General features: G+C 35.6%; 2 protein-coding genes and 1 non-coding gene across 6 annotated transcripts; 1 reads left to right on the plus strand and 2 right to left on the minus strand.

The window, feature by feature from the left end:
* Positions 1–28104: 28104 nt before the first annotated feature.
* On the minus strand, positions 28105–127463 carry LOC145687997 (TBC1 domain family member 2B-like). 4 transcript variants are annotated; one of them, XM_081761655.1, is made up of 18 exons: positions 127267–127463; positions 118902–119292; positions 117451–117601; positions 95800–96001; positions 93068–93309; positions 85808–85935; positions 82982–83162; positions 74468–74718; positions 69288–69449; positions 66844–66931; positions 49287–49409; positions 45663–45791; positions 43898–44029; positions 43143–43280; positions 41276–41452; positions 36941–37075; positions 33047–33124; positions 28105–28408 (listed from the first exon to the last, which is right to left on the minus strand). In XM_081761655.1, the coding sequence occupies exons 2-18, from the start codon at positions 119195–119197 to the stop codon at positions 28319–28321; spliced, it is 2703 nt and encodes a 900-aa protein (XP_081617781.1). In that variant the 5' UTR covers positions 119198–119292; positions 127267–127463; the 3' UTR covers positions 28105–28318. The 4 variants fall into 4 exon arrangements, with proteins under 4 accessions (XP_081617781.1, XP_081617782.1, XP_081617778.1 ...); XM_081761656.1 differs by having other exon boundaries at positions 127202–127343; XM_081761652.1 differs by having other exon boundaries at positions 127189–127339.
* On the minus strand, positions 91025–91099 carry TRNAR-UCG (transfer RNA arginine (anticodon UCG)). Its single transcript has one exon. It is a non-coding gene; the product is annotated as a tRNA-Arg (tRNA).
* Positions 127464–127644: 181 nt separating the features above from the next.
* Positions 127645–155175, plus strand: LOC145687998 (26S proteasome non-ATPase regulatory subunit 6-like). The gene is made up of 7 exons (XM_081761657.1): positions 127645–127935; positions 138189–138394; positions 141468–141613; positions 143835–144054; positions 147439–147547; positions 148959–149127; positions 153798–155175. The coding sequence occupies exons 1-7, from the start codon at positions 127791–127793 to the stop codon at positions 153970–153972; spliced, it is 1170 nt and encodes a 389-aa protein (XP_081617783.1). The 5' UTR covers positions 127645–127790; the 3' UTR covers positions 153973–155175.
* The last annotated feature ends 104705 nt before the right edge of the window (positions 155176–259880 follow it).

The raw sequence follows: 259880 nt of genomic DNA on the forward strand, positions 1-259880 counted from the left end.
TCATTATAAATAAATAAATAAAATAAAACGAAACGACTCAGGATAGGAACGAAAATGCTGACGATTGACAAATGGACTAGTAGACATTGACGAAGTGATAATTAAGCAGTGGGCAGCGATTTCGAGCCACTGATATTAGGAACTAAAGTTAAAATTTCCTTCAGAAATGATAAAAAAATCCATGTGTACCTCCCACTTTTCTTAATATTCGCCCCCTTCCTGGACCAATGGACAACGAACACCAATCGCTTGAACTTTGATAATGTGCATTTAATTTACGCTTATCTTTTTTAACCTTTAACTGTGGCCACTGAACCCAAGTACTATGTCGGAGACACTGTTTATGACAAGGTGGAGCACCCTTGAAGACATTTCTTTCTACTGTGATAATGCCACCCAATCCATAAACAACCTGTGCAGTTGACTTCTTTCTGTTTGTTGATCCATTTATATTCAAAGACATATTTGGCAATGATATTCTCTAGCAAGGTCGCGAAAGGGTTGTTGAGAGAGGAATGAAGAGTCTGTTATACGATATTTGTATTTTGTGCATATAGTAGGATTGTGGAAAGAATGCCGCTGTCTTTAGTCGTACTACCGTAGTGCTTAATATAACATCTATTGAAAATTTCCCTACATTTTATCTCATATTTGTAAAATCTCCCCCTTTCCCTCTTTAAAAAATATCCCTGCGCCGCGGAAAATTTCCCTCAAACCAGCATCACTTGTGAGTGTGGTATTGGCGTCAATTGATGTACGAGTCCATTTTAATTGTAAAGGGATGTCTTACAGTCAACCATGCAAAGATTCGATTTTATTGTTCTTTTGATGTATTTTGTCTGTACAATATTTATTTGAAGCTATTTGGAAAATTTTTCATCATAACATTTTCTATACTAAATATTCACATTTAAAACACGAAATTCATTTTCCAGTTTGGCGCTCTCTTCACGTGGCGCCTTCTGCGAACGCGTAGTTCGCAGGATTCAACATCCGGCCCTGGTTGACGATGTGGTCCAACAAGGAAACAGAGAAATCGAAGATGTCCAAGAGGTATCGATGAGGAAATCAATGAAGTCCAAAGTTAGAGCAGGATAAGTCGACGGTGTCCCAAGAGCTCCCTGAAGAATGACAGTGTCGGATAAAGACCAGAGTGATAGGTGGAGATCTCGAAGTGTTCCGAAATGAACCAGGTTGCTTTACTCATAACCAGAAGATAATAAACTTTCTCCATACGCTTGTCTACCAGTATTTTCTGCAGCTAGGTCTTCAGGGCACAGTCTTTACTTTTTTGTTTGTTTTGGAACTGTGACATTTTTGTTAGGATATTCAAAGCTGAGTAAGAGATAGAAAAGGGGCAGTATTTCATCAGTCGGAAAAACAACAACTCTACAAAAGATGTATTAAGAAACACTAATGTCGGTTAGCATAAAACTACTTGAAACTCCAAGAAATGTTATATATAAAAGCCTAGTAGCCTAGTGGCTTAGTTCGACTTCTTATTTTTACAAAGAAATATATACGTATTTAAAATAAATATTTCACTATTCTGTTCTTTACACCTTCACATTTGATCACACCATACACCAAATTTTATCACAGCGATAATGCCACTACTACTCACAAAACTTCCATTGGATTGGTTGGTTGAATTAGAGTTTAACGCTTCCCTCAGCACCGAGACTATTCAAGACCTGGTCCTTCAGCTTTACGTAGGACTCGAACCACTTGAGTTCCCACCGGGAATCGAACCCGGATCTCCTGCAGTGAAGACGCTAACTATATAGCCACAACACTTCCATTGGAATTGGACATAAACATTAATATTATAAACACTGTATTGTCATTAACAGTCATTCATAACGTCAATACACCACGAACTTAACACACCCAACAAACCGGACATACTTTCTCCCTTCACCCCCTTTCTTCCAATAGCCTGAGAGAGAGAGAGAGAGAGAGAGAGAGAGAGAGAGAGAGAGAGGTTAGTCTCGAAGATTTGGAAGTGAGTAGTATAATTTGGTTACTTCTAGCCCACTTTCCCTCCTCCCAGTACTTTGACAAATATTATTTAACACAGAAGGTTAGTGCAAATACAATTCTAAAGTGAGATTGGGCAGAATGCTTTGCGCACAGGCTTTTATGACACTTAAAATCATAAAAAAACTTACATCTAAAAACTTATAACTAAAACTACAACTGTTCTATCTTCTAATGACCCCATGGTAGGGTAGTTACTCCATCTTCTAAAACACATCTCTTATCATCTACACAACTTAAAGCTAACTTATTTACTTCTATACTGTACAAATAGTGCTTGTAACTTCTTATCAAATTCATCTTCTTATGGTAGTCTCTTTGATTGAATAAACAGTCCTTATAATCGCTAAAGGAAAGTTCTGTACTTATAACATTTTTCTTAACTCATTTTGCTTTTTTACATCTATTTTTTCTAACTTAATTGAAAACATTTTTGATCTTAAACCAACAAATTCTTCTATGATTGTTCCTTTAAGTTCATCTTTCATCTTACCAAGTATTTTCTTATTGACTTGTGGTATCTTATACATGTTATCTTTAATCACTCGTGTCGAAGTAATCAATATAATTTTTCATGTTCTCATACACATCTTCTGTTTGAATATGGTATATATAGCTATCGGCATCTGTATAACATACTTCTAACTTGTCTTGGTATTTTGGCTTCATCACATTATAATGGAAGTTGTACATTAAATATTTTCATAGATCTAAGATACTCATTCCAACATATATTGGTTTATTGAAAGTTAATTTTGTTTTATTCTTTATGATTGCACATAGTTTCTCAGAATAAATAATTCTATCTTTAAAATTTGGTTTAGCAATTAGTTTTTCTACTCTTGCTGGATCACATTCTATGTTTATAGGTTTACACCACTTTCTAATATTTTCCATAGTCTTTCCAAAAACTGAATTGTTCATTAGCTTATAAAAGTCTTTCTCAAAGTCATTTATTGCTCTAGTTCTTATCTGTGTGTTTAAATCTATGTAATTCTTTAACCAATCTGATTGTTAAAACTCTATTACTCGATGAATTTTCTTAAGTTTTAATCCAAGTGATAAACATTGTTTTAAGTTTCGATAGTGAATTACATATTTTTCCTTATCGTATAAAGTTGTTAACAGTTTTGATTGTTTTGAACCAGGTGGGCACATGTTTTGAGGTGCTAATGGGTAGTCTTTGTGATAGTCACTTAATTCTTTCGGATATTAAGATCTACTTCTAATATATAAACTTCCTCACAAATATCAGGAACATTTGCAAAATCTGTTTCTCTTATTTCGTCTCCATTTAACCATCTAAATCCCTTATACGGTAGATATTGATTCATTGCCCACCCCTACAAGTTGTTAGCATCCAAGTACATTAAGTAAGAATCTTCTTTATTTCCATCGTAACCTTCCATATATTTGTTGTTTGCTTTTACATATCTTTTACTACATTGTGAAATCCCACCTCTTATGCCTTTCTCTACCATCAAGACCATATTGTAATCTGTTAGTAACTCTAGTTTTATATTTGTTGTCTTTAACATTGCATCCAAGCTAAACCTGGTGCTGTCATATACCAAGCTGGATCAAGACCATAAGCTTTAAGACATGTTTCTCTAAAGTTTTCAAACACATCTGCTAATAACAACACATCAGTTTTTAGATATAGGCCATGGTACTGCTCGAGATTATTAATCTTAAATGTTTTCCACATTTTCTTTGCATGCTTATAATCCTCATCACTTATATGTGTGTTGGTAAGCTTGTTGAAGAATGCTTCATTTGGTGGTAATTGTCTCTGTCTAAACTTATTCCAGTCACTAACATAATCATATGGGTAAACACCTTTTCTTGTTACAAGGTCAAATTTCCTTTCGATAGAAGTGTGGTGTGTGAGTCATTTGTTCTCTCGTTAGGTTTGATGATAATTTGTCTAAACTACATGCCATAAATCTAAATGAATCTACGAATTTTAATTTGATAGTTCCAACTTTTTACTGAATGATATATAACGTTGTTCGTTATTAGGTATAATTCTATTTGCTCTTTATTACATCCTAGTTCTTTTATAAGCAATTGGGAGTCATATCCTGATAAGTTATTATAATCACTGGTACAAACTTAGGTACTGTAACTTTTAAATTACAGTTGTTACATAATGCAGCTACAAACTCTCCTGTTATATGATCATGATGTTTAACTTTGTTTTTTTGGAGTATATTTTACTTTACAGTAAAAGCAAGATTTAGATTTGTTGAACTCTTTTAACTGTTTAGGTGTTAAAGGTAATTCGTTATTTCCTCTATATATGTTCGATATTTGTTTGGCTTCTTTCTTTAACATTTTTATGAACTTCTTAGCTGCATCTTTACCTCTATACACAACAGGATCTATTTTACTTCCATGACTTTTTACAATATAGTAACAGAATCCAGATGGCTTATGCTGATGATATTTTTTGGTATATGAGTCATCTTCTGGATAACATTCTTCGCAACTCATAACCATATGCAATAGACATTCGAAATCAGCATAAATCACAAATTGCATCTTCATTGTATATTGATAGCTCTGAAATTCAACGTATGTATCTTCTGGTGGCATTTCTATCTTAACAGCTTCGTGAGTAGAACAATCTTTTTCGTGTTTATCTAATGCACTTTGCGAGTAAAAGTATAATAAACATCGATCACACAAATATTTTCGAGCTCTCTTTTTTGTTATTTGAGTGCTAACTGATCTACTTAGGACTTCAATCCAACAATAGTGTGTTTATTTTCTTTTTTACATATAATAAATTCACATGGGTGTCTTTTTTGGTTTCAGTATGATATAAATCGTACACCATATATTTTTCATCATCATATGTAGAAACGTTCAACGATATATCAAGTCGTCTTTCAGTTTTTGGGATGTCACTTAGTTTTACAGGATAATCGATACCTTTTTTGCTTCCAAGTCTTTAAGAACAGACTTGTACTTTGATGGTCGTTGTGGATGTCTTTCAACAGGTTGTAATGCAGAAGCAATTGAATACAAGAAACATTTTTCATCTTCGTTCTTTACGTTAATAACAGCCTTTTTCGTTTTAATTTCATTTGGTAGTTCTATGTATGATGATCCTCTATACGGTGCACATTTATTAAGAGCTAACTCTAAGTAGTTTATATTTGTAAGAGCCCAGCCAGAACCTCTAGCTTGGAGCTCATCCATTCTTGCTTCTAATATTTATTTGGCATCACTTATGAACTCTTTTAGATTGGTTGATTAGAATTCCTCTTTGTTGCTAGTGTTGAAGTAAAAGTTTTGAATTTCTTTACCTTTCTTATATTGACAGTTTGTCAAGAGATTAATCTTTAACGAACCGTGTTTTTGTAAGCTGATGTTTAGTCTATTTATTAAAGCCTTTGATGTTGAAGTAACATATTGTTCAAGAGGATCATGTTCTTTGTAATCTGTTTTGAATCTCCATGTTTCTAATCTTGTTTTAATTGCTGTTTCTTTGAGCTTTACATCGATTGGTACTGATTCTGGTTTCACTTTTGGTTCTTCAAATACTTCTTCTTTAAATGGAAACAGTTTTAAAGCTCTGTTCCTACCTAATCTCTTAGGTTTTGGTTTTCCAAAGATGTCTTCTTGAAACGGAAATGTTTGCCTAAAGTTTAACGTGTTTTGTTCATCTTCATGTTTTAATATGTCTATCAGTTCTGCTTTTCTTAATCGGGAAAAACCTTTTATCCCCTTTCCTTTACATAAGTTTTTTTCAATTCAACTATAGTATGCTTAATTAAATTCATAACTACTTTCTAGTTTTTATTATACAAAAAATAATTTTAATCATTTTCGTTATCTAATACAACAGCTAATATTCATGTGACGTAGGATATCTCGATGTCTATTAGCATATTGTATTAGTATACGGCTTTCATGGGATTACCCCATCAAAGACACTAATAATAAAATAGCAACTAATTAATTTTTGCTATTCTTTTTACAAATCTACCTCATCATGTTCATCACTATCATTTGTAGGCTCAAGTTCTTTGTCACTATCCCAATTTGATTCTGGTGTATATCTTTCTAGTACTCCATTCTCTTTTTCTTTTAATAACATTTCTTGTTCTTTTAATAATATTTGTTTTTTCTAGGTGTGCTGTTATGAGTTTAAGGTCTTGATGAATAAGGCTAAGTTTATTCTGTATCAAATCACGCTGCTTACCCATATTTATTATATACAAAATTTAACAAAATTGAATAATTATTTTCTTATTATTATAAAAAACGTTATGGAAAGGAAAACTATTCCCCAACTTAAACAATACTGTAGAGAGAAGAGAATACATGGTTATTCGAAACTTAGGAAGGCAGAAATAATAGCCTTAATCAACGAGTACAGAAATAAGTCTTTAGCAACAACTGCTGCAAATTCACAACAACCAAGTAAACAAGATAAAAAATGATGAATAAAGATGAGCTTATAAAAGACATGATTCAAAAATTAAATCCTGAGCATATTGTAAACTACTTTCAAAATCCGCTTTGTAGAAATATAGTTATAGATGCACTTAGTAGTCGAAAATTCAAAGAATGGAAACAAATTTCACAAATGAAGAACTTATCCGTTGACTTTCTACTTACCTTCGAAAACAAGATACATTGGTATTTAGTTACATCAAATCATAAACTATCACTTTCTTTTATTGAACGTTATGAAGACCACATCGATTGGGTCAGATTATCAAACAGGAAACGCTTGCTTAAACACGAAGACATTATTAATAAGTATGGTGATAAACTTTTCTGGGACAAATTGTGTAAACGAAGGTATGGTTCATGGTGTTATCAAGCACGTAGCCAGGATTTCGTAATAGGGGGGGTCCGTGACGAAATACTGTGGTTATCAGAGCAGGGGTCTATCGTTCTAAACTATTTTACTGGCAACATATATTGGTTCGTTTAGCCAGGATTTCGTAATGGGGAGGGGGAGTGACAAAATACTGAGAATACACACCACACCAGGGGCTCGATCAATCTAAACTATTTTACTGGCAACATTTTTCTCCAGTTAAAGAATATTTAAAAAGTATTGAAAAAGATATAGTGTTCAGAAGTCATTCAAACTTGGTTCTTCTAATCATCTTTCTTCTTCTTTTTCATATCTTCGTTTAATGCCGTTAAGGATAGCAACGAGATCTCTTTCGTCAATAAAGGCATCCTATAAAATGGATTAGTGTTGCCACGAAATTTAAAATTTCTTTAACAAGTGTAACTAAAATCTATATTGCCAGGTTCATATTATTGGTAATTGTGGGCATTTCTTAAGTTCTACCTGACACTGACCGAACCGGTTTATCGATCGTAATTTGTAGTCCATAGGATTAGCATAAAGCTAGATGGAATTCGGAATGCTCCGTTACAATAATATCAATTTTTAACTTGACATGCCCCCCTCGTTTCCTCCACATAAAACACCTAATAAGAAAGAAGAACCAAACGCTTGCTATAGCTTTTCATTTTTAACGCTGATTCTTCTTTTTCTCGTTTTCTTTTGTATCATCCTTCCTTAATTTTTTTCATTTATGGTTTCGAAGGGGGGGTCCGGACCCCCCGGACCCACCCCTTGGCTACGTGCCTGGTGTTATCATCATTTAAAATAAGAATTCGTACTAAACCATAAAGAACATACAAGACAACATATTCATTGGGAAGACTACACGTATGAATACGCTCAACAAATGAGTGAAGATTTTCTTAATGGGTTTAAAGAAGAAGTTGATAGACTCGTGTTCAGTGAAGAAAATAACTGGGGAAAGTATTCACAAAAACAAGCTATTGAGGTTTGTGCACAATTCCAAGAATATTTACATTGGGGCATACTCTCTTGCAAAACAGATTTGCTCAAACTTACATCCCTAAAAACCTTTAAAGACAAACTCTCTTGGGATATAGTTTCTTAAAGTTGTCGCATCTCAGGAAAAGAACTAACAGCCTTCTTGAGAGAATTTGATTCTCTTATCGATTGGTACGATATTACACCACTGCTAGATGAAACACATGTGAGAAAATATCAAAATAAAGTTTATTGGTCAAATGTTAGTTTAGACGATAAAAGCGAAAAATACATTCTCGAGTTCGAAAACAGGTTTAGAATTACACAAGATAATATATGCTTTTTGGGATAGGAAGTTCTCTGAAAACTTTCTAATGAAAATCAGAGGTAAGATCGATATGTTTAAATTCATAAGAGTAAATAAGCGTGTTCACGATATCCTCAGAAACAAACTAAATGCTACTCTTAACAGTTTTACATTTAATAGAGAACTCTGAAGAATGTCCAATATCTAAAGAAACAAGAACTGAATTGTGTAAAACAACGTGTAAGCATGTGTTCTGTGTTGAGTGTATGCATACCTGGTTAAGAAATAATAACACTTGTCCTTTGTGTAGAACAGTTATTATACTTAACAACAACAACAACAATGAATATTCTGAAGATCCTGATTTTGATAATCCGTTTTTTTTCTGAGGAAGAATGGAACTAACAACAAAGAAGATTGATGTTAAGCTTTTATGAAACAATAATCATAAAAGTTATATTAAAAGTTTTTACATGGAATTAGATATTAACCGATCATATAAACAATCAATTTATTTAACCAAATCTTCTTCTGACAGGGATGTACAAAACTCATTACCCTTACTTTTATGAATATCTAGTTCTTGCTGCACTAGGTTGAATAACTTAATACTGTTAGGATCTCTAAACTTTTCGTATATTATCTCATGATTTGGATATTTTTATTCTGCTTCATTAAGAGGCTTATATAGACTTGTCTTTTGGCATCTGATTGCGCAATAAGGGAAAGGATCATTAGGTTTGTTCTTCTTGTATACGATTAGGCAATTATCTTTTGAGACATCATCTGTATATGGTGCTGCTATTTCCTTTAAGCTCTCGTTTTGAATTCTTAAGCTCTCCATTGTTTGTTCTATTTCTTCTGCTCTTCTTTGCATCTCTTCTTGGTCTTCTTGAATGTGTTCAAACCTTGAAACAAAATAGTCTTCGATGATATCATAGCATTTGTTATAGAAGTTTTGTGATATCCATAAGGCGATAGCGAGAAATATCTTTTTGTAAACATATGTTCCGGAGATAATAACATTTGTTTCTGTATCTCCTCCACCCTTTACTGGATACTTAGAGTGACTTCTTGAATTCCGGGAGTCGGATTTCTCATCACAGTACGTTATTAGTTCTTTTGATTGTTTATTTTCTAGGCAGTGATAAAACCTCTTACCACCACTTGTACATAATTTAGTAGCATTGAAGTAACCTGTGATTTTATCTATAATTAGTTTAAAATCACCAAAGATACCATACCAATAGTTATCTTTAATCTGTTCGTAGCAAATATCGTTTAAACTATCCATAACACTCGTATTTATTCTTTACAAATTATTTTTTAACTTTATTTCGTTACCAGCTAGTTTTACTGTGTAAGATGAGTTTCTGAAGTGACTGAAATCCTGAGAACTTCGAAGTTTGTTGTAGTAATCTAATAACTCTTTTGAATGTTTATTTTCTAACCAGCGACCAATCCTTTTAGAGCGGCTCCTATGATTAGAGGAAGAGCTCATTTCTAGATCGTAGTAACTTTCCATACCAATAGTTATCTTTGTCCTGCTCGTAACATATCTCATTCAAACTTTGATCCGTACTAACCTTTTATGGTTATTATTCCATAAAAGACAATATTTAAATCTACATTACAACATTACTTTTATCTATCCAGCTATTATGTGAATCATCAAATCCTAACCATTTAACGTATACTTTGTTACCTTTCTTTCTCAACACCTTTTCCACCAAGTATTCATCTTTATGTTTCGTCTTTAATAATTCTGGCTCGTAAAATCTACCTTGCACATCTTCTAAATCGTTAATTCTATACGTAAGTGGATTAGATGGAATAACTTCGCTAATAACAAATACTTCTGTTGACCAATTAGGTGTATATCCTTTCTCAAATAACCCTTTCGATTGACTTATACGAACATAATCACCAATCTTATACTTCAGCTTAACATGCTTATATTCTTATACACTTTATCCAATATTGTTTACTCATTCTTTTTATTAACTTCTATAGGTTTTAAACCAATTGTTCGATGCATACGATTATTATACTCGCTAACTAGTGTTGATAATATCTCTATCCATTTATAATTTGCTTGTGATGTAAATTTCTTCCACATGTTTTGTTTAAGAGTTCTATTTAATCTCTCAACAACAGAAGCTTTCTTATCACTATGAGTTGAGTAATGATTAATCTTATTTTCCTCCATCAACTTCTTAAATTCTTTATTGTAAAACTCTTTGCCTTGATCAGTTTGTAAGTTACTAGGTTTTCTCGTTCTTAATATGGATTCAAAAGCTTCTGTAACATTCTTACCGCTCTTATCTTTAACAGGAACAGCAAACGCATATTTTGAAAACACATCTATAATCGTTAGCAAATACTTATAGCCTTTGTTTAACTTGGAGATACCTTCTAACATGTCACTATCCATTTCCACAAGATCTGCTTGCCATAAATCATCTATACCTTTAACAATAACACTTATCCTAGGATAATTCTTTCTGGAAGGTTTGTGAATTTCTTCTGTAATGTCTTCTCTAATATCATTACCTTCTTCTAGTCAATCTTTCTTTTTAACGAATTGAGATTTAGTAACACCACATACAGAACAAATACCATTTTTAATATATCTTCCATTCTTTGTTTGTTCTATTCTAATGGTATTTTTCTTTGTATCTGTTGATTTCTTACATTTAACACAATACATCATATTTACTGTATAGAAAATCATTTAAGTTTTCTTTCTATGTACATAATAACAGTCAGTAATTGTCCTTCTTCGAAAGCTGAATTTTTATCTGCTTGAAACGTAATTACATCATAATTTTAACGTCTAAAGGAAAATTTTCAACTAGAGTATCTTTCAAAAATATATATAGATAGTATTTATCCAAACTTAATTCCATATGCATTATTTTTCCATTATATAGAAATTTATAACCATTCGATAGATTAAATATTCTAAAGATTTGGTCTTTAACATTCTTAGTTCTCAACCGACACAATAGATTTATAGTTTTTTTCTTCATAATGAACATATTTGCTTCTTTGTTTGATTTTTGGAAATTTTTTGTAACAAATTTATCTATATCATTCTTTCCAACAATATTTTCTAACTGCGATATTTCCGTTTTGTATTTATTGAATTCTGATATAGGAACATTTACACTAAACAAAAGAACTACATTATTATTAGTCTTTTTGATTTCTACCATATATTCTTTCCTCAAAGCATTAACATCATCTGTCTTTATGCGCGTGTCTTGTAACGTTTTTAACATATCTTCAAATCGTTTTCTATCGTTCTCTAATTGACTATTAATACCGACTTCTAATGATTTAAGTTGTTTTACGTTAATAACATCATTTAAATACTCTAATAGTTTTAATTTATCTTCACTAATATTAATACCACTTACCTCACTTTTAACATTACCAAAGATATCCATTATTTATTATATACAAAATTTATAGTTATTTAACAGCGAGAAGAACAGTTATACGAGCTCCACCAAAATCAATCAAATCACCATTCTCATCTCGAATTGAAACTTTGAAATTATTAAATTTGTTGTGATGTATTCGGAAAAATATCTTTTCTCTAGGCTCATATAAAATTGGTTCTCTAAATTCTGCATTTGTTCTAAACGTTGCAATTAAATCTGTTTCGTTATGTGCTGTATCATTATGTTTTAAAATCATACCTTCTGCTAAATCCCAGTGAATATTTATAGCATCAAATGGATGAATCTTTGGTACCTTATCTCCAACATGTTCTATGTTTCCAGCCAAGTTGTTCTCACTAAAACCTAATACAGTATTAATGGTTTCCAAGATTATATCACATTTCCTATAAAATATTTTAACTCTATTGTTCTTTCTGTCCTCGGTAAATTTAATATGTTTAAAAGGATCGGTGGAGTATGGAAGATTTGATTTAATATATTCTTCTAATTCTTTTAAATTATATTGCTCAGGTTGAATTATGAGTTGTTCTGAAATTGAAGATAGTTAGGAACGTTACTACAAAATGTTAATTTATTATTTCTTTCTGTAATGTTTGGAGTTAAGTATGTTGTATAAAATCCTGCAAGAGCTATTTGTAAGATGTTTTCAAATGGATAGTGCAAAGACATGTTTAATACAGATGACTAACCATTTAAATTAAATACTTTCACTTATTATATAATAAAAATTGAAATGAATAAATGGGATATCCAAGTAAGGTTATCAGACCAAACTGTAAAAAAGAAGAATGGTAAGTAGTTACCTGATGATATAATATGTTTAATTGTAGGACCTAGTGATTGTGGTAAAGCAACACTAATGATTGATAACTTTTTACTAGCACCAGTTTGGCTCAAATATACAAATGTTTATATCTATTCTAAAAGTCTAAATCAGCCTAAATATCAACAGTTAATACACCTTTCCCAAGACATAGAACGAGATATTAATATCACAATTGCAATAGAATATTAATAACGCAATGGAAACAACGAAGACATTATTCCGTTAGATGGCTGTGTGAACGATTCTGTTGTAGTGTTTGATGATTTCATTTTAGAACCATGTTAGAGAATATTTTACTCGAGGTAGACATAAAGGTTTAAACTGTTTCTATCTCGGACAAACATATTCTAAAGTACCAAAACAGCTAATTAGAGATAACAAACTTACTTTGTATCTTTAGACAGAACAATGTAAATCTAAAGCACATACATGATGAATTTGTTGAATCTGATATGTCGTTTGAAAAATTACAATCACTCTGCAATAAGTGTTGGGAAGAAGAGAACGGTTTCTTAATGGTAGATATGACTAGGAAAACGAATAATGGGAAATACAGAAATAAAATTAAAAACTTTTTAAAAGTATAGTGAATCAAAGGGAATGAAATGCCTCCCTTGTCAAACATACGTCCTCACACAGTTTTTATTAACGAACCTGGAACATACTATCTCATGATAAGACTAAATCAAACCGGAGTAAATCTTAAACGTGAGCAAACTCAAACGAACGTACTCGAAACGTGATTGAACGTACCTAAACGTTGATGAACGTAGATGAACGTGTATGTTGTGTTACGTTAGGTTACGTTACGATGTGTTATGTTACGTTTTTATTTTTTCTTTATATAATAAATGAGTCAGTTAGATGCTGCTGAAGCTAAGAAATATATAAAGTTAAAAGAAGAACTTGTGAAAAGATTTAAGGAAATTAAACAGGCTAATCGAGGTAAATATGAGAAATATAGAGAACAAGATCAGCCTGTTCTAGATGCAATTGAAGGCTTAGGACAAAATAAAGCAAAAGTAACAGAACAAAATAAAAGTCTAAATCAAGAGATAGTTCCAGTTGTAAATAAAAGTGCAAGACTAGATTCTGATTTATTTGAAACACCTCCAAGAACAAGTTATGATAGTTCAATAGGTGATGATGATTCGTCTGTGACCAAAGAAATTAAACACATGAGAAAACAAATTAAAGATAAAGTAGAAGGTATAGAACCAATTGAAAAAGGAGCACAATTTGGTAAAGTTGCTACAAGATATTATACAACAAGAGACGATAAGGTTTTTGGAATACAAGCATATAATAAGGATGGGAAAATAATAAATATGATGGGAGACACAGAAGTTAAATGGTGATGATTTAATAATACACAATCGACTTTATACAGGAACAGGAGGCTTATAGGAACTGTTAACAAGAAGCAATCCAACAAATTATGATGATGATGATTTACAAAAATATACACAGATAGTTATTGATTCTAATGTCGCATTGCAAGATAGCAATACAAGTAGAAGAAAACAAAGGTCTAACAGAGGTAAAAATATCTTGAAATCATTAAACCCATTTGGGAAGAATATACAAAACCAACACTAGAACTAACAGCGCCAAGAAAGAAAACACCAAAGCCTGGAGAAGAAATAAAAATATGCAAAGAATTACCTAAAGAATATATATGGATGGATATATGTGAGAAAATTAATAGATACGTTAATAATTATGAATGGAGAAGAAAAAGCTGGAAACGATAACTTTTATAATGAGAAAGTAGGCTTAATGGATATGATTAATTCTAAACTCTCGCACTTTATCCCTAATGATCCAAAGGGTATAGGTTATTTAATAAAGATATTGAATACGTTACCCCCAAAATTTTGGAATAGTGAGAAGTATGGAAAAGGATTAATGAATAGGATTTTAAACATGAAGGGAATACCAGAGTTACATATTCCAGCCTACAAGAAAGGTTAGAAAGAGGTGATAAAGGTATTAACCCACTAGATGAAGCTTGTAGAAAACATGATATTTACTACAGGGATAATAAGGATAGGGCTTCTAGACATATTGCAGACAAAGAATTAGAAAATAAAGCATGGGAAAGAGCTTTTGCTAAAGATGCAAACTTGATGACAGAACGGTTACCAGCTTTGAGAACTGCTTTGGCTATGAATGCAAAAGTAAGGTTTGGTTTAGGTTTATAAGTATCGTGTTTAATTTTTATGGATTTGCCATAAAAGTTTTATAATAAATATAAGTATAAAGTTAAGTAGTTTTACATTTACAATTCCTAACGAGGAACTTAAACAATTAAATATTGATCACATTTCAACCAAGAAACCGTTAAATGATAAAGCCAAAAAGATGAAAGAAGGTAGAAAAATGCATTTAACTCTTTCTATACCTCAAGTTAAGAAAATAAACAAAGAAATAAAGGTTAATGATAATAAAGTTCATTATGGAGGTTTTATATTTACAATTCCAACCATTCTAGCTTTAATAGGTGCTCTTGGTTCTGCTGCTGGAGCTGCAGCTGCTATTGCAAAAGCTGTAAATGATGCAAAAAAGAATAGAGAGGAACTATAGAACAAAAGAAACATAACTTAGCAATGGAAGAGAAACAAGGTAGTAAGCTTCCAAAAAACTTAAAGCCCAAAACGTAAAGGCGAGGATATTAAACCTTTAAGTAATTTAAACCTAATACATGTTGTTAATTCAATTTAAGATAAGAAACTTTAGACGTGTGTTTATGAGTGATGAATTGCCTAAACAACCAAAGAAGAATGAGTGTGGTATTGTTAACTTTGATGCATCTAAAAATATAGGAACACATTGGATTTGTTATTGAAAAGAAGGAAATTAAAAGTATGTGTTTGATTCATTCGGTGGAAATCCGCCAAAAACACTTGCAAAATATCTTGGTTATATTTAATAATATAGAGTATAGTAGCAATCGTATGCAACATTTTAAGGAGGTAATCTGGGCATTTATGTATTGTAGTATTAAAAATATTTACAGATGGATATAGTTTTTCAGAAATCATTAGTCAGGTGAATAGGAATAAGGATATTTGGAGAAGTTATATTTAAGTTTGTTTTATAGGTTTAATCCATAAAACGATAAAAAATATTTTTTCTTTATAATAAATATGGATAAAATAGTCATATGAATTACAATCCTTTAAACCTAATCAAAAGACAATCGAAAATTTTAATAAACCAAACAGATCTATTGAGTTTGATATAGATGTTGGGGTTGGGTTTGTTCATCCTTATTATGCTGATATTTATGTAACTTTTGAAATTAGAGGTAGAGATGCAGATGGTGAATATACTACTGGTCAAAATATTAGACTTACTAACTTTTTCTCACATCTGTTTTCTCAAATATAAGTTAGTAAGCATGGACAGATATTAAATATTATAGGTTATCCTAGTTTAATTTCGACAGTTGTAAACACATGTACGATTTCAAAACCAGAAGCAAATCATTATGATGAATGTGCATGGGAAGGAATTACATGGCGAAGAACAGATGAAGAAATAGTATTTTTACTAAGACTTTTACCAGGATTTTGTTCTGATTATAAAGATATTATGTGCAAAGGAGGATTGAAATATACATTTAAAAGAAGTGGTTTTGATGATAATGTATTTGCTATTTGGAAAACAAAACAGGAGGATGGAACATATGAGAATGATCAACCACATCCAGGTAAAGTTAAGATTATAAATATGGAGTTGAGAATCCCTATTGTTAATTATGAACCTAACTACGCTGCCTTGCTAAGAACTAACATGTTAAAAGAGGGTAAAATTCCTATTTCCTTCAACACATATCAATGTTTACAGAAATCAGTTACAGGCAAATATTTGGAATTCGATCTAACCACACAATTTAACTCAAGTGAATTTGATATGCCTAATTTCGTGATTGCAATTTTCTAAACTGATAGGAGTGATAATCAAGAAAGAGATTCAAGCTATTTTGATCATTGCAAAGTTCAGAATATGCATTTCGTAATTGTAGAAATGAGTCTTTTCCTTTAGAATCTTTGAACTTAGATTTTGAAAAGCATAAATATCTCAAAGCTTACGAAATGTATACGATATACAAGAAAGTTACAATTGGAAACACTGAGATGTTTTATTATCCTAAAGAGTTTTTAGAAAATAGACCAATGTTTGTAATTAACACAAGCAAGCATAAATCAGTTATTGTAAATGACAGAACTAATTTGAAATTGACTGTTAATTTTGAAAGCGATGTACCAGATAAAACGATTTGTTATGTTGTAATGATTGGTAAGAAAAACTTTGAATACGATGTGCAAAAAGAAAAGATGCTTGAGAAGATACAAATCAATTATATGTTTAGTTTGTGTTTTTATCGTAATATCATAAAAACTTATTTAATAAAATGAATATTCCAGATAACATTCCATGAGAGAATCTAATTGCGTTAATTGAGGATACAATATTAACACTTGAGAACTAACTAGCGAAAAATAAGAGGAAATTTAAGAGATTAAAATGTATTTTCGTTACTCTTATTGAATTTTCGATACTACTTTCTGCTTCAACAGGATTTATAAATATATTTATTCCTGTTACAGTTTATTCGATTATTACAACAGCATTTGCATCTACTTCTGCCGTTATCACTGGTCTATCGACACGATTTAATATAGCTTCGAAGAGTATTATAAAAATAGGGTTACTCAAATTGCTGTTTAAAGATGAGCTTAACGTTATTAAAGTAATGAATGGAGAATTAACAGACGAACATATAAAAGACATTTTTAATAGAATTAACTATATATATAACGAGATAAGATCATTACAAAAATGAACAATTTTTAAAAAGTTTTTGTACAATAAATAGGAAATGGCATCACAATTAAACAAGAAAAATAGTATAACCATTTGAAAACTTGTTAAATTGCAAGATGTGGAGGAAGGAAAATCATACGAAATAACCTTATGGAAATTGATACCAACACAATTACTGGTGAAAGAGTATTAGTACATTTAAATGAAAAATACAAAACCATATTACCCCAGAGATATAATGAAGATACTGATCAAGTTTTAAAAGAGATGAAAACTAAGAAACTGTTTATGAGATATGATGGAATGAAAGATCTTTCTAATGGTTATAAAATGCACCAACTCTTCTTCAAAAATGAATCTAAGAAGTAACAAAAATGCTTTTTTTAAAAAGTAATGAATTGAGTAGTTAGTATGGAACCTCAAAAGAAATTCATTCTTACTAATAATGTCAATGTAATTGTGAAAAATGTGCAAAACGAAACGCAGATAGTTTTCGAAATCAATGGTTGTTTATTCAGCTTGAACTATGACCAATGCACTGAGTTTAAGAAATCATTGTTTCCCATAGAGAACGAAGTTAGCAGAAGATTCCATTACCGGTATCCAAACTTGTAAATTTAAATATATTTTAAGTGTTTTTATGGTTCTAAACTCATAAAAACTTAGATTTAGACATTTGCAATGCATAAGGAAAAGCAGTACTTTTGAATGTCATTTGAATTTTAAAGATCCATATATAAATAAGAGAGTTATTTGAGATTTTGTAATAATATCCTTAGAATGATGCAACCTACAAGATCTTCAAAAGATAGCAAATTTATTTCTCTATCGATCTTTGTTTAATTTTTTAAAATCGATGAATATTTGGCGAAGTTTTAACAAATTCAAAATTTCGGGAATTTTTATGGGTTTATGTTTGAGTTTTCGGGAAAATGTTATTTTTTAAAGAAGTCTTAGAATTTTATGTAGATTATTCTAGTATTTTTATTTTTCAAATATCTCAATTTTATGATTTTGCAGTGTTGCACTTAGGATCGAATTTGTTACTAGACTTAGTGATTTTTAATTATATGGGTTGGCAACACTTATGGGCCAGCCAAAGACTAATTGCCAAAAATTAAATATCAGCCCTCTATCTCTTATAACGTTAGGAACCAAGATATCCACAATTTTCATATTTTTGTTTTGAATTTGCCGGCTAGGTGAACACATTCAAGCAGTTGCTCACAATAGATGGCGTTACGTATAATCTTATTTTATCACTTTGCTAATAGATAGAGTTACTTGTAGAAGTATTTGTTCATATATAAGAACTAATTTTCACTTGATTTCTTTGGGTACGTGTTAGCCGAGCGTGCTCACTCATTGTCTGGCCAGCTGTGAGTAGTTATCGGTGTAGTCGACGTCGCAGGTTCGAATCGCCTCCAAGCGAAAAGAAGGATTTTCACTCTCTCCTCTGCAAACTAACAAATCAAAGGGAGTTTATGTGAATAGAAACTAGCCGCTAGTCGGGAAAGGAAAACGGAGACACAACAGAAGCAGCAGAAAAAGCAACAAAATCAGACTCAAATAGAAAAAGGGGCCTGAGAGGCAGCCAAAAGCAAAACCAAACAAACAAATAAGAGAAAGGCGTAAGTCCTCTCAGGTCCACCTGTGCACAGGTTTTACTGATTTTTACTTTGAAAATGTAGTTTTAGATGTGTTTTTTATGATTTTAAATGTCATAAAAGCCTGTTCGCATAGCACCCTGCCCAATCTTTTAGAATTCTATTTGCACTAACCTTCTGTGTTAAATAATATTTGCCAAAGTACTGGGAGGGGGAAAGTGGGCTAGAAGTTACCAACTTATACTACTGAATTGCGTCCTTACTTTTTCTTACATTGTGTTTTCCGTTTTTAACTTGATTTCGATTCATTATGTGGTTACATGGTTGATCGAAATTAAGCCGGATTAAATATCAAATTGTCTAAAAAGTATTTTGCGTTTGAAAGTGAAAATTGACCTATCATTTTTCTACCCTAATCCATCGCTATAAAATTTCTGTGGTTTTTGGCCGAAAAATTGTGATACGTGGTTTTCACAGGCCTCTTTGAAATTAACACCATTCAGGAAGTCCTACAGAAACAAATAATAGTTTGACGGTGCCAAATAGGGGTATACGGTAAATGCATTAACACCACTCAGTCAAATTCTCACAATTTCTGACAGGTCCTTAAAACGGCATTGCCAGCGTGGTATATGAAACCCTTCCTCTTGACTAATTCCAGTGTTTCTTTTGAATTGCTAGGTGCACTCGCGTTAATTGTAGACAGTACAAGTCCGAGCCTATCCTTCTGCTCGTCAGTACAACTTGTGATGCACAATGCCCTTCCTATCCCAATAAGCGCATAGCATAACTTTTCTGGGCATCATGTGGACTCTGTCAAAGGCTGTGGAGCATCTCCTCGCTTCAAACCCAATTTTTTTTTTATTTTGTTGTCGGTTATCCACTTACCATTACTCGTGATCAACCGTATTAGAAATGGCTCTTGTTCATCACGCTTCAGTAGAGATTCGCAAATGGAAATCCGATCTAGTAAATGTTTTTGAGTCAGATCATGTGGCATTTAAAGAGCTTCTTTTTGTAGCCAGCTTTTTTCTCTTTTTTTGGTGATGCATGTTTAGGTCATTAGCAATGTCATGACTACTTACATGGAGTCTTACTCGATCCTTGCCAGAATCTCATCCACTCTTGCTGTGATTGGTCCCTCCACCGCAAGGATCATCTTGGACATCAAAATTTCCAGAAAGAAAGCGACTGAACCATCTTCAGCTGTTGCTTTTGATAACACATCTTGCCCATAATAAGCACAGATTTTTTCACAAACCTGCGCACTATTTGCTCATTCAACGAAATAAAATTGCAAAATTTAGCGCAGTTTTGCAGAAAGTTCACTCACCTTCACGGCACAATACCTTACATCCGACTACAAGAATTTAACCGCCACTTGCACATTTTCTAGTTTTAACCGTCAGCTGTCAAATGACGTTAGACTTAACCCATTGTGACCAGTGTTTCTTTCACAAAAAAATTTCGGGGAGCACACTTAGTATTCGGAGGGGCACATACAATTTTCACACGGTACTGTTCTATATATTATTATATTATAGACGTCTTATTTTGGTATTTTCCGGGAGGCATTCTCAGAGCTCCGGGGGAGGGGGGCAGTGCCCCCAAAAAACACGTCTGGAAGAAACACTATTTGTGACTCAGATAACGCCATCTTATGCGCAAGACCCTCAATATTTGTTAGATGGCCAGATAAAAGCTTACTAAATTAAAGATCTTCCTATATCCTCTTCGGATTCGACTAAATGTATTATATCGAGTCAAATAAGCAACCTTAAAGTTGGACTTTAAGCTGTAAGAAAAGAGAATTATCATAGGGTGTCCAATTGCCGAATAGATGAAAAAATGCATTGTAGTCCTAAAACCTACGTGTCCAGAGGAACTATAACTGGGTGCATTTCCATGATGGAATAATAAAATAGGTCCCAGAAGACCTTGTACTACTCAGGTCATTTACGCTCAGTGTCTTGTCTCAGCAGTATCTAAACTTCATAATGAAAAATTTCATCGGTTGTCTTTAATATTGAAGATAACAATGAGCATTATCTTTGTTGCAGTCTTCTTTTCGTGGCCTCTTTGGTCTGGAGGATGAATGGTTTCTACCCTTAATTCTCTGTAACTAAATATCTGGACTATATTTGTTGTTATTTCTTTCAGTAACATGCAAAATTGTATCTCTGTTGAAGATTTAGTTTAACGTCCCACGTTTATAACCTTTAGGCCAGTGTTGGGTAAGTTACTTGTAAAAATGTAACGCGTTACAAGTTACTTTACTTTCTCTTAAAATGTAACGCGTTACTTGCCTCAAAAAAGTAACTGTTACTTTACTTCGAAAGTAACGCGTTACTAACGCGTTACTTTTAGATCCGAAACTTTGAATATATGAAAAAATCTTATTAATTCATTTTTCCGTACGACTATTTCTACCACTATTATTATTATTATTATTACTAGCAGCGTTCACCCCGCTTCGCTGCGGTCACCCCGGAACGCAATAAACTTTGTTACTTAGATAATTTTTACTTTTTCGCTTTCAAGTGATATGATAAAAACCATAGAAGATTGCAGTAAATCTTAACATTATATCGCCTGTCATTTATGTTAACCCGCCCCGCTTCGCTGCGGTCATCCCGGTGCTGGCATATTGTAAAAGTGTCTCTAAAAATAAGCAAATCAATTAAAAAATTTTAAACAGAAGATTCAAGCTATTTTCCGCTGTATATCGCCTGTCATTTATGTTAACCCACCGAGTGACACGGTCATGCGGGTTGCATATAAATACGTTTATTTTTACCTATGATGAACTAACAAAGGATTTGTGGACACCTGAATGGTCAATTATCTCAAGACACTGGTAATTAAAAATTAAAGTGATATGATAAAAACCATCTAGGGTCCAAATCCTAATAACCCCCCAAAAATGAAAGAAATTGGTTCAGCCGTATTAGCGTGATGAGCGGACAAAGAATTGTACGTTCTCTTTTATATATATAGATTATTATTATTATTATTATTATTATTATTGTAGCAACACTGTGTATAAACATGAATGATAGGCGGTTTATATCTGAATACTAAAAAAAGTAGTTGATTGCCAACCTCGGTAGCCGTGAAGTCTAGGAGTCAAGGACATTGTTCACGAGCTTCTGAATTTGGGTTGAGAGTCTAGGTTGAGAATTCGGGTTCGAACCAAACATTATTAGGAGTTTATAGGGCACTGGCCAAATATCTTCAAAACTGCTCGGCCCGGGTTTAGAATCGTCAAGGACTCGAGCAGCTCGGCTCAAAGCTCATTCACTATCGACCCAAACCGAGAAGTGAGCCAAGCCAACAACTCACCCAACCGAGTCGGCTAGAGCCCTTCGCTCAGTTGAGTCGAACCGAGCAGATGGCTCATCCCAACCAAGCCAGCTCGAGCCGATGGTTCACCCCAAGCGAGCCGGCTCGAGTCATCGGCTCAGTTAAGCCGAGCCGAGCTAAGCTTGTTTTAAAAAATCTCTTGTAGTCTCGCTGTCCCCTCTCCCGAGCAGTGTCCCCTCTCGTGAGCAACACTAAAAGTATTCTATATAGTACTGCTTAGCTTACATTTCTCATGGCTTTCGCTTTCCAGTGTAATCAGGCCATGATTTCTAAACGAGTTAAAACGAGCGAGCCATTTATAAAACTCGACTCGACTCGAAACTCAACGCCAAAAACAGTGAATCGGCTCGGAACTCGACTCGAGAATATTACTTTTGACTCGACTCCAAGCTCGACTTGGATTCGAGTCGAGTTTTAGCTTGACTCGTGCCCGTCCCTATGCGTTAGAAAAAAATGCTTATTATTATTCTGCTAAACTAATTATATAATAATAGCAATGTTGTTATGTAAAATTAAAAATACAGAATATAGAGAAACATTACACTACAAACGACAAAATGAGAACACATGAACTGGGAGTGAATCAAAACTTGCCAATAACTCTAAAATCGATACATGCTTTTTAAAGCTAGTTGTTCCAAACTCTATAATCAATGGGACTTTAGAATACGGAAACTGATCTAAAAGAACTCTAATAATACATACCATCAACATTACATCAATAAAGTAGATCTGCTCATCAGAACACAGTTTATTCATATTAACCCCTTACTGTATGTCGTTAATTATGGTACCCTAGTTGTTGATAAATATTTCCCGCCGGGGCACCACTTTACTTTCAAATTCTGTTCACCGTCATCTTCAGCTTTTAAGAAAAAGTATTCTTTCAAATGTTCGAACGATAAAATATTTTCGTTCTCCATCTTTATAAAAACAACGTCAATGAAAGTAAAATAGACTACCATTGCACTCGTAGTTCACTCACTGAATGTACTGATTTGGAGCTGTCAAAATCTTCCAGGTGCTTGCAATCAGTACATGTGATTTTCCTGAGGCTGTCCTCATCTTCCAAAAACAGCAAGTGACACTATATTTTGTTATATAAATAAACAAATCAAATTGTATCTATGAATGTATTTGCAAACCTACAACATAAAGTTCGTAAGGCGGAACGGGAAAATGCACATCGAGTTTTACCGTTCCGTCTTACATTAAGATGAAAAGTGATAACAGGTTTTATATGCAAATTTCATTGCTCGAGGTCATAAGGCGAAACGGGAAAAGGCGAACATTGTTCCTTCTGAGAAATTCACTTCACAGGAAAGAAACATTTGTTTCCGAAAAAAAAAATATATATATATATATTGTAGTTACTCATCCGAAATGTAACGCTAAAAAAGTAACGCAAACTAGGTACGTTACTTAAAAATTTGTAACGCGTTACCGTTACAGTTACTTTGGAAAAAATGTAACGCGTTACTAGGAAACGTTACTTAAAAAGTAAGACGTTACTTGCGTTACGTTACTTCCCAAGACTGCTTTAGGCTAAAGAAGACGGATGATTAATGAAAATGAATGATTGTTAAGCTGTTATTTTATGTGCTCTCCTACGGCCATGTGCACCAAAGACACACGCGCTAGCTACTACACCAGGGGAGTTCTCCCTTTGCTTATTGAAATGAAATTAAATCTTTTGAGTTTTAAGTCCCACGAGCAGTATAATGAACGAAACGACTAATCCACTAACTACATGAGAATTGCTTACAACATACCTAGTATTTCGTTCTTTGTTACCAAATTGGATACATGCTTTCCTCCAGATAGTTAAGGACTGACTAACCATTACTAGTTCTATGGTCCGTTATATACAAAAACGGCCAGAAAAGTTCCAAGATCATTCTTCATGCAGTTTTTTCCATTGAAACGACAATGGCCACTCAGTAATTTTTCACCGAGATTACTGGCAAATGACTAGAGTTACTTGTTGGATGCTGGAGGCTGTTGAAAACTCGTTGTTAATTCTCTACCCCGCCCCTTAAAAAAAAAAAAAAAAATCAAACCTGTTCAGGCGCCAGGCTTAGGAACCAAGTTGCTAACGTTGCTTTCCAAAACCCAGAAGATCTGCTCATGGATGCCAAAGTTCTTGTTTACGACTATCAATACTTCCTAGTCGCTGCCACGAATGACGGCTGAACAATCGAAGAGGACATTGTCTGAGTGTTGATATATGATTGCGAGGGTCAGTAAGATACAAATTCATTGAGCAAGCGCCTGATCACATTACAATTAAAAGTTTAAAGCAGCACGTGTAGATATGATGAAGTATAGCGGAAGTTGAAGGTAGGGACAAAAGCTTAAGTAACCTGCTACCGCAGCTTATTATAAAAAAAGCTCTACAAACACAAGGATTTCCTTCTAAGTAGAACAAAGAATAGGAAACTAACTCGTTTCCTACATGTTATAAAGTTGCTGTTGAGGCGAGTGGTTGTTGATGTTGACCATCTAGGCTATTGAACTCGAAGATGCATGAAACTGCTTGTCTCTCGGTCCTAGAAAACTGCTTCCCAAAGATGAGTAAAGATGAGCGGGTCCCTTAATCACATCCCGTTACATAAGGAACATAGGGACGAACTTTAATATGTTCCCTGGTCCGCCCAATTCTTTGATGCGAATATTAAGAACAGCGAGCCTGGCGCAATATCCTGTTTCATCCTTCGCTCATTCAACTCATTGTTGCATAACATGAAAAATCGTCTTTTATTCCGCTAGAAACAATTCACGAGTTATATGCCTTAATACTGCAACGAATGCATAAAGTACTAAATACTGATGCTGGTCGAACGCCGTATTAATCAGGTTAAGTTGCATTTTGTTAAGGTGGACCCATTTTTAAAAAAAAATAACTAATATACTGGATGAATGTATCAAAAGTCTAGGGTCATAAGCCAACTACGTTATGAGTGAAGATACGAAAAAATGGAAAGATGTTGAAAATAGGTGGTTTTCAAACTAAAATGTTGGAATTTTCCCAATCAAACCAGCCGTTTGGGCTCCATACTAGTAATGTGAAATGAAAAAGCAACGTTTCTAGTTCTGCAGGCACTTTGAAAGGAATCTAAGGGTATTCAAAAATGGCACGGGAGCGTGCACATTGTCATATGATGCAATCTAGAACACCTCGAACCCGTTTCCCCACAATGCTGCCTAGTGCTATGGTGAGGACCCAAGGAACAATCAGCTGAACATGCAACGTTGCTTTTAAATTTAACATAGAGCGTCTTGCCAGTGTGAAGCCCAAACGGCTGACGCAGAAGAATTGATTAGATTTTAGATTCAAAAACACACATTGAGAATTGGGGCCTCTCTTTCCATTTCTTCATATCTTTACTCATAACGGAGTTGCCCCATGGTCCCACTTTTGATACACCTTGTATATATATTTATTTGTTTATTCATCTATTATATTGGTAGGTTGCTTTGAAGTTTAGCGTCCCATTCAGCACCGAAGCTATATGAAACGTGGACCTTCAGTTTAACGTGGGATCCGAACCACATAAGCTCCTCCAAGAAATCGAAAAAAATGAAATCTTTGAGTTTTACGTCCCATGGTTTTGTCAGTTAGCCTAAAGGAGACGGTAATGATGAGTAATGAATGAAATGTTGGAATGAAGAAAGTGGGAGGAAACGGGAGAATCCCGAGGAAACCCACGCACACGGTGTTTGTCCACTACAAAGTTCACTTGGCAGGGGCTGGGATCGAACCCGGGACCCCAAGCACCAGAGGTGAACGCTATACCACTGAGCCACCGCGGCTACTCCATCGAATCCCCTCCAAAAAATCGAATCTATCTATCTATCTATCTATCTATCTATCTATCTATATATATATATATATATATATATATATATATATATATATATATATATATATATATATATATATATATATATATAGACTCATATATAGACTCAATATAAAATCCGTGCCAAGTGCCAAAACGAAAATATTGAGTAAACAGCCCAGATGTTACTTCAGAACTGATGGAACATATAGGCACGCATATTCTTCTGGGGATTATTTGAACTGCTTCCACAGAGAATGCTAGATAGACAGTTTTTCACTGAGTAGTGTTAGGCACATAGGCCACATTTTTACATTAAACCAAACTTTTCCATTTTCGGCACTTAGCACGGATTTTATTTTCAGTCTACATATCTATCTATCTATATACAGGAGGGGATCCAAGGGGAGGGCTATAGCCCCCCACCCCCTTGACGCTCATGTATACACTAGATAAAATGGGCTTCAACCCCACTTTCTTTACACTGGATAAAGCGGCAAATTATGATTTAGCTCCTCCCTTGATCAGCGGCTAAATATATATATATATATATATATATATATATATATATATATATATATATATACAGCGGTTGGACAAAAAAATCTAAAACGTTTGCAGAAGTGTGAAAATCATACCTAGTATGGTGTGGGGCCTCCTTTTGTGTCCAAAACAGCTTGGATCCGACGTGGAATGGACGTATACAGCTCCTGAATCCTGCTCATACTGTAACAGAACCACCCCATGCTTTTCAGTTGGGAGCAGACAGTCTGTATCATAGGCCTGCGACGGTGTTCTCCATACGTAAACACGACCGGTTGTTGGAAACAAGGTGAAGGTCGATTCATTGGACCACATTGCGTGTTTCCACTGCTCATGAGTCCACGCCTTCTGGTCCTTGCACCACTAGATACGCCTCTTCGCATTTACTGCTGTGACCAGGGGTTCGGGAATTAGCGGCTCTGCCATGAATTTTCATTTTATGAAGTTCCCTTCGCACTGTTTTCGATGAAACCGGGTTCTGTAGGCCGAAATTGAGTTCGGATGTAATTTTCAATGTAGTGATCTTCTTTTTTAGCTGCTAGAATCCGTTTTAATGCCCTCCGGTCCCTATCTGACAGGATTGTCTTTCGACCACTGTTGTGCTTTGCAGACGTCGTTTGCCCATGAATTTTGTATGCCCTCGTGACATTGGACACAGTGCCTTTCGATTCCCCCACAATGTTCGCCACTGAAGCTCCAACTAGACGGGCACCAACTATCATGCCTCTGGAAGTCTGTCAGGTCGCCCATTTTACCGCACCACCTTCACACCACGACACTCACAGATGAACTGGTTACTGCTGATGGAAGAGGAAGGTCCACATGACACATTGAAACAAAAAACGATCGGCAACCGCAGCACGTATTGTACAGTGGAGGGCCAAATTTACGTGTCCTGTATGAAGCGTTTTTAGATTTTGTTGTTATACGGTATAACTTATACCACTGTATATATATATATATATATATAGATAATAGATATAGATAGATAGATAGATAGATAGATAGATAGATAGATAGATAGATAGATAGATAGATAGATAGATAGGTAGATAGATAGATAGATAGAGAGGGAGAGAGAGAGAGAGAAAGGTAAACGTAGCCCCTTTTAGGAGAGATCAATGTGGTCCAAAGACCGTTTGAAAGTAAGGCCCATATTTCCATCATCTGTGTACGCAGTAATTGATGTGGTGAGACCACGCCCCACCCACCTTTACCACCCTGACTTTCCCCATCTGATAGAGGCGGGTAAACCCTTAAGATACATTTCAACGAGGGTAGAACAAGATAATAGATCTCACCAGGGATCAAACCCGGGCTATGCAACTGGAAGGTTGAAGCCTCACAACTGCGCCACCGCACCATTCTCTTTCTCTCTCTTAATTATGTATGAGTCTTATGAAGTTTTGTCCTATACCAACGACTTTGTTTCACTAAGAAAACAATAAATTATTAAAAATATACTTTATTTGAGCAATACAATGTAAAGTTTCAATATATAAATAAAAAAAATACAAACTTACTTCCAAATTTTGTGTTGATATGGAAGAAAACCTTTTCAACTATCTTTTAAAGCTTTACGGAACAATGGCCAAATGTTTGGTATCAATAAATAATATAATTTAGTATGACTTTAGAAAAAACTACAAAAAGGTGAATAAAATCAGTCTTCGTCTTCACTGGGGTATGGTCCCTTGTTACGCTTTCCCTTCGTAAGAAGATAATACGACCTCATGGCATCTTCCCGTTCAACCTATGTAGAAACAACAGACATTGTTAAATAATAATAACCTGAATCGTTGAGACATACTAACTTAATTATTTAATTAACACATTAAATTTGAGTAATTTAATTTAGTACCTTACATTTCTGTTGCTTAAATTAAACTCTCCAGTGGAAGTGGAAATCACAAGCATATCACAATTTAGCTACTCGGAAGACCAAAGTATTATACGCTACCCAAAGAAACTACAAATTATAGGAATTGCGCAATCGAGGACCATAAAATTCGTTTTGGGAAAAATAAGAAGAAACACATTTAGACTTCTGTCTCAATTTCACTACACTTGGTGTTTGATGTCAATTACCAACTAAGTTCTAAATCAGTGTATTACAATTGGTGATTAACATATAACTCCCTGGCTTTACTCCCCACGAACAGGTATGAAGTGCTAGAGGTTTCTAGATGGATCATGTGAGGTGACCAGTGGCGGCTCGTGACTAAATATAGAATGACTCGAACAGCTCAAAATAAAGTGACCAGTTTCTTGGAGGCTTCCACTCATGAGATTTTCAGATGGTTTGCATAATTAATAGGACACTGTTATGTTAGGTATTGGCTTGTTGAAAAACTGATATAAGACTTCGGGTACTTCCACTTTGACACAAGGTTGTGGCCATAAAACACACTGTGTGTATACTAGAGCTTATCTCAGCTGTGCCCTCGGAAAATAAGCGAACATACTTCGGCCCCACCCCCACCGCCCTCTGATGGAGGAAACCCACCCTTTGCTTAAGGAAATGAAGTGAATGATCTCAGTTGTGTTGCAATTTGTCATTCAGTCGTTTGGTCTTGACGAGTGAAAATCATAGGCTACTTAGAATGACTAATAAGACAGAGCACAGCGAAGTCCGTGAAATAATTCATCGTGGCAACTCATCCGCACACAGCAATTGAAAGATCTCGGCCGTGGCAACTTCTCCCTCCTATTTCGAGGAAGTACGGGGAAACATACATCGAAACCAGCGCCAGAAGTGGCACAGTTGAAATAAAAAGGCTCTACTATGTTACATTTGAAAGCTTATGTTCTGCAGTTCCTGGATATATATATAGCCCAGAGAAAATATTTGTATTTTTATTTATTTTCAGGCTGAGAGAATAGCATGCAAAAACATTATTTTCTCGAAAAGAGCGCCTGAACAGCTCGAAAAATTAATGTATTGTTAACAGTATGAGCGAATATGCAATGCAAAGTTAGATCCGAAAATTCTATTCTGGTGACGTATATTTGGAAGATAAGAAGGTAATGGATGTTGTTTTGCCGCTGGCATTGGCAAATTGAAAGTAAGTGATCACCGAAGCAAACCCACAGAAACGATACGAGAGATTGCATAGGAACTCAGCATTGTTTATTCGACCGTTGCATTACATTAAAAGAAATGATGGATGAACGAAGATGAATAAATGGACTCATGCGAATTGGCCAAGAATCAAAATTATCGGAATTTTAAAATCTATTTTACGCTGCTGCTGCTCTTGCGCTACGAAAACGATCCATTTCTCGACCACATTTCAAACATGCAATAAAAAATTAATCTTATACGGACGGCAACCAACACGCCCTACCAATGGTTAAATCGCGCTTCTACTTCTAAAACCTTTCCAAAGTCAACGTTGCACTCAGAGAAGTTTATGATGACCATGAGATGCTTCTTAGACGCACTGATCCACCGCAGCTTACTTAATGCAGAAAATTACTTCACGTTCGAGAATTCAGAATATTGAAAAAAATGCACTTAAAACTGAAACGTCTGTTTCGACCATTAGTCAACAGGAATGGTCTAATCATGTTACACGACAACGATGTGAATAAATTATACTACAAAGGTCGTATGCCTTGTAATACGAAAAGTTCCCCTATCCATCATGCTCCCTCACTTCCTTCCACCTTTTTGAGTATCTGGGTATGTTCTTGAACAGACACGTCTTCAACAACCAACACAGTGGCCAGGATGCCTTCGAAGAATTTATTCGCTCTAGGATCGCAAATTTTTATATGGCTGGGATTCTTGTAGCCTGATAGGCATCGATAATGGATGCTTTCATCTCGATTAATTGTGTCTAGTTTCAGGGATGTTACGGCAATTTCAGCTTGCGATTGAAACAAAATCCTGCATTAATTTCATAACTTAATATTTATCACGATTTCTCAACCTTTTCTGGTCTGTATTCACCTCGAACTTCAGAATATAGGAACAAGACAGTCAAATATGTTTATACTCAGAGAATAAATGACTCATGGGCTTTAAATATAGACTTTATATAGAGAGATAGTCTTAATGCTACAAATGAGCCAAATGTCACTTTGAATTGGATATAGGACTTCTTGTTTCACCCAGTCATATAGGAAGAGTAACATGAGCTACCCAAAGTTTCATCTGAAATTTTAGAAAATTTATTCTTTACACACGCAGAAATTGTTAATCTTAATTTAACAGTTTAGTGAAATAATACAAATATTTCGTGACCCACCAAAAATTCCCTCAGGACTCAACAGTGGATCGCCATCTATAGGTTGAGATTCATTGCAATATTAGTTATATATATATATATGCAAATACCAGTGTTACAATACTAGACCCAACGCAAGATATATGTGTCGGTCAAGGATTCCGTAAATGAATTTCAAAATTACCCACACTTGCCTTTCTCTCATATAATGTAATTTCACTGATGACATGTACGTCACTAATTAAACCAAATTTCTGAACATTTTTTTAAGGAGTGTTGACCAATATATGTGTGCGAAAAGTATTAATTCAACTCAATATATACTTAAAGTAATCCGATGTATATTTGTATTCATTCACAAAACACAAAATAGGCTAGAATGGCTAATTATATGCTTAATGATTTAATGACAATTTCCCTGACAACTGTTTTCTGGTAATGGCTAGAATCAAGCTGGCAACACTGTTATCTCAGCTGAAATGCACAAGCTTTTATGACGCTATCCGAACTGCAGAATCTGAAAAGCTACACACTTCAGCAGCGATTCCACGTGGCATGATTACCATGGTAGTGGCGCTAGCATTTTCCACTACCTCACTCCGTGCAACGTCTGAAAAAAAGTCCGCGATCTAAGTCATATTGGCAATCACAATGAAGGGGAAATAGTGGTTAAGATTTTAACATGAGAATGGTTGATTTTATGTATTTGATAAGAAAAGAATAGCTAAATGGAAAACAACTTTATTTATTTATTTCAAAATTCTAGGGACTCGGTGAGTCAATCAAGTCTAGGTAAGACCGCCACTGGTCGTGAACAGCCTCTATCGACGTAATTTCTGGCTTTCTACATTAGAGTTCGCTAACTTTTGGTTGAAGTAGCTCCCGAAGTGCCTTACAATAGTGTTTTAACATAGATAATAATGTTTTAACCACGAGCACGCGCGTTAACCATTCAGCTACACGACAGCATTAATGATCTAGGACACTAGACTGTTTATCATTTGTTCAGTTTTTTTGTTTCATAACTGTAGTAATATCCAGTAGGTTGTGCAAAGCTAAAACATATGAGGCGTTCCGACTAGTAAGGGCGAATTCAACAAAGACTTCCTGAAAATGCACTTTGAACGATCAAAACAGCAGTTAGGTATTATTACTTAAACACTTCAAATGTCATTTCCGAGCGTTTATATTCCATGTAACTTTTGTTGAGTTCGCTCTTACTAGCCGAAACATCTCATATTAATGTAACAATTATCAGGTGAAGTGTCCGTTCTTTGCTCTAAAGTAAGGTATATGGAAAACATTTGAAAAACGTACGAACATCTGGCTTGGGAAATTCGTTAATAAGGGATTGAACTGAACAGAGTTCAGGATTTCCTCCCTCCCTGATGAAACTTCCAAATTTCGTGCAAGTGAATGAGATTTTCGTATTCTCTGTATTAAAAAATCAATTTTCAAATCTCCTGCTTCTGTTTAACGGTTCACAAGAAAGATATAACAATAGCTAAATCTTCCACCCTTTTCGGGTAAAAGTTTCAAAATTTGTTCAAGTAAATGTGATGTTTAGCTCCCGTGCATTGCTCCGTTCAAAAAAGTTTTACCTTCTTTTGAGTGTGAATTATATAAAATAAGATGCCAACACATGCCAAATTTCGGGTATTTTCTCACAAACAGTTCAAAAGAAATAGTAATAATAATAAATACCATGTAATAATTCCTAAATTCCAGTGAATTCTAACTCGCGCCAAGGAGCTCCAGGGCGAAGAACGGGCACTTTAGTTAGTTCGTGTTATTTCGTATAAAAGAATTTCAGTTGCATACAATTATTCAATCATTCAATTCTTACGATTTACCATTTACTTTTCTCGCTAACAAAGGCAACGAGAAAACATTATTTAATGCCTACAGAAATGATTTATCATACAGCTTTCAGTAAATACCTATGAGCCCATGAATGAGAATACAGTTACTTCAAATAGTCAAGCCAAGGTATAATTTACTTAACTGAATTTAACTCTATGCAACCTATCAACATCATTCACGAACAATTCTTTTTAATTAAATTCTGACTTCCAAGACTATACACAATACATTGCTAATCAGTCAACAACAAACAATCACAAGTCTCATTATTGCTGAGACAAAAAAAGACTTCATACCTTTAGAGCTTTTCGGTGGTTTTCTCTTTTGGCCTTGATATTTCTCATTGGGAAAGGATTTAGCTCTTCAAAGGCAACCTAGAAGTATAAAATTCTTGATAGTATATAATCTTGTTTATATACACACACAGATATTTATCAAATTAATACAAAATCTGAGTTGGAAACATGTCAGATGTCTGGGTTGTCAACGGCCAGCTGGTGGCCGTAGCGCCGGTCTGTTAGTGATAGTGTGTTAGGGCAAATTCCGTACTACAAAAAATGAAATGAAATGAAATCTTTTAAGTTTTACGTCCCACGAATATGCCGGTCAGGCTAAAGGAGACGGTGATGATGAGAAATGAATGAAATGGTGGAATGAAGAAAGTGGGAGGAAACGGAAGAACCCCGAGAAAACCCACGAGCACGGTGTTTGTTCACCACAAAGTCCACACGGCGCAAGCTGGGATTGAACTAGGGACCCCAAGAACCGGAGGTGAACGCTCTACTACTGAGCCACCGCGCCCCCTCAAATTCCGTACTATGTGAGAAGAAGTAGAACGTTAGTGTGTTGTGAACTGAGCAGACGGTGATAGTGTAAAATGGGAGACCTCTCTGATTATCAAAGAGAGCAAATCGTTGGCGCTCGAATATGTGGTGCAAGTGTGACTTAAGTGGCAAATGTGTTGGGTGTGTCACGAGAGGCAATGTGCAAAGTGATGACACCCTACAAAACTTACGGCAAAGCCACACCGGCGAAAAAGAACAGTGGTCGCAAGAACATATTCAGTGGTAGGTCCCGCCAAGCATTAAAGTGGATTGTCACTTAAAAGCGTCGAGTAACTGCAGTCCAAGTGACGGACAAAGTCAAGCAGCACTTCTCACAGCCTATGTCGACAATCACAGTTCGCCGCGAATTACATGACTTGAAGATCCGGATGGCGTTGTACGGGGTAAATCGCTAATACGGGACTATGACGTTTTAGCACGATGTCAATGGCGCAGCAATGAGAACATGCAACAGGGATCGCTGATGACTGGAAATGTATGAAATGGTCGGATGAGTCACAGTTTACCCTATTTCGAACCATATTTCGAAAAATTAATACATAGCATATGTTATACATTAGTTGAATAGCATTGTATCCAAAATGCAGCGTGAAATACAACAAAAGCTAAGCACTGAATTTGGAGCGTAAAACCATTTCAATCATAATCAGAATTCTCATGACTTGCTGAATTCTCAGAGAATAAAAAGTTTGTAATTTTGTCTGCATTACACCCTTGTGTTTACACCGAGATTGAGAAGGAATGGAGTTTGTATTACAGTAAAGTAAGAACAAGCCCTCAAAATTTTATCTTAGGCATTCGACTAGACTCTTATCAGGATTCCTGAGCCTCTGAAAGCACGTGTTATTCTCGTAAGTTACACGTATTCTTTATTTTTGTTTACTTTTTGAATATCTACGACCTTAAAACCGTCACGTATGAGGGATGATGTACCTCGGCGAGCACACTATACGGAGAAGGGGGTAAGGAGAAAGGAACGGTTAAGGAAGGAAGCAGCCTGGGACTTGTATGTTAGGTACTATACCAGTATTTGCCTGATGTGAATGAGAAAAAACCACGAATAACCTCACTCAGGATGACTGACCTGAAAAAGCTGTTACACATTCTCGGCCGAGTGTCCCCACCGGAAATCGAACCCGGAACCGGTCGCATCAAAGGCGAGAGTTACCGACTACATTACGTGGAGCCACTACAGGTTTTCTGACAACATACGAAAAAAATAAATAAATAAAATAATCATTCAAAATCAATTGAAAATTCATTCTGCAGGTAATTAAGTGAAAATGGATACACATACACATGGGTGAGTCAAAAGTCTTTAGATACGCGTTTAATTTTAAACTTGACAGGAAAATGTGAAATCTGTTAATGGAAGATGGTAACTAAGGGGGCGAAACGTATAGGGTACATGGTGGCTATGGCCGTCATTTAGAATCCAAGTTCGAAACTTCATTTGGGAATGGGGAGCATGTAGCTTATCAAATGATATCTCTGTGAGCTCACGAATAAAAAGGTGTGATTCATACTTTGTATAGTTTGTACGTTATCAACACCGAAAATTTGAAAAATACCAATCAACGGTACGATACAGCACATGTTCTAAGTGGTCGCCAGCCCATCTAATGCACAATCTTATTCGTCGTATCCACTCTAACTGCATCGCAGGAGAATGTCCAATGAAATGTGGCCACACACGTGCTTAATGCTTTCCTGTAGATGCCTTATACCGCGGAGTTTCTCAGCATACACTATCTGCTTCAGATGACCAACAGATAAAAATCAAGCGGTGTGAGGTCAGGTGATCTGGGCGGCTATTGCATGGAACCACAGAGATCAATTCACTTCCCAGGAAGTTGTGCACCAAGTCGTTGACGTACACACACGCCACGGTGGAGTGAAGCTTCATCATGTTGAAAAGAAGAAGGAAAGGAAACACATATTGCTGTTTGGGTTCAGAAGGGAAGGAAACACTGCAGGAGCGCCAGATACTGTTGCACTGTTAAGATAGTGTCGATGAAAGTCTTGTATAAAAGAACAAAGAGAACCGCTAGGAAATAGGTCGGTGATAGACAGGCATTAAAGCTACTATTTAAAAGACCCTTTTGGACAACAACAACCACATGGAGAGATCTCTGGTTCATCCAACTTTACATAAAGGTTTAGGCTGCAACTATTACAATTTGGAGTTAAGCTTGGCTATCGCCTTTGTAATGAATTCTACACTATGCTTTGCTTAACGTTATATACACTACTACTTACATCATATTGACAATAACCACTGTATTACCACCTACTTAAATACAATAGAGTGCCTGCTTTTGGTGCATGGTGTTCCTGGTTCGTTTCTTGGAGGGAGAGCATTACAGTGGTTCAGAGTTCATCTTAGAATGTAATTCCACGTCTTATGTAGCTTCAATGCCGAAATGGGACGTTAAACATCAACTACCACGTATACTACTAAAAAAAAAAATCTATACTACTTATAAAATCTACACTACTACTATTATTACGATACAAAATATATACTAGTAATTTATTGTAAAAAATCACTGAGTAAAGTGATCTATTTGTTTGGATAACAAAATGATATCAATGATGAAATTAGAAATAGAAATTAGCTATTAATATTTATTTGTAAATTTAGATTACACTTAATAAATATTTTTTTCTGTACGTGACACACGGGAGAAGAAAGCTTGCACCTAATTACGTACTGTTAGTTGTACATCTCATAATTATATTCTACACAATAACCGCTTTCTTCTGTAGACAACATTACCACCGGCTATTGTACTAAGGATCACGCACACCAAAAGGGATCACTTACACTTACAACATATAACGAATCAACTACTTTTGTGAATTTTATATTAATTAGGCGTATACCAATCAACTCAGTTTGTATATTACATAAGATCATAAATAATAATAATAAAAAAAAAAATAATAACCGACTTTACATCTCACCAATTTCTCTGTAAGTGCAAATTCGGTAGTTTAACGTTCCTTTTAGCACTGAGGCTATATAAAACGTGGAGCTACAATTAAAAATAGGATTCAAACCTGATACGCTCCTACCAGGAATTAAGCCCGGGTCCTCCACGCCAAAGGCACGAACGATGACCATATAACAATAAAAAAGTTCAGTCAACAGTTATTCAGATATAGAAGCAATGAATATAAACCTTTATCTCCAGCTAAGTAAAACATCGATGGGCTAAAATAATTTAAAAATTATGTTCTACAATATACTCGCAAAACAGAACAAAGTAAGCAACATGTGCTATGGATGTTATGAGTAACATTAATAAAAGGTTGTTTAAAAATAATCTGTTGTCAATTTACCTGTGTTATTTCATCGAAATTCGTCAACTCTTCTACAGATCTCCGTAACGTCTTGAATATTGTTGCATAGTCCGTTTCAGGCAAAACATTAACCTCACACTCCTTCAGAATAGCCAGTGCATAACGAAACAGAACCTAAAGGTGGGAAGAATGAAATTATTATTTTTCTAAACACAGAGAAGTTATTTTGTTAAAATGCATACACAATGGTGCAAGAAATCTATACATACAACCTCAGAAACATATAACATTGAAAATGTCTATCTATCTATTAAAATGCTACAATAGCAACAAAGGCGCCTGAGCTCCAACCTATAACTTTTGATTTCAAACCTTTGATTTACGGTTATTTGTAATTTTACGTTTAACAAAATCAAATATTTTAAAGTATGTGCACTTTAAATAACCTATTTAAATAGACCTTTTTCTTAAAGTTTATGTTTTTAAATTATTGTTTAAAGCCTTTGTATTTTAATAAGCCTTTTCCAAAATCAATTCAAATGAATTGTGCTGCCATCTTTGAAGTTCTTTTAAACTATACGTTTGTGGCCAATCCTTTCGACAATGAGATCTCTGAAACTCCAGGCTCTAGAAATATGACGTTTTCACTGATCGATTGCAAATTTTGTGTAGATTGTCCAGTTCTAATTGAATATTTAAAAAACATGGACATTATTTCTTTATTACATTTTTAGGGGTACACTGAAAGTGTTGAAATGATTCGTTGTGTAGAGAGAGCGCAGGTTCAGCTAGTCTATATATTAAAATGCTAGGTTTATATATTTGTCTCCAATCCTTTTGACAATGAAATCTCGAAAACCACACGTGCTAGAAACGTGCCATTTTCACTGGTCGATTCCAAATTTTGTGCAGATTGTCCAGTTCTCATTCAAATTTTCAAAAACCGTGTCGTTATTGTTCTATCCAACATTTTAGGAGCCGTTTTGAGCCCGTAAGATTAACATTGTTGCACGCCGAAACTACGATCTTAGGTAAACAGTAGAGAAGTTACGTATGGCGGGTTGACGGACATTGCAGTAGCTTTCCTTAAATCTGAATTGCAGAACTTATTCCATGTTGGCAACTTTAAAGGCCTCAAGAGAGGCAATGAGGCGTACTCGGACGGATATGGATTTATTAGAAAAAAATATTTCCTCTTGATATCGTGTTACTACAACAAATTTGCTACAAACTCACTCCAACATTTATACATAGGAATTCACTTCCTTTGTGAGTCTCCTATCCTTTACTTGTGTGAGTAAGGAGACACACACAATGGTAAGGAGATTCATGATCATAATAGAACGATGCGCTGAGTAGACAGCGCTGGTTCAGCTAGTGTATATATAAAAGTGAAAGTGATTATGTTTGTGACTTCATACCTCTTGAACCAGGAGACCAATCTCGACCAAATTTTCAACATAGATTAGGTTGAGGCCTGGGATGATTTTTATTATTCCACTTTGACGGTGCAACTTACGAGGAAATTTTTTCTGGTATCACACGAAATGTGGAACGAGACTATGGTCAATCGATTTGTGTTAGAGAACACGAAAATCCATAGGCGGGAAAAACCCTCGATCGCAGCCGCTCCGTACTTATGGGGGGAAGAATAGGGGGCACTGGCAACACAACACGTTGTGGATAATGAGACGAAATATGGCGCGAGTTAGATGAAAATATGCATAGAAGCATAGTTAAACATATACTACAATGTGACATTACATTCGACAATACTCTGACAAGTGAGGGCAGTGGCGTAGCACATAACGACAGAAGAGGGAGCGGATAAGCGCAAGTAAAAATGGTCATATAATTGAGGAAAACGAAGAAGCAAGACGTCAGGGGAATTGTACAGTAATAATACGTGATCAAGTAATCAATCGCAAACTACAGACAGCCTGTAGACGTCAACATAAGGCAGAAATGGAAGAAAGATAGCTATGGAGAGGATTGACCGTCGAGTCCGGACCCCATCTCCTCGTAACGTCCGATGTGTATAGACTGTTGTACTAGTAAGGGCACCACTTGGTCTCACTTTTGGCCAATAGATCCCTTCCTAAGGACCCATGGTCCCTGGCCCAGGGTCAATGATCTAGGGGTACTTAGGACCAACCCCTGTACATTTTGGCTGGGGTACTTTGTCCCCCCCCCCGTAAATTTTGGGAGGGTTACATAGGACCACCCCTTAAAATTTGGAAATTGGGTATGGTAGCCTAGGACCAGGGTATGTACCTCTGTAAGTTTTGGGGTCTATCTCATTCCCTTTCATGGTTAAAAAATGCCAAAAAATTAAATTTCGGAGGTTTTTGACCTAATTTATCCCCTTTGATGAGGTCTTATTACGATATATGGTTGCATGGGCATGTACAGGGGTCCATTCCCTTTCATAAGACATAGGTACATTGGCGCACCCCTTGAAAATTTAAAGGGTGTGGCAAGGTAACCCTGCCAAAATCTACAGGAGGTGGTCCTAGTATCCCTAGGTCATTGACCCTAGGCCAGGGACCATGGGTTCTGAGGCAGGGACCCAAGGGTCAAAAGTGAGACCAACTGCTGCCCTTACTACTACAACAGTCTATACACATCGGACGTTACGAGGAGATGGGGTTCGGACTCTATGGTCAATCATCTTCATAGCTCTCTTTCTTCCATTTCTGCCTTATGTTGTCGTCTACATAGTTTATGATTGATTACTTGACCCGTCTATAGTTTGCGATTGATTACTTGATCATGTATTATTACTGTACAATTCCCCTGACGTCTTGCTTCTTCGTTTTCCTCAATTATATGACCATTTTTACTTGCGCTTATCCGCTCCCTCTTCTGTCGTTATGTGCTACGCCACTGCCCTCACTTGTCAGAGTATTGTCGAATGTAATGTCACATTGTAGTATATGTTTAACTATGCTTCTATGCATATTTTCATCTAACTCGCGCCATATTTCGTCTCATTATCCACAACGTGTTGTGTTGCCAGTGCCCCCTACTCTTCCCACCATAAGTACGGAGCGGCTGCGATCGAGGGTTTTTCCCGCCTATGGATTTTCGTGTTCTCTAACACAAATCGATTGACCATAGTCTCGTTCCACATTTCGTGTGATACCAGAAAAAGTTTCCTCGTTAGAGGAAGGAGAGGAGGAGATAAATAAAACTTAAGAACACTTTGAATTACCAGACCAATCTCGATCGAATTTATCACATATATGAGGTTCGGGCCTGGGATGGTTTTTTTGTCATTTCACTTTGACGGTGTAACTTAGAGGAGGGGGAGGAGGAGATATATAACAATAAATAAAAATGACAGTGACTACGCCAACAATCTCAAGGAATATCTTAAAGATATATATATATATATCTATATATATTTAACTCCACATTACCTCACAGAGGTCGAAATCCACAAAATCCTGCTCTATTAGCAGTCTAGGGTCTAAGAACATTTGTACAAAATTTCAAGCTGCTGGCCCAGTAATTTTCTGAAATCTGATAACGCATGACAATGTCCCAACCATCTTTCCTCTAACGCAAAACCTCATTTTGCCTACACCCTGAGCTTAAGGAAAATAATTCCTATGTCCAACAGCTTCAAGGATCTGATAATGAGAATACAGTGAGCGAATCACTGAGTTTACCTCTATACATCACTACTCTAGAATCTTCCCAACTCGGACATAAGTTCAACAAGTACAGTAGAACGTCGTCTGTCCGTACGTCAATTATTCGCACATTAAAAAGAAACACATACGTATGTATGCGTACATTTGATTCAGTTTTGAACAAATTCAAGCAATTTCTTTAATTATAAATTGGATCTAGGTGCGTATTAGTACATACAGTATTATATATATATATTTATTAAATGGACCGGCAACGTTGCATAAGGAAAAGTTGAGTAACGGACTCCGGTAATATTAACCTGAACACCTGCCAAGCAACTTTAAATTCATGAACTTATTAGTACTGTTATCAGAAACTAGCAGTGTTGTGTTGAGAACATTTTTATATGTATTTTTAAGAGTGTATCTTTGTGTGAATAACAGGACTTTTTATTCTTTATATAAAGTACGGTATATTGGAATGACAATAAATAAATAAATAAATAAATAAATAAATAAAAATAAAGAAATAAAAAAAAAACTGTGCTTTACGTGCTTCTTTGTTAACCAAACGCTTGTTTGATAATCTGAAAAAATCGTTATCCGCACAACCCAATCGTTATCTCTATTAATGCGGATAAACGACGTTCTACTGTATATTTGAAACTCCTACGAACCGAGAAGTTTTAGTACAGCCGACTGTAGGAATTGCTGTAAATATAATTTGTGATCTTACCTTCGTTCCTTCAAGAAAGAACGCATCCCAAATCCTAAGAAAGAGTTCCACTGGCACACTGCCAACAAAAATACACAGGAACCAATTCAGCGTTAGAAGAGTAATGTCAATGCAGTGACCGTCTAGGTGTGCCCAGAGTCTTGGTAACTTTTCCGCAACTAAATCCTTCAGTACACGCTGGAAAATAAGACAAATCTAGTAAATACAATTAGTTTTGTTTAGTTCTCTATATATGAAAATTATAGGGTTTCAAATCATTCATTTATGCTACATTACACGAATTGCTGAAATTGGAGCCGGCGTATACAAAATGAAACAAATGTTTGAGAGTTTTTTTGAAATCTAACTTCCAAGGCAGGAGAATAGAGGCACAACTTTTACTATTATCACATGTTATTTCGAATCGTTTTGCACAAAGCTACGAATTTTTTGTTAATGTGACGTTTTGCTTTACAAAATACGAATATGCCATTCATTTGTATATTAGAGTGCAATATTGTGGACGCAAAGGGAGGATAGAATGCAAAATATTGATCGTAGTAACTAGCAGGCATTTTCTAGTATCAAACATTATACACTGTCGTGCAAATATTTTGTCTATGAGGAAGGATCGACAAGTAATATTTTTTTTTCGTTTATATCTAATACATATGTCACAAATATGAACTTGCTATATAATATTGTGCACTCATGTTTTACGATTGTTCGATTTGAAAAATGGATAAGCGCTGAAACAAAAAGCACTGATTAAGCTCTTGACGAAACAGAATAATACTAGGATAAGTGGAACATGTAACTAGTTCTTTGGTGCAAGGGAATTTTTGTTTTCTTTTTGTTGTCAGCGATAATTTAACAATTACAAAACATAACAATTAAATTATAAACTGCAATAATTTAACAGCGAGATTGGTCATGTTACTGTATCACCGTATCATACAGAAAATTATTATTCATAAACTTTTAAACACAGAGGAGGGTAGCTGATTATCATCATTTTAAAAATCAATAATTGTATTGAAACGCACACACCAAGCCAAAGATAATTTGATTTTAAGATCTTGGAAACTCTCAATTGTTCACTTCAACTGGGTAAATCACGTCATTCACAAGCTTGATTGCTTTACTATTCTGTATATTAGAGAATGTTGTCTATACAGAGTGTTTCGAAACGGATTTACAACTTTGTAAATTCATATAAATTTATTCGAACTACTTACAGAGCTAGTTTTGCTGTCATTTTGCAGCAAAATAGATCATGTTTTGTCTCACATAGCACCACCGCAAGTACTAGCGACAGTTGTAACAAATATGGCTGCCTTCATTGGTCCTGAGCGCGCTCGCTTTGTGTTTTGGTGAGTCGAATTTTGCGACAATTGTGTAACTGAAATTTCGTAACGAGTATGGAAAAGATTCTTCCAGTGGGTCTATCATTTATGAGTGGTATAAGTGATTCACTGAAACTGGATGTTTTGTAAGACATAAGATATCTTCACAGCGTGCTGGTGTGTCTGATGATGTCGGACAGCAAGTGAGGCAAAGCTTTGTTAACAGCCCTACAAAACAAAAACACTCTTTTGTTACAAAATGACACCAAAACCAACTCTGTAAGTAGTCTGAATAAATGTATGTTAATTTACAAAGTCTTTTTCGAAGCCCTCTATATTATAAATCTTACTCTTGTCATTTTCCACTTAATGATTGTCTTGCGTCGTCAAATAAATATTAGGCTTGCGTGTCTATAATTTAGGATTTTTTTTTTTCATTCATTTAATTTATAAGAGACTTTCATGTGTTGTCATTACCAATACTCTTTCGTATAAATTTACCTGTTCTTTACCATATATTAACAATTTCAGAGAATACGAACCTGATCAACTTGAGATCCTAATAACCGACGTGAGTAGTAATCACTGGGCATCAGCTTCTCAACGATATAAGCAAGCCCCCAAAATGCATCCTCTTCTTCCAGAAACAATAGCAAAATAGCCACGATCCTGTTTAATCCCTGAAAAATATATAAACCGCACATATTTTAAATATTTATTGATAACGCATTATTTTGGGATTCATAAGTGTGTACGTTAACATTTTGACAAAGGAATAATCGCGGGAATTTTATAATTTAAATTTGAATAATAGAAAAAGGAAGAAACAATTGAAAATGACGTAATCTGAGACTGTTATGTTACTAACAGAAAGCATGATACTACTAGATAACTAACAGGAAGCACTCTAAAACATACAACCAGAGTTAACAAGAAGCGATGTCCAAACACTTTCCATTCTACTGATTATCGTAAAGTTTACAACTTGGTAATCAAAACTTTCATTTGAAAATTTTCTAGGTGGGCTGTGGTGGCTCAGTGGCAGAGCGTTCACCTCTGGTGCATGGGGTCCTTGATTCGATCCCAGCTCGCGCCAAGTGAGCTTTGCGGTGGACACACACCGTGTGTGGGGTTTTCTCTGGGTTCTCCCGTTTCCTTCCACTTTCTTCATTCCACCATTTAATTAATTTTTCATCACTACCTTCTTCTTTAGCCTAGCCGGCATAACCGTGGGAGGTAAACCTTTTAGAGTTTTGGAAATTTTCTAATATACTATTATTATTACTTTCTAACTTACCTGGCAATAACCTACAACTGGGTTATGGACACTATACGCCATAAGGACTCGGCGCAACTTTGGGATTCCATCTGCATAGATACCTTCGAAATGGCAATTATTAGGAAGCGTCCTGAGGAGGTCTATTTCGATCTGTAAGTGTATAAAAATAAGTAATTTGTGAGAATGTTTTCTAGTAGCGATTGTAATATGTTTACTCTTAGAATTATAACCAAGTTTATGACCAATGGAAACAAATTATTACCAAACATTAAATATGTTATCACAAAGTATCAGATACATTACAAACATTGCTAAATATTGAATACATACATGGTTATCGCACAATTACTACGAGTCTTAATTACCCCAACCTTGCTATTAAATAAGTCTTTACCAATATAGATCTAGTAGATGTATACCGAAGAAATATCTTTAAATTCCGTAATTCTAGGAAGGATACATAAACATAAGACTTAAATTTAAATGAGAATTAAAACTATTTAGAATGTGACTAACAAGAGAATACGGAGGAGTGTTCACTATCTATGGAACTTTTTTGAATGTGATACTCGCGTCATTGTTAAAGTGGTGACAGTAAATCGAACCTCAGTTTGTAAGATATATACGGATGTAGCTCGTATGCTCTAGTGTCATCGTGCTCCACGAAGTTAAATTGCCGCTAACAGAGTTCTTAGTAGTATATTACACTGGCCTTTCTAATGCAAAATGTTCATATGAAAGAAAGTCATTTCGTATGTGCTTAACAAGATAGGCAAGGCCGCGATGTGCCTAATTACTGGAGGCAAGAGACAGACTAATCAACAATCTCTTACTAGTCGTGTCCTAGATAAAATTCAGCAAGTTAAGGTCCTTGTTTCCGGTTCAAATCCAGTAACACAAAGAACCACTGCACTGACACTGAGGATCTCAGTGATTACCGTAAAAACTATTATTAACCGAGATTTGAACCTAATATAGTGGCATAAAAACCTAGAAACCTAGTCTATAAGTTATTGCCCCATCATTACCGAACATGTCACAAACAGCAAGAAATTACATGAGGTCTCCTTGCTGATAAAAGTGGAGACTTGCTGTTCTATTAAATGAAGCATGAGTGTATTTAAATGCCTGCAACAAACTCCAGCTAATATTTTATTGACCAAGGAGAAAAAAATATTTTCAAAGGTGATAAACTGAAGCCTAGGGGAGTTTCTCAAAGGGTTTTATGACGATTAATAAATCGAGCTGTCAAAAATGTAAGTGAAATGTCTTATTATCAAACAAACGTCCTATGCCCCATTTATCAAACAGAAATCTCTGTTCTCTATGGTACTGTTTCAAATTAGGTCTGGGTATATCAGAATAAGGCTTCAAGCTATACAGCAGGTTAAATTTTGGTCAAGACGGAGAGAAAAGTGAAAATTCACGCTATACCGTCCAGGACCATTTATGTAAAATCACCTGAGGCATCAACAATGCATCTGTGTACCTGGTCTACTAAAAAGGGTCTTTAGAAGCAGACGACCTCTAGTAGTGCAGGGTCTCTGGAAAGCTTAAAACTAGAAGTGGTATGAAATGGGCATGACTGTACTTCATTCCAACACTTTAGAGTGAAACTTGATTCGCAGGACGATAGGCCATTACTATAGCCACGGAACAGGACAACACTTGTAATGGTGAAGTGGATTTTCGTAAACATACTGCTTGAAATTATTTCCATAGAACACCAATTACACTCAGTATTTTTGTTTTGTGTACAAAATGAAAAGCTAAAACACAATACCTGTTTAGCAGAAGGTGAGTGACGAGCTTTCTTTTCTACGTTTGCCAACATCGTTTTATAATGCCCTTTCATTATGTGTCCTCTCTGGTCCTGCAGCCACAAATTTATCATCTGACGCCATATTCTTCCCTAGAAAGACATTAACAGGACAAACATTTTTTTTTTCAAAGTTTAACAAACAGTTTGCTCTCAAGTATCAAGACATTGACATCGACTGCACATATATCATAGTCTTTACAAGTTTAAGAGATTGAAAGATAATGTTAATGCGTTTAAATTATGCTCAAAATCAATAAAATTTGATACTGTCGCCGACACGTGCCACAACTTAGAGATTCAGAACGTGAAGTAACTTAGCTTTCACTCTGACATTTCATGAAACATTAAATAAATAATGAAAACAATTGCAGACTGTTCATTAAGAAAGGTACTGTACACATCAAACGAAATCAATCAAATAAACCTATCCATCATTCATAAACTTGCTATGAAACAGACTTGAAGGCGGCAACAAATAAATAATAAATTGCGTTTATTTGATACTCTTCTACCCATGAATGAGGATACAGAATTTATAATAACACACCTTGTTTATTAATGAGTTCAAGTGATGACAGAAAGTTCTTAAGAGGAGTATACTGATTCTAATATTATACGATTCAGGATTTAGATTTCTGGGCTTCAGACACCTACGGCCATTTAACCCGTCATGTTTGGGAGGGACAACCAAAAATCTATCGGGGATAAATCAAGTGAGTATGGTGGGTGCAGCAGAAGTTCAATACTATGGTTAGCTAAGAATGAGGTCACAACATTAGCACAGTGTAGCGGTACATTGTCTATGTGGAGGATGAAATTGCAATTTGTGCTTGTTTCTCAGTACAGAGCACGGCCAAGTTTAGCCCCAATTTCATCTTCCCATGCATTGGCACGAACTTGATTGCAATCAATAGCTTCCGATGCGTAGAACATGCCTGTGAAGGAACCAGAGTGGTCAGATGCACCATTTCTCAGATATCGCGTTCCAAAGGTGTGGAATGGCACGAGATGGCGCCAGCATCGAGGTTAAGATCAATGTGGCACTTTAGTTTACGAAATTCAATCAGACACTTCCTCATCATCGGAAGCATTTTCAATGCGAAGAGAAACGTTGGACAATAGATGACCGGCACAACACTCGTGGTTGTGACAGTAAGAGAAGTACCAAATGATGGTGACCAAGTGTGAACAACTCTCTACAGAAGTAAAGATAGAAACAACAAGCTTGATCAACGAGTTTAATACGATACGGAGTTATGTCTGTGACCACTATACCGTGATAGCTTTACACTTTAACAAATACCCTTGGGGCGTGAAGAGGCGATCTCGCAGCTGCGTCTCGATACTGGCGTCATCTCCTGGCATCCCACACCTTTGGAACGCGATATCGCTGGAACGGTTCATCTGACCACTCTGGTTCCTTCACAGGCGTGTGCTACGCATCGGAAACTATCGATTGCACTCAAGTTCAGGCAAATTCATGGGGAAATGAAATTGGTGCTCCAGGCTAAAGCTTTGTTGGCTGCACTCTTTTAGTAACAATTCTGTATCCAAAAAGTGTACGAAAATACTCGCCCGCAATTATATGACCTTTCGAAACAGGGTAGGAGAATCACTCCCTGAGATATTGGCCAAGAATGTTCTGATTTCGGGAAATTTAAGGAGCTATATCTCAGGAACCGTAACTCAAAGATGATATTAGTGTTGATCAATACCCAAGAGGATGGTGAACATTTTGGTATCAAATAGCAACCGGTGGCCACTGACCAACTAGTGACCGTTTCCCAGATATTCCCAACGTCTTTGGTTGCACCAAGATGAACTTTTCTCAACTTCACTTTGGCCCTTGTGCCGTGCGCAGACCAATCAACTTTCTTTTCAGGATGGTAACAACTATTTCGTTTCTTCTCAGGAAACCTTTTGTTTACCACGCATGCCCAACCTTTAACGTTAAGAGTCTGGTGTAACTTCTATGTTCGTTAGGTTTTCCACCGGTTACCTAGATTTATTTCGAGGTCAAATCCTTCTGAGCCCTTTACAAACGGCTGTTTTGGGCTCTATCGGCATCTTGCGCCCAAGGGATGTCGTGCACATGGCGGGAGCACGCAATCGCCTAGTCATGACTGATCCAATTGGACATTCTCCCTGCTCTTGGATCCCTCAAAGTTGTGATATCTAGACAGAGTCCGCAATATTTTAGGACCCAAAGCTTTGAGCTTGACTCCTGGCAAATCCTTGCCGTCACTCTGCCTGACTTCCTAGCGAAGTCATCCTATCTTATCCTCCTGGATAATCTGACACTCTGTTTAATACCAGTTATTCATTCAACACTTATTGTCTCATTAGTTATTGATTCAATAATTATTGTGTCATTAGTTATTGATTCAAATTATTGTGTCATTAGTTACTGATTCAATAATTATTGTCTCATTAGTTATTGATTCAATAATTATTGTCTCATTAGTTGATTCAATAATTATTGAGTCAATAACTAATGACACAATAATTATTGAATCAATAACTGGTATTGGTATTGAAAAAATTAAATCTTTTTAAGTTCGGTCTGGCAATACTGTTCGAGCATTCTCAACTGTTTTTTTCTTCGTTTTTTTCTTTTTCTGGATTAAATAATGGAATTTGTCTTTTTGATTGTCATTAAACATTCGCGGAACCCAGCGACAAGATATTTTCCTTGGGCCTAGTTCATTTGTAATTATTCGTGATACTGTTTCAATTGTTAGCCTCAGTGTATCACAAATCTCTTGTATGGTGACACGCCTATCTCCCATGGTAAACTTTTCGATACGGGCAATGTTAGAGTCAGTTGATGCTGTTTTTGGACGCCCGGACGTTTGCTGAACTTTCGCACTCGATCACTCTCCTTTCAACTCATGTACTCACTTCCTAAGAGTATTTTCTGCAAGAACTCTATCACCACACAAATCCTCCAATTGCCGATGAATATCCATTGCATAATGTGCAGCTGTCTTGAGGAATTTCACAATTACACTTTGCTTTTCAACCTAAAACTCCATGTCTCCGGGCAGTATGAGAAACATGCCTTATTCCTTCAGGCACTGTGACTCAACTACTGCCACCCAATAAACAAAACCTGCACTCTTTGGAGACGAAGGATGGAGATCTTTGATGCTGCGGTTTCTTTCCTAAAATGACAAAAATGTGGACTTCAGGGGAAAAAAAAAACGGCACGTATTTTTGGTGTACACCTCGTATATATATATATATATATATATATATATATATATATACATAGGTAGAGAGAGAAAGAAAAGGGTGAAAAGCGAGTCAAGCTCGCGCCGCGCCGCCATTTTCAATCTATCAACCCAGCAGAAGTTTGCCAATAATGCATAAAGTGTGCAATGAACAGCCACATATCTGAGAGTATAAATGTAGTATTCATTAAACCTTATCCTCCTCGTGCAAGAAACAGGAACTTCTGCTAATTAATAATAAAAGCATACTTTTCATACACACAAAAAAGTAAAGAAAACCATATTGCAATTTTTATCAAATAAATCTGAAATTCCAAACATTTTTACGATAAACAAACATTCTCTGACTTACCCTTTGTTGACTAGGTATTCCATTTCTTATGAGCGCTTTCTTCTCACTACTCAAACTGCTTTCGCGAGAGTTTAGCGATGCCGCCAAGTCATCCCATATAGCATTATCTGATTTTCCATTGTCCTAAAGAAAAACGAAAACTAATCATTTTGACACGAAATCGTTGCTAAGAGAACAATACCCCTTCAACATACTGCATTAGGTCCAATGTGTGAGTTCAACCTGGTAAGTTAAAATGTTGTTCGCAAGAATATAACGAAATATAATTTTTCCCACTACATTAATTGCTAAACTCCAAGAAAACGGAAAGATATAAGAATTTTTAAATTATTATCTGCGCACATTTTTGAACTATGAAAGATTAAATTATATGAAATACTTTTCTGTCAAAGATTTTATAATTTTGTCAATATTTTTAACAAATGGACTACGAATGATGACAAATTGCAATCTCCGTATTTTTACTTAAGTATTCTAAGATTTTTATACAGCTATGAGAAATATCTTCTTAAAAAAGAGAAAAATAAAAAGAGAATCTATTAAACAAAAAATAATATCTAGCGCTTACGATTTTTAAAACAAACAAATGTATTCCTAGTTCCATATTTATTAATATATCTTTACGTACGTCAACATATTGTACAGGTTATGCATTAAGTCTAGAACCAAAAGGAAAATTTGCTTTTCGTGCTAGCTAACATTGATGCAATGGTACAGTTTATTGGACGCCGTCTCATTCAGCCATTCTTAAAACATCCATCAAAGCATTAATTATTTCACAATGTCAGGTAATGAAATAATACTGATCCTTAACGAAAGTGTTGAGACTGGTTCGTGAATAAGGACGATCAATCGCAATATAACATTCACGAGTGCTCTTGCCTGAAACCGCTTTATCTTAGATGCACACAACATGAAAAAATAGAACACACTCAACGGACTTGAATTCAGCTTGTTGGAATTTGCGCTTCACGAAATTCTAAATGCGATAATGTATCAGGGGTAAAAATCAGAAATTTGCGACACTATTAAAAGCGTATCACCGCAACTCACATGTCCTTGAATCTACAAATGTTACGTAGACTTTAAAACATGATCGTGCATATCCTGATACATATAGTTTAAGATGTGAGACATGCTGCACATGATTTGTTTTGGTATTGTGTTCATGCACCCCACTAAAAGAAACTATACGTACTTTTAACTTTCTCAATGATTCGGACTCCCTACACAGCTTCATTTTTTAAAAAGTGTCCAGGTACAGTTAAACCTGGACCCTTTATTAAACGGAAACTTGTCTTGGATGGAAATATTTCACGGTCCCTTGAATACAGTATCGAAAGAAGTGTTACATTTCCTTCATTAAGCGAAAACTGTGTTACGCGGACAAAAGAAAACAAAATATGCATTTAACACGTTCGCTGCTGAGCACGCCCTTCGGCGTCCAGTACTGAATTTGGCATATGCGCAGGACGCCGCTCGGCGCTTGTCCCTGCAGCTGATTCACTTTCCCGCCAATACCTGTGTGTGCACAGTACCGGTGGCGGGAAAGTAAATCAGCTGCAGGGACGAGCGGTGTCCGGCGCATATGCCAAATTCAGTACTGGACGCCGATGGGCGTCCTCAGCAGCGAACGTGTTAAACGGAAAAATTCAAGTTCCGAATTGCAGAGTACGTTGTCAGTGAAACAGATAGTGATGTTCTACCCGAAACAGACGAAACGGATGTACGTAGACGTCTCAATTGAGAGTCATACGGGAAATCTCAAAGGAGAAGAGAAGATAGAGGAAGAAGGGAAATATAGTATTCAGCTGGAAGAAGAGTGTTAAGATAAAGAATTATCAAGATGCTGGTAAAAGTTTAAAGGAATTGCAACATTTAACTTACGTCAAAATGACAATGATATATTTAATGTGGTTCTCAGGTTAAACTGTTTGCAGAAAGTCAGCAGTAATGTGTACAGAAAACACTCCATGACTATGGAAAAAATAAAGTTAATGTGCGTACAGTATTTTTTTCTGTTCATTTTAAGTTTTGCGTGTATTGACTCGTAGTAGAAATAAATACTTCAGATTGACTACGATACATACAACATACTATTTTATCTTGGTATGCCCATTATATGCACACATTTTTTCAATAGGTCTACCTTTATTAACTGGAAACCTCTCTTTAACGGAAATTTTTGCGAGTCTCGTTCGATTCCGATAAAGCCTGGTTTTACTGTATAATTACAGGGTGTCTCAGTAGGAAATCGAGTTCGTTTGGGAGGTCATTCTGTGCAGTATCGTCTCGTCATATTTTGCAGCTTGATGTTAGAAAAGTAAGGTTAAGAATTTGGAGATTTAGAACTGACATGCCCACCCAAGCATCTTGTAAACTAAAAACTTTAGAGCAGAAGTAATGGCATCGTGATCTGGGTTGCTTAACAAAATGAACCTGGACACTTTTCAATAGAAACACAACAATGTTAGGGGGATGAAAAGACGCTAAAAGAGAAAGGATTGACTTAAGATAGGAAAAGTCTACACAGCACTTGCCTGGAACAATTCGCGATCCCCCATTGATGGTTCTCTCAGCGTAATGACGCCTATCCTTTAGAATATGGAGTCTGGGCTCTGGACGACCAGATAGCTTCGTGTAAAACTCGGCGTTGAGGCAACGGAATCAAGATTAACTTATATCGCGAAACAACCTGGAATACATATGCTTCCAAATAATAAAATCATTCTTGCCGCTGATAAAAGAATACGCAACTTATATGTGTTACCCATATTAACATAAGTGCAAAAATCAAGTCTCGCGGAGAGTTTCTATCTACATTGTCGCAGGCTGGTCAACTCTAATGACGTTTTTCTCTGTGTAGTTTTGTTCCAAGGCATGGGTCACTGAATTTCTAATTCAATGAATCGAAGGCAAGATGAAGAAATGAAATACGCGTAGGTTGACGACAGATAAGGTGATCTATAAGTATGTGGGCAAAGGAACAATCTATACATTTATTCATTAAGAAATACATACAAGGGAAGAGTCAACACTATATATAAGTTCCTTTATGTCTGAGTGTGTAAATGAACTGTAAGTTGTGCTGAAAGAAATGAAAATTTAAAATATTATTTTAACATCGATCTGATAAAGAAAATTCTCTCTCCATGATTTCAAATAAATAATGTTTGCCGTTTTCATTGACTTTCAGTCCAATATATCACATGTCCAAAACTTATTATTATTATTTAAATCAAATCATTCATTGTGATGGACACGACATCTTCACAATTCTAAGCAAAAAAGTTTGTATGACCATATGACCTATTCTCAACGGTTTGAAAGGTAAAGGTTATTAACCATTTTTAACTTTACGTTCAATGAAAATATTTATTGCTCATCTTGTAATTATTTTACAAAGGTGAGACAGAGCGCATTTGAATAGTGATGGAATGATCTTTCCCATTGTATGCAGCATGATCGAGGTAAATTATTGATGCAATTATTGAGGTAAATCCTCGGTGAAAGTGTTGCCATCCGATTACATTAAATAATCTTGAAAAATGCAATTTGTAAGAGACGTCATTCAATTTCCCTCAATAATTTCTCATCCAAGGACACCACTGCCACAAGCTACATAATATTGGAGAGGCCACTTGAATGCATTGCATCTCATTTCTGTAGAATAACTACAGGATGTGCAATAAATATTTTCATTCAATAAGGTCAAAAAGGGTTAGCAATCTGAATCTCGCACACTGCTTAGAATAGGAAATGATCATAGGAATTTTTTTGCTTGGAATGACCTCCCAAAAAGACCTGATTTCCTCTCGGGACACCCTGTATATTAAATAACAAAAAATCTCCGTCCGATTTGCAGATGGTGACACTAGAAGCATTCCCTTCACCTTTCAGTTCATGAAGAAAGAAAAAAAGGAAGACAGGAAAATGATGTGTTAGTAACTGTTTCATCTTGCAGCATGCTGGCTGTGGTCATTACATTTAAATGAGGACGTCAGAGAGAGAAAGTCAAACATGGTAGTCCGTAAACAGTGTTACACGAGCGTATATGCTTTACGAGTTTAAACTCGAAACAAACGATACTGAAACGGGAAGAACAATATGCCAAGGCTTCGGTAAGGATAAAGTATGAGCGAAGAGAACAACGATCAAGAATTTCTCCACGTTCTACAAGCTATAAACAACAACGCACTTAAAGCGGTTATATGAGCCCGAAAGTGAACAAATATGTGCGACACTGAGAGAAGCATTCAACTGCAAAGCAGAACTATTCGCCAACATCTGCATCAGGTTAGCAAACGGTATAAAGTGAACACGCCCAAAAAGTTACTGTGAGTAGTCGAAAGTGTTGTGTGTTAACTGACAGGAAGGACTACTGTTCTGTAGCCGTACAGTTTGGAAAACTACGACCCCTTCTGAAGAGCTATAACTGTGTCCTTTCCAACAGTGGTTATTGTTACTGACAAACAAGTAACCATTGTATAACAAAAGGTTTCCGTGTCAAAACCTCCGATGTGGAGGAAAGAGTGCGCTTGTTGGTGCCTCAAGACTACCCACCGTCTCAAAGAACAGCAGCTACAGTACCACGTTCCGCCGCAGCCGTAAATCGCATAATTGAACAAGATTTACATTCTGGTAAAAAAGCATCAAGCTTGAGTTCACATGACAGCTTTTCGTGGCTATATGGTTAGCGTATCCGTCTTTGGCGTGGGGAACTCGAGTTCGATTTCCGGAGGGAGCTTATGCAGTTCAGATCCCACGTTAAAGCTGTAGGCTAATATCTCATATGGCCTCGCTGCTGAAAGATACGTTAAACTCAAATCCAACCAAGCTAGAGAATATATGCGGGAAGAACGCTTCCAAACACTCGACGAGGTGACCCACCAATACAATGGACTACTTGCTTATTTCATGCTCCACTGAGTTTTACTACCATGGGATTCGTTGTCTGTCTGACAGTGAGAGCTGGAGACAGGTTACTACTCCTGAGGGCTATTTCTGAATTTCCAGATACACATAACTTCATGTTATCGATTTTCTCTTTGTCGAGTCTAAATTCGAGAGAAGAAAACAGGTTATACAATACATTTTTAAAGAGTTTGGTTTACTCTGTCTGTTCTTGTGTCCGCTCCGGAGACAAAATTTCAAGAACTTGTTGGACCACCACCAACTTTAGCCAAGATGTAAGAGGGTAAAAATGTAGAAATCGAGGTAGTGGATGGAGGTGATCCATCCACCGGGAGTAGTAGAATTCAACAGTTTCCAATTTTAACGTTGATCACTACAGAGCAAAAAGTAATAGATAGCAAGAAGTGGTTTTGTGTAATAGATTAAACGTCCCAAGAATACATTTAATCTCAACCAATTAACCCTTCTACTAAAACCAAAAGCGATAGAAATCTTACAACTTTCGGTTCATTATTAATATACATATAGCAAAAATGATAAGAAATAGCGAGAAGCGTGTTTTTTTTTTTTTTTTTTTTTTTTTTTTTTTTTTTTTTTTTAAGGAATCGATTTAGCGTTCTAAGAATAAGTACCATCTTTTCTCATAAAGTCATAACCCTATATTTAAACCGGATGTAGTAGAAATCAACCACTTCCAGTTGAAAGGTTGATTACTATAGAGTTAAAATGGTAATAGCGAGAAGCGGTTTTCTGCAAACAATTAAGCATCCCAAGAATATGTTCCATCTCCACTCTAATCCGTCAATTAAAACCGAAATGGTGGCAGAACCATTTCTGGTTTCAATATCAATTGAGAAAATACCTCCCATTAGTAAATATTAAATACAGGGTGTTTCAAAATGAATATCGGGAGGCTCATTCGGAGGAGCTTTAAGGCTTTGTAGTATTTATTACAATTACTTTATAATTATAAATAAAATCATCAAATGGAAGAATAACTCAAACAGTTTTGTAGGCACGCATGCACATGCATTGTTTCCTCTGTCTGCCATTAGAAAGCGCTTAGTAGCAAAGATAGCGATCAGTGAGCAGAAAGCTTTTTTTGTGTTTTACATTTGGTAAAAATGGAATTTGTAGTTACAGTGCAACCGTCTCTGTAGAGAATTCTAACTATGTCCTTATCGTTTGCGGTTACTACAAGCTCTAAAGCCTACAGACTAGCGTTTACGTGCCAACTTTGAAAATGAAATGTTGCTCTATGACGAACATTTTCTGAATCATGTCGTCTTCAGTGACGAATCGACATTTTACCTAAGTCTCGATGTGAACACTCATAATGTTCGCATCTGGAGGTTAGCAAATCCCGAAGAGTTACAGTTGGAATGAAACTCCCCTAAACTGGATGTTTTGTGCCATATTCCGGCGGGAAGTTAATGGGCCTTTCTCGCCTGTCGACTCGATGTGTGCCATGTGACAATAATGCTCACATTGAATACTTGTAGCAAAAGCTATTTGAATTGTTCTTTCATTTGATATATTATTTATAATTGTACGTTAAATGGAATCAATACTACAAAGCCTTAACACCTCGATATTCGTTTTGAAACACCCTGTATGAGAAAAAATCGCTTGTTATGGCAAAACTAAAGTTTTTGAGTAGGGAATGGAGGGTGAGGAAAATGAATTTTTTTGCCGTTAAAAATTTTAAATTTTCGTTTTTCAACTTGTGTACACTGTGCCAAAGTAAACTTCTTGGCGTGTTGTGTATCCTGCGACATCGCAATGTCCTGAGATTTCAATGACGCACACTGCGTCATATCACCCTTCCTTTTGTGGACAATGACTTTATGCATAACCTTAGACCAGCGTTTCTCAAACTGTTCTCGAGGTCTGCCGCCCCTCGAGGTTTGTGACCATCTTAAATTGAACATTAGTCCAAGGAAAGAGAGAAAATAAAATTCAAGTGAGCTGCGTATCGCTCACTATATTTGAAGGGTAAGGGGAAAAAAGGAGGAATGTCATAAAACTGCATTTTCGAGAAAACTGCGTTTTTATATTTTAAACCGCGTAAAAAAGAATAGGATAGTCATATCTTTTGCCCCTTATTACATGGACATTTCGACATCTACGCATGTATGACATATACTGTCAAATAGTACCAAGAGTCACCAACAGATAAGACAAAGCACCCGATAAAGCACACACATGGACATTCCTTGTGTTTTCCCCTTACCCTTCATTTGAGAATCTCAAACGGATATAGATTATACAAATACAATTCTAATAAGATATAGATCATATAATTCTGATAAGGTAAACACCGTAAAGATTATACAGTTCTAATATTTTGTACAGGGTGTTCTAAAACCGAAAACGTTTGGAAGGTGATTTCTGACCCCAAGATAAGACAAAAAATATAGATCAACCTGGATGCACAAATGTTTCCTTTCGGAGTTATAGACTGCCGAAAATGTTATTATTAAAAAAAATAAATAAATAAATAAATAAAGGTTCTTAGCTCCAATACTATGGAATCTACCGTAGTCGGGTCAAGACTTCACTTAGAAACTAGTATGTGCCCTATCCAAACATCCATGTTTCAGAATCCTACGGTACTTCCGCAACAATTTGTATAAAGGAGGTTTGAATATGGGCATATAACTTGAAGTACTCACCAACCACATCCATAAAAATTGGTGTGCAAGTACCGCAAGATTCTGAAACATGGATATTTTGATATGCACATACTAATTCCTAAGTGAAGTCTTGACCCGACTACGGTAGGTCCCATAGTTTTGGAGCTATGGACCTTTAAAATTCATTTTTTCATTTTTCGGCAGCCTGTAACTCCGAAAGGAAGCATTCTTCCACCAAGGTTGGTCTATACTTTATGTCTTATCCTGGTGTCAGAAATCACCTCCTAAACATTGTCTGTGTTGTTTTGAAACACCCTGTATATACATAAATGCATTATAAAATATTTTTGGTACTTCTAAATTATTAAAACAATATTATGTATTTCTTTCTATTAATACCAATATCAAATTATGCAATTTTAATTAATAATAATTTTTAAAATATAGTGTTCCATGCTCATTTTTTTTTTTCAAATGTAATTTTGTTTTCAAAAGGGAAAAACGTGGAGTGGTCCGTAGAACGTTCTCGCCAACAAAAGTGATCCGTATTTGAAAATAGTTTGAGAAACGCTGCCTTAGACTAGATATAACTAACGAAGTCGAAATGAGCAACTTCATAAACTGCAGCTCAAATTCTTAACAGTAATTAGGAAAGAAGCATGTCTCTTAGACTTATTCATACACAATGGCAAAACTAATATGAGCTAAGCAGAAACTTAAATTACGATATGTAAAAATTTTGAAATAAAGGTAAGCGTTGAGGAGTAAGCGATAAGCAAAGTGGAAAGCTGTTAAGGCTAATATAAGCACGGATAAGCAAAGAAAGTCAAAGGCACATAATATGTTTTACTAAAAAGCACAAGAATCTAGCAAATTAAATTACCATCTACCACTAAAAATACCACCACCTTCAAGATAGAATACTTTAAGGGAAAAATATCAACGCATCAAAACTTTTTACAGTGATAGTATTAAGTCAGAAATATAAAAGTTATGATCATACTTTGATTTGAGATAAAATTGTATATGTGTGACGAATAAGTGGTATGTAATAAAAAGTTCAAAAACTTTTTGAAGGTGGATAACGAAAAACACTCAAAATTAACTTCATGAACAAACTTCACGAGGTGAAAAAAAAAAAAAAGACACTTAAAAGAACACAGATACGGAAAATAACAACACTAGAGTGATAATACACATGAAAGGTATTCCTCGCTATTATTCTTGAATTTATGATTGATGTTACATTGTGCGAAACGATTATACGAGAAACTAACAGCAGTGGAAAAGAACAATATTATTTCATTTATGTATTAGTGTGTACTTTTTCAACATCTGAGAATAGACCATCAGTCAGATTACACACATTGGCTTCCAGAGGCTTCCCAGAGGTCCATTCAAGACTCGTAAAACTGGATGAACAATGTAAGATAGTGAATACCTCTGAAGATTTAATAATTATATACAGGATGAACAATTTATCTTGATACGCTCTTATAATTTTGAACTAATAGATACGAAACGCTGAAATTTTATACAAAATAGAAATATTGATAGGGGGACATTGAATAATATATTTTGCTATACTATCATATTAACAGTTTTCCCAGGCGAACAAAGTAATATATTTTTTTAATGGCACTACGCAGGTTATTATACATTTCAAATCTTCATATTAAACGAAAATATACAATATTACATTTATTATTCAGTGTTGGAAACTAAGAATACTACAATATTACAAATATCCAAATTTTGGAGACTTCAACAAGAGTAACAACACATCGAGACGGACGGTGTAAAAATGAAATGAAATCTTTAAGTTTAACGTCCCACGGTTATGCCGGTTAGGCTAAAGGAGACGGTAATGAGAAATGAAGAGTGGAAGGAAACGGGAGAACCCCGAGAAAACCCACGAGCACGGTGTTTGTCCACCACAAAGTCTACACGGCGCGAGCTGGGATCGAACCAGGGATCCCAAGCACCGGAGGTGAACGCTCTACCACTGAGCCACCGCGCCCCCACGGACGGTGTAATGCACATCCAAAGCACCTTAGTGTCAAATACTGTGATCATGATGTGACGTATTTCGAATGAATATGAACAAAGTTACAACGGATAAAAATTTAACTGTTTTCAAAAGGCTTTATATATATACAGGGTGAACCTAAAATATGTACACAAACTCCGGGAGGTGATTCCTGACATCAAAAGAAGACAAAAAGTCTTTTTGCATATTGACGAATTTCGCGTTGTACGAGTGACAGGGATGCCAACTTGGAATCGAAACTCCAATCATGACAATACGTCGTTTCGATTGCAAGTTGGCATCCCTGTCACTCGTACACGATGCGGAATTCGTCAATATGCAAAAGAAGATTTTGTCTTCTTTTGATGTCACGAATCACCTCCCGGAGTTTGTGCACATCTTTCAGGTTCACCCTGTATATATATACTGCTTAGATATAGAAATTTCAAATGTCAATCCGTTGTGCAGATAACGTAAAACACTGGCGAAGTTTGCAACATTGCTTAAATTACGTAAAACGATAACTTGTAAATATATCTATCGAAAACTATTTTGTACTGTTTTAGAACTATAGGAAAGAAACAATTGTTTTAAAAAGTTACACAAATATGCCATTTTAAGCAGTATAGCAATCTTTATCAATGTTTTTCATATTTGCGGAATTATTTAAGATACCAAACTATTGTTAACGGCGTTATGGTCTTATGTCTATTAAAAACCATCTACGTAATTGGAGGTAATATTTATCTTAGTCTTTTGAAAAAAGTAAAATTTACAATTTATTGTAGCTGTTTTTTTTCTACTTGATCGGAATACGTCATATGACGATCGTAGTATTCGACACCAAGGTACTTCGATGTTCATCTTCCATTCATCTCACTTAAGTTATTACTCTTGTAAAAGCCTCGAAAGTTTGGATGTTTTTCGAAATCTATAATACTATAATGCCTGTCATATGTGACGCTGAATAGTAAGTATGACAAAGTTTTCATTTAACATGTATACTTGAAATTTGTGATAACATGACGTAGTGCCATTTAAAAAAAAATGGGTTGGCAACACTGTTAATACTGTAATATTGTTGAGTATGTCAAATGCACTCTGTCAATGTTTCCACGATACGAAATTTCAGCGTTCTGTATTTAAAAGTTACGAGGGTGTACCAAATCAATGGTCTACCCTGTATATATCAAATAATAGCAAAATCATAGCCACGACACTAAAAATGTACACTCGAGAAGGAGAGAGAAAAGAAAAAAATGAAAAGCACATCTAGGTGTTCGTCATGTAAAAATGTAGAGTCTCATGATAGTCTTACAAAGCTATAAATAGATGGAGTTAAATGAAGGAAGATAAAACTAATGAGTCAAATAGGTTCGTAGGAGTGACAAGAGCAATCGTACGAATGAAGATAAAGTACGGACCACCGCACTAAACTTTCTCAATCCAATTTTTTAAAAATTAAATCATGTTGTGCTGCACTTATTAATGAACCTTAAAAAAGAAGGAGAAGAAGAAGGAAATTACAAAGCTTTTTTGGAAAATTTCACTCAAAGAAAACTCGCTCCCAAATGTAAACTACCCTATGCTTTGGTCATTTGGAGAACCTATATATTTCACATCGTTCTGAAACAACTATCTCAATAGCCTCTTGTCAACACTCTTCGACCGAGATAATACCCCCTCAACTTAGAACAAACATTTGTCGTACAAAACGATCTACGAAACAAAAAATCACTGTACAATCCTCTACTTCCATTTCCTTATCCAACATCATATAAGTTTCTATTCTCTACAAAAACTAATGAATCTTGCTTACCCTATACTCACCGCACCTAAAACAAAAAAGTTTTCTCGCCCCGCCTTAAAATCCTTTACAGAAAGCTTTCTGACCTCCATATCTTCATTAAGATAACAAGTCTCTTGAAAGATCCGACATTTTCACCGAAGAAATGTAACAAACCCATGTGTAAAACCTGTCTGATATTTGATACCAGTTTGACATTTCAACACCCTATCACAATTCTCTACCATATGCCGATAATTGAGATCCATTCAACCTAATTCACACATTTAAATGTGCCCACTGAATCGTTCAACATTGGTAAACCTCTTTCGATTCACATCAACAAACACCAATACTCCTACAGCACTCAAATGCCCCATCTACCTGTCCCAGAACACATAACCCATCGCAACAGCAGATCTGACTACATTTTACGGGAAAGTATATTAAAAATTATTCTTCTTCACTCCTGCATGTCCCTCAAAAAGAAATGAGTGGGTTTTCCTATCAGTACGATTATCATTCTGCCTATATATCTTACATTTTTTATTTATTATATTTTCATTTTTAAATTTATTTTAATTGCTCATATTACTTTCTAATAATTTATTGATTAATTTTCATTCCTTAATCATTTTACTCTTATTATACACATTTGTTTCTATTCATTTTATTATACAATCGCTCTCAAGCACCACTATTGACCTATTCGTCCCATTAGTTTTATCTTCCTTCACTCAACTCAATCTACTTGCAGCTTGGAAACACCACTACGTGACTCTGTATTCCAACATGATGCCCATCCAGATGCTTATCAGCGTTTTTCTGTTATCTTTTCTCTTCTTCCTATTTCAACCCCTCTCTATCTAATGAAATATTTTCTCAAAAGGGTTTATAGTATATAATTTTAGTATTGTGATTATATTTTTATTATCTGGTATATATAGGTGGTCATCAAAATAATGGAAACACCTTGAAGAAAATACAACTTATTTAATTAAACACGGGACCACCGTTAGCCTCCAGGACACCTACGATTCGTCATGATATGGAGGCATGTAAGTCATGAATGGTTTCCAGCTAAATACCCTTACCATTCTTCTGCATGAAATGTAGCACTCAGTTCCTTCAGCTACGATAAGGAAAGATAAGAGGAAGATCTGCTCCGGAGTTTAAGCCCTAGAATCGACCACAGCTGATCAATGATGTTAAGGTATATGGTTTGGGCAGGCAAGGGGGAAGTTGTAGTTCATCGTGATGTTCATGGAACGGTGAGTGTGAATTACCGCACTGTCATCCTGGAAATTTCTGTCATTAGCCAAAAACAACATTTGGATTATAAGATGCAAGTGGTTACTTAAAATACTTACAGCACTGCATCATGTGAGCGTAATCACAGCACTCACGAAATACAAGGAAATTGCGGCCCACAGCATCATAGGGCTGCCACCATAAGTTTTTCAACAGAGAGAAGACAGTTCAGAGTATAAGCTCCTTCGGATGTCTACAATACATAAACACGGCCTGTTGTTGAAAATAACGTGAAAGAGGACTCACCGGACAATACGTTTCCCATTATTAGTCGTTGAGCCAGGAGGTTTCATGATTTCATCTCTGTGGACTTGGTGTACCATACATTTTCTGATTTAACACAATACCAGAATGACTTTTATCCATGATACTGTCAGTTACAGGGTAGCTAATGACCACCATATTGGAAAATGACCGCTAATATTACACTTATTTTACTTTTTCCTTGTTGATAGTTACTCAAATTAGCGGAATAAAATTAACAAAAGTTATTGATCTTAAAATGTTCTGAAAATAATATTGAAAAAACATAAATAAAGACAAACAGGGAACGAAAGGTACTACGAAGTTCAGCAAAAGACCTGCAGCAGTTGAAAGATACCATTTAAACTCTGATATGAGAACAGCATTTCTTCACATGGTTCGTGAAAGAACAAGCTGCAATTCTTCTTCAGGACAATCTGTGCTACATCCAGATCTTTCTTTGCCTAGGATCCAAAAAGATGAATGTGATGTTTCAGAGTTACAAAACCTGATGACCAATGAATGGATAAATCCGTTCGAATAAATAGATATGATCAGTTTATCTACTGTACCTGTGCCATCTCCAGAAATTGTCAAAGACATGGTCACAGCACATGAGGTAGGCCAAAAAGCTTATGAAAAATTCAAGAAAGGTCATCTGTCTGAAGACTCAAAACCAGAAGAATTTTTCAAGCCTCTCAAGAAGCAGAAGCTAAAGACGTTCTCTGATTTGAAGAAGAAAGAGAGTGTGAAGATGAATAACACAGAGTTCGTTTTCAAGGCGGAAAGAAATCTGTTTGCTCAGATGGCAATCATTGCTAGTCGAAGAGAGTTGGACATGAGAAGTGTGTTCTCGTACCCTCTGGGACCTCTTCCATGGTCTTTGGCTACTCCTGATGGTTCGATTCGAAAAACTGCTAAGTCCAAACTGGTGGAAATCCTGACCAAAGACTTTGCAACTGATGGGCAAATTCCTAGTGACGCTGTTAACATCTTTGATGGAATGTGCCTTGTTCAAAAGCTGCCACAGGGACTACAAACATTTGGCGAAGTAGCTGACAAGCTCTTTTCGAGAATATTACAAGAATCCGTATCTTCTCAGACAATTCACGTTGTCTTTGATACGTACAGACAAGTGTCTATAAAAAGTTGCGAACGAAAACATCGAGCTGTCGGTGATTCTATAAAAGTGAAACATATAACTGCTGCCCATTCAGTCCGAAAATGGAAGCAGTTTTTATCTGATAACGAGAACAAAAAAGAACTTATACGTTTCATTTGTAAAGAGTGGCAGGGCGAGCAATATCTCAATCAGCTGAATACACGAGATATGTATGTTACTTGTGAAGAAAAGTGCCATAAAATTACAAGCAAACTGGCACAAGAAGCTCCTGAGTTGACATGTTTCCAAGAAGAGGCGGATACCCGACTTCTTCTTCACGTAAACATGCTCTTCTTTCGGGATTTAGAAAGATAATTATTAACTCCGTCGACACAGATGTTGCTGTTATTACACTATTTACTATAGAACAACAGTTGAAAAAGTACAAGGGATCAATATTTCTAAAATGTGGATCTAGTGACAGAGTAAAGTACTACAACATGAGTGAGATGAATGCTTTTCTAGGTCACGAAGTATGTAAAGCATTGCCCGGACTTCATCCATTTGCTGGGTGTGATGCAGTAAGTGCATTTGCAGGCAAGGGGAAATCTGCAGCCTACAAGATAATGACTCAAAATTCTAGACTCAGAACCGCTTTAAGTATTCTTGGAACTTAAGCTGAAATACCAGAGGAAACAAAGAAGCAACTTGAGTTCTTTGTTTGCCAGCTCTACTCTAGACAGCAAAAGTTCACTAACATCAATGAATTGCGTTACAGCATATTTTCTGCTAAAAAGGGGTCTGTTGAACCTCATAGCCTTCCTCCATGTCGGAACACGCTCTATCAACATATAAGAAGAGCAAACTACCAAGCCCTCGTTTGGAAGAAATGTCTACAAGCTGATCCAGAGCTTCCATCCCCAGTGGACCATGGCTGGATTTCTACAACGGACAGTGAGGGAAGATCTTGTCTGGGAGTACAATGGATGGACTGTTCTCGTGCCCCTGAAGCTTTTTGAAACTGATGTCATGTTCTTGCCCAAGAAAATGTGCCATTCCTTCATATGTGTGCCTTTCCAACAGTCTCAGATGTTCAGACATGTGAAAATACAGACCTGTTCCAACTACGAAAAAGTCACTGATTTCGACGCTGGACCGTCATCTGATGACGACAGCAGTGAAGATGAAGACTAACATGAATAACTTTTGAAGGAACTTATTAGTACAAATATTAAATACTTCAGAAATATGTATCTTGGTAAAATATTTCAAGGGAAAATAACAAATGTTACAATTTAAAACAAGGTCGTTTCTCCTTTAATCGCAAATATCTCCTAATCGATTGGTTCTAATAAAAATTTTAAAGAACATAATATGTGCAAAATTTTATCCTCTTCAATTTCATTCCTCTTCATTTTCTCGATAAGAGGAACCGTTTATGAGATAAATGCGCAAAACCTTGTAAATGTAGAGACATGGCAGCCATTTTTCAATATGGCGGCTTTAAGCTACCACATATTTCCGGGTATCATCATTTGATGAACACCTTGGACCACTGTGAGTACAAAAAGGTACATATCATCAAGTCGTTAGAGATGAAACCAAAAACCTATTTTTTGGATTCTGGCTCAACGACTATATTCCTAGTCTACTTTGCACGTTGCAAGCCGACAGCAGATGTTCAGATTATGCAACTCGCGTAGGATGTGATTGTAACAACAGACTGTCCCAGGTACTGATTGAGTTCCGTAATCACTTTTACCGTATTCACTCTACGATTCTTGGTGATAATTCATTTCAATGCTCGGCGATCTCTATCACTGAGCCTTCTCTTCCATTAACTATTATCCTTCGCCGATGTTTTGCATTCAGTTCTGTAGGCTACCATCATAGTGAACACTCCTCGCGACGCCTAATACACTGGTTACCTTAGATACACTTGCGTCAATTAACCGCGCACCCACAACTGGGCTTTTAAGACACAGAGATCTCTCATTTTGCATAACCAGCGTCTGCCCACTTCAACACACACTTCCGTTCTACCCTGCCTAACATACTATCTACAGATAACCACCTAACACATCAGACACTCCCTATGCACTCTCAAGCGTAATTATCTGCTGCTGCAACATCTTACGTGCCGCAAATTACACGTGTTTCCATTTCTTTGATGAGCAGCAGTGTGTAAATATATATGATTTTAGAAGTAAATGAAAATTGGTAGCCACATACATTTTTTAAACAATTTCACTGGGGACATAAACAAATTACAGGCAAGAATGTTTATGTACGTACTACATAACCACAACATAACATAACATAACATTTTTCGTTCTTTTTTCTGTGTTGTGGTCACATATATTCATTCACTTGCTGTGGTAGAGCATGAATTCTTGTGTTGTCCTACTACTCAAAAGGACTCGAAGAATGCTACCAGGTAAGTGCTAAATCTGTCTCGAGAGAAGAGAAAAGCCAAACACTACTCGTTGCTTGTGCATAAATGCTGATACTGTGGCAAAATAATGCTAGAAATATACAATAAGGACGAACTCATGTCTATGTGAGGGAGCCAATATCGGAAGGATGTTCCCACTGATAATCTGGTAGAACAAATGAACGAATTGGTTAACCCAGAGGTTGTTTAATAATCCTAAACGTACGAATTTGGGATCTAAAGACTTGTGTCCTATTACGAGATGTGCTTAAATGCTAGTGTTAACTACGTGGACAAGTATGTGCGTAAGTTCTGTATATATCATTATTATTTTACAACTCATAGGAACTTAAAGAAAAAAAAAATGGTATACATACAAAACAGAAAGTAAACTATTTAAATGAAGTAATCGATTATTAGAAGTAATTGGATGAGCAACGAATATGGGATCTAATGTGAACTATTTGAATGAATTAACCGATAATTAGAATTTTTCAGATGAACGAGGAATATAAAGAACTAAATAAGTATGATAAAGTACAACAGTATACATAAAATTATTGTTACCTGAAAGAACGCAGCAGAAGTAGCAGTCAGAACTATTAGAAAACAGATTAAGAAATATTAAATAGCCTTAACTTTTTAATGCTGAAAAAATGAGTAGTACAAATTACATACCAAGAAGCAAAGATTAGTCACATAGAACAAAAAGCTGAATATAATGTGAAAACACGTTTTACCCAACTCAAAGCAAGTGCGAATTAAAGAAAGTGTGTAGCATACATTGAAGAAATGTACGCACGAAAGCAGAGTATATAGAATAAAATGTTAGTAGTTGCTGCTAAAATCTGAGTTGTCTGTGCAAGTAAACCCAGCACAGTAGTCATCATATAAATTACTAAAGAAAAGTAGGCTTCAATTAGCTAAATGAAGACAGAGGACAAACAATTAGCATAGAATTAGTATTGCTGCTGAAGAAGACTGTATTTACATAATGAGAAGAGTTTCGGCAGATAGAGAAGAATAAGCATGCACTACATATAAACTGTTGAATTTATCGGTTACGAGTATCTCCATATGAACTGCTATATTTATCAGTTACCTTTGAATCATGTACAGTCACGCTCTTAGGTAAGTTTCCATAATTTTCTTTCCGGAATCCATATTCATCGTAAGTTTCAGTTGGAATTCTGTAACACAATACGCAGGTACGCTAAGAAATAAGACACTAATATACTTAACTAACATTGACGATGTTTTCAGAAAACGTGGTAAGTCAAAACAACAAAAGTGATACTGAAAGGCTACAAGCGTAGTTACACGTAAATAAAGATAACTGCTAACTTAAACATGAAATGATGAAACACGACGGAATTAGTCATACAGCTGGATTCCAATGGTGATACAATATCTTAAGCTTCATCTTATATTGAAACTAACAAATTTTGATTGGAATTCTTCTCTTTTCTTTCTTCCTTATGTCCACAGTGATTTCATTAAGTTCAAACTTTGTTACTGCGGTAAGGAAATATCCTTGTCAGCTTCAATACTAATATTTATAGAAAGGTGATAAAGACTTACATTGCTTTGATGTAATTGCTGAACGAATAATCAGCATTAACCTACGATGTGTTGCAGCTTTATTTATCAAAATGTGTGGATAATAAAGAGAATCAACCTAGTACAAAAGAATATGAAGGTACACATTTACACTCTATAAATACTTTATGAAGAATGCGTAAAGTTTTGCTTTACTTAATTTTCTTCGAATTTGTGCTTTATACATATATACACTTCCATTAACAATGAAAAGAAAAACTATACATCAAAATTTTACATGTTTCAGCTCATACAACAAGCCATCTTTCAGAGACATTAAGAGCCTGACACAGTAAAAATAATACAAAATTTACCATTTTTTTCTTTTGCTTGTTTATTCATAAGTGAAAGGAGATAATGAAATGCAACTTACCACAATCATAGATAATGTTATTCTACAACAGAAAATATGAACCTGAAGATTTTTGAGTGTTGCCATCCATAGAAATTACAGTGTTGTCAGAATAACATTTCCCCCAAAATCTAATTTAAGGCAGCGACTAGAGGAACAAACTCAACTGCATTTGATTACGTATTATGTTGTCTTAGAATCCTGTGAATTACTTTTTAAATAATAGTTGTATTTAGTTTGTAATAAACGAAGTAGTTATAACATACATTTAAAAAGTAGTTCACAGGATACCAGAACAACATGATGTGTAATCAAATGCAGTTGGATTCGTTCCTCTAGTCGCTGCCTTAACTTAGATTTTTGTAGAACTGTTATTATGCCAACACCGTAATTTCTATGGATGGCAACACTGAAAAGTCTTCAGGTTTATACTTTCTGTTTTAGAATAACATTATCTATGATTGTGATAAGTTGCATTTCATTATTTCCTTTCACTTATGAAAAACAAGCCAAAAAAAAAAAGTAAATTTTGCATTATTTTTAATAAGTCAGGCTCTTAAATTAATGAATAAGGAGTTTAATATAAAGCGTATAAAGAAGAATTGATAGAAATAAACAAAAGTTAAGCTACTGTTTGCCTTTCTTGTTTGTCAATTTTACCTGATACGTTTTCCATTACCTTCTTTTCTACAGTACTTGAAAGACAATTCACGTTATAAGTTTATTTCGCATGAAACTCTGGAAACATTTATTTCTTTCTTATTTCTTTGATTTGACAATCAATATATCCTACTTTAATTAAGGTTGGTGTAAACGGACATGTTTTGTGGATAGATGTCATTACAGTCTTCGTATGTCTCTCATGTATTTTTCACCTTTCACGAAAATTTACGATTTCTCTTACAAATTTCAACCTACAGACTTCAAATTTTTAAAGAAGGAACTTCATAACCTATCGAAGGCAACAATCCATGCCGATTTTTTATTTAGAATTTTCTTCATTGTTGAGACAGTTCCATTGATAAAGGTTTGAATAACCATTTTAACAATCAAGCCATTTCAACAATGAAAAATGCTCTAAAAAAAGTACGGATTCTTGCATTTGGTATGTTATGAAGTTCCTCCTCTAAAAATTTGAAGTCTGTAGGTTGCAATTTGTAAAAAAAAAATCGTGAATTTTCGTGAAAGATAAAAAAAATACATGAGAGACATACGGAGACTGTAGTGACATCTATCGGCAAAACTTGTCTTTTTAACACAACCTTAACCTTAAATGTTGACGGTAGGAAAAAATCAAGAAAGAAAAACTCAAGTTTACATTAGATATTCATGTTATTGTCAAATTAACACTTGCTCACTTTCACTGCTTTAAAATAAAACTGTTTAAACAAGAAACCACAGGTTAAAAAAAAAAAAAAAAAAAAAGTTTGCGTAAATTATACTTCCAAAAATGTAACTTGTATTTTTTTAAACTGTTGTAATTGTAAATGAAGTCTATGCTATTTTTTTCTTCCTTTCTAACAAAGCAAATACAACAAAAATACAAGGATAGCATGCAACCCTACTACAATTTCAGTCAGAGTGAAAAATCTTACCGTAGCTGAGGTTTTCCATCCGACACTGAATCTCCCATTAGCTGAGCGAGCAACTCGCGAAGTCTCATACTTGAATGATTCTCAGGATTCTGTAATTCATTTAATAATAATAAATACTTGCTTTCAAGCTGGTAGTATTTGGCCTGCCAATCTGTAGCTTCTCTGAAATAAAATTGAAACCTGTAATCAAAGTTCATGGATACACGCAAGCACTCTATGTTTTCTTTGAATTATAAATGGCAATAAAGAGAGACATTTGTGTTCTTCTGCTATTCGAATATCCACCGGTTGATTATCAAGCACTCCTCTGACAGAAATTGGGGGGAGTAAAATATATATATGTAATTTCCTTAAATCTAAGTAAGGGGTAAACATGACATAATTTCTTTCCATTTTAAAAACAATTTTCTTTTCTTTCTTAAAAATACTTAGCAGCTAGATACTAATTACAGCAATTAACAGATTTAACACAAGTCACTTTTCACTTTACATACAGCGCAACTTCGTGACTAAAGCTGCTTTCTGTGCGTGTAGTCCCAGTTTCTCCAGTGAGGATGCTTGCCATGAATAGTAACCCGCGATGTACTACGGTTCCTACTTTCAACAACAATCCCATCTCATACAGATTCAATGCAGAACAATGAATTTCAATCAAGCATTGTGTAAAAGTTTTCCTTATCTTTTACCACAGTACTCGCAAAACCAAAATCCATATCAGTCATCTTTCTGACTTACAAGAGGAGCACACACCTTTAAAGTTGAACTAGTGACACTAGGAAACCATAATATATAATTTTCATCGCACATACATACAGGTAACACTTCTGACAAGTGAGTTTTATATCGTAGTATTATAGTAAAAATAATATTTCTAGTGATTAATTACATATTTGTGGCTTAAGTACATGGATCAGTAGTAAATCAAAGTGGTTTCAGTTACACTTCGTTTTGTTCATGGCCATTTATAAGTACAGAATAGCTTCGATGTATACAGTAGAACATTAACATAATATGCACAAGATCTTTGTTCGAACGCTTTATTTCAAGAAATGAATTAACAACAGACGTTTAAAGTCTAATAAATAGTTATTATTTACCTAATCAATTAGATGATAAAATATTTTCATAAATCAAAAGGATTACATTTAAGCTTAAGTGCCAATATTTCTTCAATTTATAATTACAAATGAGCATATTTAAAAACGAGGAACTGAGATAATTGTAACGGAAGATTTCAACTAATTCAGGAATGAAATATTTCAAATAGCTTTTAGAGTAGCGTAATTCAAACAAAAAGCAATCAACTGGTTTCACATTTTACAGCATAAATATTTTGCACTCTATTACACCCTACTTTAGCTTATTATTATAATTTCAAACTTAAACGGGAATTAACTCGCCCTTTTCCATATAACGATAACGTTGCACATATCAGTATGTATTTCAGATCAAGTAAGTACAAATATGAACTGAAGCACTTATCCAAACGCTGCTGAACGAATTACAGTACGCACTAACGCACATATGTTATAAGAGCAGAAGTACTTTTCCACTGCTGATGACGTTTTTCATGATACGTGGATAAATAATTCATAATTTCCTAATTTTCTGGATATTTATAATGGTATATTGAACAAATGTGCATAGAAAGCCGAAGCCCACTTGCATGATTCAGCGATCTAAAGTGCTACGCTGGCAACGTGTTACCCAACTAGGAGTTTAAAATATCGGATACAACCCGTACTAGTCACTCGGACCTCCTTCAATAGTAGGCACATCGTAACTTCCTTGCTACATACGAACTTAAAATATATCAATAAAAAAAATTGTATAGAGTAGAATCGTAAAATCATAAATTTTATTTCAGTTCAAAAAATAATGGATATTATGTGTTGCTCTTCTATTATTCCTTTTACAGCTCATCTCCCATTCTCTCATTTAGAATAAAAGGTATTAAACTGGGTTACTTAAATAAAAATAAATAAATAAATAAATAAAAGTGGATTCAATTAGGTCACTAAGCAATTATTATAAAAGCTATTTCCAAAACTGAGTAAAATGCCACTTTGATCTTGCGTGCCATTTTACGAGTACTGAAAATTAAAGTCACTTTATATCATAAATAAAAGGTAAAGACCACTGTACTAAACATTCTAGTTCCTTCTCTGTCTCCACCTTTTCCCATGTTTAAATGGGGTTGGTTTTCCACATCTTTAATTCTTTCCTTCCACTCCCCTATTTTCTGCATTCCCTCTCCATCAAATCATCTTATATTTTGTACTGGCATTTCATACTGGATTCTCCCACTTTCCTTTTAACTGCTACCTCCAGCTTTTCAATTCTCTTTCCCGCAGTCTTCGTTCCTTCGTTCTACATGTTCCAGCCATCTCAGCCTTCATTATTGAACCTTTTTAAAAGGGTTTCACTTTAACAGTGCCTCTTATATAATCATTCCAAATTCTATCCATCTTTGTCACACCACACATACATCGCTATTAGCACTCTCATCTCCACCACTTCTATATTTTCCTGAATCCTTGTGATTGCCCAAGTTTCAAGACTGTACATCATTGCCGGTCTAATTACCGTTTTACATGCACAACCTTTTAACCTTCAAGTTCCTTTCTTGTTAACACAGCATTCTGCTCATTCTTCTCCAGTTTAGGCAACCGCAGTGTATTCTATGTTAGGTTCTTGAATGTAGTATGCAATTCTCCATTTACGATACAAGATACTTAAATTTTAAGGTAGGTTGCAGCCTCTCTCCTTGTAGACGTAAGAAACTTCTGTCTTGTTTGCTGAGTATCATATATTCTGTCCTTGTTCTACTTATCCTCATGCCTCTCTATTTTAACGCTCTTCTCCATTCATACAATTCCTTTATATCCTAGGATATTTTGCATATAACGACGTCATCGGCGAACAGCATATTTCATAGTGCGCTATTTTGTCCCTCCCTCGCCAACATAACCATTACCAAACTGAACAAATATGGCCTGAGAACTGATCCCTGATGCACACAACTTCCACAGTGAAACCTTCTGTCATACCCACACTACTTCCCAGCTGGGTCTCTGCCTCCTCGTACATGTCCCTTATTTGCTATCCATATTTTTCAGAAACTTCCTTTTCTCTCATGCATCGCAATAGTTCTTGTCTGGAAACTCTGTCGTATTACTCTCTCAAGTCTATGAAAACGAGGTGCAACTCCACTTGCATTGCCCTATATCGTTCTATCAACTCCTTCAACGTAAAAAGCGCGTCAGCTGTTCTTCCTGGCATGAGACCAAACTGCTCCTCTACAACAATTGTCTCTTGTTGTTCCTTTTAACTATTCTTGACCAGATTTTCCAAGTATGAGACATTCATTTAATTCCCCTGTAATTTCCACAGTCTTTCCCATCACCTTTACCTTTATAAATTGGTACTACTTTTCCTCCGTTCATCCGGTACCTTCTCCTGCTTCCTGAAGTTTTTCATGAGATCCCATAACACATCTATTAATTTTTTCCCTAGGCTTCTCCAAACCTCTACCAGGATTTGATCAGCACCCATTGCTTCCCCCGCTGTACATGCTTTTAATTGCGTTTTCCACTTCTATCCTGCATATTCCTCCTCACTTTCTATTGGCACTGCATCTTCATATCTATTTCTCTCCGGTTCTCCTCATTTCGTAGCTTCTATTGCCATTATTCGTCTGTATCCGTCTTTCTTTTCTAGTTCTGCACAAGCGTCGTCTATAGTCTTTGCTTTTGGTATTGCCACAGTTATTTTAGCCTTCCTATTTGGTACCTTGTATGGCGGCTTGTCTTCCATCCTACATATTTCATTCCACCTTTCTTCCCCTCTTTCTTACACTTCATTGCCACTTTCACTTCTTCATTCCACTATCAAGTTTCCTTCCCTTGTGGTGTTCTTTACCTCATGTTCTCACCTGCGCTTCTTCTCCGTCTTTCCTCATGGTATGACTATTCAACTTTCATCATTGTTGTACATCTTCTAACAATTTTATTTGTTGCAGACCTTTTCCCTGAACGAGTTTCTTCTGCTTTTTCCTTTCAGTCTCCACCTTTTATCCTTTGCTCTCTCTGTCTTGTGTGCTTCATGATATGTTACCTAACACAAAAATGAATGGGTAATAATGAATAAAAACTAATGTTGAACTAATAACTGCATACAATAGAGCATATTGAATAATATTAAGATCGATTTTCAATAGCTGGGTGGATTTAAACCTGAGTTTGCACATAAAATTAACACGCGGGATACAGAGTACTAACGTCAGTTCTAAAATCTTGATAAGCATGTCTACTACAGCTATTCCAGTGAATCGTATACAGTGTCCGACAGGAAATGAAATGAAATCTTTCAGTTTTACGTCCCACGATTATGCCGGCTAGGTTAAAGGAGATGGTGATGATGAGAAATGAATTAAATGGTAGAATGAAGAATGTGGGAGGAAACGGGAGAACCCCGAGAAAACCCACGCACATGGTGTTTCTCCACCACAAAGTTCACTTGGCGTGAAAGGGAATCAAATCAGGGACTTCACGCACCAGAGGTGAATGCTCTACTACTGAACCACTGGGCCTCTAGTGTCCGATGGGATCAAGCTACCAAAGCAAAACTTTTTCCAACATAAAAAACGAAGTATTGTCAATCACTTGAAGTGTTCCAGTTTGTATTTCTAGAAGTCCTTCTTCCATCCTATTCCTCAACTAACTTGTTTCCTTGCTTGGAAAAGAATGAACCATAACCTGACATTTTATAAGAGTGCTAGAATCTTGAAAGGAAGAATAAAACAGTGAATCTTAAAAGAACATCACAAGTTCATCTTATTGGCTCGAACGATTTCCTATGTTCCGTATCACCTGAATAAAAATAAATAAATAATTTTCAAAGTTTAAATCTTCGTCATTCTAGTCAGGAGCAAAATCGGGGTTCCAGTCAATATCGGTTGATTGACTAGAGTTTCAGTATCAAGGCTATATCAGACAGGACATACTGCTTAAAGTGGCATCTGGACAAGTACTTGGGTCTGAATCTGAAGAAAGTACCACTCCTGCACACTGAACTCACGACGACGCGCACAAAAGAGGTAGGTCTTATGCTCAGTTGAAGCAGGATACATATTAAGCCTGGAAGTATAAAACCAAGTTTAGTGATTATTCATTACATACCTTAGCAACTTGTGTTCTCTCTCTCCTGCTTGTTGCTGGAGATAGTTTAATTCTAATATTTCCTGGTTTAAGAATTTATTTTGAGTTTCCAAAGCAGTTAAAGCATCGTTAATGCATTCATCATCATGAGACTTCGTTAATTCAGTTTGGACTTCTCGTGAACATTTTTTAATATTTACACCACATGAAGATGTCCCTGACTGCAATTCATGAACCTGATTTGTTAACTGAATTATGGCTTTATCCTTTGCCTGAAAGAAACAAAGAAATTTAGCTTTTATATGAGTCGATGCTATCTAATGTACGAAGCCAGTATATGCTGTAACAACATATAACTAAGTACGTACAAAAAACAAACAAACAAACAAAAACAAAAACAAAAACAAAACACACACACACACACACACACACATATATATATATATATATATATATATATATATATATATATATATATATATATATATATATATATATATATATATATATATATACTAGCTGAATATACCCATTCTTTGCATGGGGGCTGCATTTGCAAGTCAATGCCTGTGGGAGTATCATCATTCATTTCAGCGACTGCGAAAACTATGGATTTGACACTATCGGTCATTTTGGGCTATTTTTACATATCTCGGTATCCCTTCCCCCCTGACCGCATACAATGGCAGCTGAATTTGCAAGTTATCGCTAATGGAAGTGTCACCATTGATCTCAGCGACCGCGCAAACTATGGATTTCACACTAATATCGTTCATTTTGGATTACTTTTATATGTCTCGGTATTCCGCCTCTCCCCCCCCCCTTCCCGGTGACCCCCGGCCCGGAGCCGAATAGCTTGAATTTGAAAGTTAATGTGATCGGAGTTTCACCATTGATTTCTGCGACCGCGAAAACTATGGATTTTATACTAATACCGGTTATTTTGGGCTTTTTTTATACATCTCTTGGTATCCCCCCGCCGACCCCCGTCCCGCATACAATTGTAGCTAAATTTGCAAGTCATCGCTAATGTAAGTGTCACCATTGATCTCAGCGACCGCGAAAACTATGAATTCGACACTAATATCGGTCATTTTCTACTACTTTTACATGTCCCGGTAAACGCCCCCCAGTTCGAATTCTGACAAAGGCGTTTAACTCTGGTCTGGAGTCTGGACCAAGGTATTCGTGACTAAAATTTGGTAACTCTCAGGTCAATTTGTCTAGTTCCCAAGCCGGTTCCGGTAAACGCCCTCCCTGAGATCCCCCTGGTTCGAAATTTGAAAAAAAGGGCTTCGTCCTGATCTTGGGCCTGGGCCAAGGTACCCCTGACCAAAATTTGGTAACTCTCGGTCCACTCATCTGGTCCCCAGGCCGCACACAGACAGACAGACAAACACACAAACAAACTCCTTATTTTATTTATATTAGAAGATAGATTGATATAATCTAAAGTTGCTGTAATATAATTTTGTTCTATTGTTGAAAAAATAAATACTTCAATTTTAATTATTAATAGGAAGCAAAGTACCTCGCAAAGAGCTTGTATTAAACACACAAAAATGAAACAAAAATTTACGGTTTCGATAAATTCAAAAATAAAGTAGAGATTCTGTAAATAGCAAATAAATGTACAATTTTATGGTGTTCTTTGATGTCTTTGTCATTGCCCCCCAGTCTTCATATCTGCCACCCCTAATAAATCAGGCTGGCTACAAGTCTGGCTTACATGACGGTTTTGCTCGACTTCTGCTGGGATTGTCCCTCACTGCGCGCTGCATCTTGGACATCGAGATTGCCAGAATGAAAGCGACTGAACAAAAGAAACGTTGTTGTTTTTGATAACGTTTCTTGTCCAAAAACAGTACAAATTTCTTGACTGACTTGTGCAGCATTTGCGCTTTAATCGAAATAAAATTGTAAAATGTAGCGCAGTTTTGCGGAAAATTCACTCACCTTCACGCCGCAATACTTTACGCCTGACTATAAGAATCCCAATACTTTTTATACATCTACTAGCTTCGACTATCAGCTCTCGAATGACGTTGGCTTAATCCGCTGCGGCTCAGATACTATGAAATTTGGGACACTAATGGGATTTCGTGCACAGAAGGCTCACTACTTTCTAGACTACCTGATATAGAAGTCATCAGAAAAATGGATGAACCGTTTGAAATGAATTTTTGGATATAGTTATCAACAAACTTGACCTGGGTTCTCATCATCTATATATTAAAATGCTTGGTTTATATGTTTCTCTCCAAAGAAAAGTTTATGTGTTTGTCTTCAATCCTTTCGACAATAAGTTGAGTTGAGTTGATTTTGAGTTTAACGTCCCGTTCAGCAGCGAGGCTATATGAGACGTGGACCTACTGATTAACGTGGAATCCGAACCACATGAGCTCCCGCCCTTTCGACAATGAGATCTCGAAAGCCACAAAAGATAAAAATGTGCCTTTTCACTGGTCGATTCAAAATTTTGTGTAAAGTATCTAATTCTAATTGAATATTTAAAAAACATAGCCGTTATTTCTTTATTACATTTTTAGGGGTCACTGAAAGTGTTGAAATTTTAAATAAGCAAAGCATTATATCCTATGGGTTATATATATTCCAACACCACATAGTTGTATATATGGATTGCATGTCTCAGGCGTTTGATTCATGGACAAATGATAATGGAAACCAAAGATAAACTTTTCAACAGGCTAAGATGAATCTTTATTGCTTGGAGTGTTTTGCCCAATGAACACTATATACCACTGACATTATAATTAACTGTGTATGTAATGTATTTGCTTATTACATACTGCATGCAAGAAGAAAGAAAAGATTGATGATACATGAATTAGAAACTGCAACAGGAAGTAGGCTCAAATCTTGCAAACGGTGCGATATATTGAAAAACTCTCCCCTTTATGGTACCCCTTGCCAATTTTTATTAAGACGTCTTTCACTGGTGTCTGTAAAGGGACATGTACAGATGTTGTGAGGATTGTCAAGGAGATTGACGCTCATATGTGAATGATGCGCTGTGTAGAGAGCGCAGGTTCAGATAGTCTATCCATATATTAAACTGCTAGGTTTATATGTTTGTGACCAATCCTTTCGACAATGAGATCTCAAGAACCATAAGTGCCGTTTTCGCTGGTCGATTTCAAATTTTCTGTAGATTTGGCAGTCGTCGTTCAATTTTATTTTAAGAAAAATAAAAAAAAGAAACTTGTTTTTAATTTTCTATTCCACATTTTAAGAGTCGTTTTGATCATATTAGCTTAATATTGCCACTCGGACGTTAAAGTTGATACTCTTGTGAAAGGCAACCAGTAGAGGAGTTACGTATAGTGGGTTGATGTACATTTCAGGCGCTTTGATTTAATCTGAATGACAAAACCTATTGCAAACTGGCAACTTCGAAGGCTTGAGGACCCACAATGAAGCGCACTTGGATATAGGATTATAAGAAAAAAACATATTTGCATTTTGTATCATCTATCACTTGTCCAAGTTCACCACAAACTCACCCCAACATTCTATATATTAAAATACTACATTTATATGTTTCTGTATAGCAATTCACTCCCTTTGAGAGTCTTTCTGTCCTTTACTTGTGTCCGTAAAGGGACTTGGACAGATATAGTGAGAAGTGGGAAGAAGACTCACGCTCATATAAGAACTGTGCGCTGTGTAAAAAGCGCACGTTCAGCTAGTGTTACTTTAATTAAATTGCATATCCTAAAGGGAAAGCGGGAGCTAAAATTTATGCGAAAAATTGGGTGTCTCACGAACCTGTCAAGTTAGGGAGATAATACTCGGTATATAAACTCCTCATTAAAAAGAAAGGGAAACATATCCCAATGCTTTTCAACATTTCCATTTCAAGAGAAAATAAGGGGGAGGATCAATTTGAATATAAATAAAAATGAAAAGTAAGAATGTTCGATGGCCAACTTCCGCTAGATCACAATCATATGGGAAAACGGCTGAACAGTTTGAAATGAATTTTGTAACATAGTTCGTACCTACATGGGTTCCTGTCACCACGGCATGGCGCGTCCTCAGGTTGCGGATCGAGGAGAAGGCCTCTAGATATAGAGGTTAGCTGCGAATATACTGAATAAGCAGTCGCGGACAGACGACTAGGAGTGGTCCTCCAGCTTGGGGGTTTGGGTAAGGCTAACACCCTCACCCTGTAAAAAAAGGTACTTGTTCAGAAACATTCACAAAAGCCTCGGACAAGGACTGATAACTTGGCACGACATCAGCAAAAGAAAATGGACATGAGATTTGGAACATGGAATATTAGAAGTCTTTATAGGGCAGGCGCGTTAAAATCTGTAACTAGTGAGTTAGAGAAATACAGGATGGACTTAGTAGGAGTTCAGGAAGTTAGGTGGGAAGGAAATGGATCTGAGAATTCCGGAAATTTTACGTTCTTTTACGGGGAAGGAAATAAAAATCACCAGTTAGGAACAGGGTTTTTCGTTCACAAACGAATATTACCAGCAATTAAACGGGTTGAATTTGTTACTGACAGACTTTCTTTTATTACTCTTAAGGGACGGTGGTGTGATATTATTGTTTTAAATGTACATGCTCCAACTGAAGATAAGGGTGACGATATAAAAGATAGTTTTTACGAAGAAGTGGAACGGATATTTGACCAACTCCCGCGATACCATATGAAGATTCTATTAGGGGATTTCAATGCGAAGGTAGGACGAGAGGATATTTTCAAACCGATTATAGGGAACGAAAGTTTGCATAAGGAAAGTAATGACAACGGTGTTAGACTCGTGAACTTTGCAACATCCAAAAACCTAATCGTGAAGAGTACAAAATTCCCACATCGCGACGTTCATAAATACACTTGGACATCACCAGACGGAAAAACACATAATCAAATTGATCACGTTTTAGTAGATAGAAGAAGACAATCTAGCATAATTGACGTCCGGTCGTTTAGAGGGGCTGATTGTGACACTGATCACTACCTGGTAGCAGCGATAATACGGGAGAGATTATCGTTGAATAAATGTAATCCTCAATGTCCGAAAACGGAGAGATTTAATTTAAAGAAATTAGAAGAGAGCCAGGTAAGAGAGGAATACCAGATTGAAGTTTCGAATAGATTCTCGGTTTTAGAAGACTCGGAGTGCACTAGTGTTGAGGATACTTGGATTGAAATTAGAGATAGCATTAAAAGTTCAGCAATAGAAAAATTGGGACACGCGGAAATACGTAGGAATAAACCATGGTTCGACCAAGAATGCATTAAACTAGTAGAGAAGAGAAAACAGGCAAAATTACGGTGGCTACAAAATCCGAATGAAACAACTACACAAAATTTCGCAGATATCAGGCGGGAAACTTCCAAAACTTTTAGAACAAAGAAACGGGATTTTTTGAAAGCTAAAATTAAGGAACTTGAAGATAATAGTAAAAATAAAAATATTCGGGACATGTATAAGGGGATCAGCGAATTTAAGAGAGGCTATCAACCTCGTGCTTATATATTAAAGAAATCTGACGGAACAGTTCTCACTGATACGGATAGCCTCTTAAATAGATGGAAAGATTTCTTTGACGATTTGCTGAACACGCAGCCAAAAACTAATGTGCGTGGAGAAAAGGAGATACACACCGCAGAACCGTATATTCCAGAACCCAATCGAATAGAAGTGGAAGCCGCTATAAAGAAATTAAAGAAACACAAATCTCCGGGTGTAGATGAAATTCCGGCTGAGTTAATTTTAGCTGGAGGCGAAAAATTGTGGAACAAGATACACAAACTCATTCTCCTTGTCTGGAACAAGGAAGAATTGCCACAAGAGTGGAAAGAGTCAATCATTGTTCCAATTCACAAGAAAGGCGACAAAACTGACTGTAATAATTATCGAGGCATTTCTCTTCTGTCAACATCCTATAAAATCCTTTCAAATATTCTGTTAGCAAGATTGACCCCATACGCAGATGAAATTATTGGAGATTATCAGTGCGGATTTAAACGAAATCGATCAACTATCGACCAAATATTTACCATTCGCCAAATACTCGAAAAGAAGTGGGAATACAATACCCCGGTACATCAACTATTTATTGATTTTAGAAAGGCTTACGACTCGGTTAGGAGAGAAACATTAAACAACGTTCTTACAGAGCTTGGAATACCGAGAAAGCTAATTAGATTAATTAAGATATGTTTAAGTGAATCCCAAAGTAAAGTCCGGGTAGGAAAATTTTTGTCCACGAGCTTCCACGTCGAAAATGGCCTGAAACAAGGAGATGCGTTGTCGCCATTATTATTTAACTTTGTGCTGGAATACGCCATAAGGAAAATCAAAGATAGCAACCAGGGCCTAGAGTTGAACGGCATTCACCAGGTTATGGCATATGCTGATGATGTAAATTTAATAGGGGATGATAGGAGAACAGTAGAAATAAATGCAGAGATATTATTAAACGCTTGCAGGGACATGGGTTTACAAGTAAATGCAGAGAAAACTAAATACATGGAAGTGCGTCGGGACCGTAATACGGCAAATTGTGGAGGCGTTAAAATATTAAATAATACTTTTGATAAAGTGGATACTTTCAAGTATTTAGGATCAATATTAACAGACGGAAATCATATTCGCGAAGAAATTAAATGTCGACTAAAAGCAGGGAATTCGTGTTACTATTCGGTTCAAAATCTCTTGTCGTCGCGAATTCTGTCGAGGAATTTGAAGCTTAAAATATATAAAACGATAATCATGCCAGTTGTTCTGTATGGTTGCGAAACATGGTCGCTTACTCTGAGGGAAGAACATAGACTGAAAGTATTTGAGGACAGGATCCTGAGAAGAATATTCGGACCCAAGAGGAACGAGAATGGGGAATGGCGGAAGCTTCATAACGAGGAACTACATAGTTTATACGGTTTACCCAACATTGTTAGGGTCGTCAAGTCTAGGAGGCTTAGGTGGGCAGGTCATGTAGCTAGAATGGAAGAAAGTAGAAACGCTTTCAAAGTCTTGACTGGTAGACCCATAGGAAAACGACCATTAGGAAGACCTAGGCGCAGATGGGAGGATAATATTAAGATGGATCTCGCAGAGATAGGAATACAAAGTAGAAACTGGATCCAATTAGCTAAGGATAGAAGTCAGTGGAGAGCTTTTGTGAACGCGGCACTGAACCTCCGGGTTCCATAGGCCATAGAGTTAGTTAGTTAGTTAGTTTTAGTTAGTTCGTACCTACATCGATTTAGAGTTTTATCATAACTATGATTCCAGGGCGTAGAGAGGCTTCAAAATTCATGACCAAAATAGAGTATCTCACAAGCCCATCAAGCTAGGAACATAAAACTCGGTATACAGACTGAAATAAGGAGACACATTTCCCAGCGTTTCTGAACATTTCCGTTTTAAATGGGGAAAGGGAGACATTTCTTCCTTCACATTGAAATCGACGTTGCTTGTTGTTTCTGATCGCATAGAGCTCCTTTGTGGATAAGCTGTTAGCGTACGCGCCTTTGGCGTGGGAGACCCGGGTTCGATTCCCGGTGGGAGCTCATGTGGTTCCGATTCCACGTTAATCAGTAGGTCCCGTCTCATATAGGCTCTCTGCTGAAAGGGACGTTAAACTCAAAATCAACTCAACTCAACTGAACGCATAGCGAGGAACGGTTCAACAGTTTAAAATGAATTTTGGTTAGTACCTACCTCAAGCTGAGTTTAAGTTGTCACTTTGATTAAAGGGCGTATCCCAAGGAGGTTGGAGGTTTAAAATTTATGCCAAAAATAGAATATCTTATGAGGTTTTATTACTAAACTTTCATTGAAATGCATATCCCAGGAAGGGGGGAGGGAAGATTCAAATTTTTTTCATAAACTTATTTTCCGAAGAACGAGAATTTCAGCTAGGAAGCAATAATAAAAATTCAGTAATACCTACTGCCGATTTTCAAATATGTGTAAATAACAAAAACTGAGTTATGGAAGGTATCCTTGTGTGTAACGATGCATGGATCTATAACTTTATTAAGAAATTAACTCACTTCATGGCTTAAGAAATCCGAAGGTCGGTCGCTGCAGAAATAGAAGTATCCACTCTACCCTATTCTGCTACAAATTATGTCAACAATGACGTTATATCCCATCACTATATTCTTCCTCCATCGTCTTGGCCTGCGAAGAGCTCTATTACCTTAGATACCTCGAATTAATTATTCACATATTTGTTAAATGTACGTTTTGTGAAGTTCGAAGTTACGTAAACTTTCCCGTTTTGTAACTTCAAAAGAAGAAAGATGCAAAAACATTCTGGCACTTTCGGTGGGAAAGCAGAAACATTTAATTTTACACTCATTCACTTTCATTAATCAACCGTGCCTCCTTTAACCTAAACGGTATAAACGTGGGACGATAAACTAAAAACTTACCACTTGTAGAACCGAAGTTCACTATATAGCGATCAAAGTAAAGTTTTTATGCAACTTACACATTATCTACAGTGGAGAAAAAAAAAAAAAGAAAAAAAAAAAACACTTACATTAAGCAACTCCTTATACACTGAAATCTGATCCTGCAGACTATCAATTTTTTTCCCTAATTGCTCTTCTTGAATTCCGTGTATCTTACTTTCCTGTTCTAATTGTACCAATGCAGCATCCTTTTCCTGAAGAAGTTTAAGGATTTCAGCGTCCATTTGGCCAGAACTTTCTAAGGAAGATCTGAAAATAAATTGTAAACAGTTATTAAGGGTATATTTGAAAATAATACTCAAACTAAATTTGCTGAATGGGAAGCAAAATGCGACATTTATCTTTGTAATGATGTTACTTAGTCTAACGACACATCAGCGTACAACACTTTTCCCCTCTACGTTTTAGGAAAAACGTGATTTTAGTTTAGCTTTAGAATAGTCTCCGTAGATGTTATTTCAATATACTTCAGTATTCCATCATTAATAATCGCATCCTTAATGGGCTTGAAGAATTCCTAAATACACGTTCGAACCTCAAAAGAGCAGCACTTGATTTCTAACACAAGTACCCAAGTTCGTCATAACCATTTGAAAACAACTACTATCTTGAAATAAAGACCAATATAATTAGCACTTTCGTGTTCTCGTTATACAAGAACTTATTCATAGGACGACTGGAACAACGAATTCTCCATTATTTGCCACTCAACGTAACATTCATCTGGATCCGAATTACTGATGGTATTTATTTTTAGCATAAACCCACAGACAACCAGCAATGAAGCTATTCTTACAAGCTCTGAACTACAAACTCTCCATTACATTTGTCTTGGCCTTCTCCACCGGATTTGAGAACATACGTCTCAGAACTACGTGCACACAAAATCTACCAATAATTATAGAACAGTTCCACTTTAGGATTAGGATTAGGAATTAGATTTCTAAACTTTCAGCATCTAAGGCTATGCTAGTCCGTCACGCTTGAGGGATGACGTCCCTTGGCGATCACACTATCCGAGGAAAGGGAAGAAAGAAAGGAAAGGGAAAGTAGGAAGCGGTCTGGGACATATGTTAGGTACCGTCCCAGCATTTGCCTGGCGTGAATGAGGAAAACTCAGGACACCCTCACACAGGATGGCTGGTCTGAAAAAAGATTTTTACACTTTTTCAACCGAGTGCCCCCACCGGGAATCGAACCAGGGACCACTCGTATCAAAGCCGAGAGCGTTAGCGACTACGCCACGTGGGATCACAGCTCCACTTTAAGAACATACCCCTCACCACCTTCAACTCACACTCTAAGCCCTGACTATTCAAAGTACAAGTACTTGATCTACCACAGCGTCCTGCAACAACTACCTTAGGGGCCTGTCGTTTGCTCTCTCTAATCAGGAATAACTGCACACATCTTCCACATCTTATCACCGAAGAAATGCTAGAAACCTAGATGTAAAACCTGCTCCATTAAAGGCCATTCCAATATTCTACCAAACCATAATTTTCGTAGTTAACGATTTTTGTAACTTCATTTAGTTTCTTCAGTTCATCAGCGAATAGCTTGAAATCTGAAGGTATTTTGATACGTAATGTAAACATCTCATTCACCTGAACGAATTTTCGAAATTCTATCCTGAAGAACTTAATTATTGTTACATATTTACAGAGTTGAACATAAAGTTAAGAACCAGGTACTGGGTATTTTTTGATACCACACTAGCAGCGTTCACCCCGCTTCGCTGCAGTCACCCCGGAACGCAATAAACTTTGTTACTTAGATAATTTTTACTTTTTCGCTTTCAAGTGATATGATAAAAACCATAGAAGATTGCAGTAAATCTTAACATTATATCGCCTGTCATTTATGTTAACCCGCCCCGCTTCGCTGCGGTCATCCCGGTGCTGGCATATTGTAAAAGTGTCTGTAAAAATAAGCAAATCTTTTAAAAAATTTTAAACAGAAGATTCAAGCTATTTTCCGCTGTATATCGCCTGTCATTTATGTTAACCCGCCGAGTTCATGGTCATGCGGGTTGCATATAAATACGTTTATTTTTACCTATGATGAATAACTAACAAAGGATTTGTACGTTATGGACACTTGAATGGTCAATTATCTCAAGACACTGGTAATTAAAAATTAAAGTGATATGATAAAAACCATCTAGGGTCCAAATCCTAATAACCCCCCAAAAATAAAAGAAATTGGTTCAGCCGTATTAGCGTGATGAGGTAACAAAGGATTTTGTACGTTCTCTTTTATATAATAGATGAGTATCTAATTCTTTTGGATGGAAAATTCTACCCGATGGATTTCGGGAACAGACCTAGGAGAAAGTCTTTTAGAATTACAAGATATATAATGCGAAATTTGGTGTACAGGAACTTTATAATACATAGAAACCAAAAATATTGCTCATTTGCACACATTCAATATGGCAGAAATAGGAACAGAAAAATCTGAACTATTTGATTTACAGACACATAATTTAACTAAGATATGCGCGTATATGGGTTTTCTAGTATCCTTATACGAATACATCATTCACTAGTACAGAGTTTAGGAATAATTACATGCTTTACTTGAACTGTTGGCTATAAAGACAAGTACATTGAGGTATTCTGCTTCACTGAATACGTATCTGTCTATTACTTGCATTATACCATAGATGCAGTGGGAGGGAGCACAAAATACAGTCCTCGTTAACTCTGTAGTTATTTAAACAATGTAGGAATCAAGCTTATCAGATCTCTAATATACCAGTATTACTTTTGCAAAAATCATGAATATTATAGCATAAGAAAGGCAGATGATCGAAGTTTCTCCCCTTTCAATAGGGTCTTTCTATTCCTATTATCTTGACAAATATCTTCTCATAAGGAGAAAATACTCACAATGTATCTTCAACTCTGGCGAAGGTATGAATATGAGACTGTAACATTCCTATAACTTGTCTCGCTGCTGCACACTCATCTTCTGTAGCTTGAAGATCTTCATGTAACGATTCCAATTGGTGCTGGAGCTGTAAAAATGACAATAATAAGTAAAGAATGCAATTTAAGACAAATACGATGAACATAATTCATAAATCAACAGATTTGATACCTAAGAACACTTAAAACAGAACTATAGACTGTTAGTTTAGAATATAAGATGGTTACGACAGTAACATGGCGTTCTGCAACATTTTTCCATCTCTGAAACTTCCATCACTTTCCATTTGAACTGGTGCCAAATGTACTTGCACAGTGTGTGTGTGTGTGTGTAAAAATGACTGTAAAAATACTTTTATAAAATATACTACTTATAACTTGAATAAATATAAAATATCACCAAAGCAAACACTTACATTTTAAAACTTGCGTTACAGTTTAGGCAATATATCAAGACTATTCATGGCTTTGGATTACATGTTTTAACAAAAGAGACACTGACCAAAGCTTAATACTTTACTTTATTTTAAATTATAATTTGTTACTGTTTCGGATATCTAGCACATCCTTCTTCAGACACGATCGAAATTAATGAAAATACAGACATATATATAAATGTTGTTATAACAGAGTTTAAATTCTTTAACCGTCGTATACATATTCATTGTTATAATTTTTTTTTTAATTCTTTTAACAGTCATATATAGAGTCATTGTTGTACTTTTTTATTTTTATCTATTTATTTATTTATTTTTCTTATTTACCGAGGCCTTCAGCTCATCCTATAAGTCTTCGTGTTCACTTTCCAATTAATCACTTCCTTTATTTTTGGTTCTTATAAGGGCTTTTTATTTTTTATGTTTTTATTTTTTTTTTTTTTAATTTTCTCTATGTTATTCAAACTTCCTTGCCATGATTCATTAATTGGTAAGCCCCCTGTCCAGTTCATCAGTTTATCTCTTCCTACCTTCTTTATCCAATCCGCTTCTTTCCACTTCCTTATTATCATTCTTTTCTCCATCTCCAACACTTCCGTCTTATCCCAATTAATTGCGTGATTCTGAAACTGAATTTATTTATTTCTTCTGAAACTGAAGAATTTATTGAAGAAAGGAGGGGTCAGAACTTATAGAAAGAGTGGAGAAACTTTATTAAGATCAATAAAGAAGAAGAATAGAAAAGGAACTAAAAAGATTAATGAAGAGGAAGAAGGGGTCATTTACAGGGTATGGTGTGAGGACTGCGATATGTCATATATAGGAGAGACAGGAAAGAGAATGAAAGAAAGGATAAAACAACATGAAGATGATGTTAGGAAGAAAAAAGATACCAATGCCATATACAAACATGTTAAGGAGACGAATCACGCAATTAATTGGGATAAGACGGAAGTGTTGGAGATGGAGAAAAGAATGATAATAAGGAAGTGGAAAGAAGCGGATTGGATAAAGAAGGTAGGAAGAGATAAACTGATGAACTGGACAGGGGGCTTACCAATTAATGAATCATGGCAAGGAAGTTTGAATAACATAGAGAAAATTAAAAAAAAAAAAATAATAAAAAAAATAAAAACATAAAAAATAAAAAGCCCTTATAAGAACCAAAAATAAAGGAAGTGATTAATTGGAAAGTGAACACGAAGACTTATAGGATGGGCTGAAGGCCTCGGTAAATAAGAAAAATAAATAAATAAATAGATAAAAATAAAAAAGTACAACAATGACTCTATATATGACTGTTAAAAGAATTAAAAAAAAAAAAAATTATAACAATGAATATGTATACGACGGTTAAAGAATTTAAACTCTGTTATAACAACATTTATATATATGTCTGTATTTTCATTAATTTCGATCGTGTCTGAAGAAGGATATGCTAGATATCCGAAACAGTAACAAATTATAATTTAAAATAAAGTAAAGTATTAAGCTTTGGTCAGTGTCTCTTTTGTTAAAGCAATATATCAATGGAATCATCAGACACATTATCTGATTCTTTCTTGGTTGGTTGATTTGGAATTTAGCGTCCTTTTCAGCACCGAGGTTATATGGGGCATTGTCATACAGCTTAACATGGGATTCGAATCACATGAGTTCCCACAGCCAATTCAACCCGTGTCGCCCACATTATCTGATTGTAACATGGCCTATTAAAATATAGATGTTTGCTTTAATTAGATATTACTTATAAGTTTATACGTACTTCCCAAGTTAGAATGTAAACACTACCTAAGTACTAAGCAGTATCTAGGTAGTATTTACATCTTCCTTATACGGAGATTAATGCTGTGTTTCTTTCTAAAGTGATGAAAATTTTAACCTTTTATTCCTAACTATATTAATAAAGTAAACGAAGTGTTGGTCTATTTTCAATAGTATTTTAAACAAGAACGAAAATGTTAATAATTATGTATTCACGAAGTAATGTAATTGTTTATACGATGTATGATCAGTCGTGGAATATATAAAAAATATCTTTAACTTTTGGAGTATAGATACTTGTAGACTGAAAATAAAATCCGTGCTAAGTGCCAAAAATGGGAAAGTTTGGTTTAATGTCAAAATGTGGCCTATGTGCCTAACACTGCTAAGTGAACAACGGGCTCTCTAATATTCACTGTGGAAGTAGAATAATCGCCAGAAGAATGCGCGTGGCTATATGTCCCATCAGTTCTGTAGTAACATCTGGGTTTTTATTCAACATTTTCATTTTGACACTTAGCACGAATTTTATAGTCAGTCTACAACTTTTGCAGCACTTGCATGTGATCAATATACTAGACCTGTTGCAAATACACCGTCTAAGATTAGGTAATGTAAGCACATCTCATGAACGCTTGTTCAATTCATGATTGAGTTCTACTATTACTTAAACACTATTAAGATTTACACATTGTTTTGTCAATAAGTACGCAGCAGTTTTTATCGAAATATCAGTATTAGTACATACGAACTGAACAAAAGGAGTCTCGGGTAGTGCAATTGATGATTGACATCCTGTTCGTTAGTTCAAAACCCCATACTTCTGCTCTGTAAGCAACAAAGACGGGAATTCTCATAACTCAGGTACACGTAACATTAAATTATTGCCTATTTATGTACCTATTGCTTTGTTTCTTTATTTGGCTCGAACATTCTTTTTCTGCAAGAAGCTACATCTTAGACGTAAGACAAGAGACCAACAGCTTTGTGAAAGATCCAAACGTCAGAAATTCAATCCAGGTCCCTCGAACTGCAGATTGCAAGTAAGAACGCTCACTAAGGTTGCGAGCTTTTTCAACACCACAATAAGGAGCATCAATGGTACTCAAGATTTCATTGCAATGTATCAGTATTTTGTTACTGCCCTCAGCAGTAAACTTCCGTTAACGAAGAGGTTTAATGAGATTTATTGAACTTCATTCTGCAGACAGAAGTTTTTCCTGTGGAAGTTAATCTACATCAGGGATCAGCTCTCAGTCCATATTTGTTCAAATTGGTATGCACAGTTGCGTAATATCAATAATTTTTGCGTAACATCTTCCACACAGTTCTTTGCGAGATGTCTAATTTTCTGCTGGCTGCGGAGGTGGATTGCTGTGAACTTCGAACGAAACCCCCTCTCATACTCTCCACAGTGGCCTCGCTTACTTGTGGACGTAAGAATGACTTTCGCTTACATATGCATTCATTAGCTTTAAATTCGGAATACAGGTACGGATACTGTGTTCACTGGTATAACTACAACAAACTTCTTTCTAAAAGTACATTGCACAATGATAACAGATTGGCAAACATATAAATTTCACATACAAAACGCCTTCCTATCTTCATTGGTAGCCATTTACTCTCCTATCGCCTAGCAGCGAAAACAGTAAATACGCGACATCTACACCAGCTACTGAAAATTTTTGAGTTCTCGTTTCCATTGGTACTACTTTCATGAGTCGTGAGTTCTTTTTAAAAGTGAGATTTGTTTAGGTTTCTAATCAGAAAGAGCATTAGTAAAAACACTGTGTATTAAAAGAAAAAATCTTATTATAACAGCAATGATTTGTCTGTGGGTAACGCTAATCCTAATAGTTAACAATCGCCGCTCCACATGTTCGCTACGACAATGCAATATTTAACAAGCTTTACCGCCAATCCCCACATAAAGCGTACTACCATTAACTATTAAACGGAAACAAGGTTCACAAGCAGAATATAATTTAGTAATTAAGTAACATAAACTACAGACAGTTGTTTATTTACCTCAGCCCGTTTTCAAGCTATTAATAAATTATATTCTACAATCAAAATACTTATTTCAATTCACGAAACATCATACATTTACGTACAACTAGATGTATCTATGGTGTACAGTAAGAATAGGTGTAACAATAGAAAATAGTCATATACATACATACATATATATATATATTCCACCTTTTGGACAAGATAGACTCTTGATAGCTTCAAAAATGATACTTTATAGGCGACGTTTCTCAGGGCCGGTTTATTTCATGGGAATCAATCATTATGACTATAAATACAGCGTTTTTTTTTTTTTTTTTTTTTTTTTTTTTGGTTTCTAATGGTCGATGAGCTGCATAGATCTAACTAAATTCATTTTCGTTGTATTTCTTTTTTCTTTTCTTTTCTTTTGTTCTCAGATAATAGCAACGTCATACATGGATGGATGTGCGTATATTTAAGTATAACTCTGGAGCGCCTGGATCAATTTCAGAAAGACTTTGTACATATATGAGTTACAATTTGGAAAATGTACTGTGGAGTAACACATCTCTAGCACCGAAAACGACCTGAAATTAGTGTAGAATCCATACTTTTCGGGTCGCTAAGGTGATTGGTGACAGTTTCGAAGATATTTAAACTCAAGTTTTTATCCCTAGCAGCTTCAGAGTTGAGGGTGGGAAGAGTTGACATGTACAAACAATCGATAGGATTTAGGATTTAGATTTCTGGGCTTTCGGCATCTAAGGCCATTTAGCCCTTCACGATTTGAGGGATGACGTCCCTCGGCGAGCACACAATCCGGGGAAAGGGAAGGAAGAAAGGATTGGGGAGGGAAGGAGGCGGCCTGGGACTTATAAGTTAGGTACCACCCCGGCATTTGCCTGGTGTGAATGAGGAAAACCCAGGAAAACCTCATTCAGGGTGGCTGGCCTGAAAAAGGTTTTACACTTTTTCGACCGAGTGACCCCGCCGGGAATCGAACCCGGGACCGCTCGCACCGAAGGCGAGAGCGTTAGCGACTACGCTACGCGAGGCCACATACAAACAATCGAAAACGTCAGAGAATTAATGTCGAATACAAAGTTTCGACATCGCTGAGATGAATAGTGGCACTCCTTTTAAGTCCGTTTAAGTCTAAGTTCAGCCCCTATCGGCATGAGGGGTGAAAATAGGATGTCCAAAATGACCAAGGTTTTCGGTATCAGGAAATCGGCTGATCCGTTTCCAATGCCTTTTGGAGCATAGTTATTACCAATCTGAAGCTGGGTGTTTATCGTGCTATTTTAATTAAAGGGAGATTCTAGAAAGATACAGTAATTCAAAATTTATGACAAAAGTAGAATATTTTATGGATTTTTAACACTGTACTTTCAAATGCGTATCTTAAAGAGGAAGGGGATTCACATATTTTCCATTCTTGTAGACACTAGAGTTAAACATCTTAAATGGAGTATGGTACTTCTTTGTAGGACTCAAAAATTTCTTTCTTTCTTTTGCCGGTCCACAAGATCGAAAGGTTGAGAACTACTAGTAAAGACGGAAAAATTTCTTTTGGATTATTTTAAAATTACTTATTCATTATCCTGCAACTATTGTCTGAAAATTTTGTATTGACGATGTATTTTAGTGTAAAGTAACTTTTGTTTATAACCACTTCGTAAGGGGAGGAAGGCGGGGGAAGTCGCTTTATCTTCCGTCAAGGTCTATAACATCCTGACGTTCGCAAACGAAAGAGCTATCAACAAACGGTCAGCATCTCCATTGGCATGACACATCAGTCAATTGTACTGCTAGGAATCTATTTTGAGGGAACTTCAATTACCGAATGTTTTCGGCTAAGTAAAATAATAATAATAATACTAAAATAAGTGAATAATTAAAAACCTTTCCAACCTTAAAAAACCAACAGCGCCTTCTCTGACTAAGTCAAGACCGGAGATATTGTACACTCATGTCCAAAATTATTGTCGCATGTCTATAAATATGTTCTTATAGAAATACAATTTGGTAACAAATTCGCCCTATTTCTTATAATGTTAGTATGTGCATAATCGGCAAAGACATGTATGTGGCAAATTTCATGTCAAAAGAGCAGTAAATAAGAACAATAAAAACGAAAATAAAATTTTCTTGTCCATTTAGCAACATTTTATTTTACTCATTATAATTTTCGTATTTATAATTCTTTTCTTATAAAATTTACCAAAAATATACATTTCCAAATTATACACATAGTATCAGTATTAAAAGTACCCTGCAAAATCATTATCGAATTATATTCTTGCAAGAAGACAGTTATAGATATGCGACAATAATTTTGGACATGAGTGTACATATGTCTTCTTTTGTCCCTGTTCAGCTAAATCTTCAAAGAGCTCAGAACAAAGTTGTAAGTTTTAGCTGTGGGAAATATCAAGATATGGGGAATATATAATCCAGAAGAAAATGCTCAAGATTCTTTGCTGTAATTGCTTTTGTTTTCCACAACTGTTGAAACATAGAAAGTTTTTTTTTTCTTTCGTTTTGCCAACGCTTTCTATCGTGTTCTCTTCTCAAATTCCAACGTTGATTTCCCAATTAGCCATCTATTATTCTTATCTCAAACATCAATTTCTAATAACTTTCGGTAATCTTGACTTAAAATAACACTTCTTGATTTTAACGATTCTTTTCGTAGGATATGTGACAAGTTTTTCTGATTCTCTCAGAAGAAATTCGACAGTTTCGAAACATTGATTTTGGAGTCTTGAAATATCGTCGAAAATATTTAACACAACGAAGCAGAAAATACAAGAGAAAAATAAGTGCGATTGGAACTCGATGATTTTTTTTTTAATAATTAAATTCTCTTTGGTAAACATTCACCCTGAATTTTTCATACTGGTAGAAACCTTCCATAAAAAAATTAACGAGAGAAAGTATACAGCATAATTCTTTGTTACAAAATATTCTGATTATGGAAAAAAAAAATCTTGCTACATTATCTGAACGTTTTTAGCCTTACCTTCTGGCACTTTGAACATATTTTAACATCTTTGGCATCTTCATTATTAGAATCACAGTTGGAAGATTGTTGCACCTCTTTTGCGGAGGTTTCATCTTTCTGCCTCGGTGATTTTTTCTCCCTGAATGAATGTCGAATTCGTTGGCCAATACTCGACACTGCTTGCAATGGACGGTTAAAGTTGGGTTTATCAGACGTTGGTGAGGATACAGGACTTCCTTGAGATGACGTGGACGAGAGTCCTGGAAGGAAAATATACGTAACGCAATGTAACCAAATCTAAAACATTAATGTTATTGTCTGAGTGTACTCTAACTTATGACACAAATGTTGGGAAGATAAAATACAACAGAAAGAAATATAGACATCTTCAGAAACACGGCTTTCATCAGAAAGCTATAACTGTCACAACACGAATTCTAAGTTGAAACTATCCAGCAAGAAACACAGCAACTTCGAATCACAGAAATTCAAAAGCATATTATGTTACTGTTATAGAGATTTTCAGTGAGCGATTATCTCGGAAAAAAACGGAAGTAATTAAAATTATTTTGCTCTAAGTCAACATTACCGCACTTGTTTGTGCGTTGAAGTTTGGCGTTCCTTTTCAGCACTGAGGCTATATGAGGCGTGGAACTTCAATTTAATGTGGAATTCGAACCACGTGAAGTGTTCGATTTTTTTAATGGTCCCCTACGGGGAATCGAACCCAGGATCAATACACTGACGGCACACGCGCTAGTCACTACACCAGCAGGCAGGGCTATTTTTGCACTTGTTAAGCAGCACAGGAGAAGGACCCGAAAATTTTATTCACGATAAGTTATCTGAACAAGTTGTATTGAATTCCTAACTGCCTTCTCATAGTATCCAAGTAACAACACGTAACACAACATATACGGGTGTCTCATGAGGAAGGGGCAATATTTTGGGAAATGGTAGTATGGGTGATTTTAAATAAAAAGGTTCATATGAACATTGGTAGTAATCTCAACGGTTTGAGAGGTACAGGTTGTGAACCATTTTTTACTTCATGTTGCTTATTACTCTCCCTGTATTTAGTCATAGCGGATTTGAAAGGTGATGGAATTGCCCTTCCAACGGTATGCAACATGTGACAGTGGTTTCTTTGGAAGGGAAGTTATTGAGGGAAACTTGGGAATCAGTGTTGCCATCCAATTCCCTTACATGATCTTAACTTTCTCTCAATAACACCCCTTTTCAAAGAAACCACTGTCATATGTTGCATACCGTTGGAAAGGCAATTCCATCACCTTTTAAATCCGCTATGCCTTACCTCTGTAAAATAGTTACAGGGTGAACAATATGCAAGAAAGTCAAAAATGGTTCACAACCTGTACCTCTCAAACCGTTGAGATTAGGACCCATGTTCATATCAACATTTTTGCTTATAATCTCCCGTACTATCATTTTCCGAAGTATTGCCCCTTCCTCCTGGGACACCCTGTACACACTTGGTCTATGATTTACGTGGTTTTTATTCTATGTACTAAAATACCTAATATTCTCCTCAGACTAGTAATATTTCGATTGATTTGACGCAGCTTTCCACTCTTCTCTACCTTGAGCTAGACCTTTCATTTACATGTATGCTTTATTCCCTCCATCTTGTATTATTTGTCCGTATATTTCAATCGCGGCTTTTCTGACGGTATTTTCCCTCTGTCACTCTCTCCATAGCCAATACGGTAATTTCTCCCATGTCTCATAACGTGTCCAATCATCTTATCTCTTCTTTTCGAAATATTCTTCAATATACGCCGCTTTTCTCCTACTCTTTCATTTGAAACCTTATTCATACATCTAATTTTCAACGTTCTATATTACCACAATTTAAAGTTTCCATTCTCTGTTTTTTCTTTTCCTTTAGACTGTATACCGCACATCCATACAACGTCACACTCCATACATACAATTTCATCAGCTTTTTCTTGAGTTTTGTGTCAACGTTTGCTGTTAAAAGCTTTTGTTTTCTATGAATGTCTTCTTCGGCTAAGCTATTCAAGATTTCACAACTTGTTTGCACCTATTATTATTTTGCTCAACAGACTTCTTGCACCATTTTGATCTTCAGTTTTTAATTCCAGACTGCGCGGGAGAAACAGTATGTCTAAAAAACAGGTTTTCAGGAGGCGATTTTTTTTTTTTTATTTTACCAAGCATAAGTATGAATCACTTATACTAACAGTACCAGGACGCGATTATTCAACTCGTGTTTAGAATTGCCTTATACCAAGTTAACCGGAGTTGGAGCATGACACACAGATTTCCAATTTTGACTTATCTCCTTATGGCCAATTTCTGACATACTGTTTCTCCCGTGCAGTCTAGAATTCTTTTCTTGCAATAAATAAATAATAAAAACTTACATTTATTATAAATTCGGATTCAATGTTGTTTTTCTTTTCTTTCTTTTGCTAGAGGAACATGGTGGCTCAGTGGTAGAGCGCTAATCTTTGGTGCATGGGGTCTCTGGTTCGATCCCAGGCCAAGTAAATTTGTGGTGGACAACATCGTGTCCGTGGGTTTTCTCGGGGTACTCCCGTTTCCTCACACATTTTCCTTTCACCAATTCTTCTATCATCATTCACTTGCTTTAATCATCGTCTCCGTTAGACTAAAGAACAAATTCGTGGGACGTTAAACTGAAAGATTTCATTTTCTTTCTTTCTTTTGCTAAATGAGAAAGTAAATCTCATTAAAATACTTACTTTTGTTTGCCTCAGATTTTCCAGCGGAACTAAACGGACTCCATAGCGCTGGTATACGGCTGCGCCGGTACGTTTCGGCTGGAGGATCGTGTAGATCAGACGGTCGATCCACAGGGGATAAAATATCTCCTCCGACAGCACAGTCTTCTTTCTCAACATCAAGTGCTGGCACGTCTTCACAATGGAAAGTACTAAAAGCAGTCTGAAAGTAAAGGAACAAATGTTCACAGTACATTGTTAACGTATATGAAAGAACAATATATCAATAAAAGGTACGGACCATCGAACTAAGTTTCTCCATCCCATTTCTAGACTAAAATCAAGTCAATCTGCAGTTATTACTGAAACATTTGTTTGTGAAAAATGAACAAATTATAATAGGAGTTTCCGGAAAACTCCCCGGACTAAACTACTACTTCAGAATTTTTCACGAGAAATGACAATGAAATATTTATTTATAAAATATGAATAAAATCGCCTTAGTAGATCTCTCTCTCTCTCTCTCTCTCTCTCTCTCTCTATATATATATATATATATATATATATATGTAATTGTCTAAACTCTCACGCCTATAGATATTTTCAGGGAAAGTGGCTTACGCCATTTCGTAGAGCTGCTAATGAAAGAAATGTGAACAAAATAGTCTCAACAGTTTTCAAAATATCCACCTTTAAAAAAAAAAAAAAAAAAAAAAAAAAAAAAAAAGTAAACTAACCCTATGCATTTGTTTTTCAAAGGAGAAATAAATAACTTACGCCATATTATAGGGTTCTTAATGAAAAATTAACAAAATTGGATTAACAATTTTTGAGAAAATCTACTTAAAAAAGAAAAAGAAAAGAACCTGGCCCTTAAGACTAACTACCCACTGTGGATCTTTTAATGAGTAACCATTTACGCCATATTCTATTTTTATTAATAAAACTAGTTGTTTCCTCCAAGCCTTCAACTTGCTGTACACTATGTAGCGTTCAGTTTTTCCCCTACAATATTTTGAGTATTCTGTTCATAATGTTTTTGTCTGTTTCCATTTGTTTATGTAATTATTATTGTTCACTCTTCTGGTTTAGTGTGTTTTAGATTGTTTAAACTAGTGTTTTTGTAATTGTTAAAATTAGTCTTTATAATTTGTATGCTGTGCTTTACAAACGAATTTCCGTAAAGAAAGAGAGTAAGTTGAACTGTTCACCGTCCAGAATTGTGCGGCAAGTAAGACAGAGAGACTGGAGCGTGTTACTTATCTAATAATTAGTCTTAAAACTCATAATGCATTAACAGGATAAGTATATCTTTTAAGGAAATAGAACATTTAAAATACAACATTCATTGTGAATTTTAATCTTCAAAGTTATGAATAAAAACTAACGGAAAATTAAAGTGGAAATAGCAGACTGGTATTGACATCATTATAGTGCTGCTAGAATGTGGTTTTTGCACTTAAAAATAATATAATTTTAAAAAAATCGGAAAATACTAAAGACTCATCTGCATTCTTTAGGTATTACAGCACAGCTGCAAAGTATTACAGGTGTAAACTTACTACGGTAAGATTTTCGTCGTACAGTATAACAGTAAATGTTAAATAAACTGATATTTTATTGTCCTTCAGGAATGACCGCTAGTATTTTTTTCAATGACTATGATTCAGATTAATATAAGGTGTCATGTAGCAACAAAATAATAATAGCACAAGTCTTGAAGCAACGAACCTGAATACGTGAAGTAAAATTAGTTCCTTGATAAGTTTTTTTCCCTTTTTTATAAGAAGTGGCGACCCATGCTAAAAATATAAGTAGTATTTTATGTCTGGGCTAGTACGTTTATAAATAATAAAAAAAAGACAACGCAAAACCAGAATATTGCCAAGCGTTTCCGAAATACAATTTCCGTAGCATTACATAATAAATGGCGACCCAGCTTTAGGATATTTGCTTCTAGACGTTGACTGCTAGGTTTTGTTTCAAAGAAGCCAAGATAGAAAGTATTTTTAATAGTACGGTTATGAACAATTTGTGTTTACTGAACTTTTAAGTGAGCTTCTGAAGGAAATTTAATAGTAAATATCAAAATGTCGAGCGATAGCAGTAGTGGAGAAAATTCGTACGACGAAAGTGTTGGACATAGTTGTTGCAATCGCAAATATAGGTACAGTGTAGCTTGTAGTACCTGTAAACGCTGGTATCATTTAAGGTGTCAGGGGATACCAAATACGGAATATGAAATACTAAAAATGAAAAGTGTAAAATGGAGCTGCTCAGAGTGTACGTTGAAAAACGGTACAGATAGAGAAAAGAATATAGATCGCCGTAATGCCGAAATCACAGATAATGATAACGTTGTAGGGAACAGTGTGGAGGAAATTCAAGTTACCGGTAAGGATATGGAGATAAATGGTGCTTTAAACGTTACCACACAAAAAGTAAGCAATGACTTAGTAAATGAAACGGAAGATCTTGTTAACGCTAGTAATCAAACCAGTTCAAACGTCGAGTTTGTAATGCTGTTAGAGAAATTAAACGAAATGTCGATAAAGCAGGATAATCAGTCAAAAGTGTTAACTGAAAGATTAGACTATCAGGCAAGGGAATTTAGTGAAAGGTTAGAAAACCAGGTTAAAGCAATAAGCGATAATTTTGAAAGAAAGATAATTGAGTTACAGGGTGAATTAAAGGCTTTTCAGTTAGAGACTTGCATTGAAATTCGTAGGGACTTAGAACTTGTACAGGACGATGTTGAAACTTTGAAGAACAAGTGTGAAGAAGTAGATTCACAAGTAGAAGAACTGAATGACCGTTTCGTGACTTTAGAAAATGATAAGAAGAGACACAAATCTAGTATTTGTCAGTTAAATGCACGTGTAAGTTCATTAGAAGAAGGAAATAGGGTTATCAATAACGAAATAGAGAAAAGCATTGAAAGAAATGTCCATTTGTGTAGCCAAAAGAGTCAACACCTAGACCAACGTTTGAAAGAATTAGAAAAGCAGGTGGAAATCTTTAGTTCAGGTGAAAATAAAGCTACATCAGAAAGTAATTGCATTGATAATCGAAAACAACTGCAATATACTGTAGGTTCTAGAAATTCTGAAGTTGAGGTGCGAGGAATTCCAATCGCAAGTAGTTACCGGGATTGTACTACTACAAGTATTGTTACTACAATAGCTAGTACTACTCCGTGCAATCAACGAATTAATGTTACATCGCCTTTTAGTTTGCCTCTTGAACCACTTACGGCAAATACAGTATATGGTACTGAAGCGACAAACGCTCATAATAATGCTAATAGTTTTTATCCTGTTAACACTACTAAAAGCCAGGTAGGTTGTTCAACTGCTGTTGCATGGTCTGGTTTAAGTTCTTTTCAACCAAATACAAATACTTTTAGTGCTAATAGTGTTAACAATCCTTTCTACTTTCGACCAATGAATCAAAGTGATACTGGGTTGAGTCGAAACGTAAGTATGTTCCCATATTCAACTCAAGAGTCCAGTAAACGAGAAAATGGTAACAATACAAGCTTTTCCTTAAGAGATTTAAATGCGTTTCCAAAATATGATGGTAATCCTACGCAAGGTGCCGCTCGAAACTTTTTAAGAGAGTTAGTTCAGTGCATGGAATTGTATAATATGTCAGAAAGGGAGAAATTGTTAGTAGTTCAGAGATTGTTGACACATTCGGCGTCAGCGTGGCTAAAGTCAGTTTCAGGAGAAATAAATTCATTCAATGATTTTGTATATCAGTTTAGAAAGCAGTATTTCTCAGCGCGCTTGGAACGTGCACAGAAAAGACAGTTGCAAGCTCTTCGTTACGATAAAGTGAAGTTCCCGCGAATGGTAGATTTTGTATGGTACATTGTAAATCAGTATTACAGTATTTGCGATACGGTAAATGAAACAGAACTAGTAGATCTGATACTCGAGTGTTTACCAGAAGGGGAGTCAAAATTGTTAAGACTAGTAGGTTGTCAGGATACGGAATCCCTAATTGCTCATTTGATGGAATTAGAAGCACAGACGGACGTTGCAGAGTGTCAATTCTCTAGTGTGAAGCAAACAAAAAGAGCTTTTGTTAGAAATGTTAATGTTCAAGAGAGTAAAAAGACGAAAATTGATTCTTCGGTGCAAACAGAGCAGTTTTTTGGTAATAGAAACAGTGAAACTTCTGACCGTGAAGGTTATCAGTATTCTTACAAGCCATACCGCTACCAACGGAATAATAAGTTCAGAAGAAATGGTCGTGGTAGGAAAAGGATGTATAATAATGATAATAATAGGGATTATAATTCAAATTGGAGACGTGACGACCCCGAGTTTAATTCGTATCCTAATGAGTCGCCAAGAGTACAATATTCATCAGAGAATGATGAAGGCGAAAGGAATGTAAATTATCGTATGGGAGCTGATTCCATTCAGAGAAATCCTAACAGAAATACGGTAGTGACAGATGCTGTTGTTCATCACTCGCGCGAGGAAAACTTCCCGTGCAGTCGACATTAGAAGGGGGCGATTTCGACTGCAGTTTGAGTCCCCGGCAGTACTTAAATTTCGAAAATACTTTTGGTAGTAGATGTTTCGACTTAACGAACACTTTGCATGGTGATAAATCTATTGTTTGTGTTAATATCCAAGAAGAGGGTGAAGAAGTTCGAGTTAATAAAATTTCAGTCGATAGCGGTTGTGCATCAAGTAAAATTTCAGAATCGTCCTCAGAATTGGTTTTCAAACCTTCGCAGGATAATTATCCACTTGTACCGCGACGCCGAAACGTGCCATTGCAAATACGTTTTGTTATCGATGAAGAGAGTGAGTTAAGTAATTCTAGGGTAGAAATAACAAAGTGTCATCCTCCTACTGTGGATTGCGAAGTAGCTGGACTTCCTATAAAGTGCATAATTGATAGTGGCTCAGAGTTAAATTTACTCAGTTTATCTGTTTGGAATAAAATAAAGAATAAATATCCTTCCGCCAAATTACGCCCAGATCCTAATATTGTTTTGTGTGGCTTTGCTGGAAACGAGAAATACTTAGTGAAAGGTTACCAACTTTTGAATCTAGATATCCAGGGCAAGATATTCGAGACGCCAGTGTATGTGGTGAAAAACCTGAAGACTGATATGATACTAGGTGTCCCATTCATTAAAAGATATAATGCTGTGTTAGATTGGAAAAACAAAATCCTGTCCTTCGAGGATTCTAATGAAACAAAAGTTACTGTAAACTTAGATGAATATAATATCTTTTTGGCAAAGTTAGAAGTGCATGATCCGATCCAAGAAGAAGAAGAGGGTGTAATATCCAAAGAAGAAATCGAGAATTACGTTCGTGAAAGAAATGACTTGGATAACGAGACGAAGTCAAAATTATTATCATTGTTGCTGAAATATCGTACGTTGTTTTGTGAGTATCCGAGAAAAATTAAAACAGAGCCGTATAAAATTCAGTTAAAGGATAACGAGCCCGTAGTAGGTAAATCTTACCCAATTCCTCAACACATGCAGGGCGAGTTCGAGAAAACCTTGAGTAAATGGATACGTATTGGTGTAGTGAAAGAATGTGTTAGTCCTTATAAAAATCCAATACATTGCGTTCGCAAGTCATCAGGAAGCGTGAGGCCTGTATTAGATTTGAGACAATTGAATACTAAAGTTATATCACCAAGGGTACAGGTGGAACCAATAACAGAGATTTTAAATCGTATGTCAGGGTCTACTATTTTTTCTTCATTGGATTCTACGGATTCATACTATGGTATTGCACTTCACCCAGAGTCATCTCTTTGTACTAGTTTCCTTTATTTAGGAAGACAGTTCATCTTTTTACGAATGCCAATGGGATTAAAATCTTCAGGATCAGTTTTTCAAAGTGTCATGAATCATTATTTTGATATTAGTACTAAGGATTTTGTCATATGTTATTTAGATGATGTGATGTGCTTTTCACCTTCGTACGAGGATCATTTTTCTCACTTGGAAAGAGTATTAGAAATTTTTCGAACAGGAAACTTTTCATTGAACTTTAAGAAATGTCAATTTTTGAAATCCGAAATTTTGTTCTTAGGACATGTAATAAGTGGAAATTCCATACAGGTGAATCCTAAACATAACGAGGCCATTCGAGATTTTCCAATTCCCAAAAACAAGAAGCACTTGAAGGCATTTTTAGGGCTTGTTGGATGGAGAAGACGTTTCGTCAGTAATTTTTCTGAGTTAACATCACCTTTGTACGACCTATTAAAGAAAGTGAATAAATTTGAATGGACACCTGAAGCTTTAGAATCTTTCGATAAATTGAGAGTCATATTGAGTTCACCTCCTGCGTTATCTCAGCCACATTTTAATCTAACATTCCATATCTATACTGATGCAACTGCACAAAATCTCGCTGGTTATATAGCACAACATCCTGAAGAACAAGAAGAAATGAATGTAATTGGTTACGCTAGCAGACGTGTTAAAGCCCATGAGATGTCATTATCAATATTTCAGTTAGAACTACTGGCAGTGTTATTTTTGTGCGAGCAGTTTTCATACTATCTATTAGGAAGAAAAGCTATCATACATTGTGATAATGCCGGAGTAAAACATGCGTTGACTCTAAAGAACTTGGATCCACGCACGACCCGCATGATTCTAAAACTGCAGAGGTTTGAATTGGAGTTTGTACATTTGCCAGGAGTAGAAAACAGATTTGCGGACATTTTGAGCAGGTATCCACCTGATGTAAAAGAAAAGGAACCTCAAATATACCGAGTGAACTTCATGTCTCAAGAAGATGATTCACTTCTAAGTTTTGACGAAATAAAAGAAGGTCAAGCTTCAGATGATTATTGTGTAAAGCTAAGATCTTTGGCACCAGATTTACAGTTTCAAGATAAAGTTAAAATTTTGGACGGCGTAATTTATCAAAGAAATCCTAAAACTCAAAATTGGTTGTTAGTGATCCCCAGTAAGATGATTTCCGAGTTGGCACAAAGGATACATGTTAACGGACATTTGGGATTAAGAAAATGCTTAGCGTTCGCTAAATCAGTGTTTTATTGTAAAGGTATGAAGTCTGCCTTCGCGAAATGCATAAAGGACTGCCTTGATTGTGCGACATCTAAGTTCGCTAATAGAAAAATAGCTAGAGAAACCTATCATATTACTGGTGAGAAACTACACGAGAAGATTTGTGTTGATATTGTTGGTAAACTTCCAGGCAGTTCCGGATACTATTTTATACTTTCCGTTTTGGATGTTTTTTCAAGGTTCATTTGTTTTTACCCACTAAAATTAACGAAAACGAAAGAAATTGTTGCAATATTAGAAAAGAGATATTTCCATCATTATCCTATTCCAGCATGTTGTATTACTGATCAAGGAGCTCAGTTCAATTCGAAAGTGTGGAAGGAATTTTGTACAAAATATAAAATGCGGCATATCATGACATCCCCTTATAATCCAAAGTGTAATGGTTTAGTGGAAAGGAAACATAGAGACTTAAATACTATCATCAGAGTGTATTGTCATGATAATCACACACACTGGAGTAAAGTATTGAAAAGAGCACAGGATCTAATAAATAATTCGTTTTGTAGCAGCACAGGGTATACTCCATCTGAACTATTTCTTTCGTATTCAGCATCAGAACGTTTTAAATCTAACTATCCCTGGCCTAAGGAAATGGAGAATGTGGATATCAAGGATCGTTTCCTAGAAGTTGTGTCAGAAATAAATTCTAAAAGGGACAAAAACACGGTGAAGTCATCAGGAAGGGAAGTGATAATCAAAGAAAGGGATTTGGTTTTGGTGAAAACACATGCGCTTTCCTCATCCTGTAAGAAGAGAATATACAAATACATGAGTACTTACACAGGACTGTATGTAGTGGCTAAACTTATGAAGAATAGTGCTATGTTGCAGGATCTTAAAGGAAATGCTGCTGGCATTCAGAATTTTTCAAATTTAAAAATATTTGATTGTTCCCGAGAGAAACGAGAAGAACTGTTAAAGGACTATGTTGTAGTTACATGAAGTTAGTTTGTTTTGTGCACTTTTTATATATATCAATATTTAGTCAATTTATAGTTTGTTTTCGTTTTCGTTGTATAGATATTCTTTGATAGCATTTGTGTATCTGCTGGACACTGAAATAGTGAATTATTTTTCCATTATTCTTCAACAAACTTTTATATATTGAAAACTAAGTATATTTAGTGAAATATTTAAGTGAGGTTAAATAATATAAGCAAAAAAAAGGACGATTTAAGAATTGTTATTTTTTTCTCATATTATTTTTTTGTGTGGCAGGGGAGGATGTAGCGTTCAGTTTTTCCCCTACAATATTTTGAGTATTCTGTTCATAATGTTTTTGTCTGTTTCCATTTGTTTATGTAATTATTATTGTTCACTCTTCTGGTTTAGTGTGTTTTAGATTGTTTAAACTAGTGTTTTTGTAATTGTTAAAATTAGTCTTTATAATTTGTATGCTGTGCTTTACAAACGAATTTCCGTAAAGAAAGAGAGTAAGTTGAACTGTTCACCGTCCAGAATTGTGCGGCAAGTAAGACAGAGAGACTGGAGCGTGTTACTTATCTAATAATTAGTCTTAAAACTCATAATGCATTAACAGGATAAGTATATCTTTTAAGGAAATAGAACATTTAAAATACAACATTCATTGTGAATTTTAATCTTCAAAGTTATGAATAAAAACTAACGGAAAATCAAAGTGGAAATAGCAGACTGGTATTGACATCATTATAGTGCTGCTAGAATGTGGTTTTTGCACTTAAAAATAATATAATTTTAAAAAAATCGGAAAATACTAAAGACTCATCTGCATTCTTTAGGTATTACAGCACAGCTGCAAAGTATTACAGGTGTAAACTTACTACGGTAAGATTTTCGTCGTACAGTATAACAGTAAATGTTAAATAAACTGATATTTTATTGTCCTTCAGGAATGACCGCTAGTATTTTTTTCAATGACTATGATTCAGATTAATATAAGGTGTCATGTAGCAACAAAATAATAATAGCACAAGTCTTGAAGCAACGAACCTGAATACGTGAAGTAAAATTAGTTCCTTGATAAGTTTTTTTCCCTTTTTTATAAGAAGTGGCGACCCATGCTAAAAATATAAGTAGTATTTTATGTCTGGGCTAGTACGTTTATAAATAATAAAAAAAAAGACAACGCAAAACCAGAATATTGCCAAGTGTTTCCGAAATACAATTTCCGTAGCATTACAACTATATGTTAAAATTATTCTTAATTAAAACCTACACGCTAGCGCCACTTATTGGTGTCAAGCAGGCAAGCAGTACAAGTAGTGACACCTATCGAGGCGACTGTGTTTAGCGTTACACACAGACTGAGACGTTATGAGCTGAAAACAAGGATATACTTATGAAATATGAAGAAAAGTTCCCTGAAATGCTTTTGAAAAAGTCATTCGAAAAAATAAAATTCACTCCGAGTAAACTATGTTTTGGGCACTTTTTCTGGAGAAATGACACACTTATATTGTAGCATTATTGACAAAATATTTATTTATGAATATCAAAAAATAATCTGAGTTGTTTTTGTGAAAATCGTCCAAAAAGAACTCACCTTAAAGACTAAACTACCCCTAATGGATTTTTTTTTCTAGATATTATAGGGTTGTTAATGGTATATTGATTTGTGACATATAAAGAAAATCGTCTGAGTCATTTTCGAGAAAATAATATTTTTTTTCTGTTTATCTCCAGTAAATTACCTTATTTTTGGCGATAGAAAAATAATTCTATTCCATCCTCTAGGGAATCATATAAAAATATAAAGTTTAAAATATGATTCGGATATGCTGAACGTATCCCTCTAGGAAAGTATGAATATCTCGGGACGGATACACAGACAACCGAAAAGTACCCTTTATGGCATCTAATGGCCATGAATCATGTAAATCCATTGAAATCTCAAATTCGATTTGTTTCACGAGAACAATATTTTCTTCTCTCATCGTCGTTAAACTGTGCGTCCACTTTTTACGTTACCTTGTTGCTGAAAGGGACGTTAAACTTCAACCAACAAGAATACAACACACAAAGAAACAGTTTTTTTGAAGGGAGAATGTCTGGATAATGTAAATTACCTCCTAGCCACGATCACACCTGAAAATTGCTTAATTAAGCTAAGCGAGCAGAAGCAATCAATTGTGTTCCGCTTTATTATATAACTTCTTGTTTAGCAATTGTTTAAAAGTGACACACAATTCTCTGAACGAATGTTAGCTATGTACACAGTTTCGCAATATTTTCTCTGTATGTTGTTTATCTGGCAAGCATTTATTTTGCTGCGGAAAATAACAACACGGAAATACCACCTATTTTGCTGTATTAGAAATTGCGCAACTCCTGTCCATTATAAGGAAATAGTAAAACTGTGTTAAAAAAAAAAAAAATGCGGCACACATTTTTTAATGCAAATTACAATGTTGATATAAACTTCAAAACGTTAAAGTAAATACTTTGCAATATATATATATATATATATATATATATATATATATACAAGGTGGTTCAGTAATGTTGGACAGCCCTGAATAAATCGGAAACAAGAAGAGATATTAGCAATAATGTGGTGGATCCAGATACTTGTGGAGGGGGGACGTCTTTTGAGGTACAACACAATGTTACCAGGTCAACAGTGTTGCCAGCACAATACAAAGTTTTATTTTTTTAAATGGAACATATAGGAGTTTATGCCATCAAAAGAATTAGTACAAAATGTGAATACCAACAAGCGAAACCGCACCTGTCAGTGTTGCCAAATAAGGAAGTTATAAAGCTTCAAAAATCAAAAAATTAAAGTGTCAGTAGAGCAAAACTAGCAAACAGGCAAGAAAAATAATACTACGGAATGAAAAGGAGTAACCGAAAGAGTAGACCAAAGAACGCACAGCATCCAGTGAGTAACAGGGTTGCCACAGCAAAAGGGGGGAAAAAAATTGAAAATTTTGGAGTTGCCATAGGAGGAAAAGTGCCCATATGACGTAATGCTGGAAACACCATAGAAAGTCTATGTATGATTCAAGAATCCTAATAGCGTTTGTTCGAAAGCGATATCTCTAACCGTTCCCGAGATACACCAAAGTTAATATTTCCCTCGCCCTCCAAAATACTGGAACTAGCAATGAAAATGACACGCCCAACAAAATGTAAGAACTACACGGGTCTAATCGTCAAATAGAAAGCAATAATACCTTTATGTTTACAGGAACATATGATGAATGTGGGAATTTCTCCGTAACTCGTATGCTACACGGAGACATCATTGTCACGCAACGTCCATGACATTATACACATTATGGTACACTAATACTATACTCTCTCCTTTAGATCCCCCTAAAAGTTAAAAATATTCAGTCTTTTCAATTTTTGTGTCGGTTAGTCCCGAAAAGCTACAATCATGTCAAATTTAATAATTGTAACCCTACATGAAGTGCCCAATAACTTGGGTGTGTAAAAGGTGTTCCATATAAATAACATGAGAAAGATTTTTCAGTTTCCTATAAAACCACTCTAAAGTTGGATTTTTTTATTTTTGCCAAAAGTGAATATTTTTAATTTTTAGGGGATATAAAGGAGAGAGTATAGTATTAGTGTACCATAATGTGTATATTGTCATGGACGTTGCGTGACAATGATATCTCCGTGTCCAATACGAGTTACGGAGAAAATCCCACACTTCATCATATGTTCTTGTAAACATAAAGGTAAGCACTACCTAAGTAAATCAGTAAAAATTAAAAAATCCAACTTTAGAGTGGTTTTATAGGGAACTGAAAAATCTTTCCAATGTTATTTATATGGAACACCTTTTATACCCCCAAATTATTGGGCACTTCCTGTAGGGGTACAATGATTAAATTTGACATGATTGTAGCTTTTCGGGACTAACTGACAGAAAAATTGCCGAAACTGAATATTTTTATTTTTTAGGGGATCTAAAGGAGGGGTGAAGAAATTTCCCATGTTATTTAAATCGGCCTTTTTTTGGACCTATAGTCTCATATTTTAGGTACTTGGAATTGAAATAAAAACTTGAAATTCGGTATGCTTATACGTTTTCGTTAGCGTTAACTAGGTAATTCGCTAAAAATAAAAATTTCCAAATGGGTGGTTTTATGGGGAAGTGAAAAATCTTCCCCATGTTATTTATATGAGACATCTTCTACAACCCAAAATGTTTAGAGACTTCCGGCAGGACTAGAATGATGAAATTTCGTAACAGTTTAGCCTTCCGGGACTAACGTACAGGAGAATTGCCAAAAGTGAATATTTTTAGTTTTTAAGGGGTCTAAAGGGGGATGAAGAAACCCCAAAGTTATTTAAATGGGTGTTTTCTTAGGATACAAAATCTTATCTTTTAGATAGTTGAAATAGGAAAAAAAAAACTTGAAATTTTGTAGAATTGTGGATTTAAGAGGTGCGAGGCCGTAGACCGAGTAAACGTGAGGATCAGGGGGCGAAGCCCTCAGCTGTGCCAAATTCAGGAAATGTGACTAAAGAGCAAATGCACAAAATTCACTCTTGATGCAAAGGCTGATACCTAAGAGATGCGAGGCAGTAGGCCGAGCAAACGCGGTGGCCTAGGGGCGTATACTAATCCAAAATCATTACATAAATTTCATCTTTTGGACAAAACAGACTCTAAATACGCACAAAATGGTGTTTTATAATCGTAGTTGCAATCCTTGGTGTAAAACTTATCTCTGCTTTAGAAATTCCATCGTTTTCTGGTCAAAGTGCAACTCAATTTGCATTTACAGGAAAATTATATCATTTCTATGGTAATAGTTTCTCAGAAAACGGCAGTTAAAAGTTATACATTTATTTATAACTAGATGCTCCTACGGTGCAAATTAAGGATACGTGTACAAATACAAAATCATTACCTAGGTAGATAGGACAAAACACATTCTTAGTACGTTCAAAAATGTAATTTTATAAGCGAAGTTGCAATTCTTGGAGCAGCTTTACTTTAGGGGCTTAAATATCATGGCTAACATTCCAGCGTTTTCTGGGCAAAATTCGATTCAAACTGCATTTAGGGGTGACTAAAACTACTTTTATGGTAAAATTTTCTCAGCAAATGACGGATATTATGCATTTATCTATAACTAGATGTCTCAAAGGTGCAAATTAAGAATAAGAATACAAATACAAAATCATTACACAAATCCGATCTTTTCAACAAAACAGACTTAGTTCCTTCAAGCGTGGTATTTTGTCAAGTTGTATTATCGTGCAGGTATATTATAAGGTGTGTTCCCCAGTGCATGTATTTTGTAAGTTCAATGTCTTAGTGCAACTTTACTTTAGATGGCATAATCATTATGACTAAAATTGTGGACCAAACACGGCTACGTTAAATGAAAACTCTCATCAACTTTTACTAGGTTGCTTACTTACACAGACAGATTTGTTCCACAATCCAGGTGGAATGAGGAATCTGAGATAGGGTTTTATACAGGGTCGTTTTGACGTAAGATTAGCGTCATACTAAAGGCCTGACTACTGCAGGAACATGTTAGCCGAACTCTTTAGTAATCAAGCGTCGGAATGATTCTGCATAAGTTCCCGCAGCGAGTAAACCTACGCGATTAGCACGAACGCGCTATTTTAATTTTTCTAGTTTAATATTCCACGGTTATAGTCCGAATCTAAAAGGAGCAGTGATGATGATTATCAAAATGGTGGACTGAAGGAAATGGGAAAACACCGAGAAAATCCAAACACACTATGGGTCCTACATAAAGTCTTCCTGGCGAAAAGTGGGATCGAAACAGCGATCTCGTGCGCCAGAAGTGATCTATCTACCGAGCTATTTACAGCTAATTTTATTAAAATCTACTAGTATATTTAACCTACTTCATTTCTCCAAGTGTTTTGCAAGTGCTTGCTTTTGCACCATGATTGCTGTCATTTTCAACAATAACAAGCTCAAGTATGGCATATATTCAAAACAATTTTACGCTATCTTTCAGTACTGGTTCATACTTGATACTATGCACACCTGAAGATAATAACAGTTCCGAATAAGAACACTTTTATCCAGAAACAATCGCAGGATTTTTCCAAGGGCGGGGAAGGGGCAAAAGACCGACATACATTGATGCGCATAACGCATAATGCAAAACAATTATTATTGAGGCTTATTGCATAACTTTGTGGACTACATTAAATAGGTCTATGTTAAATATTCTAGTAGGTGTAACCAAATATAATGTGCCTTCACGCGTGTTTCTGAATAAAAGCGTTTTGAAACAACCAAACACCTTTCGAAAATGGAAGGTAAAGCGATTGTCCCCTTTCCTCCGCTGCGGACGCTCATGGCCTTATCGTTGACAGAGCATATTGCTATGTTTAATGGTGTCATTCACTTAGTTAGCCCGAACCGGTTATTAAAATTTCTCAGATTCTTGGAACCGGTTGTTAAAATCATATCTCCACCTCCATATCCGGTAGTTACGGAAACAACAATTTTCTAATGTTACGAGGTGTCAAAAAACCTTTAAAACTTTAAAAAAATGTGTGAGTATGGAACAAGGCCGGTAGCCAGCCCCAAAACACCGTCTTCCACAATGAATACCATCATGTCCATGGGTTTTCTCGAGGTACTCCTGTTTCCTCCCTTCTTCTCATTCCATCAATTCTTCCATCACCATTCACTTGCCTTTATCATCGTCTTCCTTAGCCTAAAGGGTATAATCATCGGATGTTAAACTAAAATATTTCATTTTTTTCCACAATGCACAGAGGCCTGCTGGGTTGGGAGTCCCGTTGAAGTTAATTCCGCAGCTAAGCGTTTCGGAGACAAATGTCATTGTTTAATGTTTAGGTGGCCACTCGGGAAAGTGACACTTAAATGGCAATACAGTTGCTTTCAAATAAAGTTTATTAGCCTATTTACCCGGTGTGCCAAATAGGATGCAATTTGCAAGTTAAAAGACGCCATTACCCTTCAACCCTTCCCCAATACGTTTCCTTACCTTGCAAAATGCGTACGTGTTGACCTTACCATTCTGTCGAGCGTCCAAGAAAACACCCCAGTACTAAAAATGAAGCGTGTATCTCAAAAAATGGTTTCTTCAAACTTTTTTCAAAATCTGTTCAATTTTGAACTTTTAACGCTCATAATTCGAACAAGCCTGCGATCGAGGATTTCTCCGGTTGCCTAATTGTTTCCTATGTAAAAAGAAGTCGACTGAGCATAGTATCAATATGAAGTCAGAGTAACACCCCACAACCTTCCCTAATAAGTGAAATTAATTAGTATTTTCCACTAACGGATTCAGGCAACTATTCGTGATTATATGAAAGCTCAAAAATATAAATAGATTATTTTCAAGAAGATATAATATTTTACCTAAGCAAAAGTAAAGAAAGAAAGGAAAGAAAAGAAGAAAAAGAAATAACACATATTAGGCTACATATTTAACGTTTAAAATGATCGTCAAAATAAACTATCTTTGTATTTCACGTGTGTATAATATTTACGTGGAAACAGTTAAAAATTAAAAAGCGCTTAACTGTTTCTTCAGATTATTCTTCCTTTCTCTTTACTTCTTTTGGCTCTTCGAGCTTTTACTTTGAGTTGGATTCTTCTTTTCTTATATGATTCCTTCCGTTTCCCCATTTTCCACTTTTATTAACTATAATAGTTTTGTCACAATTCACAGGTTTCGCCTCTGGATTTCAAACGCTAACAAGGAATAGCCCTACCACTGTGACTGCAACAGTAGACATGCAACTTTGGCAACGAAGCATTATGGCGTCCTGCGCAAGCATGAGATTCAACCGCTAAAACTATTTCCGTAAACATAGAATAATATTTGGATAAAATGTAAAAACATAACACGAAAAACGGTAATATAATATTCATATTCCGTAATGAGACAACTACGTGTAAAATAATTTATGCTTGTAAGTAAAAATTTCATAAAACTGAGCACACGAGTAGCAAAATCTAACACCAAGCGCCATCTTGCGTACTCATCTTAAAACTGATAAAGTTTTCCTCTTATATGTTACAAGGTAGGTTTTACGTCATTTCTCTTGCCTTTATCTACCACTGATTCACACATTTATTGTTATTTTTAGTATGGTCAATACACTGTATTCAGACAGTATGACAGCTTGGCAAGGTTGGCAGTCACTTGCTTTCAGCTTGTCAGATTTCATGTTGTGAGAACCATCAACAAGCATGATACGAGCTTGTTGAAACATTATTGATGATTGTTATAACTGGCCTATTCCAGCGTTCAGTAAAACGTATTATTATTATTATTATTATTATTATCCAAAACCATGGTTCACTGCTATAACCATGTAATTATTATTCTTTGTAGATTCTGGAATTATTATATGTGCAACCGACTACATCCTAACGCGAAGGCAAGGAACGTTAGTAAAACGTTTCATAGTAAATCGCCTCTACCTAACGTAATTATAGTGCTTGTTTAAGAACAACAACCGTAGCCCTGAATGGGATCGAACCAACGACCTACGTCGTAGCCCGAATCGTTAACCACTACATCACAAGAACAGCTGATCTGGTTTGTGTACCATAATGTGTATATTGTCACGGACGTTGCGTGACAATGATGTCTCCGTGTCCCATGCGAGTTACGGAGAAAATCCCACATTCATCATATGTTCTTGTAAACATAAAGGTATCACTGCCTTCTATTTGACGATTAGACCCGTGTAGTTTTTACATTTTGTTGGGCGTGTCATTTTCATTACTCGTTCCTGTAGTTTGGAGGGCAAGGGAAATATTATGCAGTGTTGCCAACCCCGCACAACTTTGGTGTATCTCGGGAACGGTTAGAGATATCGCTTTCGAACAAACGCTATTAGGATTCTTGAATCATACATAGACTTTCTATGGTGTTTCCAGCATTACGTCATATGGGCACTTTTCCTCCTATGGCAACTCCAAAATTTTCAATTTTTTTCCCCTTTTGCTGTGGCAACCCTGTTACTCACTGGATGCTGTGCGTTCTCTGGTTTACTCTTTCGGTTACTCCTTTTCATTCCGTAGTATTATTTTTCTTGCCTGTTTGCTAGTTTTGCTCTACGGACACTTTAATTTTTTGATTTTTGAAGCTTTATAACTTCCTTATTTGGCAACACTAACAGGTGCGGTTTCGCTTGTTGGTATTCACATTCTGCACTAATTCTTTTGATGGCATAAACTCCTATATGTTCCATTTAAAAAAATAAAACTTTGTATTGTGCTGGCAACACTGTTGACCTGGTAACATTGTGTTGTACCTCAAAAGACGTCCCCCCTCCACAAGTATCTGGATCCACCACATTATTGCTAATATCTCTTTTTGTTTCCGATTTATTCAGGGCTGTCCAACATTACTGAACCACCCATATATATATATATATATATATATATATATATATATATATATATATATATATATATATATATATAGGGTAATTTCTTTTTAAAACTCACGAATTTCATTTGGGTCTAGAATTTCTAAGTGACGTTCGATTTTCATGCGGTTTGTGGCAAATGATCAAGGAAGGATGGGAGACTTGTGGAACTATGTTTACTGGTTTAAATCCATCCGGGATAATATCAGCCACACCTCAAGAAGAATAACAAATTTTCGCCAGTGTACCTTACAATTGGAATGAGGTGCGGTGTGGTGTGGAGATTTGAGTTTTCTTCGATAGATGGCAACCTGGCCATGGTCAATAAGAAACAGGACACTGGGCCATTGTATTGGGAATTGTGCTGTGCGGTTCTGTGGAACTGTATGAATATGATCAGGACACAGTGAGAATAGGGTACTCTTTGGAGGAACATGAAAATGAAATGAAATGAAATCTTTAAGTTTTACGTCCCACGGTTATGCCGGTTAGGCTAAAGGAGACGGTGATAATGAGAGATGAGTGAAATGGTGGAATGAAGAAAGTGGGAGGAAACGGGAGAACCCCGAGAAAACCCACGAGCACGGTGTTTGTCCACCACAAAGTTCACTTGGCGGGGGCTGGGATCGAACCCGGGACCCCAAGCACCAGAGGTGAACGCTCTACCACTGAGCCACCGCGCCCCCTGGAGGAACATGACTTTATCGTTAAAAGTTTTTGGAGATACGGAATCTGTTGTTGCTACGCAAAGGGCATTTAGAGACAAATTTCCACCACATTCTGCCTCAGATATAAACGTAATATGGTCGCTAGTGAAAAAATTGGAAAAAAACAGGATCGCTTCTTAGTGAGACAGGGAAGCATCGGACCCCGTAGACAGGTATTGTGGAAGATGTTAGTTATCGACTTCTTAGGTCACCCAAGAAATCTCTCCGGAATTTGTGGCAAGAAATCGGCTATAGCTATTCAACATGTGATTTATGGATGTTACCACTAACACTTAATTTGTATTCTTACTAACAATTAATTTGTATTTTGCAATCTCACTTCGAAAACCCAAAACCTTATTTCAATCGTTAAGTACACTGGCGAATATTTGCTGTTTTTCTTGAAACGTAGTTTTATACTGTCCCAGGCGAATTTAAATCAGTAAACATAGTCTCATAAATTTTACATCATTCGGGGTTGATCATTTGCCACAAATCGCATGAAAATCAAACTTCAGTGAGAAATTTTAGACCGAAATGAAATCCGTAAGTTTTAAAAAATCACTCTGTATATATATTAAATATCGTGAAATTGAATCAAATCAACAAAAGCTTTGAAATTTGTATCCGTAAAAGCACTATAATGCATATCAACATTTCTATCCACCATTACTATCATAATATTTAAGCTTACTTAGCACCGATGACAGCTCTTAATTTGAAATTATAACATATACAAATATTATCCTCATTCTTACACACTTACATTCCACCACATCAGCAGACAATTACCAAACGCCTCCATTTTGAAACTAACTAGCCTTCAACGCAGATAAGAACCCCCCTCCCCTTTTTTCCTCTTTGCCTTCTGTTTAGATTTCGAAAGTTCTACGTAACTTTTATATTGACGTTAGCAATGACTCATTCCCTATTGTATATATATTTTGTTTATATTAACAATATATATACACACACATGAATAATTAGTTTTGGAACATGTCAGAATCCTATTATTAGTCACCACTTTAGAACGTTTTATACTGATTAAAAAATCTTCACATATTCATAGCTCTCGCATTTAGAAATGAATGTAACTACGACGAACAAGTGAAACCATGGTGACACTTTACTTGGATTTTTGGGGTGCGATTAATCTCTCAATAATATTTTACCACTTTTGGTTTGATTTATTTCTACTTCACAAAGAGATTTATTATTAGGAGGCAGATAGGTTTCCACATAACCAAAACGCAAAGGGCACTGCACAATGCAGCATACATAGGTGAAAGTGGCACCACTGATAGTATGTAATGTGTCTGCTAGCAAAATATTTGTCTTGTTGTGAAATCTAATATCAACAAAAGTGTATGGATTCTGGGAAGACTGCATAATGATACATATTGAAATTCTTATATGGATTTCCCTGACACATGATACCATCTATGATGAGGTTTAGAAAAAAGAAAACAACTTTTTTTTTTTTTTTTTTTTAAATCGCCTTTCACCATTTCCAAAGCATCCAACTTTCTCTTCATTTCTTTAACTGTATGAGCTTACAAAACTTCCTTACTCTAAATACTTATTATGGGATAAACTTCCTGCATTTGGAATTCAATAAAACATTAGTAACCATAATTATACACTAACGTAGTATCTCGGTATTCTGAATGCATTCATAAACAAGTAACAATTATTCATAATTTGACCTATTTCTTTCACTATCTACAACCAACAAACATATCTTATTTTTTCCCTTCTACAACATCTAAATTTTTTAATTTAATTTGTTCTTGTATTAAAGGTATTTAAGTTTTAACACCTTTTGATGCTTTTGAAGTTCTTTTATTCCTAAAGATAATTATTTTCTTACAGTCTTTTTATCCTTTTTTTTCTTTAATTATCACTGATGTTTTGTGTGTTCTTCATATCTTCTGTGAACAGCTGTAATCCTTGTTAACATTGCCTGAGTAATAGGAACACCCTGAATATTTTCCTGAGATCTAATTGAATTTGTTCTGACTCTTCCGTGAAATGAAGCAATTTCCCTAACTCTTGGTACATTCTGAACCATTTTCCTGACTGATTCGTGGGGGAATGGAAGTACTCCGAGAAAACCCACGGAAACAATGTTGTTCACCACAAAATTACTTGGCCGGGGATTGAACCAGGGATCTCACACACCAGAGGTAAACTGCTTTACCACTGAGCCGCCGTGCATCCGTATTATTTAACGTACATTTAAAGAAATTCCCCTTTTATTGGCCTCAAAAAATGTAATGAATTGGTCATGTACAGCCATGTTCAGCAAGCTTGGACGGAAATTTCCCTTTGAAAAAAACAATCGGAGTTCAACGAAACACATGAAAAAGTTCCTTTTATCTCGACTAACGGCTTGTCAACCACTGATTTATCGAAGATAAAAATTTCCGCCATTTTAGGCGGGATGGGGATTCCCGTATTGCCTAATTCCACCTCGCCTAAAATTGTGACGAAAGTAATTCTGTAGATTATTAACAAATTAGCACTATGAAATTGTGAAATCATAACCATTCATTGCATTTAATTTTTCACTGTCACTCAAATTCACCAATCACCCGTCTCCTTTAACCTAAACAGCATAACTGACGGCTAACACTAGAAATTTCATTCCATTTTTATATCCTTGATACAAATTTACACAATTGGCTTGGCATTCTTATAGATGGGAAATGGTTCTAAGTAACTTTAGAGAAGAAATGAATGAAATCTTTAAGTTTTAGGTCCCACGGTTATGAGATGGTGATGAGAAATGAATGAAATGGTGAGATGAAGAAAGTGAGAGGAAATGGGAGAACCCCAAGAAAACCCATGAACACGGTGTTTGTCCACCACAAGGCTCACTTGGCGCGAGCTAGGATTGAGCCAAGGACCCCATGCACCACAGATGAACGCTCTACTACTGAGCCACCGCGGCCCCTAACTTTAAAGAAGAGGCCTTAAGCAATTAATAATTAGAATTAGAATAAGACTATTATAGATACTAGCCGAAACATCCGGTTATCGCATGGGAAATATAGTTCTATGGAAAATATTTGAAAACCTTTCAACTTTATGATATCTATCTGAAAACTCAGTTCCACTCAAGCGATGCGCGCGCGCGCACACACACACACACACACACACACACACACACACACACACACACACACACACACACACACACACACACACACACACACACACACACACACACACACACACACACACACACACACACACACACACACACACACACACACACACACACACACACACACACACACACACACACACACACACACACACACACACACACACACACAAACTTTCTTTCCTTAAGATAGTTTCTTTTGTCCGTAGAAACACAAACAAGAAGCAGTGTCCGATTGTGATATAATACTTGTCGTACAAACCTACAGAATTAAAGCTTCAACACTGCAATTAATAGCTAATATTAGTATTCTGTTTCAATAACGAAAGGTGTTATAAAGACATTATCCTTACGTTTTGGGTTAAGCAATGGCGCAATTCTGGATTGGAAACTAAGTACGATTGTCGAAGGCTGTAGTTTCTTCTTCCCCTTTGAAGTTGTTGAATCCAGTACAGGCGTTTCTGCGAAGAGCCAGCTTCTAACTCCACTTTCCTTCCGTTGTTACTGGAAAATAATTTTTCTACTGTATTTTCAGGAATAACGTACATATTAAAGCATTTATAAAGTGCTATTACACAAATAAACGGGCAGGAAAGACCATCTAGTGGGATAGAACACAATGTTGAAAGACTTTTACCAAGTTGAGAAATTTCTTGTTTTGATAATCAGAATTCGTCTAAGAGACGATCTGATTTAACAGCTCTAGATTATTCTTACGGAGTTATTTAAAAGCAAAAGCCGTACGCAAATAAGCTAGAAACATGTGATAATTTAATAACAATAATCGGTAAGAATTAAGCAACATACTGGTTGAAATGTCTAACAAGAAATGGCAAAAACAATAAAACAGTCGATTTGTTCAATACATTTCCTGGTGGTAATAAACTCGATATAAGTTTCGCGAAATGGCCAATATTATTAAATAGACACGTTATTTTGAAGTCAAGTGAAAACTTCTTTTCGGCTCAAAATTGTACTCTATCCACTTCAGGAAGTTACTTTTGCCCCACAGATTCGAGTTGCTTTTAGGTTAGCTTCCCTTTCAGCAGCGAGGCTATATGAGACGTGGACCTACTGATTAACGTGGAATCCAAACCACATGAGCTCCCGCCGGGAATCGAACCCGGGTCTCCCACGCCAAAGGCGCGTACGCTAACCGCTTAGCCAGGGGGAAGCTCACCCACAGATTAAAATAATAGACAGATTTAATTTGAAAATCCCACCACCTACACTAACATCGTTATTAGTGTCTAGTTAACACTACATCAATTCATATTTCTACATATGTGGGTTTTGAAAAATAAAAATGTATGCCATTTCAACTAGTTTAGGCACGAATATATACTAGAACTGAACTAAAAAAGTGTAAACGTATGAAAATACGTCTAATATATCTACAGTCACCAGCACAACAAGTTAATTACCCATTTACACAATTTCCCTTGTCAACAACACCGAAATGGAGAAAACTACGTAAATATTTCAGTTTATTTGACATAGCTCACTCCATCTCACTCCATTAGCTTTGCAAAAAGGAAACTGTATAATAGATATCTTTGCAGGTGATAGTGGTAGCCATCTGTCTGTTCATTTGATGGATTTCTACTCAACAATAGAAACAATATTTCTCCAGTGAAGGTAAGGATATATAATAGCATAAGGATGCCTTTGTTTGGATAAAATTTTAACTCATAGCTGACAGTGCAGGGCTTTTCAAGGACAGGTGGGAGGATAGGACTTTTGAAAATGCCTATACATTAATAAATTCTTTGTTTATAATATGGCAGTGACAATATGAACTTACTTGATACAAAAGCGTCCCGAATCATTTTGATCGGAGTCGTAAGAAAACGACGCATTCCAAATATTTATTTCCTTCATTACTGTGGATTCATTTTCAGACTTATAGACAAGCAATTTACATTTCTCAGGACTGAAGGCAAACCACCTGGTTTTTGGATTTTTCTTCTTTCCTCTGTCAGACAGAAGTACCATGTAGCCACATAGCCTAGTCTCTGATGCAGCTTTCGATTCTTCTGCCGTAATCTCTTTCCTTTCCTCGTCAGTTGTTTGAGCGTCAGACTGCAGAGGCAACGACATGATTCAAACTTATCTACCTGCTGCTACAAAATAAAACGAACGTCTCCCTCCACCGCTATTTAGGTCTCATTTCCTTCTTATCACATTGCAATTTTCTGGAAGGAAAAAAAATCACTTATTTAATACATAAAATGTATTTAACAAATGAACACGCAAACTACAATATACATAAAAAATGCCAGAGATTAAGTGATTCTTTGGTGTTGTGTCACAGTTCATTTTATCTATATGTGGAATTGGTGTGATAGCTCACCCACCTAATTCCTGGAGGTTTCTCATTCCAGAGCGACAGTATGGTACAATCAGAATACAGAGTTCTTTGCCTTAAACTGGGGTTACACTATATTTTTATATAGATCTTGTCTCGTCGCTCGAAAGTAAAAATCACGTCTTATATCTTTCATTTTGAATACCTTAGCGGAAACTACTTTCGATTATACAAGTATCAACGAAGTCTGATTCTTGAAAATATGAAATTTCTTACATTTTTTTTTTCTGATGACTTCCGGAAACAACAAGTTACCAACACACACTATTTTCGCAGTACCTTTTGCAAATGAAACATAACATCAAAATTTATCCTTATGAAAGTTTTAATTTTCTCAAATTCATGGCTCTCAACAGTTTAATGATTGTAATTTTAAGCGAATGATTAGAGTTCGTCGTCTAATTCGATTCGCACGGAGCTATAAAATTTTCGGCACTCTCGCAAAAGTGACCTACCGCCCATGAACCATAAATCGAAAGCTAAGAAATTGATACATATTCCAAATGAAATATCGTATATAAATATGAATTTTAAGAAATTGTACCTATTACTTTTTACATCTACCACATTGGAAAATGGAACGTCATCAAGCGATTTATTGCAGATGATTTCGAGGTCAAATGCGGTGCGTTTTAATAGGAATGTTGATGAAATTCTTATACTACTGCTATAATCACATTTAATATAACACTGATAGCCATCCTCCTAGCAGTAATTGGAGTCCTGACGTTTTATTTTTCTCATTCCAAATATATTATTATTATTATTATTGAAAAAAAAACAACCTCGAAATAAATTAAATACTCAGAATGTTCACATATTCTTTTCTTTTACGAATTGTGCGATTATCTTTTCAAAATAAAAAAAAAAAAAAATATGACACTGCTTTTTCTCATGACTAGCCAATAGTATATACGAGAACATAACTGAAACCTGTAATAATTTAAATGCTAAAAATATAACCTAAGTCTATAACATTGCACCTCTTTTCAACCACTAACCAACCTATTATATGACGCTCTTTCTCTTCTGAAAAAAATACCTTAATATCGCCTCAGTCATCAGTTAAAGGGCAGTAATTTAAAGAGGAATAAATCGTTATCAATTCAAATCACTGAAAATTAACTTAGACTGGTCTATCAATTTCGAAGGAACTGACACAAGTAATCTATCTCAGTTTAATGTTTCCTCGCTCAGCCCCTCACCTTGAGTTTTCATATTTACACGACTTTATTCAATTCTCATGTCTGTAGCCTTTTTTAGGTTAAATTTCAGAATCACAAATTATACCAATGCTCAAATCAAGTGATTCACACTCTCAACAAATAAAAAACGTAGGATAGGCCAACTGTTACGAGAATGACGAATTTTCAGTGTTGGTTCAACATCACGAGGTGATTGAGTGGAGATTATTTCGATTTGATGTAGCAATTCACGTATCTAAATCACCGATAATCAGAGAAATAAGTCCGAACAGCGAATCGTGTTTACCGTAAACTGAAATTGATTTGGAATGCCAGTGTTCTGCTCTCCTTGATCCCAACAATAAGTGAAATGAAGATTGACAAGAGCAATAATTATCACTTCTGACCAGAGTATATACACACTTATTTATTAGAAACTAAAATACAGTGTAACGGATTCGACAACTTAACGTTATCTTCATCAAACACTAACTGAAAGAGATATTACCTTCAGAGCATAGTAATTTATACTAAAAAAGTACTAAAATTCACTGTTTGTATGGGAAGCCACCTGAGTCGTACTTTCCCCGGCGTCATCTGTAGACCATCTGCCCTGACTTAATTACCCTTCCACCTGTGTATATCTTTTCCAAACATCTGTAACATATCTGTTGTTTATACTTGACCAATTGTCTTAAAAACTTTCTCTTAATCCTCCCTTGATGCCTATTAAATATAATTTAAAAGTAATAGACTATACTAAATATAACAATATATAAAACTGTATATAATAATTCTTAAATTTTAAGTATTAAACTATATACAATACAATGGATATAAATTACATTAAATCTGTCTAGTCTTGCTCTTTTTCTTCAAGCTGTAGGCAGAACTTTCGTAGTTGTCGGCTTCAAATTTGTTACAACAAATAGAAGAGAGATGTGTAGGAATGTCTAGCGGCATTTTTAAATTTCCTCCATACAGTAGAACTGTAATGCATACGAACAAGTAAATGACTACAAGTATAAATCCATTACAAGTGCCACAGGAAATCGTAATACTGGGGCGAAGGAACAATGATTTTCATGCACTAAGTTAGTTTGTTTCTGAAAAGTGATTTTATATACACGATGGAACATAAGATGATGATAAACAAAGGAAAGAGCTATCTTTCATACAAGAACCACCATAGATCTCATAATTACAACAGTATGCGTACTTTTGTGGCACATCTGAAGAGAACAAAAATAAGGAAAGTGTAGGCTATCAGTAGTTCCCAACCTAGACGTGTGTGAAGAACTTTAGCAAACTTTAAGGACGCTACGTGTTTGACATATTCACTTTCCTATTCGTATACAAGATTTCTACGTAACTAAAATCTTAATAAATATAAATTACTGATAATACGGTTATAATTACTACTATTATTATTATTAAATATTTAGCAATTCAATGTTACATCTCAAATCGCAGATGGGGTCAGACAAAAAGCAATTATGAACAACCAACAGGAAAGAAGGGGAGGTGTGAAATATGCAAGATTTACGAAGGAGGGGGAGCCAAGTAAACGAAAGTTGGGGACCATTACTATAAACAAACAAGAGGACAGTAGAAAGTGTTAAAAAGAGGAAGGAATGAAATATCAGACAAAAGTAACACAAGTTTACGAGAAGCGAGTTTTCTCGTAACTTATGATCGTTCAGTAATTGAACACTCGTGTACCAGTAGTGACTAAACACAACCCTAATGCGTATGATATTTGCACTCATATGTCCAAATCCCCTTTTCTATCCACTTGATATCGTACTCACATACTCCAATACTTTGCGGTAGATCACGAAATAAATTAAATGTTTCTATTTACGTTCCACGGATATGCCCTGTACGGTAAAGGAAATGGATGATTAATGAAAGTGAATGATTATCAAAAAAATTGTGGAATGGGAATATGGAAGGAGACAGGAGAACCCGGAGAAAATCTACAGGCACGGTGTTGGCCTCCACAAATTAACATGGATGGGAATCGAACCAAGGACTCTTAGCATCAGATGGATAGATTAGAGTTCAGCGTCACTTTCAGCAGAGAGGCTATGAGATGTGAACTTAATCCCAATATGGAATCCGAACCACGTGAGCTCCCGCCAAGAATCGAACCCCGGTCTCAGAGCTGAAGCCCTATCACCAGAGGCCTACCAACCAACACTCAGCCACCGAGTCCCCAAGAATTACGAAATTAATCCGCTAATTCAAGCATACCTAGCAATAGTGCAAAATCGCTAATAGAAAAAAATGAAATGAAATTTTTGAGTTTCACGTCACTCGATTATGAAGGTTAGGCTAAAGGGGACTGTGAGGGAAATGGTAGAATGAAGAAAGTGGGAGAACCCCGAGGAAACCCGCGCACACGGTGTATGTCCACCATAAAGTTCACTTGGCGCGAGCTGGGATCGAACCAGGGACCCCAAACACCAGAGGTGAACGCTCTACCACTGAGCCACCGCGGCCCCAAAATCGCTAATTAAAACGAAATATATAGCACTATTTTTAGTCTATTTGCTTGCACCAAAACACTTCATATGCACAAATACGGTGAAGTTCGTTGTACGAATGTACAGTGCCAAATAAAATATACGTAGCTAGGACCGAGGAAAATATCGCCTCAAGGTAACGAGTGGATTAACTTTACATTATATGCTTCAGTTAGTATTCTTAAATACACACACACACACACACAAAAAGAAACTGGTTTAGAAATCTTCTGCGACAAAGACGTTGTAATTTTACAGGTAAGGTATGCTTAGTGCAATTGTGCGAACACCCACCAACCTATGCTACGTAATCACTAGAAGCTAGTATTGTACCTAATCCTCAACAGAGCAGAGACACGGTCGTGCGTCCGTAGGGAGCAGGTACATTAGAATTTAGTGGTCTACTACTTCCATGATTACGCGTACGCATGGAGAACGGCCCGCGGCCGTTTGGCCTATTTTCTGAACAGGTTCTACCAAATAAGGCACCCTGCCCGTGGTTCCTCAATCTTGGACATCAGTCCATGTGCACGATGTGCACTGTCAAGACATGTCCCTCAATTTTGACAGCTTAGCGTGTAACCCCTATTCTCTAAGGAAGTGGATACGCCGGAGTCCTGCCTACCAGTTGCCTACTGGTGGAGGCGGTCCTACTAGCGAGTCAGGCCCTACCATGCTCTGCAGGCACTGTGCTCGAGCGTTTCGAGGCAAGCTTACCTCCCGCACATGCTACCCGTTACCCAGGCTCCCGGTACTAGCTCCCATATGCTACCGAACCCTACAGTATAACCACAACCTGGCAGAGTCGAACGAAATCCGGGAGTCCCAGACATGTCCCAGGGGCCTTGATTATTTACGGCCTTGCCTACCTCTATCGTTCAATAGCCACCGCCCGTCGCGTAGAGGTACCACGCACAAACGAAATATTCTGATATCTCAGCCAGGATCCAATGGTACGTGTGAAGTCACCATTTGAGTTTGGTGCCAGGCCATATCCTACAGACTTTCCTCTCTTCAACTGGGATCAGAAACCGTTGCATAGAATCTGATACTCTCCTTCCGGTAGAATCGTCCAAGCAATACGGGACTTCCTATAATTACGGTAGAGACACCGTACATTACCAGAGCCAATGACTGATGTAGACAGTCTGTGGAGACAGACCTGGTCATTTGACAGTAGAATACTCCCCTGGTAGACTCGCTCAAGCAATACGGCGATACCTCTCTTTTACGTGTTGAGGTATCGTGAACACGTTGAGATAGCTAGTACCTCTTCCCGGACACAAAGGTACGTGTAAAGGGAGCAGGTACATTAGTGAAGGTGGGAATGTGCATTTAAAAAATATATTACTTGTAACATTTGCTAATACCACTGTTTGTTTAATGGGTGAATCGCGCCATTGTTTGTGTCTGCGTAAGCATATCAACTGGGGCGGGCTTTGTAAAGTTAACAAGGGCGTCAACAGATGAATCCTAATTCTGAAAGTTTTCTTCCAAAATAAAATAAACATGCAATTTTATCATCTTCTGGTCGACTGCTCACCAATCTGGACAAGTGATACAGGCACCGGCAAGTGTGAACAATAAAATTTCGATAAAATTATCATGCTGCAATATGAAAACTCGATGTTCGTAACAAACTCTGTTTAAGAGTTTAAAAAAAAATATATATTTCTTCTACTCGAAATGCTATTTTGGTGCAGATCAAGAATAGCCTGTCAACCACAAAAAGCATTTCTCTGTCATTTTTCTTGCTTTAAATGATGTAACACGTTCTGTTATTACGCTCACGCATACCAAATAACTACGCATAGTTCAATAATACTTGTGTAATCTGCTGTGCCCTGGAAATAATTACGTGCTAGCCTTATATCTAATTGTTTCTTAGGGTAGAAGTACATTCACCTAACAAGGACTTTCCCTTACGGCTATAAATACACATCTGGGCGTATGTCATAAAAAGGAAAAACAAACCAACATGGGCTAAGTGGCGACTAAAAGAAAGAACGCTATCTAAACCGAGTCATGGCAGGAGCACAGCCTGGCGCACGCGTATCAGCGACGGAGGGTTTGCATACAAATGAGGATAGTCCAAAAACTAGATATCGAATAAAATCACACACGTTAGAGCAGTTGTAATGGTATAACACTTACAATCTATAATTGTAAATAAAAATTACAGATTTCCTACATCGTGCAGAAATATTTCACCGGTGGAAATTAGTAAGTTACACAGTCGTCTCAACAAAATCTCTCCCATGTATAAAAAGAAAGAAATACGAAGCGCAAAGTGTGCTCCACATGAACCCATTTTGAAGTGAAATGGTATGTGAAGACAGTGTACAAAGCGATGCAAAATTATAAAACATGTCTTGCCACATAAAGTACTTTTCCACTTTCCTTGTTCATGGTATACCCATCGTCGCTGACGCATCTGCTACCTACAGACGCATCCCTTCAGGCCTCCGTGCTGAGATCCTGCTCTTACCCGACTAGACAGCAATGGATTAGCTGCCGCAGATGGCAGTCCCGAAATACAAAATTTACGGAGAAATGAAGAGAATCAGACGAGATATCAGCATAAGACGATTGTAGGTTGATTAATTCGGAAGGGTCAAGATTGTAGGTTGATTAATTCGGAAGAACGAGCAAGTTAAATTCTGGAGTATATTAGTTCGCATACGATATCGGCTAAACAGGCAATATGTTAGTGTTTCACACACATTGTCTCATTAACCAAGAGCGAGTGTGTTGCGATAATGGAGGGAAATACGGAAATGGAGAGAAGAAACTAATATGAGGGGACTTCCATCTGAATTAAATGCGGTGAAATGGAGCAAAAGTTGGGGTGCTACCCCATTTTGTGGGGATAAAAATTTGTCAAATCCATGTAAGAGATGTGTTACTTGATTTTACAATAGGATTGTACTGTCAAAAACAATATTGAGTATAGGTTAGAGTTATCATTTCCTATACCTATACATAATATTGTTTCTGACTGTACAAGTACCGGTAATCAAAATATATCGGGATCCAATCTCTTACGAAATGCAAAGTGTGTCTTATTACAACGTAGTACCAGTGGAGTTGATTTTAACGTCCCTTTTCAACAGCGAGGCTATATGAGACGTGGAACTATTGATTAACGTGGAATCCGAACCACATGAGCTCCCGCCGGGAACGAAGTACCACGTAAGACGTGATGAAGTGAAGTGCTATATGAAGGTACTCTACAAAGTGGTCATAAATGTATTGCAAAGCTGTACCACACACATAAGGCATGTTTTTATGCGCATATCCACCGTCGGTTTATGCGCCTGCTCTCTATGAACGCACCCACTCGGCCCCCTGCTGTGGTCCGGCTCGGATCCGATTGGGCAGCATTGTGCTTATTAGTGACCACCTAGCACAAATTGGCATGCGATTTTAATTCATGTATTATACACTACAGTTTTCATGCAATATGTGTACAAGCCATAATTATGTTCTGCTCTCCTAAAACAAATCTGGGTTAACGTTCCGTTAAAGGGGTCCAGTAATATCTTCCACGCGAAATTTGCAATTTATTCACTTCTTTCCATTGATTTTCGTTTGATTACACAATGTAACGTTATATTAGGTTAGGTTAGTTTTGGACCACCTTAAAGGAACACGGACCCCAATCTGCATTCATTAATGCAAATCATCCCTTAAGAAACACTTTATAAGGTGTATGAATCCATTACTTGCTAAGAGAAGTTCATATCTCATAAAATATCTCCTTGTATGGTAACATAGTATAGGATTTAATTTTTGATGTCTCAGAGACATGTATTCGATAGAGGATCCGCCTCAAACACCCCTCTGAAAGTTTATTTACATAATACGTTAGTTGGGTGTTGTTTATAGTACTTAAAACACTTAAAAACAATTAGCTTACATCTTTCGAAGTTTACAATATGCCATACACAAAACAAATACAACTTATCTTAAATATGTAAGTACACAAATACCTTGGTTACAGCTATTTACCACATACAGTTACCATAACCTCAAAGCATAAAACAAAGACTGCTTTTATTACATTCGGCCAACATTAAGCAGACGCACCGATACACATTACTCCAATCCAATCCCAGCAGCCAGCACGAAGATCGTTTGATAACACTTCAATTATTTACAATATGTAAAGAGGAGTATTCTGTGGTGATGGATGAATGAAGAATTGAATTCAGGGGCCTTTTTCAATATTGGTTTGCGTCAATGCAACTCAAACTTTACGTTTTAACTTGTGACACTCAATACGGTGATTGCGAGTTTATGTAATGTTAATATCATCTGTTTTTTCGGAGAATTATCACCAAAATTTCTCACTTACATTTTGAGCTAGCAGCAAACTTCACTAAGGCTGATATGAAATGAGGCCCCCACGAAACAGAATGATGTATCCAGGAAACGAGAAAGAGGAAAAAAAAAAAAGGCACAGAATTCATAATATTACCGAAGTATTTGTCGTCTAGTTTGATATGATAGAGTACAACTCTTAAGTAGGTACTGGAATTTTTGTGGTAATATTATAATCCGTCCAAATATAAGAAAATCAATTGTAGTCTCGTTTTATTAAAATCATCATAATGCCTCTGGAGAATTTGGAAAAAGAAGGCTTGGAGAAAAACCCAAACTTGCAGCTTGCACAATGGAAATTCCTGCTCAGGCAACCAGACCATAAAAATGATTCAGATCTGAGGAAGAAGTTGCTTAATGCTATTCAAAATGAGGGTATGGTATAGCCTATTTTTATGTTTATAGTTATAATCATATTTAAACAGGCTTGCATAAAAGTTGTGAACGTTACCCGGAGTTCGATGGGTCGTCGTACAGCTTTTGGCTTTACGACTGTTAAAATAAGTTAGAGCATATGAAAGGTGAATGTATCCATAGTAAAAGTAGTAGTAGGAGTAAGTAAAATTGCACTAGCGGTGTATTTCTGCGCTGTGCATAGAAGTTGTATTTTATGTTTACAAGTGGTAAACTTTGGCGGGTTGTCTTAACGTTAAGGAAGTTTTGATCGGCAAGGTTCTAGAACACAGCCTCCTCCTTCCCATTTAGCTGTAATAAAGTCAGAACAAATTGCCCTGCTGGGCTCTAACCCGCCTTTCCGTGTGCGTGGGTTTTCTCGGGGTTCTCCCGTTTCCTCTCACTTTCTTCATTCCACCATTTCATTCATTATTCATCATTACCTTCTCCTACCCGGCATAAACGTGGAACGTAAAAACAAAGATTTTTCTAACCCGCCTTTACTCGCTTGCGCTCGCTCGGCAATACCATATGAATTTAATATTAAACTTTGGTACAGAAAGGAACCAACCTAGCTACCAGGGTTGGCAAAAACCATTGTTTTTATCGAAAAAACAAACAAACAAACAAAAAAAAGATTCTTTGGGGTTAAACCAGGTTTATTTGGTTTAAATAATTTGCTCTATATATTCATATCACATATGGACAGAAATAAGTTTTGTTTCACCTTGATGTTATTATGCAACAGCCGGCTTATACTGGAAGGGGTCACATAAGCTTAAAGCGAAATAAAAACTGCTTCTCGAGTTACATCCGAGAGAAATTTTCCTCCATTTGAACTCGGAACCAGGACTAATTGGCCACACATGCGATACGTCTGCCGACTCACTCACGAAGTACTCCTGATAAAAATACGTTGTACTGATCTTTACATGCTTCTTAATATAACTGTCAAGAGTTATTTCAAAAGGACAAAAAGATAAACAGGTGCGCAAGAGAAACTATTACATATGGACAATTTCACATGGAGTACAGAATTACATATGGACAATTTCAAAGTACTACGGAGTACAGATGAACTAATTTAGTTCAAGTTAGTTAACAACGACTTTTATTGGCCCAAATTAAAGAAATAGAACGACTTAATTTGCATATCAGTAAGAAAAGTGAATAAAGATACGAATTATTTGAGTCCACTTTGGCTCAGACTCATTTATACATAAATAGATACCAAAGATACTTCTCATTTCCCTAAATGCCTCTCGTGGGGTCTGAATGGCACACAAAGTACGGCATTTCGATGTATTTTATCAATAGTAAACATTGAAACGAAATAATATTTAGAATTTTTCTTTGATTGCAATTACATAACAATAATAACAACTACAAAAAAAATCATAAAACAAACATTTATAAACTTATATAAAAAAGTTGCTTTTGTAGTATAATCTTTTTGAGTAATGAATGGGGAATTTAGGTCTGAATATAATACAAATAATTTACGGGAGGGAAACGTGATCACCCACAAATGTGTGTTCATCAAGATTTTACAAACACTTACACTTTTACGAACATTTTTCGTTTTTTGGTTTAAACCAGCCAACCCTGCTAGCTACTAACCTATATGGGGAAACCTATGTTCTAGAACCTTCCCGTTTTGATCATTTTCATAAAATTATAGAATGTACTTTCTCGTTTCTGAGTGAGTATACCAGCTGAAGCCGGCATTGTAAATTTAACCCCACCACCGAAACTAAGACGGCCACCAACTTCAAATTTGGCCAAAATATTGCCCTTAATATCATCAACACGTCCACCAAGTAGCATTGAGATATCGCAATATATAGCATATATCTATATCAAAAAATATCTAATATATCAAAAATTTTGGCACAACGTCCCCCCCCCCAAAGTGGAGCAAAGATGTTCATCCTCGCAAGGGTGGCCCTCTAGAGGGCATCCTCACCCTCAAATTCCCTCGCCCTTAATGACGCGAGGGCGAGAACAAACTTCGAAAGTGAGGTCGAGGGTGGGCGGGGAGAAATTCCCAGCAGGAGGGCGAGGGCGACGGACAACTCCCTGCGTGAGGGCGAGGGTGAACGAGGGCAAGAGCTAAATGCCACTGCGAGGGCGAGGACCAACTGCGAGGTATAATTTCCTTCGCAAGAACGAGGGCACGCGAGGGAGGACAAGCTTCCTTAAAACAACTATTTTAATTTTCTGTTTGACTATTTTTGGAGAAATATAATATTTAAAATAACACCTGCTATGTCCCTTAGATGAAAAGTTGATGTCATAGCAAGATTATAGATTAGTCAGATTCTTCCTTTCATTTAATTGCAGTAGACAATTGAGGAGTTTGATGCAATAAGGGCGTAAATCTGAAACATACAGTTAGAGAAAAACGATGTTGAAAATTTAAGTAGTGTTTTTTCTTACATAAAATAATGTAATATGCAGCATTTTATTCCGATATTGAATTGAAATATTACCAGAAGACTAAACAAGCATGACATAAGCAACAAATGCGTTTGATGAAAGAAGGGCGTAATGCCCCTTAGCACATCTCACTCCTCAGTTTCTCTTGTGTACTTCTACATAATTATTAAAAATAATAATGCAAATGAATATAATATTTGCATGTTTCTCATGAAAGTTTCCGAATAGAAATAGCGCTACGTTTAGAAGCGATTGTGCCTCATTGTTGCCCTGCCTGTGCTCGAGACTTTTTAGATAAACAGTGTCTACACTGTCATGTTTAAAGAGTACTAAAGTCCATTCTAAACTAAAAGCAAATTGACGTTTGGAGAAGCACGTGGTACGCTGTTGCCACTTCGTGCGCATCCCGGTTAGTTCTCGGGCTAGAACTGTCTTGCGAGTCAACGAAAAAGGAAATCTCTAAATATTGATTTGTTTGGATGGATGAAAAGATATGTTTGCCGTCCCAATTTCTGCATGTTGGGAAGGGGGAGGGCTGTGTGTGTGTGTGTGTGTGTTTATGTGACAGAGAGAGAGAGAAATGAAATCTTGCTTGTGATTGTAAAGAAAGTATTCTTTTTAAATGTGTGTTTTTGTTTTTTTAACAGTAGAACATCTTTTAAATGTTTATGAGGAAAAAATAAATGAAAAATATAAACAAATCATGAGGATAAAAAGAACTTACAAAACACTTCTGAATGTCCGGATTCATCTGAAATTTGGGGCTGGTAGAAATATGCATTTGTTAGAAATTTGTCAACAAATATTTACAAATAAATGATCTTTAGTTTTTTAGTTTTCTATGTTGTTTCTCTAGCAGATGCTAAAAGCTATAACTGCGTACTGTAGTCACACCAATATAACTCAAACAGGGTTCTGCAATAATTACGTTTTTACCATTAAGCAAATTTGCACTATACACACAATCTGCATGCATCATACTCTAACTTTCTGTGCTCACAGATCTCGTGTCTAATCACCCTTCTTTTCATGATATATTTCCTACACTCAGTTTGAAACGATATGTGACAGCACTCTTTCAATGTAGGTGTGTGCTAGTGATCTGTTTCACCCCGTTCTACGGTACTATACTGACTAAACGTAAGAAACAATTATTTCTGCAATGAGATCAGTAAACAATTTTTGGTTCCCGCGACGATTTTGCTTTTTCAATTTTTTGTCACTGGAACATATTATATATATATTGTGCTGTCCAAAAAAGAAAAAAAAAGTTTGCTTTTGTCATTCAGGGTTTCTTCCAGACATGTTTTTGGGGTGGCACTGCCCCCCCGAAGCTCTGAGAGTGCCCCCGGACGAGATCAAAATAATACGTCTTATCATATAATAATAAATAAAATAGTACCAGCAGTGCCCCCCAGAATACATGTGTCCTCCCCCCGGAACACATTTTCTGAAAGAACTACTATTTTCATTTTATTTCAGTATAGGCCTAGAAAGGTAAATGCAAGCATAATTTAGAATCAGACATACCTGAAATGTAATTTATTCCAGTGGATAGACTCCACTCAAGTCATCATCATCATTACTACTGATGTCACTGCTACTAAGCTCCTCTTCACCAGATGAATCACTGGAACCACCAACACTTATTATTAATTGTTCTACACTTTCTTCAAGCACACCTTCATTCTTCCATGCATCTTGAATAACTTTATACGTATGGTTAACTGCATCTCTCCAGTTTTCTGGCGTAATTGAGGCTATGGCTTCTTCTGTTAATTTTACAACAGACGACATGGTGAAACTTTTATTTTTACGGCCAACGTACCCTTTAATTTGTGCCCAAATAAGTTCTATGGCATTGAAGTGACAATGGTAAGGGGGAAGTCTCACTACTTTATGTCCATGTTGAGTAGCGATTTTGTCAATGACGTATGTGGGAAATTGGGGTTTGTATCTTTGCACGAGTTGCATTAATTCTGCTTTTCTCAAATCATCTCGAACCTCCACGTTGCGTTGAATTAACCAACGAACAATGTCCTCTTTTCTAGTGGCCATAGTAGGAGCTTTGTCAGCAATAACTGAATGGTATTTTGCGTTATCCATAACAATAATGGATGGCGTGTGCATTTCGGGGAGAAGAGATTCCTGAAACCACTGAAGAAATTTCGTTTGGTTCATTTCCTCATGATAATCTCCTGTTTTCTTCGATGTGAAGAGAAGGGAACAGTTTGGGAGGAACCCAGAAGATGTACCGGCATGAAGAAGTATAATCCTTCCCCCTCTACCTAACGGCAATCCCATTGTGCCCTGAAGCGTGTCGTCGGTCCATCCTTTACCAACGCTGTGGTTCACGTTCACCCAGATTTCATCAAGCCACACTATATTATCAAAATTATGTTTTAATATTTCCCGAAGAAATCTACATCGCCACGCAGAAACGTCCGGCTTCTCCATTAAAAGTCTCCTTCCATTTATTTTCTTATACGAAAACCCCAACTTTTTAATAATACTATACAAGGATGTTTTGCTTCCTTGAAAAAGTTCGGCTTCTTGGAGTGACGCGTGTAATTTCAGGAGAGTGCGGTGCAACTTCTTTTGATAATAAGAATAAATATGTCGCCGTATAGCGTCTTTTTGGAAAGTATCCAAATTCGTCACACGTTTACTTACTTTTCTCTTCTTGCCTGGAGTTTCTAATTTTGAAGACCCGGATTGATTTTCTTCATTTTCGAACTTCTCCTTGCCAATTTTTACGATGGTACATTTATTTACTTTTACAGCAGCGGCAGTCCTGTCAAGCACCTTATTTACAGGGATAATCGGTCCTCCATTGTTCCTTTCCTGTTCAAAATAGTCCCGAACCGAGCAAATAATTTCCCTTGATTGTCCTTTAATAGGAATACCTTTCCCTAAAACGTTCTTTCTTTCAGAAGAATGTGTTCTCGGCCGCTTTACAGGGAGAATGTCCTCCATTTCACTGGACATTATTTAAAATAGCCTATATATTCGTTATATACACAAATATAAATATATATATACACAAACACACAACACCACACGATATATACAACAAAATATCTCACATATACAAATATATTTACAGAATTGTACACAAAGATAAAACTCGAATGCACAAGAATAATCTAGAAATCACTCCCACACACAAGGAAACGAAACACTAAAAATATCTTCTTTCTTTCTGAAAACACGTGTTTACTAGTGGCAACATTGGAATGTTAAGCTCTGTTGCCAAGGAAACCCTCCACCCACTGTTGGTAAAAGGGCGTTAATGATTCGACCCTCGCTGAGTGACCGCAATAACTGTGTGACGTAGACTCCTTTCTTCAAAACAAACTTGCACGTGTTTTTGAGTTGTCAACTTGCTTCTTGTTTAGAATGGACTTTAGTAGACAGTCACTCACGTCATTCGGCAGTAAATGATATAATCTTAAGAGACTTTTGTTCATAGATGATCATTTTGCACTGAGCTCGTGCTCACTTCTCTCAACTGGGCTCGCGCTCCTTTATTTCATTGAGGCTCGCGCTTAATTATTAAATGAATAGTTTATTAAGTTTCTGAAAACAAGCAATATGTTCTGAAGTTGATTGAGCAGTAGTTTATTTCATTCCGTTTCCTGCTTCTGCTGTAAAAATAGATATTAAGTGATATGATACGTCCTTGAACACCCGGTTGGTATAGCCTCAGTGCGATTTCTTTGTGTTTTTTTTTTCTGTTTTCCCACCCAAAACCAAGTTTTATATGCTCAAAGATACACACACACACACACACACAAATATATATATATATATATAGTGTGTTGAGAATTGAGACGAGACGAGACCTATAAAATTTACAAGACGAGATGATAAACCTTATGTATCATCTCGTCTCATGATCAACACTAGTTTGCACCGAAAGGTGTAAACGAAACTATTCAAATTTTATCTGAACATATTCATGGTAATATTAAGCGTGGAGTATTCAATGATTTGTTCCATTTTAGGTGATCCGTAGTAAGTTATACGATGGTATGTTTAGTTTTCTTTGTTTAGAACGTATGTTAAGGAAATAATTCAGCAAGTACGCTGGAAAATTAAGGATCAGATCCTCGCGAGGGCTTTCTCGCCCTCAAATAACCTCTCCCTCACTGATATGAGGGCGAGGACGATGGACAACTCCCTTCGCGAGGGCAAGGGCCAACTGTCACTGCGGGGCCGAGGGTGCGCGAGGGCGAGAAGAAGTTTCCAGTACGAGAAAAAGGGGGAGCAAGGGCGAGGGTGAGTGAGGTCGGAGTAAAATGAACATCTATGCAGTGGAGTATTTGACCCTAAAACCCGGACAGAAGTCGAAAAAAATAAAATTTAAAAAATACTTGAAATAAAGTTTATTTCTTGTTCTTCGATAAGTAGCGGATCTTGTAAAAATAATTTCCACTATTAAAGTATGACATGAACTTAAATAATCATTGCTGAAGTCGCTCAAGTTTTCTGACCATGCGAATTTAAATTAGTGTGGCCGCGCGTACAGTTTTGAAGTATTAATTTTACTAATTGTATTAAGGTCATTATATATATATATATATATATATATATATATATATATATATATATATATATATATAAAACTACTATTTGAAGGGCACTGAGAGATGTTTTAATTTTATAATATGTGAAAATTTTAGCTCTAAATCTTTACGGTTAAATATGTGATGAAATGTCAAGAGCTTTTGGCAAGAAAAAAATATAAAGTTTACAAGAAGTGTTTTTGTTTATGTTCTGATTCTAGTTGATCAGTGATTCCTTTTGCATTTAAAAGTTCAATCTTTTGTTAACTTAGTCCAAGAATAAAATTTTGCCCGGAATTTCCCCATGAAAATAAATAAATAAAAAAAATATTTATAAATTATATCTAATTTGTTTTCTACGTGAGTTCAGAAAGCCTTACAGCAGTTTCCTGGCATAAACCTATGAGTTTAATCTTTAGTTGGTTGAGTTTATACAGAAAAGTAGAATTAATTAATTCAAGTAGGGTTTCATGCAATTAATTCTATAATAAATGACATCTACTGAAACTTTTAAGATCATAAACTGCCATGAATTATGACACATAAAATTTGCTGTTTGTCCGTGTTTGGATTGTCTGTCCTACATACAAGGAGGAGGTATTTCGAATCAATATTACACTTAGCCTACAAAAATCCTATTAAACAATACCATGCTAAATCAGAAGAAGAGAAAACCATAGTTAAAGAAACGAAGAAAAGAAATTCAAACCAATTTCAGAGATGTGTTTGTTAGTGAATGTCCCTAAGCAAGGCCGTGGAAATACGAACGATGATAACACTTCAAGGAGGTTTTTTGCTGACCACGAAACTACTGCCCGAATAACTGGTGTAGATTTAAATTTGATAAAAAAAGAAATCAAGATTATTCTGTAGGCAATTTCTAGTTGCTACGAAATACACGTGGAGAAATTTTAGAACTTCGCTACTGCCACTGCAGAACTTTATGTGAAACTGTATAATTGGTACCCGATGACTCCAGCCGTACATCAAGTTTTAATTCATGGCCCAGCAATCATAAAACATACTATTTTGCCTATTGAGCAATCTGAGAGGAGGGAGCTGAGGTTAGAAACAAACATTTTCGACTTAGAGGACGCAGTTCACCAATAATAGCAGCGACATTCTAATCGTGTCCTCCAGTCAAAAGGATAATTTCGATTCTTTCCTCTCCAATTAACATCCCATCCTACCTACAAGAAAAGAAATATATATATATATATATATATATATATATATATATAGACGGTCAGTTTCCGTCCATACAATGCTCCACACATAACAAAGTCTGAAAGATAACATAACCTAGATCCTAAATTCATTTACAACTTCGAAACCGTTGCAGAGCTTGGAAAAATAACTTTACCGTTGGATTTCTCTTCGAACGTGGATGTTTAATATGTCACATGACCATATTGCCATTTAAAATAAACAAGTTGATTCCAATATGGCGGACGACAATCTTAACCACGTCATAATGTTTCTCCGTACCATCAACATTAATCCCAATGACTTCGGATCGACTGCATTTACAGTTTCTCAAATATTTAGCCCGGTCCAGAATTTTGTCCACATCCTGTACAGTATATCTAAAAAAGTGTATTGCTGTTTCTATTTCATGTTTATGTTACTTTTTTATCCATTATTTGATGCAGTAAATGATAATTAATGGCAAAACTAAGAATTTTCTCTTAAAATGTATCAAAGTATTTATCATAGGCAGTTTAAAGCAATAAAAAATAATTAATACACATAATAATGTAATTTACCTGATTTCCCTGACTGTTCAAAACTGTAGGTAAACACATATTAATTTCATTATTATTTTATGATACTAAATAGTAAATATTTTTGTCTGTGTTTCAAGACTAAATACTCCACTGTGCATCGAAACTTTACACCCATTAAGCTCAATTTTTCACAATATAGGTAGTTGGGAGACCATTTTGCAGTAAAAATATTAATAATAGGATTTATAAAGGAAATGGAAAGGAAGATGTCTGGTATTGCTTTTATATAATCCTGCCGTCCATCATGTGGGATTAAGGAAAACTCTGGAAAAGTAAGTCAGAATTGGCTATTGTGGACTCGCTCCACATGAGAATTTGAGATGGCGAGGGATGGATATTAACTGTTCACTGACAAGAAACCCTCTCTAAACTCACGACATGCCTAAACCAGCTGGCGTGTTATAGGGTTTTTTTGAAGTGAAGAAACTTACGTAATCAATATGTTTCAAGTCACGCTCATGTTTGGGTAACGTAGTGCATAAGTTGCAGATTTTCTTAACACTAATGTCACATTTCTGTGGTCAGATACGTCTTTCATATTTATTTTCGCAGATTATACCTTGAAGGTCGGGCTCCAGGCACCTTCTCAATCTGCTCACAGTGATTTATTCTAGCGAGGTATTTTGTACTCTAGTATTTGCTTCAATTTGCACACAATTTTGGTCCTGGTTGTCACATATACTTGGGTTCTTTAAACGGTTAAAGCAAAGGGTCTTTCCTAGTAGGATAGTGAAATCGGCCCTTGATCCAAATTGGGCTGCTATTGATCCAAAAGGTTACCCTTGACCTAAAACTACCTTTAAAAAAAAAAAAAAAAGTGTTTGTCCATCACAAAGTCTACATGGTGCGAGCTGGGATCGAACCAGGGACCCCAAGCACGGGAGGTGAACGCTCTACCACTGAGCCACCGCCCCCCCCCCCCCAAATTAAAAAATATTCAATTTTGAGCATGTATGATACGATAATTCGGTAAGGGAAAGGGGTAGTTTTTTTAGGTAGTTTTATGTCAAAATAATCTTTTTGGGTCATTAGCGACCCAATGTGGATCAAGGGACGATTTCACTATCTTACTAGAAAGACCCTTAGTTTCAGTGTAGGGTTAGTTCATTATTTGGCACTTAAATTTGGATTAGAATTTGAGTGGTCATTGAAAGCACACTGATTTCGCCGTTGTTTAGAGCGTTTCGTTGATTCTTTGGCTAAGCGGTTAGCATACACATCTTTGCGTGTTAGACCTTGGTTCGATTATCGACGGGATCTCGTGGTTCAGATCCTACCTTAAGCTAATGGTCCACATTTCATATAGCCTCACTGCTGGAAGGGACGCTAAACCCAAAATTAAATAAATTTATTTGATTCTTTGATGTAAATAAAATTGTATTGAAATTGTTAATTTCTCCTTAATTCAAAAACTTTTTTTCTTTTTTTTTTTTAAATTTAGATATGGCTCCATTTTATGAGGAAGTTTGTACCGATTTAGGTTGGGCAGTTGATGAAGCTCTTATGTCCAAAATGAGGGCAGCGAACAAAGCAAAACTGCAAGAATTGGATGAAGCAATTGAAGATGCAGAAAAGAATTTGGGTGAAATGGAAGTTCGAGAAGCAAATCTTAAAAAGTCAGAATATTTATGCAGAATTGGCGACAAGGTAAGTATGGAATTATAATATGTTTTGTGCGACTGTCTTATGAAATCAAGTGGTCGTTGTTCGAAATATTTATTCTCAACTTCTGATGACAATAATTTGTTTCCTACCTGAAACATATTACGGATAATATAGTCGTGTAATGTGTATATATTATCTAACTTCATGGGGTTCTTCAAAAATAATGGTTGTCAATACACTGGTTCAATGTAGCCTGAATGTGTTCCTTCGGGGACACGTGCCCTCTGTAAATTTGGTAGGTCTCGTGTCGTATAGCCTCAATGAAAGAAAGGGACGTTGAATTTCAATCAACCCATCTTGGTTGGAGTTCTGTACTTCTTGATTTGTGTAATTGCGAATTTACCTTGCGGTGCAGGATCGACACCATAAATTACATTCTCTCCCAGGAATCATGCCTGGAACCATATATACACAAAGGAAGACATGTCAACAATTTGGGCACCGGAAACACCAAATAACTGTTCAACACAGGACGAACGGTGCTAATGTTTTTATTTCTTTTACACATAACGTAGAAGAATTGAATTAACCCTGTAATTGGCAGGCATTCATAGCATTACCATTAAAATATTTAGTTTGTTTTATGGTTGTACCATGGCTTCCTGATCATAATTTCGTAATTTTTAAAGTAAGTTTGTAATTTGGTAACAAAATAGAGGATGTTTATTTCAAAGCAACCTTGCCATAATATAGGTCATGTGTTGCTACTGAGCAGCATTGCCCTATTACGGTCAGATATCATAAGAATATTTTCAGTAATTAGCAACAGTTTCGTTGAAATATCTTCCTACAGAGCAAGAAACCACAAATAATAATAATAATAATAATAATAATAATAATAAAATACTTTCGCGGAACGTAGGAGATAAAGTTTCTACAATACTAAATTTGACTGCCCCCTGTTGACGAAGATTAGAATTATCTAAAGAAGCGACCCGCAAATCATATATATGAATATTGTATGAAAGCAATAATGCCAATTAAATGATCACGGAAGTTATAACTTGTGCGTATGACGCAATAGAATACGATGTTGCTTGAGAGCAACAGTGACAAATAAAGGGTTAATAGTTTGGATGAAGGGTAGGGCTAAAACCTAAATATTTTTTCGATGGGAATAAATATTATCAAAAGAAAACTTGATGATATGTATGAATTTTGTCCTTACCTATTCTTCTTAACTGCAGCATACTAAACAACTGGTAGAGGTAAGAACGTTAAGAGTGTGTGTACTATTTCTGACCCAACACAAAAAATAACAACAAGAGGTTTCTGGTCTCACAATATTCGAAGGAGAAGAAAAATGTACTAAAACTTTTTAACATTATTTCGTCTCAATCGGGTCACAGGATGGGTATGGAGACAAATTCATATATCATGTCATTTATGTAGCAGCAAGTTTTTTTTCGGCGTACAGAGGATGGAGCGGGGATTGATTCGAAATTATACGCAGAGTTTGGTTTTCTACCTCTTGCTTCAGGTAGAAGAATGCTTTTCACAATGAAATAGCCAACCTAGTGTGATGTAACGAAATACAGTACAACAGATAGGAGGTTCAGGAAAAAAAAAAACTAGTTCTAGTTTTTTTTTTCTTTCTTTCTTGTTTGCCGTTTGCATACACTTGTAAGTTTTTCCTTAAACTCTAATCGTATATTGTTTAAGGGATGTATCGAAAATAATAATAATTAACAAAATAAAATGCTTTGTGTGTTTGTTCTGCACACACAGTTTTATGAAAAGAGATATTTATGATTAAAAGTCCTAAATTGAAGTGTAAATTTATCCTCCTCAGACCTGAAGGCGAATTTTTCTAGCTGGAGCTACCGTTGGCTCTGAATTCATTGCTCAACACTGATGCTACGAAACCTCCCCAGGTCTGAATGGCATATAACCTAACTTTGAACGAATCATAGATAACTTAAGAATTTCAACAAAATTTTTATAGATGGGAAAACGCCAGCTTGAAAAATGTGCTCTGCAAGTTGAGGTGAGTTGTCAGTTTTAGATGTGTTTGTTAATTTCGTTTGAAATACAGAGTATTACTAACATTTATTAGATGATTGCTAGAAGTAAATGACATCCAGGTGAGATGCTATTCGGACCTCGAGAGGTTTCTTAGCATCAGTATTCAGCAATGAATTCATTGCCAACAGTAGCTCTAGCTACCAAAATTTGCCTTCAGGTCTGAGAAAGATATATATAGATAGCACTTTCCTAGTCTCATGCTGGGAAAATATAACATTAATGATCTGAAATTGAACTATACAATGTATGTTAATTTACACAACCGAGACTAAACCATTAATTAATTACTACGGGAGTTCTTTAAATTGTGAAAGTAAATTCGAAGGTTTACTAGTCGAGGAATGATATTCTTTAGATATGAATTAGGATTTAATGACTCAATATTACATGATTAAAAAAAAAAAAAAAAAAAAATGTGTCTCTGAATACAGGCTTGAAAAGGTTTTTTTTATATATATATATATATATATACATGAACGACGCTGAAATTTCAAGCGGCCCAGCATTGATCTTTTTAATGTCCCATAGTTGTGCCCTATATATATTGAAAGAAACGGATAATTTGGGTGTAAAAAAATTGGCGGAGTGAGATTGTGAATTGGAACGGGAGAACCTTGAGAGAATCCACGGACATTATGTAGTCCATCACAAACTTTCATGGCCTAAGGTCAACCCAGGATTTTTGGAAGGGCGATTTATTTATTTTATTTTATTTTTATTTATTTATTTATTTATTTATTTATTTATTTTTTATTTTTTTTATTTTTTTTTTTACAACTATGTGTATTTCATTTGCCTCGTGGTTCTCACGTTTCATTCCGCTAATTTATCAACGTTCACTTCCGTTTATTATGTATCTTCTGCAGCTTAAAGTACATACTGTGAGATATTAAACTAAATATTTAATTTTATTTTCATTTTTCACAACAATGAATGATGTTTTCTTTTCTGTGGTACTTTTTTTTAAAAAAAATTGAAATCACACTTCAGTTTCTGCTTATGAGTTTTTAATTGGTTTATTTATTTCCAGAATGGTGCATTGTCATCCTTTAGGAAAACCTACGACAAAACAGTGTCGTTAGGTCATAGACTTGATATAGTTTTCCATATAATCCGCATTGGACTGTTCTATCTCGATCATGACTTAATAACAAAGAATATTGATAAAGCTAAATCGTAAGTATATTGTTTGCAACAGTTAAAACTTTAGCAAATGTGCTTTACAGTAATTATTCAGAAATGTGAAATAATGTTCAACTATCTTATTTTTGCGTAATTTTTTGAAAATATTCAGAACATTTTGTAAGATCTTAATTACCTAACAGTAAAATCTGTAAAAGTTTTTTTCTACCTTTACTATTCCAAGCTAAACGTAACATTTTTATATTTCTAAGGTGTTCCTAAAATATTCTCTGAACAAACACGAAACTGGAACCATTATCAATATGTGAATTCAGTTTCACAGTGCGAAATGATTTCCAAATTATATGGTCCAGTTTTCTAAACAGAATAGACGGAAGACAGAAGACACGACACCCATGACGCTGAATCTATGTTAAAAAACAATACCTCGTTCTCTCTTACAGTTCTTGTTTTATGAAGGTCCGATATCAAATTCGGAAGCGTTGTTTTTCTACCTTCAATTTTCAGTTTCAGTAGAGATATTAAAGCCTACCGATTTTCAAAGTGTATTTGCTTTGTGAAGAGCCGTACCGCCACTACCGCTTGTATTCAGTCGGATCACCAGCAGTATTTACTATCACCCAATATCGCAAATTTAGTGCAGTAAACTACGTTGAATCACAAACATAGAAGTTTAATCCCATTCTTTCTAGCAAATTTTTTATACGCCAGGAGCAGCGATGCTGTAGAAGTCGATTTAACAGTCTAAATACGCAGAAATCTAGTGGATTGGCATCAAGTTTTTACAGGAATATCAGGTTATAACACGGATTTTCATTTCCTTCTCCATATCACGATAAAACCGGAGTAATGATTTCGAGGTGTGGTTGGATATTTTGTCCATGTGGATCCGCATCTGTTTTTTGTTTCTTCCGTACAAACGAGGTATGTCTTTCCGATAGATTGGGGCCATGGTGGATTCTTGAAAGTGGGCAACATTGACCTTTCACTTTTTTGTCCACCTTTGTATGTCCAACTTCCCCTCGGGGGCAAGGTAGTTCGGGAATCAAATGATAGAGCGCTCACCTCTGGTGCTAAGGATCCCTGCTTGGATCGCATCCCAATTGAGTTTGTGTGATCAACATTGTGTAAGTGGGTTTCTCACAATTCTGTTTTCTCCCATCTTCTCATTCCACTAATGCTTTCATTGTCATTCACGCTCATTATTCATTCGTTTCCTTTTAGCCTGAAGGGCATAATAGTGGGACATCAAACTAGACTTTTCATTTCATATTTTTCTAATTTAAGCATACCCCAGCGACAATCATGATTCCCTGCGGTAAACTTTCTCTGTATTGGCGGTGAATGTCAGTACGCCTCTTCCAAAATGTGTCATGATTATTGCCTAAATATTACCATTATGCGTAACATAATAGTAGACCTCATCCAATGTGACACGTGTCTTCCATTTTAAACCCCCAAAATGGCAATCAACATTGAAACCAGAAATGGTGAATTTCTGCAACTTCTGGTTGGAATAGGGCAGTATGAAAGGAGACTTGATCTATTTTTGAAACGCTGAATCCGTATGAGTAAACTGTTTTTGGTCTCATACTTGTCAGCAAACATAGGGACGGATGTATTTGTTAGACCACGTTTCCACTTTACATGAATCTTGTAGCTGTCATAAAAAAAACCTTGCAACCCGATTTTTCTATTTACTGTTTACATGTTACAACTTCCTGAAAGCAAGAAAGGTATCTCCATCCATGCAGCACTATACTCTAGTGGACAAATAGTGAACCTCCTCATTAAAAACGTGTATTTTGGCGCACTTCCCCTCCCTGTCCAAAAGAATCCGTTGTTTTCGGAAGCGGCGAAACTGTTTTTTCCTTTATGTCAGCGGGAGAGCGATAGCAGGTAGCAAGCAAGACGACCCAGAAATTTGCGCATGGTTTAACTCCTTGCAAGATGGAAAAAAGTGTTGTATGTCCCTTTCAACACTATGTTTACATGGAGAAATATAGTATGGTTGCAAGTTTTTTTAATGACAGTTTTAAGATTTATTTAGCGTGACAACCACGCTTTACATAAAAAGACTTTTTGATATTTATATATACCAGAGTTTGGAAGCATAATGATAACGAAGTGTGCAACTTTCGTTAGATTTTTTATAATCCTTCCAGCATGAAATATTGCTATATTGCTGACTATATATATATATTACGTTAGTTCACCGTTTCATTTATTTGCCTTTACCTGACTTATGTTTCAGGCTTATCGAAGATGGTGGTGATTGGGATCGAAGGAACAGGCTGAAAGTGTATCAAGGCACGTATTGCATTGCTGTCCGTGACTTCAAGGGTGCATCTACGTTCTTTCTCGATACTATTTCGACGTTCACTTCTTACGAATTGATGGACTACACAACATTTGTTCGCTACACCGTATACGTCAGCATGATCTCTCTTCTGCGAAATGAATTACGAGATAAGGTACGAAGATCAATATGTGTTGATAGGGAAAAATTCAGGCTGATATTTTCAGATGTTCTGAGGTTTTCAATACACTGAATTCTAGACTAGAGTGTACTTTAGAGGTAATGAACTTAGAGTATAGAAATTAAAGGGAAATTCGATAAAAGCAAATTGGCTGAATCGTTAAGAAATGTGATAACATGTATTATGTGCATTTATGTTACCAGCATGTTCCTACGTAGTGGTTAATTAAAAATTACTGTGTTAATTGGATCTTTTTGTGAATTTAATATGGTATCCCTTTGTGTCATCTAGCTAACGCACGTGCTTTCAATGCGCCTAGTCCTGGATTCGATTCCCGTTAGGATTACTTGCCTGGGACAAAACCCAGGTACTAGTCCAGACTAGTATTGTTAAAATTTTTCAATATTCGAACACTCGTTATTCAGACAATTATTCGAATTTAACACCACTAGTTTATACCTTGCTTTGAGTAGGGAGTTCCGTCTCAGCATGGTGCTCAAAAGCTTCATTAACTTCAAATCAGTTTAATCTCAGTTATTTTAGAGGTGTCTAATGCTACTGCAATTTGAGGGGCCGCAACTTTTGGAGTGTATGTCATTCATGGCCGCCATCTTAAAATCCGCCATTTTGGATTCGTCACTTTTTTTTTAATGGGAAGGGGAGTGTATGACACATCAAATAACACTAGCTTGAGCTCAGGAATTTAGTGGTGTAATTTGTTTCAGGGGATCTGGGCGGCCACTCCACGCGACCACGGCGACCAATCCACTTCCTGGCAGTTGTTCATCCAACCATTCACGGACACCAAGTCCATAGTGTGGAGGGGCTCCATCGTGCTGAAAATAAGATGGGAAAATGCCGTCAGCGTTTAGTGTGGCAAGGAACACAAGGTCCTGCAGCAGCATCAGATACTGTGGTGCAGTTAAGGTGTTGTAAATGAAAAATGGCCCAATGATGTGAGTGTCCCATATGCCACACCAAACCATCACCTTCGCTAGACTATGTTCTCGACTCGGGTCAACCCAGTTCGGATTTGCGTCACACCCGTATCGGCAATTATGTCGATTAACCTCCCCGTTCAAAGTGAAATACGCCTCGTCGCTGAACAGTATGCCCTTGGCAAACACAGGATCCAGTTCGTGTTGTTCAGTAGCCCACATGCAGAACTCAACCAGCGATCAGGGTCATCCTCGTTCAGTTTATGTTGCATGTGCAGCTTGTAAGGATGCCACTGATTGGCGTGCAATATCCGGACAACGGAGGATTGGCTTATTGCACATGCTAGGGACACACGACGGGTACTTCGTTTAGGACTTTTCACAAACGACGCAACAACCGCCGTTGCAGTTTTCTCATTGGTGGCAGTCTTTGGTCGCCCACTACGTGCCCTATCTTGAACAGAGCCCGTCTCCCGGAATTTGGTGATCAGGTGAGCCACCGTGCTGTGCGATACCGGTTCTCTGTCTGGGTGTCGTCTGTAGTAGTCAGCTGCTATTGTTCGGTAGCTGCGTTCCACTTATATAAGGATGATTTCGATATTCTGTTCACGTGTCAGACCCATTTTAGATCACCTGGAACAAAGAGAGAACTGGGTCAGTATCAAGGTAATTTCCCACCTTTGAACATTAATAACTTCTAAACTGTACAAGATAGAAAAAAAAAAAAAAAATTACACCACTAAATTTCTGAGCTCAAGCTAGTGTTATTTGATGTGTCATACACCCCTTCCCATTTTAAAAAAATTGCCTTGAATCCAAAATGGCGGATTTCAAGATGGCGGCCATGAATGACATACACTTCAAACGTTGCGGCCCCTCATCAAACCTCTGTTCCCATCATCACTTTTTACTTTTCCTGTCAATTTTCAAACTTTTGTAGATGTCCAAGGACTTTTGACTCACCCTATATATCTATATACCTGTAAGCTCCCGTATGCTTAACGCCGGGAGCTAATAGAATCATCTTTGTTTTTTAGGCTTTCAGCATCAGGATGGATAAAGGAGAAATAAATTCATGTATTGTTAACCTCCATATTACTGCTAATTTTGTGGACAGTAGTACAAACCTACAGTTCGTTTATATTTTATAATTATATGCAGTTTAGTGTTTTTAATACCCTCATTTATTTGATTTCTTCCTGTGACTTTCGTATGTTTTAGTTTGATTCCTCCTTCCTGGAGAACGAATCGCGAAATATTTCAAAAATTCGGATCGCCTGGGCAGCGAGGATATGAGTTTTTATCATGTTTCTTAATATAGTTGAGGTTCGTAGTAAGCTTCCATACTACGTACCAGACGGTTGCAAGTAGAGCATGGTCCACTGAAATTCTGTCATCTTCTTGGAATCTTTCAGTAATGTAATTGTATTTGTAACAAACTAGAAATTTAAAAGTGTGAAGGTGCTGGTAATTATATTTTTGTAAAATATCATACGTATAACATTAATAGTGTAAATAAAACTTTATTTTGTTGGTACCAACAATCTAAAAGTTTAATACGTAATTATCAAAGCTACGTCAGAATGAATGACTGAAGAAAAAGTTGTACAATTAAACGTTTAAATTTGGATTCTTTATATGGTAACTTTATATGGTAAATTTTAATTTAATTAACAGTGTTTAAGTTACTTTTTTAATAAAAATGTATTTTGTGAGAATCGTAAATTTATCCGAAATCGCTGGTGGTCTGACGAATGTGTTCTATTCAGTGGCTATGGCAGAATTGTCGGTAGATTGGAAAAATCCGAATTAATATGCAGAGATCGTTACAGCTGGAAAATGTAACAGTATGAGTTGCTGTGTCCTGTCATGACATCATTCGTTCTTTTTATTGATGATCAAGGTAGGACCATCACCTCATAGATCTACAGAGAGCAAGTGATTGTATATTTTCAAACGGATTTGCTAATATTCTGCCAGCTAAACTGTATTGACATGAACAAGCATGTATTGCAACAAGGTGAGCTACGACACATACTGAATCATGCCAGTTTCTACCCACTTCCATCGACAGTTTGCTAGTAGATTGATTTCCAAAGTCTCAAAATTTCCACATCCTGCACAAAGTCCTAATCTATGTTTGTGTAATGTTTTTTTTTTTTTACTTTCAAAGGTACAATACTTATACCGATCTCACACAGTCCAGACAACCTTCATGACAAAACTAAAATAATTCTACATGATGTAACAAGAGAGCAGTGTAATGCTATGGTCACTATGATGATCGAGAGTATAATGACAGATCATAGACAATGGCACAAAGCATGTAGAACACAATTATACGAGCTGTGTTGTATGATAAACATTAACAAAATAATTCGACTAATCTCTTTGCCTAAGATTTATATAGTTAACAAAAATTAATACTTTCTTTTAACAGATTATCAAGGGATCGGAGATATTGGAAGTGCTCCATGCTAACCCAGATGTAAAGGCATATTTGTTTTCTTTGTATGAGTGCCAGTATGCCGACTTTTTTAAGAACTTAGGTGAGCGTTTTTCTTTTATGATTCCATTCCTATATTACGAAACAATACTTACTTTTAAAACTCTTGAATGTAAATTTAGCTTTATTTAAGTTATTTTAAGATAATACTGAAAATGAAATGAAATCTCAAGTTGTTTTACCGAGGCTAAAGGAAACGGCTAGAAAGTTTAGTAATGAAGGTGAAATAAATAAAATGAAAATTTTTGCGTTGAATTGTAAGCAAACTTTAAACAACAAGTGGGAACAAAAAAGAACAAGTTCGTTTGGGAAAGATTATAATTTTGTTTGTTTTTACAGTAATTTAAATATTAGTTTCATGAGAAAGAAAACGAGCCAACTGTGAATATCTAAAGGATCTGTACTCTCCTGGAACGGCCACAGTAAGGATAGTGGTTGAAAATTTGGTTAAATTCAATGCAAATTCAGGGTTAAAATTTTCATTTTTAATTTATAGAATATAATTTGCGTGAAATGAAATTTGTTACATTAAAAATGAAATAGTTCATTGAATTACAATGGGAAGGAAAAGAAGTGTCCCCACGAACCTCATACAGCCGAACCAAGATTTGAACTTGCAAATGTAGAGTGATCTGAGATCAAGGTTTAATATTGAAAAAAAAATGAAAAAAAAAAATCATCCCTAGCTTAAGTAAAGCCTTATTCCGCTATTCATTTAGCAAAATCGAATTAACTTTGATGAGGTAGCTGCATCACCCTAATCTATGTTGCTTTGAGATTTTCAAGGTTGATTATTAGTTCCGTGAGTAGCGTCTAATGCTATATGCTACTCAGAGTTAGCTACAAGAAGACCTTAATAAATAGGTGCAATATGATGATTCAATTTGAAGTTAAGTATAAAATTTTGTTCCGTAACAAATAAAGAAAACTATAGAGATTTATTGCTTGCGCCCACGAATAACCGAGCGCTATTCTACAGGTCAATAAAGCAAAAAAGCTGTGTAATGGTATATCCTCCAGAGATTCCTTTTGCCGCTATGAGATTTCACTATGTGGCAACGTCGTAGATAGACTTAGAATCATTAGCATTGTTGTACAAATTCAGCAAAAAATTACATCGATTATTATGCTAATAAGTGGTACTAGAGTCAATGTTTGTCGACTTTAACTGCCATCTGGAAAGAATCGACGTAACTTTCTGGTCTCCTGACGAGAACCCGAAAGGTATACAATTATATGTATTTTTCGCTTATATACAGTATATGCATGCAGTAATCCTCTCGTGAAAAACAAGTCTTAATTATACGGCTTAAAGTTACTAATACAAGACATCTTTCTTTTTTCTTTTTTATAAAGTTGTAAACTACATATTAAATACTTTTTACTAAATATTATATATTCATAATCTTTATTCTGAGTCAAGGCTTAGATTGCAAAATAATTTTCCTTTTCAGCAATTGTTGAGACGCAACTGAAGAATGACTACCTATTCTTCCCTCACTATAGATATTATGTAAGGGAAATGAGGATCCTAGCCTATTCACAACTCTTGGAGTCCTATCGAAGTTTGACATTAGGATACATGGCACAGGCATTTGGAGTAACTGTTGACTTTATGGACCAGTAAGTATAAAGAAATAAATCCAGGATACGAATGACTGTAAGGTATAAGAATTGAAACCGAAACAGATAATCTTGCGAGTGCTCGCTCTCCAGTGTCTTGTATTTTTTCTTTTTTATTTTTCGTGAAAAAAAAAAAAAAAAAGTGACGTATCCTCCTTCACAATCTACGACTATTTACCGGTGTTGTGGGTGGTTTATGATTCATCATTAAGCCAATTTAACACGATTAATAGAGGCACGAGTTTTTCACAACGCGCGATAAAACGAAATGCGTCAGAATGAAGTAATTTTCAGTTTCTTGATGTTTTATGACATCCTGTGTATTTTCATTGGTTTCCGTTGCGCGATAAAACGCGAAATTTCTAACAATACGCGAAATTTTAAAAAAATACGTTTTCATTAATTTTAAAACACCAGTTTTCCGCTGACGGAAAGGTAGAATGTGGCATGAACGGTGCATTTTGAGTGATTCGAACACGGCTATAGATAACATGTTGCGCGTTAGCTATCACCATCGCAACTGGATGGAAAGGATTTTCCTTCAGTTTGATTAAAAGCTATATATATATATATGTCTAAGTGAAATTTACAATCCCAAGTGAAATATTCAATGTATTTTATTTTTAGGTAATTAATTGTTTATTTCTGTAGTGATCTAGGAATAAAAGGAACAGCTGTAAAAATGTCAGGAAATATCTTTTCCACAAGAGCTAGAAAATGAGAAACCTTATTTGGGAAACGCGACAAAATACGAAAAACGAAACGCGAAATTTTCAAATTGTTAGTGCGAAAAACTCCTGCCCCTAACGGTTAGGTTTTCCGCAAATTCTTCGAGAGAAATGGGAAAGGTGATTTTCGTTTTGACCAACTGAGGTATGATGAGCGAGCACCATTGACAACACATGATATTTGTTGTCAAATTGTGGGGAATCAGTACATCCAGTTTTTAACTTATTCCACAGACTATAGATGTTGAGCATGAAAACACGATATTTTGTATTTATATTCCATTGCGCATGAAAAAAAAAAAAAAAAAGAAGAAGAAGAAGAAGAAGAAGCTGGATTACAGCACAATAGATTCAAGTGATGAGAAAATTGATAGAAAGGTGAAACGAGCATGAATTACTCTTGTATACTGCGTTTCTTTACTAAAAGTGCTTTCGATTCTGTGAAGACTCCGCGGTTATTAACGCTCTTAGATCAAGTAGTGTCCAAAAAGCTTATGTAGGTTACAGAAGAAGCCAGTGCAAATATCCAATTTTTGACTGTTCAAAGACTATAACATTAGGGAAGGGTGTGAGAGGATGATACTATCGCTTCTTACAGACATACGAGATGCGCTTTTAAAAGTAAATGTAATAAACTCATAACAAGAAATATGTGAGCATAATTGTAATACTGCTCATAATTTGTGATAAATACGCTATCAAAGAACAAAAAGCGTAGCAACAATAGGATGAGTTTTTTAACTTGAGACAAGCTTGCAACTTCTAAAGTAATAGGAAAATAAAACCCCAAAAATTTAGACAAAGCAAATATCAACAAGGGGAAATCGTTTGAGATACTCCGCAATACCAATAGGTGAAGAGTGTTGCTAGCTCAATATAAAGATGTATATATATATATGAAATCAAACAGCACTACGTCAGTTTATTACATATTAAACAAAAACGTACAATACCACATCACATTTATTATTCAGTGTTACAAAGTAAGGACGCTGATCGTAGGGTGGCTACACTGAACAAATCAATCGACAAATTATTTCGCATGCGTGTTCAGGACCTCAGTACAAGAAAAATATCTATGATTTTGATCGGGAACGCCTAATTACGGAGAATGGAGCCAATTTAAGGTAACCAGCGTATGACTAATTCCACTAATTACCTTAAATTGGCTCCATCTCCGTAATTAGGCGTTTCCAGCCGAAGTCACAGATAAATATTTTTCTTGTATTGAGGTCCTAAACTCGTATGCGAAATTTGTCGTTTTATTACATGAACACCCTGTGTAATGAATTATTTACTAATAAATAGTGGAAATATAATTACACACTTACTGGCATTTCAACTTGGTAGCCATCTGGACGCTTTTCACCTTTTCCTTGGTGGTTGTTTTTGTACTTCTTCCTCTCCCTGTGTGATTTTGTATTGACTATTTTCTGGCAAGTAATTCATTATATAGATACACTAAAAGTACATTGTACCCATAAGAGCTTCCCCTAAAATATTTCATCAGATACAGGGGAAAGAAAGAAAAGATAAGTAGCTATGAATCTTTTAGATGGGAGCATTTGCATAAAAGTCTGTATGTGTCCGGTCGAATAAACATTGTATAATAGCCAGAAGACATTGTAAGAGTTTTTCATCGTACATCTTTATTCTCGACTTTTGCTTGAAGCGTTGTTAGGATTTTACGATATGGATAGTCCGGGAGACACACGTTATACATATATCCTCCACTTACTCAGGAATCTAAAACCAGCTGTGGTATCATTCTTCTGTTGCAGAGTTCGTATCATTTCAAAACTTCTTTAACATTTATCTCTGTATACATTGCGTCAAATATATGTATGGAAAGATGAATTGGCAGACGGGTTGGCGGAAGTGTATTTAAATGCTTCTTGTCATGCTGTGTTTACATTTTTAGCATTTTAGTTTTCCAGTACTGTTTCAAAACCCACTTACTTTGTCCTTGTACCAATGACTGTAAAGAAAAAAATAGAACCAGTCAATATGTTCAAGGAAAACTATAAGTAAATATTAAATGTTATGATCCGATCTATGCGGAATTATATACTACTTTCGGTTCTTCCTATATGTGCTGCCGTGCAACCACGTTTTATTTTAAAGGGAATATGTTTTTCTGTAGTTTGCTTATATTAAATTGTGCCCTCGAGAAGACCATTATAACTGTGAATAAGTAAATGACCTATTCGCATTTTTAGTGGATAAAGAAATGTTCAAGAGACTTCTCGGTGATGAAGAATGGTCCTTCAAATAATAATAATAATAATAATAATAATAATAATAATAATAATAATAATAATACGAGTAGTCCGAAAATAAATTTTCCCAGGCGACTGTAAATAGAGGTGGAGATGCAAGATCAAAATAGCATGTGACATTAAAGATCAGACGTACCTTTATTTTTTCACATAAGTACCACGTACATTAAGACATGTCATACCGGTCTATAAGCTTTAAAACCCTTCCAGGAAAAATTCAGGGCTCTGCATACGGAAGCGTCGAACAGCTTCTGTTACTTCAGCATTGCTTGAAAAGCGCCTGCTGCCGAAAGTCTTGTTCGAAGTCGAAAATAGAAAGTCTCTGCGTACGAGATCAGGTCTGTATGGTCGATGGGCAAGGCGTTCCCACCCAAGAGTTGCAATATGGTTTTGCCAGTTGCCGTCGCTGAGTGTGGTCTCGCATTGTCATCCAACAACGGAACACCAGATGTAAGAAGGCTAGGCCGCTTGTTCCCAATCACCTCCTTCAATTTCGACAGGGTGTGACATTACCGCACAGCAATGATGATTCCAACCTCCAAAACATCCAGTAGCAACACCCCTTGGGCGTTCCAAAACACTGTGACTAGCACTCTGCGCAGGGCGCTACGACGGCACCATCTGCAGGATCGCGGGCGAACGATACCCACTTGTGTCTGGGAGTGTTGCGCGTGCAGCCGCTGGTCTTGTTTACCCTATTGCTGTTCGCTTTCCTGCGGAAAACGAGAGGGAAAGTTATTTTCGGACTCTCCCTCGTATGTAGATAGAGCAATCTAATTTTAAAGTAATGCAATCTGAGGAGCGTAAACTGCACTGATGTGCATTGTTTCTCTTTTCCGAAAGTGATTGTTTATTCACTTGCTTTTGTGTTTTTTTTTTTTAACGTTCCTTGTGTGATCAACAATTTTTATCTAAAAACTACTAACTATATATTTCATGTTGAATTTATGTACAGTTTAGTTTTTGCAGTTATTAGTTTCCTAAATAGTGAATTCTGATTGAGGATTTGTTGCTACAGAAGCATGTATAGGGTGAGATAAAAGTTGCTTTTCCCAAGAAATTTAACAAAGAATAAGATTTTTTGTTTGTTTTTTTAACGTTCTATCTGTACAAGTTTCATGAAAATCATGATTCTTGGTACATAATTCACATCCTTTTTGCATTTATTCACAGATGTCAAAACGTGACTTGACGAGTTATATCCAAATTTTGGAGTAACTTTTCCATCAACTGTTGTAAGTGATTCATATCACGTGGTTTCTGACCATAAACAACTTCGTCTTTTACGATACTCCCAAAGTAAAATGTTACATGCTGTCACAAAAACACAGTTCTTTATGGTTAATTTGTGGTTCCGTTTTGCAGAGTATTGCAACAATCATGTGTAGTTACTCATAAAAAGTCGACAGTGACAATCTGACATCGTAACGAAGTCAACAATGATAAAAGTTGGTATAATTTTGATAGATCCCACTTCTTACAAGATGGAAGACTAATTCTGGGGAGGAAAAGCGACCTTAATCTTACCTTTGATTGTCAATACCGAAAGTGACAGTAATCTGTGAGTAGATTAACTCCATTAGCTTTCTTTATCAACGAGATACATTTTATAGTTCTAAATTCTGTACTATATCACTAAACTTTATGTCTTTTATTCTCACAGAGAGTTGTCCCGTTTCATTGCTGCTGGTCGATTGCACTGCAGAGTGGATAAGGTTTACGGAGTTGTGGAAACTAATAGACCAGACTTGAAGAATATGCAGTATCAGGCGATAATCAAACATGGAGATATTCTTCTGAATAGAGTACAAAAATTATCCAGAGTTATAAACATATAGTGTGCCTAATTTTGTTGCGATTGAAAATACGAGTGTGCTCTGAGGTGAATTGTAAATTGTGTAAAGGCGAGTACGTTAATGACTGTGGTTGGCGTGTAAAGTCGTAATTCATATGCTGTGCAACTGCTGTAATTTTGAAGAGAGAAAACTTCTTATGATCCAGTGATTCATGTACAAAACAGAACAAAATACTCTTGTTTTCTAAACAAATAGAAATAAAACATGTGAATATTTCGTGTGGGAGAAATTGTTTTAGTTGTTATGGAATAGGAAGGTGGTGAGAAAAAGAAATACGGAAAAAGGCTGTATAATTTAAAGGTTTCGAAGGAAAATCCCGAAACTACTTCGATATTAAAGCATATGAAATCAACGAACTGAAACTATATCAGACTTAAGTTATTCTACTTGTCTTTCAAACTTAGTTCATATACTCGATTATCCGTATATATATATATAATCTCATTCGGCGATAAGAATAGACGAATGAAATTTGGAAGGCCACTTTGGTAACTCTCACACTAACGAGTTCCTCTTTCCCTTATTTATACATAAATTTCATGAGCAGATATGTGATGGTACAAAAGTGATTCATTCTGTTTTATATGTTCGTAAACTTAGCGCGTACCACATTTAGTAGATTCCCTTTCCGTCGAATCAATAGCCAATCTCATTATCACAACACGTTACCGTACTGGTCTTACTGGCAGCTACCGAAGGCTGTAGTGCTTAACCTCAGTGCAAGATAACGTCATTTCATACATTCAAGGTGTAGAGAAATGTATCCATATTTTGTGAATTTGTAAATATATTGCGTCTTTTTCTTACTGACAATTGGATATAGAAACAGGTAAACTATACTATTCTCAAACAGAAGCATCACACATCATTGGGGAAAGTAGTAAGAAATACGTAAATAGAAACAGGATTGCTGTGTCGCTGATGACTAGTTTTATTAATAGATCGGAGAACAAATAATACATCATTAACGAAAAAACATACGGCTACTATCAATTTTCTTTTTTGCCCATTGTTTACCATTGTCTTATATATTTTTGTTCTGAAGAATCCAGAAGAAACTTGTGAAACATTGCGCAGGTGACCGACAATTGATTTACTACATACAGTGTAACAGTTTGTTAATTTGTTGTTTAAAAAATATCATGGAAAATAGATATGAAAATATACGAATTAACAACCAAAATGTGTACAGATTTTTAATTCCAGATCCCTTGAATATATCATGATATGAATATGTTATTGCAACACTGAAGAAAGACATGTTATGTATGTATAAATGGAGAGTGTGAAAAAATAAGTTGTATTTATTTATTAACATTTTTTTCTTCGTTTGTTTTCCACGGCAAAGAATATCTCATAATTTGCGTTTTTTCTTTAAATTTATTTTTGAGCTTACTAGATTATCATTTTTAATGGAAATATATTAAGAAGTGTGATTTTTCGAAGGTTATTGTTTTCTGTTTTGCTTTTGGGCAAATGCAGAGAGAAGCAGCACTTCAAATCTAATGTATTGTTTAACTTAGTAGTATTTACCTAAATAATATTATTTAAAAAGTGGTAGGTATGGATCTATCTTGTTTGAGTGTTTCTTGATTAGTTCCAGTCGCTTATAATGTGACTTTTCGCAAGAGATCTTTTCTCGAGATAATTTTACACATGACGTCTGAAATTCCCAGCTATATTCTATAATTCCTTTGCAACTGCCAACAAGCCAATGGCTCTATAGTTGTTCCACAGACTTTTCAGCCATGAGAAGATCCGATGAATCATCCCTTCAGACTCCTGCTAAGAAACAGCTGATGTTTTCAAACCTGACATATGACCCAAAGCATGATTGGGAGTCTTAGTTTATATCAACAAGTGTTGTTAGTATTGGAACATCTGATGGTCATCTTCATATCACGGAGAATGATGACATTAAAATGTGTCAGTTCAGACAGGTTCTATTTCGTTGGAGCCATACTTTGAAAGTATTATTTAAAAAGGATACTTTTATGTGCGTTGATGAACGATTATTTATGTAATAGCTATGGGGATAGAAATTACATTAGTGAAAAAGATGCGATGCAGTGGAACGTAGCTGCTTGTTGTTTGGTGTTGGATATTATGCCAAACATGGAGATATGTGCTGTTTTTCAGGAGTCTGAAGAAATGATTCTTCGGCTTTTCCTCTGGGCTGAAATGTCTGAGGAACCACTCCAAAGCTATGCCAATGGATTCTGCGATGGAAGTGTAGAATATAGCAGTCAATTTCAGACGTTGTGTAAACTTACCTTCAAGAAGAAACGTAGTATTATCCAAGTTAGATCCTCACACAATTCGTGTTCTTAGAAAAATTCTAAAATTAGTCTTTCACCAAGGAAGCTGCAAGACTTTTTTCTACACAAAGTAGTTTATCAAGAGGTCAGTTGCTCAGTTTTTAATTTTAAAACCCTAAAGTGCAGGATATTTTTTACAAAGGGATTGTCTTCATGTGAATGACTTGACCTGTTGAAAAAGGTCAGAGGATAAGTGACTGAAATTATTTTGAAAGCTCTTAAGGACGCATGGCATTTTTAAATAGTACTAGCTGAACCTGTGCTCTCTACACAGCGCATCATTCACATATGAGCATGCATCTCCTTACTATTCCTCACATCTGTACATGCCCCTTTACAGACACAAGTGAAAGACGTCTTGATAAAAATTGGCAACAGATACCATAAAGGGGAGATTTTGTCGATTACTTTTTCAATATCTCGCACCGTTTGCAAGATTTAAGCCTACTTCCGGTTGGAGTTTTTAATTCATGTATGATCAGTGTTTTCTTTCTTCTTGCATGCAGTATGTAATAAGCAAATACATTACACACAATTAATTATAATGTCAGTGATATATGGTGTTCATGATCACACTCCAAACAATAAAGAATTAACTTACTGTTAGAGAAATGGCTATCCTTCGTTTTTCATTATAATTTGGCCATGAAACAAACACCTGAGAGGTATGCAACCCCCGTATACAATTATGTTATTTTGGAATGTATAATGTGTAGGATATGATGCTTTAGCTTTTTTCTTTTTTTAATTTCAACACTTGTGGTGTACCCGTAAAAATGTAATAAAGAAATAATGGCCATGTTTTTAAATATTCGATTAGAACTGGACAATCTACACAAAATTTGTAATCAATCAGTGAAAACGTCATCTTTCTAGAGTCTGTAGTTTTCGAGATCTCATTGTCGAAAGAATTGGTCACAAACGTATAGTTTAAAAGAACTCCAAAGATGGCAGCACAGTTCATTTGCATTGATTTTGGAAAAGGCTTATTAAAACACAAAGGCTTGAAAAATAATTTTTAAAAAAACTTTATGTGAAAAAAGGTCTACTTAAATAATTTATTTAAAGTACACATAGTTTAAAATATTTGTTTATGTTAAACGTGAAATCACAAATAACCGTAATCAAAGGTTTGAAATCAAAGTTTATAGGTTGGAGCTCAGGCGTTTTTGTTGCTGTTGTAGCATTTTAATAGATAGATTATAAATATGTTAACTTTTCTTAAAATACCTAAATAATACTTCACATACTACTAAATTTCAGCCATGTCCAATGTTACAATTAGCTTTAATACTAATAGTTGCCGGAGCTTTCTTAATCGTCCTCTTATTTAAATCGCTTACAAAATATCAACCTTAAAAGAGTTTATCATGTATTTATGTATTATATGGCCCTCTTACTAATTCATACTAGCCTATGAAGATTAATAATACGTTTATTCGAAAACAGATGTATCATTTTTCAAAACTACGGCATGCGCTACACACAAGGTAAATAACTATTGTTTCCATGTTGAAAGAAAAAAAAAACAATCAATTGCTACAAACTCTATTGGTATCATTCATTCAATGTATATTCCTTTCGATACATTAAATTGAATTATAACTTATTCGTTTACTAAAGAAGGTAACGAAATCTCTCTCAGCCGATGATTATGCCCTAATACAAACGTCAAGGTAAAAAGGAAAATCAACCCATTGATATTCATGGCAGTTTGCAGCTAAACGTAAAATGAAATACATGGTTTCGCCAATGAATATAAGTGTGGCGCGTAAAGTACCAATTCCGCTTGTGAAATACTTTTTAAGTTAGGAGTCTTTCGTTTGAGTAAATGTTTACTATTCTATGGAGTAGAATGTTAATTTTTTTAAAAGTACATTATATGAAATCGGTTAAATAGAAATATTTTAATTTTCGATCGTCGGAACGTAACACTTCTTGCTGCCAACCTTACAATAATAGATAGTAAATGTATTTGTTTAAATCAAACGTAACATCAGCTTCATGATGTAAACATATTGTTCGGTGCTTCATAAAACTTCATATGCATCTATGGAGTTACCTGCCTATAAACCGTCTTATTCTTTAATCTCCCATGGAATAAGTTTTAAAAAAGCAATATGCAATAAAAGGTAATATTAGTAGATGCGTGGGGCGAAATACTTTACATTTGAACGTGCTGTAAAAGGGATCCGAACGTGACTGTTATCATTAAGGCAAGTCCAGCGAGAGGTACGATGTTAAAACGAAAATAATTTTAGAATTTTTTTCCCGAGTCGAAATCTTACTGTTTCCTTAAATTCAAATTTTAGTGTGAGATCCCAAATTAGCACTGGAGCCCTTCACGCAAGTGACTGCCTCGATTCTCAGTGAAATTACATATAGTTTGAAAAACTGATTCAAAGATGTATATTTTGTTTAATCAAACTGATTTTAACATATATATATATATATATATATATATATATATATATATATATATATATATATATATATATATATATATATTGTTTAATCACATTCACTGGATTATATATTTTGTTTAATCAAATTTGGTGGATTGTATAGCTTGTTTAATCAAACTGACTGTAATGTTTATTTTGTTTAATCAAACTAACTGCAATATATATTTTGTTAAATGAAACTGACTGGATTATATATTTTGCTTAATTGAACTGACGAATATTTATTTTGTTTAATCAAACTAACTGCAATATATATTTTGTTAAATGAAACAGACTGGATTATATATTTTGCTTAATTGAACTGACGAATATTTATTTTGTTTAATCAAAATGACTAATATATATCTTGTTTAATCAAAGTGACTGAATTATACATTTTTTAAATCAAACTGAGTTGAATATATATTTTGTTTAAACAAAATGACTGGAATATTTATTTTCTTTAATCAAACTGACTAGAACATTTATTTTGTTTAATCAAAATGACTGAAATATATATATTTTGTTTAATCAAACTAACTGGAATATATATTCTCTTTAACAAACTGACTGGAATATATATTTCATTTAATTGAAATAACTGGAATATTTATTTTGTTTAATCAAACTCATAAGAACATTTGTTTACTCAAAATGACTGAAATATATATTTTGTGTAATCAGACTGATTTGAATATATATATTTGGCATAACCAGACTGACTGAAGTTTATATATTTTGTGTAATCAAACTGGCTGGCATATATAGCTTGTTTAAGCAAACTGACTTGTATATGTAGCTTGTTTAATCAAACTGACTGAAATGTTAAGTTTGTTTAATCAAATTTGCTGGAATATATATTTTGTTAAATCAAAATGACTGGAATATTTATTGGAATGTTTATATTGTTTAATCAAACTGACTAGAACATTTATTTGATTTAATCAAGCTGACTGACTGGCTTATATATATTTTTTTTAATTAAGCTGACTAGAATATATATTTTGTAAATGAAAATGACTGGAGTATATATTTTGTTTAATCAAACTGACAGGAATATATGAGGCGCCTAGGATCATAATCCGCCACATTCATATCGCGTAGTTTCGAGTAGTCTCGCTAAACGTGGAGTGAAGCTGCACATACATGCGTACAAAGTTCCATATTTGAACTTGCTTTTTAGTATGAAGTATTATGCTTTTAAACAAAATTCTCTTTCCATGGAAATGTTTTAGATCAAACGTATAACAAGGGATATATAACTCAACTTCAGTAAAAATGGATTTGGCAACTTTCGATACTTGGCGCCTCATATATTTTGTTGAATTAAACTGAATGGAATACTTACTTTGTTTAATTAAACTGGCTGGAGTATTTATTTTGTTTAATGAAACTGACTAGAACATTTATTTACACAAACTGACTCGAAATAAATATTTTGTGCAATCAGACTGATTTGAATATATACAGGGTGTTTAATAAGTAATGGTCATAAATTAAACCGTAGATAGTACACGCCAAAACTAACAAAAAAGTCTTAGTAAACATGTGTCCGGAAACGCTTCGTAAAAGAGATAGGGGCTGTCGAAAGTGTATGAAAATGAAGTTTAGAGACGAATATCTCAAAAAGTATGAATCGGACAGAGGGCGTTCCAGTGAATGACTATCGAAGTCAGACCTGCGCTATGCAGAAATGCATGGTTGAGAACTCTGCAATGCGCGCGAAAGGGATTCCCCAAAGAAGCGGAAGGATTCCCGGAAAATTGTCCAAGGAAAGGGGGCTCGAGATGAATATCGAGGGCGAGTCTATCCACCAGTAATTCATAAGTCGTGGTACCAGGTCGAAAAGATACAAAATGGCGGACAATGTTTACGTGCCATGTGAGGTTGCATAACCAGCAGGAAATGAGAGAGGCAGTCAAAGAAAGGTGGTGGTGCATGTTGTGAACTACTTCAGAGCACATTCCTACGACGAATGCACAAGTGCGGAGTAGTGCTTTACTGTACCAATACAAAGGTAAAACAAACGATGCGCGAAAATGAATGGAGTGGCCGAAAGGAACAGGACGTGGACGAAAGTGGATAGGACGTATGGGTCCTATTGCTTGGCCACCGCGCTCCCCGGACTTAAATCATTTAGATTTCTTTCTCTGGGGCCATGTGAAATCGCAAGTTCATTCTACCCTTGTTTCAACATTAGAAGACCTTCGAGAAAGGGTGGAACAATGTTGCGGACATATTCAACAGGATGCCGACATGTTATCACGAGTACGTGGATCTTTGCAAAGACGGGTATGATCATGCATTCGCATGAATGGACGACACTTCCAATATTTACTTTAATGATAGAGGTAAGTAAATTTCTCATGCATCTCTTCTGGGGTTACACATCTGGGTATTTACTGTTTACCTTATGATTAATACTGTACACATTACCAACATAACGATTTCTGTTTGTTGATATGGACAAACACGACATGTCCATCATTTTTTGTTTGTTGTAATACTCTTACGCGTTCAACATGCGGAATGTTTCAGATTCGCCTCCCACATACTCGAATATTGTCATGCTTTTCCCATTGCAATCCAGTTTGCGGATATTCGTTACGTTAACTGCTTAGCACATAATGCTTCATCAGTGCCTTGCATACCGTTTGATTTACCTAAGTGCTGCCACACTTGTACGTATGCATTAGTTGTCGGAATTCTTCCTGGAGCCATTTACAACGTACATCACCATACTTCGATTGCCTCTCTCATTTCCTGCTGGTTATGCAACCACACGAGGTACGTAAAAATTGTCCGTCATTTTGTACCTTTTCGTGCTTTCGACCTGGTACCACGACTTATGAATTACTGGTGGATAAACTCACCCTCGATGTACATCTCTTGTCCTCTTTCCTTGGACAATTTTCCGGGAATCTTCCGCTTCTTTGGGGAATCCCTTCCGCGCGCATTGCAGAGTTCTCAATCATGCATTTCTGCATAGCGCAGGTCTGACTTCGATAGTCATTCATTGGACTGCCCTCTGTCCGATTCATACTTTTTGAGATATTCGTCTCTAAACTTCATTTTCCCGCACTTTCGACAGCCCCTATTTCCGTTACGAAGCGTTTCCGGACACATGTTTACTAAGACTTTTTTTGTTAGTTTTGGCGTGTACTATCTACGGTTTAATTTATGACCATTACTTATTAAACACCCTATATATATATATATATATATATATATATATATATATATATATATATATATATATATATATATATATATATATATTGCATAATCAGACTTACTGAAGTTTATATATTTTGAGTAATCAAACTGACTGGAATATATATCTGTTTAATCAAATTGACTGGATTATACATTTTGTTTAATCAAAATGACTGGAATATATATATATATTGTTTAATCAAACAGAATGGAATATAAATTTCGTTTCATCAGAATGACTAGATTATATATTTTGCGTAAACAAACTGACTGGAATATGTAGCTTGCTTAATTAAACTAACTGTAATGTTTATTTTTTTTAATCAAACTGACTCGAATATATACCTTGTTAAATGAAACTGACTGGATTGCATATTTTGTTTAATTAAACTGACTTGAATGTATGTATTGTTAAATCAAACTGTCTGGATTATATATTTTGTTTAATTAATCTGACTGGAATATATATTTCGTTTAATTAAACTGACTAATATTTATTTTGTTTAATAAAACTGACTAGAACATTTATTTTGTTTAATCAAAATGACTGGAATTTTGTCATATATACTGTTTATTTTGTTTAATCAAACTGACTAGAATATTTATTTTTTTAACCAGAATGACTAGAATATATATTTTCTTTAATTAAACTGACTGGAATATATATTTCGTTTAATTAAACAGACTGGAATATTTATTTTGTTTAATCAAACGACTAGAACATTTATTTTGTTTAATCAAAATGACTGGAATATATCTTTTGTACATCAAAATAACTGGAATATATATTTTGTTTAATCAAACGTATAAATATTTTGTTTAGTTAAACTGAAATTAAACTGACTAGAATATATATTTTGTTTAATTAATGTGACTGGAGTATACATTTTTTAAATCAATCTGATTGGAATATATATTTTAATCAAAATGACTGGAATATTAATTTCGTTTAATCAAACTGACTGGAACATTTATTTTGTTTAATCAAAATGACTGGAATATATATTATTTTTAATCAAACTGAATGGAATATATGAGGAGCCTAGTATCAAAATCCGCCACATCCATTTCGCTTAGTTTAGAGTAATCTCCCTAAACGTGCAGCGAAGCTTCATATACATGCGTACAAAATTCCATATTTGAACTTGTTTTTTAGTATGAAGTATTAAGATTTTATACAAAATTCTGTTTCCATGGAATCCCTTTGGATCAAACGTTTACCAAGGGATATGCAACTAAATTTCAGTAAGAATTGAATTTGGCAGCTTTTGATACTAGACGCCTCATATATTTTGTTTAATTAAACTGAATGGAGTATTTGTTTTGTTTAATCAAACTGACTAGAACATTTATTTTTTCTTACTCAAACTGACTGAAATATATATTTTGTGTAATCAAACTGACTGGCATATATATATATATTCTTTAATCAAACTCATTGCATTATATATTTGGTTTAATTAAACTGACACATATATATTTTGTTTAATCAAAGTAACTAGATTATTTATTTTGTTTAATCAAAATGACTGGAATGTATATTTTGTTTACTCAAACTGACTGGAATATATACTTTGTTAAATGAAACTGACTGATTTATATATTTTTTTTAATTCAACTGACTGGAATGTGTATATTGTTAAATCAAACCGACTGGATTATATATTTTGTTTAATTAAACTGACTGAAATATTTATTTTGTTTGCTCAAACTGATTGGAATATATATTCTCTTTAAAGAAACTGACTGGAATATATATTTCGTTTAATTAAACTGACTGTAATATTTATTTTGTTTAATGAAGCTGACTAGAATATTTATTTTGTTTAATCGAATTGACTGGAATATATATTTTGTTTAGTCAAAGTGACTGTGGTATATATTTTGTTTAATCAAAATGACTGGAATGCTGTCACATATACTGTTTATATTTATTTTATTTAATCAAACTGACTAGAATATTTTCGTTTTTTAAACCAAAATGACTGAAATATTTATTTTGTTTAATCAAACGACTAGAACATTTATTTTGTTTAATCAAAATGACTGGAATATTTATTTTATTTACTCAGACTGACTGGAATATACAGCTTGTTTAGTCAAAGTGACTGGAATGTTTATTTTGTTTAATCAAGCTGAACAGAAGATTTATTTTGTTTAATGAAACTGATTGGAATATATATTTTCTTTAATCATACTGACTGACTTATATACTTTGTTTAATTAAACAGACTGGAATATATATTTTGTAAATGGAAATGACTGGAATATATATTTTGTTTAATCAAACTGAGTAGAATATATGAGGGGCCTAGTATCAAAATCCGCCACATCCATTTCGCTTATTTTCGAGTAATCTCGCTAAACGTGGAGTGAAGCTCCATATACATGCATACAAAGTTCCATATTTGAACTGGCTTTTTAGTATGAAGTATTAAGCTTTTAAACAAAATTCTGTTTTCATGGAATTGTTTAAATCAAACGTATAACAAGGGATATATAACTCAAGTTCGTTAAAAAATGGATTTTGCATCTTTTGATACTTGGCGCCTCATATATTTTGTTGAATTAAACTGACTGGAATATTTATTTTGTTTAATCAAGCGGACTAGAACATTTATTTTGTTTACTCAAACTGACTGAAATGTATATTTTGTGTAATCAAACTGATTTGAATATATATATTTTGCATAATTAGACTGACTGAAGTTCATATATTTTGTGTAATCAGACAGACTGGCATATATATTTTCTTTAGTCCAACTGACTGGATTATATATTTTGTTTAATTAAACTGACTAGAATATATAGTTTGTTTAATCAAACTGACTGGATTATATATTTTGTTTAATGACACTGAGTGGAATATATATAGTTTGTTTAATCAAACTGAGTGGAGTGTATATTTTGTTTAATCAGACTCACTGACTATTATTTATATATATGTATAACTGTGTAAACAGACACATTGGAATAAATATGTTTTGTTTAATGAAACTGATTGAAATATATATTTTGTTTAATCAAACTGATTGCAATATATATTTTGTGAGATTAGACTGACTGCAGTGCATATTCTGTGTGAGCTGACTAACGGGGATATATATTTTGTGCAATCAACCTCATTGAAATATATATTTTGTGTAATCTAACTGAAATATGCATTGTGTGTAATCAGACAGATTGGAATACATATTCCTGGAATACATGGAATACAGATTTATATCAAACCAACTTCATTATGTACGTTGTACGTTGTTTAGTCAAACTTCTTGCAATATATATTTTGTTAATGAAACTAACTACCAGGTATATTTTGCTTAATCAAATTCACTACAATAGATATTTTGTTTAGACTGCCAGTAAGATGTATTTTGTGTAATCGGACTGTGTGGATTATATTTTGTTCTTTCAAACTGATTGCAGTATCTGTTTTGTTTAATCAAACTGAGTGGAATATATGTCTTGTGTATTCAAACTGACCGCAAGATATATTTGTGTAACCAAACTAATTGAAATAAACATTTTATGTAACCAGACAGCTGGAATATATATTTTGTGTAATCAGATGGACCAAAATATGTATTTTGTTTAATCAGAGTGAGGGTCAGAAAAAGGCGAGAGGGTTGAGATGCGGGGAACGCGCTGGCCACCGGATTACAACCCTCTCGCCTTTTTCTTTCGATGACATATCAATCCGAGGAAGACTTGCTTACAACAGTCTTAGCTGCCTGCTTGATTGTGCAAGAACACCCAAAATGTTTGAGTGAGTGAGGTAAAATTTCGATAGTCGTTGTCCTACGTGCATCGAGGTTGGTAATCGTCACTTTGAGCATTACTGTGAGTATTTAGTACGTACAGTGCAGCAGTAGTTTGTACTAAACCTCACATACTCAGATGTAGTGTTATGCACAGTAAAGCTTGTTACATTCACTTGATAACACATTTTATATTGATACGTCAAACTTGTTCCCACAGATTGCCACAACTTCAAGATGACGTGTCGCTTGAATTAACCGTTTTCGACCTTCGGTTTCACATCTCTAAATACTTATATTAGACCCCTTTATCACCTGTATAAATTTCACCCAAAAGGTTATGGACACCCTTTATTTTGAATAATCAAACTGACTGCATTATATATTTTGCGTAATAGACTGACTGGAAAATATATTTTGTGCACATTTGATCAAACTGACAGCAATATATATTTTGTGTAGTCAAATTAACTGAAATATGTATTTTGTGTAATTAAACTGACAACAAGGTATATTTTGTGGAATCAGCATGTTTAATCAGGCTGGTAAAACTATATATTTTGTTTAATGAAACTGAGTGCAATATATATTTTCTTTAATCAAACTGACTGGAATATATATTTTGAGTAGACAAACTGACTGAAATATATACGCTGTTTAATCAGACTGACTGCAGCATATATTTTGTTTAATGAAACTGAGTGCAGTTTATAATTTCTGTAATCTAACTGACTACAATATGTATTATCTTTAATCAAGCTGACTGCAATATATTTTTTAAATCAAACTGATTGCAGTATATATATATATAATCAGCAAATTGCAGTATGTACTTTGTTTAATCAAACTGAGTGAAATATATATTTTGTGTAATCAAGCTGACTGCAAGGTATATTTTGTGGAATCAGCCTGACTGGAATATTAATTTTGTGTAGTCAAACTGACTGATTTTTCTAACCAGACTGACCGGAATATATATTTTGTGTACTCAAACTGACCGCAGTATGTATTTTTTAAATCAAACTGAGTGTAATATACGTTTTGCTTTAACAAACTGACTACAGCATATATTTTTGTAATCCAACTGACTGCAATATATATTTTGTGAAATCAGGCTGAGTGAAATATATCTTCGTTTAATTAAACTAACTGTAATATGTATTTTATTCCGACTGCAAGATTTGTTTTGCTTAATCGAACTGACTATAGTATATTTTTGTTTAATCAAACAGTCCGTAATACATACTTTGGTTAATCAAAGTGACTACATTTTATCTTTTGTTTAATCAAACAGTCCGCAGTATATATTTTTTGTTATCAAACTGACCGCATTATGTACTTTCTTTAATCATACTGACCGCATTATGTACTTTCTTTATTCATATTGACTGCAATATATATTTTTAGTAGGCTGAATTGAATATATATTTTATGTAATCAGTTTGACTAAAATATATTTTTCCTGTAATGAAACTGACTGCAATATAAGTTTAATCAAACTGACTGCAAGATATATATTTTGTATAATCAGACTGACTGAAATATATGTTTTGTTTAATCAAACTGACTACAATATATATTTTGTTTAATAAACTAGTTGGAATATATAATCTGTTTAATTAAGCTAACTCAGAGAGATATTTTGTGTAATCAAACTGATTGATTATATACATTTTGTAAGCAAACGGACTGAAAGATATATATATTTCTAAACAAGCTGACTGCAATATATATTTTTTGTAATCAAACGGACTGTAAGATATATATTTTGTGTGATCAAACTGACCAGAATATATATATTGTATAGTCAAACTGACTGAAAAATGTATTTTGTGTAATCTGATTGACTGATATATATAATTTGTGTAATGAAACTGACTGCAATATAGATGTTATTTAATCAAACTATTTTGTTTGACCAAAGTGACTGTAGTATGTACTTTGTTTAATTAAACTGACCGCAACTTCTGTTTTGTGTAATCAAACATACTGTAATATATATATTTTGTGTAATGAAGCTGACTGCAAGGTTTACTTTTTTAAATCAGACTAACTGTAGTGTATAATTTGTTTAAGCAAACTGATTGCAAAATTCATTTGTTTAATTAAATTGACTGTAATATGTATTTTGTTGAACAAACTGGCTACAGCATATATATATATATATATATATATATATATATATATATAAAATTAAGTTGACTGCAAGAGATATTTTGCATAATCAGGCTGACTGGAATGTACATTTTGTGTAACAGACTGACTGGAATATATATTTTGTGTAGTCAAACGACTGAAATATATATTTTGTGTAGTCAAACAACTGAAATATATATTTTGTTTAATCCGCAGTATACAGGGTGTAACAGCTCGTTTACAACACTTAGGAGACGATTCTAGTCATGATACAAGGAAATTGTCTATGTAACACAAAGTCGGATACTCCATCTGTCTGCAGTTATGGACATCTGAAAGTGAAGAAATGAACGTCCTCCTGGAATTGTGGCAAAAACGAATTATAGTACTGCGGCGACAGGCAGTACGCAGAGAATTCAAAGGTGCAGTAATTGGTTGTGTTCACTCAGGACGCAAGGGATTCGCCAAAAGAAGAGAGGGATTCCTAGCAATTTTCTGACAGATGAGAGTCAAAATAGGCGAAGTATAACACCTTGCTGCAGTGTATACTCCATGCTGTCATAGATGTTGATAGCGTAAACCGATTCAAGGTGGCGGACGAAACATGATGTTCGGAGTTGCATACCTTCATGCAAGAAGAAGTACATGGAGCTCGCAATTAACCACATTCGTAGTAATGGCATTACAAGTATTGCACACTATGGTATGCTGATTGCAATAATAAGAATATTGTCAGTTGGGTAAAAACGTTTTCCTAGTCGGTACGCCGGCGTTCGATGTTTTGCGGCTTCAACCCTGACCAGGATTTTGCAGTTTCCCATTAGTCACATTAGGCAATGCCAGAACAACACCTTTTCTGTGTCCCTTTCCCCTTCCCTACCCCGGCATCGTCAAAGTTGCTGGAATACCATAAATAGCGTTTAAATAAATGAGGGTGACCTGCCGACAATTTTCATAGCCAGTTTGTGGGTGAATAAGGGGACATATGCATATCAGCTAACTTCATCAGGGATAAGACATAGATACTTGAAAGAACGCCATTTCCAATGCACGAGTTATACATACATTTCGGGGGGAGGGAAGGCGACGGAGTGCTACCAACCCACATACAAGTCTCCCCTAGACGAGTACCGAACAGAGAAAGCAAAGAGCAGTGCTTTATTTCTCATTTGTATCAAACACACCAGAGGTACGGAAGGTTTGTAGGCAATCCGCTGGAGGTCATAACAAGCTAGTTTTGTGATGCTTGCAGCGCTTCACTTTCCAGGCAGTATTTATACTGTAGATTGCACGTCACATCAAATTACGTTCCTGAGTTAAAGTAGGCAGTTATGGAACTCGTGATTTGAAAGAATACATCAACAAGAAGACAGTGCTCTGGTGTTAACAGATGTACTTCTTTGTGATACCACGTTGTGGCCAGGATTGCACATTTCTCACTCTTCGAGCTGGCTGATATGCATCTCATGTATGGAGAGGCATGGGGTAATATCCGAGAGGTGAGGCAGTTGTATAGTGATGACAGGTTCCCTAATCGACGAGCACCGTCTCACGTCTTTCTTCAACGGTTCGAGCTTCGTCTTCGAGAAATATGATCTCAGCGACCCCAAATGGATATTGGAAGAATTCGAGATGTGCGAACTGTTAAGTTTGAAGAGGAAGTTGTTACGGCAATTCAGGCCCGTCCTCAATCCATCACACACGGTATAGCCCAGACACTACACGCAAGTCATATGAGTGTGGCACGTCCTCCATTCAAGTTGCAGAAAGTACATGAGCTATTGCCAGAAGACTTTCTCCGCCGTGTCGACTTTTGCCAATAATACTTACATCGAACTATCGCCATTCCAAACTTCCCAAACTGTGATTTTGTGGACCAATGAAGCAATATTTATCAAGACTGATGTGTTTAATAGTCACAACAGTCATATGAGGGATGTGGAAAATCCAAATGTCACTTTGGTGCACGATTATCATCACAGATTTGCAGTCAATGTGTGGTGCGGCATTTTAAACGATCATCTAATTTTGCTTTACATGTTGCCTAACCGCTTTCGTTGTGACATGTACCTCACATTTCTCCGTGAAGTCTTACCGGAACTTTTAGAACATGTGCCCTTGGCACTTAGTGGGGGAATGTGGTTCCAACACGACGATGCCCCTGCATCTTTTGACCGTCATGTCAGGGCCTTCCTCAATGAAACGTATTCCGAGCGGTGGATTGGCCACCTCGCTCGCCTGATATCACACCGCTTGATTTCTGTCTGTGGGGAGAGATGAAACAACTTGTGTACGAAACCCCTGTCCAACAGCCCAGGATCTCATTGTCCCGAGTTGTCGCAGCTGTAGAGCTTATTTCCGACACGCCACGCATGTTTGATCGCACGGGACAAAACCTGCTTCGTCGGTATCATTTGTATATTGAGATGAATGGCGGGCAGTTTCAACACCCTCTACAATGAACTGTTTTTCTTACTGCATAGCAGTATTTGAAATATGTTTGTCCACTTCCTGAGGTCATTATGCCCATTCATACGCCAGTGTACGTGAATGCTGGCCTTATTTGGTATGTAGTATTGTCACTCGCTGGTTTGGTGTGTGTTCGTGTACTTCTTGCGTGTTGGTATGCAAGCTCGCACAACATGTTTCGGCCGCCATCTTGAATCGACTTACGCTATCAACATCCATCAAAGCATGTCGTATGTACTGTAGGAATATGTTACATTTCACCTATTTTGGTCCGTGTATCCGTCAGAAGATTGCAGGAAATCACTTGCACCCTCAATGTACACAATCGATTACTGCACCCTTAGATTCTCTGCGTACTGTTTATGTGTGTGCCGCAGTGGCGGCTCGTACTGTCATTAACAAAGCGTGCTACTATATATATATATATATATGTGTGTGTGTGTGTGTGTACTTACCCACTGAAGCCGGAAGTTGATATCCATCCTTCGATTCTTAATGCTGGCAAACTTCTCTATCACCCTGGAGTTGAAATCTAGCATGTTGTTGATCAAACTTTTTTTTTATCGAGAGCATGGCAAGGGTAGTTAACAGTGATTTATCTACACCCTCTCAGCACCCCCCTAAAATTTTTGGGCACCCCTCCGGAAATAAATTCCTTACAACCCTCCAAGTAGGGGTGTGCAATATTAAAAGATTCATTCTCGTTCTGCCTAAAGTCCTCCAGGACTTTGTAGAAAATATTTTAATCGATTTTCTATTTAAGCAGAACGATAATTTCCGTTCTGCCTAATCTTTGGATACAGGGAATTCTATGCGGGGGGAAATTTTTTAGGTGCAGCACCGAAAAACTTGACTCCCAGCGTGTTTTTATGCAGATTGGAACTCCCGTATAAAACGGCTGTAATAACGAGGGTGGGAACTCAATCCAAGCGGTCAAAATGCAAGGAAAATTCTGACGAGGACAAAAATCACAGGAGTATATTGGATGTACCAGTGCACACCCTATATGATTATTTTTTTCTTTCAATTCTCATATATTCTAAAATGTTATCTATATGTTTTTTAACTGAAATAACTTTTTCTTTCTTTTAAAATGCTGAAAACTCAATAAAATTTAAAAATGTTATAGTAAAAGAGCGGATTAGCTTTAATTACTTACACACACACTCATATGAAAAGTTCTGGGTATTCGTATTTATTATATCTTTAATACATTTGAAACACGCTTAGCATATTACAGTAAGACCATTCATTTTAATTACGAAAAATAACTATGATGCTATTTGATTTTAAACAAGTTGTTCTTGTGTGGTATCATATAGCAGTCTTTTATATTGAGTAATGTATAAATATTTATTTTAATTCTGAAATACTGATCAAGATTTTTTTAAAGCAAAGATCAAAATGTGAAATATATACAATACTTACTATAACAGTCTTACGTCTTTTATTGGGTTTTCAGCATTTTTTCAAATGTTATTTCCGTAAAGTAAAGAATTTCAGATGACATTTTAGATGCATAACAGTTGAAGAAAGATGCATAACAGTTAATCATTCCTTTATTAACCTGCACCTATGATTCTATAGCTTGAATTTAGTCCGTTTTGTCTGAATTTTCCTTGGGGTATGTCCTCTTGAATTTTGTCCTGCATTCGTGATAATCTGTTTGGTAATTCTAACAGAGGCTGTAAAAAAATAACTATTTCTTCAAGTTTCATCATAAATTTTAGACGTCATTCTTGCTCTGCTCGGAAAAATGACAAGGATATTCTTTATCATCAATGTTATTCACATCTACTTTGGTAAAGATGAATGTGATTTTTTAAAAATATCTGCGGGCAAATGGAAAATTGATTGACTCAGTTGCAAGAAAGCCGTTTGACATTGTAACTGAAACGAACATAAAATAAACTTAATTCGGTATAATATCAAATTATTTCACATCAAGATTTTATTCACTTTTTCAATAGTTCATCTCTAACATGCTAAGAGTCGCAGTACGTAAAAGGTGCCACAGTTCACATTCTCAAGGTATGTTTGGCCTTATATTAAGTAACAGTGCAAGAGAATGCATAAGGCGTAAGAACGATGTTAATGTTCTACATGACAACTCCTTTTTCGGCATTACCTTATCAGCTGATTTGTCTTATATACATGATTCTATACTATATGCAAAAGTATCATATGTACTTCTATTTTCATATTTATATTGTCAATGTAAATATCAACAATACAAAATATCAATATCAATATTGAAATACTTGCATGTTTTTTGTAGTTTCAATCAAATCAAAAGATAAGATAATCGGGGATAAGGGCCGTCTTACGCAATCTTTTGCATTACTTGCTTAATATGTGGCCAAACTTGTCGTAAGGATGTGAACTGTGGTACCTTTTACGCACTACGAGCAGTGGCAGTTTTAGCGGGTAGGCCGGGTACGCACGGGCCTACCCAAAAACTTTGAAAAATATATAAACACTAAAAGATACAATAAAGAATAAATATATTACCAGTTTTTATATTAATGGTGAATAATTATTTAATAAAAAGCATCAACCACTACTGTAAAAGTAATTTCCTATTGTCATTAATCAATCAAATATGCATACGTATCCATACGCGAGGGAGCGGGCCTACCCAGAATTAAAATTCTAAAACCACCTCTGACTGCGAGCCTTAGCATTTTGGAGGTGAACTACTGGAAAACTGAATAAAATTTTGTTATGAAATGACGCGATGCTACATCGAAGTAACTTCGCGTTATCTTCGCTTCAGCTACAATGTGAAACGGTTTTCTTGCAACTGAGTCAATCAATTTTCCATTTCTCTGCAGGTAGTTTTTTTTTAAACCACATTCATTTCTACTGAAGTAGATGTGAATAACACTTAAAAACAGAACTGTATCTAGTCATTTTTCCTAGAAGAAGAAGTAGAATTACATCTAAAATTTATGATAAAACTTGAAGAAATATTCCTGTTACAGAATCTGTTACAATTATTAAACAAAAATTCTCTTGACGAAATCCCTCCCTGGACAGAATTCCTCGTCTCGAAACATTACGCAGAACGGGAATTCTCGTTCTGCCTAAACAACATTTGAAATATTTTCTTCAAAGTGCTTTAGGGCCTTTAGGCAGAACGGGAAGACACCATTAAAAAACTTACTATTTTGGTTCTTAAAAGATTTTGAATTCTTGTCTTTAAGTGCCAATATAATAAAACAACTTACTTTCGACAAGATAAATTTTCAAGCAAAGCACGCAACACAAGGTAGAATGGAAATCAACCTTTACACGGCTGTGATCGTCACAACAACGTTTGATCAATCGATTGCCAACGATTTGATCTCGACTTCACACAAAGCATGAGAAAGTCGACGCTAATTCGCTCTGGCTGAAGAAGGAAATCCAATGCAATCGTTCGTTGCATCAACCAATTTTCGTCAAAAATAATAATAATAATAATAATTAAAAAGACGATAATAGTACACGACCTTAATTCAAGATTGTACCCCCAGATTTTTTGAACACCCCCGCTAAGTTCAAAATTCTGCATAAATCAGTGGTAGTTAAAGGAGCAGTTCGAGATAGAAATGCATTTTTTACAATTTATTTCCATTTGTAGAGTTGAATAGTGTTTGTTTGATCGCGATACGTTCAGTCGTTAGCGAGTAACAGAGGAAGAAAGATTTTGTGATGACGTCATAGGTGGGCAAAGAGCGAGAGCAGGCTTACAATACATACTACACAGTGCCAAGCATTTCGTTTGTGAGAGGTGCGGTGGCACGTTCTAAGTGCGGTTTCCTTTTCCAGAACTGGTTGCAAAGACTTACAAATATCATTTGCATGCAGAAAATGATATCTGATGGTGGGCTGTACAAACATTTTTATAATATTATAAAACGTATCCTATATAGCATGAGTTCAGCGTTTCAAAAAAGAAAAAAAAAATCGAAACCAATATGTAAATAGATGGCGGACGAGTTTGCTGCAACACCTAAGTACCTTTTCTTTAATCATTCTTCCGATTCCCAAACATAAGTATGTTCATTTTCACGTTTTGTTGCAATTTTTAACGCTGACCCTATAATTTTGTGCTTCAAGGTATGTACAGGAGCGCAACATATGAGCCAAAATGAAATAACATCTGTAAAGTTTGCCAGAATGCGAAAAACACTTCACCGGTTAAATTTATTTTATTCTCATAGCTGTCCGCGGAACAACTCTCATCACCCGTTTCATCATCATTGTCACATGATACAGAGAAATTAAACGATGAATCAATGTCTTGAGGAACAGTCATCGTCACTGATTCCTTCTACAAGCCGGTATATTTCACTCCCTAATTCACATTGTATAGCTTAATTCTAAAGCAATATCTTCAGAATCATGAGTGACATCGTCTCTTTACCCTCTAATGCCTCGTCTTGACTACAACCGTCAATTGCGTCTTGTACGATATTTGTACGTTGGTAACTGGACATAGATCGGTGCTTGTTCAGTGGTTCGGATTTTAAACCTTTCAATAATATACTTGGAACAGCATTCTTTCTCAGTTTGCGTGTAAATAATTCTCCTGTCATTAGCCAGAAGTGGATCTAGACGGTAAAAACTCAGGGGGAGAGGGAAGGAGTCAGAACCCAGACTATGATATGTATATCATGTTTCCTAAAAACTTTCAAAAATATCTAAATAATAGCTTAAATCAATTTTGTCACTCAAAAACTGGGGGCCTAGGCCCCCGGCCCCAGTCTAGATCCGCCACTGGCATTAACTTTTCTTTTAGTAAACTTGACTTCTCGAAGGCAGGCTCTTCAAGATGTTTGGAATACTAGTGATTTTATTTGGTACATTTTTTCCCACTGATTTTCTTGAGCCATAATTTATATCGATCTGGTGATTTCTCACGACTTAGAAACGTAAGAAAAGATACTTTACGTCCTCAGCTTCAATTGCACAAGAATTACAACCGAAAACACAGCAGGTGTTAGGCATTTCTATTTCACTTCACAGACACAGCACGTGCTGTACTAACACGTGTTTTCTACTTCACACTAGTGTTCTTTTCAGCAAAAAAATCCGGGGGGGGGGGGGGAGGGACACTTAGTATTCGGAGAGGCACATTATTTTTACACAGTACTATTATATTTATTACATTATAGACGTATTATTTTGGTCTCCTCCGGGGGAATCTCTCAGAGCTCCGGGAGACAGTGCCACCATAAAAACATGTCTGGAAGAAACACTGTTTCGCACAACAAACGTAATTACTGCTCTCTCTCTCTCTCTACTTTTTTTCTTATACTAATGTTATAGGAAAAACAGCTTACAAAAACTTCCATCAAGAATTCAACACAGAGCAACTAACAAATCCAAAACAATTTATTAAATCCAATGCACTATTAAAGGTTTATCAGCTGCGTACAAGGGAGTGGTTGCTGACTCACATTGAGTTTCTCGCGTATCCCACCAATGACGTCAGCATTTACGATTCATCAGAAACAAATGTCTGTGGAAGCTGAACGAGACGGCCTATCAAGATATAAAAAATACGGGTCTCTTAGTTTTTGTTACTCTTTCTATTGCACCAAACTTGTTTTTAACTCGAACTGCTCCTTTAACCTTCCTGACCTACGGAAATTCCTCACGAATGTCTTAATTCTCTTTAGAGTCGAAAAGCATCTCTGAGGCTCTGCTGTGGACATTGGTATGGTTACTATTATTTGCAAAAGGGTTGCTATTTCGCTAAAATTCTCCTAAGTTGTTTTTAAAGATAAGCTGACAGAACCTAAAGCTCAGTGTGAAGTCGCTGCTTACCTATTGGGTAGCTTTCAACCGCAGTGTCGGAATATGTTCCGGAAATTTCTTCAAAAAATCACTAAAATTTGCAGAATCCAGAAGTTTGGCGGCATCCAAATGGCTTGTTGTCTCAGATCGATTTCGCGCATCCGCAGAAATGCGATCACATACTTCTTTGGCATTTGGTACTCTGCAAGATATAATCCACCCAAATTTGTTTTCACCAACTGTTGGAAGAAACATATCACTTGCCCTAATATTGTCTGTGTCATTCCGAATTTTCTCAATGGCTTCAATGAAATATTTAAGTGCTGTTTGTACTTTAATGGTAGGCCTGTAGTGAATTTGATTATAAAAATATTCACATGCGGCATTATTTTGTGAAAGAATTCTAACCAAAACATGAATTCACTGTGTTGGATTTCTCTAGTTCTGAAAAGAACTCTTTCGAACCATTTTAATTTTCATAGACGGATTTGACGATTCTTGACTTGAAATCCCATCGAGTAGCTGACTCACTTGGAATACGTCGTACAGCAGGGGTGTAGCCAGCAGGTTTGTGTAGGGGGCCCCGTCGTTTTTGAGGGGTGCCAGCTATAATGTACAATGCCAAAAATGTGTTGCTACTAGTGTTTTTGAGGCCTGAAAGAAAGGAAAATTTTGATTTCCTTCTGGAAAACTAAAAACACTATTTTAGCTTCTTCTTCTTCTTCTTCTTCTTATTATTATTATTATTATTATCCATAAATTATATTCAAGATAGTTTTTATTATGCTTATTCAAGAACTACTGCCCGGGACCAAACGCTATACTTTTGTACATAACTATAAAGGTAACCAAGAAAGTTCTGTCCCTTTTCGTGGAGGTCTGTGTTCAATTGGACCTCACACCGTGAGTTGAATGCGAGTGGAGATAAGGCGAACGTCAGTTGTTGGTGTGGGTATATCCAACATACTACCTAAGTCCCACGTGGCTAGGATCACTCAGGACACCATTTTCCGCCTTGGATGGGAAACAATATTGCAACCACTATATTCCCCGGGTATTGCACCGTCCGATTATCACCTGTTCCATTCCTTGGACAATCACCTTAGAGGACGCCAGTTCAAATCCTTAGTAAACGTCCAAAATGCACCTGATACTTTCTTCGTTTCACGGCCCACCAAGTTCTACTGCGATGGATTCCATGGCCTTCCAGAACATTTTCAGAAAGTCGTCGATGCTGATGGAGACTATTTTTGATCTTCCAGGTTAGGTGACATATCGATGTTCGAAGGTGGTGGGTGAAAAAGCAACAAAACTTTTCTTTGTTACCTTTATATTTTATATTTAAGACCTTGTATACAGAACTTATGTACACAAGATTGATTTTCTTTGAAATTTCACTTAATTTCTTTACGGTTTCCTGACAAAAATATTTATTTATTATTCGTGACTAAAAAAACATAATTATTTTATTACACTGAGTAGAAATAAAAGAGAGAACAAATGAAATCCAAATTGAATAAAAGCATTGTTTCTCACCAAATTTTCCATCCTCTCTGTCTTTTAAAACACTTGTTAAAGCATATAAAAATATACTGTACTTACAAATCAGTTTCGTACCTTTGTTTTATGGCTGTATTTGTAGTACCTTGTTAAAACGTTTGTCTTCAAACTGTCAAATATAAATCGCAGTAAATTGTGTAATCTGCTGTCACAAAAAGTATCCTATTTTTCGATCGGTATAAGGAAGAGATACTATACTATTTTTCGATCGGTATAGAAAAACAATATTTCTCCATACTATTTTACCATAAATCATTAATTGTCAATAAACTTTGTTACTTTTAAATGAATGAAGCGAGATAATTTTTCTATGATGTTATAAAAGCTGGTCATTTGGGGGGGGGGGAGCAGGAAACCATTTGGAGAGCCTGGCCCCAATGGCTTCCCCCTTGGCTACACCCCTGTCGTACAGCCACTTTTCCAAAACAGATACACGCTGTGGGGAGCAGGAAGAAAAAATATGGAAAATTCTGAAAGACTACAGGACTTACAGGGAAAAAAAACCCTTGTCGATTGATTTTGAGATGCAGTTCTTTCCATTATTAAATTTAGTTGGTTAACAATGTGCCAAAGGAAAGTATTCTTTAATTTTAGATTGTACGCCATTAATTGATCCCTTATTACCGATGCCCATAAACGCATGTGCTATAATTTTGCTACGATCAGTGATGCTAGGTCAAGATAAAATTTCCCTCAGGAATACTCAAAAATTCCCTTTGAAGATAGAATTTCCCTCGGGAATGTTCAAAAATTCCCTTTTTAAGATAAAATTTCCCTCATTTTAGTTTACCATAATATATATAATATTTTAAAGAGCGCATTATTGCGTATCTGTGGTTTCTTATACTGTGCTTATATCTCCACAACATATTTTTGTACTTTCGATCTGTTATTACTTCAATGTTATCTTGTATAATGACATCCCCAAGCCAGACCGCCGAAGGCTTGTGGGAAAATAAAGTGTGTGGGATTCTGGAAAGAATGCCAACGTGTTCGTCATACTGCCGAAGTGCTTAGTAACATAACATTGGTTGAAAGGGTAAATTTCCCTACATTTTATCTCATATTCGTAAAATCTCCCGTTTTCTCTCCATAAAAATTTCTTTGCTAAATCTCCGTACGCCGTGGGAAATTTCCCTCAATCTAGCATCACTGGCTACTATCTGAATCTATGTCAAAAATGTTCAATTCATTTAATATACACTCCCGACAATACTGGGCTCCAGGACCTTTAGGATTAAAGAAAAAAATAAAAAAAAGGAGAAAAGAGAGAACCGAGCGGCGAGCGCCGCCAGTAAGCAGAAGAAGAAAGCGAGAAAGAGGAATACTTGGAGCTTGCGCAGAATATCTTCGGGCTCAACCTAACTCAGCAGGAAAGTGGACAAGGCATATTGAGATCTTTGCTCCATGCTAGAGATATATTTGTTGGTTAGGTTTGTATAGTTCAAGCAGGCTCCATTCAGTACAGCCCGCTCGATTCGTTAGTACAACTTTCACACTGTTGAAGGCGTTGGTAATCGAGCTCCACGCTCGAAAAAGAAGATCGTCATGGGAAAGTTCTGTATTTTGTTAATTAACGAACAGCTTAAACAAATGAACAGATGAAATTTTTTTGGAACTAAAATTAGTCTAACACAAATACACAAACATAGGAAACGTGCTGTAGCCCGGTAGCCCTACGTCTGAAATCGCTACTGGTGTGCCGCCTATCATCACAGTTCTATGACTCGTCATTTTGCCACAATTCCAGGAGGACGTTCATTTCTTCACACTTTGGGATGCCCGTAACTCTGGAAAGATGCGGTATTCGACTTTGTGTTACATAAATAATTTTCCTTGTTTTCACGTCTAGTTTCATCTCCCAGGTGTTGTAAACAACGAGCTGTTACAGCGTGTATAATTTGTTTAATCATGCTGACTGCAAAATATATTTTAATTAAGCTGACTGTAAGAAATATTGGGCCTTATGCAGAGTCGTTCTGACGCGTAATTAGTGCCGTACTAAAGAGTTCGACTAACATACGTTTCCTGCAGTAATCAGACTTTTAGTATTACGCTAATCATACATAAAAAGCACTCTACATAAGGCCCATTTCGTTTAATCAGGCTGAAAACAACATATACTTTGTTTAATCAGATTGATTGTAATACATTTTGTCTAATCAAACTGGCTGCGAGATATATTCCGCTGACGCGTGATTAGCGTCATACTAAAGGCCCGACTTCTGCAGGAAACACACATTGGTCGAACTCTTTAGTATGGCTCTAATCACACGTCAGAACGACTCTGCATAAAGTCCATTTTGTTAGTGAAAGTGACAGCAGTATATATTTTGTGTAATCATACTGACTGAAATATAAATATATTGTTCAATCAAAATGGCTGCAAAATATATTTTTTTATTTAAATTTGTTGCAATTTATATTTTGGTTAATCAAACTGACTGGAATATATAATGGGCCTATGCAGAGTCGAGGGTTCAGACGCGTGATTAGTGTCATTCTAAAGACTTCTACTGACCTATGTTTCTTGCAGTAGTTAGGCCTTTAGGATGATCCTAATCATACGTCAAAACGACTCTGTAAGGCGGAATATGTTTAATCAAACTGACTGTAATTTATATTCTATTTAAACCAACTGACTGAAATGTATCTGTTATTGAAACAAAAGGAGTTCACTTCAACATTTGTGTGCACCTCACCATGCTTTCGGAGCCCTACATCTTTCTTTAAATATACCCGCTGTCTCTCCTATATGCTTCCCACTACGAAAATGGTTACTCAGTAACGAAACAAATCCCCTCGTCCAAATATAACCATAAAAAGCTACTATTAATCTAATAAGAATTTTATGAAATTAATAGGCGGTTTTATGAAAAAATACAGTGTGCAATGTAGTGGCTCTCATTGTTTAACTATACGGAAGGAATTATTTGTTCACAATCGTTTCATAGTGGGTACAGTAAGGGTATTATATGAATTAAGAGGAAGGCAAGCATTTGCTTTGGCCATTTCATTCAATGAATCATTCAATGAACCGACTCGTAACCATGACTGAAAAGAACGTGTCCTGCGAGCCTCGAACTTGCCTTCACTCGCTAACGCTTGCTTGGCAATAATATGTGAATTAAATATTAAACTTTGGTATAGAAAGGAACCTACCTAGTTACTAACTTTTAATATATATATATATATATATATATATATATATATATATATATATATATATATATATATATGAACTAACAGGCAAGTTCTCAAAGATCCGATCAAATCACTGCATCGAAGAATAAAAAAAAAAATGGCCAAAGTAAAGACTTACCAAGAGGAATTTGTGAAACCTTTTGTAAATGTGAAGAAAGAAATTTTTTATCTGTATTTCACATTTGGACAGCTGTCAAAAATGCAATATGTATGGTAATTGGTATATTACAGTCTCTCAAGTCCAAGGAAATATGGTAGCTTTGAAAAGATTTTGTTTAGAATCAAAACTAGAAAATTAGGACTATCTACCTACGAATTAACATTTGCAGCCAGCTGTAGCTGTAACTATACAGAAACGAATAATCTAGATATTCATTATTCTATGCTAGAGCTTAATATTTTAATTCATACGCCATTAAAATTTGACATTTACGTGCAAATAGCTCCATTACCGATAATATAATTATTTCAATTAAGCTACATAAACCATGTAATATTTAAACACAAATGAATTTATGCATTATTAAGGAAACTCTTTGGTTGCTTTCCCTATACTATTTTAAATTCCATTGTATACTCAAAGAACACAACGTAAATACGTTTTTTATTTGCGTAACATTTTTATATTCCACTTGTAAAATCACTAATTTGTATATTTATCAAGTAAGCTATTATTAGATCAGCCCACAAATATATTCACCTCAACAAAAATATTAAAAATATGTCTTTTAAAATTTAATTAAGTCACTTTGATATTATTGTTGTTCCTACTACGAAGAACTCTCATCTTAAGTACGCAAGTGTGCTAACGTAGTGTACATCTTCGTTGACTTGTGAACTTGGACCTTTTGACGCACACTAGGTGACGTCAGTTCCGCAAATAAGCGAACTTCGAATGCACACTTGTATCTTTTGGACACGGCCAAAGTTATGAAATGACATTTCCACAAAATATAATTTAGAATGCCCAACCGTGATAACGAAGAAGCTGAAAGAGACAGAGAAACGAAACTTTGCACGAAGCAACTACTGAAATGACATCTGCCTGTGTATTGACGAACATCACCGGATGAATAGTGTTGCCAACCTAAGAGAAAAAAAATTATAAATAAAATTAAATAAATTGGATATTATCATCGGAAGCAGCGATAAAAATAAAGACAAAAGAGATAGTAAACGCAGATCAGTGTTGCAAATTTTTCGAGAAATAACGTGATACATGTGTTAAATGCAAACAGCATGGTGCACACAGTTAGTGAGATACTAACGTTTTGTACATCTGACATTAAATATTGACAAAAACTGTTCATGACGACTCCAAGTCTAGAAGGGTTATCATCAACAGGAGAGAAAAGTTGAGTTTAGAAAAGATGCAATAACTCGGAAAAATCACTAATGCAGTATGGTTTAAAACCTATTACACAAGGCGGTAGAGCATGAGAAGTAGTACCATGGTTATGTGAGATCGATAAGTAATGTGGTGACCGAAATATTCTTCATCTTGTTAAAGCTGAGAAATAAGGTTTGCAAAAGATGGTAACGCTGCACAGTGTATTAGAATCCTAACAACCTGGTCAAAATATGAATTGCAATTTGAATGGGTTTATGTATTTGTGGGTTTTTGAGGTCGCTGATAGCGATGATGATGTCAAAAGTTTAGAACAGCTTATCCAATTTGGCGGACAAAATATGTTCGGAATGCTCCAAATAGGCTGAAAATTGAGTTTGTTATATTTGTGAGGTCTCTAATAATATTTTTGATGTCACAATTGTAAAATTTAATATGCCGGAACCAATATGGTGGGTAAAATGTATGTAAACGGTCATTGGGAGAGTTTTGCAACAAATTTGCCTTCCATATTGTATCCACTAAGAATGGTGATTTTTGTCAAAGCAAAAGCCACACTTGTAGAATCTGTTAGTTTTAATGATTTCTGAGAAGTTAACGTGGGATAAGAAGTGTTGTACTGTTAGGTTGATGATTTCCCTGTAAGGTGGATGACCTGTATCGCGTGATTTTTATTCTTTCGTAACAATTTACTCGATGAACATTCTTTCATTGTGATTATATTAATTATTTATTCTTTTGTTTTCATTAAAGAATACTCAGCTTACGTATTAAATCGTACCTTTTATTCTTTCGCAATTTACTCGTTGTTAAATTTGATTGTGACGTAATAATTTTTAATGGATCGCTTCAGTAGGGAGTTCAGCTTATTTAATAGTTCGTATCTTTTATTCTTTTTCTTCTATATGAAGCTCATTAGAACAGCTATGCCGTCATCATACTAAAATTTTATTAAAAAGTTAATTGTTAAAACTTGATCCCTATGGTCCCTGTAGCCGTGGTAAAGAATGGTGCCCCAGACCCCCAGAAGCTTATGAGAGTTCATATACATATCATTCTCCTTGCTAAAATGGGTCTCAATAAACAATTAATAGTCATATTAAATCTTTTGGTCCCTATGACCCCAGTAGTCCCTGTTTTCCTGTAAAGAATGGCCCCTGAAGAACCTGACCCTGTAGAAAAACTTTTATTTTCACGTAATAATATTTAATGGATCGTATCTTTTTATTTTTTCGTTTTCATTAAAGAACTCGTTGAACAATCTTTGATTATGATCGAATAAAAAGATGGGAGGGAATGAACTTTATTCATGCGGGACATTTTTAGGCATCGTATGCCAGAGATGTTCATCCTCGCGGGGGTGGCCCTCTCGAGGGCATCCTCACCCTCAAGTTCCCTCGCCCACAGTGACGCGAGGGCGAGGACAAGTTTTGGCCGCGAGGGCGAGGGTGCGCGAGGGCGAGGACAAACTTCGATAGCGAGGATGAGGGTGCGCGAGGGCGAGGACAAGTTTTGGCCGCGAGGGAGACGGTGCGCGAGGGTGAGGACAAGCTTCGATGGCGAGGGTGAGGGTGCGCGAGGGCGAGGAAAAGCTTCGACGAAAAGGGTGAGGGTGCGCGAGGGCGAGGACAAGTTTCGGCAGCGAGGGCGAGGGTGCGCGAGGGCGATGACAAGCTTCGGTGGCGAGGGTGAGGGTGCGCGAGGGCGAGGAAAAGCTGCGACGAAAAGGGCGAGGGTGCGCGAGGGCGAGGAAAAGTTTCGGCAGCGAGGGTGAGGATGTGCGAGGGCGAGGACAAGCTTCGATGGCGGGGGTGAGGGTACGCGAGGGCGAGGAAAACCTTTGACGAAGAGGGCGAGGGTGAACGAGGGTGAGGGCCAAGTGTTACTGCGGGAGCGAGGGTGCACGATGGCTAGAGACAACTTCCTTCAGGAGAACGAGGGCACGCGAGGGAGGAGGACAAGCTTCCTTAAAAGCAACTTTTTTGGAGTTTGCTGTTTGACCTCTTTTGGAGAGAGGCAAAATTTAAATATCATCTGCCATGTCTCCTAGATGAAAAGTTGGTGTCATAGCAAGGTTATACATTAATCGTATTTTTCCCTTCAATTAATTGCAGCAGTGAATTTCTCGTGTGTACGTACATAATTATTAAAAATAATAATGCAAATAAGAATAATATTTGATTTTTCCCATGAAAGTTTCCGGGTAGAAATAGCGCTACATTAAGAAGTAAGTGTGCCTCATTGTTGCCCTCCCTGTGCTGGAGACGTTTTAGATAAGAAGTGTCTACTACACTGTCATGTTTAAACAGTGTTGGTAGACAGACAGACAGTCACTCACGTCATTCAGCAGTAAATGACAAGAGCGCTGATATCTGAACAAACACAATCAATGAGAGAACCATCAGAATGCAGTAGATCAGATGGAAAAAGACTTGACGGAATGACTTTGGTTCATAGATGGCCATTTTGCTCTGGACTCTCTCGGACTCGGGCTAATTTCTTTCAACTAAGCTCTCGCTCATTTATTCCTTTGGGAATCGTGCTCGGGCTCATTTCCCTCTGTTAGACTCGCGCTGACTTATTTCATTGGCGCTCGGGGTAGCGCTTAATTATTGAACCCGAGAACGGTTGAGCGCGAAAGCCGAGTTAGCGAGCGTTGGGCTCGTGAGTTTGGATGCCCATGAAATGGGCTGATTAATAGCATACATCCTCCTCCAATGTCCATCACTGATGAAGTTGTTACAATTAATCGGAATTTTTAACTTTTCATAGTTTTGTGACAGCCCAAACTATTATCTGAATCGATATTTGTTAAAATAATGTCAGTCACTATTGTATCGATTTTCATTGTTTCTGCTTTTATAATCTACGTGGTTAGAGCTATCATTTAGTTACAAAATAAATAATATGATTTTTTTTGTCCTTAAATAGAAATATCTGACACGTTAATACTGAAATTTTGTTAAAAGAGCTGCTTTAACAAAATAAATTTAATAAGTTCCACAAGACATAAGTTGTTTATGCAGCCGAAATTTGCAACTGTTGACTGATTGCCGTTTAGCGTCCTCTTTCGTCGGCGAGGCTATATGAGAAGTGGACCTATAGGTTTAACGCGGAATTCGATCCACTGTCGTTCAATGTTCTCCCACTCGGAATTGTCCCCAGGACCACATGCACCAAAGGTTCGCGTGCAAGCCAGTGAGATAGGGTTTGTATGTTGTGTTGTTCAATGATTTTTATTAGGAATAAAATACGTTACAGGATGATATACTGATTGTAAATATTATAGTGGAAGTATTGAACGATTGTGTGGTAAAAGGAGAAATATAAATTTGGACAAATTAAAAGAAAGGCCTGAAAGAAACTGTAGGATATATGAAACATTTAAAACTTAGGAAAAGCCACTTCAGCAAAACGAGCAGGATTTTGTTGTGGGTAAACAGTTTAATCATATTATTATTAATTTTGCACAAATATGCCACACAGCATGGGCGGCGATTAGGGGCGCAAAGGGGGACAGTAACCCCCTACTCTTTTGAAATGACCCATTAATGTCGCTATATAGTTTCATTTGGAAATATAAAGTTTTTGTATGTATTAAGGTTCATAGAATGAAAATGGTGCCATAAAATATTTGCCGTTCCGTGAGTACGTATTAGTTGTCTTCCCGTGCAGTTAAGAAAGCTACAGGAGTTGCGTTTTAATTGCCACGAAAAATGGCTCAAAAATTAACCTATCCGAGTGTACTTTCATATTCATTTCTTTTTACAAGGGCTCGATATGTTAGTCAGCCGCTTTGGAACTAATTGAGATAACATTTCGCAGAAAAAGAAGTCCTTCATAAGCAGTGTTTCTTTCAGAAACAATGTTCTGGGGGGGGGCACACTTAGTATCACAGGGCGGCACTACAGGTACTATTCTATTCAATATTATATTATAGACGTATTATTTTGGTCTCCTTCGGGGGGAGGCTCTCAGAGCTTTGGGGGGCAGTACCCCCCCAAAAAAACATGTCTGGAAGAAACACTCTTCACAACTTATTCTGTAATTGCACAAAAATCGACAGTTCCTGAAATGTCTTTTCTTCTTTCTAATAGTAAGGAATATTTGATTTGATTTTTTAAAATATCCCTTCAGCAGTGAGACTATATGAGACGTGAACCTACCGATTAACGTAGAATACGAACCACATAAGCTCCCGCCAGGAATCGAACCCTGGTCTCCCACGTCAAAGTTGCGGCATTGTTTTGTAGTGTAATATACGAGTTCAGGGGTGAACATATACAATTTTGTATATACAATTAAATTTAGTGAATTCAACATAATTCTAGGTTTTAGGATTATTTGGGATAACTGGAGTGTGGAGTGATTTTAAGTATTGTTGAAATGATATGAAATGAAATCTTTAAGTTTAACATCCCATGGTTATGCCGGTTAGGCTAAAGGAGACGGTGGTAATAAGAAATGAGTGAAATGGTGGAATGAATAAAGTGGGAGGAAACGGGAGAACCCCGAGAAAACCTACGAGCACGGCGTTTGTCCACCACAAAGTCCACACGGCGCGAGCTGGGATCGAACCAGGGAGCCCAAGCACCGGAGGTGAATTACTGAGCCACCGCGCCCCCTTAAATATTGTTGAGTTTATATATATTTCAAGAAAGTGAAAACTGCACCTAATGGCAATAAACATGTTTCGGGAAGCTGCAAAAGTATTTCTTTAAATGTCGCAGCATATGCTTGTACCGTAGTATTTACTGTCTTTCTAAGAGTAATAACATATAATAGCATGCATGGAAATAAAAAAATATAAATTGTTCATTAATTCCCCGTTTCAATATAACTTTTGCAAAACAAGCCTCATTTTTCATTACTATTCGATTAATATTATTCTTTCTGTTTATTTGTTTTGCAAATTTGTTATTAAATAGATCCCTAATCTGATCATACAAATTTCCAGACAGAATTATAAGATATTCATGAGCAAGGAATCAAACCTCTTCTTACACCTTCGTTGTTTAAGAGTACAAAGCGCTAGTATCTACCTCGCGTTGCTCTTGTAAATTTACTTAATAAAATATGAAACACGATATATGGTATTTGAACTGGAAAAGACAGTATCCTAATAGTTATACAACATTTCGTCAAGAAAAATGTTAGAAGCAACCAGGAAAACTAACGTTGATTTACAAATATTGAGATCATGTCTTGCCCCCCTACTTGTAACGTCCAACCGCCGGCACTGCATCATAGCCCAAATACTGAACATATTTACCTCTTCTGGGATGCTTGTCTATCAGCAGACAATTATCCTGGACATAACAGACATCAAACATTACGCATAAATATCTCTTGTTTTTAACTTTTTTCTTTTTTTTTTCTTTTTCTTTTTTTTTAGAAGACAGCTTTATATCATGAGATCGAACCTTTGGAGTTATAATTAGAAATTTAAGGAGACTTTACAGGTATTCAACCTTCATGAAATTACAGAACTTATAATCACAACTGCTAAACGTTTCTCCAAGGTGTTAAACGTTTGGTAAAGGAAGTAACAGTTACTCTGCCGCCACTCATCAAACCTTGATTTCACCCTCACCCTCATGAGAGCCGCCCTTGTGTGGCTGAATACTTATGCTTACATCATAGTTCAAGGAACATTTTGAAGTAAAGGCATGGGATACTGTTGATAAATGATGTAAACGTCACTATCGACCGAGATCTCCATTGTAACAGTTGTTCCATTTTAGGTGTTCCACAGTAAGTTATACGATGATATGTTTAGTTTCCTTTCTTTAGGACGTATGTTAAGCAAGGGCGGATCCAGGACGGACTTCTGGTGGGGGTGGTGGGTCGTAATACTGCTACTTAGAGCTACTTTTAAGAGCTCCAAACTCTGGGATGCGTTTTATTTGTATATATAAAATAAAGAAGTTTCCTTTTCTGGGGGAAGCGATCGCCCCGATCGCCCCCCCTGGATCCGCCACTGATATAAGGAAATAATTCAACAAATAGGTTGAATAATTGATGCTCTGATCCTCACGAAGGAGGCCCTCTCGAGGCCTCCTCACCCTCAATTACCCTCGCCCTCAATGATATGAGGGCGAGGATGCGCGAGGGCGAGGAAAAGTTTTGAGCACGAAGGCGAGGGCGAGCGAGGATAATGGACAACTCCTATCGCGAGGGCGAGGGTGCGCGAGGGTGAGGACAAGCTTCGATGGCGAGGGTGAGGGTGCGCGAGGACGAGGAAAAGCTTCGACGGCGAGGGCGAGGGTGCGCGAGGGCGAGGACAAGTTTCGGCAGCGAGGGCGAGGGTGCGCGAGGACGAGGACAAGCTTCGATGGCGAGGGTGAGGGTGCGCGAGGGCGAGGACAAGCTTCGATGGCGAGGGTGAGGGTGCGCGAGGGCGAGGACAAGTTTTGGCTGCGAGGGCGAGGGTGTGCGAGGGCGAGGACAAGTTTCGACAGCGAGGGTGAGGGCGCGCGAGGACGATGGACAATTCCATTCTCGAGAGCGAGGGTGAACGAGGGCGAGGGCCAACTGCTACTGCGAGGGCGAGGATGAGTGAGGTTGAAGTAAAATGAACATCTATGTCGTATGCATAACCGTTGCATATCTACTCGTTGTTAAGAACATGTAGAAGCTTGTATTTGTAGCAGAAAGCGAAGCAGTTTTCACATAGGTCCTTCTTGGCTGAAGTCAGGAGACTAACTGAAGTTTTCGCGGGCTTTTGGAACCCGGAGGGAAGTGAAAGTTGGTGGTGTAGGGTAATGACCGTATTGCTACGTGACAACCAAAAGAAAAGAAGTCTGACATCACAGAATACCGCCGATGCAATAGAAAAGAAGTTTGGCGCCGCGTAAGGTGAACACATAATTACCTTTTGGGTATGAAAATACTTTAAATACAGATTATAAGAGAAAAAATATAAAGATACATTATGCAGTCCTATGAGGAAAAGGATCATTGCAATAGTAACATTGAAGCATCATCATCTGATGCTGAAAAAGAAATATACGAATACTCGTCAGATGAAGAATTTGATATTGGCGCAATAGAATCACCAATGCTAACAGTTTCAGAAACCTCACTAGCATCTCCACTTGTATTATCAAGAATATCGAGATTTTGTTATTGTTTAGACTGTTGTAATAGTCAAAAAGTGGATCGTGAATGTATAAAGAAGGTTATTGAAAAATAGGATTTGAACGATACATTAATATGAGACGGTTGTAGAGCAGGATACTATTATGATTATGGTCATGATTGTATGAATGTGCCCCCAAAGTCATTGGAGATCCGTGTCTGCAGTATTATAGCAAGCTCTAGTGTTGAAGATGTGTTTTACCTGTATGCAAACACACACTATGAAAAATTCTATGAAAGATATGTTGAATTATTACATGATGCAGAATATCACCTGGAATTACTGAACGTTTTCTTAAGTAAAGACAGACGAAAATCGAACATTCCAGATTGAAAAAAATGTATTCGAATAGCTCTAGTATTTCATGTGTGTTATGTACTGCTGAAAATATTAATGTGAATTGTGTATTATAAACAATAAAAGTATACTTATATAATTATATTGCAATTGAATGCGTTGAATGCAAATTAAATATTCTTCATGATTCTACTCATCTTCATAATACCGGAATATTTGCAGCAAAGTACTTCTCTCTTGATAAAACTTTTAGTGTATTTTTTGAAGTCTTTGAACAAGAACATACGGAAATCTCATTTATATGCTTTATGCGTAAATCTTGTGATCTTTTAAAAAATACAGAATTTGTTGGACAAATTATACCTTTTTTGGTTTAGTGCACAAATGGATTTTCACAATGCCTAAATCAATATGTTATTGATATTCAAGATTTGAAAATGTATGATACCGTAATTATCATTCGCGAGTTTTGTGTAACCGCATGCGATGACAGTAAATTTCCATTGTTTGGTAAAAATCACCCTAGAATATAATTTATTGTCATTAGGTTTCAAAAACAAATTAATTTTACATGATTTGAAGTGGGATAGCAAAACTGGATATACTGTATCATGCATATGGAGCCCTGTATATCAGCTTTGTGGAAAGAATTCAACCTTTTATTGTAAAGGTTTAGAAACATCTCTTTGGATTAAGATAATATTTGGATTAGATAATGTTATTGATTTAGAAACAAAACATTGTTTTCACTAAATTAATTGTGTGGAAACACATTTAATGAATATTGATCTTTCCACACAAGTATTATAAAGAAATCAGGATGTGCATATCGTAATGCAAACCAGTTGAATTATTGGTGGAAATATGAAGGATCAACAGCATTAACTAATGCATTATCAAGATTATATTATTTTTTCTTAGGAACTGTAAATAAAATGCAGGAATGTTATTATAAAAAGATTTGATTTTTTAAAAAATGTAATTAAAACCATTGCACATATAATAAAAATTGTATACATATAAAATAAAAATTGTAAATATATATAATAAAAAATTAAAAATATTTGTGTTTTCTTTTTAAAATTTTGTTTACATGTTTATAAAGGATATCATCATTCTTTTTCAAATTTTTCTTGTTAAACATTTTTAAACACTTCTGCAATGATTGAGTGCGAATAATATGATGTAAAAAGAATAAAACAAAGTATCCGCACAACACAGAATCATCGTCTTGATATTGCTTATTATTTGAAAAATATATTTTAGAATTTTTTGATAAAAAGTTTTTTTTATTTCTTTCGGAATGTCGATAGCAAGACTGTCAAAGTAATATTCTTGCTTTTTCACATACATGTATATCGCAACCCAATGTGATTTACTTGTATCAGATCAATCGAAATAAACCACAAATGCAGCAGGTGGTTCTACCATTATAGGAAGTTTATCAATAGGGTAAATCCCGCTAACAATTGCACCAGTCACTTTATCAGCTAGTAACAATTCGTCCCTATACATGATGATTATTTTTCAATTGTAGTAGGTATGTAATTATCAGTATTACTCACATGTAAAACATAATCATACACTTTTACATATTCACTATACAGTAATGCCTCATGAATACTGCACCTATATTTTCCTAAACGATGTTTATTATGCGCACATTTGTGCACGTGAATAGTTAGTGCAGTATAATTTTACAGTCTATTTTCTCTAAATTTGTAACGTGTCTTTGAAGAAAACACTTTCTAGGTATTCGGTAAATGTAAATACTTGTAGCATGTGAACAATATATTTGAAGTATTTCCTTAAGATGGGAACACTCTACATCGCCTTCGTGCCAGTTAATGCCATACACACTCTCACTTAGATACTTGTTTGTACTTACGATTGACTCAGATAACTTATTTAAAGAATATGGCGTTTTGTTTGTCCAATTGAAAAAAGGGAACATCGGGATTTACAATTGCTAGCACATTTACATTAAATTCATCATCATTATCGTGGAAGGCAGAGAAGTGTACAATAACCCTCATACTCAACTGAATAAGTTAGAAGGTGTTATAAGTATAAATATTTCCATCTTTGTCTATTTGTGCTAAGGAATCAAATTGCACATACACAATACACGTAACAGGTTCAAAGTTTTCGAAAATTATACTTTTAAATTTACAGGGGAATCAAGTACTACATCTCATGTATAATCATCTAAAATTCCTGTTGTAGACAGAAAAAAGCATACAGAGCATTCCATTAGGATATTCATCAAGATTAACAGTATGTGAATAATTTTGATAATATATACCTGAAATCAGAGTATAATAACTTAGAAGGTATACGTCATTATTAAAATCAAGGTGAGGGGTTGGGAGGAAATGATTTTGAGCCAACGTGTAATTGCAGTTAACGTTAAGGTTTCGAAAATTCATAGGGATTAAGATGTGATTTCCCATTGAAGACCTGTTGGAGATAAAAACAATAACCAAGCCTTTAGGAACATTGCCCAGGAAGAGATTATCAAGGTTGGAAGACTTTACTTGTGCAGGAATTGTATAAGATCTTGTCTCTACTCTTGTGACAACTCGGCCGTTTCCGAAACCATTCGCGTATTTAATTGCATAGCTAACTCTACAGCTACATAAATACGTCGTACATGAAGAATAACTTCCTCAAGTGCAACTTTATAACTTGTATTTTCAAGAGACATTAAGCAAAAGTTACCTTAACTGCGGTGTAACTTTACACGTAAACTTACTTTATTAGGAAGCATACGATCGAAATTTACAATATCATTATGAAGACGTTGTTACATTTCAAAATATTTACTATTTTTAACCTTATTAGCACGTTTCTCAAAACCAGCATTTGTATTATCTAATTTATTAAATTGCTTTGCATTATCTTTATGACACATGGCACATGCTAAATGTGTTTGAGAAGCATTATAACAATAGTTTAATAACGTTTCAATGTATGCACGATAAGGACAAGATCCTGATGAAGAACTAATTAATTTATCATTTAACGAAATGTCAATTTGACTAATTAATGAATGTAGGAAATTATTTACTGGTGCAACAGTATCACCTTCAGTTAAATTTGTACCATCAGCTTTTGTAATTTTAGAACTTACATAAATATATAGATATGCAGGATGAATAAATTCTCCTGTTTCTCTAGGAATAACAAATTCAATAGGACCTTATGAGGTTAACGTAAAAATAGGACTATATTCAGCATTTGTAGCTGCTTCAAAAGCTGTTTGTGTCATAGATATAGAAATGAAATCAAATTCATTGGTACGACATGCAGAACTATCTGAATTTGGGAATGCTATTAAGAAAAGATATCGTTTATATGTTTACGTTTTGTTGGTGGTCCAAATTTTACAATTGCAGGAGCCTTCCTTTTGCATGACCATCTCTTACCGCTACCAATTAACAAATGTCCAACTTTATTAACGGAGTTTATCTTTATACTATCACCAGCTTCTCTTAAACGTGCGCAAACAGGTTCTTTAAATTGACGATTTTCCAATTCATAACCTGGAACTTGTATACCCGTTTGTAATGCCTGACGCCCTAGAGTTTTTACACCTTGTTTAACAAATGTTAAAGCAAAACGAAATAACCCTTTAAAGAAACTACCTATACCATGTCACCTTCGATATACGGGTCCTGAAAAATAGGTATGCCACGTCCACGGTGATAAGAAACACGCCTTAATCTCATCTTTTTTATTATTATTATAATTTAATAATAATGATTATTATTATTTAGCAGATACAGGAGAGCTTTTAAAGTATAGTGTTACGGTTAGTGTCCTAGATCTAAATTTCAAATTTTGCCCTGCGTGATCTTTTAATAGTATTTCGATTGTGTTGAAACAACATTTTGCAAGTGGCATATAATGAATATCTTCAAAGGTAATTCTTTGTACTTTTCCTTATTTAATGTTAGATATTGTTGCTATACGTAATAATGGTGCTTCTGTATAATCTAAAATTGTTATTGTATAATATCTGTATAAATAAGAATTTGATGTTGATATCGAATATCTAGGTATGGTTGTTTGAATCCGCAACGTTCTTTCACAAGATCCGATTTTTCAGAAAAACATAATTTTAAAGTTAATGTATGTGACAATGTAATTGATTCTACACGTTCATCACATTCAACATGTACAATATCTGAAAAACTAAATCTTATAAATCTTGATACTGTGTGTTATTCATCTATTAAATGATGAATGGTTGGATAATATCCAACAACTTTACTTTTCATAGGCTCTGCATTTTTAAATTTACACCATATAACTTTTTCACCTCAGTAACATTATAGCATGTTTATGGAATATGTACTTCACTTAACCCCACGTACCAATCGGATTCCGATAATCGCATATTACTTTTTAATTGATTAATAAAATGTATTGAACTATTTGTAGGATATACATTTGTACTGGCGTTTTAAACTAATGTAATGTAAAAACTGTTATAAATACTTTCAGGAATAATTTTCATTTAAATAAAAGTGTCAAGTTTGAAGTCGCAAAACGAAATGGTAATTTTAATCCGTGTTCATCTTTTAAGCTTACTTTTATCGTATCAAAATATTTCTTTTCGATTTTAACATAATGCTGTGTGCGAAACACAAAATATTTTACATGACCGTGTTATATATTATATACACTAAGTTTTCGAGCTATCGGCCATATATTTTGTAGTTGTTTTACAATATCAATGCAGACATTAATTGTATTTGGAATTATAATCTAAATTACATGGAAGTTTTCCACATGTTGATTCCAAATCAACATTTCTAACCTTTGTGTATACAACATTTTAATATCAAGTGTAATTTCATTAATAAATCAAAAAATATGCTGTAATCCCGATATAATTCCAATCATACATTGATCTTCTGAATGTTTAATAACAATTTGATTTTTATTTTGTAAATATTGTAACATGCCAATATTTTCAGGAATCAACTAAAGAATAGATTTAATAGAAGAATGATATCCTGGCCTTATTTGAACATGATCACGTTCAACCTTCTAATCGATAACAGTAGTAATTATTCATTTTCACTAACATTATAAAAGCTCCAAGGATAAATTAATTTGTGTTAATGCAACATCCCATTCCCAATCACTTAAATCAATAAGTTGTGGTAATTTAACTCGAAATGAAGCTGTAGTATTATTATCGAATAGTTTACTACTTGCATTTGAAGAAAGAGTAACGTAAAAGTCGTGTGTAAAGTTTGAATTCATCTTGCAGACTGAATAGAATCTGATCTAATCTACGAATTCATACTTGACGGATATCCCACCATTTTACATACATCCACCCATTTTAAGTTTTAATACTTTTTCAGTTAGTTAAGTTTTCTTTGAATTTATAATTACTTTTTGTAATTCTTGTGCATAAAATATTCCTTTAATTTCTTCACCATTCCAATCTTTTATGTTATAAGTGACAGGATTTGATTTGATACATTTATCTACAATAAATATTTCTCGCGACCATTTAGGTAAATATCCTTTCTCATATAAATGTTTATATTTACGAACACGGACATAATCACCAGGGCTAAATTTACAAGTTATATTCTTTTTATTCATTCTATTTCCGTATAATCTTTCCCACACTTGATTCACATTGGAATCATTTACTTGTGCAGTTGCTATTTTAATACATGAATGATGTAAATGATTATAATTATTTACAATTTGATCTAAGACTAATATATCGATAAGTATTCTTTTCAGTAAACTAACGTACAAGTTTTCTTTTAATGTTCTTATAAATCGTTCTGCTAAAGCACATTTATTTTCGAAATGAAAACTATAATGATTAATTTCATATTCTTTAAACAATTGTTTTACATGACGATTATAAAATTCACCGTCTAAATCTGTTTAAACCTTAACCAGGGGTAACTTGAATTTTTGAAATTTTTCTTATACTTTTTCCACTTCGGGTTCTTCCTTTGTTTTTAAGGGAACACAATATGCATAACGTGAGAAACTATTAATACAACATAATATATATTTTAATTATTATTATACTTTGCAATATTTTGTATATCTCCTAAATCCATTGGTTATGTTTCATTTGGTGCACTAACATAATTCTTTTTAAGTTTAAAATTTACGAGCTGATGCATGTAATGTATAAACACCTTGAGAAATTAACTATTTCTGAATTTTCTATTTAGATAACTTTGTTTTACGATGTAATGTTTGTCTACCTGATAGAAAATCAGGATTTGAATAATCATAATATATTTTTTATAATTTTGTCATTTTTACATACCATATTATTTCCTATGTTTAAATAAATTAGCTACTGCTGAAGGACTAGATGGTTTTCTTACTTTACGACTACCTTATCTTTTACTACTGTTGATTTTTGATGCGGTTGTGCTAATAGGTGCTCCAATAAATTCTTTAAGAACATTAAGATCTAATAAATTTTTAAATTCATTTATACCTATAGGATTTCTTGAATATATTTTCTTGTACGAACAACTTCATTTACTAAACCTGTAATATTTGAACCTCGTTTATTTTTTCCTTGGGTAAGTACTATACCAGACATATCTAACTGAATTTTATCAGAACCTGCCACCTGTTTTAATAATAAGTCTGTTTTCCTATGTAGTGTTTTCTGTACTGATTGTAAAATTTCTGATACAAATGGTAGAATAGAAATATTGTTATCGTGTTGGAAAGTTATTGATGATGATGATGATTTTTCTTCGTTTTCTTAATAACACGTAATGTAATATTTTATATGAATATGAAGAATACTGTAAATAACGATGCAAAGCTTGTTGATATAATTTCCACTTTTGTTTTACACTAAGATCATGACGTTTTAATATGTTATTCATTTCTTCATACCCTTTGGGGATCCTATGGTACAATTTGTACCATACGGGTGTTTCCTGGTACATTGCGTTATAACTTTCCTATTTGAGCTTTTTCGTCCAGGTTTTTTGTTTTCCAAGTCCAGAGGCATTGTAGAAGACCTTACGTATGGTTTCACACCTTCCTGCGTCGAGACATAGAAGGTGATGACGTTAAAATTCTAAATATATATATTTTCTTTTATTAAGTCTGTTGATTATTTTTTGGCGGGCTTATTTTTGCACGTAGAAGATTGAAATTTTGTACAAACACTCAGTCCAGTGATTGTTATTTACCACATTTTTTCAGATTTGTGCGTTAAAACAGGGGGGATCCAGAGGGGCAAAGGGTTGAAAAGGGATATTTTTACTTTAAAAATCCCTTTTTGGGATTTTCCCGCCTTAGATACCAGATGGAGACATGTGAATGGTGCCGCCTGAAGGACAGTTCTATTCTAAAGAGAATGATGGGGGAAACATGACCCTAGGGTAATTAGGGTTGTGTCAGGGAATTTTTATCAAAATATACTTCTGTATAGAGGAATATGGGACATTTTCGGTATTTTTTGGCGGGCTTATTTTTGCACCTAAAAGATTGAAATTGTGCACAAACATTCAGTCCACCGAGTAGTATTTAACAAATTTTCTTTAGACTTCTGCGTTAAAACAGGGAGGTCCAGAGGGGCTGAAAGTTGAAAAAGGGATATTTAGACCAAAAATCCCTTGCTTCAGGATTTTCCCGCCTTAGATACATGATGGAGAGATGTGAATGGTACCGCCTGAAAGGCAGTTCTATTCTGAAGAGAATGATGGCGGATTATAGTTCTAGGGTAAATAGAGATGTCTCAGGAAATTTTTTACCTGAGATCATGGTGTTTTGCGATAATTTGGCATTGTGGGAATTCTTGATAAAATTTCTCCTGCCCTTAGTATTCAAGATACAAACTTGAAATTTGGAACACATTCAGTATACCAATTACTATTTATTAGTTTTTTGATATCTCTACGTTCACACAGGGCTGCTCCAGAGGGGCCCAAAATGTGAAAGAAAATTCCCTCCCCGAAATTTTTCCTTTGACATCCTTTTTCCCTCTTCTGGTATATGGTATGAGCATGAAAGCAACACCATTTGAAAGCCAGCTTCATTCTGAAGAGAATGAGTTATGAACCATGATCCTAGGTAAATAGTGACGATGCAGTAGCTGCTTGACTGAAAGTGTAAAAAATACCCCAAAAGCCCGGATCCTTTAAGGGTTAATGTGAATCAATGGATTTAAGATTGGATCGAATTTCATGTACAGGATTTTCAAGAACTAAAATAATTTAACGTAATTCTAACATGGTTAACGACTAAAATGCTACTGCCTACTGGTGCAAGAAGTGGTCCCAAGATTACTGGTAAAAGGGCACCACCATTTTGTACTAAGAACTTCTTCTTATTCTTTAATGCCGTACGCTGTTGAGATAAAGCACGTAACATCCCATTATGTTTTCGTAAACGTTGCTTCTGACGAGAATTTAAAATGATATTTATTTTTATTGTCTTTTTACCTACTTGCGAAAATATTCTTATTAAATCCCCTGAAGCACTTTGTAAAATTGGTTTTCGTTTTGAACTTTTGCATTTGCACAGAGCACGGAGCGTATTGTAGTGTTGTTTTACCTTCAACATCTTGACTCTCACTAAACAAACATTTCTGTATGCATGTCTTTTACGTTAGCGTACACATGCATGATTTCATTAGGAAAAATATTTGTACGTATTGGCAATGCATCGTTTGTTTTCTGTGTTAAATCAAATAATAATTAAGTGTGTGGCTCATGTGTTACTTCTTCGAACACATTCTCGATTTCCTTACTATATTAATGCATAATTTGCCTAGCTAAATATTGTATTTATAATTTATCACGTGGATTTTTAAATACTATAATATAATGTGGATTTAAATTGATATCACATTCATGTTTTCTTTCTGGAAATATTTTTTTAATAATAAATATTACAGTCATCTTTGTGTGATGTGTATACTTTGTAAATAAATTAGAAACATCACCATTGGTTTCTGTCATTAAATCATCAAGTATAAATAATGAATTTTATTTAATTTCAAAATTGCCCATGTCGGGTATTCCCTCTACAAAACGTATTTTTGTATGTGCATCTAATTTTGATATTACTACCCCATAACACCATAGATTATTACATTTTCTTCTAAACATTTGATCACGTTCATTAAGTAATCGATTTACAAAACAAATTTTTCCAGCCCTTGACGGTCCGGCGATTAAAATAGTAGAGGGATATTGAAACTTTAACATTTTCTACTCAAATAAATGAATATAATACAGCATTTGCTTTATATATATACACACACACATCCACACATAGAGAAAGAGAAAGGAAAAAATCACAGGGTTATTAGAATATTAAACCTTGACAATTTTTAAAACTCTCGAGGTTTCACAGAAACCAATCCAATAAATAATTAACATAGACTTTCCACCAGAACGGAGAACATAAAAGAAAAATAAATTAAAAAGAAATAAGGAATAAATTAAGAAAAATAAATTAAAAATACATATTTTAAATGGGGCATAGCACGAAAGGAGACATTCATACCGCTCACATTCACTCGTTCGTGGGCCTATAACCGTAAGGTACACTTGCACGTTTTCGTATACGTTCATCGTCGGTCACGTTATGTTCGTCAACACTATACTATTTTCGTTGACCTCACGGTGAGTCTTTATCTCTGCACTGCTGAATATACGGAACCCCGTCTACGCACAATATTATTCGGATTTTCTATTACTGTGGATTCTAATTGTCCAGATACTAGTTTAGAGAAACTCTCAAAGTAAATTTTCTGAGAGGTCCTATCGTTTAATGTAATCCCCTTATTTTGAGTATATGCCAAACATCCCCTTGGGCATTAAATAGCCGCATGGGATAGTTTTCGCTCCTAAAAGTACTATGGTTGTAAACTTCCAACCTTCTGGAATTTCATCTGTGAGATCACCCAAATAGTTTCCAAGCGGTAACAAAGGTTCCTAATCTTTTTTCTCTAAGAACATGATACTGTCGGTGTCACAGTAAATTGTTCTGTCTGGTCCTACAGTTGCCAGTAGTTCGTACAGTCTAAGTCTAGCCCACCAAGTAATAAATGCGCCTAGTATCACATTGGAAAACAAATGGAAAGTTTGCAGTTTCAATGACTGTGTATGTGATAATTAAATGGTCATCATTATTTGGGACCAGACTTTGAATTTCATATCATGTCGTTGTTAAATACCTAAGAAACATTACTTCATCACTAACGATTACACTACGTGACATATCAGTGCGCTAACTCCATTTACCATATATTGAATGGAGGTATAGTGTTGCAAATTGCCTCAATCCCGAGTTTGTTCTAATGTTATCATAAATCAACTGTATGCCTTCATGAGCATCATATTCCTCGATGTATCTTTGTTTGTCTACTTCTGTTTTACAATAAGCGGAAAAACCAGAGACTTCCTGCTTCATCTGAATTCGAACAAACCATCTGAATTCCCCTCTTCAGGACCCATGAGTTCGAATTCCCATATTTCGTGTATGTCGAGTATCTTGTAACCTTTTTGAAGATCAAGGTATAACTCTGGAGTGCAAAACGTCCCTGTGAGAGCACACTCAGCGTCATTACGAGTACAATCGTTAGTGTTTTTCTCCTCCACACATGTACGACAGAGACCGAAAAGTAATCGGCCTCCCGCAACGTACGGGAGGATTTGAAAAATCGGAAATCCCACGCGCGCTTCACTCAATCCTGCTCCTAACCTCAACTTTCTCAAACTGAGCGGCTCCCGGCTGGCTCCCAGGTTTTGTTAACCTGGTTGCCAGGTGGAGCCTCGTGGTTGGTCGAGAGTAGCAGCAGGATCGATCCGAAGGCACGTGACACCCCATCAGCTTTATCTTGAGAACTAGGTACATGTGAGATGACAAAATTATCCAATAGATATACAAATTGTGCAACAGGTAATAAGTAATATACGCTGCAGATTTTTCTTTGGAAACAATATACTACTACCATATTGTCACAATAGATGTGGACCTTACGAGGATAAGCACATAATGCAGTGAATGAGGCTGCCAAAAATTCAGTGACAAAAATAGGTAAATCTGGTAAATTGGTCCACTGGAAAACAATAGTATTATTTACTGAATCTACAACCGCAATCGAGGTGGGAGTAGCACCAACGTGATAAAGCAAGTCATGGTGAAAGGTATCCCAGATAGGTTGCGGTTGAGATTTTATATGTAATAAAGCAGAACATATAAAATGTAACAATTTCTTATGGGTAATAGCAAAAGCCAATGGATATGTCATGTTAGTGAAATATGCACACCACAAAATGTATCCGGCTAAAACCTGGCGGTCACGTTTGGAGCGGTAGAGTAAAAAAGTGGGAAGTGGGCAGGGTGCGAATTACCGGGGGGGATGAGGGGGATTTTCCCCCTCAATCACATTTTGTTCCCCCCCAAAGAAGTCAGCTGAAGTATCCCCACCGGGGATGCTCGCTTTCCCCCTCAAACTATGCTTAGTATAACTCCAAATTTCACTGATTTTTGTTATTTCTTGTAAATTTAATCTTCTAGCTGTATTTCGAAATGATCGATGTAAACTGTTCAGTTTTGGTCATTTCTACTTACCACCTAATTACCCACTATTTTCAACGTTGTTTAGTAGAACTATATTATTATGACTACGATTGTTACTTGCAACTGCACCTTCCTACCCTTCAGTTCGTCATCGTTTGTGAATTTGAATGCACTAATTGCGTATAACAAAGCCACATATAGATTTATAAATGTTCTTAGCGGTTGGCCAAGAAGAAGTAAACAAATAGCTTCTTCTACCATACTTGGCGAAGTTCGGATATGTCATATTCATCCTCTATATTTGTATCGATCATCATCTTATTTTAATTTTTGTTGTAACATGTTATTTCATTTTCCAGTGTACTCTTTGTTAGCACATGGTCTTCATTCCCTAGTAGGTTGTGTGTATGCAACTCAAAAGTTGCATTTAATTTGTGATAATTAGCATAGTAATCACTGCTTTTACAGTTTACGGGAATGAACTTTTGAAACTGTACTCAAAATCTGAGATATAGGTATTCTCTCGTAAGTATATGTTAACGTACACGCTGGGGGATACGCTCCTAGTGAGCAGACGTGTTAATGAAGGTGATTTTTAGGTGAATAAGCGAATAATTCAAGATTTGATTCAGCATTTGTTAATACGACTGGTTCTCCGTGTCATTGTCCGTGTCTGTATAAGCATTTCAACTGGAGCGGGTTTTTTTAAAGTTAACCCTTCATTTCTCCATCTTTTCGCTGTACAGTTTGCTGTCCACGCAATTAATGTTGTCTGAAAAACTTCAGTGTAATGTTTTACTTTATTTGAATAACGTAGCCCATAGTGAATCAACTCATCTTCAACCTAACAGTAAAGTAATTTTTAAGTGTTGACTTTCCGTGCCCATCACGGAATAAATATTTGGAGAAAAAAGTCGTGATGAGCAGAGCTTTAGCGGGAAGTAGAAGCACAAGCTCGAAATTTGAATTGAGAGATTTTAAATATTTGACCTTTGACTTCGATTTGACCTTGATGTGAGAAATCGGGACCAGCAACAATCCATTTCTTATTTGATATGCTAATATCTAGATTTTCTTTATAAAAAAAAAAAATGTCCGGTTTAACTGATAATTTTAGTGGTTTTCACAAGACTGAACTACGTTTCTTTTCGCAACCTGTATGTATTAATGCAAAGTGGAAGCTTTCAATATGAGTGGAAAAATTAACATATGCTTGTGATCATGGCTATCGCTCGAGTCGAATTATTAACTAAATAAACCTTAGAAAGCTACGGGGACAAGAGTGAGTACAACATTAAAACACGTTCAGAAAGGTTTAGTGGGGTGTGTGTATGTCACACAATATATATGTGCATACAGTGGCGGCGATTGGACGATAAAAGTGGGGGGGCAAGATATGATCTGAATATGTGTATATCAATATTAGTGTTCCTGGTTGTTTCTAATACTTTGTTTGACGAAAGGTAGTATAACTAATAGGATACTATCTTTTTCAGTTAAAATACCGTATATCGTGTTTCATATTTAATTAAGTAAATTGACAAGAGCAACGCACATAGGTACTAACCCTTGATTCCTTGCTCATGAACATCTTAAAATTCTGTCTGGAAAATTGTGTGATCAGATTATTTACTAACATATTTGTAAAACAAATAAATAGTAAGGATATTATTAATCATACTAATGAATAATGAGGCTTGTTTTGTAGAAGTTATATTGAAACTGGGGATCAACCGCTTCCCGGATTAATCCGAGTTATTTCGTTTTTCTAAGTAGGTCAGTTCTGGTCGAATTTTCTTCCCAAATGTGACTATGTTGTACACGAAATATCTCGCAATAAATCACAAAAGACGGTCGACGAAACAAAGTGCGAGTTTACTCGTCCTGGTCCAAATTGAAGCAAATGTGAAAATCTTAATAGCTCGGGTTGCTCCGCTAGGACCTGGTTACTTCGGATAAAGTGGGCCGGGAAGTGGTTAATAAACAACTTACATTTTTAATTCCACACTTGCCATTAAATGTGTTATAAAAAAAATGAAAGACAGTAAATACTACAAGCATATGCTACGACGCAATTGTAATATTAGTTACTTTGAATTGCAATTATAACACAATTACTGTAGCTATCTTAACTCCACGGGAAGACAAATAACCAATACACAGTTACGCAAGGACAAATATTATATGGTTCCATTTTTTTTCTATGAACCAGTAATATAGCAAAAACTTTACATTTCCAAATTAAACTATATACATTAACCATTTAAAATTAAGTCTTTTTAAAGGTAAATTCAGCCCTATTTATCCTAGGATCATGGTTAGTACCTCATTCTCTTCAGAATAGAACAACTTTTCATACGGTTCCATTTACGTTTTCCTATCATGTCCCCAATGCGGGAAATTTTGAGGGAAATCTGGATTTTTCTGATTTTTTTTTTCAAACTTTGATCCCCTCTGACCCCCTTTGTTAACGCACAAATCTCAAAATCAACTGAAAAATGCGAAGGGGTATACCAAACGTGTATTAAAAGTTTCAAGCTTCTATCTTGAAAACTAAGTGCGGGAAAATGTTTACCAATGAGCTAAGAACATTCCCACAATGCCCCAGATGACCCGGATGTAATATAAAATTTTCCTGAGACATCCCTATTTATCCTATGATCATTGTTCGTACATCATTCCCTTCAGAATAGAACATACTTTCAAACGGTACCACTCACATGTCTCCACCATGTACTTGAGGTGGTAAAATCATGAAAAAATGGATCATTTGTTTGAAAAATATTCCTTCTTTGTATTTTTTTGCCACTCTGTACCCCCCCCCTGTTTTAACGCAGAGATCTGTAAAATACAAGGGGTGTACTAAATGTGTGTGCAAAATTTCAGTCTTCTAGGTGCAAAAGTAAGCCCGTCAAAAATATCTCTACAATACTCCAGATTCCCGTATAAAAAAGGATCTCAGGTAAAAATTCCCTGAGACATCCCTATTTATATTAGGATTATGGTTCGTACATCATTCATTTTAGAACAGAACACCCTTTGAAACGGTACATTCACATGTCTCCATCATGTATCTGAGGAGGGAAGATCGCTAAAAAAGGAATCTTTGTTAAAAAGATATCCTTTTTATTTTTATATTTTTTACCTTTTTGCCCCTCTGGACTCCCCTGTTTTGTCGCAGAGATCTGAAAAGAATCTGGAAAATATTAAAGACTGCACTGAATGTGTGTGCAAAATTTCAAACTTCTAGGTACAAAAGTAAGCCCTGCAAAAAAGTAATAAAAAGTCATAACAAAAAATATTTTTAGTTACGACGTCATCACACTCTACGTCTCGACGCAGAAAGGCGTGAAAGCATATGTAATGTGTTCTACAATGCCTCCAGGCTTGAGAAAAAAACAGAAGTAAAAAGCTTTTTTGGTACTTTTTAAAATCTAATAATGAAGATTAGAGCCTATCACCGAAAAATAGATGATATAATTTAAAAGAGTTAAGTGGTCACTTCAAAAAAGTGGGGGGGCAACTGCCCCCTCTTGCCCCCCCTAATCGCCGCCCATGTGTGCATAGTTATTGTCGGTAGATTTATTAAATTAATAAATCTCTTATTTATTACATATGCCACACACACACACACACATATTATATATATATGGGGGGTAAGGCATTTATTGTCTCATTTTGAAATTTGAACCTTCAGACTATGTCCTTTGGCCTAATTTTATCCCCCCCAATATAGGTTATCTAATTCGCACACTGGAAGTGGGTATGATAGCGAGGTATCGCTCATCAATGGAAAGCGTATTATCGTCAAAGTCTACCCATATGCGAAGGTATAACAGTCTCCGAGTAGGGTACAGTACCGATTTCTCCAAGTTTATGGCCCAAGTAAGACTAGAGAGAATTTCCAACGCTCGGGTTAATTGTGAGGGGTCACCTAAAAGCAGTATGTCGTCGTAATACACCAAAAATTTTACTAAATGCCCAACTTGTTGGCGGAGTTCTGTGATTACGAATCTTTGCATGATAAGAGGGCTCAATGCCCACCCCATAGGAAGTCGCACAAACCTAAATGTCTTTTCACCACACTTTATACAAAAAAAAAAAGCGACGTGTGTAAAGGCTGAGCGAAATGTGGTAGAAACCTTGAGCTAGATCGATTTTCAGCATGTATGAAGATGGAGTCGCAAGTTTAGCGATGTCTTTCACTGTAGGAAGGGTTATATTAGAAACCTGTTTGTACCAGGTGGTCCATTCAGAGCACTAATAAATTACTCGAACACTATGCCCTTTAGGAATACAGAACACCGGGAAAGTATTAACCACTAAATTGGATTTTTCAATAATTCCGGCTTTCTCCATTTGTGTAATCACTGGCATATAACGAAACTTAGTCCTCAGTATGGCACAAGTCGCTTGAAGTGGAGGGATATGCGTCACCTCAGGGACACAGCAGAATGTACATGGGGGGTTGAAAGGACACATTAGTAGGTACAATCCTGCGAGCACTAAAAATGCCATATTAGATTCACTTTCTTGTGGACACTCAGTATCAGAAACACTTTCACTGTCACTAAGGCCATCTTGATCCGAGAGCTCATCGTCTGAGTTTTCGGGAGTATCTTGTCTAGGGAGGCCACTAAATTAATCAATTAAGTCATGCCAAAAGTCCCAATCCTCTGGCAAGTAGAACCACGGCTCACGGATCGCTAGATGATTGACAGCATCAATATTGCGTTCCTGCGCAATGTATAAGAAAAGCACACGAGAATCTTCGGTGGGCCATTGATGTCTTCGGGCTGAAGGTCTAAGCCCACGACGAGATGTGCTAACGGGTCGTCCAATTGCTAGGGTTGGTAAGGCACATCATCAAGAGGGTTGACAGGATCTCCTTAGGCAGGTAGTGGCGTCCAGAAATCTACCATAGGAAGGTCATCGTTACTTCTCGGGCTTGGTTGCAGGATCAGCCTTTTTCTTCGTCGATGAGGACGTCGCCGACGAACGAAAGGGCTGAGGCGGCATGTTAATAGTAAGACCAGGAATGGTGGCGACCGTGGGGTTTGCCGCGGCCACTTGCCAGTTGTACTGGAGAGCATTAAACAATAGACGGATACGCTCCACAAGGAATACTCGAAGAGTTGATTTGCGTCGATTTTCGTCGAAGAGTTGATAAATAAATGGAAATGTAATATGAATGTGGCGTAACTCGGTGGCATCTCTTCGAGCGACGGTAGGGTCATTAAGCCGGGAGCGAAGGTACACCATAGCCGCATCGAAATCGAAGGAGGTACCATAATTCCTCAGAGGTTGATGTTGCTGATTTTGTTGTTGATTCTGGGTAAGAGACTCGATGTGACAAGTGAGGGCTTGTAATGATTGCACCAAGGCCACACTAGGATCGGGTGTTTCACTTCTTTCTCCATCCTGTATTTTTCGTTTGAGAAGAAATTGCGTTAATGTGGATTGATGGAGACGTTTAGAAGCATTAAACGGGGTAGAAACAGTCGGAGCACTAACAGTTTCCACAGATGAAGATGTGAAAGCGACGCTAACACACACAGCTGGTGCACTGGCACTAATCTTTTTCTGTTGCACTTTCGAGGTGGCGTCGACTGAAACAGCTTGCGCTAAAGATGGGCGTCCAGACAATGTCCCAAATTGGCTGGCGGGCGAGTTGAGAAACTGAGTAAAATTTTGCGCAAATTGTTATATAGGAGAAGGCACTCGAGATGCGTCGTAAGGTACGGTTATATGCACTGGACAGTCGAGAAACACGCGACGTCCACTACACGTACACTTTCGAGACGAAGTGATTACGGTTACGGTAGACAAGTTACGTTAAAGAGCTGCGGACACAGACTGGTGAGGGGCTCAACCACGATGGGTGGATTCACGAAGAAAAATCAATCGGAAATCCCACGCACGCTTCACTCAATCCTGCTCCTATTCTCAACTTGCTCGAACTGAGCGGCTCCAAGGTTTTGTTAACCTGGTTGCCAGGTGGAGCCTCGTGATTGGTCGAGAGTACCAGCAGGATCGATCCGAAGGCACGTGACACCCCATCAGCTTTATCTTGAGAACTAGGTACTCCCATGCGCAAAAAAAATTGCGCGTATACTGTAACTCACGATTTTCCGTATTTATTCCTTTTTCCTTACGTTTATGGCTAAAATTGAGTTATTAGTATGTAGAGATAATAGAGAGCAATCCATCTAAGGAGATATTTCCAAAAAATATAATAAAATAATAAAAATATAAACAAAAAAACAAAATTATGCTCGGTTTTGTGTATACTGGCAACGATGATTTCTAGGGATTTTTTCAGTAGTACAGCACGATTGCGGAGGGAATTCAGTAGGAAAGTCGAGGAGATGGATCAAGGAACTGGATACTGGACTAAAATGTTGCATTTATTGGTTAAAACCTAGTGTGTAGATTGCCTGCCAAATATAAATTAGCTTCTGTAACTAAGATGTCGTACGAAAATATAGAATTAAACAGAAAAACTCTTATGTTAAGGTTCGAAGCGATACGTACCATGGTTATGAACATTATTTCTTAAGAAAAAAGAACAAACACAACGTAGCCTCTGTGGTTAGGTGGATAGAGTGGCGGACTCGTGGATATTTTATTATTCTGACACCACATCGAATCCCATCCTATCCCATCCCATTTTTTTTAACAAAACATTATTAGAAGTGTATAACTTTTATGTTAATAGGAACCGAAACAGTGTAATAAGGAAATAACTTATTGATAGTATCCTTTAATCGACGTATTTATTCAATATTAGAATACGTGTACTATTGGAAACAGTTATTGTTTTCAGTTTATGGTCTTGTATGTTACCTGCCCGTTCTTGAACAGCAGACAACTCACTTCGGATTTGTGTGTCAAGAACAGGAAAAATAACATACGCGACCTTGACAGTCTTCCCAAATTTACCCCTTGTTATATCGACATGACGTTACATCGAATGATGCTTGTTGTCGTGAAAAAAAGGAAGAAAGAAAAAAGCTGATGTCAAATTATCGTTTGTCTGTCTGTGTGTGTGCTTGTTTTTTTTTTCTTTTTAGAGTATTGACTTTCTCCCTCTCTCTCTTTTTTTCATATCCACAATTGCAAGAAATTATGACCGACCTTTGTGGGTTTATTGGGAATAGGACGATTTATTTTGGATTGCTAACAGACGACATTTTTTTAACCATTTGCTTTAAACTTTGGCTTTGTGGCTCTTAGCACCCACGAAAGGTCATTATACACTATATAAGCAGTTCCCGTTTTCACCGGCCGCTGAAAAGATATTGGGGAAGAGAAAAGTGCTTGCTGTAAAGATAATGAATAAAAAAAACAAATTAAAACAAATAATTTATAAATCTTTATAATACACTGTAAAGTTACGAGCGATTGCGGCTAAGAATTTAACGTGAGATTAAAATTACGAGTATTATGTATTATGATTAAACAAATAATATACAATAAGTAAACTACAAGCAAATTATGTATTTAACAACCTGAGTACTTAAAAACAATTACTTTATTTTTAATTTTTATTTTTTTAAAATTATTTACTTTGATTAGATGGCCTTTTTGATTTATAGGAATGATTTTTTTAAAAATTTTATTTATAATTTGCGCTAGCGGCAACGAATGAGAGTAGGGGATAATTTATATAACACTTGCGTTTTATTATGCACTGCACAAGGAGAGTGGGGATTAAGTCAGCCGCAGTTTTTTCTTTTGGGCTTTTTTTTTTTTACAGAAATTTGGTTTTCCGTAAAAGTCAAAAACTAATTTGAGTGTTATGCTTATATTTACTAAATTCTAACGACGACAAAAACACGATTTCAAAATGCAATCATAAGTCTGTGTAAGGAATGTTTTCGTTGAACGAAGCTAAATTATACAGATGTATGTATGCGGAACACGAATATTTCCGAAAGATAGCATGAATATGAACGATAATCATACCATATTTCTACATTATATAGTAGCGTGAAAAACGGATATTAAAATTATATAACAAACAGGCATAAGCTTTTTTTCTAGCACGGCAACATATTAAACTTAACTCAATAAATTTTGGGAATTACAAATTATCACCTTACGTGTCGTTGTATTCCTATTCGTTTTCACGTTCGAGCGACGAAAGAAGAAATTGTAGTAATAGTGATAAAAATCGAATTCGAGATTTCAATGAATTCAAGTTTCACGCCCCCACATATCGAAAAAGTAACTTTGATGTCTGTCCATCTGTTCGTCTGTCCATCTGTTCGTCTGTCGAAAAAGTGTGACCACGCTTTTTCATGTATTCAAATAGAGGCCATACTGTTCGACGTATCTGGACCGAATTCTAGACATGAAGTTTTTATAACACTTTAAAAAAACTAACTAACTATATGGCCTATGGAACCCGGAGGTTCAATGCCGCGTTCACAAAAGCTCTCCACTGACTTCTATTCTTAGCTAACTGCATCCAGTTTCTACTTTGTATTCCAATCTCTGCGAGATCCATCTTAATATTGTCCTCCCATCTGCGCCTATGTGTTACTAATGGTCGTTTTCCGATTGGTCTTCCAGTCAAGACTTTGAAAGCATTTCTACTTTCTTCCATTCTAGCTACATGACCCGCCCACCTAAGCTTCCTAGACTTGACGACCCTAACAAGGTTGGGTAGATCATATAAATTGTGTAGTTCCTCGTTATGAAGTTTCCGCCATTCCCCATTCCCGTTCCTCTTGGGTCCGAATATTCGTCTCAGGATCTTGTTCTCAAATACTTTCAGTCTATGTTCTTCCCTCAGAGTAAGTGACCATGTTTCGCAGCCATAGAGAACAACAGGCATAATAATCGTTTTGTATATTTTAAGCTTGAAATTCCTCGACAGAATTCGCAACAACAAGAGATTTTGAACCGAATAGTAACACGAATTCCCTGCTTTGAGTCGACATTTAATTTCTTCGTGAATATGATTTCCCTCTCTTAATATTGATCCTAGATATTTGAAACTATCCACTTTACCAAAAGTATTATGTAATATTTTAACGCATCCATAATTTGCTGTATTCCAGTCCCGACGCACTTCCATGTATTTAGTTTTCTCTGCATTTACTTCTAAACCCATGTCCCTGCAAGAGTATAATAAGATCTCTGCATTTCTTTCTATTGTTCTCCTATCATCCCCTATTAAATTTACATCATCAGCATATGCCATAACCTGGTGAATACCGTTCAACTGTAGGCCCTGGTTGCTATCTTTGATTTTGCTTATAGCGTATTCCAGAACGAAGTTAAATAATAATGGCGACAACGCATCTCCTTGTTTCAGGCCATTTTCGACGTGAAAGCTCGTGGACAAAAATTTTCCTACCCGGACTTTAGTTTGGGATTCATTTAAACATATCTTAATTAATCTAATTTGCTTTCTCGGTATTCGAAGTTCTGTAAGAACGTTGTATAATGTTTCTCTTCCAACCGAGTCGTACGCCTTTCTAAAATCAACAAATAATTGATGTACCGGGGTATTGTATTCCCACTTTTTTCCGAGTATTTGGCGAATGGTAAATATTTGGTCGATAGTTGATCGATTTCGTCTAAATCCGCACTGATAATCTCCAATAATTTCATCTGCGTATGGGGTCAGTCTTGCTAACAGAATATTTGAAAGGATTTTATAGGATGTTGATAGAAGAGAAATGCCTCGATAATTATTACAGTTTTGTCGCCTTTCTAGTAAATTGGAACAATGATTGATTCTTTCCACTCTTGTGGCAATTCTTCCTTGTTCCATATAAGGAGAATGAGTTTGTGTATCTTGTTCCACAATTTTTCACCCCCAGCTAAAATTAACTCAGCCGAAATTTCATTTACACCGGAGATTTGTGTTCATAACACCATCGTTTCGAATTCTATATCCTCCGACACCTAAAAATAAGTGTAGTTTACTGAAGGATGAAAATTTAAAATCATGAAATTGTCTCAAAAACGACTGTAAAGATTTTGTTTGTATTTTTACAAATATAGTATGAATCATTGCTCTGAAAAAATACGTAAGGTGTAATTTCCTGTATGGGATGCATTTTTTTGAACAATTTTCTCAATCACATTTTATAAATAAATGTATCATTAATAACCTGACAATATGACAAAACTCGTTCGTCCTGAAAACATTCAGAAGAGGTAGTTTAGCCTACTCTTCGACGATTTTCCCATTAACGCCTGACCCAATTTTGTTCATATTTCATAAATAAATGTTACATAAATAACCTAACGATATGATATAATTCCATCATCCTAAAAAGCTAGAAGTGGTGTATTACTTTTCGGAGCAAGTTTTACCCTACGATTTTGTCGATAATTACTCTGGCAATTTTGTTCGTATTTCATAAATAGCATAACTCGTTTGTCCTGAAAAGATATACAAGGGATATTTTATTCTTGGGGATGACTTTTTTAAAGATTTTCTCAGAAAGTACTAAGACGCTTTTGCTCATAGTTCACATACAATTATCTGCTTAATAATTCTAATGTATGGCATAAGTTATTTCTAACAGAAATATGGCGAATGGGTACTTTACTTTTGGACGTAAGTTGCTTCGAACAAAGTTTTCTAAAATACATTATTTTATTCGCATTTCCCAAATAAATGTTTCAGTAATAGCTGCAGCCTAACACGAGTCAGTTTAAGAAATTCGAGCGAGAAAATTCAGTGCGTTTCATCCGTACCCATTCTTAAATATATTTTTAAATGTTACACCCAATCACAATTTTCCTAACAAAATCGAAACTTCTTTTTAAATGTTACTTGCTGTGGCCAAATGGTTCAAGTGCATTGGTTCTGGATTTGATTCCCGGTGAGAGCTAGTGTATTTTTATCCAACGTTAAGGAATAGGTGCAAAGAGAAAAGTGTTTAAACAAGTCTAACCAAGCTAATGAATAATACAAAGAAATAATACAATATTACGAAATTATAGAAGAAACGTTGTTAATATTAGATATTTGCGTGTAAAAGTCCAACCCATGACTGTCAACTCCAAAGGTAAGAAAGTGAAACATCCAATACCAGGTTAATCAGTAGTCTCTAGTTAACGCTATCCTACTAGGAAGTGATTGAGATACCAAAAAATATTGTAATCGCTGGGAGACATGTTAGGAGAATACATTGGGTGAGAGAGTTTAATACTGGAACTCATGAATAGTCTCTGCACCTTCGTTGAGTATTGAAGTGCGTAGGTCTATATAGGTTTGCATTGAAATGAGCATTAATACACAACATCTGTTGAACATTACGGGGGGCTTGCGGACAGGTTTGCAGTACATTTTACGGGGTTCGATATTGTAACGATCCTAGCAAACTCCTCAGCCTTTCCGCACTGTACTCTATAAGTTAAATTCGTGCTTAATTAAAACTATGTGTTTAAATTTAACACTGTTAACCGTTAATACCTGTGCACAACGGGCAACAATCCGCCAGTAATTCTTTATTTTTGCCCTTTGTTTTAGCGCCATAAATGTCTTTGTTCATAAATTTCTTTGTCTATGGTTTTGCATATACGTAGCGTGGATATTAAATTTTGACTTCTACGCCATATGCATCTAATTACAAACACACCTATAGAACGAACGCAACAAACTTGGAATATATAGTTTATGTATGGAAAATCATACACGAGGCGCTGCACGGGAGAGCAGTGTGCATACATATGGCAGTCAACTTCGTAAGAAATTTATAATAATAATAATAATAATAATAATAATAATAATAATAATAATAATAATAATAATAATAATAACAGAAAACGAAACAGTTATTTACATAATGTATTTATTTAAGCATGGAAGTGCAATAGACTTAAGTTATCTCTCTCTCTCTCTCTCATTGAAGGCAACAACCTTTAGGGTGCCAAGACGTAGAAAAGGACTTGTGGCACTCATGACTATAGAGTGGTGTGTGTTTGGCACATCGGGTTCCTTCGTTGTTAGCCCCAGCTTTCTAGACCGGATGCAGTTATTCCCGGTAGAAAATACAAGAAAATATACCTTTCTATTACTATTAAAGTAAATAATTACACTCATTCCCTCAACGTGATACTTGTTTGTTTAACTGTATACAGACAGCTGATCCATAGGAGAATCGTTGATAATAATAAATAAAATAAACTCGACAAATATTCTTGTAATTTGCTGGGCACGCCAATGTGCCTGTTATCCGGTTGTGGCACACTGGAATATAGGGTATGGCTTTCTAATTTTTCCCCAACTATTTTAACTGCTTCAATTGAAATTAATCTATAATAATAAGAGTGAATTTAGTCTTCTTACCCTTCGATTTAGAAATAAGGTCCGCTAGAATTGTATATTTAAAAAATAATAATACTCAGAATTTTATAGAGTAGTTTGTTTTATTCGAAATGACATACTTCCTGCAACTGTTTGGGTTGGAATTATTTGAGATCAAATCTTTAAGTTTTAAGACCCACGGTTATACCGACTAGGCTAAATGACACGGTGATGATGAGAAATTAATGAAATGGTGGAATGAAGAAAGTGGGAGAAAACGGGAGAACCCCGAGAAAACCCATGCACATGGTGTTTGTCCACCACAAAATTCACTTGGTGCGAGCTGGGGTCGAACCAAGGATCCCATGCACCAAAGGTGAACGCTTTATCACTGAGCCACCGCGGCCCCTCTGAAATTATTTATAGGAGAGAGTGACTACTTTATGAAAACTTGATATCGAACACATTTGTTTAAAAATACCAGCTTTTTGTGAAATATTGCTTAATATTCAGGAAAACCTAAGTCAATAAAATAATAATAATAATAACAATAATAATAATAATAATAATAATAATAATAATAATAATAATAATAATAACAATAATCTTAAATTAAAAACTCTCTGGACCTAGTGCATTGGCACAATTCCACGAATTAAAAAGAGTTTGTTTACTTCTCATGTAAGTGTAGAAGGACTTAGTCCCTGTTGCTTTCAATATACGAAGAAAGTGTCCAACTGTCAAATGATATGCTACATAAAATGCCCTATGCAACATAATGTAATATAGAGTCATCATTTCAGGTTGTCTAAAGAACACTTTCGTTTTAGCAAGAAAGGAAGAAAATAGAAAATACTCAGTTTTAACCTAGTAGAAAGTTTGCAGATTTAAGAGAAAATGTACAGAGATGTTGGATATTAAATGTAGTTCGGATTAATGAAGTAAGACACCGTAGTTCATTGTATGAAATATACTGGGAGTGACCAAGCCATTGCCTATGGAAATATCGAAAGAGATACGTTAATGGTGTTAGTTGCCAACTGTTGTAGAAATGAAAAATTTAAGGAAATCTCTAAAACTCTAAAATCACAGATCCAAATTGACTAACTGCTAAGCAAAACTGCTAAATCTGACTAAAGCAAAAAAAAAGTCTTAATGACCTGTGTTACAGTTTCAGACACATCATTCTCATATCAAAACTACGATAGAAGTAAATTATGAATACAGGTGAATTTGCAGTTCTGGAATACCAACAAATGATTTTGCTAGATGTAAATTTTGGGAAAACATTTTTATAAGGCTTTAGATTTATTTATTGGTTTGTTTGTTTATTAGCTTCTCCATGCCGTAAACGTCGCCAACACCTAGTGGCCCACTTGCTGGTAAATGGCGATCGTCAATATAGCGACGCGTCGAAGGATTGCCGCTAGCGTGCCACTAGTGGCAGTGATTCGTCGAGTCGAAGCAGATATCTAGAATCGGGGATATTGAAGTTACCACCACGTAACAGCGAGGACTTCATTTTGATCCCCGCTCCTTTGATTTGTCACGGAAAAGCGCAAAGGGACCAACAGGAACTATCGCCAGTCATGTGCATGCGGTTATTATTATATATTACTTTTCTCTAACGAATTGTTATTATAAGGACAATTCTTGAGCTCCGGGGGTCAAGAGTAACTCCTGCCTTTACATCAGGAAGTGAAAAATCTTGAGATGGGTGCGTATAATTGTATGAATTTAGTTGGCAACTGTCGCCGATCACTAGCAAGTGAATATGGGAGAACTATGGAAAAAGTAAATAGACGCTTGCCATTTTGTTATAAAATTACATGACGAGTGCATTTGATCTGATTCCAAACAGTTATCGTCAAATATACACGGTTAATGGAGCACTCTGATTAGAAATATTAAGAATACTTCAACGATTTATCACTCTACAAGCTGTGTCTTCATAATCGCCTGCGTGGCGAATTCGGAAGAACACGCAACTAATAACCCTAAGGTTGGTGGTTCACGCCCAGCTCAGGGCACTTTATTTTTAGTTTTTTTAAAAAATGTTTGTAGATTCACCTTAATGCAAAGGCGATTTAACGTATTTTAGGGGAACAATTTTGTGGTTCGTTGGCGTTCCGTCGCTTCTCTGCCAGTGGTGGTATAATTTTCAAAGCGGAAGTGGGACCAATTTTTGGCTGCGGGACCACCAATTTTTGGGACATGTCGCTAGTTGCCTATCGGTAGTCCACCGACGCTTACGGCATGGGGTTGTCCCCTCACAAGTGAGGCAGATTGTAATCGACCAAGAGTGTTTGGAAAAGATGGGAAACATCTTCCGACTTCGACTTCTGAATAATCCGTTTAGGATCAAGTCGAATCAAGGCTGAGTCACGGGAAGGTAGAACAAGTTAGGTAATCTTTCCAAGCACTACGCTGAAGAGCCTCTGTCTCATTCAAGACTTAGACTCTTCAGGAAAAGTAACAAGTTTATTACTTGTAATTTATTCTTTGAGTCAAAGTATTTTGCAATAAACCATCGTTTTGTAAGACATTTTTACGATTGTATACTATTAATTTCGAAAATTGTACACATAATATAATTTCCCATCATGGATTTGAAAAAAACAAAGTTCGAACAAAGAAAGATCTTCGATCCACATGTCTCTTTCATTATTGACCCTTAATTTATTTTAGTCCTAGGCAAAGCGAATCGACGGGATGACTCTAAGTGAAAACATTCATTTAGATTGTTAAGTAATCTGGAAATTCCTGCTGTTATTTCACGAAACACAACAAATCTTGAGAAACAAAAACAATTTTGCTTACCAGGGGAAGGGAGTAAATCATCTGCTTATGTTTGCTTAACTAGGAAGAAGGCAAGGACGCCGATCCTAGGGGGCCGGGCCCCCCAAAGTTCATGTAGGTCCCCTTTGTATTTATGAATATACAATATTTGGCATAATTTGAATGCAATTTGCCTTAAAATCCTAATATATATCGTCTGCATTTGAATGCCCTCCCTGAAAAAAATTTACAGAGAAATCGGCGCCCTTGAAGAAGGTCTAGTGAAAGGAATAAAAATGTGATAACGTAATGCTTGAACAACTCTATCTAATGGAGAAAAGTAAATTAGTATTCAACACTTCTTTCAATTTTAAGCATTTCAAAGATTCTCGTAATTTAGTAGCGTCCCGGATTTGCATTTTTGAAGTACGGGTACTCTATCTATACCTTAACGTTTCAGACCACGCACTTAAGCCGCTTTGCCACAAGAGGCACATAGGAGTTTTTCTTTCGATTTGCTTAGGAATATTGAGAATGGTATGACTTTTAAAACTATGTTTAAAAAAAGAATACATATCGACACAATAAGATGATAATCTAATACCTAGGAAATATATTGAATTGTTTTTAATTTGTTCTCACGCTACCAAAACAGTATTTATTTTTTTTATTCCAGCCTTTTAATATAAGCATTTCACACTATTGTCTGTTCTAGGACAATACAATTCTAGTTCATGTATATGCTAGCTTTGGAAATACAGTAGAATTTCGCTTATCCGACATAAACAGGCAGGCAGAACGCTGGATAATATGGATGTGTTAAGAAAAGACCTGTTAACAGTAAAACTTACGATATAATTTTACATATTACACATCTAATAATAATGTTTTATAACAAATAACTGCACTGCACTGAATCAGGGACGTATCCAGCGTGAGGGCCTGAGGGCTGTCCCCCTCCGAAACTCAAGCACTTTTTAATAAACACGCTTTTACCCTTTTGAGATTCTTTTATATCAGTTTACTAATAGTCAGTGTCCAAACTTTGGGCAATGTGCTGTTGTCTTGTTATAATTCTAAAAACATACCATAATGCCATTATACCATTTGGAATTAAAGAACAGGAATTAAATAGGATTAACATTTTGTTTCCGTTCTGTTTTTAACTTTAATATATTAGAACGATACACCCAATGTCTTCTTGCTATTTTTGTTATGTGATATACGTAGCAGACAGTTTTCTTTAGTTACATTTCTCTCGAAAATATGTTTCATTTTGTTTGTGCTATAATGCAGTTTCCAAAGTAAACCGGTTTATAAATGAAAAGTAGGAAAAAGTTTAAGAGAAATACAGAACTATTGCATTATTATTATTATTATTATTATTATTATTATTATTATTATTATTATTATTATTATTATTATTATTATTATTATTATTATTATTGATATTGATATTGATATTTTTAAAACATTAGAATTACGTGCTTACGAGGATTCGTATTGGGCCCCCTCCGAATAGAAAACCTGGATACGTGTCTGCACTGAATGATAGATGTATGAGTCAACTTGTAGACGGGCGCGCTAGGCGATATACACCAGAGCATGAAAAATAGATTAAGACCACAACTTGCAGTTCTTCTTGCCGATTGGTGCTTTCTGCAATGATATATCGGATTATACGGTATGTGTAACAAAGGATGGTCGGATAAGCGAGACCATGGCGTATTAGTGTTTCACGCACCTAAACCTGTAAAATGTTTGTATAAACGATTATCTTTCACTCCCTAGCTAAATTTGTGGGTATGATCACACACCTTGCCTCATAAAGTATAGTCTTATAAAGAAAAAAATATTTTTTTAGCTAAAAGCTAAAGGGAAGTCAACTTCAGTAATTTATTTTAGTTTCTTTTTTTTAATAATGGCAAACTAGTCCATTTCATCACGATAAATCACGTTTGATACTAAGATGTCTTTTTCTGTCCGTATATATGCTTTACATTTTGTTGGAGACAAAATTGTTATTTTCCCAAGAAAACAGGGTGAGAGAAGCTATACAACAACATGAACTGAAAACAATAGCTATTACCAATAATACTATAATCCTGGATATCAATAAGTTGTCCTTAGTATATTGCTTCGGTTCTTATTAACATGAAAATTATAATGTTTTGTAAAAAAGAATGGGATAGGATGGGATTCGATGTGGTGTCAAAGTAATAAAATAACTACGAGTCCGCCACTCTATCCACCTAACCACAGAGGCTACCTTGTGTTTTTTCTTTTTTCTTAAGAAATAATGTTCATAACCATGGTGCGTATCGCTTCGAACCTTAACATAAGAGTTTTTCTGTTTAATTCTATATTTTCGTACGACATCTTAGTTACAGAAGCTAATTTATATTTGGCAGGCAATCTACACACTAGGTTTTAACCAATAAATGCAACATTTTAGTTCAGTATCCAGTTCCTTGATCCATCTCCTCGACTTTCCTACTGAATTCCCTCCGCAATCGTGCTGTGCTACTGAAAAAATCCCTAGAAATCATCGTTGCCAGTATATACAAAACCGAGCATAATTTTGTTTTTTTGTTTATATTTTTATTATTTTATTATATTTTTGGAAATATCTCCTTAGATGGATTGCTCTCTATTATCTCCACATACTAATAACTCAATTTTAGCCATAAACGTAAGGAAAAAGGAATAAATACGGAAAATCGTGAGTTACAGTATACGCGCAATTTTTTTTGCGCGTGGGAGTACATGTGAGATGACAAAATTATCCAATAGATATACAAAATGTGCAACAGGTAATAAGTAATATGCTCTGCAGATTTTTCTTTGGAAACAATAGACTACTGCCATATTGTCACAATAGATGTGGACTTTACGATGATAAGCACATAATGCAGCTACAAATTGTCCAGTTATATGATCGTGATATTTAACTTTATGATTCTCTGGAGTATATGTGTACATTTCCGATCATAACTATTAATTTTGTAATAGAAGTTCCATTTTAACGAAGAATTTAATAGAGTTATAGTATGAAGATATCAAAAAGAAAATGTTAGGAAAAGTTTCTTCTTGTGTAGTTATATACGTTTAATTTGGCTACCGTATGCTTACAGATAATGCTTTAATATTTACATTTCAACCACCGAAGTAATAGCACACAAATGAATTTGTATGTTTCCACAGAAATTCTTTCGAATTCAGCATGTGGTCAAATTAGTGTAGAGACCGTGCAAACACGTTTCCAGTCTATTACCAAACCCTGAATAAAATGAAACCTCTATTCCTGATTTATAATAAATTTTGCAAAGACAAAACTGTTTAATACAATGAATCGTACTGGTCTACAGTTCTGTTTTCGAATTTAAAAAAAATTACTTTTTGCATACAAACATTCAACAATAGATAATTATTTTGTTAACAAATAGTTCGTTTGGTTTACGTATTACGATATACTTTATCTTTGTCTTTTAAAAATATAGTATAAAACGCTGTGCGAGGAGTGTGTTCTTTAGAAAAGGGTTACGGATAGATTTATTGTTACAGTTTCTCAAAACATCATCATATTCTAGTTTATGGGGACAAATGTTCGAGAATCATTTTTTTGTCGTAGTACGAACTTCACATACTTTATACAGTCTTACTGAAATAATAATTACCGTCTTTACTATATGATCATCTCAAATATAAACTTGAAATTTTATGACGCTAAGGAAGCTTCCAATTACTATTGCTGTCATGTAGAAGCTAAATGTGGTTTTAAATATTATTTCAATTTCCTAGTCAAAATTTTAATAAATTCTCATACTAATGTAAGTAGAAAAAATGAAAAAGAAAGTTTTAAAATGTAACAAGAGTTCCCAACTGTGAAATTAATTGAACAGTGGCCACCGGTTGGTGTTTGGTACCAAAATATCTGCTATCCTTTTAGATATTGATCAACACCAATATGATCATTCTATGACTTACGGTTTCCGAGATATGGTTCCTTAAATATCTGAAAGTCGCCCATTTTTTGGCCAATATCTCGGGAACGGTAAGAGTGATGCTTTATCGAATGCAGGGTTCAAAATTGAAAAAAAAAATCGCAAATAACAGACGGACGGACAGACACAGAGACACACAGACATAGATAATTCAGTAAAGAACTTTTTAAGTTCGTTGACTAGTCCAGCTAAATACTTTTCGCGGCTTCCTTTACACTGGAAAAATATGAGTGTAGATATCAGGTATGTATTTATTATGTAATTACTACAGTTTATTATTGGGCCAGAACTTATCATATTATTCGCCAATATTGTAGTGTACGTGTTATATTGTTGCAAATCATTTATTGATAATCCTATGCATTCAGCACGTAAACAAATTTGTGTGTCCATATGGACACGCTGGTCAGTAATGTCAATTTGATCTATTTATGAATGAAACTTACTGGAGGTTGTGCTTTATATGGCGCATTCTATGTGAAACTATCACAAAATAGTACCCTTGTACAATATGCATAATGTGTTAATTTATCGATTCATAATAGTTTTGTAGTAATTGCAACACGAAAGAACCGCTAATTTAGTTTCCCATCTTGTATATAGAGTACAGAAATACATGTGTAACCACTTGAATGCACTATATAAAGTGAAACTTGCCTCTAATTAAAATATTTTAAACTATCATCACAGAAACATGTGCCCTTCATGATCTAAAGCAATATATTATTACAATAATTAACATCACTATGTACCGCATTTTCTGTTTTGTAATTATTGTAATTAAATAAGTAACAAGATAGCACAATAATGCGTACTCATAATTATGAAAACAAGTATGTTTTTCGGGGATAGGTTCCGAAAACAGGATCCCCAGAGGTTTCTTCAATGTTCAAAATTGCTAACAATGTAGGCCTAATTTTAGGTCTTAATACACTCAAGACTTCATATGCAGACCGAGCTAGAACCCTCGCAGAAGTTCCTGGACGCACTTCATAAGTAATTTCTGAATACGTGTCTGGATGGAAAAATATCTAATGCATTACTAAAGTTTGATTTTGAATTAGTAGAGCAAATATTTTGTAGAATGTAATAAAATATTTAAGTTCCCACTGTTTTAGCTATTATCCTCTTTTATTGCTGTTTTGAAACTAAATTACATGTAACCAACAAAGTATATATATTCTGTAGCTGATTCACTTTTCATTTCTCCACCTCATTTGCCGTGCAGAGTGATGAGGATTCTGAAGATAAAGACGGTGGGAGAACAACATATAATCTCAGTGGGTATGCTCTAAAAGGAACTGGACATCTAACGATTCATTTTGATGCTTCATGTTTTCTAGTTCCGATAGTATCCGCTTTGATGGTATGAACCACCTGATACAAAAAATTGAAAAGGAGGTACGCCGGCGATGTTTGCATGAAGTCAATAACAGTTCGCACACAATATGGAGAGTGTGATGTTAGATTGTGCGTTGAATGTTCTGAGAGTTTTCACACGTTCAAATAGTGAAAAGACATTGTCAGAGACAAGTGCGTTGATATGGAATACATTGTTGTGAGCGATGCTCACAGAACAGATGGTAGGAAAGATATTTTATGTATTGTTTTCAATTTGTCATTCATTTGTACTCATACAAAAATACTTTTCTTCAAAAAATACTATATAGATGTTTTCTATTTGTGTTTGTGTGTGTGTGTGTTTGCAAACACACAAGGACATATGTGTGTTTGAATGTATAGGCACATTTTCTTATGCACATATTAAAATAAGTATCAGAATTGGGGAAGCGTAAGAGTCGAGTTGAGTCGAGATTTAAGCCTGTCTCGACTCATCTCGAGAAAATGCCTATCTCGACTCGAAAATATATTTCTGTCTCGACTCATCTCGAGCTCGAGACGAGATGTCTCGAAATTTGAGTCGTGACAAAATATACGAGTTAATATATACGCATACATCAGGCTGAACATTATGACTACCCACCTAATTGTCAATATGTTCACCTTTGTCGCGGATAAAAACGGCGAAGCGTCTTGGCACGGACGCAAATATCCTTGGTTGGTCGCTGGAGAGAATTGGTACCACATGTTCACCCATAGGTCACCTATTCAAGTAAATTCCGGGGCGAGGGGGCGATGCGCTCTGATAGCGTTCAGTCACATCCCAGATGTGTTCGATTGGGTTCAGATCCGACGAGTAGGGGGGCCAGTACATCAGTTGGAACTCACTCCTGTGTTCCTCGAACCACTCCATCATACTCCTGGCTTTGTGACATGTGCATTATCTTGTCGAAAAATGTCACTATCGTTGCTAAACATGGTTGTCATGAAGGGGTGTACTTAGTCTGCAAGGAGTGTGCGATACGTCTCGGCCGTCATGGTGCCTTGTTCGAGCTCTACTACACACATGGATACTCACGTGAATGTTCCCCAGAGCATAATTAAGCTGCCGCCAGCTTGTCTCCATCTCTCGGTAAGGGTATCAAGGAGCTGTTCCCTTGGAACACAACGGATTCGCACCCTTCCATCGTCATGATGAAAAAGGTATCGGGATTCATCAGACAATGCAACGCTCTGCCACTGCACCAAGCTGAAGTGGAAATGATCACATGTTCATTTCAGTCCTAATTGCCGATGTCGAAGTGTTAACATTCGCACATATATGGGTCGTCGGCTGCGGACGCCCATCGTTGGTAGTGTACGGTGCACTGTGTATTCAGACACACTTGTATTTTGCTCAGCATTAAAGTCTGATATTAGTTCCGCCACAGTTCACCACTTGTCCTGTTTTACAGGTCTGCCCAGCCAAAGACGTTCGACACCTGTAAATGAGGTGGGAGAGGTGCCCAACCCCTCGACGTTTGGACGTCATTTCCCCTTGGTTTCGTCACTTGTTGAAGACACTTACCACAGCACTCCTTGAGCACCCGACAAGTCCGGCAGTTTCCGAAATTCTCGTAGCGAGACTCCTGGCCATTACAACCTGTCCTCGGTCAAACTCAGATCGCGCGCCTTCTCCATTCTACACACGGACAGCACTCTCACTGATATTATATGCACCGTACGTGTGTCTGACTAGCAGGTGACGCTGCTATCGCCTATACCAGAAATGAAAACGGACATGAGTGAAATGTGTAAAATGCCTACAAACATAGACATAATTGCTAGATATTTGGAGTTGTACGATGAACTGAAAGAACAGTCGGACAGAATAAAGGTGATCTCTCAACAAGTGTGTATACTTCGGAAAAAGCTGAACTTTCCTGTCCTTTCTATGTAGCAAATTTCAGGAAAAGTTGAAAAGCTGATACATTTGTTCGTAAAAGATAGAAAAAGAAGGAATGAGGTATTTGAAAAATCTCTCACTAAGTAGATAGAGACATAGTGGTGGTCGTAAGTAGGACCTCTCAAATTTGATTTATGATCTAGTTGTGATTAGATGAGTGAGTAGGTGATGTAACGTTTATTTTCAGATTGTTAGGTAGTTGGTCTGATTCCTGAAAGGTTGAACGTTGGGAGGGTCGAAGTGGAGCCTGGAAAGGTTGAATAGCCTGTATCACGTGATTTTTATTTTTCTCGTAATTACTCGAACACTATGTGTGAATGTACTAAATATGCTTGATGAACGATCTTTGATTGTAATTATAAAAATCGCTGTTGGTAAAATCAGAATGACGTCATTTTAAAATTTAATTCAATAATATTATTTATATTAAAGAAAATGATTCCTGTAACCATGTAAAGAATGTCCCTGTAGAAACAGAATGGCCCCAAGAAGAAGAGAATGCCCCTATGGAAGAAGTTTTAATTCTTGCCTATTATTTTAATTCGATACGTCAAAATTAAGTCGTTCTTTTTTAATTAAATTCCATAATATTATTTAAAATGATATTCATTCTTAAATCTGATTGTGATCGAATAATTTTTCACAGTTCGTTTGTTAAACAAACTCGGGGGAACTTTGTTTAGATGTGCTAAAAATTGAGAGGGAATAAACTTTATTCATGCGCGACATATCTTTTTAATTCGATCATTTGCTTAGCAAATTCAGAACATTCTCTGAGTGTGAACATATTAACAACTTGTGGAAGTTCTTGGTAATGGCGCATATACAGTGCATGGTCTTCGTACGTCTTTCTTGGCTGAACTCAGAAAGGAGACTAACTGATCTTTTCGCGGGCTTTTTTGAAACCGGTTGCGAGGAAGTGAATGTTGGCGTTGTAGGGTTGTGACATTACTGGTGCGTGTTGAAACATGAACACAAATACAAAAGAAGACCGACACCGCGCTGGGTGGATATCACTGAATTCAGACGGGGTAATTAAAACAAGTATGATGCCATGGTGAGTGGACATGACACAATGCCGATTGAGAATAGAAAAGATGATTGGGGTCGCGGTGGGCGAACCTGTTGGAACATTCTACTATGCTAATTGGTAATAGAAAAGAAGTTTGGTGGTATATAACCAAATGCCGAAGGGTTAATAAAAACAAGTTTGTGCACTGTTGTAGATGGACATGACACAATACAAGAGAGAATAAAAAAGGAGATTGGGGGTGGCGGTGGGTGAACTTGTTGAAACATGCCCCTATGCAAATTGGCAATAGAAAAGAACTTTGGCTCCACGGATGGCGAACACGTGATAACCTTGCGGGTATGAAAATACTTTAAATACGGATTATAGGGGAAAACATATATAGAGAGACATCATGCAGTTCTTTGAGGAAGAGAAACATTACATTAACACTGAAGTATTATCTGATGTTGAAACAGAAAGATACGAATCATCGTCAGATGAAGAATTTGATATTGATGCAGTAGAATCACCAGTCTAACAGTTCCAGAAACCCCACCGCCATCTCCAGCTGTATTATCAAGAACATCGAGATTTTAGGGTTTAAACTGTTGTAGTAATAGTAGAAAAGTGCATCGTGAATGTATAAAGAAGGCTATTGAAAAATGGGATTTCAACGATACATTAATATGCGATGGATGTAGAGAAGGATTGTATAAATGTATGATTGTATGAATGTACCCTCATTGGAAAGCCGTGCCTGGAATATTATAGTAAGTCCTAGTGTTGAAGGAGATGTATTTTACGTGTATGCAAACCACATATTATTGGAATATTAAAAAGAGAAAAATCTATGAAACATATGCGGAGTTATTAAGTTATACAGACTATCTCCAGGAATTACAGGAGATTTTCAAGAGAAAAGAAAGACGGAAATCGGACATTCCAGATAGAACAAAAATGTATTCGAATAGTGCTAGGGTTTTATGAGTGTTATTTAGTGTTGAATAAAGGTGAAAAATAAATGTGAATTGTGTATTAAAACTGTAAAAGTATACTTATATAATAATAATCCAATTGAATGCATGGAATGCAATTTAAATCTTCTTATGTTCCAGTATTATGAAGGTGATTGTACGCATCTTCATAATACTGGAACACTTGCAGCGAGGTACTTATCTCTTGATAAAACTCTTAGTGAACTCTTTGAAGTGTTTGAACAAGAAAATAGTGAAATCTCATTTATATGCTTTATGCGTAAATCTTGAAATTTTTTCAAAAATACAGAATTTGTTCGACAAATTATACCCTTTTCCATTCAACATTTAAGTGAAATTTCACCATGCGTATATGAGTACATTATCGAAAGTCAAAATTTTAAAATGTCTAATAACGAATTTATCATTCGTGAGTTTTCTTTAACTGCATGCGATGATAAGTAAATTTCCATTGCTTGGTAAAATCACCAATAGAAGATAATTTACTATCCCTAGGCAGTGAAAAACAAATTGATTGGTTAACATTGAATTTACACGATTTGAAGTGAAATAGCAAAACTGGATATACTGTATCATGCATACGGATCCTTGTACATCAATTATGTGTAAGGAATTCATCCTTTTATTTTACTTTGGATTAAAAGAATATTTGCATTAGATAAAGTCATTGATTTAGAAACAAAACATTGTCCTTCATTAAATGATTTATTTATGAACACATTTAATGAATATTGTTCTTCCCACACAAAAATTTTAAAGAAATCAGGATGTACTCCCATGCGGAATGAAAATTGCGCGTATACTGTACCTTACGATTTTTCTCATTTATACCATTTTCCTTACGTTTATGCTTTAAATTTCAGTTATTACTATGTGGAGATAATAGTAAGCAATCCATCTAAGGAGATATTTGCAGAAAATACAATAAAATAATAAAAATATAAGCAAAAAAAATTATGCTCAGTTTTGTGTATTTTGGCAATCATGATTTCTAGGGATTTTTCAGTAGCAAAGCACGATTGCAGAGGAATATTGACAATAGGCAGTGAACGAGCTGGCGGAAGGAACTGGAAAGTGGAGTAAAATATTGAATTTAATGCTTAAACCTAGTATCTAGATGGTTTGCCAAATATAAATTAGCTTCTGTAACCAAAATGTCGTATGGAAATATAGAAACAAATAGGAAATCCGCTGTCTTGAGGTTGGAAGTGACATGCGCTATGGATATTAGCATTTATTTGTTAAGAAAAAGAGAACAAGAAAAAAGTAGTTTCCGTGGTTGGGTGGGTAGCGTGGTGGATTAGTAGTTCTTACACTATTTTGAAACGAGATCGAATCCCATCCCATCCCATTCTTTAAAAAAACATTATAATTTTAATGTTAATTAGAACCGAAGCAAAGTAATAAGGACATAATTTATTGATATTTTGCTGTAATGACGCATTAATCCAGGATTAGAGTACTATTGGTAATAGCTATTGTTTTCAGTTCATGCTGTTGTATAGCTTCTCTCATCCTGTTTTCTTGGGAAAAGAACAATTTTGTCTCCAACAGAGTGTGAAGGATATACACGGACAGAAAAATACATTCTAGTACCAAACGTGATTTATCGTGATGAAATGGACTAGTTTGCCCTCATTAAAAAAAGCTAAAGTAAATTATTGAAGTTGGCTTCTCTTTAGCTTTTAGCTAAGAAAATATTTTTTTCTTTATAAGACTATACTTTATAAGGCAAGGTTGTGATCATACCCACAAATTTAGCTAGGGAGTGAAATATAATTGTTTATACAAACATTTTACAAGTTTAGGTGAGTGAAACACCAATACACAATGGTCTCGCTTATCCGACCTTTGTTCCACATACCGTATGATTCGACATATCATTGCAAATAGCACCAATCGGCAAGAAGAACTGCAAGTTGTGGTCTTAATCTATTTTTATGCTCTGGAGTCTATCGCCTAGCATGCCCGTCTACACCTTCACTCATATGTCTATCATACAAATTGCACTCAAATTATGCCAAATATTGTATATTCACAATTACAAAGGAGGTCCACATGAGGCGCCCTTGCCTTCTTTCTAGTTAAACAAATGTAAGCAGATGATTTACTTTAAATTGTTTTTTAAAGATCTGTTGTGTTTGTGAAATAACCGAAGGAATTTCCTGATTACTTAACCATCTAAATGAATATTTTCACTTAGAGCCATCCCGTCGATTCGCGTTGCCTAGGACTAATATAAATTAAGGGTCAATAATGAAAATGAGACTTCCATATCAAACATGAAGAGACATGTAGATCGGAGATCTTTCTTTATTCGAACTTTGATTTTTTCAAATCCATGATGAGAAATTATATTATGAGTACAATTTTCGAAAGTAATAGCATATAATCGTAAAAATATCTTACAAAACGATGGTTTATTGCAAATTACTTTGACTCAAAGAATAAATTACTAGTAATAAACTTGTTACTTTTCCTGAAGAGTCTAAGTATTAAATGAGACGGAGGCTCTCGAGCGTAGTACTTGGAACGATTGCCACACTTGTTCTACCTTCCCGTGGGGCAGCCTTGATTCGACTTGATCCTAAACGGATTATTCAGAAGTCGAAGTCGGAAGATGTTACCCATTGTTCCAAAACACTCTTGGTCGGCTACAATCTGCCTCACTTGTGAGATGACAACCCCATGCCGTAAGCGTCGGTGGACCACCGATAGGCAACTAGCAACATGTCTCCAAAAATTGGCGGTCCCGCAGCGACGATCGGCGGTGGTCCAAATTCCGTTTTGAAAATTATATCACCAGCGGCAGAGAAGTGACGGAATGCCAAAGAACCCCAAAATTATTTCCCTAAAACACGTTAAATCGCCTATATGCGTAATTTGTTTGCATTAAGGTGAGTCTAAAAACATGTTTAAAAATTAAAAAAGTGACCTGAACTGGGCGGGGACCACCAACCTTAGCATTACTAGTTTCATGTTCTTCCGAATTCGTCACGGAGGCGATTATGAAGATACAGCTTGTAGAGTGATAAATCGTTTAAGTCTTTTTAATATTTCTAATCAGAGTGCTCCTTTAACCGTGTATGTTTGACGATAACAGTTTGGAATCAGATCAAATGCAATCGCCATGTAATTTTGTAGCAAAATGGCAAGCGTCTATTTACTTTTTTAATAGTTCTCCCATATTCGCTTGCTAGTGATCGGTGACAATTGCCATCTAAATTTATACAATTATACGCTCACATCTCAAGATATTTTGCTTCATGATGTAAAGCCAGGAGTTACTCTTGACCTCCGGAGCCCAAGTATTGTCCTCATAATAAAAATTCGTCAGGAAAAAATAATATAAAATAATAACCGCATGCACGTGGCTGGCGATAGTTCGTGTTGGTCCCTTTGCGATTCTCCGTGACAAATCAAAGGAGCGCGGATCAAAATAAAGTCCTCGCTGTTACGCGGTGGTAACTTCAATAACCCCGATTTTAGATATCTGCTTCGACTAGACTAGTGACACACTAACGGCAATCTTACGACGCGTCGCTATATCGACGATCGCAATTTACCGGCAAGTGGGCCACTAGGTGTTGGCGACGTTTACGCCATGGGGAAGCTAATAAACGAACAAACGAATAAATAAAGCCATATAAAAAGTTTTCCCAAAATTTACATCTAGCAAAATCATTTGTTGGTATTCCAGAACTGTAAATTCAACTTCATTCATAATTTACTTCTATCGTGGTTTTGATATGAGAATGATATGTCTGAAACTGTAACACAAGTCATTAATAACTTTTTTTTGCTTTAGTCAGATTATCAGTTTTACTTAACAATCAGTCAATTTGCATGTGTGATTTCAGAGTTTTAGAGATTTCCTTAATTTTTTCATTTCTACAACAGTTTGCAACTAACACCATTAACGTATCTCTTTCCGATATTTCCATAGGTAATCGCTTGGTCACTTCCAGTATATTTCAAACAATAAACTATTTACGGTGTCTTACTTCATTAATCCGAACTACATTTAATATCCAACATCTCTGCGCATTTTCCCTTAAATCTGCAAACTTTCCACTAGGTTAAATCTGAGCATTTTCTATTTTCTTACTTTCTTGCTAAAACAAAAGTGTTCTTTAGACAACCTAGAAATGATGACTATATACTACATTATGTTGCATAGGGCATTTTAGGTAGCATATCATTTGACAGTTGAACACTTTCTTCGTATATTGAAAGCAACAGGGATTAGATCCTTCTACACTTACATGAGAAGTAAATAAATTCTTTCTAATTCGTGGAATTGTGCCAATGCACTAGGTCCAGAGAGTTTTTAATTTATGATGATTATTATTATTTTATTATTGGCTTAGGTTTTCCCGAATATTAAGCAATATTTCACAAAAAGCTGGTAATTTTAAACAAATTTCTTCGATATCAAGTTTTCATAACGTAGTCACTCTCTCCTATAAATAATTATAGAGGGGCCGCGGTGGCTCAGTGATAAAGCGTTCACCTTTGGTGCATGGGATCCTTGGTTCGACCCCAGCTCGCACCAAGTGAATTTTGTGGTGGACAAACACTATGCGCATGGGTTTTCTCGGAGTTCTCCCGTTTTCTCCAACTTCCTTCATTCCACCATTTCATTAATTTCTCATCATCACCGTCTCCTTTATCCTAGCCGGTATAACAGTGAGTCTTAAAACTTAAAGATTTGATTTCAAATAATTCCAACCCAAACAGTTGCAGGAAGTATGTCATTTCAAATAAAACAAACTACTCTATAAAATTCTGGGTAATATATATATATATATATATATATATACAATTCTAGCGGACCTTATTTCTAAATCGAAGAGTAAGAAGACTAAATTCATCCTCTTATTTTTATAGATTCATTTCAATTGAAGCAGTTAAAATAGTTGGGAAAAATTAGAAAGCCATACCCTATATTCCTGTGTTCCACAACCGGATAACACAGTACACTGGCGTGCCCAGCACAATGAACAGTGTGACGCAAATTTTTACTTATTGTCTACAAGAATATTTGTCGAGTTTATTTTATTTATGATTTATCAACAATTCTTCCACGGATCAGCTGTCTGTATACAGTTAAACAAACAAGTATCACATTGAGGGAATGAGTGTAATTATTTCGTTTAATATTATTAGAAATGTATATTTTATTTTTTACCATGTATTAACAATGTAATTTTGCTTAATTATTTTACATTTAGATTTTAACAAAAAGGAAATTTAATAACGGACATACATAATATAAAAATGTAAATTAAATGACAAACCAAAGAACATAAAATAAATTAGACATGCAAAACATTAAAAGAAATATCCTCAACCTGTCATAGATAAAAAGTTAACCGAAATATACAAAATGATGTACAAAGAATCAATGCATTACATAATATACGAAATTCCAGGCAACACTTGCTGTGCAATGTGATATAATTGAACCTTCATATAGCAGTACTTGATGGTAGATGTGGCTAGCGTGGAACGGATTAACTATTTAAGATAAAAAACTTCTTCCATAATAGGAGCAGAGGGGAATGATTTAAAAATACAAGCTGCATTTCCCCGCTGAATTGCTAAACTGAGTCTCTGTATTAAAAATTGTTTGCTCCGTGGATCTCCTGTTTTCGCAACCAACTGTGAACCTATTTGTTTCACTAGATTCTTTGCCTCTTTGCTGAAAACACCCATTGTTTCAACAGCAAAGGGAATGAAAAATTATCTTCTTTTAAGCATTTATATTTTAAATGTTTTCGTCTGCACGCTGTTTCTGCCGCACTTCCAGCTTCCTTAGATGTTGATACGATATGAGAAGCTGCAAATGTATCAACACAAGTGACATCCCATACTAGACATTGCCCATTTTCCCAGGTGATTAACGTGATGCCATCTGGTCTTTTCCCATCATCCCTTGATTAACCTGATGGTTCTAAAATTGAAGGCACGTCTATGCTGGCCAAAGCACGTTTTAGGATATCATTTAATTCAGCGTGACGCGACACTCTGCCTGCGCTTTTGGGACAGCTCAATGGATGCAAACACTTTTCATTGACTTGCTCCCGACAAATGCATGTAAATTTTTTTACACATGTTCATGCCAAGGCGTAGAGCAACACAAAGACGAAAAGAATTGTTATCCATGAAAGTTCCAATATTTCTCGATGGAATTGATTGCAACCATGCGCCAGATTCTTTTTCTTGTAAGGCTTTAAAGCGAACTATATCAAATACATTATCCAAAAGTGACTCTTGTTCAATAATTGATTTTAAGATTATTTTGTCCCAGCTTTTCTGTACTTCTGATGTGGATGGTATATCTTGTCCAAATAAAAACTTCCATACGTCAATTGCCTCTATCAAGTGATGAATGACCACATCATCAACGGGAATGTTAAGAATGTTGGAGATGAGTGGTCTCACCCCATAACACGAGGAAACACAAAAGAAAGAAAAGAAAAAGCTTATGTCAAATTATCGTTTGTGTGTGTATGTGTGTGTGCTTGTGTTTTTTTCTTTTTAGAGTATTGACTTTCTCCCTCTCTCCCTCTTTTTTCATATCCACAAGTGCAAGAAATGCAATTATAAGTCTATGTAAGTAATAAAGAATGCTTTCGTTGAACAAAACTAAATTTTACAGATCTATGTATGCCAAACACAATTATTTCCAAAAGATAGCATGAATATGAACGATAATCATACCATATTTCTACATTATATAGTAGCGTGAAAAACTGATATTAAAATTATATAACAAACAGATATAAGCTTTTTTCGAGAATGGCAACACATTAAACGTAACTCATTAAATTTTGGGGTTTACAAATTATCACCTTACGTGTCGTTGTATTCGTATTCGTTTTCACGTTCGAGCGACGAAAGAAGAAATTGTAGTGATAGTGATAGATATTGAATTCGAGATCTCAATGAATTCAAGTTTCAAGCACCCACATATTGAAAAAGTGATTTTGATGTCTGTCCATCTGTTCGATGTATCTGGACCGAATTCTAGACATGAAGTTTTTATAACACTTTATCGTTTCGAATTCTATATCCTCCGACACCTAAAAATAAGGGTAGTTTACTGAAGGATGAAAATTTAAAATAATTAAATTGTCTCAGAAACAGCTGTAAAGATTTTGCTTATTTTTTTTTCAAATATATATTTTATTAATAACCCTTTACCACAGTATCAATCATTGCTCTAAAAATACATAAGGTGTAATTTACTGTATGGAATGCGTTTTTTCGAACAATTTTCTCAATCACATTTCATAAATAATTGTATGATTAATAACCTAACAATATGGCACAACTCGTTCGTCCTGTAAACATTCAGAAGGGGTAGTTTACGCTTAGTATACTTTTCTCCGACGATTTTCCCATTAATGTCTGACACAATTTTGTTCATATTTCAAAAATGTTACATAAATAACCTAACGATATGGTATAATTCCGTCATAATAAAAAGCTAGAAGTGGTATATTACTTTCCGGAGCAAGTTTTACCTTACGATTTTGCCGAGAACGACTCAGGCAATTTTGTTCGTATTTCATAAATAGCATAACTCGTTTGTTCTGAAAAGATATACAAGGGATATTTTATTTTTGGGGATGACCTTTTTGACGATTTTCTCAGAAAGTACCCAGACGCTTTTGCTCATAGTTTACATACAATTATTTCCTTAATAATTCTAATATATGGCGTAAGTTGTTTCTAACAGAAATATGGACAATGGGTACTTTACTTTTGGAGGTAAGTTGCTTCGAACAAAGTTTTCCAAACACATTATTTTTATTTACATTCCCCAAACAAATGCTTCAGTAATAGCTGCTGCCTAACACGACTCAGTATAAGAAATTCGAGAGAGAAAACTCAGTGCGTTTTATCCGTACCCATTCTTAAATATATTTTTAAATGTTACACCTAATCACAAATTTCTTAACAAAATCGAAACTTCTTTTTAAATGTACCTTGTTGTGGCCAAATGGTTCAAGTGCATGGGTTCTGGATTTGAGTGCATTGGTTCTGGATTTGATTCCCGGTGAGAGCTAGTGTATTCTTATCCAACATTAAAGTATATGTAATAAGTTCTACTAATGTAATAATTTCTACTTTCTTCCATTCTAGCTACATGACCTGCCCACCTAAGTCTCCTAGATTTTACGACCCTAACAATGTTGGATAAACCGTATAAGTTCTGTAATTCCATGTCATGAAGTTTCCGCCATTCCCGATTCCCGTTCCTTTTGGGTACGATTATTCGTCTCAGGATCTTGTTCTCAAATACTTTCAGTCTATGTTCTTCCCTCAGAGTAAGCGACCACGTTTCGCAACCATACAGAACAACAGGATTTCGAACATGGAATATTGGAAGTCTTTATAGGGCAGGCGCGTTAAAAGCCGTAACGAGTGAGTTAGAGAAATACAGGATGGACCTAGTAGAAGTTTAGGAATTTGGTGGGTAGGAAATGGATCTGTGAATTCCGGAAATTTTACGTTCTTTTACGGGGAAGGAAATAAAAACACCAGTTAGGAACAGGGTTTTTCGTTCACAAACGAATATTACCAGCAATTAAAAGGGTTGAATTTGTCACTGACAGAATTTCTTTTATTACTCTTAAGGGTCGGTGCTGTGATATTATTGTTTTAAGTGTACATGCCCCAACTGAAGATAAGGATGACGATATAAAAGAACGGTTTTTATGAAGAAGTGTAACGGATATTTGAACAACTCCCGCGATATCATATGAAAATTTTACTAGGAGATTTCAATGAGAAGGTACGGCTAGAGGATATTTTAAACCGATTATAGGGAACGAAAGTCTGCATAAGGAAAGCAATAGCAACGGTATTAGACTCGTGAGCTTTGCAGCATCCACAAATCTAATCGTGAAGAGTACAAAATTCCCAAATAATGACGTTCATAAATACACTTGGACCTCACCAGACGAAAAACACATAATCAAATTGAACACCTTTTAGTAGGTAGCAGAAGGCAATCTAGCCTAATTAATGTCCGGTCGGTTAGAGGGGCTGATTGTGACACTAATCACTACCTGGTAGCAGCGATAATAAGAGAGAGATTATCGTTAAAGAAAGGAAATATTCAACGTTCGAAAACCAAGAGCCGGGTAAGAGAAGAATAACAGATTGAAGTTTCGAATAGATTCTATGCTTTAGAAGATTCGGAGTGCACGAGTGTTGATTATACTTGAATTGAAATCAGAGATAGCATTAAAAGTTCAGCAAAAGTTGGGACAAGCAGAAATACGTAGGAACAAACCATGGTTCGATCAGGAATGCATTAAACTAGCAGAGAAAAACCGGCAAAATTACGGTAGCTACAAAATCCAAATGAAATAAATAAAATTTCGCAGATATAAAGCGGGAAATTTCCAAAACTTTTAGAGCAGGGAAACGCGATTTTTTGAAAGCGAAAATTAAGGAACTTGAATATGATAGTAAAAATAAAAATTATCGGGGCATGTATAAGAAGATGCAAATTTAAGAAAGGCTACCAACCTCGAGCTTATATATTAAAGAAAGCTGACGGAACAGTTCTCACTGATACGAATAGTATCTTAAATAGATGGAAAGATTTTTTGACGATTTGCTGATCACGCAGCAAAAAACTAATTTTGAGTGGGAAAAAGGAGATACACACCGTAGAACCGTATATTCCAGAACCCAACCGAATAGATATAGAAACCGCTATAAAGAAATTAAAGAAACACAAATCTCCGGGTGTAGATGAAATTCCGGCTGAGTTAATTTTAGCTGGAGGCGAAACATTGTAGAACAAGATACATAAACTCATTCTCCTTATCTGGAACAAAAAAGAATTGCCACAAGAGTGGAAAGAATCAACCATTGTTCCAATTCACAAGAGAGGCGACAAAACCCACTGTAATAATTATGGAGGCATTTCTCTTCAGTCAACATCCTACAAATTCCTTTCAAATATTCTATTAGCAAGATTGACCCCATACACATGAAATTATTGATATTATCAGTGCGGATTTAGGCGAAAACGATCAACTATCGACCAGATATTTACCGTTCGCCAAATACTCGGAAAAAAGTGGGAATACAATACCCCAGTACATCAACTATTTATTGATTTCAGAAAAGCGAGAGAAACATTATACAACGTTCTTACGGAACTTGGAATACCGACTATGCTAATTAGATTAATTAAGATATATTTAAATGAATCCCAAAGTAAAGTCCGGGTAGGAAAACATTTGTTCACAAGTTTTCACGTCGAAAATGGCTTGAAACAAGGAGATGCGTTGTCACCATTATTATTTAACTTTGTGCTGGAATACGCTATAAAGAAAATCAAAGATAGGGGCAACCAGAGCCTACAGTTGAACGGTATTCACCAGGTTATGGCATATACTGATGATGTAAATTTAATATAGGGTGATAGAACATTGGAAAGAAATGAAGAAATATTAAAAATGCTAGCAGGGACATTGGTTTAGAAGAAAATGCAAGGAAAACTAAATGCATGGAAATGCGTCGAGACCGTAATACGGAAAATTATTCATGCGTTAAAATATGAAATAATTCTTTTGATATAGTGGATACTTTCAAATATTTAGCATGAATATTAACAGAGGAAAATCATATTCACGAAGAAATTAAATATATACTAAAAGCAGGGATTTCGGGTTATTATTCGGTTTAAAATCTCTTGTCGTCGCGAATTCTGTCGGGGAAATTAAAATTTATATATTTGAAGCTTAAAATATATAAAACGATAACCATGCCTATTGTTCTGTATGGTTGCGAAACGTGGTCGCTTACTCTGAGGGAAGAACATAGACTGAAAGTATTTGAGAACAAGATCCTGAGACGAATAATCGTACCCAAAAGGAACGGGAATCGGGAATGGCGGAAACTTCATGACATGGAACTACAGAACTTATACGGTTTATCCAACATTGTTAGGGTCGTAAAATCTAGGAGGCTTAGGTGGGCAGGTCATGTAGCTAGAATGGAAGAAAGTAGAAATGCTTTCAAAGTCTTGACTGGAAGACCTCTCGGAAGACGACCTTTAGGAAGACCTAGGCGGAGATAGGAGGACAATATTAAGATGGATCTCGCAGAGATAGGAATACAAAGCATAAACTGAATCCAATTGGCTAAGTATAGTCAGTGGAGTGCTTTTGTGAATGCGCCATTGAACTTCCGCGTTCGATAGGCCATAGAGTTAGTGATAGTTTGGAAGCCTATGATGAAATATACTGTAAACACAAGTCAGAAACTCGATATTATTTTGCGAACATAATCAAGAGCACGATTACACTGATAAAATTAAATGCAATGCATGCAATAGAGGGTTTGCTTAATTCTGTGTTTTGAGAAACATGTAAAGCGTACTAAAGTGAATAGATATATATGTGATAATGTTAAGTTCTGCATCGATAGTGGGGTCATCATTGATAATAGGCGGCGAAAATCTGATCACGTGAGTGGTGAACACTTCTATTGGACATATTATGCACATGTTGATATGAACCACATATGTTTTGTTCAGAGACAGAAGCCTGCTTATACTAATAAATTTATGTACATAACCTATGATTTAGAGACGATGTTGAAGGCGTCGAATGACCACGGGGAAAGGGAACACGAAGTTGTATTGGTCTGTTGTCGGCAATATCTGTCACGCCTATATAAGGAAAGTCATCGATGAGCCTTGTAAAACCTGCTGTGTCTATGTTGGAAATCGTTTGTTTTCTTTTAAGACGGTGACGGCCTTTATTAACCGTAGTAGAGCGTTCTGTCTTTCAGAAGCTAGCAGCGATCGCACATAATAATAGTCGCTACGATGGCCTCTTTTGCCTTAGAACTCTAATACAGGAGCAGCATATTATTTCTAGTATTCTTACCCAGGGTCAGAAGATTTTTAATATCAACATTGGTAATCGTATCTTCTTCCGTGATTCTTTTCTTTTTCTTGGTGTTAAGTTATCAAAATTACTGAAAGCTTTAGGCCTTAGTCAAAATTTAAAGAAGGGAGGTTTCCCATTATTGTTTAATACTCAAGAAAATCAAAAAATGGCGGTCCGTATCCTCCGCTTGAGTTCTATTACCTGGAGTCGCGTTCAACGGAATAAATACAGTAATTGGAAGCCTGGTACCAAGAACGTTCGATAAGTGGCGATGACTTAACCTGCAGAACAAAATGCTGTCTTATTGTGAAAATGACATTAGAATTCTAACAGAAGCGGTCATCAAATTCTTGCGATAGGAACATATCGTACCTTGCATTTACCGGAGATTACTATCTCTGTAATTCCCCCTTTGGATTTCAATCATAATACCAAGTATAGTACTAACGCTTTGCAATGGCTTATGTATATGGAAGACCAATTAGGGATAGAAACCCTGCATGCTAGGAGAAGTGGGAAATGTATATTTGTAGCTACAAGGTCGATGGCTCGCACGAAGGACACAACGCTGCCTTTGACTTCTATGGGTGTTATTTACATTCCTCTAGGCTTTGTTTCCCTTTTAACCATGACACCATTCAAGACTAGTACAATACGATGGAGAAAAGATATGAGCAAACTATGCTACGTCGTAGGTACCTGAAAGGTATAGGTGTAAATTTGTACGTAATATGGGAATGTTTCTTGGCTCAATAAGGCAAAGACGGATAAAGAACTACAAAGGTTTATTCAAGAACATTGTACTAATTTGCCTGATTTCCTAATTCCCAAGAATTGTTACAACGGCGGCTGCTTAGAGATCTTTCATCCCAACGTTAATTGTACGAGTGATGTACTAATCGCGTATGAAAATGTTACGAGTGTTTATCCTTGGGTAATGGCACGTGAGCCTATTCACCTAAGATATATACGGGGCCTGACTTTTCAGATGCGGGAATATTCACGGTGTAGTGAAATGAAAAATATTGCCCCCAAAGGTTCTCTATTTTCCGATCTTACCATACGTTGCGGGAGGCTGATTACTCTTCGGTCTTTGCTGTATATGTATGAAAGAAGAAAACACTAATGATTGTTCTCATGGTGATGCTGATTGTGCTCTCACAGGAACATTTTGCACTCCAGAGTTACACTTTGCTCTTCAAAAAGGTTACAAAACACTCGATATATATCAAATATGGACATTCTCAAGAGGGAAGGTGCTTTAATCGGAACTTATGTGAATTCCTTCATTCAGATGAAGCAGGAAGACAAACAAAAATATATCGAAGAATATTATGCCCATGAAGGCATATAGTTGAATTATAATAAACGCGGGGTTGAGGCAATGTTCGAAACTATACCTTAATTCATTATATGATAAATCGGGGCAACCCACAGACATGTTACAGGGTATGATCGTTAGTGATGAAACAACGTTTCTTAGGTATTTAACGACGGCAAGGTATGAAATTCAAAGAGTGGTACCAATAATGACGACCATCTAATTATCAATTACACCAACATTGAAACTCGAAACCTACCGTTAGAGTTTTCCAATGTAATAATAACCGCTGGGCTAGGTTTAAACAGTACGAACTACTGACGACTGTAGAAAAACATAGAGCAATCTACTGTGACAGCAACAGCATCATGTACCTACAGAAAAAAGATGAGGAACCTTTGTTAACGCTCAAAAACTATTTGGGTGATCTGACAAACGAAATACCTAAACGTTGGAAGTTTACAATCTTTATCGGTTTAGGGGCCAAAAATTACGCTATGAGGCTAAAAATGTTCAATGGGATGTTCGGCACATTTTCAAAATTAGAGGGATAACACTAAACGATAGGACCTCGAGGATAGACGATGAGGTCAACCAAAAACGTAAACGTACATACGAACATGACATGACTGACAATGAACGAATAAGAAAACGTGCAAGTGTACCTTACGGTTATTGACCCAGCAACGAACAAGTGTGAGTTATATGAATGTCTCTTCTTACTTTAATCAAATTATGCCTCATTATATTTTAAAAAATCATGAATATGTTCGAAGAAGTAACACGTGAGAATCGCACTTATTTATTTATTTGACTTAACACAGAAAACAAACGATGCATTGCGAATACGTACAAATATTTTCAAAATGAAATCATATATGTGTACGCTAACGTAAGAGACATGCATACAGAAATTTTAGTTTAGTCTGCATCAAGATGTTGAAGGTGAAACAACACTACAACACGCTCCGTGCTTTGTGCAAATGCATGAGTAGAAAACGAAAACAAATTTTAGAAAATACTTTAGGGGATTTAATAAGAACAATTTCTCAGGTAGCTAAACAGACAATAAAAGGAAACATCCCTTCAAATTCTCGCCAGAAGCAACGCTTAAGTAGACATAAAAGGATCTTACGTGTTTTATCTCAGTAGCGTACTGCATTGAAAATTAAGAAGAAGTTGTTAGTGCAAAAAGGCAGCGCGCTCCCACCGTTAATATTGGGACTAGTTCTTGCAGCAGTAGGACGTAGTATTTTTAGTCGTTAACTATGTCAAAATTACGTAAAATGAGTTTAGTTCCTGAAAATGCTCCACATGAAATTCAATCCAATCATAAATCCATAGATTCACATTAGTCACATTTAGATGAAGAAATGAATAATATTTTAAAACGTCGTAACCTTAGTGTACAACGAGAGTGGAAATTATATCAACAAGCTTTGCATCGCTATTCAAAGTACACTTCATCTTCAGATAAACCTATTACTTTACCTGTTATTTAGGAAGAAGAACAACAAAAATCCTCATAATCAACTTTCCAACATAATAACAATACTTCTATTTTACCACCTGTATCATAATTTTACAATCAGTATCGAAACACTTTGTAGTAAAACAGATCTATTATTAAAACAGTTGACAACTTCTGATAAAATTCAGTGGGATAAGTCTGGTATAGTACGTATTCAAGGAAAAAATACCAGGATCAAATATTATAGATTTAGTAAATGATGTTGTTCGTACAAGTAAATATTCAAGAAATCCTATAGCTATTCAGGAATTTAAAAATTTATTAGAAGGTCTTAACATTTCTAAAGAATTTATTGGTATACCTATTAGCACACCAGAACACCAGCATCAAAAGTGAATAGCAGTAGTAGTAGTAGTGGACAAGGTAGTCGTAAAGTAAGAAAATCTCCTGGCAAAGCAGTAGTAGCAAATTTATTTGAACATTGGAAAGAATATAGTATGTAAAAATGACAAAATTATCAAAAATATCTTATGGTTATTCAAATCCTGATTCTTTATCAAATATACAAACATTACAACGTAAAACATTTTTGTCTAAAGGATAATTAAGAAATATTTAGCTTCTCAAGATGCTTATACATTACATGCACCAGCTGGTAAACTTTTACAACGCAAAAATATTATGTTAGTGCACCAAATGAAACATTAAAAATGGATTTAGCATATGTGAAAATATTGCAAAGTATCAAAGTAATTATAAATATATATTACGTTCCACTGATATTTTTACGTTATGAATATTGTGTTCCCATAAAAGCAAAGGAAGGTCCTAAAATGGCAAAAGCAATAAGAAAAAAAATAACAGCTTCAAGTTGCCTGTGTTTAACGTACAAACAGATTTAGTCGGTGAATTTTATAATCGTCATGTAAAACAATTCTTTGAAGAATATGAAATTAATCATTATAGTGTTACTTCCAAAATTAAATGTGCTTTAGCAGAACAGTTTATACATACAATAAAAGTTGTATCGTTATTTTACTGTAAAGAATGATTATCGTTATGTTAATATTTTAGATCAAATTGTAAATAATTATTATCAAATCATTTATTCAAGTATCAAAATTGCACCTGCACAAGTAAATGATTCAAATGTGAATCAAGTGTGGGAAATCGAGTGTGGGAATACGGAAATAAAATGAATATAAGGAATATAAGTTATAAATTTTGTCCGGGTGATTATGTTCGTGTTAGTAAGTATACACACATATCAGAAAAAGGATATTTACCTAAATGTTCACAAGAAATATTTATTGTTAATAAATGTATTAAATCAGTTCCTGTCACTTGTAAATTAAACGATTGGAATAGTGAAGAAATTAAAGAAATATTTTATGCTCAAGAATTACTAAAAATTAATTATAATTTCAAAGAGAACTTGTCTAATTGAATAAGTATTGAAATTTAAAAATGTATGTATGTATGTAAAATCGTTTTAATATCTGTCAAGGATGAATCCTGGATTAGATTAGATTGTATTCCGTCTGCAAAATGAATTCGAACTTTACACAAATCTACTTCTGTGTCAGGTAGAGTAATAAAATATTAGAACTGATCAAAGGAGTTTATACTGTAAAACATACGTTGGGAAATGTCAAAAACCTTTAAAAGAAAATAGTCAACATATTGAAATCGCTTCAAAACAAAATGCACATTAAAAAGAAGTTAAATACATATTGCGGAATGAGACTCCGCGCGCGTGGCTTGATGACACAATTAGACAAGCCTGCGTCATTTTCATCAGCCGATTGCTCACTTTCAGAATTGTGGTCGCTTTCTTTGACTACGTCTGCATCACTATCATCTAAAGCTCCTATTCCATCTTTTAGTATACGCAGTATCTGTTCTTGTTCTTTTTCCTCCATATTTGTGAACACCGCACGCTTAGGCAAACTCCTCAACTTTGAAAACACCACATCACGGGCGCGGAGTGACTCTCCGCATTTGAAACTGTTTACTCAGAGCAAACTACGAGCAAACTGCTGATCAAATTCAGTGTAGTCAGTGTGCGCGTGATTGTGAAGGGGGACGCTACACGGTCGGTTACACTGGCGGTGGCCTATCAATTTCAGAAAACTAAAATTTCTCCATCGGCGGAATGTAACTCCGCGGCGCGTGCTACGAAGGGTTAATAATAATCATCATGTTTAGTGACAATTTGTTAAAAGTATTACTAGCTTACAAAGTGACTGGTGCAAGTGTTACTGAGATTTACCCTATTGAAAGACTTTTTGTAACGGTAGAACTAGAGATGCAAGGGCTCGGAAAAAAACCGGCTTTTTTGGAAAAAAACTCGGTTTTTTTTGCTTTGCTTTTTTGCTTGGGAAATTTTGGGCTTTTTTCAAAATACTGCTTTAAATTGATAAAACAGACTTTGTATCGCTTCTCTATAACACAAAAAATCATTTAATTAGTGGTTGATGCTGATAATAATATAAAACATCGAAAATAAACTATGAATTTCGAAAAAATATTTCAAACAATTTTTCTTCAACATATTTACATTATGAATTCCACAGGATTAACCAATGTATATAATAAGAATTTTTTAACCTCCTATATACAAAAGATAGCAGAGTTGGCAAGAACCGTGGTTGTTTTTGAAAATGCCGAAAACCCGTTTTTTGGGGATGTTTTAAACCAGGCTTTTTTGGTTTAAACCAGGCTTTTTTGACTTACATTTTTTGCTTTATATATTTATATCACATATTCACAGAAATAAGTTCGTTTCGCCTTGATGTTATTTTGCAACAGCGGGGTTATGCCGGAAGAACTCCCATAAGCTTAAAGAAGTGCGGTCAGTAAATTTCTTAAGTTGAGAATCTCCCGCCCTAGCCATTGGGAAAATCCCGTCATTACTTGAAATGTAAGACAATAACGGGAAAATCCTGTTATTGCTTTGCATGTAAAATTTAAAGATCAACGTACCATAATCAGTACGCTAAAACTGAGGTATTAAATTACAAATTTAGTACCGGTACGTAGATATCATTGAAAGTCCAATCCAAGCTAATGTTGGAAGCTACGTAGGCAATCGATAAATTTTGCCAATTTCTATCAATATATTTAAGCAATATTGGCTTCTTTATAAAACAACAGGCATTTAGGCATGCAGAAATATACAATTTGGTTTCGTTTCGTATATTTAGGCTTAAAATCCTTACGAAATACCGAGGTTATCAAGGAGAAGACTTTCGCTTAAACTGACATCCGAACCGCTACTTGGGTTACGCATGAAAGAAGGGTTGTGGTTCGACCGAGAATTGAACATGGGACACCTTGATTAAAAGGTGAAAGGGAAATAAAACTATTGAAGGTGGTTTGATATCTGGAAACGTCACCATGAAGTTCACACGATTCGCATTTTTCATTCTTTTTATTTTTGTGGTTTAAACCAGTTATTAAAAAAAAAGTTGGTGTTAACCAGCCAACCCTAAAAGTAAACACTTCTTTTTAAAGAATACACAAATAACTAGCAAAATAGTATGTAGTATTTTTACTTCAAAATATTCCATACCCTCTTTTTGAAACAAAATAAAATTAAAATAAAACATAAGAGAAATACTTAGATTTATATGATACACTTAAAGGCTGAACATCTAGATCTTTTGGTTCTGTATATTCTTGAAATTCCACAGTTAAGTTTTATAGAACCACCATCACAGTTTACCCAATCCTCAAGTTTTCTGAATTTTTAACAAGAGGGATTCAACATATCATTACGGAACTCCCCCCCCCCAAAAAAGACTACGGAATATATTTAAGTTAAGCTAAATACAACTGCACAACAAACATGACTGAGTGATTAGCTTTTGAGCTTCTATCGGGAAGTCCGGGATAGTAGTAGTGGCCCGCGTATATGCAGCCGAGTCAGCAAAAATTTTAGTGACGTCATAGGTCAAAGGTCAATGACCTTGGCCCAGGGTCAATGACCTAGGGGTACTTAGGACCACCCCCTCTAAATTTTGGTAGGGGTACCTTGGCCCACCCCCTAAATTTTGGCAGGGGTACCTAGGACCACCCCCTTAAATTTTGGAAATTGCCAAATCTAAAAATTTGGTGTGGTAGCCTAGGACCATAGTATGTACCTCTATCAGTATTGGGGGTCTATGTCGTTCCCTTTCATGGGTAAAAAATTGCCAAAAATTCAAATTTCGGGGTTTTTTGACCTAATTTATCCCCTTTGATGAGGTATTATTACCCTATATGGTTATATGGGCGTATACAGGGGTCCATTACCTTTCATAAGACATGTGTATATTAATGCACCCCTTGAAAATTTTGGTAGGGGTACCATGGCCCACCCCTTAAATTTTGGAAATTGCCCAATTTAAACATTGTGTATTATAGTATAGGACCCTAATATGTATTATGATAAATTTGGATGGTCCACCTTGTTCCCTTTTAGGGGTACAAAATTGTCAAAATATAAACGTAAGCAATACGTAGTACCACGTGTTTGGTTTTTGGTCGATTTTATCCCCTTTGATGAGGTGTTATTACCCTATATAGTTATATGAGTGTATACAGGGGTCCATTACCTTTCATAAGACATGTGTATATTAATGCACCCCTTGAAAAATTTGGGAGGGGTACCTTGGCCCACCCCTTAAATTTTGGAAATTGCCAAATCTAAAAATTTGGTGTGGTAGCCTAGGACCATAGTATGTACCTCTATCAGTATTGGGGGTCTATGTCGTTCCCTTTCATGGGTAAAAAATTGCCAAAAATTCAAATTTCGGGGTTTTTTGACCTAATTTATCCCCTTTGATGAGGTATTATTACCCTATATGGTTATATGGGCGTATACAGGGGTCCATTACCTTTCATAAGACATGTGTATATTAATGCACCCCTTGAAAATTTTGGGAGGGGTACCTTGGCCCACCCCTTAAATTTTGGAAATTGCCCAATTTAAACATTGGGTATTATAGTACAGGACCCTAATATGTATTATGATAAATTTGGGTGGTTCACCTCGTTCCCTTTTAGGGGTACAAAATTGCCAAAATATAAACGTAAGCAATACGTAGTACCACGTGTTTGGTTTTTGGTCGATTTTATCCCCTTTGATGAGGTGTTATTATCCTATATAGTTATATGGTCATGTATAGGGGTCCATTCCCTTTCATAAGATATGGGTATATTGGTGCACCCTTGAAAAATTTGGGAGGGGTACTTTGGCCCACCCCTTAAATTTTGGAAATTGCTCATTTTATATATTTGGTATTATAGTACTGGACCCTAACATGTATTATAATAAATTTGGGTGGTCCACCACGTTCCCTTCTAGGGGTACAAAATTGTCAAAATATAAACGTAAGCAATACGTTGTACCAAGTGTTTGTTCTTTTGGCCCAATTTATCCTCTTGGATGAGGTTCTATTACCTTATATGGTTAGGTATAGGGGTCTATTCCTTATCATAAGACATAGATACATTTGTGCACCCCGGGAGGGGTACCTTGGCCCACCCCTTAAATTTTGGAAATTGCCCAATTTAAACATTTGGTATTATAGTACAAGACCCTAATATGTATTATGATAAATTTGGGTGGTCCACCTCGTTCCCTTTTAGGGGTACAAAATTGACAAAATATAAACGTAAGCATTACGTTGTACCACGTGTTTGGTTTTTGACCTAATTTATTCCTTTGGATGAGGTCCTATTACCTTATATGGTAATGTATAGGTGTTCATTCCCTATCATAAGACATAGGTACATTGATGCACCCCGGGAGGGGATTCGGTATCATAGTACATGACTCAACATGTATCATGATAAATTTGGGTGGTCCACATCGTTCTCTTTTAGGGGTACAAAATTGGTAAAATATAAACATAAGCAATATGTTGTACCATGTGTTTGGTTTTTGGCCCAATTTCTCCCCTTTGATGAGGTTTTATTACCTTATATGGTTATATGGTCATGTATATGGGTTCATTTCCTATCATAAGACATGTGTACATTGACGCACCCTTTAAAAAATTTGGGAGGGGTATCTTGGCTCATCCACTCATTTTTAGAAATTGTTTAATATAAGCATTTGGTATCATAGTACAGGAGTTAAATATGTACCACTATAAATTTGGATGGTCCACATCGTTCCCTTTTCATAGGTAAAGAACTACCAAAAAATCAAATTTCGGAGGTTATTGACACCTATTTAGCACGTTATATGGTTTATTACCTTTATATGTTTTTGTTCTCTTTTAAATTTGGGAATTATCAAATAACAAAATTCGGTAAACGTTTTCTAGGACCCATTGGTGTTCCTCTTATGACCAAATATTCAAAATTTAAAGGTTATTGACCCGCTTTATTATTGAATAAGTACAGGATTTATTACTTTTTCATAAGACACAGGTGTATTTGTGTACCAATCTTAAATTTTGGGAGGAGGTACATTTCTTATTGTCATATCAATAATTGGTAATTGGATAGTATCTCATTCATTGGGTAAATCATTATGATCACGTGATCAGTTATTAACCTATGATGGGATTAGGAGTCCAGAACATTGGTACATTGAAACTTTGTAGGATAATTTGAGAATGCGTCATTGGTTTTGATTATTCCCGCCAAATATAAACGTAAGCAAGACGTTGTACCACGTGATTGTCCTTGATGAGGTAGTGTACATTGATTCATTTCCTTTTGTTGTGGTACTTCTTAAGTTTGAGTACACACACTTTTAGAAAACAGTTGGTTCTACTCAGGTAAACAATTGACGGACATTATTGACCTTATTGAGCATATAATGATATGATTAATTCTAAGACTTAGGTATATCAAGAGAAGTATTATTTAAATTTGGGAATGGTGATAAACAGAATTTTAACATAAGGCGCGAAATTTGAAACAATACATTGAACTTTAGTCACAGCTCATAGTCTAAGATCATTGGTGGTGATTGATTTGAAATCTGATAGCTAACCTTATTGAATCTTATGACTCATAGACGAAAGGCAATACATGCTACAACACTGACAAAGTTATTGTTGATGCAATTTGATTGGTTGATCACTATCTTTCGTGCAATCTGATTGGTTGCTGATTTTCAAATCTTTGCTGCATTCAGTTTTAAGTTTTGTTTATCATTTAAAAATCTTGGTTTCGTTTAACATTTTGCACTCACTGATAAATATGATCAAAACCGTTTATTTGTTAATCGAATAGTTAAAAACCGGATAAAGTTTGACGGTTAACCGTGAAACGTGAATTTTTTTGAAATTTTTGTTTGAAAACTCTTGTTTCAAATTTGTTTGAAATTTTTTTCGCTTCAAAATTTTGTTTGAATTTGTTTCGTTTGAAATTTTTTGTTTGAATTTTTTTCGTTTCCAAATTTTTAAGTTTGTGCACTCATTAGTAAAGAACCGGAACTGTTTAGAACAAAAACCTCTGGCAACATTGTGGTGCAATAGTACACATCAGAATATGGGGTTGTACTTGAAATGAAAAAACACAATTCATTGAAATGGATCATTTTATTACACTCCACATACATCCATACCAGATAGTGGTTCTGGATATTGTCGATACAATGTATTTTGAACTTCTTGCACTAGTTTGTCTTTAGCGTATAATTTTAATTCCAATTGAAGTCTTTTAAGGTCTATTGCGATATCAATTGGTGGAAACTCAATGTCCATTTGATCACAAATAAATTGTTTATCAATACAGGTATGCACCCACGAACGATGTTGACAATCATCACAATATCTAGATACATGTTGTACAATATGCATAACACATTTTTCAAAATAGTACTTTTTCAGGAATATACTTGTTTTGTTGCACACTTCCACTGCATGTTTCACACACTGAAATACGCTGATGAATTTGTTCCATTCCGTTTGTGTTAGATACACCATGTTGCGAGGGACATGAAATGTACTCTTTTTACGTAACAACACCATCTTCTCTTCGAGGACTGTACGCAGCACCACTTCATGATTTGAGCCTAATGATTTGACTATGGTCACATTTAGCTCATCATGAAAATAATCGTTCATTTGGTCGATTCGTGCCATTCTTCACAGGTCAGTTGTACACCAAATTGTTCTGCTTTGCCCAATCGAATCACTGGTTCAAATGTTCTAGCACTGATACCAATCATCACATGTTTTGTTTATTGGATAATAGCTTGCGAAGATGAACTCTTTATCGTTAGAAGTACACATCTTTCCTCCTGCTCAAATGATTTCGTGGGATGACACTTTATTTGCTGGTTTATAGAACTACGGCTCACGTCATTGGAAAGGAATGTGCTGACGTTTGAATTCATGGTTTCATCACAGTTGCTGACGTCATGCCGACCAACCAAATTCATACAACTATGTCTAATGTGCTGACGTTTGAATTCATGATTTCATCACAATTGCTGACGAATCTGGCTATGTACTAAATTCAAATTGATGACTTCGACCCAAGAGTCTTTTATAGCATAAAGATACAGATCCAGTATTTAAGAAACGCAGCAGTTCTTCTTGTTTTGATGCTTCCATGGGTAAATATCTTGCTGGTAAAATTATATTCTTATCATTTTCAAGCTTCACTACGATTCTTAATCCAAACTTTGTAGGGATCATTTGGCTAGCTAAGATTCTATAAGGTACATTCTGTTGTAAATCAGTAATCTTGGTAAATGATTTCATCACATCACGTGTGTTTAGAAACTGCAGACAAGTAGCCATGATGATGTTATCATGAATACTAACTCGAACGATAATGCAAATCTGATGACGTTGCATTATCATGTTCTGACGTGTACTATTGCACCACAATGTTGCCAGAGGGTTTTGTTCTAAACAGTTCCGGTTCTTTACTAATGAGTGCACAAACTTTTAAAAATGTCAAACCAAACTTTGAAACAAAAAATTAGAACAAAAATCTTTGAAACAAAATTTTGAAACGAAAAAAATTCAAACAAAAAATTTCAAACGAAAAAATTTTGAAACAAAAAATTTGGAAACGAAAAATTTCAAACAAAAAATTTTAAACAAAATTTTCGAACAAAAATTTTCAAACAAAAATTTTTAAACAAAAAAATTTTGAAACAAAAGTTGTCAAAAAAATGTCAAACAAAATTTTGAAACAAAAAATTCAAACAAAAATTTGAAAGCAAGAATTTTCAAACAAAAAGTTTCAAACAAAAAAATTTCAAACTAAAAATTTTACGTTTCACGGTTAACCGTCAAACTTTATCCGGTTTTTAACTATTCGATTAACAAATAAACGGTTTTGATCATATTTATCAGTGAGTGCAAAATGTTGAACGAAACCAAGATTTTTAAATGTTAAACAAAACTTAAAACTGAATACAGCAAAGATTTGAAAATCATCAACCAATCACATTGCACGAAAGATAGTGATCAACCAATCAGATTGCAGGAAAGATAGTGATCATCCAATCAAATTGCATTAACAATAACTTTGCTAGTGTCAGATTACATCACCTTATGATTAAATTTCAAACTGTTGTAGCATGTATTGCCTTTCGTCTATGAGTCATAAGATTCAATAAGGTTAGCTATCAGATTTCAAATCAATCACCAACAATGATCTTAGACTATGAGCTGTGACTAAAGTTCAATGTATTGTTTCAAATTTCGCGCCTTATGTTAAAATTCTGTTTATCACCATTCCCAAATTTAAAGAATACTTCTCTTGATATACCTAAGTCTTAGAATTAATCATATCATTATATGTTCAATAAGGTCAATAATGTCCGTCAATTGTTTACCTGAGTAGAACCAACTGTTTTCTAGAAGTGTGTGTGTGTGTACTCAAACTTAAGAAGTACCACAACAAAGGAAATGAATCCCTGTACACTACCTCATCAAGGACAATCACGTGGTACAACGTCTTGCTTACGTTTATATTTGGCGGGAATAATCAAAACCAATGACGCATTATCAAATTATCCTACAAAGTTTCAATGTACCAATGTCCTGGACTCCTAATCCCATCATAGGTCAATAACCGATCACGTGATCATAATGATTTACCCAATGAATGAGATACTATCCAATTTTAAGAACAATTACCAATTATTGATACGACAATAAGAAATGTACCCCTTCCAAAATTTAAGATTGGTACACAAATACACCTGTGTCTTGTGAAAAAAGTAATAACATTTAAATTTTGAATATTTGGCCATAAGAGGAACATCAACATCTACAATGGGTCCTAGAAAACGTTTACCGAATTTTGTTATTTGATAATTCCCAAATTTAAAAGGGAACATAAACATATAAAGGTAATAAACCTCTGTACATACCCATATAACATGCTAAATAGGGGTCAATAACCTCCGAAATTTGATTTTTGGTAGTTCTTTACCTATGAAAAGGGAACGATGTGGACCATCCAAATTTATAGTGGTACATATTGGAGACCTGTACTATGATACCAAATGCTTATATTAAACAATTTCTAAAACCGAGTGGATGAGCCAAAATACCCCTCCCAAATTTTTAAAGGATGCATCAATGTACCCATATCTTATGATAGGAAATGAACCTATATACATGACCATATAACCATATAAGGTAATAAAACCTCATCAAAGGGGAGAAATTGGGCCAAAAACCAAACACATGGTACAACATATTGCTTATGTTTATATTTTACCAATTTTGTACCCCTAAAAGAGAACGATGTGGACCACCCAAATTTATCATGATACATGTTGAGTCATGTACTATGATACCGAATCCCCTCCCGGGGTGCATCAATGTACCTATGTCTTATGATAGGGAATGAACACCTATACATTACCATATAAGGTAATAGGACCTCATCCAAAGGAATAAATTAGGTCAAAAACCAAACACGTGGTACAACGTAATGCTTACGTTTATATTTTGTCAATTTTGTACCCCTAAAAGGGAACGAGGTGGACCACCCAAATTTATCATAATACATATTAGGGTCTTGTACTATAATACCAAATGTTTAAATTGGGCAATTTCCAAAATTTAAGGGGTGGGCCAAGGTACCCCTCCCGGGGTGCACAAATGTATCTATGTCTTATGATAAGGAATAGACCCCTATACCTAACCATATAAGGTAATAGAACCTCATCCAAGAGGATAAATTGGGCCAAAAGAACAAACACTTGGTACAACGTATTGCTTACGTTTATATTTTGACAATTTTGTACCCCTAGAAGGGAACGTGGTGGACCACCCAAATTTATTATAATACATGTTAGGGTCCAGTACTATAATACCAAATATATAAAATGAGCAATTTCCAAAATTTAAGGGGTGGGCCAAAGTACCCCTCCCAAATTTTTCAAGGGTGCACCAATATACCCATATCTTATGAAAGGGAATGGACCCCTATACATGACCATATAACTATATAGGATAATAACACCTCATCAAAGGGGATAAAATCGACCAAAAACCAAACACGTGGTACTACGTATTGCTTACGTTTATATTTTGGCAATTTTGTACCCCTAAAAGGGAACGAGGTGAACCACCCAAATTTATCATAATACATATTAGGGTCCTGTACTATAATACCCAATGTTTAAATTGGGCAATTTCCAAAATTTAAGGGGTGGGCCAAGGTACCCCTCCCAAAATTTTCAAGGGGTGCATTAATATACACATGTCTTATGAAAGGTAATGGACCCCTGTATACGCCCATATAACCATATAGGGTAATAATACCTCATCAAAGGGGATAAATTAGGTCAAAAAACCCCGAAATTTGAATTTTTGGCAATTTTTTACCCATGAAAGGGAACGACATAGACCCCCAATACTGATAGAGGTACATACTATGGTCCTAGGCTACCACACCAAATTTTTAGATTTGGCAATTTCCAAAATTTAAGGGGTGGGCCAAGGTACCCCTCCCAAATTTTTCAAGGGGTGCATTAATATACACATGTCTTATGAAAGGTAATGGACCCCTGTATACACTCATATAACTATATAGGGTAATAACACCTCATCAAAGGGGATAAAATCGACCAAAAACCAAACACGTGGTACTACGTATTGCTTACGTTTATATTTTGACAATTTTGTACCCCTAAAAGGGAACAAGGTGGACCATCCAAATTTATCATAATACATATTAGGGTCCTATACTATAATACACAATGTTTAAATTGGGCAATTTCCAAAATTTAAGGGGTGGGCCATGGTACCCCTACCAAAATTTTCAAGGGGTGCATTAATATACACATGTCTTATGAAAGGTAATGGACCCCTGTATACGCCCATATAACCATATAGGGTAATAATACCTCATCAAAGGGGATAAATTAGGTCAAAAAACCCCGAAATTTGAATTTTTGGCAATTTTTTACCCATGAAAGGGAACGACATAGACCCCCAATACTGATAGAGGTACATACTATGGTCCTAGGCTACCACACCAAATTTTTAGATTTGGCAATTTCCAAAATTTAAGGGGGTGGTCCTAGGTACCCCTGCCAAAATTTAGGGGGTGGGCCAAGGTACCCCTACCAAAATTTAGAGGGGGTGGTCCTAAGTACCCTTAGGTCATTGACCCTGGGCCAAGGTCATTGACCTTTGACCTATGACGTCACTAAAATTTTTGCTGACTCGGCTGCATATACGCGGGCCACTACTACTGGGATTCAACCAGCATTCGACCATTCTGACAAAGCTTTTCTTCATTCCATCTGTGAATGTAGAAATAGTGCGTGTAGAGAGTTGGGCGACTTCCTTTTTTATTGTTTTTAAATCGTTATTATTACTAATTACCAGCAGTGACGGTTTCGCGAAGGTTAGGAGGGCGGTCTTTCGGACTGAAGTCCGTTCCCCAAAGTTACGGAATGTCTGCAACAAACGAAATATCTATTATTTATGCCTTTACTCATAAACTTTAAGCTCCCGTCAAATAAAAATTACGAATGTTTAAAAAAATTAAACTTTAGTAAGAAACCCTTCCCAAAATACTTTTCTAAATCCGCCACCGATTCTCAGTATAAAATGATTTTTAAAGTTCTTTCCGGAAGATTATTGCTAAACATATAAACGAAGCGAAATATTAGTTATGCCTGTACTCATAAACTTCAAGCACTTCCCAAATAAAATTAGGACTTTTTAGGAAACGAAACAATCAGAAAAACCCCTCCTAAAGTACTTTTCTAAATCCGCTACTGATTATTTGTATAAATTGGTATTCAAGGTTGTGTCCGGAAAATTATTGCTAAATCACTTCACAGATACAGTATAACAGAAATGTGGAAGTACGGTTTGACGGATATATTGAAAAACGTACGCTTTGACGGATAAATAGAAAAACGGACAAGTTTAACTTTTGCGCTAGAAGCTAGAGTACTAAAAGCTCTTAGAAATGAAACACGGATGACAAACTAGAGAGGAAAAAAGATGTCGATAACTCAAAAGTTAAAATAAAGTTAAATAGCCTCTAAAATTACCCTCAAATACTACATTCTTCATGTTAGCTTTAATTCGTATAACATGTGCTCCATCCATCTTGATGGTGAATTTCAGAGCGAAATATGACATTCAGGTCATGGAATTCTTATCTAACTATAGAATATACTATAAGAAAGCTATTTAGATAGAAAAATCATGAAGTTGAAAAAAGCCAAAATTTCCAAAATTCTCGTTTTTTTCCCAAAAAAGCCGGCTTTTTATGTGAAAAAAACCATCGATTCAAAAAAGCCGGCTTTTTTGCATCTCTAGGTAGAACCTCCTGCTGCACTTGTGATTAATCTCGATAAATCTGATTCAAGTGGATCAGATTGGGTTGCAGTGTACATCAATCAGAAAAATATGGATATTACTTTGATAGTCTTGCTATGGACATTCCCAATAAATAAAATCTTTTTATCAAAAATGCTAGCATATAAATAAAATATTATCAATATCAGCACGATGGATCATATTCTTCACACTCATTCATTTCAAAAGTGTTTAAAGATGTTTAACAAGAAAATTTTGAAAAGAATGATGATATCGTTTATAAACATGTAAATATTTTAAAAAAGAAAACAAATAATTTTTCTTTCATTTTTTATTGTTTTATAATATATATTTACATTATTATTTTTATCATATATATATATATATATATATATATATATATATATATATATATATATATATATATATATATATATATATATATATAATTTTTTATATTACATTCCTGCATTTTATTTACAATACCTAAGAAAACCATTACAATCTTGATATTGCATTACTTAATACTGTTTATCTATCATATTTCCACCAATAATTTAACTGTTGCGCATTACGATATGTACCCACATCCGCAAAAAATTGTGCGTATACTGTAACCCATGATTTTTTGCACTTATTCCATTTTCCTTACGTTTATGTGTAAAATTCAGTTATTAGTATGTGGAGATAATAGAAAGCTATCCATCTAACGAGATATTTCCAAAAAATATAAAATAATGAAAATATAAGCAAAAAACTAAATTACGCTCGGTTTTGTGTATACCAGCAATCATACTTTAGAGGGATTTTCAGTAGCAGAGCACGATTGCGAAGGAAAATTCACAATAGATAGTGAACGAGCTGGCTGAAGAAACTGGAAAGTGGAGTAAAATATTGAATTTATTGGTTTAAACCTAGTGTCTAGATGGTCAGGGTTCCTACTCATTTGGTCAGATTCAATTAATTACCTGCCTTTCCCAGGTTACTCACAATTTTCAAAATTTGCAAAAAAAAAAAAAAAACTATTTATTATTTTATTGATGAACTACTTTGCCCAACATATGCAAATATGAATTGCACCTGTGGTAGTATTTTCTGGAACATTATTCCCAGAATGCGCATTTTAATTTTAAAATGTGTTTTTTTCTGAATACGTAAAAATAGCCTTTCCAACTGTCAATGCTGCAAAACAATATGTAGTTTTTGTCCCATCCAATATCAATGCATACTAAATAGTTACATTAAGAATTATTGCGATAGTTCGTTTTTCTGTTCTTCGCCATTAATTTAAAAGCAATTTGCATATTTTTTGAATTACACTTCTTTCCATTTAAACACTTACTAAAATTCAAAAGTTTCGATTTGTCTCATTGGTTTTATTCTAAAAATTCTCCATATACAATTGTCACTAAAAGCATGTCTATATCATTCTTACTTCAAAAAATATATACTCGATCATAGTTTGGGTTGCATTTCTATTGGGATATTCTGTAGTAATTAATGCCCTTCTCCAGGAAAAGACGTTCTTTCCTGTAGAGAGTGATATTCAAGAAATTATTGCCATAATATGACCTCTCTTGAATATTTTAAAATCTGTCTTCCCTTCTGGGAGCTAAACAATCCCTAATACTCATGTGATTTTCAAACTTATTGTTGTTTGTTTAGTAAAATTAATTGTCTACTACACAAACCTTCCGTTTTTAGCTGACACGTACTAGTTGTTGCACGTTTTTTAAATCTGAACAACAAAAACTGGGACAAACAAGCGCCCCGAAAGCCTTTTTCGGGTCAGTTCATTCTTTCATTGAAAACCGGGACGTCTGGCAACCGTACACTAGGCTAATTGTGGACAAGCTACCAATCAGAAAAGCAACTTTGCACGTGACTTGTGGGAAGGTCATTTAACTGAAAATAACTCTCAGACCAAGGAACTGGATGTTTAAGGATTTTATGTTTCTGGCAAATACAGTAGTATTTCACCATAAATTCCGAACAAAATCGAGAACTATGAAAAGGTGACTAGAGAGAGAATTCCATACCCAATCACAGGCTGATATTTGGAGGAAATAAAATTCTACCAAGATAAGAGCTCCTTTTGGGTTGAGGTTCTCCACGAGAATTCAGCAAGAAAGAATACAATCCTATATCCAATTTATTATATTATACGTTTTGATATAATTTTTAATCTTTTGAGTTAATGTACGTAGTGGCGATTTTACCTTGGCATCAAGTCAGAATCACCTCCTACTTTTCTTATTAGTATCCTGATTATTGGTAAGAAAGATGAAAAATATTTATCTATTGAAAGATGAAAAACTATTTATTCATTGATAGCACAATAAAAATTTGAACGGTGCAATCCATTACAAAGGTAGCATATACGATTAAGATTATTGCCTATATTAATTGTTAGAGTAGCTTTTTTGTTTGAAATCGCCACTTTTTCTCTCATATTATTTATTGCAATTAATAGTACAAACGAAATTTTCAACGGCTGAATTCTGTACAAACAAGTGACAACCGTTAAAGCCTAATAGCAGGACTAGCTCGGGAGAGTAATGCTCCCGGAAGTAGAAACGAGAAACACAGTTCTGATTGGTTGGCGTTATCCACTTCTTGCCACGTTGCATTCAAATAGCAGACAACAAACGCTTGCTGTCGTCGGCCTCAGTGGCCGAGTGGGAGCCCTCCCCGCTGGTCTAGTGGCTAGCACGTGCACCTTTGGTGTACGAGGTCCCGGGTTCGTTTCCCGGTGGGAGAGCCTTTGTGATTTTAACTGTCCTCGATGTTTCTGTGTTCGTGTCCCTGTCGTTCTCGATCATTGGAAAAGCAAGGTAAAATGCGTAAAGCAAGTAAAATTAGTAATAAGTAAAAAAAAAAAAGTGGGCTAGCGCTATATGCTAGTAATAAAATCCTCTTTTCGCGAGTTCAAACCCCGCCCGAGGAAAGATTTTTTAATTTTTTTTTACATTTTTAGAACACTTATTAAAATAAAATAATATGAAAATAATACTTAAAAAAGTGATTGATTTATTTTTATGCAGATAAGTAGTTGTAGTACTTATGCCCTTGTACTCAATGATATAGGTTCGTCTTTTTCCCTTGTACTTCACGATATAAATTTTGTGACCAACGTAAAACAACTGGCTAGGATAGCGCGTAAAACAACTGTCTAGAGTAGCGCGCGGAAAAACGTACTTCCGGGAGTATTACTCTCCCGAGCGGGTCGTCTAAGGCTAGTTTTAGACGAAAGCATTTATCGTAGCATTTCTCGTAGCAGATGTGCTGCCAAAAATCTCGTATAATATTCTATGGCATCAAAAGTATATTGTGGTTTTACACGGAAGCATTTTGATAAGCATTTTGTCGTGACGTAGGAAACAAATCACTGCAGAAGAACGCAATTATGGCTCCAAAACTAAAAACAGATATTTCAGTCACTATTTCTTCTAAAGCCCTTTTTCGCATATGCTTATTATGATACAAAGGACGTTTAACGGTACAGTTATACTATACAGATCCATAGATTTTAAAATTTACAAAAGAAATTTCTAATATTTTAATAGAGTAGTGTATAAGTAATGGAAATATGCTGTACACTTACATCTGAAATGCGTATTTACGTGAAAATATAGAAATTAAAGTCGAACCTGAAATGCACGTAATCTTCAATAAGCTGCCATAAAATTTTGGCAAGTCTGTAATTTCCCCATTTTGTATCGAGACCAGAATTCAACCAACCCCTTCGGGCTTCTAACCCGTTCCCACTACTACTACTACTACAACTCCTATTCCAACTACTACTGCTCCTCCTTCCTACTCCTACTCCTATTCCTACTACTACTACTACTATTACTATTACTGCACCTACTGCTACTGTTACTAAGTACTCCTACTTCTACTCTTACTACTACTTACTGCTCCTACTCCTACTCCTACTACTACTACTACTACTTCTACTACTATTACTCCTCCTCCTCCTATTACTACTACTACTTCTACTACTACTACTACTCCTACTACTATTTACTCCTCGTCCTCCTCCTCCTACTACTACTACTTATACAATGGATCCGTATAGTAAAACTACACGTTGCCACCTGTTAAAGTGAACCTGCACCGGAGAATGCAAGAGCACACCTCAGACATGATTGCTGAAGGTACAATAAATGAAACGAAAAGTTTTTTTTAATGAATTTCTGTGTGGATTCGTATAGTGAAACTGTACGCTTTTAACTTTGTATAAACAAGGATGTTCCTCATATTTTTTAATCAACATAATAATCGTATCCCTACTCCCTCATTTTTCTTTATTACAATTCAATTTCCCACACAAAACAAAGAGCATGGATATTTGACAACAATCTTTCGCTTCCTTTTAACACATCACGGCACTGCAATCGGAGCAGAAATTCTGTGGAAAATGCTACGAAATAGAGCAGGTTCTATCGGCAAGAAATGCCATAGGATATGCCATGGCATGGGAAATGCTATAGCATTTACTACTTTACACGGTAGGATATCGATGATACGATTTTTGCTACGAGAAATGCTACGATAAATGCTTCCGTCTAAAACTAGCCTAATAGCAGGACCGGAAATTTGAACAGCACAAATGTACCACAGACAATTGAGAACATTTTAGATAATACTATTTAGAATGGCTATTTTGTCTTATTGGCATATCTCGGCATAGGAGTTTATTTGGTTATTGCAATGTATGGATTACATTGCGAACCGTAAATATTGCAAAGATCATTACATTTGGGGTCCGAGGACCCAAGCGTTTCAAGACTAAATCCCATCTTCAACATTATCCGTCTTATGCAGAGTCGTTTTGAAGTATGACTAGAGTCATACTAAAGGCCTTACTACTGCTTGAAAGTTATGTTAGTCATACTCTTTAGTATGGTTCTAATTACACATCAAAACGACTCTGCATAAGGCGTATCTCTTTATTGAAAACAGAGTAGATACGTACAGTATACAATTTATAAGTACATAACTGCCGCAAAATATGTGGTATTGATCACGTTTTGGCACAGCACATTTGGGAAATTTTACAAGTAAAATTCAATACTCTGTATGAAAAGACATATTTATAAGAAACAAGTTTCTGGAGGCTGCAAGACTAAATACAAAGTAATAGAGATGTATTTTAGGTTTTACAAGTGTAAGTTACTACTATAAAATAATTACAAGTGCTTTGTGACGGATAAAATAAGTAAGTGCATATGAAATACGATACTATTATTTACTATTACGATACAATTGTATTAGATACTATTATTCAGCGGCAGTGTATTTTTCCACAGTGTACAGATGCAGTATTATAGCTATGTTTTGTACTGATGTTGTATGATAGCTATGTTTACAAGTGGAACATTACTAGTTAGATACGATGAGAAGTAGTATTCAAATTCATATCGTTTCCAGAACCCACTCGTTTTCACTACCTTTGTTTACGCCTATATCCGTTTTCGCTGACGCGCCTGCGCCCTTCAGACGCATATTCTCTCTGCCCCGACTCGGTTAAATAGCATTTATGCTTTTCAGTGGTCACTGGTACAGACTGGTGTTTTATGCACTGTAATGTTTATGCCATATATCAGGACCACATATTTTTATGAAAATCATAAAAGAATTATTATTTTTCATCAGCAATTACTTCTGGTGACGCCTTTGAATTTTATCTATGCTAGGTGGGTAATGTCATGTCGCCCAGCGCAATTTTTTGGGAGAACAATAAGAAGGAAAGTAGTGTAAAAATTATCATTTTTCAACAATTATTTAGAATGGTGTAACAAAACTTG

Source organism: Thermobia domestica, chromosome 6, assembly GCF_964235325.1.
Source record: "Thermobia domestica chromosome 6, izTheDome1.hap1.1, whole genome shotgun sequence".
Classification (NCBI taxonomy): Eukaryota; Metazoa; Arthropoda; class Insecta; order Zygentoma; family Lepismatidae; genus Thermobia; species Thermobia domestica.

Coding starts and splice junctions, on each gene's coding strand:
- LOC145687997 (XM_081761655.1), bottom strand. CDS start 119,197: ATGTCGTTGCCTCTGCAGTCTGACGCTCAAACAACTGACGAGGAAAGG. Junction 117,602..118,901: donor TCGGGACGCTTTTGTATCAA/GTAAGTTCATAT, acceptor ATTATTTTCCAG/TAACAACGGAAGGAAAGTGG. Junction 37,076..41,275: donor TCTTTCTTGAAGGAACGAAG/GTAAGATCACAA, acceptor TCCCACCTTTAG/GTTCTGTTTCGTTATGCACT.
- LOC145687998 (XM_081761657.1), top strand. CDS start 127,791: ATGCCTCTGGAGAATTTGGAAAAAGAAGGCTTGGAGAAAAACCCAAAC. Junction 138,395..141,467: donor TATGCAGAATTGGCGACAAG/GTAAGTATGGAA, acceptor ATTTATTTCCAG/AATGGTGCATTGTCATCCTT. Junction 147,548..148,958: donor CGACTTTTTTAAGAACTTAG/GTGAGCGTTTTT, acceptor TTTCCTTTTCAG/CAATTGTTGAGACGCAACTG.